Consider the following 288,358-nt stretch of genomic DNA (forward strand, 5'->3'; position numbering starts at 1 on the left):
GTTGCTCTTATATTTTGTTAGGTTTTTGTATGTATTTATTCTGCTGTGACACATATGTGAGCCTTTGGCTCTTTGTACACACCAGCCTGGGAAGTTGGTTTTGATTTCACACTGCTTTACAGATACAGTAAACCCATCTGGTATTGCCTCTTTAGATTTATAAGGAAGATATATTGTAGAGACGCACACCACCAAGATTTATTAACTTGGAACTAAACAACCTTCTTTAACACGTAAAGTTACCAGAGAATTTGTGGAATGGAAGTTTTGGGCAGGAATGGAAAGCAGATGCACTCAGGCACTGAGGGTGGATTTTAGAATATTTGAGGTACAGAGGGACTAGGGTCCTCGCTCCACAGAAGGATTAAACGTTTGAAATGTTATCATTGGTGCTTAATTTCTTTGCAGCAAATGAAAGCTGATTTTAAGTGCCATCTGAGAACGCAAGTAATCGTCAACATGTGCCCTTCATTAGTAGGGCCCTCCGTACTGAAAGTGTTGAGGTTTCTAGGAAAATTCCATTCTTGTTGTGTTGAACTTACCCAAGCTAATTTGAAGTGTGAAATATAGTTATTTTTTCCCCCTGGAGTGCTTATTTTGATTGGGCTGCAGTGGCTATAGCTCAGTACACGTTAACACTTATGAGTTTCTGCTGCAATGTCCTCATTTTGGGCTCAATCAAACAAAACCAGTTTTCATTTTCTGTTTTAGTTATTTAGTGCAGAGTTATGGAACATATGTTTTCAATTTATTTCTTAAAACAACTATTTCTGCATGAGGTGGGACCTTGTAAGCAAAACGTCACTTGTTATTATTCAATTGGCCCAGTGTTGACATGCACAACAGTTGCAGCTGTGGTCAAGGGTTTTGTGGGTTAATTTCATGCTGCTATTGCATAGTACAGTGGGGTTGGATGGTTTGTGTGTGTCTCATGTTGGAGTATATTTTCTGTTGCCCTGGTATAGAGACGGAAATGTTTTGTGCTGAGACTACAGAGTGAATATCCCCATCACATGATAGTGTGCTTCTGACTTATACTCTCTCACGTGCACACACACACACACACACACACACACACACACACACACACACACACACACACACACACACACACACACACAATCCCAGCGACCAGGGTATGACTCCATCGCCTCTGCTGTCTCTGGCATGATGCACATCACTGGCCCTGAGGTTAGTATGTTTTCTCTCCCCAATAAATACATCTTCACAGGTTAATGAAGATACATAATTTGTGCCAAAATGTACACATGAGATCACAATTCATTATTAGACTCATGAATAGGGCCTTCTACATCAAACTTCTCAAGCCACAATGTTAAACAATCATCTTTTCATGTCTGAATCACAAAGTAATCATATAAACACTACAAATAAAGTTTAAGGATGTGTATTGTCTATGTTCTCTCATTAATTGGACCTGTGTGGTACTGTGGGGCTCAGTTAGTAGGGTTTTGGGTTCACCCATACGAAAATGTCTATGCACTACTGTAAGTTTCTTAGTGTAAAAGTGTCTGCTAAATGCATGTGCAATATATCATAATTTCTATGACTTCTGGATTATACTAATGATTGCTGGACTTGAAATAAACAGTTAATGATGTCAGTAAAGTTGTCAAAAATGTCTTAAGTTTCCTTCTTTTTTTACTTGCTTTGTTGTCCAGGATGGGGACCTGTGTTAAATGATCAGTCCCAAAATGCATGAACTATGTTTACGCTAATCTGTTCAAGAGCGCAAGCCCAATGAATATTGCTGACATCAGTGGTTTACTTTTGTATGGTGTTATTGTACTGGATGTCCTCTTAGAACTAAGACAACAATGTTTCCAATTGAACTGCTGGTTTCTCATGGTGGAAAGAATCCATTCCCACTAAGCGTATAATTTGAGCCATACAATCCTCAAGACCAAATAAAAAAGTGATACTTGAGAACATAGAGAAATAATCTCTCCATGCGTAAGAAATGCTTTTTTTTACAAGTGTTTACCATCTGACCCCATTGCTTTATTTCCTTGGATGTTTAAGAGATCTGTCTGACACTTTCTATTTTCCAAACTGTTGGTTGTTCTTAACCCTCAGTTAAACTTTTCAGTTATGAAATTATGGTGAGATCCATATTTTGCAAGAATATTTTGTTGTTGTTGTCGTTGTAGTGAATAAATCCAGCATATTTCATGGTTTTATAGAAAATGAATAACCTTTTTCTCCCCACAGTCAACTCTTATGCAGCTAATCAGTAAGAATTGGCAATGACCAACCATTGGTCAACTGTGTTTTTTAGCGCCAACAAGATTTCTGTTCTTATAGTTGCTGTGGTTTTGCTTTTAGGAGCGCACTCCATTAGACCCAGTCGCCACAGTGCCTGAGACTTGAATACACTCTGCATACACGAGACCTGATTCAGGGGCTATCAATAGTGATTCTGTCACCTTTTAAGAGCGGAGACCAGACAGTTGCGGCGCCAAGAAAGTCATTCCATTGAAATCAATGGAGTGCGAAGAACGGGCACGTTTACATATCGGCCCGGCACTTGTGTCTCTCCTGACATCATGTTGCCATGTTCCCTCAGACAGGGCGAGTTCAAAGCTGGACCACGTTAGGCTCTTTGGCTGCGTATTAAACGGAGGGATGACACTGTTGCTTTTGGAGAATGGTTTATGTCATGCTATTCGTTTTGCTTACGTCGTAACATGGGACCCATGTGAAAATGAAGCCCCACTTGGATAAATTGATAAGGCATGCAGAGTAATGTGTCTAAGACGCAGGCCTTGTTGAAATAGAATGTGGTTATTTTTTTAAATTCCACAAGAAGGGTGGATTCAATTTAGGCCTAACTGACAGGCACTCATTGAACTAATTATTCAACTGGCTTGCCATTGCCTCAGGGCATCGTTACAACACACACAATGGTTCCTGAACTCAGGAGGCCCCACTGAACTGGACCCCAATCCTTCGAATGCGAGCAGCCTCACTTGCACTTTGAGGTAAAGAGGACATTTGAGATTCACTAAAGCTCCACAAATAAATGTCCTCCTGAAAGAGTGCAGGAGCCACATACCTTCATCTTTAAGAAATAGATCCCTTTTCCTCCCACCAACGCCTGAAACATTCCAGTGTAACATTTCTAATGTCTTATCGTGGCACGTCAATGGAAAAGTAAAGCTCAACAAAAATGATCTGCTGATTGGAGATGGTTTGAACCAAAACACAAACTTTAGGGGTCCTTCAAAATCTCTTTATATGAACCGACCCTAATTCACCCCTTTATCACACCAGATCTGATGCCCTTGTTCTGTGCCAAACATTACTTGGCCAGAAACGGTTAAGTCCTACATCTCTACATCAACGGTAGGTTTTCCACATACACACTTCTCAGAGGTAAGAGATGGGTTATAAACATGGAGGCACATATCACATTATGTTAATAAATGTATGTTGGAAAGCTTTGAAACGATCAGATGCTAGAGCCAATGTATGATCTACCCAAAGTATAAAAACTGCAGTATGCCTCATACAGGTCATTAAAATATATAGTATTCTTTTATAAAAAAAAATCTGCTTTATAAATATAGCATTTTATTTAATTTACGCACAATATTGCATAATGTCAAAGTGGAATTTTGTTTGTAGACATGTTTTTAAATTGAAATGTCTTAAGTCAATAAGCATTGTTATTAAGAAGGCGCCGAAGAGGATTGCTGACGTTTTACATGCCCATAACCAATTGTGCTATTTTGTTCGTTTTTTCGTGTTGTTTGGAACATATTTTGTAAATCATTTTGCTGATACTGTCTCTTATGACCTAAAATAACTTCTGGAAATCAGAACTGGGATTACTCATCACGAACTGGAAGAAGCTTTAACGAGTACTACGAGAAAAATATACTGCTCTCCCCAGATCCCTGTCATTTGCAGGCAGAAAAGACGGAGGAAAAGAGCACGCAGATCGGGCTGCCTTTTGAGAGCGAGCGAGTAAACTCCCATTACCATCAATTCTACTTGCTAACATGCAATCACTGGAAAATGAAAATTGATGACCTACGATTACGATTATCCTACCAACGGGACATTAAGAACATATTATTGTAATTATTATCGTAATATATTGTGTTTTACCAAGTTGCGGCTGACCGACGACATGGATAATATAAAGATGGAGGGATTTTTAATTAAGCAGAACAGAAAAGCTTTGTCTGGTAAGATGAGGGGTGGGGGTGTGTGTATTTTTGTCAATAAGAGCTGGTGCACGATGTCTAATATTAAAGAAGTCTCGAGGTATTGTTCACCTGAGGTAGAATACCTTATGATAAGCTGTAGACCACACTATCTACCAAGAGAGTTCTCATCTATGTTATTTGTGGCCGTCTATTTCCCACCACAGACCGATGCTGGCGCTAAGACCCCACTCAACTAACTTTGTAAGGCCATAAGCAAATAAGAAAATGCTCACCCAGAAGCAGCGCTCCTAGTGGCCAGGGACTTTAATACAGGCAAACTTAAATCAGTTTGACAATTTTTTTACCAGCATGTCACATGTGCAACCAGAGGGAAACAATTCCACACACAGAGATGCATACAAAGCTCTCCCCCGCCCTCCATTTGGCAAATCTGACCATAATACTATCCTTCTGATTCCTGCTTACAAGCAAAAACTAAAGCAGGAAGTACCAGTGAGTCGCTCAATACAGAAGTGGTCAGATGGTGCGGATGCTACTCTGTTTTGCTAACACAGAAAGGACTATGTTCCGGGATTCATCCAATGGCATTGAGGAGTATACCACCTCAGTCATCGGCTTCATCAAAAAGTGCATTGACAACGTGGTTCCACAGTGACCGTACGTACCCCAACCAGAAGCCATGGAGCCACTTTCAAGCAGCGGGACCCTAATCCGGACGCTTGTAAGAAATCCCGCTATGCCCTCAGACGAACCATCAAACAAGGAAATTGTCAATACAGGATTAAGATTGAGGCCTACAACACCTGCTCTGACGCTCGTCGCATGTGGCAGGGCTTGAAAACTATTAAGGCCTACAAAAGGAAAACCCAGACACGACCTGCCCAGTGACGCGATCCTACCAGATGAGCTGAAACCTTATATGCTCACTTGGAGGCTTGCAATACTGAAGCATGCACGAGCGCACAAGCTGTTCTGGATGACAATGTTATAACGCTCTCGGTAGCCGATGTGAGCAACATGCCTAGCACTTTGAAGATGTCAAATATTTTTAATTGTCAAACAAACAAGAAATATGACCAAAACAAACTGAAAACTTGAGGGTACTTAACTATTCACCGCCCCAAGTCAATACTTCGTAGAGCCACCTTTAACAGCAATTAAAGCTGCAAGTCTCTTGGGGTATGTCTCTATAAGCTTGGCACATCTAGCCACTGGGATTGTTACCCATTGAAGGCAAAACTGCTCCAGCTCCATCAAGTTGGATGGGTTCCACTGGTGTACAGCAATCTAAGTCATACCACAGACTCTCAATTGGATTGAGGTCTGGGCTTTGACTAGGCCATTTCAAGACATTTACATTTTCCCCTTAAACCACTCGAGTGTTACTTTAGCAGTATGCTTAGGGTTATTGTCCTACTGGAGGGTGAACCCCCATCCCTGTCTCAGATCTCTGGAAGACAAACAGGTTTCCCTCAAGAATTTCCCTGTATTTAGCGCCATCCATCATTCTTTAGATTCTGATTAGTTTCCCAGTGCCTGCCGATGAAAAACATCCCCACAGCATGATGATGCCACCACCATGCTTCTCTGTGGGGATGGTGTTCTCGGGGTTATGAGAGGTGTTAGGTTTGCATCAGACATAGCGTTTTCCTTGATGTCTAAAAAGCTACATTTTAGTCTCATCTGAGCTTCCATATGTACCTTCCATATGTTTGGGGCTTTTGGCGATAACCAAACATGTTTGCTTATTTCTTCTTTAATTAAGCCATGGCTTTTTTTCTGGCCACTCTTCCGTAAAGCCCAGCTCTGTGGAGTGTACGCCTGGACACACGTCAATCTCTGCTGTGGAGCTTTGCAGCTCCTTTAGGGTTATCTTTGGTCTCTTTGTTGCCTCTGATTAATGCCCGCCTTGCCTGGGCTGTGAGTGTTGGTGGGCGGCCCTCTCTTGGCAGGTTTGTTGTGGTGCCATATTCTTTCCATTTTTTAATAATGGATTTAAATGGTGCTCTGTGGGATGTTCAAAATTGGCCAATGGTGATTTTAAAACAGTTATAGAATTGAGTTGCTGTGATATGAGAATGGAGCAACAACATTTTAGTTACTCCACCTTACTAACCTAAATGACAGAGTGAAAAGAAGGAAGCCTGTACAGAATTTTTTTTTAAATCCAAAAACATGTGTCCTGTTTGCAACAAGGCACTTAATTACTTTTTAAAAATGGGCAAAGAATATATATTTTTTTGTCCTGAAAACAAAGTGTTATGTTTGGGACAAATCCAACACAACACATCATAGAGTACTACTCTTCAAATGTTCAAGCATGGTTATGGGTATTCTTGTTGTCAGCAAAGACTAGGGATATTTTTAGGATAAAATAAATGAAATACCGCTGGCAAAGCACAGGCAAAACCCTAGAGGAAAACATGGTTCAGTCTGCTTTCCAACAGACACTGGGAGACTAACTCACCTTTCAGCAGGACAATAACCTAAAACACAAGGAAAATGCTATTGTAGAATCAAGGTGTGCAAAGCTATTAGAGGTACCCCAAAATACTTACAGCTGTAATCACTGCCAAAGGTGCTTCTACAAAGTATTGACTCAGGGGTGTGAATATGTCACTGATCCCTCTGGAACCTACATTGCGCACACCTGGCCCCTATTCCCACTGATTGTATTTGTAAGCTATAAACAGTGGTTCCACCTTTGAAAGTTATGAGCTTGCACCTCGGGACTTAAAGGTATCCAGCGCCATGGCTTCATTGCTCCAGACCACCACAAGGTGGTGGTTAGAGCACTCATTATGCATTTGGGTCCCAAGGTTTTTATATGACCAATCATATTGAGTGGTTCCAATGACAAATTTTGACGCGAGCCACCCTTGTCTTGTGGCGTTCTCCAACAAAGATGCCTGACAAAACATTACGGTGGAACCAGATGTAAGTTGTTATAACATCATAACGAGTCAAGCAAAAAATGTACAATTGAGAGGAATATGTTAGTTAATGTAGAGAAAAACGTTTGAACATATTTTTTTGTCATAAAGTTAATTTACAAAAATCACAACTAACTAACTAACATTAGCTAGCTAGCTTTGGGTGGGCATTCTATTTGGGTGGGCATTCTATTTTCTCTTTTTCTTTGTGTGGTTCCCAATCAGAGTCTATCGTTGTCTCTGATTGGGGATCATACTTAGGTAGCCCTTATCCCCACTTTGAGTTGTGGGATCTTGTTTTCTGTTTAGTGTCTGTGCCTGACAGAACTGATCGCTTTCATTTTTTGTCGTTGTTATTTTGCTTTTTGGTTTCATCAATAAAAAGATGATGTACGCCTACCACACTGCCCCTTGGTCTCCTTCTCCCAACGAGAGGTGTAAGAGAAGATCCCACCACCAATGGACCAAGCAGCGTGGTCAGGAGGACTGGACCTGGGAGGAAATCCTGGAGGGAGAAGGACCATGGACAAGGGCCGGGAGTATCGCTGTCCAAAGGAGCAGATGGAGGCAGCGAAAGTGTAACGGCGATGATACGAGGAATTAAGTCAACAAAGCAAGCACGAGAGGCAGCCCCAAAATATTGTTTTGGGGGGGCACACAGGGAGATTGGCGGAGTCAGGGTTCAGACTTGAGCCAACTCCCAGTGCTTACCACGGGAGCAAGTGACCGGTCAAGCACAGTGTTCTCCGGTTCTGTGCACCATTCCTGTGCTAGAGTGGGTATTCAGCCAGGACCTATTGTGCGGGCTCAGCGCTCCTGGCCTCCGGCTCTACGCACTATGCCTCCAGTGCGCCTTCATAGCCCAGTGAAGGCCCAGTGCGTCCCGCGCAAGCTCTCCACACTCACCGAGCTAAAGTGGGTATCCAGCCAGGACGCGTTGTGGCAGCTCCCCACACCAGGCTCTTCCTTGCAAATAAAGGTGCAGTTCAGGTATGAATCTCTGAGAAATTATTTCAGTCATATCAAACTCCATTATTTGAAAAATGCTGTGTCTGCATGTATTACAATTATTTTCTTCAACAGTGTTTACCACTCCTGCTCCCGGGACATCAATACTTACACATTGTATCAATGCAATAGACTAGAAACATGATTGATTTGTAATTCATATATACAGAAAAAAATATGCATATCTAACTCCCTTCATCTGCATTAATCCGATGACACAGGATTGTTTATTTTTTAGATTTGTTTACCTTTATTTAACTAGGCAAGTCAGTTAAGAACACATTCTAATTTTCAATGATGGCCTCGGCACTGCCTTGTTCAGGGGCAGAACGACAGATTTTTACCTTGTCAGCTCAGTGATTACGATCTTGCAACCTTTCGGTTACCTGCAATGAGATACTTAATTTCAACCAGTGGAGAATGTGCAACGCTTTATTGAAAGAAGTTCATTATCCAGGTGTTATAAATACATAAATGCATTATAGTTATGATAATTGTAATATATGGTGCGCAAAAATAAAACGAGGAAGAAATAAATACTAAAGAATCGTCTAATATCCAAGCTAGGTGTGAAAACCCCCCCTCCTATCACAGATAGGCCCTAACTGTAACGGGATTCTTCCGTCGAAGGAGAGGAGGATCAAAATGCAGCGTGGTTGAAATTCATGTTTGTTTTTAATAAGAAAACTATACATGAATAAACTACAAAAACAACAAACGTGTAAACCCGAAACAGTCCCGTGTGGAACAAACACTGACACAGGAGACAACCACCCACAAGAGACCCACAAGAGACAGCAGTATGTGAGCTAGCTACTTAATGTTAGTAGTTATACTTTTATTTAATTTTTTATTTCACCTTTATTTAACCAGGTAGGCTAGTTGAGAACACGTTCTCATTTGCAACTGCGACCTGGCCAAGATAAAGCATAGCAGTGTGAACAGACAACAAAGAGTTACACATGGAGTAAACAATTAACAAGTTAATAACACAGTAGAAAAAAAGAGAGTCTATATACATTGTGTGCAAAAGGCATGAGGAGGTAGGCGAATAATTACAATTTTGCAGTTTAACACTGGAGTGATAAATGATCAGATGGTCATGTACAGGTAGAGATATTGGTGTGCAAAAGAGCAGAAAAGCAAATAAATATAAGCAGTATGGGGATGATGAAGATAAAATCGGGTGGGCTATTTACCGATAGACTATGTACAGCTGCAGCGATCGGTTAGCTGCTCAGATAGCAGATGTTTGAAGTTGGTGAGGGAGATAAAAGTCTCCAATTTTTGCAATTCGTTCCAGTCACAGGCAGCAGAGAACTGGAACGAAAGGCGGCCAAATGAGGTGTTGGCTTTAGGGATGATCAGTGAGTTACACCTGCTGGAGCGCATGCTACGGGTGGGTGTTGCCATCGTGACCAGTGAACTGAGATAAGGCGGAGCTTTACCTAGCATGGACTTGTAGATGACCTGGAGTCAATGGGTCTGGCGACGAATATGTAGCGAGGGCCAGCCGACTAGAGCATACAGGTCGCAGTGGTGGGTGGTATAAGGTGCTTTAGTAACAAAACGGATGGCACTGTGATAAACTGCATCCAGTTTGCTGAGTAGAGTATTGGAAGCTAATTTGTAGATGACATCGCCGAAGTCGAGGATCGGTAGGATAGTCAGTTTTACTAGGGTAAGTTTGGCGGCGTGAGTGAAGGAGGCTTTGTTGCGGAATAGAATGCAGACTCTAGATTTGATTTTAGATTGGAGATGTTTGATATGAGTCTGGAAGGAGAGTTTACAGTCTAGCCAGACACCTAGGTACTTATAGATGTCCACATATTCCAGGTCAGAACCATCCAGGGTGGAGATGCTAGTCGGGCGTGCGGGTGCAGGCAGCGAACGGTTGAAAAGCATGCATTTGGTTTTACTAGCGTTTAAGAGCAGTTGGAGGCCACGGAAGGAGTGTTGTATGGCATTGAAGCTCGTTTGGAGGTTAGATAGCACAGTGTCCAAGGATGGGCCGGAAGTATACAGAATGGTGTCGTCTGCGTATAGGTGGATCAGGGAATCGCCCGCAGCAAGAGCAACATCATTGATATATACAGAGAAAAGAGTCGGACCGAGAATTGAACCCTGTGGCACCCCCATAGAGACTGCCAGAGGACCTGACAGCATGCCCTCCGATTTGACACACTGAACTCTGTCTGCAAAGTAGTTGGTGAACCAGGCAAGGCAGTCATTAGAAAAACCGAGGCTACTGAGTCTGCCGATAAGAATATGGTGATTGACAGAGTCGAAAGCCTTGGCAAGGTCGATGAAGACGGCTGCACAGTACTGTCTTTTATCGACGGCGGTTATGATATCGTTTAGTACCTTGAGCGTGGCTGAAGTGCACCCGTGACCGGCTCGGAAACCAGATTGCACAGCGGAGAAGGTGCGGTGGGATTCGAGATGGTCAGTGACCTGTTTGTTGACTTGGCTTTCAAAGACCTTAGATAGGCAGGGCAGGATGGATATAGGTCTGTAACAGCTGGATCCAAGGTGTCTCCCCCTTTGAGGAGGGGGATGACTGCGGCAGCTTTCCAATCCTTGGGGATCTCAGACGATATGAAAGAGAGGTTGAACAGGCTGGTAATAGTATATAATAGTATAGTATATTAACTATAGGCTATCTAACTACCTAGCTTTTATTGACTTGATTATTCTCGTCATTCTTAGCTTAGATAAATGGTATGGTCGTTGTGCATTCTCAATAGACATTTGGGTGCTTTTGTAAATTCGCTCTGGACAAGGCTGGACAATAGAACGAGTCAAAATTCACCCAAGGTTGAAAAATGGCTTAAGAACGTTGGCTAAACTGGAACACTATTACGAGTCCATAGCAAATTAATGGAATTGAACGTTCACAGAACCTGTTTTGACTGGAATGATGCTTAGAATTCCATTAAAAATGTATCTCTTTATTTATCACTATAATCTGTTCATCGGACGAAACTGGAAAAAAACAACTTGTGTAGAAAGTAAACATCCGCACCTCGATGGTGTCAACTGTGTTTATGTCTCCGTAATGAAAAAGTAGGGGGAAAATAAAAACTTCTGAATATTTCTGGTCTACCTATCGATGACAAACAAGCTCACTGCCCAGACTTACATAATTACAAAGTGGAGATTCTCCTGATTAAAATGGTGCCTGTGTACCAGTTTTGCTTCTTTCCCTCTCTTCGCCCCTACCTGGGCTCAAACCAGTGACCCTCTGCACACATAAACAACAGCCACCCTTGAAGCATCATTACCCATTGCTCCACAAAAGCCGCATCCCTTGCATAGCAAAGGGAACAACTACTTCAAGGTCTCAGAGTGAGTGAAGTCACCGATTGAAACGATATTAGCGCGCACCCTGCTAACTAGCTGGCCATTTCACACCGGTTACACCCGACTTGAAAAAAAATCTAAATACACACATTATGATATATTTGGCGAAATAGACAGACATGCCTACATTTCCCCCATAGGAAACAAAGGGAAGACCGCAGAGTTCCAATATTATTTTTGTTTTTTACATTTTGTTGTTTACATTTTAACTATAAAACAACGTGAGCAGGTCTCATTGCCAACAATAGCGAAGCAGACATTGTGACGTTGAACAATAAGCTGGGAATAGAACATTCGGAAGGCGAGTTGGTGCCACAGTGCTCAATAGAACTAATAGTAGCTGGTAGGGTGAAAAATGCACTAAAAACCCATATTACGCATTCTTGCATCTGTCTCCCGATCCTTCATACCATCGTGACAGAATAATCGACCATTGAGGGAGACAGCAGGAATGGCCCATCTGACTACGCTGTGACTGGTCCGTCCAGCACCTCCGCAACTTCAGCAGCTGCAACTGGGTTGTCTGACGTCGCCACAAGGGGTCAGTCAGACTAAACAACTTCAGCATCCACAACTGGCCCGTCCGACTTCGCCACAACCGGTTCGTCCGACGCCCCTGCTACTGGTCCATCTGATACCGCCGCAACTTTGGCAGCGGCACTTGGCCTGTCCGACGACAACGCAACTTTGGCAGCTGCATTCGGTCCTGCTCGACCCACACTGTGTTCCTGTGATTGTCCTTGAGACCGGTGTATCCTTGCGCTGCTAGTGCAGTGCGTCAAAAAGTGTACTGACACGATCACTCTGGAACTTTCATTGCGCACACCTGGCCCCTATTCCCAATGATTGTGTTTATATATATATATATATATATATATATATATATATATATATATATATATATATATATATATATATATACTGCTCAAAAAAATTAAGGGAACACTAAAATAACACATCCTAGATCTGAATGAATGAAATATTCTTATTAAATACTTTTCTTTACATAGTTGAATGTGCTGACAACAAAATCACACAAAAATGATCAATGGAAATCAAATTTATCAACCCATGGAGGTCTGGATTTGGAGTCACACTCAAAATTAAAGTGGAAAACCACACTACAGGATGATCCAACTTTGATGTAATGTCCTTAAAACAAGTCAAAATGAGGCTCAGTAGTGTGTGTGGCCTCCACGTGCCTGTATGACGTCCCTACAATGCCTGGGCATGCTCCTGAGGGATCTCCTCCCAGACCTGGACTAAAGCATCTGCCAACTCCTGGACAGTCTGTGGTGCAATGTGGCGTTGGTGGATGGAGCGAGACATGATGTCCCAGATGTGCTCAATTGGATTCAGGTGTGGGGAACGGGCGGGCCAGTCCATAGCATCAATGCCTTCCTCTTGCAGGAACTGCTGACACACTCCAGCCACATGAGGTCTAGAATTGTCTTGCATTAGGAGGAACCCAGGGCCAACCGCACCAGCATATGGTCTCACAAGGGGTCTGAGGATCTCATTTCGGTACCTAATGGCAGTCATGGAGGGCTGTGCGACCCCCCAAAGAAATGCCACCCCACACCATGACTGACCCACCGCCAAACCGGTCATGCTGGACGATGTTGCAGGCAGCAGAACGTTCTCCACGGCGTCTCCAGACTGTCACGTCTGTCACATGTGCTCAGTGTGAACCTGCTTTCATCTGTGAAGAGCACAGGGCGCCAGTGGCGAATTTGCCAATCTTGGTGTTCTCTGGCAAATGAAAAACATCCTGCATGGTGTTGGGCTGTAAGCACAACCCCACCTGTGGACGTCGGGCCCTCATACCATCCTCATGGAGTCTGTTTCTGACCGTTTGAGCAGACACATGCACATTTGTGGCCTGCTGGAGATAATTTTGCAGGGCTCTGGCAGTGCTCCTCCTGCTCCTCCTTGCACAAAGGCGGAGGTAGCGGGCCTGCTGCTGGGTTGTTGCCCTCCTACGGCCTCCTCCACGTCTCCTGATGTACTGTCCTGTCTTCTGGTAGCGCCTCCATGCTCTGGACACTACGCTGACAGACACAGCAAACCTTCTTGCCACAGCTCACATTGATGTGCCATCCTGGATGAGCTGCACTACCTGAGCCACTAGAGTGAAAGCACCGCCAGCATTCAAAAGTGACCAAAACATCAGCCAGGAAGCATAGCAACTGAGAAGTGGTCTCTGGTCCCCACCTGCAGAACCACTCCTTTATTGGGGGTGTCTTGCTAATTGCCTATAATTTCCACCTGTTGTCTAATCCATTTGCACAACAGCATGTGAAATTTATTGTCAATCAGTGTTGCTTCCTAAGTGGACAGTTTGATTTCACAGAAGTGTGATTGACTTGGAGTTACATTGTGTTGTTTAAGTGTTCCCTTTATTTTTTTGAGCAGTGTACAGTGCCTTGCGAAAGTATTCGGCCCCCTTGAACTTTGCGACCTTTTGCCACATTTCAGGCTTCAAACATAAAGATATAAAACTGTATTTTTTTGTGAAGAATCAACAACAAGTGGGACACAATCATGAAGTGGAACGACATTTATTGGATATTTCAAACTTTTTTAACAAATCAAAAACTGAAAAATTGGGCGTGCAAAATTATTCAGCCCCTTTACTTTCAGTGCAGCAAACTCTCTCCAGAAGTTCAGTGAGGATCTCTGAATGATCCAATGTTGACCTAAATGACTAATGATGATAAATACAATCCACCTGTGTGTAATCAAGTCTCTGTATAAATGCACCTGCACTGTGATAGTCTCAGAGGTCCGTTAAAAGCGCAGAGAGCATCATGAAGAACAAGGAACACACCAGGCAGGTCCGAGATACTGTTGTGAAGAAGTTTAAAGCCGGATTTGGATACAAAAATATTTCCCAAGCTTTAAACATCCCAAGGAGCACTGTGCAAGCGATAATATTGAAATGGAAGGAGTATCAGACCACTGCAAATCTACCAAGACCTGGCCGTCCCTCTAAACTTTCAGCTCATACAAGGAGAAGACTGATCAGAGATGCAGCCAAGAGGCCCATGATCACTCTGGATGAACTGCAGAGATCTACAGCTGAGGTGGGAGACTCTGTCCATAGGACAACAATCAGTCGTATATTGCACAAATCTGGCCTTTATGGAAGAGTGGCAAGAAGAAAGCCATTTCTTAAAGATATCCATAAAAAGTGTCATTTAAAGTTTGCCACAAGCCACCTGGGAGACACACCAAACATGTGGAAGAAGGTGCTCTGGTCAGATGAAACCAAAATTGAACTTTTTGGCAACAATGCAAAACGTTATGTTTGGCGTAAAAGCAACACAGCTGAACACACCATCCCCACTGTCAAACATGGTGGTGGCAGCATCATGGTTTGGGCCTGCTTTTCTTCAGCAGGGACAGGGAAGATGGTTAAAATTGATGGGAAGATGGATGGAGCCAAATACAGGACCATTCTGGAAGAAAACCTGATGGAGTCTGCAAAAGACCTGAGACTGGGATGGAGATTTGTCTTCCAACAAGACAATAATCCAAAACATAAAGCAAAATCTACAATGGAATGGTTCAAAAATAAACATATCCAGGTGTTAGAATGGCCAAGTCAAAGTCCAGACCTGAATCCAATCGAGAATCTGTGGAAAGAACTGAAAACTGCTGTTCACAAATGCTCTCCATCCAACCTCACTGAGCTTGAGCTGTTTTGCAAGGAGGAATGGGAAAAAATGTCAGTCTCTCGATGTGCAAAACTGATAGAGACATACCCCAAGCGACTTACAGCTGTAATCGCAGCAAAAGGTGGCGCTACAAAGTATTAACTTAAGGGGGCTGAATAATTTTGCACGCCCAATTTTTCAGTTTTTGATTTGTTAAAAAAGTTTGAAATATCCAATAAATGTCGTTCCACTTCATGATTGTGTCCCACTTGTTGTTGATTCTTCACAAAAAAATACAGCTGTATATCTTTATGTTTGAAGCCTGAAATGTGTCAAAAGGTCGTAAAGTTCAAGTGGGCCGAATACTTTCGCAAGGCACTGTATATGTGCCCTTAGTTCACCATGGTGCTTTCGATTATTGTTACAATGTTCGTTGGTGCGTGTGAGTACCTGTGCTGTGTGTTTTGGCTTTCGTGTTTTGTTTGGTCTTCGTCCCCTTGCCTTTACACGGCACGCCGTAATTTAATAAAAACCTATATTACGCATTCCTGCGCCTGTCTCCCGATCCTTCATAGTAACGTCACAGAATACTTATGTAAATGAGATATTTCTGTATATCATTTTCAATCCATTTACAAAAATGCCTAAAAACATGTCGGTTTGTCATTATGGGGCATTATGGGGCATTGTGTGTAAATGGATTAAATATATTTAATCCATTTTGATTTCAGGTTGTAACACAACAAAATATGGAATAAGGGGTACAATTATAATTCTAAGTGGTTTTAATGGAACTTTCTCTCTTCTGATTGTTTAAACTTTTCAATCAAACTTCAACAAAACATTTTTCCATCATTTTCATCCATTTCTGAATTTCCTTCACTCACTTGTTATCATTTCCACACTGTACCACAATTGTTTTGTCTTTGTATGCCTCTATTTTGTGAAAAAGTCACTTTTCCTTTATCAGTATAATTATTCTGCTTTATGACCATGCATTTTCAGTGGATTCATTTTCAGTAGTTCTTACTTTCACCACAAGGGCCCTTGTACCGATTTATCGGGTGCTTTTGGTACCAGCACAGCCTCACAGGAACTGTTCATGGCACAAAAGTACATGTGAACAAGCTCTTGCTAGGTCATTAGCAGCTCTCATACTGGCGGTAAGAACAGATGATTGAAAGAGGAGATGATACACAACCTGCAGTGATGAGGACCGAGTGCATTGTTTTTTTTGTTTTTTTTTGCCAACCTGTTTTGCTACCTGACAAATTTACGGTTTTTACTTTTTAATTACCGTTTATATTTTAGTTTTTTTTTCCTCAACTTTTTCACTCCGGACGCTTTATCTGGACACGATTCGTCAGGACCTCCAACAGCTAAGTAGTAACAATAACATGATGCCTTCTAATTGCAGTCGCTGTACTCGCCTTACGGCGAGGATAGCTGTGCTACAAGCCCAGCTTCAGACGCAATCGTTAGGCAAGGGTAATTTCAGTGTAGGAAAGGATGAAACAGCGTCTGTGCCACCAGTAAGTACAGATAGTAGTATACATCCCCTGGCACAGTCCCCGCAGCCGGACAACTTTCTCACGGTTTCTGGAAGGAAATGCTGTAGGAAAGCTCAACCGGTGTCGCTCATTCATCCGACAGAAACTTTCAACCGGTTTTCCCCATTAAGCAGCGGGTCGGAGTCAGAGGCCGAGTCTTCTCTGGTCTCTACTCCTCCCGTTACGGGGTCTATAGACGCCGAAGCTTCCCACCATTAGCTCTGACAAATTGAAAACTCTAGTCATTGGCGACTCCATTACCCGCAGTATTAGACTTAAAACGAATCATCCAGCGATCATACACTGTTTACCGGGGGGCAGGGCTACCGACGTTAAGGCTAATCTGAAGATGGTGCTGGCTAAAGCTAAAACTGGCGAGTGTAGAGAGTATAGAGATATTGTTATCCACGTCGGGACCAACGATGTTAGGATGAAACAGTCAGAGATCACCAAGCGCAACATAGCTTCTGCGTGTAAATCAGCTAGAAAGATGTGTCGGCATCGAGTAATTGTCTCTGGCCCCCTCCCAGTTAGGGGGAGTGATGAGCTCTACAGCAGAGTCTCACAACTCAATCGCTAGTTGAAAACTGTTTTCTGCCCCTCCCAAAACATAGAATTTGTAGATAATTGGCCATCTTTCTGGGACTCACCCACAAACAGGACCAAGCCTGACCTGCTGAGGAGTGACGGACTCCATCCTAGCTGGAGGGGTGCTCTCATTTTATCTACCAACATAGACAGGGCTCTAACTCCTCTAGCACCACAATGAAATAGGGTGCAGGCCATGCAGCAGGCTGTTAGCCAGCCTGCCAGCATAGTGGAGTCTGCCACTAGCACAGTCAAGTGTAGTCAGCTCAGCTATCGCCATTGAGACCTTGTCTGTGCCTCGACCTAGGTTGGGCAAAACTAAACATGGCGGTGTTCGCCTTAGCAATCTCACTAGGATAAAGCCACCTCCATTCCTGTCATTATTGAAAGAGATCATGATACCTCACATCTCAAAATAGGGCTACTTAATGTTAGATCCCTTACTTCAAAGGCAATTATAGTCAATGAACTAATCACTGATCATAATCTTGATGTGATTGGCCTGACTGAATGAGGCCTAAATGAGGCCTCACCTCCTGGCTACACTAGTGACCATATCCCCCGTGCATCCCGCAAAGGCGGAGGTGTTGCTAACATTTACGATAGCAAATTTCAATTTACAAAAAAAAAAATGACGTTTTCGTCTTTTGAGCTTCTAGTCATGAAATCTATGCAGCCTACTCAATCACTTTTTATAGCTACTGTTTACAGGCCTCCTGGGCCATATACAGCGTTCCTCACTGAGTTCCCTGAATTCCTATCGGACCTTGTAGTCATAGCAGATAATATTCTAATCTTTGGTGACTTTAATATTCACATGGAAAAGTCCACAGACCCACTCCAAAAGGCTTTCGGAGCCATCATCGACTCAGTGGGTTTTGTCCAACATGTCTCTGGACCCACTCACTGTCACAGTCATACGCTGGACCTAGTTTTGTCCCATGGAATAAATGTTGTGGATCTTAATGTTTTTCCTCATAATCCTGGACTATCGGACCACCATTTTATTACGTTTGCAATTGCAACAAATAATCTGCTCAGACCCCAACCAAGGAACATCAAAAGTCGTGCTTTAAATTCACAGACAACACAAAGATTCCTTGATGTCCTTCCAGATTCCCTCTGTCTACCCAAGGACGCCAGAGGACAAAAATCAGTTAACCACCTAACTGAGGAACTCAATTTAACCTTGCGCAATACCCTAGATGCAGTTGCACCCCTAAAAATTTAAAACATTTCTCATAAGAAACTAGCTCCCTGGTACACAGAAAATACCCGAGCTCTGAAGCAAGCTTCCAGAAAATTGGAATGTAAATGGCGCCACACCAAACTGGAAGTCTTCCGACTAGCTTGGAAAGACAGTACTGTGCAGTACCGAAGAGCCCTTACTGCTGCTCGATCATCCTATTTTTCTAACTTAATTGAGGAAAATAAGAACAATCCGAAATTCCTTTTTGATACTGTCGCAAAGCTAACTAAAAAGCAGCATTCCCCAAGAGAGGATGACTTTCACTTTAGCAGTGATAAATTCATGAACTTCTTTGAGGAAAAGATTACGATTATTAGAAAGCAAATTACGGACTCCTCTTTAAATCTGCGTATTCCTTCAAAGCTCAGTTGTCCTGAGTCTGCTCAACTCTGCCAGGACCTAGGATCAAGAGAGACGCTCAAGTGTTTTAGTACTATATCTCTTGACACAATGATGAAAATAATCATGGCCTCTAAACCTTCAAGCTGCATACTGGACCCTATTCCAAATAAACTACTGAAAGAGCTGCTTCCTGTGCTTGGCCCTCCTATGTTGAACATAATAAACGGCTCTCTATCCACCGGATGTGTACCAAACTCACTAAAAGTGGCAGTAATAAAACCTCTCTTGAAAAAGCCAAACCTTGACCCAGAAAATATAAAAAACTATCGGCCTATATCGAATCTTCCATTCCTCTCAAAAATTTTAGAAAAGGCTGTTGCGCAGCAACTCACTGCCTTCCTGAAGACAAACAATGTATACGAAATGCTTCAGTCTGGTTTTAGACCCCATCATAGCACTGAGACGGCACTTGTGAAGGTGGTAAATTATATTTTAATTGCATCGGACCGAGGCTCTGCATCTGTCCTCGTGCTCCTAGACCTTAGTGCTGCTTTTGATACCATCGATCACCACATTCTTTTGGAGAGATTGGAAACCCAAATTGGTCTACACAGACAAGTTCTGGCCTGGTTTAGGTCTTATCTGTCGGAAAGATATCAGTTTGTCTCTGTGAATGGTTTGTCCTCTGACAAATCAACTGTAAATTTCGGTGTTCCTCAAGGTTCCGTTTTAGGACCACTATTGTTTTCACTATATATTTTACCTCTTGGGGATGTTATTCGAAAACATAATGTTAACTTTCACTGCTATGCGGATGACACACAGCTGTACATTTCAATGAAACATGGTGAAGCCCCAAAATTGCCCTTGCTAGAAGCATGTGTTTCAGACATAAGGAAGTGGATGGCTGCAAACTTTCTACTTTTAAACTCGGACAAAACAGAGATGGTTGTTCTAGGTCCCAAGAAACAAAGAGATCTTCTGTTGAATCTGACAATTAATCTTAATGGTTGTACAGTCGTCTCAAATAAAACTGTGAAGGACCTCGGCGTTACTCTGGACCCTGATCTCTCTTTTGAAGAACATATCAAGACCATTTCAAGGACAGCTTTTTTCCATCTACGTAACATTGCAAAAATCAGAAACTTTCTGTCCAAAAATGATGCAGAAAAATTAAGCCATGCTTTTGTCACTTCTAGGTTAGACTACTGCAATGCTCTACTTTCCGGCTACCCGGATAAAGCACTAAATAAACTTCAGTTAGTGCTAAATACGGCTGCTAGAATCTTGACTAGAACCAAAAAATGTGATCATTTTACTCCAGTGCTAGCCTCTCTACACTGGCTTCCTGTCAAAGCAAGGGCTGATTTCAAGGTTTTACTGCTAACCTACAAAGCATTACATGGGCTTGCTCCTACCTATCTCTCTGATTTGGTCCTGCCGTACATACCTACACGTACGCTACGGTCACAAGAAACAGGCCTCCTAATTGTCCCTAGAATTTCTAAGCAAACAGCTGGAGGCAGGGCTTTCTCCTATAGAGCTCAATTTTTATGGAACGGTCTGCCTACCCATGTCAGAGACGCAAACTCGGTCTCAACCTTTAAGTCTTTACTGAAGACTCATCTCTTCAGTGGGTCATATTATTGAGTGTAGTCTGGCCCAGGAGTGGGAAGGTGAACAGAAAGGCTCTGGAGCAACGAACCGCCCTTGCTGTCTCTGCCTGGCCGGTTCCCCTGTTTCCACTGGGATTCTCTGCCTCTAACCCTATTACAGGGGCCGAGTCACTGGCTTACTGGGGCTCTCTCATGCCGTCCCTGGAGGGGGTGCGTCACCTGAGTGGGTTTATTCACTGATGTGGTCATCCTGTCTGGGTTGCACCCCCCCCCCCCCCCCTTGGGTTGTGCCGTGGCGGAGGTCTTTGTGGGCTATACTCAGCCTTGTCTCAGAATGGTAAGTTGGTGGTTGAAGATATCCCTCTAGTGGTGTGGGGGCTGTGCTTTGGCAAAGTGGGTGGGGTTATATCCTTCCTGTTTGGCCCTGTCCGGGGGTGTCCTCGGATGGGGCCACAGTGTCTCCTGACCCCTCCTGTCTCAGCCTCCAGTATTTATGCTGCAGTAGTTTGTGTCGGGGGGGGGGCTAGGGTCAGTTTGTTATATCTGGAGTACTTCTCCTGTCCTATTCGGTGTCCTGTGTGAATCTAAGTGTGCGTTCTCTAATTCTCTCCTTCTCTCTTTCTTTCTCTCTCTCGGAGGACCTGAGCCCTAGGACCATGCCCCAGGACTACCTGACATGATGACTCCTTGCTGTCCCCAGTCCACCTGGCCGTGCTGCTGCTCCAGTTTCAACTGTTCTGCCTTATTATTATTCGACCATGCTGGTCATTTATGAACATTTGAACATCTTGGCCATGTTCTGTTATAATCTCCACCCAGCACAGCCAGAAGAGGACTGGCCACCCCACATAGCCTGGTTCCTCTCTAGGTTTCTTCCTAGGTTTTTTACTTTCTATGGAGTTTTTCCTAGCCACCGTGCTTCTACACCTGCATTGCTTGCTGTTTGGGGTTTTAGGCTGGGTTTCTGTACAGCACTTTGAGATATCAGCTGATGTACGAAGGGCTATATAAATAAATTTGATTTGATGATTGCCATACTTTTTTGAGTTTCATCACTCAGTTATGACATTTTAACAAATCAAATATTGAAATATCATTAGTAAAAATCTAAACTGCTCTGTGCATCAGTACCCTTATATAGTAAAATATGGTTTTACTGCCCAGTCTTGGACTCTGTGTCCCTTGGATGATACCAATTCGCACATATGATGTGGTTTTGGGAGGTAGCTCCAATTACACAATTGTTTATATCCCTTTGTTGTGATTCAGGGAATTCTTTCTTGGAACATTTTTTTTCTAACCCTCGTACATTCCTAATTGCATTCAGGAATCGGACAAGGCAATGCCTATGCTTATTTCTCTCACTCTGGAATTTTGATGTTCTGCTATTCTTCCCATAGAGAGTTGTGGCATATTTGTGTCTCTGTCCCCTAATATCTTGGGGCGGCGTTATGTGTGGCTTGTGGTCGGTACTGTGTTCGACCCCTGGGCTGCCTGAGATGAATATATTCACTCCGAGTACCCCTCCCCTCCATATCCCAGTACGCATTCCTCCCTGATCTATTGTGGCCACAGTTATCTAACCCCAGAGCAATTTGATGGTGGCTCGATACAAACAAGAGCATGAGATGGCCAATCCAGATGAGCATTTCTTCCCAGTACTTTGGCCAAAAGAGTTGCCAGATGCAAAATTATCAGACTAATATAAATCACATTTTGACCTTTATTTAACTAGGCAAGTCAGTTAAGAACAAATTCTTATTTACAATGACAGCCTAGGAACAGTGGGTTAACTGCCTTGTTCAGGGGCAGAACAGATTTTTACCTTGTCAGCGCGGTGTTTTGATCTAGCAACCTTTCAGTTACTGGCCCAATGCTCTAACCCCTAAGCTACCTGCCACCCCTTTCCCTGGAGATGGGTTGCCTGATTCAGAACGTCCAATACAGTCATTAGCTAATAGTAAGTTGCATTTACACCTGCAACTAGCTCCCAATGTAAATTACATACCAATAGTAGCAAAATGAGAGAACATTTTAGAACGCAGCGTGGTGCAGAAAATGTGCTTGTACTAATACTAAGACATTTCATGTGGTCCTAAGCAGTCCTTAAAAAACAGACAAAGATATCAAAATTATGGCTAAAATAATTGTTACTTTAATATTTATGCATTTTAGGTATTTCCATGAGTGATGTGATCGACAAATTCTAATTTGAAATGAGACGTTTCTGCAATTGGCTGTTAAAGATCAATGCGTATACACCAGTGGGCAGAATTGCCTTAATGATGTCATTGTACGGTTCTAAACATGTTTTCTGGCTGAGAACGTTTAACATTTAAGTAATTTAGCAGATGCTTTTATCCAGAGCAACTTACAGTAGTGAGTGCATACATTTTCACACTTTCGAAGAGGTCATATTACCAGATTAAATCCAACAGATCTCTTTTTACAACCAGGTAAAGACCGATAACCCTAAAAATACCCTCACAAAATTTTACCCTACAAATACAAAAAATCATTATACAACAAGTGTACAACCCAGGGGAGAACAACTGCCCCCTCTCTTATTCTTGGATCCCGGGCGGTAGGAGAGGGTGAAGTTAAACCGGGTGAAAAGCAGGGCCTACCTAGCTTGCCTGGAATTGAGATGCATGGCGGTACGGAGATATTCCAGGTTCTTGTGATCCGTCCACACATTGAACGAATGTTCCGCCCCCTCCAACCAGTGTTTCCACTCCTCCAAAGCCATTTTCACCGCGAAAAGTTCACGATTTCCCACGTCGTAATTCCTCTCCATGGCATTGAGGCGATGGGAGAAGAAGGCGCAGGGATGTAACTTGAGGTCCAGGGCAGAAGGTGGGACAGGAAAGCCCCCACTCTGACATCCGAAGCATCTGCATCCACCAACGTAAAACAAATCTGACATTAGTTTTCAATCGATCATCTCTGACCCTTCCCCACGTTCTTATGTCACAAATATTGTTCCAGTATTCGCTTTTTTGAACATGTTAGAGTATCTTCGGGAAAAAGTCTGTTAACAAAGTTAACAAAGAACATACCTTGGAGGATTTTGGAGAGGGAGATCTCTCTGGAGCCCCTCTCCTTTAATTTATGACAGGGTGTTAGTTGTCAAACAAGCCCAGTTCCCTCCTCCCCTCTTCTCTGGGTGAGAGAGGTCTGATTATTATCATCTATTGCCAAGCTGATCTGACCCATTCTGATCCTCACAGGACAGTCATGACAATGTAAACAGTAAATATTACAGAACCCAGATTCAACCCCTGCGGGACACCTTTCGTAATATCCAGGAAACCTGATATAACACTATCAATAGATATACATTATGTTCTAACTGTCAAGTCATTTTTTAACCAGTTCAATTGGTCTAGGCCTCTGAATTAGCAGTGAGTGATCGAAAGCCTTTGCCAGGTCAATGAAGAGGGCAGCACAATTTTGCTTTTTATCCATACAGTTAACCACATCATTTATAACTAGGGATGCAGCAGAGATAGTGCTATGACCTGGTCTAAAACCCGACTGATGTACATTTACAATACATTTCATAGCTGAGAATTATTCAAGGATTGTAATATTTTAGCTAGGCAAGACGGTTTAGAAATAGGCCAATGTTTTTATTATTTAGGTCACAAGGGTCACCACCTTTGTTAAGTACATGAGTTGCCTTCCAAACCTTGGGGATAGTACCAGATATAATTGTTAGGTTAAAAATATGTGTTAATTATTCAGCAATCAGAGGGGAGCAAAAACGGATCAAGCATATTAGCTCCAGTGGATTTAAAAATATCTTAAGCAAGGCATCTAGCAGAACCCATCATCGATGGTAAATTGTTGAAATAAATACAAAGATTCACTAGAAGTTGATGGGTTAACCTTCGAGTCAGCTAGACGCTGGCAGAGCAGTGAATTGACTGGTCAACTACACCACCAGTTCACTCAAAATCCGTCTGAGATTATAAAATTATGACAAAAAGCATTGCTTATCCTATTCATCTTAGTTTTGATGCCAGAGTCAAACAGAACTTGTTTAACCAGGGGAGAAGAGGAATGTCTACGCTTTAGTGCATTTACTGTTTTCCAAAATTTTGAAAGATCAGAGTCAGAGATAGAGCTTAAAAAGTAGCTTGATTTAGCTTTCTTAATTGAGATACACTATATACACACAAAAGTATGTGGACACACCTTGAAATTAGTGGATTTGGCTATTTCAGCCACACCCGTTGCTGACAGGTGTCTTACTGCCTTACTGAAGAGCTCAGTGACTTTCAATGTGGCACCATCACAGGATGCCACCTTTCCAACAAGTCAGTTTGTCAAATTTCTGACCTGCTAGAGCTGCCTTGGTCAACTGTAAGTGCTGTTATTGTGAAGTGGAAAGGTCTAGGAGAAACAAAGGCTCAGCCGCCAAGTGATAGGCCACACAAGCTCATTCCCATAAGACTAACAAGCATAGGGTCATCTGCAGCTATTTGTTCAGTGAGCTGAGACTTTGCCAAGGTCCTTCGCCAACCACGTGAAAGCAGAACAGACTGAACATTTGACAGGCCTCCCTCAAGTCGCTGGATGCAGGGGCTGGGGCGAGAACTGGAGCAGAGCTCAGTCCACCCAGATGGAGCTCCCGTCAAATGGTTGCTGCCAATTCTGGGTGTGCACAGGAGGTCCTGGTATGGCTCCTGTTTTGGGGTTTGGGCTGCCATGGGGGCAGAAGTGTCCCATGCTAGTCCTGGGGATGGGAGTAGGGAGGTTAACGAAAACTAGCATAGGAATGAGCTTGTCAGGGGAATTGAGGAGGGTGGTGTGGGGGAAGCGTGGCTGGTGAAGCTCCAAACTCTCAACATATGTAGGCTGATGATGTGACTGATATATAGTGTGGACTGCATTATGTGGTGCGCTACCCACAACAGTGTTTTGCCAGACCCTAGGGTAGTGGTCGGTGCTGTGTAGAGCTGGGCTGAGTTGAGGTGGGCCTGGTCTGGTAGAGCTGTGCTGAGGCAGGCCGGGTCTGGATGAGCTACAATGTGATGGGACGGATCTGGTAGAGATGTGCTGGGATATACCGGGACTGGTTGAGCTCTGCTGTTATGAGCCAGGTCTGGTAGTGCTGTGCTGAGGCAGGCCGGGTCTAGCAGAGCTGTGTTGTGATGGGCCGGGTCTGGTTGAGCAATGCTGAGGTGGGCCTGGTCTGGTAGCATGGTAGGAAGGTTTTAAGGGAAATGAAGAGGGTGGTGTGGAGGGCAGTGTGGCGGGCAATGCTCCAAACTCCTGCGTGTGGCCTCTTATTGCGTACGGCTTGGGCATAGCTCAGTGTATCTGCATGCAGTTCCTGGGAGAGAAGTGGTAGAAGGTGGTGTGGGGAGGAGTGTTGGTGGCTGTTCTCCAGTGTCTGTGAAGGGCTACCGGATGCATGTCTAAAAGAGCGTCTGATTTGTCTCAGGGAGTTGGTGGCTGGTCTGCTGCTCCTGTGCGGTGAGGACTGGCCGCCTAGACCAACGTCCTGGCAAAGATAGGGACTGCCTCTAGTTGCAGGTGTACATTGTTGCAAAGACAGTCCAAGCTGATGGTGGGCCAGGTGTATGTTGGGCCGTAGCACACAGTCCAGAGAGAGGCTGGCAATTACCCTCTGGATGGTGGTAGGGTGGAAATCTCTCCTCTGGAGCTGTGTATATATTACAATCTTCACAAAAGGGAAGATGGTGTAGCCCCTCTCTATCACTCACCTTAGTGATATGGCCACCCTCTCTTGTTGGGCATGAAGTTCATTGGTCCCTATGTGAATGATGATATGGCTTGGAGAGCCAAGTTGGGCCACAGTCAAGAGCTCCATAGCTCTCTCTGTTGTGGTGTACCATAACTTTGACAACTTCGTATTTGGGAAAAGTTTATTTTCTAATATAAGCTTTCCATTGGAGTCCATCGTTAATATAATGTCTGGTTTCTCATCAGTTCTGTGGAGGATGGCAGGATTGATGGGAGTAAATGTCCTTGCAAAAGTATTCATCCCTCTTGGCATTTTTCCTATTTTGTTGCATTACAACCTGTAATTTAAATAGATTGTTATTTGGATGTCATGTAATGGACATACACAAAATAGTTTCAATTGGTGAATTGAAATTGAAAAAATACATTCTAAAAAATAAAAACATGGAAAAGTGATGTGAGAATAAGTATACATCCCCTTTGCTATGAAGCCCCTAAACAAGATCTAGTGCAACCAATTACCTTCAACAAGTCATAATTAGTTAAATAAGGTCCACCTGTGCGCAATTTAAGTGTTACATAATCTGTCACATATCTCAGTATATATATACACCTGTTCTAAAAGGCCCCAGAGTCTGCAATACCACTAAGCAAGGCGTACCACCAAGCAAGCGGCACAAGAAGACCAAGGAGCTCGCCAAACAGGTCAGGGACAAAGTTGTGGGGAAGTACAAATCAGAGTTGGGTTATAAAAAAAGATCAGAAACTTTGAACATCCCACAGAGCACCATTAAATCCATTATTAAAAAATTGCAAGAATATGGCACCACAACAAACCTGCCAAGAGAGGGCCGCCCACCAACACTCACAGACCAGGCAAGGAGGGCATTAATGAGAGAGGCAACAAAGAGACCAAAGATAACCCTGAAGGAGCTGCAAATTCTCCAAGCATTGTTTCAGAGACCTTGTCATCACATATCTTGAAAATATTACAAGTGAGTCAGGAAAAATGTACAAACATAACTTCAGGAAATCATCGGGGCAGACTTCATCCTAAAAGCGAACAAGGAAATAAAAGGAGACCTTCTGTTTTACATGAATGATCCTAATGCTTGGCGCACAACTCTTTACAAGACCAATAATGAACTTAAAATGTCAGAAAACAAAACACCCCCAAATGTAACATTAATACTTATAATAATGGCACTGTGATGGTTCGTAGGCCAGTCTGGATCAATTTGTCCACTATTTCGACCAAATAAAAAAGTGTTGCTGAACTGAAAACCTCTCTAATATCACTACCTACAACAGCCTCCCCTCCCTCTGTGCCCCAGTATGTAGTCCCCAGTGTTCCTCTCCCTCCCTTCACATGTAGCAGACACAGACCTGAAGATGCCTCTCTCACATGTGAAACCTGCAGTGCCACAGCATCCTATAGAGGAGGATATCATACTGGTGCATCAGCATAGGGAGGACATCCGGGAGCTACAGTGTGCAATTAAAAATGTTGAGGAGGACAACCAGGCTCTCAGGATGGAAGTGTGCAGACTTCGAGAGGAACTGTCCAGCACAGTCAACACTAGCCACATGCAGGACCTGCAGAAGGAGATACATGAGCTAAGGCAGGAATTTATCAGCCACTACCACCCACTCTACAAAGAGTCCCAAAAAAACACAGGACCAGGCCAACAGCTGAGTCAAAACCCGCAAACCAACCCAACCAATAAACCAACCCAACAACCCAGCTGACCCCCTCCATCCCTATCTCACTTACTGTAATTACAGTGGCTTGCGAAAGTATTCACCCCCTTGGCATTTTTCCTATTTTGTTGCCTTACAACCTGGAATTTAAAATAAAAAAATGGTGGGGGGGGTTGTATCATTTGAATTACACAACATGCCTACCACTTTGAAGATGAAAAATATTTATTCTTGTGAAACAAATAAGAAATAAGACAAAAAAATGAAAACTATTCACCACCCAAAAGTCAATACTTTGTAGAGCCACCTTTTGCAGCAATTACAGCTGCAAGTCTCTTGGGGCATGTCTCTATAAGCTTGACACATCTAGCCACTGAGATTTTTGCACATTCTTCAAGGCAAAACTGCTCCAGCTCCTTCGAGTTGGATGGGTTCCGCTGATGTACAGCACTCTTTAAGAAGGAGCTCTTCTGAAGGTGGAACTGACAGCTTTTTAGCAACAGGAAATCTTATTTAAAAATATGTTCAAATACACCCCCAGGAAGAATGAATACACTTTTTTTTTTTTTTTGCGAGCGCTTAGATACGGTCATTTTCATGTTTTCATAAATTCTTAAAAAAAAATTAAATGACAAATACTAAGGCATTTATGATAATTCAATATCAATATAGAGTGGGAAAGTAACCGTGCTTTGGGACAATTAATAGACACTGCAGTAAATAAAAACAAATAAAAACAACTGTCTCGTCGAGGACCGGAATCTGTGCAGATAGGCAAACAAGCCATTTGCCACAAGGGCCTGCTATCATTCACTGTGAACTAGACTGTGTGTTTACAGGCAGTTGCAAAAACTGTTAAGTTATATCATTAGAACGCATTCGCAAAAGCCACATAATACACTTGAATGGATGTCTGCAAATATGTAGCTAAATACCATGGGAGGTATCTTACATTTGGGAACTTTACAGTCCTATTGATCAAACAAATGTAGGCTCTCTGTTAGGTTCTGCTTTTCTTTTCTTAGTCAACCTTGTGTTTATTTCCTTTGTGTTCTGGAATATAGCCCTGTCTTTCATTTTTGTTCACTGATTTCACCTGTGTTCGTTTCTCACCTGGCCTCATCAGCTCCCTATTTAGTTCTTTCTGTTTTTATGGTTGTGAGGTATTGTTTGTTTTTCACTGCCTACCTGTGTTTGACCATTGCCTGCCTGTGACCACGATTCCTGCCTTCTGTGAAGGCTTATAATAAACATTTGTCATGCTCTACGTGTGAATCTACAACTTTTTCTCCATGAGTATTCATAACACAATACCTCACCTAAAAACGGAATGGATTCAGCGGAGCAACAGCGGCGCCTTACCCAGCAAGAGGAGCTTAAAGAGGGAATTTGCCATCTTCTCCACTAGCCTATCCCTACTCCTCCGATGCCAGGTATCGTAACCCATAGCCATCCTTTGTTCATACCCATGCCTGTAAAATATGACGCTTCACCTGGGAAATGTCAGGGATTTCTGATGCAATGCAGCAAATACATTGAGTACAACCCCACTAACTTCGCCACCGACAAGAGCAGAGGGGATTTTGTTGTGTCTTCACTCACAGGCAAAGCCCTGGAAGTGGCCACCGCCATATGGACTGCTAACATCACAGAACTCAGATCCGAGACCCATTTCCACACCCTCTTCAAATAGGTATTCGATCACTCTCCCTCCGATCGTCCCATAGGAGACCTCCTTACAGAACTTCATCAAGGACGCAATTCAGCTGCCGAGTATGCCCTGGAGTTCCGCACCATGGATGCAAGGAGTGGATGGAATGAGGCTGCTTTACTTACTGTCTACCAAAGAGGGCTCAACAGGGTACTTCAGGCAGAGCTGGTCTGTAGAGGTGACCTTCAGGATTTAAGCCAATACAGTTGTATGTCCATCTCCATCGACCACCTCATCGCCGAAGAACTCTGCCACCCAGAAACCCGAAACCTTCTTCTCTTTCAATGATTCTGTCATCCCGACCGAGTCTTCCAGAGCCCATGCAGTTGGGCCATGCTCCTCTCCCATGAATCGAACATCAAAAGCGAATCCAAATAGGGCTCTGCCTATACGGTAGAGGGAAAGATCATCTACTCAGCCATTTTATCGATCACCAGCTAGTACAAGAGCATGACATTGATCTAACACCTGTCACCCTTGCCTTAAGGATTAACACCCTGGGCGGGTAGCCATGGGGTACGAGCATCATCACGTCCCTGACACAGTGTCACCCTCCAGATTGGAGTCTTCCACACCGAAACCATTCAACTCATGGAACTCTCATCCCTCTAACAGCCACTTTTGGAACTCTCATCTCTTTAATAGCCACTCATCCTCGGACAACCCTGGCTTTGTCGTCACTGTCCTGGTCTTCTACCTGCTTCTCCAGTTGTCTCAGCTGACCCTGCAGAGCCATCACCATTGAGGACTCTGCCTTGGCAGTGCCACCCACCATACCATCTGAATACGCCCAGTACCGCAATGTCTTCAGCAAAATCAAGGCCTCCAACTCTGCCACCACATTGCCCAGGAGACTGACTTACTCTCTGGAGTGTCCCCACCGAAAGGCCGTGTTTACCCCCTATCTATCCCGGAAAATGAGGCAATGGAGAACTACATTGATGAGTCACTCAAATGGTTTCATTAGTACTTGATTTTCCCCGGGTGCATCCAGCTTCTTCGTTGGAAAAAAGGACAATGGTCTCCGTCCATGTATTGATTATCGTTTCCTGAATGACATCACCGTCAACAACTATTTCCCTCTGATATGAGCGACCCTTGAACAAGTGGGCCGCGACATCTATACTAAACTCGACCTGCAAAGTACATATAACCTTGTCTGCATACGTGAAGGTGACAAATGGAAAACGGTCTTTATCAACACTAGGGGGCGCTACGGATACCTTGTCATGTCCTACGGCCTTACAAACGCCCCCGCTATCTTCCAAACCCTTATGAACAAGGTTTTCCAGGATATGATCAAGCCGCTTTCTCATCGTCTTCATTGATGACATCCTGATTTACTCCTACTCCCTGAAGGAACATATACAGCAGGTGCAAAAGGTTCTTCAATGTCTCCTTGACCATAACCTTTTATGTAAAGACTGAAAAGAGTGCCGCCAATGTAACCTCGGTTAACTTCCTCGGCTTCGTACTGACACCTGGAGGGGTCAGCATGGATGAGAACAAAGTCACTGCCTTCAGTAACTGGCCCAAACCCACCACCGTTAATCTCTTGAAGCTAGGGGGCACTATTTTTATTTTTGGAAAAATAACGTTCCCAAAGTAAACTGCCTATTTCTTAGGAAATAAAGTTTCCAAAACTGTAAAAATATTGTCTGTGAGTATAACAGAACTGATATTGCAGGCAAAATCTTGAGAAAAATCCAATCAGGAAGTGACTCTTATTTTGAAACCCCTGTCTTTCTATGCATCCCTATTGCCCATTGAAAGGGATATCAACCAGATTCCTTTTTCTGTGGCTTCCCTAAGGTGTCTACAGCCTTTAGACGTAGTTTCAGGCCTTTGTTTTGAAGAATGAGCGTAAACGTCCACATTGCGTAAGTGGTCAGATGTTGGCTCTCAGTGTGATTTTTGCGCTAAACAGAGATGTAGCCATTTTTCCTCCCTGTCCTAGTGAAAAGCCAACTGTCCCGGTTGATATATTATCGAATAGATATTTGAAAAACAACTTGAGGATTGATTATAAAAAATGTTTGCCATATTTCTGTCGATATTATGGATATATTTTGGAATTTTTGTCTGCGTTGTCGTGACCGCTATTTCCGGTGGATTCCTAGGCATAACGCATCAAACTAACGGAGGTATTTGGATATAAAAAATATCTTTATGGAACAAAAGGAACATTTGCTGTCTAACTGGGAGTCTCGTGAGTGAAAACATCCGAGGCTCATCAAAGGTAAATTATTAATTTGATTGCTTTTCTGATTTTCGTGACCTGCCGCTAGTTACCTGCCGCTAGGTGTACATAATGTTTTGTTAGTATATCGATAAACTTACACAAACGCTTGTATTGTTTTCGCTGTAAAGCATAATTTCAAAATCTGAGACGACAGGGTGATTAACAAAAGGCTAAGCTGTGTTTCGCTATATTTCACTTGTGATTTCAAGAATATTAATATTTTCTAGAAAGATTATTTTACCGTTTTGCTATGCTATTTAGCGTAGTTGATGACAATTATCCCGGATCCGGGGGAGTGGTGATTCCAAGAGGTTAAGGAACTCCGTTTCATTGGGTTCTCCAACTTCTATTGCCGGTTCATTCGGAACTTCAGTTCTACGGCCGCTCCCCTCATTGCCCTTACCAGCCAAAAGACCTGGACCCTTCAATGGACTGATACCGCCTTGACTGCGTTCAACAACTTGAAATGCCTCTTCATCACAGCTCCTGTCCTTCGCCAACCTGATCTGAACCTTCCCTTCACCCTGGAGGTGGATGCTTCCGAAGTAGGAGCCATACTCTCTCAGTGTGTGGGAACACCTCCCAAATCACATCCCTGTGCCTTCTTCTCCAGGAAGTTATCCCCCACTAAGGGGAATTACGATGTATGGAACAAGGAACTCCTTGACATCAAGCTGGCCCGTGGAGTGGCACCACTGGTTGGTGGGCGCACAACATCCCTTTCTTGTCCTAACAGATCATCATAATCTGAAATATATCAGAGGGGCCAAGAGGTTAAACTCCAGACAAGCCCGCTCGGCTCTCTTCTTCACATGCTTCCATTATCATGTTACCTTCATCCCTGGAAAGCAAAACGTAAAAGCTGATGCTCTCTCCCACCAGTTTGACCTTCCGACCAGTAACTCAGACCCTAAATGCCTTTCCTCGTTCCTCTAGCATTGTGGGACCGTACAGTGGGAGATCCACGCTGCCATACAAGAAGCCCTAACCTCAGACCCGACTCCTCCTGAGACAACAGCTGGGAAGAGTTACGTATCAGTAGCTGTTAGACCTCAACTGATGCAATGGTGTCAGAAGTCGTTGGGGTCATAACATCCGGGCATTACATGAACCACTGAACTTCTAGCCCAGAAGTTCTGGTGTTCCTCACTGGCATCCAACGTAAGGGATTACGTACTCTCCTGTCCACTCTGCGACTAAACCAAAAGCCATCCTTTCCCTTCAAGGAAGGTTCAACCTTTGCCAATCCCTCACAGACCCTGGTCCCACATAGCTGTTGACTTCATCACAGACCTTCCTGAAACCTCTGGTAACACCCATCCTTGTCATAGTAGACCGTTTTTCAAAAATATGTCTGGTTCTTCAACGCCACGGAATCTGCGGAGTGTATGTTCCAGCAGGTGTTCCATCTGTGTGGGATTCCGGAGGACATTGTCTCTGACCGCGGGCCCCAGTTTGTCTCCCGGGTGTGGCGAGCATTCTTTGATCGACGGTGGATCGACCCAGCCTCTCCTCTGGGTACCACCCCCAGTCCAACGGGCAGACGGAATGCCTGAACCAAGAAATAGGGAAGTACCTCCGCTGATCACCGGCATCTGCAGGAAGCCTCTAATACCCAGAAACGCTTTGCCGACAAATACATCACTCTTTCACTCCAGACATCGTGTGTGGCACTCTACCAGAGACATCCAGCTCTGCCTCCCTGTCCTCGCTTTATTGGTCCCTTCAAGATAACCCATCGCATCAACCTTGTCAAGTACCGCCTCCAGTTACCCCATCAGTATAAAATCTCCTCGTCCTTCCATGTGTCTCTGTTGAAACCTAGTCTTTTTCATCCTCCAGTCTCAAACCACAGTGCGCCCCCACTGTTGGACGCGGAGGGGAACCTGCCTACGCCATATGGGCCATCCTTGATTCCAAACACCTGAGAGGTTGCATCCACTACCTAGTGGAATGGGAAGGTTATGGGCCTGAAGACCGGTCCTGTGTCCCCGTCCAGGACACCCTCGACCCAGAGATGATTCAAGCATTTCACCATAACCATCTGGATCGTCCCACTCCCCGTCGACCCCAAAACAGACGCATTAGACATCAGCTTCGACGCAGAATGTCGGGTCAGTCCACGACCTCGTCAAACCAGCCTGCCGTACCTCACCCCTGAGGTAGGCATCCAACTCTGCTCCCCCGCCAGATTGCTCTTTTTCCTTGTGTTCTGAAACATAGCCCTGTCTTTAATTTTTGTTCATTGATTTCACCTGTCTTCGCTTCTCACCAGCTCCCTATTTAGTTCAGTTCTTTCTGTTTTTATGGTTATGAGGAATTGTTTGTTTCTGACTGCCTACCTGTGTTTGACCATTGCCTGCCTGTGACCACGATTCCTGCATTCTGCAAAGGCTTAATAAAACATCTCTGTTCATTAATCTACACCTTTCTCCCTGAGTATTCATTACACTATCATTCCCTATATGCACATCAAAAACAATTTCAACAACTAATGCTAGCCAGAGCAAGATGAGGTCAAATCTAACGAATGAACATTACATAAACCCTCTCAAACTTTTTCAGATAGTTGGCTGTCAAAACGGCGATGTTAAACTGTGGGGAATAGCTTGCTCGTCCTTCTTCAGCTTGCCAACCAAGCACACAAGCTAAGTGGCGAAAGTTGGCTAGCTTGCTAGCTAGCTACTTCCAGACACAAATGAGAGAACTCCGCACTGACCATTTTACTTGCCCTAGCAGAGCTGGTTAGTTTGTTAACATGTTGTATAGTTGCAAGATGGCAGACTGAACACAGCTATGTAGACCACCTCAAATTATAAACGTAATATTCAATATCGGTAAGTTAGACTAAATATTAGCACAACACAATCTGAAGATTATTACCTTCAATCTGGATAACAACACAAAACAAATCCTAAGACTAGAGAAATGTATCTACAAATATTACGAAAACAAGCAAAACCCAAACAAGATGGGGAGTAAGATGGGAACCTATTTCAAAGCGAAAACGTGACTCTTCTACAGAAACAGACGATTTCATATTTTCACCACCGGGAATGGTAAAGGTCAAAACGATCTGTTAAAATCAATAAATGACAAACTGGGCATACTTGAACTAGTCAGTAAAGATATAAGTTGAAGGCAAGCCTCAAGATGAGTGACGGAAAAAGCTGTGACATTGGAGAAAGACACAAATAAGCTGAAAGGGACAGTCAATAAGATTGAAACCAAAGTTAATTAACTTAAAAAGGAGAACAACACTCTGAGAGAAGCCGTACTTGACATACAAACTAGATCCATGAGAGAGAATCTGGTACTTACAGGTATCCAAGAAAAAGAAGTTCCTGAATATGTAGTTAGAGTTCCTCCTTACAGTGCTTCAGATCCCACGCAAAGCTATCAACAAAATCCAACTCGAACATGTACACTGCTTCAGACAGAGAGTTCAGAGGAATGAACACCCAATCGTTTCCAAATTTCCTTTCTTTAAAGATAAATTAATGGCTTAACGCCTGGGTAAAAGACTTGCTGGCACGAAAGTAGGCATGAATGACCAGTTCCCGAAGGAAATTGCAGAACCGCACAAAGTTCTGCATCCAATTTTCGAGGAAAATAGATTGAAAGGGAAACGCATAGCTCTCGTCGTCGATAAACTGTATATTGACAACCAGTTGTTCAGAGACACAAAGACTACTCCATGGCTATTTAAAAAATTACAACGTTCTCATAGAGGAGGCAAATAATGAAACACAACTATAGCACCTTAATGGATTGTAATAATACAACAAAAAATATAGCGTTTCTATCCATCTTCAAAAATAATAATTGGAACACAAAAGCACAAATTCAACATGGTGGAGATAAAAACACAGTAAACAGAAGGCACAGTATGTGTGGATGGATGGTGTGATGTGTGTTTTTTGGGGTTTGGGAAAGTGTAGCGTTGAGTGAGAAAGGAAATGGTTGCATATCCCAGAAACAATGTATTTATGTGAGCAGGGGTTGTGAGAGAGCGTTCAATGTTGTGCAGATGAGGGATATACATTTCATAATGAATTATACATCTTATTTATTTATTGTTCTTTCATGGGGAAAAACATGTTTAAATAAATTATACATCTCATTTATTTATTTATTTATGGTCCTATATTGATGGAACGGTCCACAACCCTATACCCCAGACACCCACCTGAATGACCCAGATACTAAGGAGAAGTCCCTATCTGTTTTATAGGCCTGCTGTAAGAGGTCTGTATGCAGCCAAAATGCGGTCAGAGACTTTCAAGAGCAGCACCACCCCCTCAAGATTCTGAGCCTGCTTGGCAGGGTTGGTCCTGCAAAGCCAAAGCCCCCTGATTGTACAGCATAATATGCAAGGAAGTTCTCAAAGCTGCTAATGAGAACCTTGACGACCTTGTACCTAGCCGGTGGGGATTCCAGTTGGGTGCCCCCACCCAGGCAGTGTTAGTGCTGGCATAACTAGCTGCAGTAACCCATGGGGAGGGGGTCACACTTGGACAGAGAGGGGGCATGTTGTTGTGGCTCTGGTGGCACAAAAACAAAGGTTTGACTGCACGGAGATGCTTGGGAATATGGTCACTACGGGGGATCATGTTGTGGGTTGTAGGATGTGACAATGGTTAATCAAATCTCCCAATTTCTGCCCATTTTTTTGCACAGTTTTGAATGCCTTCTCATACAGCTGCTACTGTATTTGCATTCGTAAATCAATACCTTAATTGAGTTGGGCTCTGGGATGGTGCAACTTTTGAGAATCTGAGTCTATGGTTGTTGTGGGGAAAGGGGTGTGTATGAATGTGCATGAGTGTGTGTATCCCACAACTACTGCGAGGGAGTAAAAGATGTTAGGGACAATATTAGATGATTCACAATAATTGTTTGCTAATATAATAATTGCTTGCCACAATGACATTTTGGTAATGGTGAGACTGGTAAGCGGTAAACTTCCTTTGCATAAATTTCCTATATTACTACAAATTTTTAAATGCCAATTATGGAAAATAAGATAATCAGGATGTGATTTTCTGGATTTTGTTTCTCATTTTGTCTGTCATAGTTGAAGTGTACCCATGATAAAAATTACAGGCCTCTCTCATATTTTTAAGTGGGAGAACTTGCACAATTGGTGGCTGACTAAATACTTTTTTGCCCCAATGTATATACAGTTGAAGTCTGAAGTTTACATACACTTAGGATGGAGTCATTTAAACTCATTGTTCAACCACTCCACAAATTTCTTGTTAACAAACTAAGTCGGTTAGGATATCTACTTTGTGCATGACACAAGTAATTTTCCCAACAATTGTTTACAGACAGATTATTTAATTTATAATTCACTGTATAACAATTCCAGTGGGTCAGAAGTTTACATACACTAAGTTGACTGTGCCTTGAAAACAGGAAATAGGAAAATTCCAGAAAATTATGTCATGGCTTTAGAAGCTTCTGATAGCTTCTGAATCAATTGGAGGTGCACCTGTGGATGTATTTCAAGGCCTACCTTCAAACTCAGTGCCTCTGTGCTTGACATCATGGGAAAATCAAAAGAAATCAGCCAAGACCTCAGATAATAAATTGTAGACCTCCACAAGTCTGGTTCATCCTCGGGAGCAATTTCCAAATGCCTGAAGGTACCACATTCATCTGTACAAACAATAGTACACAAGTATAAACACCATGGGACCATGCAGCTGTCATACCGTTCAGGAAGAGGACGCGTTCTGTCTCCTAGAGATCAATGTACTTTGCTGCGAAAAGTGCAAATCGCACCCAGAACAACAGCAAAGGACCTTGTGAAGATTCTTGAGGAAACAGGTACAAAAGTATCAATATCCACAGTAAAAACAGTCCTATATCGACATTACCTGAAAGGCTGCTCAGCAAGGAAGAAGCCACTGCTCCAAAACTACCATAAAGCAGACAGACTACGGTTTGCAACTGCACATTGGGACAAAGATTGTACTTTTTGGAGAAATGTCCTCTGGTCTGATGAAACAAAAATAGAACTGTTTGGCCATAATGACCATAGTTATGTTTGGAGGAAAAATGGGGAGGCTTGCAAGCTGAAGAACACCATCCCAACCGTGAAGCATGAGGGAGGCAGCATCATTTTGTGGGTATGCTTTGCTTCAGGAAGGACTGGTGCACTTCACAAAATAGATGGCATCATGAGGACAGAAAATTACGTGGATATATTGAAGCAACATCTCAAGACATCAGGAAGTTAAAGCTTAGTCGCAAATGGGTCTTCCAAATGGACAATGACCCCAAGCATACTTACAAAGTTGTGGCAAAATGGCTTAAGGGCAACAATGTCAAGATATTGGAGTGGCCATCACAAAGCCCTGACCTCAATCCTATAGAATATATGTGGGCAGAACTGAAAAAGACTGTGCGAGCAAGGAGGCCTACAAACCTGACTCAGTTACCCCCGTCTGTCAGGAGGTATGGGCCAAAATGTACTATTCTAACACTTCACATTCTTAAAATAAAGTGGTGATCCAAACTCACCTAAGACAGGGAATGTTTACAAGGATTAAATGTCAGGAATTGTGAAAAACTGAGTTTAAATGTACTTGGCTAAGGTGTATGTAACCTTCTGACTACAACTGTATATAAATACACAGTATGTATACAGTATATTGGTGTGTATGTATGTATATATAGATATATATATTTACCCAAAAAATATTCAAAATATTTAGTCATTGAAACTGAAACAGTGAATCCCAAATGGAGGCACCAAACAATGTACCCGAACAGCTGTTATTTACAGACTGATAGCAATATTTTTTGAACTACCAAGAAATGTATTGGTGAATTTTATTAAGGACTTGTGAAGTGTCTGTTTCTCAAACTAGACACTCTAATGTACTTGTCCTCTTGCTCAGTTGTGCACCCGAGCCTCCCACTGCTCTTTCTATTCTGGTTAGCGCCAGTTTGCGCTGTTCTGTGAAGGGAGTAGTACACAGCGTTCGTACGCGTTCTAACGAGATCTTCAGTTTCTTACCAATTTCTCTAGAATATTGTCCTGTCGTGTGTTCCAGTGTTGCAAGGAAAGACCTATTTTTTATTACATTTTTTAAAATACTTTGTTTATTGAATTTTCAATAACAGCATCTAGAAAATAATTGCACTTGTATGTTATTTGGTAGTAGTATAAAACAACGCAAAGACAACAAAACATCAAAACATAGAGAGACAGACAAAAAAAATATATATAATAATAATAATAAGGAAAAATCTATTTTTTGATACAGCTGTTATGGGTCAACTAGTACAGATAATACTGTCCTTAACATCCAAAATATTGTGTATGCATATACCAGTCACCAATAAATGTTGACATTCATCATACATCACTCTGGAACTGCAATGAAATGTATTCGTTTAACATAAGAAAAGAAGGGAGCCCACGTTGCATCGAATTTTTCTACAGACCCATTGATTGTGTGTTTAAGTTTTTCCAACTTTATCCAATTCAAAACAGATTTAATCCAAAGAGCATGAGAAGGGGCTGCAGGGGATTTCCATCTAAGTAAAATTAATCGTCTCGCTAACAATGTGACGAAGGCAATTACATCCTTATTCATTTTGGTCAATTGTATTGTGGGTAAGGAAACCCTAAATAGTGCAATAAAAGGGTCTGGCTCGATCTGTGTGCTGCTTAATTCGGAGAGTGTGTTAAAGATGTCTTTCCAGAAACCAAGAAGAGATGGGCAACACCAAAACATGTGCACATGATTAGCAGGAGACTGATTACATCGTACACAATTAGAGTTCACATCCTTGTAAATGTTGGATAATCATGATTTGGTCCAGTGGGCCCTATGAATTGCATTGAATGAGGCAAATAGAAGAGCTATGTACCCTTTTGAGTGCCCCTTCCCATAGTTCATCACATATTTCCTCACCCAGTTCCTCCTCCCATGAGGATTTAATATTGTTTGATGGGTCCTAAAACTGGACAGGTGCTATTTAGTGAGCGATAAAGAAAAATGGAGTGAAGCATGTTGCAAGATGAGGTGGAGCTGTTGCTTGCTTTCACATCTAAGTGTAAGTTAACTGGACTCACTATAAAGCAGGGTGTAACGAGCTTGCTGACAAGTCATGGATTTAAAACTCGCCCCCCACCCCTCCCTCTCTCTCTCAATTCAAGGGGCTTTATTGGCATGGGAAACATACTGTATGTTAACATTGCCTAAGCAAGTGAGGTAGATAATATACCTAAGTGGAAAAAACTATAAAAATGAACAATAAAGTGCTCTCACTCTCTTACTCTCTCAGGTGGCTTGTATCACACACATTGCTACAAATTACCTCAACTCTGGGAAGGAGGCCAGGAGCTGGGGAACAGCCCATGAGAATATCAGGTGCAGTGCAACTAGCATGCTATCCTCACGTCCAGGTTTCCTTCATTCATGAAGCTCCTCCAGGCTAATGGCTTTTTCCTGGGTCTTTGAGGCCGTTTGCTTAATCGGTGGCAAAGGATTCCAATACGCTTAGAAAGTGGATACGCTTGGAAACAAAATGGTAAAATGTCAACACAACTGGAGACACACCAAGCTCCGCCCCCACCTCCTCGATGTTAGATTCACCATAAGTTTGCATACTGTTCTGCTAGGTCAAATGCAGTTAACAGATTTTTTCAAACAAGAACAGTGCTGCTTTTCTACTTTCCTTCTAATATAAATCATTCTATTTCTATGAGTTCAACAGTGTTTTGATCTACTATATATCGAAAGTCAAATCGCAATAGCAACATTTGGTAAGAATTTTAGCTGGCTAGCTAAGCATCTTGCCTATCTGTGAGGTGAAACAATTCACTTATTTATTTTATTTCACCTTCATTTAACCAGGTAGGCCAGTTGAGAACAAGTTCTCAATTACAACTGCGACCTGGCCAAGATAGAGCAAGCAGTGTGACACAAACAACACAGAGTTACACAAGAGATAAACAAATGTACAGTCAATAACACAATAGACAAATCTATATACAGTGTATTCAAATGTAGTAAGATTAGAGAGGTAAGGCAATAAATAGGCCTTAGTGGCGAAATAATTACAATTTAGATATTAGACACAGGGATGATAGATGTGCAGAAGAGGAATGTGCAAGTAGAGATACTGGGGTGCAAAGGAGCTAAAAAATAAATAACAATATGGGGATGAGGTAGTTGGGTGGGATATTTACAGATGGGCTATGTACAGGTACAAGGATCGGTATGCTGCTCTGACAGCTGATGCTGACAGTTAGTGAGGGAGAAATAACAATCCAGCTTCAGTGATTTTTGCAATTCGTTCCAGTCATTGGCAGCAGAGAACTGGAAGGAAAGGCGGCCAAAGGAGGAGTGGGCTTCGGGGATGATCAGTGAAATATAGCTGATCGAGGGCGTGCTACTGGTGGCTGCTGCTATGGTGACCAGTGAGCTGAGATAAGGTGAGGCTTTACCTTGAATATACTTATAGATGACCTGGAGCTAGTGGGTTTGGCGACGAGTATGAAGCGAGGGCCAGCCAACGAGAACGAGTATATGGGGCTTTGGTGACAAAACGGATGTCACTGTGATAGACTGCATCCAATATGCTGAGTAGAGTTATGGAGACTATTTTGTAAATGACATCGCCAAAGTCAAGGATCAGTAGGATGGTCAGTTTTACGAGGGCATGTTTGGCAGCATGAGTGAAGGATGCTTTGTTGCAAAATAGGAATCCGATTCTAGATTTAATTTTGGATTGGAGATGCTTATAGTGAGTCTGGAAGGAGAGTTTACAGTCTAACCAGACACCTAGGTGTTTGTAGTTGTCCACATATTCTAAGTCAGAACAGTCCAGAGTAGTGATGCTATACGGGTGGGTGGGTGCGGGCAGCGATCGGTTGAAGAGCATGCATAATTGCATTTAAGAGCAGTTGGAGGCCACTGAAGGAGTGTTGTATGGCATTGAAGCTTGTCTAGAGGTTTGTTAATACAGTGTACAAAGAAGGCCAGAAATATACAGAATGGTGTCGTCTGCGTCATGGTGGATCAGAGAATCAACAGCAGCAAGAGTGACATCATTAATGTATACAGAGAAAAGAGTCGGCCCGAGAATTGAACCCTGTTGCACCCCCATAGAGACTGCAAGAGGTCCAGACAACAGTCTGTTCGATTTGACACGCTGAACTCTGTCTGAGAAGTAGTTGATGAACCAGGCGAAGCTGTAATTTGAGAAACCAAGGCTGCTGAGTCTGCCAATAAGAATGCGTTGACTGACAGAGTCAAAAGCCTTGGCCAGGTTGATGAAGACGGCTGCACAGTATTGTCTTTTATAGATGGCAGTTATGGAATCGTTTAGGACCATGAGTGTGGCTGAGGTGCACCCATGACCAGCTCGGAAATCAGTTTGCATAGTTGAGAAAGTACGGATTCGAAATGGTCGGTGATCTGTTTATTAACTTGGCTTAGAAAGGCAGGTTAGGACAGATATAGGTCTGTAACAGTTTGGGTCAGGAGTGTCTCCCCCTTTGATGAGCTTTCTAATCTTTAGGGATCTCAGACAATACAAAAGAGACAGGCTAATAATAGGGGTTGCAACAATTGCAGCAGATACTTTTAGAAAGAGAGGGTCCAGATTGTCTAGCCTAGCTGATTTGTAGGTGTCCAGATTTTGCAGCTCTTTAAGGAAAACATCAGCTATCTGCATTGGGGATGCTTGGGCCAGTAGCTGTGGGGGGTACAGAGCTGTTGACCAGGGTAGGGGCAGCCAGGTGGAAAGCAAGGCCAGCCGTAGAAAAATGCTTATTGAAATTCTCGATTATCGTAGATTTATCGGTGATGACATTGTTTCCTAGCCTCTGTGCAGTGGGGAGCTGGGAGGAGGTGCTCTTATTCTCCATGGACTTTACAGTGTCCCAGAGTTTGTGCTACATTATGTACAGTACATTTTGGTTGGTCAGGATGATATCTATGAGGGTGCCCGTGTTTAAGGACTTTACAGCTTCCCAGAACTTTTTGGAGTTTGTGCTACAGGATGTAAATTTTGGTTGGTCGGAATGATATCTATGAGGGTGCCCATGTTTACGGACTTTACAGTGTCCCAGAACTTTTTGGAGTTCGTGCTACAGGATGCAAATTTCTGTTTGAAAAAGCTAGCCTTTGCTTCCTAACTGCCTGTGTATATTGGATCCTAACTTCCCTGAAAAGTTACATATCGCTGGGGCTATTTGACGCTAATGCAGTACCCCACAGGATGTTTTTGTGCTGGTCAAGGGCAGTCAAGTCTGGAGTTGAGCCCTTGGTAACCAAGGACTATATCTGTTCTTAGTTTTACAACATTTTAATGGGGCATGCTTATTTAAGATGGTGAGAAAAGCACTTTTGAAGAATAACCAGGCATCTTCTACTGTCGGAATGAGGTCAATATCCTTCCAGGATACCTGGGCCAGGTTGATTAGAAAGGCCTGCTCTCTGAAGTGTTTTAGGGAGCGTTTGACAGTAATGGGGGTCGCCGTTTGACCATCGACCCATTACGGACGCAGGCAATGAGGCAGTGATCGCTGAGATCCTGGTTGAAGACAGCAGAGGTGTATTTAGAGGGCAGGTTGGTCAGGATTATATCTATGAGGGTGCCCATGTTTATGGATTTACAGTTAATTAGCCACTGCAAATGTCTTTGCTAGCAAGCATGACAGTGTCTTGAATACTGCAATACTCTCTCCAGTCTCCACTTTCCAAGCATATTAGTCACCGGTCTTGGACTGGTCTTGGTCTCTAACCAAAATGTTAACAATACATGTGCAGAGGTAAAATTAGGTGTGCAGGAATATTTTTCATACACTTCTACAATTTCAATTATTGGGTACCTACCGTGGAAGATCATTTTCAGTACGTAACTGTTGAATTTGATTAACCCCCACTGAAAATTGCACAATTGTTTGGCTGGGAGAAAGTGTTTGTGAAGAGAGTTGAAAACTTAGCTCACCTGCCTTCCAAACAGGACAATTGCTGATGAAACTAAGGACTATTTCTGTCTGTAATAAAGCCTTTTTTGGTGGAAAAACTATTTCTGTCTGGGCCTGGCTCCACAGTGGAGGAGGCCCACCCATGGCTGCGCCCCCTACCTAGTCACGTGAAATCCATAGATTAGGGCCTAATGATTTTATTTAAATTGAATGATTTCCTTATATGAACTCAGTAAAATCAATGACATTTTTGCATGTTGCGTTTATATTTTTGTTCAGTATAATTTTGAAGGCTATAATGTGGTTATAATGTGTATCATGCCACTAAAGCAATGTTCCTTCTAGATGGAACTACTGTCAGTCTCAGTTGGATTCTAACCACCATAACTTTTCAGTAGAGCAGAGGGCCCTGTTCTATCCAAATTGTCATTATTTTCCAATGAAAGAATGTGCGTTTTGGATTTGTTTGATCAATAAAACACATTTTCTTTCTGTGGCAATTCAGATCAGGGAATTCCCAACATTACACTTTGAACATTGTACTAACTTATCTCATCTTCTTTCACTCAAGCCAATTCATCCTTCACTGCTGTTTACTCAATTCTGTTCCTGTTCGAACCCTCTTCATGTGCCTAACATTCGTATAATTTACAGATGTGTTTTTGTCCTTGGTTTATCAACTTTGGTAGGGGAGAGTGGGGTAATACAGTCAGCATCATCCGTTAAGGGAAATTAAAGTATTCTTTCTAACAAAGACATCTACATATATTTCAGGTTGTTGTGTATAATCAGAACTTAATCATAACATAAAAAAAGTGGTCTCTTGGCTCAACTTACCCCGGGGATGGCTTAAATTGAGCTGCTGGACGGGGTAAGCCGCCAACACATTTCTGTATTGAATTAAATATTGCCACTGCCTTGTCCATCTTTATTTCCCAAACACAATTCAACACACTCAGAATCAAATGTTTTGTTTTATTTGTTTTAACCCTCCCGTCGTCCTCGTATTGTGTCTAGTCCCTGCGTCCTCCGGGTCACCCTGTCCCGTCCTGGCAAAAGGCCCAAGGTGCGCAAGTGTGACAGTATGCGTGTGAACAGCCATTGCAGATGTATATCTTACACCTGCAACATACCGTGTGTGTCTTGGAGTCCTTCTTGGGTGGGCAGAGCTGACACCTCTTCCTCTTACTTGCCCCGGTGGCCGGGGCAACGAGCGGGGCAGCGGCCGTGCCATCGGCGGGCTCCTCGCGCTGTTGATCACGAGCCGCCATAGCACTCTGTAGGACTTTGACAAGTGCTGACGCCGCTTCGGTGCGGGGGAGTTGCTGCCTTCTTTGGATCAGCAGCTTCACAAGTGCCTTTCCCAGCTGATCAAGGAACACTTGCTTGTTCCGCTTGCGAGGCATCCAGTGATCTCTTGCCATATGACAAAGGCGTTGTAGGAGGACACGTCGAGGATGTTGTCTAGGATGATGGCCGGCTTCCTGTCGCGCGATTGCTAATGTCGCCCTCTGTGTGCGGCGTGCTCAAAAGTAGCACGTTCTTGTTTTTCTTTGCCAGGTAGGACACTAGAGTGGTGGTGGGCGTGAAGGCAAACCTGGAGGACAGGACCTGTCTGCCCCTGGACTCGAGCAGCGCGGGCGGGAGCTTGGCCTTGTTCTTTCTCATCGTGCCCACCATGGTGAGGTTCCTCTCGAGGAGCCGCTGGCCCAGTTCGTAGGAGGTGAAGAAGTTGTCACAGGTGACGTTGCGACGTTGCGTTGTCAGATCAAGGACGACGCGCATCCCCTGGTTCTTCACGGGGCCTCCGCTGGCCGCCTTGCCGGTGTACACCGCGTAGCTGGTCTTGGCGTCGTAGGCCACCCACGACTTGATGCCGTATTTCGCCGGCTTGCTGGGAATGTACTGACGGAAACGACAGCAGCCTTTTGCCAAGAGGAGAAGAGATTAGTCTTGTTACTGTCTCATTGGGGCCAACGGCCTTTTGTGTTACACACACTGCTGGTGCTGCCACAGCCGCTGGTACCGCTGCTACAGCCACTACCTCTCTATTGACATACACACACGCACACACACACGCACATGCGCACGCACAGTACCTCTGAACGGGACCAGTTGCTCGTCCACCGTCACGTCAGGCCCCGGGTTGTGGAGGGCCGGCAGCCGCGCCTCCCACAGGTCCCAGACCTCTCGTATGGCTGAGAGTTTGTCCATGGCGAGTCTGGCGGGTCTCGACTGGCGGTCGTCGAATCGCAAAAGCCTCGAATACCTGTGAAAGACCTTGAGCGGCATGGTGGCTCGGAACACGGTCCTGTAGCTCTCGGCGTCCCACAGGCTTGCCGCGGCCTCGCCTCGGGACCTGTAGACACCCACTAGGATCAGCAGCCCTACGTAGACACGCAGGTCCGTGGCGTCCATGGGTCGCCAGCCGTCGCCGTATTTTCTGGCCCCGTGCAGGTTCGTCATTTCCACAATCATCCTTTCTATCGCCGGTGTGACAAACAGGTGGAAGGAGGATGAGATGTCGTGGGCCTGGGTCGCGGCATAGGCTGTGGGGCCCGCAGTCTCGCCCGGCGTGGCAGATCGCGAGGGCCCTGCGATTGTGGCCGCAGCTGTAGGCCACGGGGGACAATACATTTTTGCCATTTTTCGACAGCAACGGCGTCTCCCTTTGGTCCGGGGACGAGGAGATGTCTTCCTCATGTTGGCCCTCGTGCTCGTCCTCGGGGGCTTCCTCGGGCTCTTCCTCAATAGAGAGGGAGAAGAAGCATCGTCGACCTCGCGGCGCTCAGGGTTGTATTCGTCTTCCTCTTCCTCTTCATCCTCCTCTTGGGAATCTGAGTAGTCTTCTTGGTCCATGCTGGACAAGATCTGTTCTAGATCCTGCCCGGCCGTAAAACGCACGGCCATGGCCGCTCGGGTCCACTGATTGGGTCCACTGAGCGGCGGGGAAGAGCGCACTTGGCACGGGAGGGGCGCCGGTCACTTTGTGTGTGTGTGTGAGGGTGTGTGTGCCGCTGACAATATTAGTATCCTCTCTACGGCCAGCCGGCCGGCCCGCTTACGCGGGAGACCAAGACCTGAAAATGCATGAGGCTCGCTTGCACGCGTGTGTCTAGCCGTGTGCAGTTGACCCACCCCACCCGAGCCACAATAACACTTGGCTGCTCTCTAGCACACAGCAGGGCTTGTCTGGACCTGTGTAGTGGCTGGATGGGTCTCTCTGACCCAGGAGTGCAGAGCACAGAGCGGGGAGGCAGGCACAACCTCATCACACTCGCAGACTCTCTACACTCAACAGCATTCGCCTCGCCAGTGGCTGGCTGGGTCGCTCTGACCCACGAGCGCAGAGCACAGAACGGGGAGCCACGCACAACCTCGCCACACTCGCAGACTCTCTACACTCAACGGCATATGCCTCGCCAGTGGATGGCTGGGTCGCTCTGACCCACGAGCACAGAGCGGGAGCCCTGGAAGCACAGGGCCTGGGTCGCTCTGACCCGTGAGCACAGAGCACACAGCACAACTATAACACTTGGCTGCTCTCTAGCACACAGTGGGGCATGTCTGGACCTGTGTAGTAGCTGGCTGAGTCTCTCTGACCCAGGAGCACAGAGCACAGAGCGGGGAGGCAGGCACAACCTCGCCACACTCGCAGACTCTCTACACTCAGCGGCATATGCCTCGCCAGTGGCTGGCAGGGTCGCTCTGACCCACGAGCACAGAGCACAGCTATAACACTTGGCTGCTCTCTATCACACAGCGGGGCATATCTGGACCTGTGTAGTGGCTGGCTGGGTCGCTCTGATCCACGAGCACAGAGCGGAGAGCTCAGAGCGGGGAGCCAGGCACAACCTCGGCAGACTCTATACACTCAACGGCATACGCCTCGCCAGTGGCTGGCTGGGTCACTCTGACCCAAGAGCACAGAGCGGAGAGCACAGAGCGGGGAGACACGCACAACCTCGCTGCACTCGCAGACTCTCTACACTCAACGGCATACGCCTCGCCAGTGGCTGGCTGGGTCGCTCTGACCCACGAGCACAGAGCGGACAGCACAGAGCGGAATCCCTGGAAACACAGGGCCTGGGTCGCTCTGACCCACGAACACAGAGCACAGAGCGGGGAGCCCTCCACACACAGGACCTGGGTCACCCTGTCCCCAGGACCACGGGAGGATTTTAAGCATATTTTAACTCAGGCTTAACACCTAACAAAAAATGTGTACTTATTTTTTACACTTTTAACATTGGCCCTGTTGTTACCTCATATCGCAGCAATAATGCCTTGCATTATGCCTGGGAAGAACACACATATATTTGCTCAACTTGCCATTGGCTCAACCTTTGGCTCATCTTACCTCAGTCAATAATGTTATGTTAGCCCACACAGCTACAACGATGCACTTTCATGCTAGGTTTAGGACCTCATATTGAAGCTTATAGAGACCCCAATTGATATATAGAACAACCTTAAAATGACCTACTGTACTTTGGTGTATATACAAGCATCACCAACAATATACATTCATTTGATTTGGTGAAAATCCATTTTTTGGACCTTGCTTACCACTTTTACCATGTGGTTTCTTCAAAGACTCAATGAAATGATGACTTCTTCCTAAATATTTGGTCAAATGATACATTTTGTGTATGGTTTCCTAGAAACAAGGGTGGCTCAATTTACACCTTTGGCTAAACTTACCCCAATCTCCCCTAAGGTGGAAAAGTGTGAATCTCTGCTTTTGTTTGCTTTCTGCTAAATACTTTGAGTCTGACTGAGCCTGTCTGGAGTGCCAGCTGGGTGGGGTTTGCACTTTTGGGACTATTCCATTGGTTGGAATTAAACTTTGTTGTAGCATACAAAAACTTATATCAACCTTACCTTCAAAATCTAGTAGCCAACTTTTTCCACACTTCTAGATTTTAATCAAATCAATCTATTGCTGACATAGCTTACCCTACAAGTGGCCCCCATGGTGGTAACAAACCCATTTCTAGTAGTGGGGATTGGTTTTTCTCTCTTTCTGTTTTTGACCGAGTTAGTATATCCTTCGTATCAGGATGTGTGAATGAAACAACTCCCTTTATTTCCTTCATACATTGAGGTGGAGCCCAGGCTGTAGTGTTACTGAGTGCTTCTGTTGAGCAGATGTGCACAGTGTGGCGCCTGTTTGATTCCTCTTTCTTTTAATGACTAAGGGGAATAAGGGAAGACTCTGGGAGGTCAGGCGCAGCGGGGAAAGGTGTCCTAAAGAGGAGGGCCTCAGTCCTCATCTCAGCAGGAGAGTGAGAGAGGTGAGTCGTCCAGTAGCCGTCAGTGATCCTGGCTAGCGTCTGACTGTGGACCCTGTCCCGAAGCCCCACTTCTCCTAGAACTAGCGACATATGGGTCAGCGGCCGGGCATCCAGGACAGCATGGTCATGTTTTCCCAGACAACCTCAAAAGCGGCGTCGCGAGCCCCTGGCAAGGTCTGAAAGCACGAGACAGTAAACAACTGTTCTGCTCGGATGGTAGCTCTAGTTAATACCAGCAGACAGGGAAGCAGGAAAGGGGGAGATTTACAGCAATGCAGGGCCTGACTTGTTTTAATTGCCCACTGGGTTTTGGGGGAACTAGAAAGATGGGTCCCAATAGCTCCCATATTTCGGTGAAGTGCGTGATCTTTTTTTTTGTTGGCTCTAGCTCCTTCAGCTCTGGGTCCTGTAAAGCCGATAAGTGTGGGCCTGGAGGGCTCGAAAAGTGAACTTCTTTGTATACAGCAACTGTATATCAGTGTATGCCAAAGGACATTCCACATTTCACTGTCGTAACTAGTACACAATTGACATAATGCAGTGCTCATGCCAATTATGCAGTAATAGGGAATTATCGTAATTATGTCGAAAGAAATCTTTCCTCCATAGGCTACTAAAATAGCAACACATGGAGATAGTCAGATTTACCTCCCTCGTTGTAATTAACAGTTCTTTTATCTTATTCATACAAGCCAATATCCGTCACATGTATTGTGCTTAACATACATTGCACCCACTTAAATGTTAATATGAAGTTGCAGACACTTGGCCTGGCAGGCTCAACAGTGGTTTAAAAGTCTGTTGACAGCATGTGCTGGTTTGCTAAAACTTCTCAGCAATGAAAGAGTGATTTAAATTTAAGATCCAACATCTGTATGTGCACTTTTGTGTTTAGAGCCATAAACAGGCAACTAGCAATTACAATGTTTATTGTGACTCAATTACGGTACTCCTTTATATTCCCACTCCTTAATTCGATAAACAACCGTGGCAGCCATGACACTTGGTTAGTATTAGTATACTATACTGCCACTATTGCTTCTTCTTCTGATGTTTGATCCTCATATGGAATATCTCTCAAAGAAGAAGCTTCCTTAGTTCACCACCCTATTTTTGACATTAGCCTGAGAACATAGCTCACTGAATCAAGATGTATTATGTTGTTGTTGAGCTCGAAATAGCCCCGCCACCATGCCTTGTCTTTTTTGTCAACTAATCCCTCCTGAGACTTGGACTTGTAGACCTGGCAGAATTACCGTGGAATACGTCATTAACTCTCCCAGTAAGAGCTGTTCGAGCTGGCAAGTGTCTGAGTTCAAATAAAGGAGAGAAAACCGTTTGAGTAAGCCCCAGAGGGAGCTTGGCCTTGGTTCAGGGTGCTTGCAGAGGGGGCTCGAGTGAGCAGACATCTCTCATGCTACTTTTTTAATAAGCAAAGACCCGGGGAGGAAAGGAGCACTCCATTTTGATCTCAATAATGATCTTTTACACTGCACCTCGTTATAGAGATTTATGCAATCACCCCAAAAATCTCTCATGATAGAATCGTATATACATTTTGAATTTTGTAGTGTTTTATGTTGTCGAACGCTATTAGACAAAATCACGAAACAAAATTGGTAGACCAATCAGAGAGACTACCATTGGATAAATTAGGCAGAGGTGTCATATATTTTTTTTTATTTGTGTAACATTGAGTATAGAGTTCAATCACAAATCTTAGTGTGACTTTGGTCCTTGCAGTATTTTTGTGGTACAACATGGCTATTTTGCTTTGAGGTGCAGTTTTTCCCCTGATTTCCCAGTTACTGTAGGTCTATTTACAACATGGATTGCTCCTTATACATTTAGCATAGGGGCAATAAATATGAGCTTTCTACCTTTTTTCCTCATCCAAATACATTTTGGCATTTCAATTGTACATTGATCCGAGGGGTGTATTTGTGTTATTGGGTGGACTAACATTTGTCACCAGGATTCACAGAAAGCAGGCATGATTCATTAACATCAGTCTTATGTTCATATACAGTATTTCTATCTTATTTTCCTAGAGTTGTTTTGTGTGTTCCATCTGCTTGTTGAGTGCTCTGGGTTACACTGAGCTGTTTTAGTGCTAGTGTTCCAGTTAAAATAAAATGTTGTTATAATGACTGATACTTACTTAACTACAGTAGGCAAGTCAGTTAAGAACAAATTCTTATTTACAATGACGGCCTACCCAAGCCAAACAGCGCTGGGCCAATTGTGCTCCATGTGGGACTCCCAATCACGGTCGATTGTGATACAGCCTGAAATCGAACCAGGGTCTGTAGTGATGACTCTAGCTCTGAGATGCAGTGCCTTAGACCGCTGCACCACTCAGGAGCCCATATGTTGGAGATGGATGAATGGATTCATACAAATATCATTTCCAGAAATGCCAGTTCAGCTTTCATGTGTGTTTCTTATGGTTTCCTTTTTACTGATGTGATTACTCTTGGGGACATTAACTGCAGATAGATGGGTGGGAGAGTTGGTCCATCCCTTGCCACTAGTCTGGATACTTTTTCTGGATTTAAGGCCTGTAGTGATAGTACATGAATACTGACACTAGAGGTCAGGTCTTGCCTAAAACAGCAGATAATCAGTGCCTCTTCATGAAACACATCTGTGTTTGACTTTGTCCATGTGTGAGAGCAAGGGACATGGTTAAGAACTGTAGGAAGTAATTACAGTGGATACGAAAAGTATTCAGACCCCGTGACTTTTTCAACATTTTGTTACACCCTTTTTCTAAAATGGATGATTTGTTTTTATTGATCAATCTACACACAATAAACAATAATGACAAAACAAAAACAGGTGTTTAGAAATTTTTGCTAGTGTATAGAAAATAAAAAACAGAATTTTTCACTTAAAATTTACTGATTTAATTTACGTATTCAGACCCTTTGCTATGAGACTTGAAATTGATCTCATCCTTGAGATGTTTCAACAATTTGATTGGAGTCCACCTGTGGTAAATTCAATTGATTGGACATGACTTGAAAAGGCACACCTGTCCATATAAGGTCCCACAGTTGACAGTGCATGTCAGAGCAGAAACCAAGGCATGAGGCCAAAGAAATTATCCGTAGACTTCCGAGACAGGATTGTGTCGAGGCACAGATCTGGGGAAGGGTACCAAAAAATGTCTGCAGCATTGAAGGTCCCCAAAAACACAGTGGCTTCCATCATTCTTAAATGGTAGAAGTTTGTAATCACCAAGACCCTTCCCAGAGCTGGCCACCCGGCCAAACTGAGCAATCGGGGGAAAAGGGGCGGCAGCGTAGGGTAGTGGTTAGAGCATTGGACTAGTAACCGGAAGGTTGCAAGTTCAAACCCCCGAGCTGACAAGGTACAAATCTGTCGTTCTGTCCCTGAACAGGCCTGTTCCTAGGCCGTCATTGAAAATAAGAATTTGTTCTTAAATGACTTGCCTAGTTAAATAAAGGTAAAATAAAATAAAAGGGCCTTGGTCAGGTAGAACCGGATGGTCACTCTCACAGAGCTCCAGAGTTCCTCTGAGGAGTAGGGAGAGCCTTCCAGAAGGACAACCATCTCTGCAGCACTCCACCAATCTGGCCTTTATGGTAGAGTGGACACTACATGACAGCCCTCTTGGAGTTTGCCAAAAGGCACCTGAAGACTCTCAGACCATGAGAAACAAGAAACCAGATCATCTTGATTCTCATGGTCTGAGAACTCCAAGCAGGCTGTCATGAGCCCCCCTCAGAAGATCCCACAGATAAAGAAGGTGGAGGTTCTGGGATGGCATAGTTTCACGGTCTGTGGTCTGTGGTTGTCTGTGGTTGTGAAGCTGGTTGGACGTACTGACAAATTCTAAACAACATTTAAAGCGTAAAGAAAGGAAACATTAAATTCTCTGGCAACATCTCTGTTGAAACCGAGATTAAACTCTTTGGGCTGAATGCCAAACGGCATGTCTGGAGGAAACCTGGCACCATCCCTATGGTGGAGCATGGTGGTGGCAGCATCATGATTTGGGGATATTTTTTAGCGGACTCGGAGGCTAGAGGGAAAGATGAACAAAGCAAAGTACAGAGAGATCCTTGATGAACACCTGCTCCAGAGCGCTCAGGACTGCAGACTGGGGCGAAGGTTCACCTTCCAACAGGACAACGACCCTAAGCAAACAGCCAAAACAATGCAGGAATGGCTTCTGGACAAGTCTCTGAATGTCCTTGAGTGGCCCAGGTAGAGCCCAGCTACATCTCTGGAAAGACCTGAAAATAGTTTTCCAGAAACTCCCCAAAAACATGAGTGCCAAGCTTGTAGCATCATACCCAAGAAGACTTAATCGCTATAATCGCTTACAAAGGTGATACAACAAAGAACTGAGTAAAGGGTCTGAATACTTATGTAAATGTGATATTTAAATCCTTAAAAAAATTATTTGCGAATATGTCCAAAAATCTGTGTATAGATTGATGATGAAAAAAAACAAACCATTTAATACATTTTAGAATAAGGCTGTAACATAACCAAATGTGGAAAAAGTCAAGGGATCTGAATACTTTCCGAATGCACTTTCCAATGTAGAAAACAAATATGTTTTTGCATTTTTAGAAAGAAAAGTTTAATTTTGTGGCAAAAGATACACCCATACAGGAGCGCAAAATGTGTTGCAACGGCATCATTTCGTGGTGTTTTATGAACCAGAAAAAGACGTCTTAAACCTCTCTCTAACAACCAAAATATATCTTTCCCTGTTGTCTTGATCTCATTGTGAAAAATATCTCTTTACCTGGTTGTAGCAGAGACCAGTTGGTTGGAATCTGGTCATATGATGCCTTCTCAACTAGAAAACCCATTTGCAACCAGAAAATGACGCTATGTGCCAAATTGTGTCTGCTGTGTATTTATTGCGGCATAAGAGGGAGCATGTGTTTAAATATCCAATAATTATGGTATTGAAGTTCAATTAAATAAGGTCCTGTGCCTGTGTGCACAAAATAAGGCATATCTGCGAAGAAAAAGATATTAGGTTTATCAGATAATTAATATGTGGGTTTTCCATCTGTTTTCCATCTGTTTTCATGTAATTTGATGTCTGTAACAGTTAGAATTAGAAGTTATATGTTTTACTCGCTGCAAGTAGGTCTACTGTGGGACTGACCATTTCCATGTTTGCCATAATTATAAAAAACATTTAAACCCCTTCACCGTTTTGCCTACGTACAGGGATAGAATAATAAAATAAGGAACATTTATGTCAAGGTGGTGTGTTTGTGTCTGGGAATAGGCCTGATGGTTGTCATTATCTATGTTTAAAACGTACATTCTATGGATCTGTTTCGATGTGTGTGTTTTCAAATGCTTCTGCTTCTGTGAATGCCTTATATGCATATATTGCCGGTTTGAGAATTGAATTGAACTTTAGTCTTGTCTCTGAATGTCAGTGCTTATATACAGGTTTAGTTTATTTCCCTGCACATCTGTTTTAGGTAGGATGAAGAATGTAAATTCACTGGGTTAGGTCTCATTGTGTGAACGGGATAATAATTAAGGCCAGAGGATGGATCTTTGGCCGTTGTAGCAGCAGTCCCTATGTGTACACTCTACCCACAATGTAATTCTTCCATGGGTCTGGAATGAAATTGTGGCTTTGGTTTGGATTATGGTTGAGCTGTGTTTTATGTGCGTGCGGCCAGCCCCGGTCCACACATGAGGGAATGAGGCCTGCTTAACAGGGTATCCAGTTTTAGGATCAAGGAGACGGGTTCTTGCCCTCTCCTCATGTTTTTAACTCTTTGCCCGTAGCTGTGTGTATTATTGACTAGTGACGTTTGAGGATGAGGAGGCATTAAACCTGTTTCACAGATGTGGGAGAACTCAGAAGGACCCCCTCATAGGAAATTGTTTCTGTAGCCTTGTTGTTGGTCTGGTGCTCTGCCTCTGAAACAGTTAACAATACGATGTGAAAGTGATGACCCTTTCTGCTTTACTTCCGCATCCACACCCATACAGTTTTGAATGTGCTTCAAGATTATATCATCAAATCATCATTTGAGTTTTGATTTGCACCTTACACCAGAACATTCCCATATGTTGTTATATTGTAAGTGGCAAGCTGTGGCACACACATTGTCCTGGACAAACCTTGTATGTACAGTAAATTGCAGTTATTTTCTATTCATTTCTATATGTTTCATGACTATAGGGCCAATCAAAGTAATTTAAGTCTTAAATTAAGAAGTTTTTCATATCGTTAGCGTCCTGAAAAAACGTTTAAACGATTGTGCCTCGTCCTTTGCCAGAGACTGAGATTGCCTTTGTGGTTTCTTCTCAGACTGTTTTTGGGTCACTCAAAGACGACCTGGACCCAAAGCGAGCAGGATGATCTTCCCAAGCCATGTGGCCTTCTTGGCCCAGCTCAGCTCCAAACCTCCATACCTTATTGGTTAGTGCTATCAGGGATCCTTCGGACCTCCCTACCCTAACCTTAACCCATATCCTTACCCTAACCTTAACCCTTACCTTAATCATTTAAAATTAACGTAAAAGTTGGTACGTCATAAGGATCCTAGATAGCAAGGACCATACATTATTGTTTAGATACTGTTACCATATCTAGTCACAGCTGCCAAAGTATGCGGTGCCGAATGACCAGACAACCAGACTTACTTAAAGGGATTGTTAACTTTTTTGAGGTTTAAGCTTTTGACTTACATATGGCTGTTGACGTTTCATCTAAACTGTTTTTAGGTTTGCTAGCTAGTTACTTACAGTGGTTCTTCCTTTAAAAGTTGCCTCATACAGCAGCACAGCTTGCGGGATGCTGCGGAATTGTATGGCACGTTAGAGTGCACGACATCACTGTATTTACTGTCAGCCATTGTTGACATTAATGTTAGTTCGACCACCAGAGGGAATCTTTGAGAAGCTAAGTTATTGAAATGACATGGAGCTGTAAAAAGGAAAGGGACATTCAACTGAAATGTTTCATCCGCATTTACCCCAAGCCCTCTGAATCAGAGAGGTGCGGGGGGCTGCCATAATCTACATCCATGTCGGCCTAAGAATCTGTTTACTGTAGCTGTTTTAGTGTAATTTACTTACTGGCAGAAAGGCCTACTTCAATATACAGTATATCAATCAATCATTCATTAATTTGTGCATGTTATCACACAGCATACAAGTCATCCATGTCTTTAAATACAGTCAAGCATTTTGATTATAAAACAAAATAACAAAGGGAGCCTAATTAAACAATTAATAAACAGCAACATGTCGGCTAAAGCGATTGAATTCACGAATGCATTTGACTGTTTTTAAAATTGTCTGTACTAAAGACTTTAAAACAGACTATATGGGATTGATTATAATTTGTTTGTAAATCATTATTGTATTTGTTGTGCTGCCTATACTGTTATAAATGTAGCTTAATTTAACTGATTAATTTTATGGTATTTCCATTCCAAGAAAAACACAAATGCATTTTACAGTAGCCTATGTAGGGCTCATGGTTTCCGTTAGTAAAATATGGCACTGTACAATGTTGGAGTACGCCGAGGCTACTAAGCGACTGCGAGTGAAGAGCAAAATAATCCTAACATTTCCACACCCTAATTGTAGGTGTTACGGATATAGGTATCCTGTGAGTGTATCCTGTGTGTGTTTTTATTTTCTATCCTTCTCCCCTCACAGGTGGCAATCATCATTCCCCAATCAGTCGCTATTCAGAAGACACCTGCTCCTTTGCTCTTACCCTATCACACCACCCTTTCCCTTGGTTTAAAAACCCAATCAGTTGTTTTCTCTGGAGCTCGAGATCTCTCTCTCACTATATCTCTCGCTCTCTTTTGGATTGAGCTCTCTTTTTGGTGTTTGTTCATACCTGTCACATTTGTCTGGAATCCTGTGAGTATTGTTTTGGTTATGGTGTTTGACTGTTTGTTTGATGGTGGGGAAAGGGGGTACCAAGACAAGTTGCCCATGGGCATACATTACCCGTAGGAATACTTTGTCTAAATACCCTAGTTAGAACTGGGCGAACCACCCTCTGTATTTTTAGTTAGTTAGCTGTATCCTTGGATCCAGCTCAGCCCCTTTTCCTGCCCCCCTGTACCTTGTGTTTAGAAATAAACCATGAAAGTTTGACGGTCATTTAGTTGTCTGTGGTTTTTCATTCCCACTGTTACTTTTTCACTATTATACTTTGCATGAGTTAAGTTACCATCCCCCCTAGACTGCCGGGCCAAAGGGATTCGTAACATAAGTGGGGGCTCATCTGGGATCTGTCTTTACTGACACCCATGCCGATTGTTATAGTGGTACAGTTCAGTGTTGAGCGTCATAGCTGATGTAGCATTAGTGTTGGATATTTGTTGGCTCTTGTGTATTAGTATTTCAAAATGGCTACTTTTGATTTGAAATCCTTTTTTGGATAACCCTGAAGAGGTATGGTGCCTATTACTTCAGTGTAAATTAACTAGTAAATCCCAAGAGGCTTTGTCAGCGCTACCTCGAAGACAGTTTGAATTATGAAGTGGTCAAAGCTACTGTTCTTTGCGCCTATAAGCTTGTGCCTGAGGCATACCGACAGAGATTTAAGTCTCGTAAAAATTATTCGAGTAAGACTTATGTGGAATTTGCTAGACACAAGGGAAATCTGTTTGATAAATGGCATGCTGCTAGTAAGGTAACTAATTTCAACTCTCTCCGGGAGTTAATCTTGTTGGAAGAGTTTAAAAATTGCTTACCCGAACGCATTGTAGTTTACCTAAATGAACAGAAAGTATCCTCCCCGTCAGAAGTGTCTGAGTTTGTGTTGATGCACAAGAGTGTGTTTTCGGCTCATACTGAGAGAAGTTCCTACTTTTAGCCCTAGTCGGCCAGCAGTAGTATATCAAGCACACCAGAAAAATGAGCGTCCAGGTTTGTATTGTCATAAGGTGGGACATATGATTAATGATTGCTTCCTGCTAAAACCCAAACAAGGCATGCCTCTTCGTGCCAAGCCGCCAACAGGTGTTGGGCTATTTCGTACGGTTGTGAGGTCTGAAACGAAACAGGTGCCGCAGGGTAACTGTAGTTTGAAAGTCCCAGTTCCCGACCGCAGTTATGAACCCTTCATTTGAGGGGTTTGTGTCCCTAGCTGGGTTTGTGTCCCTAGTTGGGTTTGTGTCCCTAGTGAATGACTCAGCATCTGGTTAAAATCCTTAGAGATACTGGTGCAGTGCAGTCGTTTATATTTTCTGATGCGTTGCCCTTATCCGACGATACATACTGTGGTTCCAGTGGGTTAGTTCAGGGTATTGAAATGGGTTTTGTGCCATTGCACTTTGTAGGTGTACACTGAGTTAATCAGTGGAATATTCAGTGGGGGTACGTCCAATGTTACCAGTAAAATGTGTGAACTTTATAATGGGTAACGATATTGCCGGAGGAAAGGTAATACCCGTATTGGATAAAAGTGACCACTCTCTCTCCAAAGATCTGGCACAGAGTTATACGCATGTGTTTCCCGCTTGTGCTGTCACTCGTGCTCAGGCACGACAAGTGGGTGACGTGATAGATTTGTCGAACACTGTTCTGTTCAAAGAGGTTGATCAAGAGGATGGGTTGTGTGCTACCTCTGGGAAGCTGATAACCTCTGACAAACAGCCCAGGGAAGAATCAAAGAATGTTGAACTTATTGCTGATGCAATACAGTTACCAGTCACTCGTGAGCAGCTGATTGTTAACCAAAAGGTTGACCACAAACTTGCTAAATGTTTTTCTAGTGTTATCTCATTGGAAGATGTAAAGAAGAACGTGGCTTACTTCATTGATGGTAATCTCCTCATGCGTTGATTGTGTTGGCCCATTACCGAAGGATTCCTAAATGAATCAACAAGACTTATGATCGGGTCCTTCGACATTTCTTTTGGCCAGTTTTAAAACAAGATGTGGCTCAGTTCTGTCGGACATGCCACACATGTCAGATAACAGGAAAACCAAATCAGGTTATTCCTCCCGTTCCTCTTTGTCCAATACCTGTCATAGGTGAACCATTCGACCATGTAGTGGTTGATTGTGTTGGCCCATTACCGAAGACAAAATCGGGTAACCAGTTTCTGTTAACGGTGATGTGTATGGCAACAAGATACCCCAAGGCCAATTCTCTGAGAAGGATTACTGCTCCGGTAGTGAGTAAAGCCTTAATTCAATTCTTCACGACACCCGGGTTACCTAAGGTGGTACAAAGTGATCAAGGTACCAATTTCCTATCAAAGCTCTTCAAACAGGTGTTAAAATCCTTGTCAATTACGTACCGTGTGGCAAGCGCCTATCACCCAGAGTCTCAGGGTGCGCTTGAAAGATGGCATCAGACACTGAGAGACCCGTAACATAACTCATGCAAATTATAATAGTGACAAAGTGAGAACGAAATAACCACGACAACTGAAATCTACCGTCAAACTCAGGGTTTATTAATAAACACACGGTAATGGGGGGGGGCAGGAAAAGACATATCCCGGATGATCCCCCACTTATGTTACGAATCCCTTTTGGCCCGACAGTCTAGGGGGGATGGTATTGAGACCCGCAACATAACTCATACAAAGAGTAACAGAGACAAAGTGACGGTGAGAACGAAGTAACCACGACAACTTAAATCTACCGTCAAACTCAGGGTTTATTAGTAAACACACGGTAATGGAGGGGGGCAGGAAAAGGGGCTGAGCTGGACCCAATGAAAGAAACAATAAGCATCCAAAACACCCCTAAGCTAGACTAGCCTATTTTAACAACAGCTAACTAACTAACCAAAAATACAGTGGGTGGTCCGCCCAGTTCTAACTAGTGTATTTAACAAAGTTTACTTACGGGTAGTGTATGCCCATAGGCGACTTGTCTTGGTTCCCCCTTTTCCCACCAGCAAACAAACAAACACCATAACCAAAAACAATACTCACAGGTGAGGACAAAGTGATATGGAGGTGCTCAAACAAAAGATAGCTCAATACGTAAAGAGCGATAGAGAGACATAGTAAGAGAGGGTGAAACACAGAGCGATCTACAGACAGATGGCATTGACAGAGAGATTGAGCTCTAGAGCAAACAACTGACAGGGTTTTTAAACCAAGGGAAAGGAACTGTGATTGGGTAGGAAACAGGAGGAGGTGTGTCTGATGATTGATTGGGGAGTGAGGATTTTCACCTGTAAGGGGAGAGGGAGAGAAAATAAATACACACACAGGATACACACACAGGATACTTGTATCCGTAACACTATGTAAATATTGTTTGGAATCTGAGAAAGATTGGGATGAGGGAGTTCCTCTAGTTTTGTTTGCTGCTCGTGAAACTGTACAGGAGTCCCTAAGGTTCAACCCGGCTGAACTAGTGTTTGGCCACACATTGAGAGGATCAATGAAAGTCCTTAAAGAACAGTGTTTGTCCCAAGAGTTGTGTACAGGAGATGAGAATGTGTTGGCTTTCGTGAGCGCCTACACCAAGCCTGTGCTCTGTCTTCTTCACAAAGGAGTATGAAAAGACACAAGCTGTTTCTCGTCCACTACAGCCAGGTGACCAAGTACTGGTGGAAATGCTGCCCCTATCAAGCAACACCCATATCGTGTCAACGCTTCTAAGAGGAAGATAATGATGGATGAAGTGAGATATTTGTTGGAGAACGGCCTGGTTACGCGAAGTTCATGCCCTTGGAGTTCTCCTTGAATTCTGGTTCCTAAACCTGATGGTACGTCCAGGTTATGTACGGATTATGGAAAGGTAAATTCTGTCACAATGCCAGATTCGTTCCTGTTACCCAGACTGGATGACTGTATTGACACAATTGTTGCTGCTAAGTATGCAACTAAGTTGGACCTCTTAAAAGGTTACTGTCAGGTTCCGTTAACCACGCGTGCTTCTGAGATTTCTGCCTTTGTGACCCCAGACAACTTACCACAGTACTCAATCATAGCTTTTGGGATGCGGAATGCACCAGCCACTTTCCAACGACTGGTTAACCTCTCTAGGGTATGTGGGACGCTAGCGTCCCATCTGGCCAACATCCAGTGAGATTACAGGGCGCAAAATTCAAATACAGAAATACTCATTATAAAAATGTTGAAAACAAAACATATTTTACATAGGTTTAAAGATTAGCTTCTTGTGAATCCAACCACGGTGTCAGAGTTTTAAAATGCTTTACGGCGAAAGCATACCTTATGATTATTTGAGAACATAGCCCAGTTGACAAATTATTACAAACAGTAACCAGCCAAGCAGAAGTGTTACAAACCTCAGATATAGAGATAAAATTAATCCCTTACCTTTGATCTTCTAATGGTGGCACTCAAGACATTAATTTACTCAATACATGTTCCTTTTGTTCGATAAAGTCTCTTTACATCCAAAAACCGTTTTCTTCAGTAAACCACAGGCTCAAACGCAGTCAAAACAGGCAGACAAAAAAATCCAAATCCAAAGTTCATAGACTGCAATTCCCCACACCTACCACCAGACGAGAGCTACGCCGCTTTTTAGGGATGGTTGGCTACTCCCGTAGTTTCTGTAAAAATGTCTCTGTGGTAGTTGCTCCATTGACCGATTTACTCAGTCCGGCTAGATCATTTGTGTGGTCCCCTGATTGTAAGATAGCTTTTGATACTGTTGAAGCACTCTTATGTAATAAACCCTGTACTTGCCGCTCTGGATTTTGAACAACAGTTTAAACTTGGCGTAGATGCTAGTGCCAGAGGTGCTGGTGCTGTTCTACTGCAGCAGGACAAGAGCGGAGTGGATCATCCTGCTTATTGTTTTTCTCGTAAGTTTAACAAATGTCTATGCTATGCAACCACAGAACAAGAAGATCTTGCTTTGTTGTTAGCTTTGCAATACTTTGAAGTATATGTTGGTTCCAGTGCCCTTCCAGTGATCGTATATACTGATCATAACCCCTTAGTGTTTCTCCACCGGATGTACAACCAGAACCAGCGGCTTATGCGCTGGGCGCTTATTGTACAAAAATATAATTTGGAGATCCGCCACAAAAAGGTTTCTGAAAATGTATTGGCAGATGCTTTGTCTCGAGTTTAAAAAAATAATTTTTGTATGTTTTGTAAATACTGTAATCGCAATCCCCCCCTAGGGTTGCTCTTTTAAGGGTGAGAGTGTTACGGATATAGGTATCCTGTGAGTGTATCCTGTATATTTATTTTCTCTCCTTCTCCCCTCACAGGTGGCAATCATCATTCCCCAAATCAAAATCAAATCAAATCAAATTTTATTTGTCACATACACATGGTTAGCAGATGTTAATGCGAGTGTAGCGAAATGCTTGTGCTTCTAGTTCCGACAATGCAGTAATAACAAGTAATCTAACTAACAATTCCAAAACTACTGTCTTGTACACAGTGTAAGGGGATAAAGAATATGTACATAAGGATATATGAATGAGTGATGGTACAGAGCAGCATAGGCAAGATACAGTAGATGGTATCGGGTACAGTATGTACAAATGAGATGAGTATGTAAACAAAGTGGCATAGTATAGTATAAAGTGGCTAGTGATACATGTATTACATAAGGATACCGTCGATGATATAGAGTACAGTATATACGTATGCGTATGAGATGAATAATGTAGGGTAAGTAACATTTATATAAGGTAGCATTGTTTAAAGTGGCTAGTGATATATTTACATCATTTCCCATCAATTCCCATTATTAAAGTGGCTGGAGTTGAGTCAGTGTCAGTGTGTTGGCAGCAGCCACTCAGTGTTAGTGGTGGCTGTTTAACAGTCTGATGGCCTTGAGATAGAAGCTGTTTTTCAGTCTCTCGGTCCCAGCTTTGATGCACCTGTACTGACCTCGCCTTCTGGATGATAGCGGGGTGAACAGGCAGTGGCTCGGGTGGTTGATGTCCTTGATGATCTTTATGGCCTTCCTGTGACATCGGGTGGTGTAGGTGTCCTGGAGGGCAGGTAGTTTGCCCCCGGTGATGCGTTGTGCAGACCTCACTACCCTCTGGAGAGCCTTACGGTTGAGGGCGGTGCAGTTGCCATACCAGGCGGTGATACAGCCCGCCAGGATGCTCTCGATTGTGCATCTGTAGAAGTTTGTGAGTGCTTTTGGTGACAAGCCGAATTTCTTCAGCCTCCTGAGGTCGCTAATCAGACGACACCTGCTCCTTTGCTCTTACCCTATCACATCCTTTCCTTTAGTTTATAAAACCAATCAGTTGTTTTCTCTCGCTCTCTCGGATTGAGCTCTCGCTCTCTCGGATTGAGCTCTCTTTTTGGTGTTTGTTCATACCTGTCACATTTTTCTGGAATCCTGTGAGTATTGTTTTGGTTATGGTGTTTGACTGTTTGTTTGATGGTGGGAAAAGGGGGTACCAAGACAAGTTGCCCATGGGCATACATTATCCGTAGGTATACTTTGTCTAAATACCCTAGTTAGAACTGGGCGGACCACCCTCTGTATTTGTGGTTAGTTAGTTAGCTGTATTGAAGTAGGCTAGTCTAGCTTAGGGGTGTTTTTGGATATTTGTTTATTTCCTTAGGTCCAGCTCAGCCCCTTTTCCTGCCCCCCTTTGCCTTGTGTTTAGAAATAAATCACGAGTGTTTGACGGTAATTTAGTTGTTTGTGGTTTTTTGTTCCCACTGTTACTTTTTCACTATTATACTTTGCATGAGTTATGTTACGGGTCTCGTTACCATCCCCCCTAGACTGCCGGGCCAAAGGGATTTGTAACAGTAGGCTAACCAATACCCAACCTGAGATTCAATGAAAATAAAAATCTGATTTATCTTGACCAGTCCCCATGCTTGTCTCACAGCAGTGCAAAACGGTGCTGAAATAGTTGACCACATGCGGGTGGGCAATTGCTTAAAAACTTATTATAACAATTGGATGACTTTGGGTGTTTCAGTAAGCAAAAATTTGCCTTCAATTGCATTAGCCTACTTTATTCCAATATTTGTCATTCAGTGATATTTATTCCCACAGTATTTTGTTATTGATCCATCCAGATGTGTTTAGACAACAGTGCATGTTGGTTGGCTATGCAAAGAGATGGGTGAACTGACATGCCTCGCAATACCCTAAACTCGCAATACCCTAAACTCGGCAAGAGTCTATTGTCCTGCTGATAGCCCATCAAGGGTGGATGGCTTATTTGGTATTCCAATTCATTGGAAAGGCTGCTAACCATTTACACTTGGCCGACAGCATTGTTGAGTATTTACAGTGCACTTTCACTCCATTCTCTGCCTGACTCTCAATGCAACCAGATTATTCTTTCTATTGTTGTTATCTGTTCGGTAACAATCCACAAGATAATGTAAGACATATCAACGTTTATTTGTCATGTTTATTTGTCACGTGCGCCGACTACAACACCTTATAGTGAAATGCTTACCAGATAATCTTGATTCTCATGGTCTGAGAACTCCAAGCAGGCTGTCATGAGCCCCACTCAGAAAATCCTGCAGGTAAAGAAGCCGGATGTGGAGGTTCTGGGATGGCGTAGTTACACGTGGTCTGAGGTTGTGAGGCTGGTTGGACGTAGTGCCAAATTATCTTAAACAACATTTAAAGCAGATTAAGGTAAAGAAATGAACATTCAATTATCTGGCAACATCTCTGTTAAGAAACAAGATTCTCTAGTCTGATGAAACCGAGATTAAACTCTTTGGGCTGAATGCCAAACGGCATGTCTGGATCAAGGAAATTAAGGTCATAGTTATGAAAGCTTTGGACACTAGCAGCCTTTCACCTGACTCTGAAAAACACCAAAAGAAAGATGCCCAGGGTCCTGCTCATCTGTGTGAACGTGCCTTAGGCATGCTGCCAGGAGGCATGAGGACTGCAGATGTGGCCAGGGCAATAAATTGCAATGTCCGTACTGTGAGACGCCTAAGACGGTGCTACAGTGAGACAGGACGGACAGCTGATCGTCCTCGCAGTGGCAGACCACATGTAACAACAACTGCACAGGATCAGTACCTCCGAACATCACACCTGCGAGACTGGTACAGGATGGCAACAACTGCCCGAGTTACACCAGGAACGGACAATCTCTCCATCAGTGCTCAGACTGTCCACAATAGGCTGAGAGAGGCTGTACTGAGGGCTTGTAGGCCTGTTGTAAGGCAGGTCCTCACCAGACCTCGCCGGCAACTACGTCGCCTATGGGCACAAACCCACCGTCGCTGGACAAGACAGGACTGGCAAAAGTGCTCTCACTGACGAGTCACGGTTTTGTCTAAACAGGGGTGATGGTCGGATTCGCATTTTTTCGTTGAAGGAATGAGCATTACACGGAGGCCTGAACTCTGGAGCGGGATCGATTTGGAGGTGGAGGGTCCGTCATGGTCTGGGGCGGTGTGTCATTTCGTCATCGGACTGAGCTTGTTGTCATTGCAGGAAATCTCAACGCTGTGCGATTTAGGGAAGACATCCTCCTCCCTCATGTGGTACCCTTCCTGCAGGCTCATCCTGACATGACCCTCCAGCATGACAATGCCACCAGCCACACTGCTCGTTCTGTGTGTGATTTTCTGCAAGACAGAAATGTCAGTGTTCTGCCATGGCCAGCGACGAGCCTGGATCTCAATCCCATTGAGCACGGCTGGGACCTGTTGGATCAGAGGGTGAGGTCTAGGGCCATTCCCCCCAGAAATGTCCTGGAACTTGCAGGTGCCTAGGTGGAAGAGTGGGGTAACATCTCACAGCAAGAACTGGGAAATCTGGTGCAGTCCATGAGGAGGAGATGCACTGTAGTACTTAATGCACCTGGTGGCCACACCAGATACTGACTGTTACTTTTGATTTTGACCCCCCTTTGTTCAGGGACACATTATTCCATTTATGTTAGTCACATGTCTGTGGAACTTGTTCAGTTTATGTCTCAGTTGTTGAATCTTGTTATGTTCATACAAATACATACACATGTTAAGTTTGCTGAAAATAATCGCAGTTGACAGTTTTTATTTCATTTATTTAATTTCACCTTTATTTAACCAGGTAGGCAAGTTGAGAACAAGTTCTCATTTACAATTGTGACCTGGCCAAGATAGAGCAAAGCAGTTCGACACATACAACGACACAGAGTTACACATGGAGTAAAACAAACATACAGTCAATAATACAGTATAAACAAGTCTATATACGATGTGAGCAAATGAGGTGAGATAAGGGAGGTAAAGGCAAAAAAAAGGCCATGGTGGCAAAGTAAACACAATACAGCAAGTAAAACACTGGAATGGTAGATTTGCAATGGAAGAATGTGCAAAGTAGAAATAAATAATGGGGTGCAAAGGAGCAAAATTAATTAAATACAGTAGGGAAAGAGGTAGTTGTTTGGGCTAAATTATAGGTGGGCTATGTACAGGTGCAGTAATCTGTGAGCTGCTCGGACAGTTGGTGCTTAAAGCTAGTGAGGGAGATAAGTGTTTCCAGTTTCAGAGATGTTTGTAGTTCGTTCCAGTCAATGGCAGCAGAGAACTGGAAGGAAAGGCGGCCAAAGAACTAATTGGTTTTGGGGGTGACTAGAGAGATATACCTGCTGGAGCGTGTGCTACAGGTGGGAGATGCTATGGTGACCAGCGAGCTGAGATACGTGGCGACTTAGTGAGAGGACGTTTCTTTTTTTGCTGAGTTTACATTTATCTAAACTATTCCAATCAGTTACTTACAGTTTTTGCACCCATTACTGAAATGGTTGTTCTAGTTTTATTGGGTTAGGAAGTCTCTCAATGTTACTTAACTGCATGGTTTCCAGAGCCATATCATCGTGTGACTCCAAGTTTACTTCAATATGATGATGATTATTATATCAATATTTGCACATAAAGGTGTTTCCATCTCGCATAATTAATTTTACCAAATTAATCTCACAATGTACCCAAAAGATCTCACAATGTTGAACTAACAAATTATCTGTCAGCATTAATAAAATTGTACCAAAAATCATTTCCTTCAATCAGGATTTCGGAAAGTTAATGGAATTGTGAAACCCTACAGTTTAAGGCTAAAAATAGGCATCAAAATAAATCACGAGATATGTACTGTCATAAAGAGATTCATTTTAATGATAACATTTGCCTGGTGATAGCCACAGGGCTGAAAATGTACAAATTCAACAACCATATCTCTGTCACTAACAAATACAGGCTTGGTAGTAACTTTACAATGCACTCAAAGACATGGCACACTATGAAATTATATTGGAGGCATGGTTTAGTGGGGACGTGGCTTTCAGTTAGTTATTTTTGGCCACATGTGAGTGGAAGTGTTAATTTTAGTAAATGGCTACCATATCCAACAACAGTCTGTTCTCTTGTATCTCGGGTACGACATTGGTTGGGTTGGTTTCCCTGGACAGAATATCTGACAAGTTTTAAATCTTTCAAGAATGATATTTTGCATGTAGAGTATTTGTTTCATATGACACAACGTAGGACTTTGGCTCATGTCGATAGTGTTCAAAAAATGTAAAGAAATCCTCCCTAAATAGACACAGATTTGTTAAAATAAAAAAAAATCTAATAGTGTAGGAGGATATGTTTTTGGCCATTTGGTTTTCAACCTCACATGGAGGGATTTTCGCATCACGCATAGATATTACATTTCTTTATAAGATTAAACTTGTCATTCGATTTTTCTATAGTCTCTTGACAGGCCTATTGTTGGTTCTCAGTCATTATCAGTCCCCCGGCTACCTTATGTTTTTAGGCTATTTTAACAACTTTTGGAGATGGATCTCTGTTAGATTCATTGTTGGATTGGGAGAAAACCATGCATAAAACGATGAATGCGTAGCCTATAACCTAAAGTTATTTTCATAGCCTATCAAATGGGGAGAGATGGGAATATACGCAAAGTTTTTTTTAAAATAGCTAGACACAAAATAGGTAAGGAGTGTCCGTTATTAAACACATTTAATAGGTTTAGGCTACAGCCTAAGGCCCATGCATCCGGCAGATGGAGAGAAATAAAAATACATAAATAAATCAGAGGTTTGAATAAAATTATTCACAGCTGTAATGGCAGCCAGAGGTGCTTCCACCAAGTATTAACTCTGGGGTGTGAAAACATTCACAATAAATACATCTTTACTTTTTATGAATTTTCTATAATTTTCTTTCACTTTGAAAATGTGGAGTACGTTGTGTAGAGCCTAAGGGAAATATCCAGTTTAATCCATTGTTTTGATTCAATTGTAAGGCAACAACATGTGAAGACGGTGTAGGGTGTCACGACTTCCACCGAAGTCAGCTCCTCTCCTTGTTTGGGCGACTTCACCGGCTTTCTAGCCATCGCCTCTCCATTTTTCATGTATCCATTAGTTTTGTCTTGTTCCCTGCACACCTGGTTTTCATTTCCCCAATCAATTGACATGTATTTATTACTCTGTTCCCCATCATGTCTTTGTGTAAGATTGTTTGTGTTACGTGTTTGTTGTTGACGCGCCATACTGGTTTGTTTTTTCCGTGGTATTTCACAAACGTGTCACAATTCTTGTGACTGTTTTGCGCATTTTGCACTTTTGCCTCAAAAAAGTTTGCGCTTGTTCACAAATTTCTGCTCTCCTGCACCTGACTTTGCTACCAGTACGCACACACCTGACATAGGGCTAGATTTCGGGGTAGACTTTCACCAGTGATTTACAGAGAAGTCAGGATCACAAACACCAGATAATGTTATCCACTGTCTTTTTCATTAAACTATTCCCATGTTTTCAGTATTTTTCTGAAAACAAGGGAATAGTGTGCAAAGTAAGTAGCATGACCACACATACATTGACATCCTCCCAGAGTGTATCAAACAGTTTACAGCATAAAATACATATTCTTGTAATTCTTCTAGTTAATCTTTCCTAACAACGTTTGCTACTAGGGTTAGCAGTATTTACAAGTATTAGTGTATTACTGAACAGTCACGCAGAGTCCTTCCCTATGGACTTTGTATTCACAGGTGCTGGGCCTGAATCATCTTTCGGAGGAGCCCAAGTACAAGATAAACACACTCAGAGTGCAGCACCTGCAAGAGCTGCTTCACATCTTCTCCCAGAGGTGATGCCTTGTCCTTCACAGTAAACCTAGTCAAAAAATGTCTGAGTCATGGCAAACATACCACAAATGTAGCTGGCTTGCCTCATCCATATTAATGTATTCTTCGATAAGTCTGCAAGTCCTCAGTTTGTCCAGAGAGGCTGTAACGGACGTGACATACGGAAAGGTAACAGGACATGGAGACCACGCACACAGAGGTTTTCATCTGCCCTCCCTTCCCAGTCGCTTGGTGAGGAAAAACCCTAGTTTGACCCCGGGCCCAGTCGACTGTATGCTCTCGAATGGGTCAAGGGGCGTGATGGGATCAGAGGCGTTCGGCAAAGTGGATGCTATCAAACACTACTTGAGGAGGGTGGCTCGTTACGTGACTGTCTGAACAGTATGTGAAATACATGCAGCCTATCGTAGCGTCCCACATGGGACATCCTCCTTGCCAGCTGGAATGAAATCATGTCACGCAAAGCAGTTGTCAGCTGCTAGGCCTTATTGGGCAGCAGTGCATTGGTTTGGGGAGCATATCTTTCTTTGTCTGCACAAAACGCAGATTGTTCATCCACTGCGTTTGGCAGTGGATGAAGGGGCTCTGAGAGTGTCTTCATCCCAACATCCATGTGTGTATACCTGTGCATCTGTGTTTGTGCACACATGCTTTTGTGTGTGTCTGTGTGTGTGTGTTAGTGAGGGAAAGTCTGCTCGGTGTTGTGGGTAAAGACCAAGAGAGAGTCTCTCTCTCTCTTGCTATCTTAGGATATTCTGTGCTTGGGGCCAAGGCAGCAGACTGAGCTCAGGGCCTACATATGACCACATATGTCTCACATTTTTGCAGCAGTTGTTGTGTCTCTGGATCAGCTCCAGCTGTGGCCTCCATATCCTTGAAAGCTTCACTTTGTGGTCCCTTCAAACTACAACCCTCTTTTATTCTTCCTTCCCCACTCCCAGGTTCTTGGAAGGGGCGATGGACGTGTGACTGAGGAGGTTCAAAGGAACATGCGTGCCCTGCGGCCCCATCAACAGCAATGAGCAAGTGTTCTCCGAACCATAGGTCAGTCAGAGCCTTGGCTCACACGGCCTGAGTCAGTTTGATCTGAGACTCATCCCCTCTTTGGTATTGAACGTTAGTCAAAACAGTTAAGTCAAATAAGAACAGATTCTTCCTGCTGTGCTCTACAGCAGGTAGGGCAGCAGGTAGGGCAGGTAGGGTGTCTTTTAGTTCATCCCCGTAATGTCCATGGGTTGTGGGTTCTAAACACTTGGATTGATGTACACAAAAAGCTATTGATTGGAAAAGTAAGGACATTCCATCTATTATCTCAGATTTAGATTTGGTAGGTGTCAGAAGGAGTGAACATTAACAGGCACTAGCTTGCTGCTTGATATCTCACCACAAATCCTCAACCAGTTTGAGTGTCTGATATTATGAGAGATCTTCAAAATGGTTGTATTTCAAATAGTCGTTTCGATGTCTCACATACGGGATAGGATTCAAGTAACACTGGCTCTAAGTATCCAATCACACGGCATCTGTTGGAGACAGACAGGTCAAGCAGCTTGGGGCTCCCGGGTGGTGCAGTGGTCTAAGATACTGCATTTCAGTGCAAAGGGGTCACTGCAGTACCTGGTTCAAATCCAGGCTGCATTGCATCTGGCTGTGATTGGGAGTCCCATAGGGCAGTGTGCAGTTGGCCCAGTGTTGTCTGGGTTTGGCTGGGGTAGGCTGTCATTGTAAATAATATTTTTTTCTTAACTGACTTGCCTAGTTAAAAACATAAAAGTGGCAAATGAGTTGAGCCCCTCTCCTCCATAAAAGGAGCCACTGGCCTGCCAACTGGTCATTCTCACCTCTCTTCCTTGTAGAATAGACAACCCTCACTGAAGCACTCAGCACAAATAGATTCCTTTCTTGCTACTGAACTGTTTTCAGGTGAGCGGTGAGGTTAACGCTGCTGGACGTAGGTCTTTGGCTCTTGTCGATAGTGTTGAGTACTGACTGAAAGCAAAGTTTTGTTTCAAGTATAATTTATTTTCTACTCCTCAGTCTCCAGTCACACGGCTAGCTACTAAAACTTAGTTAGCTAAAGCCTTGCGGTATGGGCTAATTAGGGTAGCCCAGACCGCAAGGCTGTAGCTAAATTGGCTAGCTAGCTGTAAAGATTGCTAATCACACTAACAAAGGGGCTAGCTCACACTGCAAGGCTTAAGCTAACCTGGCTAGCTAGCTGTAAAGCAAGCTAACCACACCAACCTAGGGAACAGCCCTAAGCGGCAGAGGAGGATAGTGTGCAAATCCTTCCTTGCCCTACCCTCTCTCTCCTGTTTAACGTAAGCCGTCCCTCCCCCTCTCCGTCTCAAGCGGCAGTGGGGGATGTTTAAAAATATTCCCTGTGTAGCAGCACACTTTCGTGAGATTTCCCACATGGGAAGATAGAGGATGTGCACTATTAACCCCAAGTTCCATCCCTCCTTGGACACTCCCCTCGGCACCTTTTCAGGTTCTAGCCAGCGAAGAAAGTCTATGTCCGCTCTCTTTTCGGTCTCTTCTGACATACAGATCAGTATGACAGATGACAGGTTGCCATTTGCCATTCTCCATGGCCCCCTTACGGGATTGATCGCTTCTAACAATCTATTGCACAAGCAACACAGTAAAAACAGGCTCATGTGTGCACCTCCTCGGTACTACCACCAGGAGCTGCCATCACTCTAAGTGAGTGAAGCAGAGAAAAGACCTGACACAATACCTTGTTCTCATAACGATTAACAGGGGAACATGTTTTCTCGGCTCCATTACCAACCATATTTTTCAGGATATTATGGCAACTCAGCTCTGTTGACAGAACTATTTTTATCGAGCTAGATTACAGTCAGTACACTATTCCTTACTTCTGGTTGGAGGTTCCTTACTTTAAAACGCCCATATAATTTCATTCCCTGATAATAAAAGTTTAATTTGAAATGTTCCATTCCCATGTTGTCACATTTATTTCCCATGAGATCTTGTTTTCACTTGTAGCTTCATATTATCACATGTTGATTTTACATGCTGTCACACGTCATCACATTAACTTCACAAACGATCACGTCATCACATGTGAAAGTCATGTTTTTTCTGCAAGTGCACTACGCTATGGTGTTTTTTCCCCGTCCCGTTTCTTCCCTTCTTTGGTACACGCAGTCAGCATTTGTCAGCTCTACCTTCCCTTTCGGGAACAAGCAGCTGGGGATATTTTTGCTCTCCAGGGTATGCCCAAGTCAGACCAGACACACAGCTGATCTATTGCTGGTTACCCAGATGTCCTAATCCTAGAGCATGTTTCCTTCTTCCTTTTAGCTACACCGGTTGACACCAAGCAAGTTTTGTGTAACACTTGCCTAAACAACAACAGAATTGTCTGATGGTGGATTGTAGGGCTGCGTTCAAAACAACTACAAGTGTGCTTGCTGCTGTTCCACAATGGCACAGCTAGGAGAGCAAAAAAACCTTTTAGTTGAAGACTTCTTTGAGTCATAAAAGAGCATTGGAAATGCTTAGGAACTGTGCAGAGGTGTGGAGTTAGGGCAAAATAAATGTTTGAGAGGACTATGTTGCACCTAACCCATATTTTCCAGGAATATTCTTATCCGGTTACTGAATGTATCCAGAGTATTTTCAGATTATGTTATCAACAAATGGGATGAAAAGTACAGTACATGTAAAATGCTCATAATTAACAGTGTAATGTTTGGATTCATTGTTCTGTCAGGTGAACTGTTGTGTCCATCTTTGGTCTAAAATGTATCCCATCATCTCTAAGCTGTTCCATTTTAATTGATACAATGCTTATGCATTCCATATTTCTTCTGTAAGAAACTTTTAAATTAAGGCATTTTAGGCCAAATCCCACCGGTGTGTAAAGGTATTTTTTATTTTTTTATTTCACCTTTTATTTAACAAGGTAGGCTAGTTGAGAACAAGTTCTCATTTACAACTGTGACCTGGCCAAGACAAAGCAAAGCGGTTCGACATATACAACAACACAGAATTACACGTGGAATAAACAAACACACAGCCGTGGCCAAACGTTTTGAGAATGACACAAATATTAATTTCCACCGTTTGCTGCTTCACTGTCTTTAGATATTTTTGTCAGATGTTACTATGGAATACTGAAGTATAATTACAAGCATTTCATACGAGCCAAAGGCTTTTATTGACAATTACATGAAGTTGATGCAAAGAGTCAATATTTTCAGTATTGACCCTTCTTTTTCAAGACCTCTGCAATCTGCCCTGGCATGCTGTCAATTAACATCGATTATCAATGTTTTTTTCCCCGAGCCACTTAGTTATCACTTTTGCCTTATGGCAAGGTGCTTTGTCATGCTGGAAAAGGCACCAAACTGTTCCTGGATGGTCGGGAGAAGTTGCTCTCGGAGGATGTGTTGGTACCATTCTTTATTCATGGCTGTGATCTTAGGTAAAATTGTGAGTGAGCCCACTCCCTTGGCTGAGAATCAAACCCACACATGAATGGTCTCAGGATGCTTTACTGTTGGCATGACACAGGACTGATGGTAGCGCTCACCTTGTCTTCTCCGGACAAGCTTTTTTCCGGATGCCTCAAACAATCGAAAAGGGGATTCATCAGAGAAAATGACTTTACCCCAGTCCAAAGCAGTCCAGTCCCTGTACATTTTGCAGAATATCAGTCTGTTTGGTGACAAAACGAAAGGCATTTCCATGTCCTAATATTTGCTCCCACAGTTGATTTCTTCAAATCAAGCTGCTTACCTATTGCAGATTCAGTCTTCCCAGCCTGGTGCAGGTCTACAATTGTGTTTCTGATGTCCTATGACAGCTCTTTGGTCTTGGCCATAGTGGAGTTTGGAGTGTGACTGTTTGAGGTTGTGGACAGGTGACTTTTATACTGATAACAAGTTCAAACAGCTGCCATTAATACAGGTAACGAGTGGAGGACAGAGGAGCCTCGTAAATAAGAAGTTACAGGTCTGTGAGAGCCAGAAATCTTGCTTGTTTGTAGGTGACCAAATACTTATTTTCCACCATAATTTGCAAATAAATTCATTACAAATCCTACAATGTGATTTTCTGGATTTTATTTCTCATTTTGTCTGTCATAGTTGAAGTGTACCTATGATGAAAATTACAGGCCTCTCTCATCTTTTTAAGTGGGAGAACTTGCACAATTGGTGGCTGACTAAATACTTTTTTGCCCCACTGTAGGTTCATTAGGCATTTTCATGTGATTGTACTTGTAACATGGGGGCGGGGCTGATGCTTAGACATATTTGTTGCATTAGCATAAATATTAACAGCTGTTTCTATGTTTGAGATATCAACACCTGCTCCGGCATACACCTTCCTACCACCACCATGGTACCGAAATAAAACGTAAAACAAAGGTTTGTAACCACCTGGCTAGTAATGAAATGTAATTCAGGAGACATCCATTGTGACTCATTGACATGTTCTCGGAGGGCTGTGCATGCTGTGAACCATCGATCATGTCATAGTCCCTTGTGCTATGAGTCACAATGTTACCTAAGCTGCTCGTCGTCTGGCCTGGGTCTCCATCTACTTTCTTTTTTAGACATCCTTAGCGAAAAGATCGGGGCTGTGGCTTTCCCAGGCTGCCCAGAGGCCTCTTTGTTCCGGCACAGAGACCACAACCCCAAGACAATGACACAAAATATTCAGCACCACAACAAAGACTGCTTTGAAATGCTGCTGAGCCGATTTGACTAGCATCCGGGGAACTGGCTGAGCCAGTTTACAGACTGCCGTGTATTACCATGCCTTGCCAGAGAGCACACGTGTGCCGGAAATGCAGGCTAGAGGCCAATAGATAAGAATACAGCATGTCTCTGACTAATCTATAGAAACGGATCCACAGCACCATTACAAAGGGACACACCGCGTGCTTACACCTGCTGATTGACCGATGACACCAATTAGTGCATCTGGACCACGTAACAGCCAGAGAGATATATATCTCTATTACTGACTCCCCTTTCAGAGGAAACGCCAACATCCTGATTCACTTGTGAAATCAGCGGTAGCCATCCGCTCAGAATACAGAAAGACCCGGTCGGAAGGGGAAGGGTGAGGAACAGCGATTAGGTGACCCTTGAGAGGAGTGTTAAAGAGAGAGAGCAATTGAATAAAAAATATGGCAAAAAAAAGAAAACGGACGGAGTGGAAGATTGAGAATGCAAAGAGAAGACACAGGAGGATGAGAGAGTGGGTGACAGTGAATGGAATGAGAGTGAAAGTCAAATTAGGAAAGCAGATGATTCGGGGCGGCGGCGACACACTAGCATTGCAAAATCAAACAATTAATCAGTCATGTATTTATAAAGATATTTTTTAAAACAGCAATTGTCACAAAGTGCTTTACAGTAACAGACACCAAATAGCAGACACCAAATAGCAAGCAGAATGAGAAGTACAGTGACCAGGAAAAACTCCCTAGAAGAAAGACAACTAGAGAAGAACAATCTGCAGAAGGCAGACACACCCTCTTTTAACTGACATTGACATTCATGATCCTCTAGGCTTTGAACGACATGACATACGCTGCTTTCAATGGTCTGTGAAATACTTTCCATGGCATGTTTACTGCGTTTGTAATCAAAATAGGGGAGAACCTCAATCTGGAAGTCATTTCAAAAGCTCCGGACCCTCTCCCTCCAAAAAGTCTACGTATAGTTGCGCTGATGTTGTAAATTCTTTCAAACGTATAGTACTGTATGGTTGGAAATCGATCAGCATTTGATAGGCTCATCAGACTTTTGCATAGGGGGCGGCAGTTAGCCTAGTGGTTAGAGCTGTCAAGGTAAAAATCTGTCGTTCTGCCCATGAACAAGGCAGTTATTCCACTGTTCCCCGGTAGGCTGTCATTGCAAATAAGAATTTGTCCTTAACTGACTTTCCTAGTTAAATCAAGGTTACATTATTTATTTTTTTATCTAAAAAAAAAAATAGGTTTCCTCATATGGCCTTTACAAGACAATTAGCTATATGACTGATACTTGATTAGTGGAGCGAGTGGGGAACAGAAAAAAACATTGAGGTTATTGGCCAAAAGTAATAACTCTACAGTCTCACAGCATACAATTATTTATAATATATACAACAATTAAAGCATGCCTTGTTTTAGAATGATTTGTATCATGCTGTTCTGTGAAGTGATTGAATTGTACGGGAAGCATAATTATGGAATAATTCTGTCACAAGGGGACTAATTTGGCCTCTGGACTAATATTACGAGTATCACTGTGCTACGTCACCAAATCTGTAAGCACCTGCTAACAGCCATAGCCTTAGTTACATACCTCACTCATTAAGATTTCCTCCTCCTTAACCATAAACAAGTTGTCAATGTGAATGATATGAGCAAAATGTATAGTAAAGGATATTGTAAAAGGCTGCTCTCACTGGGGAGTGATAGTTTTCCGTTGAGTAACCCGAGAGTGATGTCTAGGAACACATCAACGAAATGGAACTCTTGATTGTCTTCTTCGTTTTGTACATTTTTGTCATTCAGCACCTCCTGTTTGGCTCCAATGTCATAAGCCCAGCTAAGGAGACATGCAGCTTGGTTGTGTTGATGTACAGTATATACAGTGCATTAGGAGAGTATTCAGACCCCTTTACTTTTCCACATTTTATTACATTGCAGCCTTATTCTAAAATGGATAAAATATTTTTTTCCCTCATCAATCTACACACAATACCCCATAATGACAAAGCGAAAATATATTTTTTATATGTTTGCAAATGTATAAGTATTCAATTTACGTCAGTATCCAGACCCTTTGCTATGAGACTTCGAAATTGAGCTCATGTGCATCCTGTTTCCATTGATCCTCCTTGAGATGTTTCCAAAACTTGATGGGAGTCCACATGTGCTCAATTTGGAACGGCACACACCTGTCAATATAAGGTCCCACAGTTGGCAATGCATGTCAGAGCAGCATCCAAGTCACGAGGTCAAAGGAATTGTCCGTAGAGCTCAGAGACTGGATTGTGTCGAGGCACAGATCTGGGGAAGGGTACCAAAACATTTCTGCAGCATTGAAGGTCCCCAAGAACACAGTGGCCTCCATCATTCTTAAATTGAAGAAGTTTGGAACAACCAAGACTCTTCCTAGAGCTGGCTGACCCGCCAAACTGAGCAATCCGGGAAGAAGGGCCTTGGTCAGGGATGTGACCAGTAACCTGGTTGTCACTCTGACAGAGCTCCAGAGTTACTCTGTGGAGATGGGAGACCTTTCCAGAAGGGCAACCATCTCTGCAGCAGTCCACCAATCATGCCTTTATGGTAGACTGGACAGATACTAAGTACATGACAGCCCTCTTGGAGTTTGCCAAAAGACACCTAAAGACTCTCAGACCATGAGAAACAAGATTCTCTGGCCTGATGAAACCGAGATTGAATGCCAAGCGTCACATCTGGAGGAAACCTGGCACCATCCTTACGGTGAAGCACGGTGGTGGCAGCTTCATGCTGTGGAGATGATTTTCAGTGGGAGACAGGATTGAGAGAAAGATTAACTGAGTGAAGTACAGAGATCCTTGATGAATACCTGCTTCAGAGCGGTCAGGCCCTCAGACTGGTTGAAGATTAATTTTCCTACAGGACAATGACCCTAAGCACATGACCAAGACAGCGCAGGAGTGACTTCGGGACATGTCTCTGAATGTCCTTGAGTGGCCCAGCCTGAGTCCGGACTTGAATCCATGAGAACATCTCTGGAGAGACCTGAAAATAGCTGTGCAGTGACGCTCCCCATCCAACCAGACAGAGCTTGAAAGGATCTGCAGAGAAGAATGGGAGAAACTCCCCAAATACAGGTGTGCCAAGCTTGTAGCGTCATACCCAAGAAGAAGCAATGCTGTAAATTCTGCCATAAAGGGTCTGAATACTTATAATGCTCATTATTGTGTATCGTGTGAGGGGGAAAAAACAATTTAATCAATTTTAGAATAAGGTTGTAAAGTATCAAAATGTGGAAAATGTCAAGGGGTCTGAACTCTTTCCGGATGTACTGTAAACTGTAAGTCAACTATGAACAAACTCTTGTGGTCTATGTGAACCAAAGTGGATTTCCCAGTTGTCACATTTTCTGTCTGAGAGGGGAGGGGAAAACTGAAAACTAGCTGTTATTGGCAAAGAGGTTTTGAATTATTGGTCTATTAACTAATTTCCCACCATGTGATGTCATCAAGCATGTCAAAACTCCATCCCACCAAAACAGGCTGGAATTTCAGGCAGTCTTTTGAAACAGCTGTTACACTAAAAGGGCATTATTATCATCTTCACAATTTCACAGTATTATTCCAACCTCATAGTGTGGAAATATATATATATATATATATATATACCTGTATATATAACACAGAAAAATCACGTTTTTGACTGCAATAGGCCTTTAAACAAAGGGGTTCGGTTCACACATACTTTTTCCTCCCAATGTAGCATGTGCACTAAATAACAATGCTCAGTGTTCCATCTCAATAAATCATACATACATCATACATACGTATGTTGAGGTATGGTATTATGCCTGGCTATTAGGTGCTTCCACCAAAGACACAGTGTTTCAAAGCAAAGCAGGTTATCGACCGACTCCCTGCCAGGCCCTGCACCTGGATCTGGTCCTCAGCCATATTAATATTAATATTTGATATTTCCTATGCACTGGCTCCATCGTATCAGGTGGCAGGCCCAGATGTTATACGTTCCCGAAATGGCTACCAGATGTGCGGCTTGATGGACATGGGTGTATTCTTATGGATGCAAGTGGACAAAACGGGGAGTCACGCTTTTTTATTATTATGCTTCCAAATTTACGTAGATGAATGGTTTTAGTTTTGCCAGGACTTTTTTTAATGAGGCTCAACTCATTTGGGCTGTAAACCTTGTCTGATTTATCCTCTCAGCAGCTCTGTCTGGACTGTTACCACGAGTCATTCATCTCCTATTGACGTGTGTAGCCTCGCAGCAAAGATCCAGACAACGCTGCCTTGTACTGTAGCCATATGTCTTATATCCAACTGTCTAGGGAGCAGGTTTTTCATATTGTATTCTACATACGCCGGCCCTCTAATAGCCACCTGTTTTGCTGGGCAATTGATAAAATATGGAAATAAAGCCAGGTGACACACAATGTTCAATATATTCTATTCGGCATATGTAGGGTGTAGTTAGTTCCTAAAAATGATCACTTGTTGAAAGAGAAACACGTGATTCCAGGGCAAACATTTCCTGACATACAGAATGTTTGCCAAAAAGTTTGCACAAGGCTCTATTTCCCCTTACCCTTGTCTTTTCTTGAGCAAACGCTAGGTTATCCAGACAGCTGCACACAATAACAGATAATTACTGACCTTGGTGTTGTCTCAAGGCAGACTTTTCCACCGACCATTTACAAGCAAGGGGATATTCTGGGCCCGGGGGACCTTCGAATCCACCCCAACAAGACATCCAAGTGGTGGAGCTTAAACAGATGTTGCCAGGAGCAGTGACTTTTGCAGGTTGCATCAGACCTATGCATTGCCTTCTGTGCCACCTGCCTAGTCATTTTCCGTAGGTCCCACGTGGAGATGGCTCAGGTTCAACCATTACCGTACATTAGCATGTCTGTATGTTGCATGTAGGCAGCAAGGCTAACGTTGAGAGATATTGTCAAACTGCTCGAACTCTATAACTGATTTGATGGAGGCTGTGTAGTGCCAATGCAATGTCACAGGGGCACACCATTAACGTTCTTTTCAACGACTCTTTCCTTCTCTCAGAGCTCCAGAACAAGCTGTGAGTGCAGGTGTTCTGGGCAATATCTCAGTTTCAACTATGGGTTGCCACTAGCTTTTCTGACACAATTGAACTCTCTTCCTGACTAGTTAGAGTATGAGTAGCCATTGGCCTGGGCAATTTTGTGTGTGACCTGTCAACCCTGGAAAGCTATCTTTGAGAGGTAATTTTACTGAAAATGTATTTATTGAAGGGACATGGTTTACATTCTTAGTCTTTTTGTTCTTTTTTGGTAGAGCAAAATAATTGTATGCCCCTAGACATCCAAATGTGCAAATTTTCCCCTGTGGTAGGTGACATCAACGGTATCACTAGTGTATGCCATGAAAGTGATGAGGAATTGGCTCAAGTCTCAAAAGAGTCCTTGGGAAACAGCATAGGTCCTACATTGAATGTGTTGAAAGCTCCCATACTTGACCTTTTCTAATCCAACGTCAGTATTGTCTTGGCACCCGTAGGGCTGTGTCGGCTCTATTTACAGAGGGAGACAACAGCTGAAACTAACAGGCTTGCTGACACTATTGATGGACATCAATGCATTGAACAACCAGATATATTTTCTGTCAAGATCAGCGTTAGACCTTGCAGCAAAAGAAGCCAAAACAATGAAACCCAAACGCTAATAATAATTTAAAAAAAACACCAAATTACTTTTAATGTGTTACAGTCAATATATCTCAGGCAAATAATCTGAATGGCACGGCTCCAAAGGGTGTTGGCTTTTCGCATTCGGTGTTGTTATTAGACATGAATGGCCACTTGAAGGAGTGAATCACAGACTTGGGGTGATTGGAAATTTCAGGGGAAGCAGTGAGAGCATCAGGAATGGGTCTGGTGTGAATTAAACAGGAATTCCCAAAAAACAGGATTTTCCCAAGAACTGAATAACAAATTCACCTGATACTGTGGTATCAGGTTACTTTTGATGAACTTAAAAATATAGATAAGGACCCCAATCAATCAGCAAAGGATTATAATGATAAGAATAAAGGAATATGTTGAAGTCATTTGCAATAGAAATCCTACCTCGTCTTGTTTTTGTTAATAACACTGTAAAGGTATCCCAAGGATCTGACACTGAATTGGCTTTATAAGGTATTGTTATGCTTATTGTTTTTGACGGCATGGAGTGCTAAACTCATATTTCATTGTCTCATACTCTGTTATTCCTTGGGTCTCTGAAAGTATGTGAATGAGTGTGTTGTCAGTTCCAAACATTTGCTGTGATGGCTTTGAGCTTTAACACTGCTGGCTCCAGTGGCTGGAAGCTGGAGGCAATTAGATTGCAGCTCAGGGACCGTCCACTCGGCCGGCCTTCCATTCTCTCCCGCTCTCTGTGAGTCACTGTGTGGAAGACTCTTACCTGCCCTGAGAAGATAATTTGCCTGACATCTCCATGGAATACATATCCTCAGGATTTCCAGGAGAGGAAGAGATGATGAGCAAATAAAAGAAAGCATTAAAATCGCAATAGAATCCACCCTGTGGTCATCCTCAATTAGCCCAAGCAGCTGCCTCCAGTAAAAATACTGAAATTGTCTGATGTTGCACTAGATAAAAAAAAAAGAGATGAAACTTGAATGCTCGCTGCCGCCTTCTTGTAGTTTACAGGAACACCCTGTCTGCAATGTGAGAGACCCTTTGCTTTTCATTGAAAGCACAGAGCAGGCCTTTGTTTACAATTTTGGCAGGCCAGACTTGGGTGAGACAGGAATACAGAAGAAAAAGCATCTGCAAATATTAGAATATATTATTATATATACAGTACCAGTCAATAGTTTGGACACACCTACTCATTCAAGGGTTTTTCTTTATTTTTATTATTTTCTAAATTGTAGAATAATAGTGAACACATCATGTAGTAATCATATTTTAGATTCTTCAAAGTAGCCACCCTTTGCCTTGATTACAGCTTTGCATACTCTTGGCATTCTGTCAATCAACTTCACCTGGAATGCGTTCCCACATATGCTAAGCACTTGCTGGCTGCTTTTCATTCACTCTGTGGTCCAACTTATCCCAAACCATCTCAATTTGGTTGAGGTCGGGTGATTGTGGAGGCCAGGTCATCTGATGCAGCACTCCATCACTGTCCTTCTTGGTCAAATAACCCACACACAACCTGGAGGTGTGTTGGGTCATTGTCCTGGTGAAAAAAAAATTATAGTCCCACTAAACTCAAACTAGATGGGATGGCGTGTCTCTGCAGAATGCTGTGATAGCCATGCTAGTTAAGTGTGCCTTGAATCCTAAATAAATCACAGACAGTGTCACCAGCAAAGCACCATCACACCTCCTCCTCCATGCTTCACGATGGGAACCACACATGCAGAGATCATCTGTTCCCCCACTCTGCATCTCACAAAGACACGGCGGTTGGAACCAAACATTTCAAATTTGGACTAATCAGACCAAAGGACAGATTTCCACCGGTCTAATGCCCATTACTCGTGTTTCTTAGCCCAATCCTCTTCTTCTTTTTGGTGTCCTTTAGTAGTGGTTTCTTTCCAGCAATTTGAACCATAAAGGCCTGATCCACACAGTCTCTGAACCGTTGGTGTTGAGATGTGTCTGTTACTTGAATTCTGAAGCATTTATTTGGATTGCATTGTCTGAGACTGGTAACTTTAATGAACTTATCCTCTGCGGCAGAGGTAACTCTGGGTCTTCCTTTCCTGTGGCAGTCCTCACGAGAGCAAGTTTCATCATAGTGCTTGATGGTTTTTGCAACTGCATTTGAAGAAACTTTCAAAGTTCTTGAAATTTTCCGAATTGACTGACCTTCATGTCTTAAAGTAATGATGGACTGTCATTTCTCTTTGCTAATTTGAGCTGTTCTCGTCATAATGTGTTATTTCATAGCTTTAATGTCTTCACGATTATTCTACAATGTAGAAAATAGCAAAAATATAGAAATACCTTTTGAATGAGTAGGTGTGTCCAAACTTTTGACTGGTACTGTATACATTATATTACAAAATAAGGACACTGGGAATTCACACAATGACCACATACAGTACATTGCAATGATACCAAAAATGATTAAGCTTGTCCCCTCTCCTCAGCTCTCCACTTTGTCCGAGTGCATCTGAATGTCGGCTTTGTTTATGAGGAGCTGTCTGATTCCCCAAAAGAAAACATTGAGTCTGGGAGATGAGTTGAAAGCAACTCCTGATATATTGTGATGGCTCTCCGATACGGATATAATTTATAACCACTTTCTTGTGGGAGGACATTTATACGTCTGAGTGGTCCTGAAACATCCCAGAATCCCTCTGGGGGACAGGGGGGAAACGGTGAAACCGTGCCCTGGAAGTAGACTTTGTGTGTCTTAGCGGTACTGTAAATGTCAAACCTAAGGCCTTGGGTGGGAGTCACACATGCAAGCCCTACGAGTGCTTTCACTCCTGCATCGAAAGGCCCAGAGATATGCCCCTTCTCTCTATAATGGCTTTCACACACACTTGAAGCTCTCCCCCGTAGTGGAGGAAGGCTTTGCTTTAATGATCCAGGGTCGCTGGCTGGGGCAGGGGCCTGTACAGCTGTCTTGGATGTCCTTGCCATGAGCTACAGGTGGAGGCCTTCAACTGGGTCGCTCCCCTCGCTATTGGCAGCTTCCCTCCTTTTCTCTCCATACCATGGGTTCTCCTCCAGTTCAGCCGCAGAGGCACTTCCTGATCAACGCCTCGTCCCCTCGAAGCAACCAGGGTGTGTGTGGGAAGCATCTTTTTGAGAGGTTTCGACAGGGAGAGGCCCAAAGGAGGGGAGGCTCTTGCCTTGAGGAGGACAGGAGCGGGATCGATTTATGGTGTGTGTGTGTCCCTTTCCCTTACAGCTGGGTCCCAGGATAGGACAAACAAAATCAGATGGGCCCTGAGGGAAGGGAGGGAAAGGGCAGAGAACAAACACTCATACACGCATAGGCGCACAGGATGGTCATGGGCACGGCGGAGGGGGCTTAATGAAGCCCTGTGTGAACACTGAGGACAGTTGGCTGACCTCTCTGGCATGGCCAGTGGTGGGATGGAAATCAGTCAATGACGAGTTCTTTAAGGTCTCAAGATCATTAACGTTGTAGGGCTCATCAAAACTGATTTCAGATTGGAAGTCCAAAATGGGAAATGGGTTGGACCTTTCTCTTCCTCTCTCTCTTCCTCTCTCTCTTCCTCTCTCTCTTCCTCTCTCTCTTCCTCTCTCTCTTCCTCTCTCTCTTCCTCTCTCTCTTTCGCTCTCTCTCGCTCTCTCTCGCTCTCTCTCGCTCTCTCTCGCTCTCTGTCACAAACAAACAAGCACACACGCAGGCAACAGGTGTCTGCTGAAATTAAGTTAAATATGAAAGTGTTTTTTTAACTTGTATGTTTTGACAAATCATGTGTAAGCAATGATTTAGTGTCGGTGTATTCTGCAGTGTTGTTCATAGATGGGCTTCTCAGCTCTAGTGTTCGTGAGAGCTGTCCTTGAACAACCTTCAGACAGCGTTTCTTTGCCATCACTTGTTGTTTTTCATAGCATCTGTTAGAGAAAAAAATCACTCTAGGTAGTTAACCTTGGCTTCAGACATCAAAACAGATAAGGAGTGACGAGGAATTGTATTTACTGTTCTCATAGTTTTCACCTTCCACCGTGAGACTACTTTGAGACTTTTTTTATGGGCTGCTTTGGATATGATTCTCAGGAAAATGTGGTGGCAACATTTTAGGGAGGCATTCTGAAGAAGAATATTGGTGTACTCATCAAAATAGGCTCACTTTCAATATTGCAGTTTGAGACAAGTTTGAAATGCAACAGTCTAGTGGTTTGCTTCAAGTGCATTATGTACTTACAGTACACATCTGCATTCAGCCCACATGAGTTATTGCCGCAGTTGCAATATTATGGATTTTCTAGTAAATTTCACTTCAATGTTGTAAAACCATCACACTGCTTTTTGGATCGTCATAATTGATTCCAATGATGCATGTGTGTCCAGAACGTCTTGAATATATCATAGCACGTAAATGTCAAGAACATACAGTTGTGCTCTGGAATTATAAGATATAAATATGAAATTATATTTTTTAAGCATCTGTTATTCGATCATGATGTACACATACTGTAGCTAGCTACACATCCATAGGCATACAGTTATGTTTATCCTCAGACCCAAATGCATGAGTGTTCTAACCGAGTGCCCCTTGTGGTGGTCTGGAGCAATGAAGCCGTGACGCTGGGTACGACTAAGTCCTTTAAAAGTTGTGAGTTTACACCCGCAGGACTTAATGGTACCCGGCGTCACGGCTACATTGCTCCAGACCACCGCAAGGGGTACTCGGTTAGAGCACTCATTATGCATTTGGGCCCGAGTATAAAAATAACTGTATGCCTATGGATGTGTAGCTAGCTACAGTATGTAGCTGACCTGTGTATGGACCCTAAAACTTTTGGTATTAACCTTTTATAACTAGGGGGCAGTATTTTCATTTTTGGATAAAAAACGTTCCCGTTTTAAACGGGATATTTTGTCACGACAAGATGCTCGACTATGCATATAATTGACAGCTTTGGATAGAAAACACTGACATTTCCAAAACTGCAAAGATATTGTCTGTGAGTGCAACAGAACTGATGTTACAGGCGAAACCCAGATAAAAATCCAATCAAGAAGTGCCACATTTTTTGAAACCGCCTCATGCCAATGACTCCTTATATGGCTGTGAATGAGCTACGAATGAGCTTATGTTTTCTACGTATTCCCCAAGGTGTCTACAGCTTTGTGACGTCTTTTTACACATTTATGTTGAAGAATAGCCGTAAGGGACCACATTTAGCAAGTGGTCACATGATGGCTCCCGCAGAAAATCTTGCGTAAAGTACACAAGTAGCCATTTTTCCAATCGCTTCTTATGAGAAACCAATTGTCCCGACGGATCTGCATTATTCTGAGGACACAGGATAGCTGTAGTTTTCCAATGAGATTCTTAGTTTCAACCCGTGGAGAATGTGAAATGCTTTATTGATTATCCATGTGTTATAAATGCATGTATTATAAATATTATAATTGTAATATTATATTATAAATACAAGTTCAATCTGTACTTCATTGCACATATGGTGTGCAATATAAAAAAAATAGGAAGAAAGAGGTGGGGAGAGAGCATATGATTAATGAATTACAGTGCTACCCTAATATTCTCTCAGTTCATCACAATTACATATTGTCTCTAGCGGTGTCTCCTAACCAGCCTTGTGTTCCCAGTCGGCCCAACGATGATCTTAAGAGCGGGTGAGGTGGCGATGACGGATCTGGCTTCCTCTCTCGCATCATAACATATCTGCAGACGAGAGACAGATGGATAGAGAGAGAGCATGAATACGTTTTTTAAAATTTTAACACGGTCAGTCATCATAATCATCAGGAGGTGAAATGCAAAACTGACCTTGGATCATTAACTCTGGGACTACTACATCTCTATTTGTATTTCAATGTAAAACCTTTATTTAATAATACTTCCTGTATAATATCCCTTATAAAAAATCATGATAACATTGGATGGATAGATGCATGTGTAGCATGTGAGAATAGCAGGATCATATCAAGGATAGCGACACAAATGAATACATAAATATCACTTGAAGCTTGATGATGACTTGATAATTTGAATCAGCTCTGTAGTGCTAAGGCAAAAACAAAAATGTGCACTCCTTTGAGTTCCCAGGACCAGGACTGAGAACCGTTGCTCATCATTGTGACCTCTTAATCTGCAGACAGGCTTTCACAGCTCTCTATATCTGAGGACAGAAAACCTCACAAGAAATAGACTACACAAAAGTCCTTGCTCTCTCCTGAATAGCCTACTATCTTACTTTGACAGCTGGGCCTGCTATCCTTTCAACCTCCTAATGATTTTTGCCATTATGAAGAGTGGCACGCACTGGGGCTAAAACAATACCCTACATAGTGTGGGAGGACTGCACCTAAAAAGGCTAGAGATTCATAACTAATCGAAGAGCATGCATGTACAGTGGGGCAAAAAAGTATTTAGTCAGCCACCAATTGTGCAAGTTCTCCCACTTAAAAAGATGAGAGAGGCCTGTAATTTTCATCATATGTACACTTCAACTATGACAGACAAAATGAGATTTTTTTTTCTCCAGAAAATCACATTGTACGATTTTTAAATGAATTTATTTGCACATTTTGGTGGAAAATAAGTATTTGGTCAATAACAAAAGTTTATCTCAATACTTTGTTATATACCCTTTGTTGGCAATGTCAGAGGTCAAACGTTTTCTGTAAGTCTTCACAAGGTTTTCACACACTGTTGCTGGTATTTTGGCCCATTCCTCCATGCAGATCTCCTCTAGAGCAGTGATGTTTTGGGGCTGTTGCTGGGCAACACAGACTTTCAACTCCCTCCAAAGATTTTCTATGGGGTTGAGATCTGGAGACTGGCTAGGCCAATCCAAGATCTTGAAATCCTTCTTAAAAAGCCACTCCTTCGTTGCCCGGGCGGTGTGTTTGGGATCATTGTCATGCTGAAAGACCCAGCCACATTTCATCTTCAATGCCCTTGCTGATGGTAGGTTTTGTTACTTTGGTCCCAGCTCTCTGCTGGTCATTCACTAGGTCCCCCCCGTGTGGTCCTGGGATTTTTGCTCACCGTTCTTGTGATCATTTTGATCGCACTGGGTGAGATCTTGCGTGGAGCCCCAGATCGAGGGAGATTATCAGAGGTCTTGTATGTCTTCCATTTCCTAATAATTGCTCCCAATGTTGATTTCTTCAACCAAGCTGCTTACGCATTGCAGATTCAGTCTTCCCAGCCTGGTGCAGGTCTACAATTTTGTTTCTGGTGTCCTTTGACAGCTATTTGGTTTTGGCCATAGTGGAGTTTGGAGTGTGACTGTTTGAGGTTGTGGACAGGTGTCTTTTATACTGATAACAAGTTCAAACAGGTGCCATTAATACAGGTAACGAGTGGAGGACAGAGGAGCCTCTTAAAGAAGAAGTTACAGGTCTGTAAGAGCCAGAAATCTTGCTTGTTTGAAGGGGACCAAATACTTATTTTCCACCATAATTTGCAAATAAATTCATAAAAAATCCTACAATGTGATTTTCTGGATTTTTTTTCTCATTTTCTCTGTTATAGTTGAAGTGTACCTATGATGAAAATTGCAGGCCTCTCTCATCTTTTTAACTGGGAGAACTTGCACAATTGGTGGCTGACTAAATACTTTTTTGCCCCACTGTATATGTCCTGACCAAAAGATGAGGAGTCAGTGGTAGGTTTCACTTGACGTTGCAGCACAGCAAGATTCTCAGTAGACAGGGGGCATGAGATGTCAGGAACAATGACCCCATTGTTAGTGTTTCCAGATTCCAGATTATCCTCCTGATACAGCAGGTCCTCCACCTGCTGAATCTGGAATGCTCAAAAGAAACAAATCTGTATTAGTGGCAATACATGTAAAGGAAGATCTGTCAAGCCATTCACATATCACACAGACAAACACCTCTGCATAGTCTGGCTCAGACACAGGTGTTTGGAGCATTCCGATATGCCACAGCTGGTGAGGTGTCAGGTTCACCTCTGTACTTAAAGGGTGATTATTCCAACTCTGTGAAATGCTGCAGGTCTGCCTGCAGACGAGGTAGGAACACATATTCCACACACAAAAGGTGGATAGAATTCGACAGGTCAAGGTAGCCTTCTTCCTCCATGCTGTGCAGCGAGTTGTACTGACATGTCACAGCACTCCAAACATCTCTTCGTAAGCGTTGCACTCTAACAGAGGGAAAGAAAATGTTTTGTGGGGGGGTGACCTAATATCCATGGTCTTCCTCCATAAATAGTGAACACTGAGGTGGGTCCGAGGTTATAGAAATGCAAATTGTGTGTGCCTCTGTGAGTGGTTACTGACTGTATGTGACGCAGACACCCATCTGAGTGTACCTGAAACATTAAAATATAGAGGGCTATGTGTCTCACCACTTGGTTATTGCAAGGCTAACCCCCAGGGAAATCATGACGTGGCAGCAACAGGGGCTTGATAGTGAAAATTGCTGAGTATTTATGTGGTGTAAATCTTAAAATCAGCTGCAGACATCTTACGTTTTTTTTTAAATGAATGCTTCTGAGACAGGTTCCATGTACAACAATACAGGTAGAGAGGAAGAGAGAAAAAGAACACAGAACAGTTTAATTACCTTTGGTTATGGACACGTTTGCCAGCAATAAAGTTCCACAGCCTGTTCCTCGGGCAGTAAACATACATACATCTGGCAATATCTACATTTTCGACCCCTTGATCAGCTCGCACTCTGAAAGTAAAGAAAATTGCTTATTTTTTGTAGATATGAAAACAATAACTGAGATATGACCGTTCAATCTAAAGCAGCAGATGTCATTTTCAGGATACGTCAATACAGCACAGAAAGCAATCGTATAAGGTTTGATGAGGAAGATGTCAAGGGTTTTTATACAGAAAGTAACTCCTCACAAGATGTTACAATATGCATAATAAAAAATAAAAAAATATTTTATATCAATAATTACCTTGAAGGACTTTCTGCCTACTCCATCCATAAAGTATCCAAAAGCTGTTGCTGCTTTGTTATTGTGTCCAGATAGAACATCTACAGTGCCTTGCAAAAGTCTTCTCCCCCCTTGGCATTTTTTCTATTTTGTTGCATTACAACCTGTAACTTATATGGATTTTTATTTGTATTTCATGTAATGGACATACACAAAATATTCCAAATTGGTGAAATTAAATGGAAAAAATTATGTAGCTGAACAATGGACTATTCAACCTTTACTAAAGAATAGTCTAATAGCCAAGCTAGGTGTGAAAAACCCCCATCCTATCACTGACCAGGTTTTCCCGAACGACCAAGGGGGAGTTAGAACACTGACTATGCTTTTGGGCCCAAATGCACTACTGTGTCTCTAACTGACAATGAATGGGCAATATAAACCAAATAATAAACTGATAATGGTGCACGGCTTCAAATGAAACAAGCAGGGAGCAGGTTTCGAACCCTCATCCTTCTTTCCCGAAGTCCTACGCTCTATCGACTGTGCACCAAAAGCATGCTCAAGTCACAGAATCAATAGAGCATGTACTCACAGTAGCTTGCTACTCGATGTAATAAATGAATGACTTTTCAAATACGTTATGTTGGCTGACAATTTGTTAGCTACGCTTTCCTTACGAACCACATAGCATATCATTACAGCAGTATTTACCTGTATTTTAGCTACAGTATATACCTAACGTTAGCAGTTACGCATCAAACTTGACAGTATACTAACTATAGGCAATCTAACTACCCAACATTTATTGACTTGATTATTCCTGTCATTCTTAGCTTAGCTAAATGGTATAGTCGTTGTGCGTTCTCAATAGATGCTTTCATAAATTCGCTCTAGCTATCTATTCCGATTTCAGAGCACTCTCGTCTGAGTGTACCAGATGCACAGAATTATGAATTTGAGTAAATGTCAGCAAAAAAAGCATAATTAAATTGTTTCCATCAGCACAATTACAGTCATCAATGCTCTGGTTAACACAAAAACTGCCTAACCAGTTCTGCTAGGGTGAGTAAAATGGTCAGAGTGGTCTCATTTGTGTCTGGAAGTAGCTAGCAAACTAGCCAATGTTAGCTTGGGTGCTTGACTGACATTGTAAGGCCAGAACGCTCAAATCAACCGTAGTCCTCGGCCCGAACATCCATTGTGCGCTCCGAGAGCGAAACGGTTTGAATTTACATATTGACAACACTCTGACTTTATGCGCACTTCATATTGAATTTAACTAGGCAAGTCAGATAAGAACAAATTCTTATTTACAAGGACAGCCTACTCCTTCCTCCCCGTTGGGGAATTGAACCCCGGTCTCCTGTGTGCCCTGCCTGCACGACACAAGGAATCATTAGACAAATATCCCAGTACTGTACTGCTGACCGTCACTTTGTACAGCGCCATATTTTTTTATTCCGTCCTGACAGAAAACCAGAGGATTTGTAATTTTTCATGGAATAGAAACACCATAATATTAATAAAATTAATTAAACAAGTACCAGTCAAAAGTTTGGACACACCTACTCATTCCAGGATTTTTCTTAATCTTTACTATTTTCTACATTGTAGAATAATAGTGATGACATCACAACTAATAAATAACACACTAGGAATCAGTTAATGTTATGGCTAGGAGTCCCCCAAAAGGAACACCCCCTCACATTCAGCTGAAAAGGTGGCGGGGGAAATTCAAAAAATAATTTTGAAATATTTAACTTTCACACATTAACAAGTCCAATACAGCAAATTAAAGATAAACATCTTGTTAATCTACCTATCGTGTCCGATTTTTAATATGTTTTACAGCGAAAACACAACATATATTTATGTTAGATCACCACCAAATTCAAAAACACACACAGCCATGTTTCACAGCCAAAGATAGAGTCACAAAAGCAGAAATATAGATAAAATGAATCACTAACCTTTGATTATCTCCATCAGATGACACTCATAGGACATCATGTTATACAGTTCCATCAATCCCATATATTATTTTATTACAAAACAGATTTTAAATTCGCTGGTCATGCCAATATGGAAGACTGTCAAATGCTTCTCAAAGATACCCCCTGGTGGTCAAACTAGCATTAACTTGCATTAATAGAAAAAATGGCTGACAATTAGATAACGTGCCACAGAATGCTGCAGAATGCCTGCAAGATGTGCTTCAGTGTGACGCAACTTTTAAAGGAGCAGCCACTGTATTTGGTGAATACTCTTGTAGAAGCTCCTCTTGGTCAGTTTGAAGCATTATTCATTGACAAGTGATTTTTGTTATGCCAGAAAAGTTTTTTTCCTGAGGAAAGTCCTCCCCCAAATACAATATTGAACACACAAATTGTCCAAGTGTGAACATACCTTAGGGTACGATATGACTGGATAAATTGCTAATCTTCTTGGTAGTCAATAAATTATTACATTTATTTATCATCCCTCAGGATCAAATGCATTCTACATCAAAGTATCCATCTCCCAGTATTATTCCGCATTTTAGACCACTGCTGGTCAGTGTCCCATATTTTTAATTCACTCTGCTGGTAAAGGTAAAGTGACTGAACTGGTTGTTTTCTTTCAAACATACACTCAACATTTAGATGTAATCTGTCTTTCTGTCCGTAGAGGTCCTCTGTGCTCTTGCGGTAATAGCTGTTTCTCAATGGAGCTGCAATCAGAATGGGTGCAACTGCTCAGTGAAGTGCGTTTTCTCTTCCATCAGAGCCCCCCTTTTACCATCTGAATTACACAAGTAATTGTAAAAGCAAAAGTTTGCAATGCAGACTATTGCATTGAACGCAACGATGACATTCACGCTGTCGATAATTGTATGACCATGCATAGACGGACGCATTGACAGTTATAGAGATTGTGTGACACTGATGCAAACTTTCCCAGGGTCATAATTTGGCATGAGCAGCAGGAAAGAATGCAGAGTCCAATTAAGACTGATACTGTGTCGATGCCAGAGACGGTCACAACTGCCAGCGAGCTCTGGACAACATATCTGTGGCCCGCTTCTTCCATGCCCCCACTTAATCGAATGGCAACGGTGACCTCTACCAATCACGTTCTGGTGATCCTCTGAACTGTCGTTAAAAGGGCGTTACACCCTACTGCAGCTCGCCAATGGGATAAAAATGTTTTGTTTATGATAAGGATGAGGACCTCCACAGTCATGAACCAATAAAGGAGTCTGAGGAGAAGGATTGTATCTGTTTGTTTTCCATGAATGATTGAACACTCCAAACAACACAAGTCTACTCATGACAAAAGCAATGTGTAAGAAATGGGAACTTTCCAGGGGACATGGACTTTTCTGCAGAAATGTGAATGTTAACTGTTAGTTGAGGGTCATTAACCCTCCGAGACAACAACAAAAAACGTCATTTTATTATTATTATAATTCCCCCCCCAAAATCTTTATTTATCTGACTTTCATGTCGAGCTCTTATGGCCTCACAATGACGTGTTTTTCAGTTTTGTTTTCAGGAGAATGTTTTTGACATAAACATTCGCATTCATGACTGTTATTGACAAATGTCAATAAAAAAAATGTCCACCAAAGAGAGAACCTGAATGCTATAAGTACAGAAATTGTATGCTCAGTGGGAAATGAATATCCAACTAGTCAGTGACAACTGTGTGGACTTTGTGACGGCAACTATGTGAGCCTATTACAGTATTATAGACACTATATCCTTGGATTTCCGATGATCTATGTAGAAGAACCCCTTACCTTGTAACAACTCTTGTGTAACAAACACCACTCTAGCTCAGCCACCGTTAATCACACTGACTAATGGTTAAATAAATAGACACAGTATGTAGCTCAAACACATCATGTTTGAAAGGGGTTAGAAGTCCAAATCGCACTGGCATTGTGGTGGGACTCATTGGGATATCGAATAATTGTGTTTCTTTCTATTTTTAAAATTGTATTATTATTATTATTTTAATTTGGTGACGGATCAGCTTTACTATTGCGGATAGATTGTTGCTTCCATCATTGTAATTGTCTGCATCATTTCCAATCCCCATATATATTTTGGGTAAATACAGTGCCTTGCGAAAGTATTCGGCCCCCTTGAACTTTGCGACCTTTTGCCACATTTCAGGCTTCAAACATAAATATATAAAACTGTATTTTTTTGTGAAGAATCAACAATAAGTGGGACACAATCATGAAGTGGAACGACATTTATTGGATATTTCAAACTTTTTTAACAAATCAAAAACTGAAAAATTGGGCGTGCAAAATTATTCAGCCCCCTTAAGTTAATACTTTGTAGCGCCACCTTTTGCTGCGATTACAGCTGTAAGTCGCTTGGGATATGTCTCTATCAGTTTTACACATTGAGAGACTGACATTTTTTCCCATTCCTCCTTGCAAAACAGCTCGAGCTCAGTGAGGTTGGATGGAGAGCATTTGTGAACAGCAGTTTTCAGTTCTTTCCACAGATTCTCGATTGGATTCAGGTCTGGACTTTGACTTGGCCATTCTAACACCTGGATATGTTTATTTTTGAACCATTCCATTGTAGATTTTGCTTTATGTTTTGGATCATTGTCTTGTTGGAAGACAAATCTCCGTCCCAGTCTCAGGTCTTTTGCAGACTCCATCAGGTTTTCTTCCAGAATGGTCCTGTATTTGGCTCCATCCATCTTCCCATCAATTTTAACCATCTTCCCTGTCCCTGCTGAAGAAAAGCAGGCCCAAACCATGATGCTGCCACCACCATGTTTGACAGTGGGGATGGTGTGTTCAGCTGTGTTGCTTTTACGCCAAACATAACGTTTTGCATTGTTGCCAAAAAGTTCAATTTTGGTTTCATCTGACGAGAGCACCTTCTTCAACATGTTTGGTGTGTCTCCCAGATGGCTTGTGGCAAACTTTAAATGACACTTTTTATGGATATCTTTAAGAAATGGCTTTCTTCTTGCCACTCTTTCATAAAGGCCAGATTTGTGCAATATACGACTGATTGTTGTCCTATGGACAGAGTCTCCCACCTCAGCTGTAGATCTCTGCAGTTCATCCAGAGTGATCATGGGCCTCTTGGCTGCATCTCTGATCAGTCTTCTCCTTGTATGAGCTGAAAGTTTAGAGGGACGGCCAGGTCTTGGTAGATTTGCAGTGGTCTGATACTCCTTCCATTTCTGTATTATCGCTTGCACAGTGCTCCTTGGGATGTTTAAAGCTTGGGAAATCTTTTTGTATCCAAATCCGGCTTTAAACTTCTTCACAACAGTATCTCGGACCTGCCTGGTGTGTTCCTTGTTCTTCATGATGCTCTCTGCGCTTTTAACGGACCTCTGAGACTATCACAGTGCAGGTGCATTTATACGGAGACTTGATTACACACAGGTGGATTGTATTTATCATCATTAGTCATTTAGGTCAACATTGGATCATTCAGAGATCCTCACTGAACTTCTGTTTGCTGCACTGAAAGTAAAGGGGCTGAATAATTTTGCACGCCCAATTTTTCAGTTTTTGATTTGTTAAAAAAGTTTGAAATATCCAATAAATGTCGTTCCACTTCATGATTGTGTCCCACTTGTTGTTGATTCTTCACAAAAAAATACAGTTTTATATCTTTATGTTTGAAGCCTGAAATGTGGCAAAAGGTCGCAAAGTTCAAGGGGGCCGAATACTTTCGCAAGGCAAAAAGTCTGTAAACAATTGTTGGAAAATGATTTGTGTCATGTATAAAGTAGATTTCCTAACCGACTTGCCAAAACTATGTTTGTTAACAAGAAATGTGTGGAGTGGTTGAAAAACAAGTTTTAATGGCTCCAACCTAAGTGTATGTAAACCTCCGACTTCAATATGCATTTCTGTTGTTTGTGCATACCAATGCACCTGGGAAGAACGAGAGAGAACATGAAATGAGGAATGTATAATTTAATTTTACCTTTATTTAACTAGGCAAGTCAGTTTAGAACAAATTCTTATTTTCAATGGCAGCCTAGGAACAGTGGGTTAACTGCCTTTTCAGGGGGAGAATGACAGATTTGTACCTTGTCAGCTCGGGGGTTTGAACTTGCAACCTTCCGGTTACTAGTCCAACACTAGGCTACCCTGCCGCCCGATTTAGCAACAAGTAAAGGTTCGGTCAGGCTTGTTTTAGGTTTTTAAAATCTTCCTGTGACCTTCCAAAACAACAAACCACTTTTCTGTAGCCAAGACCAAGTATTAGCCCAATAGGAACTGCAGACCCACCAGTGTGTCCCGAGCCACCATTTGGGAAACGACAGGGATGAATATGAGAAATCAGAGGCATAAAATTGTCCCTTGAAACATGTCCATCCAGTGGCAGTGAGAAGACTGGGAGGTGTGATGGCACATTCCCTCTCCAAATAACCTGGCTGGCATCACTCCCTTCATCTGATTTGTCGGTTAATCTGATTGGTTGGAGATGTTGATGGGGAAGAGCTGGATGTATGTCACTCTGATGGAATCCATATTCGGGCCACCTGTGGTGTCTGATGGACTAACCATGACATTGTGGTTCTTTATTTGTATTTTTTTTAATATATTCATATTTCAAAATTATATTACATAGTACAGACTACAATAAAAATCCCCAAATGACCAAAATATTTTTTTATACCATATTAAGAGCAGAAAATAGTAAAATCATTGTGATGATTCAAGTTAAGGACAAGTTACGGTGGCCACTGGAAATGGTATTGCTTGATCAAATGATGTTGATTGTGTGCAATCGTTTGTTTGGCTGTTGTAACATTGCATCCGTCTTTTTGCAGTGCTTTGTTCCACAGGTGTAAATCACAAGAGGTATAATCTGAAAAAAAAATCATCTGGAATGAGGATGCCTTCGAAGGAAGGCAAACAGCTTGAGATGTCATTTAGACACTGTGTTTGTGTCTCCTCTAAATATTGATGTGTAAAGGCATGCTGTGGCTTTATAAGATTGATTCTGCGGATAAAGATCAAACCACGTAGAGACATTGATGAAATCTGAGACCCAGTTATCAATAAAGCTTATGAAGACTTATGAAGTGCTGTTGCGTTAGAATAGCAATGTACCTCTATTTGATATTTATAAAAAAAACAACAACAAATAAACAATAAGGCAGTGTTTATTTTGCCTCTTGACGGTTTCATTTTATGTATTTTTTGTGTTGCCTCCAATCCACTGTGCTATATTTGAACAATAAGACAGATAATGCAGCAGTGCACCGCAGTACATTGTCTTGATGAAATGTTAACAATGTACAATAGAAGAAAAAGCACAGTTCTGTTCAGATGAGTACACACACTGTTCAATAAATGATAGTACGACGACAGTGAAGCAATCATAACTTAGTTACAGATCCTACAGATAGAGTGATGTTAGTATGTGTCTGGGTTTCCCGGTACATTCCAAATAGTTCCCCATTTCTCCTTGTCCTCATCTTCAGACTTCACCACACACTCTCTCTCGCTCTCTGTCCTTAATGTTTGAGGTCTGGGGGATGAACCTTTACACAAGCTCTGAGCACTTAGAAGCCCGTCGTGTGTGCCTGCCACCTCCCATGGGACTTAATCATTCTGCTCTCAGAGACTCAGGCCACCTCGTCTACTCACAGGTCCCGTCAAGTTGATGTCCTTTTACTCAGTGGCACAACACAGACAACATTATTTGACCAGACAATGCACAATCTTCCCCTCCTGTACCTCTGAGTTCAAGTGGACACAGCTGCATATTTTGACTGAATGTCAATGCAGTGGCTGGTGCTATTTGATGAGGTGAATGGAGGGAATTACTTCCACCACATTCGACCAACACTTTGTTGGTCAACGGAGCTCAAACTTCTTCTCTTGAGTCCTACTACAGAAAGTCCACAGATGGCGGGGACGGGAAACCCACCAGACACTGTGCTACTTGCCAGCCCCAAGGCTGCTCTCCCCCTTTGACCATGGTGCACCACAGCCCTCCCACCTTCCCAGCCATCTAAATCTACCAACCATCTATTCGTGAATGATATCTATATCATTTTAAATCTTCTGAAAGTGCTTGTCATTTCCTTATAGCAAATCATTTTTACCAAATTATGTTTCAGGTGAGTTATTTATTTAGTAACATGTACTGTATTTACACCACCATTAACTACATGGTGTGGCATGGCTAGATAACTCTGATCACTCTGATCACAATTGATATCACAACTGTCAATGAAAGAGAAATTATATGAAGTAAAATATTGCGTAAAAAAAATGTTTCATCCTGCAAAGATGTTGCATTGTAATTGCGTATTATTTGATCGTAAGCATCTCTCTCTGCTCAGGTTGGTGGAGAGCCTTGCCGTGGCGCGGGCACTGAGGCGGACAGCCATTGAGAGGGAAACAATTAGAGGCCCCCGGAATGACGGGACAGGACAAGAAAAGAAGTGGAAGGTCTGGGTCTATTTTCAGAGTGAGTACAGAGGCTCCCCTGTCACAGGCTCTTCCATGCGGACAAGAAAAATGAAACGGGGGCCCGAGCAAACAGTGACAGAAGTGTGGTCAGCCTCCCCGCCAGAGCCAAGTCTCCCCTCTTCCTTTTATCAGCCATGGTACTGTTCATAGGACGTAACTTGGGGAAGGCATTGAGGGATTTCATATATACCGGACAGAGAAATTGGGAAAACGAGCACTGTTTACTTCCAATGGAGTCTGAGGGCTTGGGCACGTACATGCTCTAATTATCAAATTGAGTTGTCTGGCTTCATGGTTTTCTGGCCACATGCTATTTGTTTCCTGGGCCCTGGGTAGCTTGATTGTGCCTCCTTCTACTGTGCCAGTTTGCTCTCTCGTTGGTGTCCCCCATGGATTTATCAGAAGGGCATTGGAATGCCAGTCCGTTGATTGATATCAAAGAATGATGTCAGCTTCTACTTGACCCTAACCCTTTCCTCTGGGTCCGGGTAGAGAAACACACAGATGAAAAGCCACAATTCCACACACTACAGAGGGAGTCACCATATATCCTGCAACTGAGGCACGGTTTTCACTGGACAACCAGTTCGATATCAGTGGTTGTTCTAGTGTTCCCATTCTGATATCCAAAGGTTTTTCCACACTCCAAATGGAAGCGACAGCAGAGCAGTCTTGGCAATGTGCCAGCAAGGTCATGAAATTCCAAATGGATTCATGACGTTGGATTCTTGTCACATAGTAACTTTTCAGTTAAACTCGAACAATCTGTTGAGACAGTCGTATCCTTTAATCCTTCACCGCAAGCACACACTCCACTTCAAAGAGAGAGGCTGGGGAAGCATTTTAGGCAACACTACAGTTCGTCACTCTGGCCGTGCGATAAAAGTTAGGTTTGGGAATTGATCCATGGCCTTAAACGTTAGGCGCTCCTGGTATAGCATTTAGCCTTAGCGCTATTGCTGCGGGTATTTTCCATCAAACTTTGTGCTGTGCAACAGATGTGGGTCTCAACTCGACTGCCAACTACTGATCTCCCCCAGGCCCTTTGGTTGCTCTCCTACTGATCCTGGAGATTTCTGAAAACCTCAGTCGTTATTCAATCATTGTTAATGGCACATCAAAAGATACAACAGAAATGTATTGCCACTAGATCTGATTCAAAATCCGATCTTACATCTGGTACAATTTCCAACAATTAGTTATTTCCGATTGAGGATCTGAGCACCGGACTCTTATTTTTTTTTTATAACATATCTTGTACGCTGGCAGGATCATCTAATGCTGAGGCAAAACGAAGCATGAGTGTGTCACTCAGAGCCAACTTAGCGAAACAGGTCTCAGGAAACGTAATCAACACACCTTTTTTACAGGCATGTGGAAACATTAAGAATTTCAAAATGTGGTATCCTCCGAAGAGATGGAAGAAACTCCTGTTGAGCTACATTGAGCTATAGCTTCAAACATTGTACTGAACCATATTTGGGTCATTCTCCTACCCTGTCCTCATCTCACCTCCACAAACCGCCCCACCCCCCGTGAACAGTCAATCTTTTAAATGGGCTACTGACTTGAGCCAGGATCTGAAAAAAATAAATGTCTGTTTGTGTGTTTCTGTGTGTGTTTACGCGGCTGCTCAATACTGGTTGTGTGTGTGTGTGTGTGTGTGTGTGTGTGTGTGTGTGTGTGTGTGTGTGTGTGTGTGTGTGTGTGTGTGTGTGTGTGTGTGTGTGTGTGTGTGTGTGTGTGTGTGTGTGTGTGTGTGTGTGTGTGTGTGTGTGTGTGTGTGTGTGTGTGTGTGTGTGTGTGTGTGTGTGTGTGTGTGCGTGCGTGTCAGAGAATGATTGAGTGTCAGAGAATGATTGAGTGTGAAACCCGTTCTCTCTGAAAGATTGATGCTTTGCTGTGAGTTTGCCAGATATGAGGAGTAGGCTTTGGGGAGGCCTTCCAGGGTTTATGTGTGGAGACAAAAGGAGACATACCATTTGGACAGCATTCTCTGCTCAATTAGACTTAATCTGAGTTGACCACAGAGTTTTGCCTTGTCCACAGTCACGCTGCACGAATTGTAGAAAATCATTACGCTGCAGGAATTGTAGAAAATCATTGCGCATTACAAGCATAACATGATCCATTGGAATTAATTTGGTGAAAGAATTAAAAAGGTTTCACATGGATATCAGTGATTTTGGGGGATTTGGAAGTGGCGTATATTGGTTTTGATTGTTTTGAATCTGTCGGGTGCTCACATACTGTTCAGAAAAAGATCTGGGAGTGAAATTGGCATACGATACCATGTTTGTGTTAAATTCAGAAATATTCAGCATCATCTTACACAGCAAGGTAAACTGGTTTTCTGGTTGAGAAGATTACAATCAACTGGTCTTTGTTCCAACTTGGTAACAACACCTTTTTAATTCTTCGATCAAGACGTCATGAGAAAAACATATGTTGGTTGTTATCTGGTCAGATAACCAGACTAGATAAAGAAGTATTTTTCTGATTGCTTAAAAGATATTAACAAACTTCTATATACAGCCAGTATAAAACCTGACCATGATGTCATAATAATGTCATTGCAGCCAGTTTTGTCCACTGGGTATATTGGCTCTTTCCAATGTGGGCATGTCTCATGTACAGTGTATACTATGAACAGCCAAGAGTGGCAGTCTTGGCAGATTAGAATTCAGTTGTTGTCCAACTGTTATGCTGCTGAGTCTACCTTTAACTTCATAAGGCATAGTCTTCACATACAATTGATTGATATCTTGTTTTAAACACATTGTATGCAGCAACAATTTATACTTGTTCGTTTGTTGACATTTACATCCGTTTCCGTTGAATAATGGCTATTAGGTAACTTTTTAAGTGTGATTTAGCTGTGGACTATACCCCATGACTTAAACAAATACCATTCCAGACTCGATCACAAGGCCAGAGGATCATATGATTGAACTACCACAAAACCAACACTGACACTATAATCAAAGCACATAAGCCATGTTACTGTTATGTGTATGTTTTAATAACGAGCTTATGATCAGACTGGATATCTATCACAGACTCCTCCGAGCAACATGGCTAACCACCTGCTAATTAGAAACACCCTCTCTCTTTTGTGTGGATTCATATGCTGTCTGCCCCCAGGTATAAGTACTTCCTCATCAAAATGACGCTGACACTACAAATCAAATAAATGCCTTTCGCGTGGTGTTCGGAGGTCCGTTAAAAGATCTGTCTGATTATGAGTACTCGATCTTCAAATGATGTTCATGTGTTCACCTGCATTGGGTGTCTCGAAAAACTTTTTTTTGGACTACAGTAAAGAGTGATTGTATTATGATTGTTAAATCTAGATCATTTTTGGGCAACCCTTTTCGCAGAGTTAACTATACAACAGCAACATGACTCTTTCATTGGAAAGTATAGAAAATGGAAAGCCCAGGTGGATGGCATATATTGTTCTTGCAATTCCTACTTATTACGGTCTTATTGTCGCTGTTGGAGGATGACAGTGAAAAATGAGACTCTGGTAATTGACCATGTGAACGGATCTCTCCCCCATATAATTGGAGACCACAATCTCTCCCCCATATAATTGGAGACCACAATGGCAGCCTGACAGGCTGAATTACAGGAGGCTCTTCTCCTCTGTGGTTCCTTTCCTTGTAGTCTCTCTCTTTCTCACACTCCAACACATGCCAGGATCTTAGTGTCACACAGCCTTTCCCCCTTGGCCAATGCACACACGCTCACACAGAAGGATGTGACTGACGTTTTGACGCCCCCCAAAAAAGCTACCCACTGGGCACAGACGTCATTTCAATGTCTCTTTTTGGTTTACATTTAGTTGAGTTGTCAACTGCCATTTATTCAATGTGAAATCAACAAATAATTTCACCATGCCATTCGTTTAGGTAAAACGTTGTATGGAAAAAATGACGATGACTTTTGATGACTTTTCTCAAATTCAATGATAAAAGTGAGGAAGATATCTGGTCCGGCTTGAAAATGTTCTGCATTTTCATGCACTTGATTGCCCTGAGCTCTGCTGTTAAGTGACTCATCTCTTGTTCACCTTAATGCCTGTCCCAATTGGGGATGAACAAAAACCATTACCAAATGGGAGAGACATTCTGATTCTATCATGGAAAGTTCAGGAAGAGAATTTAAGCTTATCAACCCCATCCTGATTCGTCAGTGTTTTCACAATTTACCATGAACCCCCGATATCTGGCAGCTTCTCCTTTCGTTTTTTAGCCTATGCCTGTCCCAACAAAGCAGGGAGGACTGAGTATCCTTTGGCACCCCTCCTCCATCCCTTTCCCTCATTCCCTCCTCTTTTTAGTCTCGTATCTTTCTCTTACCAGACTGGGCTTCCCTCTGCCAGATGTATGGCTATTGAGTGTAAGCCCACCTGTGTAAACATAAGGTAGATTCTGTCCGTGCTCGGCCTTTTGGCCATACGCAGCCGTTTTGTTTTCTTGGGCACGTGGACCAGAGGTGCGGCCTGATTGAGGGGTTTCCCTCTCCTTCCCCTGAGCCACATTTGTTTTGTTCCTCTTTCCCTGGCCCTGTTGGTTCTAGGCTGTCATCCATATTCGCAACACTGCCTGTTACACAAAATGTAGTCAATTTGGTGTCTTTGAACCCAACGGAAACATTGAATGACCCATATTAGCTCTTTATTTTACAAGCGGTACATGTTTGTCAGATTCTGGGATGATTTGATGTTTTTGCGCCATAGGAAATCAATGTTATATTACTTCCAGATAGGCCTATGCTGATTGGAGCCTGTGGCACCCTTTAAGAGAACCGCAATATTGAATGATCAGCCCCTGCCCATCAGAATGCAGGCTTTTGCACTCTAATCGGTGCAGGGTGCACAAAAGACATTCTACATCCATGTGGGATTCTTGGAATAGAGGTTGGGATCCACAATTATGTATTTGTATCTTTAAAATATTCTGGTATAGAGTTTCCATATAGCAGTCATGTTTTGCATCATACTCTCACATTAGATGTCATAATTTTGTATTTTCATCAGCTTTGATCCGCAACCTAAACTTGTTTTATCACCAGGGAGGTAAATTAACTTCAGAGGTTTTGTAGCTTGTTTTTTAGGGGGGGATTGTCACAACTCAGCACACTGTGAGGAATAAGGGTTTTTTCAGAGTTTTATAATGTGTTTAAGTTACGCAGAAAGTTTTGGCTGAAGTCCTTTTACAAAGGACTTAAACCACTTCATCACTACTCCCTTTCTCCCAGCAAGATCTTCCACAGTGGTTAGTTTGTTAACCCACTTTGTCTCCCAGCTGTCCATATGGTCCAAGGATCGCTCCAAAACACACATTCAGTAGCCAGCTCCGGTGTAGGTGTCCAAACCGGAGCAGGCTGTTCTGTTAACTTCACCTCCAGTCCTCGAGGGAGGAAAGCTGTGAGGCACTCGATCTCGTTCTCTGGGGACCAGGAAAGGCGTGATTTGAAGGAAAGGGTCACGGCTGAGGTCTCGGAGCAGTTAGCGTTGCTGTCGTTCTGAAACGGAAAACTGTGGAATGTGTCTAGTCTTTGGGATAATGATCCACAAGGGTGATATTTGAGTGTGGTTTTGGGAGCCCTATTTACTAGATCTGCACAGTGCTGTACCTGTGTCGACAGGCTGCCCGAGACCCTAATGGGAAGTATTGGTTATGACGTGAGTGTACTGACATAACCAGGCACAGCAACTTGACACAGTACATATCCTCTTGCAATGAGGAAACAGGGCAGCTTTTTTAGCCAGCTCTTTTCGTCATTTTCCAAACCGAAAGATTAGGCCTTCAATACCCAGTGGGCAAAATTGGAAAATACTTCAGTCAGACTGATAATGTTGCAGCATTTTTATGAGAACAGTGAACAAGACTCAGCCTTGTTGATGCAATCATAAAAAATACATCTTTACTTGGTTGCAATTTACTTCATTGACATCAGAGACAGAAAAATCCCACCCAACCCTACTCTCCCTAGTGTAATCAATTGTGCAGGGCCACTTGATGTGCAGTGATGCTGCATTATGGTTGGGAAGGGATTGGGCAGTCCCTACCCTGAGAGTTGGTTGATTAGGCTAACACCAGTCCTCTGACTTCTTCGTCAAAGAGATGGGAAGGGAGAGAGGGTATCAAAGGGCCTCGCAGCAGGATGCTAGTGCGGCCCCAGTGAAGTCTGTGAGGCTGCTGCAAAAACGTCATCTCCTATTCGGTTTCATCTACGGCACGGAGGACTTCTCTGTGACCCCAGAGCAGCCGCAGGTGTCACCGGCTCCTTCCGGAAAGGCCGAGTGTGAGAACGCCTGCAAAGGGCATCAAAGTCAATGAGCTGAAGGGTTTAGGAGACTGGCTTGATTTAAAACACTGAATTTGAGCCTGTCAGATTGAAATAATGAGGGGGAAAAGGAGATTTTCATAAACCTTTGTTTCGCTGTTTACGCATATCAAATCCAAATGTTAGCACACACTCTCCCTCCCCAACCTGTTTCGGTGACGCGTTTGATGTTCTCTTACCGCGTGTCAGAATCGATTCTTAATTTGAACATATAGGAACCAGCCTTTATGAATATTTCATCGGATTCGTCTTCAATGCTCCCAGGACCACAAAAATGTATAATTTTATTTAAGATGACTACATATCAAAAGAAAAGCGAATACCATTTTGGCACTTATGTGGAGAAGAAAAATGAAAGCAAGGAAGGGGGAAGAGACAACATTGGAAACATTGAGTCAAAGAGACTCTGAGGTGGAGTTCCATGGTTCGTGGCGGAGTAAGCCACAGGAACATATTGTTCTCATCACTGCATTATCTTTCGATCAAGTCCTGTGTCGGAAAGAATACTGAGGTGGCTAAGTGGCTTCAGACATTAAAGCACATGGGATTCGTGCTGGGTTCAAGCAAACTTGTTATTGTTTTATTTATACTTTCTCCACTGTTTAAATGGTATGAAGTCAGTGCATAGTAATGCTTAAAGATTTTCGTCATACACAATACTACTTATGCCAGACAGGTGAGGATATTGAGTCTTTTGGCCACATAAAACAACCTATTCATTCCCATTTGAATTCAGACTGTAACACTAGAAAATGTGAATAAGTCAAGGGGTATGAATACTTTCTGAAGGCACTGTATATGGCCATGTGCAATCACGTGTAAATATAAAAACCAAACATAATGGCATATGAGGGTGGTTATAATTATAGAAATATACATATTAAAAATGTAACCTTTATTTAACTAGACAAGTCAGTTAAGAACAAATTCTTATTTACAATGATGGCCTACACAGGCCAAACACAGACAACGCTGGGCCAATTGTGCTACAGTCTGGATTCGAATCAGGGTGTCTGTAGTGATGCCTCTAGCACTGAAATGCAGTGCCTTAGACCCCTGCACCACTCGGGAGCCCAAATAATACATATCGAGAGGTAATCACAATTGTAAACATCATTGCTTATATTCATTACTGTGATTTAATATTCTTAAGATATTTACAAAATGCATTCAAATGTGGTCATGTCAATAAGGAAATCGATGCATAGTGGTGAGCACACTGCTTCTAGGATAATGTATCCTAGAAGCAGTTTGTACAGTACGTCAATCTTCAGGTGAGTTTTGATGATGCAAGGTTAGTTGGTTGTAAGGTTAGTTGGCAATGTGCTGCTAGCTCCGAACCATAATTTGTAAAGCAAATGCTACACAATCGCTTTGTTCCATCCCGTCCCTCTGTAGTTGTTTTGGTTCACTGACAGGGGTAATTTGTCGACATTGCCCTTGTTACCAGGGCATTTGCAACTCCTGCTGTTTCGTGATTGCCTTGGGCGAAATGCGAAACCAGCAATGTGGCTGTTTAGTTTAAGGCTGACTAAACGCTTTCATGTTGGCTTTTATTGTGTTTCAAGACTTCCAGGCATCAGTAAAACTGGATTATGGGTATTCCGAACAATTATGTTTTTTTGTGTGTTTTTTAACAATCTACTTTTTTTTCTTTTGCTACATTTTGACTTTCAGAATGGGGCATTAAAGGATGTATGGTCGAATCAATTTGAAAGGGTAAACAGAACGAGATGCAGTGATGGCAAAGTAGGCTCTCTGGATGACTTAATTAGCAATGACTTAATAACACAAAATCTACTAAATTGCAAACTCTACTTAAAGCCTATTTGGTTAACTATTTAATTTCCACTATAGTATGAAGTACATGTGCTGTCAATATGAAATAACTCAACAACCAGGTCACACTAACATACCACAATTTGTCTGGAGAATATAAGGCCTGTTCTTTTACAGGCCTTTATTAACATTAAGATAATAGGGCATACTGCTTGCTAGCCTTTACAACTGAGGGAAATTCATACATTTAATCTCCCATTGTAAGCATGGCCAGAGGCTTCCATGGTGATTCTTGTTGCAATGTGCTAGGAATGTGCTTAGTGGTGTGGTTTGGTGCCACTCCATATTCAGTGCCTTCTTTGTTTTTGAGCTTAAGATAGTGCCATGTTTGCTTTGACATAAATCCTCTCTTATTGCGCCCAAGAATTCCAGTCCCGCTTCGATTAAATTATACACATCGCAATGGGATCCCCATGCTCGCCGGATTGTATTCCTTTAGCACAGGGTTTCCCAAACTCGGTCCTCTGGACCCCAAAGGGTGCACGTTTTGGTTTTTGCACAATAGAGCTGATTCAAATAATCAATAATCAAGCATTAACAATTTGTTTCATCGGTGTAGTGTAAGGGAAGAAAACTAAACGCGCACCCTTTTGGGGTCCAAAGGACCGAGTTTGGGAAACGCTGCATAGGGCAAATGTTATCAATAGATGGGCATAACCAAGTCTCAGGCATAGCCATGTCCTTTGTCATTTACAGTCAGATTTGTCAGCAGTTTGACATTCAAATTATATTTGTGTTTTTTATTTTTAAGAATGTCACAGAATTTGTGGCTTCAAACAGGCATTTCTGTTTTTACACTTCCACACATACAGTAAATATGAGTGTTTCTACACAAGAACACAAAGTGTCACTGATTCTTTGGCGCACAGAGAGAACAATCAATTTTATTCTCAATGTCCCATGGACAGCTAGGGATCTAATGAGTCCATGTAATGGCTGCTGCCCCTGAAATAGGTATTTTATAATTCCTTTACCATTCATATCCTGTCACATATGTACCGGTTTTCCCAACATGTACACTACTATTGAAAAGTTTGGGGTCACTTAGAAATGTCCTTGTTTTTGAAGGAATAGCATATTTTTTGTCCATTAAAAAAGCATCAAATTGATCAGAAATACAGTGAAGACATTGTTCATGTTGTAAATGACTATTGTAGCTGGAAACGGCACATTTTTTTAATGGAATTTCTACACAGGCGTACAGAGGCCAATTATCAGCATCCATAACTCCTGTGTTCCAATGGCACGTTGTGTTAGCTAATCCATGTTTATCATTTGAAAAAGATAATTGATCATTAGAAAACCTTTTTGCAATTATGTTAGCACAGCTTAAAACTGTTGATTAATGCTGATTAAAGAAGCAATAAAACTGGCCTTCTTTAGACTAGTTGAGTATCTGGAGCATCAGCAATTGTGGGTTCAATTACAGGATGGCCAGGATGGCCAGAAACAAGACCTTTCTTCTGAGAAATGAAGGCTATTCCATGCGAGAAATTGCCAAGAAACTGAAGATCTTGTACTACTCTCTTCACAGAAAAGCGCAAACTGTCTCTAACTAGAATAGAAAGAGGAGTGGGAGGCCCCGGTGCACAACTGAGCAAGAGGACAAGTTCATTAGAGTGTCTAGTTTGAGAGTCCTCAACTGGCAGCTTCATTAAATAGTACCCACAAAACCACAGTCTCAACAACAACAGTGAAGAGTCAACTCCAGGATGCTGGCCTTCTAGGCACAGTTCCTCTGTCCAGTGTCAATGTTATTTTTCCCATCTTAATCTTTTATTTTTATTGGCCAGTCTGAGATATGGCTTTTTCTTTGCAACTCTGCCTAGAAGGCCAGCCTCCCGGAGTCGCCTCTTCACTGTTGACGTTGAGACTGGTGTTTTGTGGGTACTGTTTAATTAAGCTGCCAGTTGAGGACTTGTGTGCTAACATAAATGCACAATGGTTTTCTAATGATCAGTTAGCCTTTTAAAATAATAAACTTGGATTAGCTAACACAACGTAACATTGGAACACAGGAGTGATGGTTGCTGATAATGGACCTCTGTATGCCTCTGTAGATATTCCAGAAAGAAATCTTCCATTTCCAGCTACAATAGTCATTTACAACATTAACAATATCTACACTGTATTTCTGATCATTCTGATGTTATTTTAATGGACTAGAAATGAGCTTTTCTTTCAAAAACAAGGACATTTCTAAGTGACCCCATACTTTTGAACGGTAGTGTATGTCAAAAATAGAAGAAGTTTTGAATGCACAAAACATACGTACATATATGATGTTTTAAATTAAAGCCATCGATCAAAGTTGATCCTTATTAATTTCTTCCCCTCCCCTCCCACACAACCACAGAGGTTGCAAGGCGGACACTTGTGAAGAGCCCAGCAGTTGAAGAGGCAAAGAGGTCTGGTTGGATGAAAGGAGGCATTGGAGGCAGGCCCTGCAGCTGTTAAAAAAAGGGAAACACAAATAAACAGGGCTTTTACTGCGTGCAGACACAGAGGCGTAAAGTGAACTCTGTTTCAAGTGTGCGTCAGGGCCAATGGAAGACACATGTGGCGCTCGTGTGCCAGTCGATCCGGCCAGTGGAGCTTTGTTGTTGCCCAAATTAAAAATTCCCCTTGGGAAGTTTATACTCACTCGTAGGTTCCGCGCTCCCGGACTTTTTTGCTCCCCACATGTCTCGCAAACCTTTTCATTTCCACTGACTTTGTAGTTTCAATGATTTCGTTTGATTATCTGTCACATCCTTGTAAGGAGGGGGCAGCTGTCGAGTTCAATATCAGCATATGGATAAGCTGTGAATTGTAATGTTTATTTTCCTATCGCTACCTCACTTAGTCATGTATCTTGGAGATTGAATGCCTTGGATTACTGTTTGGAGGTTGTTTTTTTAAGCTACTGTTTTATCTTATGTTCTCTGATCTTGTTTTCCCTTTCATTATTGCAACATGCCTAGATGGCACTTTTACAAGTGTTTATCCCTTACAAAGTTATAGAAACTTTGTCAAGAGGTTCAGGGCCCGGTTTCCCGATAGCGATGGAATTTAGGCTTACGGGTGTTTTAAAACGATGCATCTTTCCTACAGCGGCCGAAGATGTAACCTGTTTCCTTATAATAATGTCAAATTAGCAATTGTACAGAAAGACTCATGTCAAGGCCAAATTACAGAGGAGGAACTACTTTATGGCATTAATGCCTTTCCCTCCAGCAAACAGTTATATCAAAACTTTTAAGATGTACTCAAAGATTATTATTAGCATGTTTTAATTACTCCTATATTGGTAGACTATCAGATACGCAGCATGAATATCTGATTTCACTATTATTGAAACAGGACCCATGTGGTAAGTATAAACAGGACCCATGTGGTAAGTATAAACCCCCTAAAAAAAAAAAGTTTAAAGATCGAGGCCCCTTACACTTCAATGTTGTGATGCAAAAATCCTGGCAGAATGTGTTACGCATAGAACGAAGAAGTTTTTTTTATCAGATATGATTCATCTTGTTTAAACATTTTTTTTTACATGTACAATACATTGGCGATAATATAAGACAATTACTTGAAACAATAGAACACTATGAAACGTCAAAGAAACCAGGCAGATTTTTAAAAGGCCTTTGATAAAGTACGACTATCATTTATATATAAATGCCTGGACAATTTAAATGTTTTATTTTATACAATGGGTAAAAGTTATGTATAGTAACCCCAGGTGTAAAATAGTAAATAATGGTTACTAAATCAGAAAGTATTAAACTGTCCAGAGGAGTTAAACACAGTTGTCCATTGTCTCCAAATCTACCACTTCACAGTCTCATTGAGGATCTAGATCATTTCCCTAGTCTCCCTGGACCTAAAGCTAATGACGATAAGTGTGCCATATGATGTATTGGATCATTAAAAGGCACACATTTTACATGACCCCGTCGTTCATCAATAAATGGGCTGATGGGGAAGTAGACATAATTGGTATTCATTACCCCCCAAAACTAAATGAACAACACATTTCAACAGAACGTTAGCAAAATTAGAGAAGATCTTGGAACCATGGGGAGGTCAAAAATCACACTGATTAACTCTTTAGTCATATCACAGTTGACTTATTTACGTATTGCACAGTCTACTCTAGACTAATCGTTTTTGAAAATCTATGAGAAAAAAATACATCACTTTATTTGGAACGGTAAGCCAGACAAAATGAAATGTCCATATTTATATAATGAATACGAGTTTGGGAGGCTAAAACGATTAGATATTAAAGCGTTAAACCTCTCACTAAAAGCGTCAGTCATACAAATGTCTGCTTAAACCTGAACTGGTTTTACATTCAATTGGTAAGAATGTCTCACTCCTTTTTCAAAAATGTTATTTCTGCCTCTATCCAGATTATAACCTCTCACTTTCGGTTAATTGAAAATGAAACCTTGTTCAAAGTAACACATTTAATAAAATAAGGCATACAAAGCTGGTTTCATTTCCAGTTTCATCCCCCAGAAAAGACAGAACAAATATTGCAACAAATATAAGGGTTAAACTCAAATATACTGATTGATAAATAAAAACATTATATATGGAAAGAAAATGCTAAAAGGATCATCTTTGTTAATTATATTATGAATAGGAATGGTGGAGTTATATGACACACGCAGTTAACAAAAATATATGGAAATGTTTGACCTATCCAAAATTATCACCAACTGATTGTAGAATTATCACAAAAATGGAGGATGTAAGTGGAAAGGGGAGAACGTCGGGACCTATGTTTTTCTGCCCTTTATTAAATACACGTTTGGCAAAATAAATTGCCATAAATAGACAAATATACCAGTTTAATATGAGGACCAAAATGTTGAAAGCGATGGCATATACTGTTGGTTGCAAAAAAGCTGGGAAGAGATTTTATATGTCCCGATTCCATGGCACATAATTTATGAAATAATACTCAAAACGACACTTGATTTAAAACAAAGTTTTTCAATATATATATATATTTTTTTAAAGTATTGCCACAAGTATTGAATGTTATGTATATGGGGCATGCAGCCATCTAAGCTCTGCAGATCTTGCTGCGAAGAGGCAGAATCATTAGTTCACTTATTCTGGTAGTGCCCGTATGTAGCTTGTTTCTGGTCACAGGTTCAGGAGTGATTGAAAAATCACAACATTTACCTGAAACTAAGCCTACAATAATCATTGTTGGGAGATTTGGAAAGCCATAGTCAATCCATAAACACTATAATATACTCTTAGTAAAAAAATATGAATCTTTAATTTACAACCTGTAGATACTGTTCAATTAGAAAGGAATTTATGTGAAACCACAGTTGAAAAATATGTACCACATGAAAATCAAAAGAGGGTAGTTTATGGAGATTGGTGGAATAGGCTGAGAGCAGCTGAGGGGTGGGTTTAAAAGCCAATGGTCTATAATAGTTGTGACTGAAAACACTATATATAATGTATACCGGATGTGTTTAAGCACTATCATCCAGATGTAGTATACATCAAATAACTATATGTTTCTATGCAACTACTGTGTAAAAAAAAGGCCCATGTGTGTAAAATGTGTGTAGAACGTACATGTAACAAAAAATAAAAAGCTGCACAAACCAAGTAATTGTTTTTCTCCCAAGTGGGATGGGCCAATCGAAAAAAAAAAGAAAAAAAATTGAATAGAAACTTGTGGGAGAATGGTCAGGGAGAATGGTCGTTGGAGCATGTGTCATTACTGACAGGATCAAAAGAAAGGGAGAGCTGCTCTCAGATCAACTTTCTCCATTAAAATCTTAACTTAACCATTATAATTATGTCACAATACTGATGACGGATCAGCTCCAAGAGAGATATTACCACCTACAACTGCAAACATTGAGGTGCTTATTCTAATGCCTACTCAATAAAAATGCACTAAATCATCGATTTGGCACATCACTGCGCACATATATTGAGACAAACTACATTAGCATAATATTACTTAATTGATTGAAATATATTTCAATATGATTGAAATAGGCCTATAGCCTAATGTTTATATTTTAATGCAGTCATCTCGGTTTTTATTTATAGCATATTTTTTATATGCTGCTTGTTAGCGTCCCACTTGGCTAAAAGCCAGAGAAAATGCAGAGCGCCAAATTCAAATAAATTCTTATAAATATCAAACTTTCATGAAATCACACATGTAAGATACCAAATTAAAGCTACACGTGATGTGAATCCAGCCAACATGTCAGATTTCAAAAAGGCTTTTCGGCGAAAAGAGAAAAGATAAACAAAAGAGAGAAAACATATTTCAACCCTGCAGGCGCGACGACAAAACGTAGAAAAAAATATATAAATCATGCCTTACCTTTGACGAGCTTCTTCTGTTGGCAATCCAATATGTTCCATAAACATCACAAATGGTGCTTTTGTTTGATTAATTCCGTCCATATATATCCTAAATGTCAATTTATTTGGTGCGTTTGATCCAAAAAAACACTGGTTCTAACTTGTGCAATGTGACTACAAAATATCTCAAAAGTTACCTGTAAACTTCGCCAAAACATTTTCAAACTACTTTTGTAATACAACTTTAGGTATTATTTTAATGTAAATTATCGATAAAATGGAAGATGGGATGATCTGTGTTCAATACAGGAAGAAAACAAACTAAAGCATGCTTTCTGGTCATGCGCCTCTATCAAACAGTACACATGAAGTGACCCTCGTTCAAGATGGCCGTACTTCTTCATTACACAAAGGAATAACCTCAACCAATTTCTAAAGACTAGTGACATCCTGTGGAAGCGGTAGGAACTGCAAGCAAGTCCCTTAGAAATCTGAATTACCAATGAAAATCATTGAAAAGAGAGTGACCTAAAAAAAAAACATATGAATGGTTTGTCCTCGGGGTTTCGCCTGCTACATAAGTTCTGTTATACTAACAAATTATCTTCTGGGGATGAGTAGCAGGCAGTTGAATTTGGGTATGCTTTTCATCCAAAATTCCAAATGCTGCCCCCTATCCTAGAGAAGTTTAAAGAAGGACTTTATCGAACAAAACGACTATTCACTGTGTAGCTGGAACCCTTGGGACTGCAAACAGAGGAAGATCTTCAAAGGTAAGTGATTTATTTAATCGCTATTTGTGATTTTAGTGATGCCTGTGCTGGTTTGAAAAAGTATTTTGATGTGGGGCACTGTCCTCAGATAATCGCATGGTATACTTTCGCTGTAAAGCCTTCTTGAATTCTGACAAAGCGGTTGGATTAACAAGAAGTGAACGTTTTAAATGATGTAGGACACTTGCATGTTCATGAATGTTTAATATTACAATTTTGTCATTTGAGTTTGGCACGCTCCAACTTCACCGGATGCTGTCGATTGGGGTCGAATGGAAAGGTTCTGAACACTATCAAAATGCCAGACGGACTCCTATCACAGGTGGATGCTTTGAGACAGTTTGTAAACAAAGATGGATGGTTTGAATGAATCAGTCAACTCCATTCTTCTCCAGGAAGCTCTCTTCTCCAGGTAGCATTCAAGAAAAGCCATAGTCTCTCATACTGTAGCTGTTTCACAGACTTGGCATCTGCAGGGATAAAGTGAAATGAACAGCGCTACTGTCATGGCTCCACCTGTTAAAGGAAGTAAGCACCATTCCACCATTCATCTTGAGGGAGTGACTCATCCTTCTGTGTTTTGAGTTAGGAATTTCCATCTTTAATCATTGTCCAATTTATTAGGGCTAACGGGTTTATGGGCCTAGATCGGAAATTCAGATTCAGAAGAGCTTTTCGGTATTACAGCAGTTGGAAGAGTAAGCTGTCTTAAAATTGGATATCAATTGCTAGATATAAACTGATTCAGCTGTCTAAAGAGGCAGGAGTACTTTTAATCTCTCTGTGCAATCTGTTTCATATTCATAAGACAAACACACAAGCAGGAGAAATTGGAACCAAATGTGGGAAAGTGCTTAAAAGAACTCAATTGTTTGGTTGACCCAACTGCTGGGTTGCAGGCCTTAGGTCACTGAGTAGTTATTTTCTTTAAAAACTGCTAGGTTATTGGTGCTGGGTTATTGATGCTGGGTTATTAAGATATGACCCAGCGGGTCAGCTCAGAAGACTAGAGGTGTGGCTTACAGTTAGTTATTTTTGGCCAACCATTAAAGTAAATGTCTTTCCAGTTAATCTTTTCTTTGTATTTTATATCATATGGTCAGGTTGAACACCGACACTTTTGAAGCTTTTATGAAGTGTACAAGTTCTTATCTCACTGTAGGATATGTAAATAATAATGTTATGAATTTTGTATTCAAATGCGTAATGTGCAAAAATATTCAGGGACAATTTAAATGTCCAGTGTACAAACATAAAATGATGAATAGGAATGACATTTACTCTTATGGGTGGCCCAAAATAATGATCTGAAAGCCACAGCCCTAACATCTCAGGTTATTCATGCAACCCAAATGGCTGGGTCAAGATAACCAAGTGTGTGTTATGTCCAGTAACAACACATGAACAGTATGGTGTGGTGACTTTGCTGTACATTATCCTAAGGTTAACCTATCGTGACCCCTATGAGTGGGGACCAGGCTGCTATTTTTTAAACCTGCTTGACACATCGGCCTCACTCGTTTGCATGGTACTCAGTCTCCTCTGTTATTTTCAACTGAAAAGATGGCCAGAGAGATTGTTATACCTGAAAATAGCATATGGCCTGAGGTATCCAACAGTAACTTCTCCATTAAAAACCTCCTTCCCTCTCTCACTCACTCACTCATTGAATGTGCAGTAGACTGACGGTTTGGAAGCATTTGCATTTTAAGAACCAACGAGCAATTGTATCTTATTTATCCATAAAAAAAGATGGAGGTTCATACCAGAGTCATCAACGATGAAGAAAAGGTGCCTGAAGACAAATACATAACATCCTTGTGTCAGAACATTGGGATGGTTGGAATCCTGTTCAATCAAACTTGGCAACTAGGTCTTCAGGATAAACCATTGTTTCCCTTGCGCTTCAAGAAAAACATTTTGGACAAGTACTAATTGAACTCATGATGTGCAACAAGAAGAGACTGCATATATTAAAAGTGTTTTGTGTGCCCTAAGCTGGCATTCTGTTAAATATATGATATTTTTGTTGATTAAACATTACATTTGGCCTTATTACTATTAGCCCATAGGAACGCATTGAATAACAAATTCATACATGACAAAACAGATAGCAAAAAAATAATAATCAAAAGGAAGTATATTTTGAAGTGTCTGTCCTATATCTGAGAGATATATAAGAAATATCAAGATTTCTTTTGTGGACCAATATATAACCCCTTTGTTTTGCACTGAAGTACTTCCATATACTAGCTGGTACTGGGCTACCTTCAGACAATGCTAGTGAGGCTTGTTAGGCTTGTGGGCGTCCTAGAGCAAAACAACCGATATGTATGTGTTTGTGAGAGTCTCGTCATCTTTCCATAGAGAGGTACATATTAGTTTCTAGCCCAAACTGTTCGGACGCTACAGACAGAAGTTGGCAGATCGCTGCTACCGACTTCAAGTCCTGTGATATTTGTGGTTGTCATAGAGCAAAACCCGAGGACACTATCCTGTTCGAGAGAGTCTCATCATCTTCACATTGAGGGGTGCATATAGGTTTGTAGCCCAAACCGTTCAGCCGCTAAAGATGTTTTCGTGAGAAGACCGAAGTCTCCTGGTCGGACAAACACATCTGTAACTCTACAACTTTTCACCCATGATGCGGAAGGCTGACATCGGCGTATGTGGTGTATTGAGACACAGCCTATGCAAAAACATATCTCTATCTTAAACAGAAAGATATTTTATGACCATTAGAGTTCCGTTGGGGAGTGGGCATTGACATCCTGGCATTCAAAGCATCTGCAAACCTGCACTAAACTATGGCTGGTGGTGAACACACAGAGAGGCCAGTGCCATTTGTGTGTGTGTGACTAAGTGGGCAATCTGGTTAATACACACGACTTCCCCCAACATGGAGGCACAGATACCACTGTGGAAGGAGGAGACGAAGCTAGAGACCCACGTCCTGACAGACTGACGTAAACCCACCTCTAGCTCATCAACCATGAGTTCACCGCCACATATTGGCTGACCCGTAGAGAGAGAGGAGAGAGAGGTGCCACGTGGATCAGCGCCGTGCAGCCTCTAAATATAACATGTCGGTGAGACGCACTCCCTCAACGCTAGCGCCTTTATGATCTGCTCCAAGGGTCTGCGAGTCCATGACGATGAGCGAGTGAGAGTGTCATTGTCAGAGTGTCTGGCTTCCTCCTTATGCAAGCTTCAGCGTGCCCACAATCTGATGTATAGCTCTAATAATCCTAAACTCATTTGACAGACCGGATGGGGAGCCCTTTGATTCAACTACGGGCAACAAGAACGTTTCTCTTACTGTATATGATATATTATATGCACGGTGAATAGAACAAACTATTCAGTGCATTCAGAAAATATTCAGACTCCTTCCCTTTTTTCAACATTTTGTTATTATTTAGACCCTTTGCTATGAGACTCTAAATTGAGCTCAGGTGCATCCTGTTTCCATTCATCTTCCTGAGATGTTTCTACAACTTCATTGGAGTTAATCTGTGGTAAATTCAATTGAATTGACATGGTTTGGAAAGGCACACACCTGTCTATATAAGGTCCCACAGTTGATGTCAGAGCAAAAACCAAGCCATGAAGTCAAGGGAATTGTCTGTAGAGCTCCGAGACAGGATTGTGTCGAAGCACAGATCTGGGGAAGTGTACCAAAACATTTCTGAAGCATTGAAGGTCCCCAAATGAGCCCGGCCAAACTGAGCATTCGGGGGAGAAGGGCCTCATTAGAGAGGTGACCAAGAACCCGATGGTCACTAACAGAGCTCTAGAGTTCCTCTGTAGAGAAGGGAAAACTTTACAGGACCACCATCTCTGCAGCCCTCCACCAATCAGTAAAAGGCACATGACAGCCCACTTGGAGTTTGCCAAAAGGCACCCAAAGGACTCTCAGACCATGATAACAAGATTCTTTGATAAACCAATATTGAACTTTTTGACCTGAATGCCAAGCGCGGTGGTGGTGGCATCATGCTGTAGGGATGTTTTGGGGCGAAGGTTCACCTTCCAACAGGACAACGACCTTAATCACAGAGACAAGGCAACGCAGGAGTGGCTTCGGGACAAGTCTCTGAATGTCCTTTAGTGGCCTAGCCAGAGTTTGAACTTGTACCCGATCTAACATCTCTGGAGAGACCTGAAAATACCTGTGCAGCAACGCTCCCCATCCAACCTGACAGAGAAGAATGGGAGAAACTCCACAAATACAGGTGTTCATTAGAAAGTGCATCGGCAATGTCATACCCGCAGCAACTATTAAAACATTCCCAAACCAGAAACCGTGGATTGATGGCAGCATTCGCGTGAAACTGAAAGCGCAAACCACTGCTTTTCACCAGGGCAAGGTGACTGGAAACATGACCGAATACAAACAATGTAGCTATTCCCTCCGCAAGGCAATCAAACAAGCTAAGCGTCAGTATAGAGACAAAGTAGAGTTGCAATTCAACAGCTCAGATCAAATCAAAATCAAATCAAATTTATTTATATAGCCCTTCGTACATCAGCTGATATCTCAAAATGCTGTACAGAAACCCAGCCTAAAACCCCAAACAGCAAGCAATGCAGGTGTAGAAGCATGGTGGCTGGGAAAAACTCCCTAGAAAGGCCAAAACCTATGAAGAAACCTAGAGAAAAACCAGGCTATGTGGGGTGGCCAGTCCTCTTCTGGCTGTGCCTGGTGGAGATTATAACAGAACATGGCCAAGATGTTCAAATGTTCATAAATGACCAGCATGGTCAAATAATAATAATCACAGGCAGAACAGTTGAAACTGGAGCAGCAGCATGGCCAGGTGGACTGGGGACAGCAAGGAGTCATCATGCCCGGTAGTCCTGAGGCATGGTCCTAGGGCTCAGGTCCTCCGAGAGAAAGAAAGAGAGAATTCGAGAGAGCATACTTAAATTCACACAGGACACCGGATAGGACAGGAAAAGTACTCCAGATATAACAAACCGACCCTAGCGCCCCGACACATAAACTACTGCAGCATAAATACTGGAGGCTGAGACAGGAGGGGTCAGGAGACACTGTGGCCCCATCCGATGACACCCCTGGACAGGGCCAAACAGGAAGGATATAACCCCACCCACTTTGCCAAAGCACAGCCCCCACACCACTAGAGGGATATCTTCAACCACCAACTTACCATCCTGAGACAAGGCCGAGTACAGCCCACAAAGATCTCCGCCACGGCACAACTCAAGGGGGGGCACCAACCCAGACAGCAAGATCACAACAGTGACTCAACCCACTCAAGTGACGCACCCCTCCTAGGGACGGTATGAAAGAGCCCTAGTAAGCCAGTTACTCAGCCCCTGTAATAAGGTTAGAGGCAGAGAATCCCAGTGCAAAGAAGGGAACCGGCCAGGCAGAGACAGCAAAGGCGGTTCGTTGCTGCAGAGCCTTTCCGTTCACCTTCACACGCCTGGGCCAGACTACACTCAGTCATATGACCCACTGAAGAGATGAGTCTTCAGTAAAGACTTAAAGGTTGAGACACAAGAGGTATGTGGCAGGGTCTACAGTCAATCACGGATTACAAAAAGAAAACCAGCCCTGTCGCGGACCAGGATGTCTTGCTTCCAGACAGACTAAATAACTTCTTTGCTTGCTTTGAGGACAATACAGTGCCTGACATGGCCCGCTGCCAAAACCTGCGGACTCTCCTTCACTGCAGCCGAGGTGAGTAAAACATCTAAACGTGTTAACCCTCACAAGGCTGCAGGCCTAGATGGCATCCCCAGCCGCATCCTCAGAGCATGCGCGGACCAGCTGGCTGGTCTGTTTACGGACATATTCAATCAATCCCTATCCCAGTCTGCTGTTCCTTCATGCTTCAAGAGGGCCACCATTGTTCCTGTTCCCAAGAAAGCTAAGGTAACTGAGCTAAATGACTATCGTCCCATAGCACTCACTTCCGTCATCATGAAGTGCTTTGAGAGACTAGTCAAGGACCACATCACCTCCACCCTACCTGACACCCTAGACCCACTGCAATTTGCTACCGCCCCAATAGGTCCACAGACGATGCAATTGCAACCACACTGCACACTGCCCTAACCCACCTGGACAAGATAAATACCTATGTGAGAATGCTGTTCATCGACTACAGCTCAGCATTTAATACCATAGTACCCTCCAAACTCGTCATCAAGCTCTAGACCCTGGGTCTCGACCCCGCCCTGTGCAACTGGGTACTGGACTTCCTGACAGGCTGCCCCCAGGTGGTGAGGGTAGGTAACAACATCTCTAACCCTGCTGATCCTCAACACTGGGGCTCCACAAGGGTGCGTTCTGAGCCCTCTCCTGTACTCCTTGTTCACCCACGACTGCGTGGCCACGCACGCCTCCAACTCAATCATCACGTTTGCTGCAGTGGTATGCTTGATTACCAACAACGACCAGACTCCCTACAGGGAGGAGGTGAAGGCCCTCGGAGTGTGGTGTCAGGAAAATAACATCACACTCAACGTCAACAAAACAAAGGAGAAGATCGTGGACTTCAGGAAACAGCAGAGGGAGCACCCCCCCCTATCCACATCGACGGGACAGTAGTGGAGAGGGTAGTAAGTTTTAAGTTCCTCTGCGTATACATCACAGACAAACTGATTTGGTCCACCCACACATACAGCATTGTGAAGAAGGAGCAGCAGCGCCTCTTCAACCTCAGGAGGCTGAAGAAATGTGGCCTGTCCTCAAAAGCACTCACAAACTTCTACAGATGCACAATGTATCACCGCCTGGTACGGCAACTGCTCCGCCCACAACTGTAAGGCTCTCCAGAGGGTAGGGAGGTCTGCACAATACATCACCGGGGGCAAACTACCTGCCCTCCAGGACACCTACACCACCCGATATCACAGGAAGGCCACAAAGATCATCAAGGACAACAACCACCCGAGACACTGCCTGTTCACCTCGCTATCATCCAGAAGGCGAGGTCAGTACAGGTGCATCAAAGCAGGGACCGAGAGACTGAAAAACAGCTTCTATCTCAAGGCCATCAGACTGTTAAACAGCCACCACTAACATTTAGTGGCTGCTGCCAACATACTGACTCAACTCCAGCTCACTTTAATAATGGAAATTGATGGAAATTGATGTAAAAAATATATCACTAGCCACCTTGAACAATATCACTTAATATAATGTTTACATACCCTACATTACTCATCTCATATGTATATGTATATACTGTACTCTATCATCTACTGCATCTTGCCATCCTTATGTAATACATGTATCACTAGCCACTTTAAACTATGCCACTTTTATGTGTTTACATACCCTACATTACTCATCTCATATGTATATACTGTACTCGATACCATCTACTGCATCTTGCCTATGCCGTTCTGTACCATCACTCATTCATATATTTTTATGTACATATTCTTTATCCCTTTACACTTGTGTGTATAAGGTAGTAGTTGTGGAATTGTTAGGTTAGATTACTAGTTGATTATTACTGCATTGTCGGAACTAGAAGCACAAGCATTTCGCTACACTCTCATTAACATCTGCTAACCATCTGTATGTGACAAATAACATTTGAATTGATTTCCACGCTTGTAGCATCATACCCAAGAGCAGTCGAGGCTGTAGTCGAGGCCAAAGGTACTTCAACAAAGCACTGAGTAAGTGGTCTGAAATCTTATGTAAATGTGATATTTCTTAAAACCTGTTTTTGCTTTGTTATTATGGGTATTGTGTATAGATTGATTACGGATTTCTTTTTTTTAATCAATTTTAGAATGAGCCTCAAATCGGTCTTATGTAGCAAAATTTGAAACTGTGTTTTTACATTGGATAAAAGTAGACTCAGAGCTACATAATGGTATATCATACACTACAGTTGAGGAACAATGGTTAAGTAATTCTGCTTTGAAAGTTGATAAACTTGTTAACTCACTTTTGAGAAAATGGCCTTTGAATGATTTGGCGCCTACTGAAGAGCTCTTTGTGTACACCCATTCAGCATCGTTTACACCCTCTTAAAACCTCTCTGGGATAGGCGGGACGGTAGCTTCCCACTTGGACAATAGCCAGGGAAAATGCAGAGCACCAAATTCAAATAAAACACTATAAAAATCTAACTTTCATTAAATCACACATGTAAGATACGAATTTAAAGCTACACTCGTTGTGAATCCAGCCAATATGTCAGATTTCAAAAAGGCTTTTCGGCGAAAGCATAAGATGCTATTATCTGATGATAGCACAACAGTAAACAATGAGAGAGTAGCATATTTCAACTCTGCAGGCGCTACACAAAACATTTACATAAAATATAAAATATGCATTACCGTTGAAGAGCTTCTTTTGTTGGCACTCCAATATGTCCCATAAACATCACAATTGGTCCTTTTGTTTGATTAATTCTGTCCATATATATCCAAAATATCCATTTATAAAGCATGTTTGATCCAGAAACAAACAGCTTACAAAAACGCAACGTCACTACAAAACATTTAAAAAGTTGCCTATAAACTTTGCCAAAATATTTCAAACTACTTTTGTAATGCAGCGTTAGGTATTTTTAAACGTTAATAATCGATCAAATTGTAGACGGGGAAATCTGTATTCGATACAGGAAAGAAAACAAACCAGCGCTGCTTTTCACGTCTTGCACAACTCACAAAAGTGTCCCCAGTTCCGAGTTGGCCTACTTCTTCATTGCACAAAGGAATAACCTCAACCAAATTCCAAAGACTGGTGACATCCAGTGGAAGCGGTAGGAACTGAGAATAGGTTCCTATGAAATATCTATTGGCAAAGACAATGCAGGGAACAGAGAGGTGGAAAAAAATTCTGAACAGTTAGTCCTCTGGGTTTTGCCTGCTACATAAGTTATGTTATACTCACAGACATGATTCAAACAGTTTTAGAAACTTCAGAGTGTTTTCTATCCAAATCTATGAATAATATGCATATCTTATATTCTTGGCATGAGTAGCAGGAAGTTGAAATTGGGCACGCTATTTATCCATAAGTGAAAATTCTGCCCCCTAGCCTCAAGAGGTTTTAAAAGGTGAAGGATTTGTGAAGCATCTATGTAGTGCTTATGGCAACTTTGTATGCCATATAAATGTATATAGTCTATAAAGTCAAATCTATAAAGCTATATGCATGTAAACCTGTTGTAAATTAATCCTTTATTAGTTATAATTTGTTTAAAGTTATTGTTTTATTACCTTGGCATACTGCAATGTTGTTATAATGTCTTTGGCTTATAAGCATAGGCAACTGATATTTAACCTTCTGCTCGCCGACCATATTATAGAGTCTGACACCCAGTAGACCCGTTTGTAGAGTTGTTTTCTCATATCTTTAGTACGGGAGTGTAATGGTCTCCCCAACACAGAAGCAAACAAATCATTGTTGGTCCCCAGGAGGTTATTGGTGCTTTTCAGCACTTTTTAAGTATCAGAGAGCCACATATTTCTTCTCAAAAGAGAAGACCCAAAATATATACAGTTGAAGTCGGACGTTTACATATACCTTAGCCAACTACATTTAAACTCAGTTTTCCACAAATCCTGACATTTAATCCCAGTAAAACATTCCCATGTCTTAGGTCAGTTAGGATCAACACTTTATTTTAAGATTGTGAAATATCAGAATAATAGTAGAGATAATTATTTATTTCAGCATTTATTTATTTCATCACATTCCCAGTGGGTCAGAAGTTTACATACCCTCATTTAGAAATGGGTAGCATTGCATTTAAATTGTTTAACTTGGGTCAAACGTTTCGGGTAGCCTTCCACAAGCTTCCCACAATAAGTTGGGTGAACTTTGGCCCATTCCTCCTGACAGAGCTGGTGTAACTGAATCAGGTTTGTAGGCCTCCTTGCTCTCACACGCTTTTTCAGTTCTGCCCACAAATTTTCTACAGGATTGAGGTCAGGGCTTTGTGATGGCCACTCCAATACCTTGACCTTGTTGTCCTTAAGCCATTTTGCCACAACTTTGGAAATATGCTTGGGGTCAATGTCCATTTGGAAGACCCATTTTCATCCAAACTTCCTGACTGATGTCTTGAGATTTTGCTTCAATATATCCACATAATTTTCCATACTCATGATGCCATCTGTTTTGTGAAGTGCACCAGTCCCTTCTGGAGCAAAGCACCCCCAACAACATGATGCTGCCACCCCGGTGCTTCATGTTTGGGATGGTGTCTTCAGCTTGAAAGCCTTCCCCTTTTTCCTCCAAACATAACGATGGTCATTATGGCCAAACAGTTCTATTTTTGTTTCATCAGACCAGAGGACATTTCTCCAAAAATTACATTCTTTGTCCCCATATGCAGTTGCAAACCGTAGTCTGGCTTTTTTTATGGCGGTTTTGGAGCAGTGGCTTCTTCCTTTCTGAGCGGCCATTCAGGTTATGTCGATATAGGACTCGTTTTACTGTGGATATAGATACTTTTGTACCTGTTTCCTCCAGCATCTTCAGAAGGTCCTTTGCTGTCGTTCTGGGATTGATTTGCACTTTTCGTACCAAAGTACATTCATCTCTAGGATACAGAATGCGTCTCCTTCCTGAGCGGTATGACTGCTGCGTGGTCCCATGGTGTTAATACTTGCGTAGTATTCTTTTTACAGATGAACGTGGTACCTTCAGGTGTTTGGAAATTGCTCCCAAGGATGAACCATACTTGTGGAGGTCTACAATTATTTTCTGAGGTCTTGGCTGATTTATTTGGATTTTCCCATGATGTCAAGAAAAGAGGCAGTGAGTTTAGTTAGGCCTTGAAATACAGGTAGGCCTTTAAATACATCCACAGGTACACCTCCAATATACTCAAATTATGTCAGTTAGCCTGTCAGAAAGTTTCATAATTTTCTTGAATTTTCCAAGCTGTTTAAAGGCAGAGTCAACTTAGTGTGTGTAAACCTCCTGATCCATAGCAATTGTGATACAGTGAATTATAACTGAAATATTCTGTCTGTAAACAATTGTTGGAAAAATTACTTGTGTTTTGCACAAAGTAGATGTCGCAACCGACCTGCCAAAACTACCGTTTGATATCAAGAAATTTGGTTGAAAAATTAGTTTTAATGACTCCAACCTAAGTGTATGGAATCTTCCGACTTCAACTATCTATTTATTGAGGTCAGAGAGACCTACAAGAAAAGGTTATTGCAGCTCTTGATACTTAAAAAGTGGAAAAACCACCAATGACAAAGTATCTCTCCCAGAAGGGGATATTCTAATGAATGTCCTGATGCCATGTTCAAACAAATATTTTTCACTGACTATAATGATGCCTGGTCAGCAGCCAACGCACAAACCCAGACTATTCACCTATCCCCCATGGGCCCATGCATAGTGTTAGTTGTCATCCCCTCTGTGCCTAAGGAGAAAACATTGAAACGGAATGACAAACAGCTTGGCTTAGCTTAATACCTCAATGAATTACACCTATGTACTGCACCAAGGAGTTTTGATCTGTAGAGCACATTTTAGCACAAATCCAGTTTTTTTCCTCAGTCAAGGAAAACGCTCATCCTTAATGTAGTTGTAGTATAGTTCGCTGTTTTCATCTTAAAACTTGGTGTTCTACTCTGAGCTCTCTGCTGGAATGGTTATGTTTAGATGTCGATTTCTCAATGAATTCTAAATGCCCCCTATTCCATGAATTGAATGCGTTTCACATCAACCAGTCCCTGGAGATATTCGTCCTCCCCCGACAATCAGTGGTGGTCTTCGATGGTTTCAATGTGGTGTTTACCATTGTGTATCCTGAACATTGTTGTGCCCATCCAAGCCAAATCAAGGATAATTGTGAAGAATGATCCACAAAGACAGGAATACCACAACAGACACCTAGTCTCATGTCACGGCCCCCCGACCAAGCATCATTCCAACATATACATTACATCTCTGAATACTCCCATTCTCTCTAATCTTCCCCCTGTGATTTTCATAAAACCAACTAGTCTGAAGTGGGGGGTATTTTGGGGAAGTTGAGCCAGCCAGGTTCCTAGTGCATCAGAAGTTCAGGCCAATTCAACATTTGGACGGCGGCCTCCTTTTCGTTCCGGCCCTAGTTGTTTATTAAACATTGGGAAGAAAATGCCCATTGGAAAGCAAATTTACCATATTAATTTGTGTTTTTTTTCTTCCCCTGGTCTCATGAGTGTGACAGTGTGCCCCTGAATGGGCACAATAATTGTGCCTATCTGGCCTCACCCGTGTTGGGTGAATGGCTTTGAAAACGTGCAGGGCTGAAAAACACTATTGTGTTTTATAGAGGGAAGCAAGAAATGGAATTCAGGAAAACAAAATCACAAAATTGGCCATTAGCTTCTGCAGAGATTAGTAAACATTATGTCATCTGAGTTGGAAGGGAGATGGGCCTTTTGGGTCTAACAGCAGTCCCTTAAAGTGCAATCAAATTTGATTTGTCACATGCACCGAGTACAACAGGTAGCCTTACTGTAAAATGCTTAACTAACAATGCAGTTAATATTATAAACTAAAGTCAAACATTAAATAAAAAGTTAAAATAAAATAACAGCGGGCACAGGGACCGAGTCAATGTGTGTGGGTACAGGTTAGTCGAGGTCATTTGTACATGTAGGTAGGGGTAAAGTGACTATGGATAGATAATAAACAGCAAGTAGCAACAGTGTAAAAACAAAATGGGGGTGGGCGTGTCAATGTAAATAGTCCGGGTGGACATTTGATTCATTGTTCAGCAGTCTTATGGCTTGGGGGTCCAAGCTGTTTAGGAGCCTTTTGGAACTATACTTGGTACTCAGGTACCTACTTGCTGTGCGGTAGCAGAGAGAACAGTCTATGACTTTGGTGACTGGAGTCTTTGACAATATTTTTTGCCTTCTTCTGACTAGTATATAGGTCCTGGATGCCAGGAAGCTTGGCTCCAGTGATTTAGTGGGTCGTACAAACGACCCTTTTTAGGGTTGGATTTCAAGCAGTTGCCATACCAGGTGGTGATGCAACCGGTCAGGATGATCTTGGAATTTTTGAGGATCTGGGTACCCATGCCAAGTTTTTTCAGTCTCATGAGGGGGAATTATGTTGGACCATGATAGTTTTTTGGAGATATGGACACCAAGGAACTTCAAACTTCCGACCCGCTCCACTACAGCCCCGTCGATGTTAATGGGGGCCTGTTCGGCCCTCCTTTTCCTGAAGTCCATGATCAGCTCCTTTGTCTTGCTCACATTGCGGGAGAGGTTGTTGTCCTGGCATCACACAGGCCTCTGACCTCCTCCCTATAGGCTGTTTCATCATTGTCAGTGATCAGGCCTACCACTGTTGTGTTGTCAGCAAACTTAATGATGGTGCTGGAGTCGTGCTTGGCCACGCAGTCGTGGGTGAACAGGGAGTACAAGAGGGGGCTAAGCACGCACCCATGAGAGGCCCCGGTGTTGAGGATCCATGTGGCAGATGTGTTGTTGCCTACACTTACCATCTGGAGGCGGCCCGTCAGGAAGTCCAAGATCCAGATGCAGAGGGAGGTGTTTAGTCCCAGGGTTCTTCCCTTAGTGATGAGCTTCATGGGCACTATGGTGTTGAATGTTGAGCTGTAGTCAATGACCATCATTCTCACACAGGTGTTTGTTTTGTCCAAGTGGAAAAGGGCAATGTGGAGTGTGGATCTGTTGGTGCGGTATGCGAATTGGAGTGGGTCTAGGGTTTCCGGGATGATGGTGTTGATGTGAGTAATGACCAGTATTTTAAAGCACTTCATGGCTACTGACGGGCCGCTACGGGGCGGTAGTCATTTAGGCAGCTTACCTTTGCTTTCTTGGGCACGGGGACAATGGTGGTCTGCTTGAAACATGTAGGTATTAGAGACTCAGTCAGGGAGAGGATGAAAATGTCAGTGAAGACACCTGCCAGTTGGTCTGCGCATTCTCTGAATACATGTCCTGGTAATCCGTCTGGTTCCAATACCTTGTGAATGTTGACCTGTTTAAAGGTTTTGCTCACATCGGCTACAGAGAGTGTGATCACACAGTTGTCGAGATCAGCTGGTGCTCTCATTCATGCTTCAGTGTTGTTTGCCTTCGAAGCTAGCATGAAAGGCATTTAGCTCATCTGGTTGGCTCGCGTTACTGGGCAGCTCGCGGCTGTGTTTCCCTTTACAAATTCTTATTTTCAATGACGGCCTAGGAACAGTGGGTTAACCCTGCCTGTTCAGGGGTAGAAGGACAGATTTGTACCTTGTCAGCTCAAGGATTTGAACTTGCAACCTTTCAGTTACTAGTCCAACGCTCTAACCACTAGGCTACCCTGCCGCCCCAGATGGGATGGATGGGATCCTTGTGAGCTGGACTGACTGCATACCTGAAGTTCAGAGCTAGAATGGACACTCATCCCTGACTGATGGGATATCCCATTTTATATTATTCAACTACATTTCTATTCTCCATTGTGAACTACAATACACTTTGCAAAAAGCTTTGCTTTGGTTTCAGGTGACACAACATTGAGTGCTCATGATGATATACGCAGACAACGATCACAGGTTCCACACTGCACATTCAGAGTTAATGTCAAGAAATAGTTCAATAATTGAGTTGTTGTGAATACATTTAATTATAAAAGTATTATTCACTTTGGTGTCCTTACCCTATAAGCAGTCTTTGGAAAATGTATGACTGCAATCCATGTTTTGGTTTAGTTTTCCTGGCACTTTTTCCAAATGCATTTTTCACAGATCATGTCCAAATCAGCCGAAAGTATGTCAAATTGCTTGTGAAGCTCAACAAAGTCCCGTATAGATAATTTGAACATGATGCCTGAAAAATGCTAATATCGGTACCATGACTTAAATGGGATTTGTTTCACAAATGCTAAAACAAATATGAGTCTTTAAGATGTCCCCAGAACGTCACGAAATAACCAGTCTTTTCAACGTACATATTTGACACACTTTGACATACAGCGCCTTCAGAAAGTATTCACACCCACTGACTTTTTACACATTGTGTTGTATTAAAGCCTGGATTTAAAATGTTTTACGTGTAGATGATTTGTCACTGGCCTAGACTAAATACCTCATATTGTCAAAGTGGAATTATGTTTTTAGACATTTTTACAAATTAATTAAAAATGAAATGCTAAAATCTCCTGAGTCAATAACTATTCAACCCCTTTGATATGGCAAGCTTAAATAAGTCAAATAACAATTTTTGATTTCTGTACCACAAAGACCAGGGAGGTTTTCCGCTCTCCCGCAAAAAAAGGGCACCTATTGGTAGATGGGTAAAAGTTATGAATTAAACTTAGGATGGTGTATCAATACACCTAGTTACTATAAGATGCATGCTTACTTCCTAACTCAGTTGCAGGAGAGGAAGGAAACTGCTCAGGGATTTCACCACGAGGCCGATGGTGACTTGAAAACAGTTACAACGTTTAATGACAGTGATATGAGAAAACTGAGGATGGATCAACAACATTCTAGTTACTGCACAATACTAAGTGACAGAGTAAAAAAATATTCCAAAACATGCAATCTGTTTGCAACAAGGCACTAAAATAATACTGTAAAAAATGTGGCAAAGCAATTCACTTTTTGTGCTGGATACAAAGTGTTATGTTTTGGGCAAACCCAACGCAACACATTACTGAGTACCACTCTCCATATTTTCATGTTATGGGTATGCTTGTAATCGTTAAGGACTAAGGAGGTTTTCAGGATAAAAAAGAAACGGAATGGACCTGAGCATAGGTAAAATCCTAGATGCAAATCTGGCTCAGTATGCTTACTACCAGACACAGGGAGATTAATTCACCTTTCAGCAGGACATTAACCTAAAACACAAAGCCAAATCTACACTGAGTTGCTTACCAAGAAGACAGCAAATGTTCCTCAGTGGCCGAGTTACAGTTTTGACTTAAATCTACTTGAAAATCTATGGCAAGACCTGAAAATGGCTGTCTAGCAATGATCAACAACCAATTTGACAGAGCTTGAAGAATTTTTAAAATAATAATGGCCAATCCAGGTGTGGAAAGATACTTACAGAGAAACTCTGTAAGAAACAGCTGTAATCGCTTCCAAAGGTGCTTCTACAAAGTGGTGACTCAAGGGTGTGAATACTTACGTAAAATTAGATATTTCTGTATTTCATTTTCAATAAATGTGCAAACATTTACTTTATCATTATGGGGCAGCAGGGAAGCCTAGTGGTTAGGGTGTTGGGCTAGTAACTGAAATATTGCGAGTTCGAATCTCCGTACAAATCTGTCGTTCTGCCCCTGAACAAGCCAGTTAGCCCACTATTCCTAGGCCACCATTGAAAATAAGAATTTGTTCTTAACTGACTTGCCTAGTTAAATAAACATATTTTTTTTTTATTATGGGGTACTGTGTGTAGATGCGTGGCTATTTAAAAAAAAATCAATTTGATTTCAGGCAGAGGCATTACATATTTTGCCTTGCGAAAGTATTCGGCCCCCTTGAACTTTGCGACCTTTTGCCACATTTCAGGCTTCAAACATAAAGATATAAAACTGTATTTTTTTGTGAAGAATCATCAACAACAAGTGGGACACAATCATGAAGTGGAACGACATTTATTGGATATTTCAAACTTTTTTAACAAATCAAAAACTGAAAAATTGGGCGTGCAAAATTATTCAGACCCTTTACTTTCAGTGCAGCAAACTCTCTCCAGAAGTTCAGTGAGAATCTCTGAATGATCCAATGTTGACCTAAATGACTAATGATGATAAATACAATCCACCTGTGTGTAATCAAGTCTCCGTATAAATGCACCTGCACTGTGATAGTCTCAGAGGTCCGTCAAAAGCGCAGAGAGCATCATTAAGAACAAGGAACACACCAGGCAGGTCCGAGATACTGTTGTGAAGAAGTTTAAAGCCGGATTTGGATACAAAAATATTTCCCAAGCTTTAAACATCCCAAGGAGCACTGTGCAAGCGATAATATTGAAATGGAAGGAGTATCAGACCACTGCAAATCTACCAAGACCTGGCCGTCCCTCTAAACTTTCAGCTCATACAAGGAGAAGACTGATCAGAGATGCAGCCAAGAGGCCCATGATCACTCTGGATGAACTGCAGAGATCTACAGCTGAGGTGGGAGACTCTGTCCATAGGACAACAATCAGTCGTATATTGCACAAATCTGGCCTTTATGGAAGAGTGGCAAGAAGAAAGCCATTTCTTAAAGATATCCATAAAAAGTGTTGTTTAAAGTTTGCCACAAGCCACCTGGGAGACACACCAAACATGTGGAAGAAGGTGCTCTGGTCAGATGAAACCAAAATTGAACTTTTTGGCAACAATGCAAAACGTTATGTTTGGCGTAAAAGCAACACAGCTGAACACACCATCCCCACTGTCAAACATGGTGGTGGCAGCATCATGGTTTGGGCCTGCTTTTCTTCAGCAGGGACAGGGAAGATGGTTAAAATTGATGGGAAGATGGATGGAGCCAAATACAGGACCATTCTGGAAGAAAACCTGATGGAGTCTGCAAAAGACCTGAGACTGGGACGGAGATTTGTCTTCCAACAAGACAATGATCCAAAACATAAAGCAAAATCTACAATGGAATGGTTCAAAAATAAACATATCCAGGTGTTAGAATGGCCAAGTCAAAGTCCAGACCTGAATCCAATCGAGAATCTGTGGAAAGAACTGAAAACTGCTGTTCACAAATGCTCTCCATCCAACCTCACTGAGCTCGAGCTGTTTTGCAAGGAGGAATGGGAAAAAATGTCAGTCTCTCGATGTGCAAAACTGATAGAGACATACCCCAAGCGACTTACAGCTGTAATCGCAGCAAAAGGTGGCGCTACAAAGTATTAACTTAAGGGGGCTGAATAATTTTGCACGCCCAATTTTTCAGTTTTTGATTTGCTAAAAAAGTTTGAAATATCCAATAAATGTCGTTCCACTTCATGATTGTGTCCCACTTGTTGTTGATTCTTAACAAAAAAATACAGTTTTATATCTTTATGTTTGAAGCCTGAAATGTGGCAAAAGGTCGCAAAGTTCAAGGGGGCCGAATACTTTCGCAAGGCACTGTACGTTTTTACCGCATCCTAGAGGCACCTGCCTCTGACGGCTATGTGAATAAAGCCTTCCAAAGCATGACCACATTATTTCATAACTTGCACATGAAATAAACAACGCTTAAACTTAGTCAAAGTCAAATGAGAAAAAGACTCAAAAGGAGATTGTTATTAGAAACAGTTATTAATCAGGTCACCCCTGTAACTGAAGAGATTGAAGGAGATGATGACACAATAGAACATTTAGTTACTCGGTAATGACACCAGCTCCGTACCCAAACACCTGTATTTTCTGTCATTTTCTGCCATGTTTTTACTCCTAAAGGAGAAATGGCATCTCTTATTCATTCCAGGGACAGGAATTCAGCACAGACAGGAAGAGCAGGATTGTGGTATGGGTTGAACAGATTCCACAATATAGCAAAAAAAACTCCATGTTTTCAGATGAAAAGGGCACCTCACAGGCCCCAGGGGTACAGGAACGACAGTACAAGGTTCTTGTTATCTACAAACAGCCTGCCAGTCGGCACACTAGGGCAAAGCGGCAGCGGCTATTGACGTTAACGAGAGGGTCCCAGAGCGGGATGCCGGGGCTGAAACATCTCTATCTCCTCCCCACTGCAAACCCACCGGAGCACTCACTATCAAAGAGTTGCTCGGGGGTTGAGGGAACCACCGGGCCTCTTAACTCTGACATCAAAGTTATTTAAGCTGTGTTTCCTCCTCAGGCTGTTTTTCCACACAAAGCATTTAGGTCACTGTCTGGTGGATGTAGTTCCATAAATTAATATTCATTGTGATGTCTATTCGTACACACATTTTGGTTTTCTTCAAGGTACACTCAGCGAGATGACATTGCATGCACAAAGTAAACAAATAGTGAGTCGAATTCCGCAACAACAAAGAGCGCTGAAGAGCATAGTTCTCCGCTATTTTGGTCCCGTACAGTAGCTACAACGTTGTAGCAGTGTGAAGTGCACCTGTGCACATGTGCATGTTACTCTGTGTGACTGTGTGAGGGTGAAGTCTTGCATCGCAATCATCTAAATGACATTTACATTTGAGTTATTTAGCAGACGCTATTATCCAGAACGACTTGCAGATAAATGTCTGCGGGGCTTTTTGTTGCAATATCATCTTGATTATGGTGGATAGTAGAATTGTGATGCAATGAGACGTGCAATGAAACCTCAAGATAGTTTGACTTGATCTCTACTAATGTTTGCTCCACCTAACATGAGGAATGAGTCGCAAAGTAGAGTATTTGATTCTCACATTAATCAACCGAACCCAAGTTCTGTTAAAGTACTGTTAAAAATGAACTAAGTTTACTTCTAACGGAGTGTGTGTGTGTGTGTGTGTGTGTGTGTGTGTGTGTGTGTGTGTGTGTGTGTGTGTGTACATGTGTGTGTACATGTGTGTACATGTGGCTTCAAACACTACATGCATGTATACAGTGGGCAATAAATTCTGTGACATCAACGACCTGACTTTTTCACCCAGACCCCTCTGTGTCCATTTCTCAGAAGAGAAATTCCCATGAAACATGCATTACGCCGTAAAGGGAAACCATGGAGGATGATTAAAGAAACTGAAAAGGAGCGACTTGTTGTGTGGGTTCAAAGCGCCGATGATGAAGATATACTTCAACAGACAGCTCTGCTGTGGTGCTTCACACTGTGAATGACCCCCAAACCCCACCCCATCTCCACCCCCCCTCCTCCTATCTCCATAATTTCCTTTGAAACTGGAATAAGATCGAAAGATAGTAGCAATATCTTGAACTCAAACGTGGACTCTCACATCACATGCCCCTTAATCAGTGTCCACGCTGTTATGAGTTAGTTTCAATAAAGAAGATATTTTAATTTCATTGATAGAACAGACCCAAAAGGAAAGTGGGAGATACATGGTAGCTAGGGGCACAGATTGGAGAGTGGCAACTATTTTGTATTTGTATCCCGATTAGCTGTCGCAAAAGCAGCAGCTAGTCTTCCTGGGGTCCACAAAAAACGTGAAACATAATACAGAATGACATAATACAGAGCATCACTAGACAAGAACAGCTCAAAGACAGAACTACATACATTTTTAAAAAGGCACACGTAGCCTACATACCAATGCATACACACAAACTTTCGAGGTAAATAGGGGAGAGAAATTGTGCCACCAGGTGTTGCTTTATCTATTTTTTTAACCAGGTTTGCTGTTTATTTGAGCAATATGAGATGGAAGGAAGTTTCATGCAATAAGGGCTCTGATACTGTACTTTGTCTGGATTTGGGGACTATGAAAAGACCCCTGGTGGATTGTCTGGTGGGATAGCTGTGTGTAAGTTGACTATGCAAACAATTTCGGATTTTCAACACATTCATGTTTGTTATAAAAAGAAGAAGTGATGCAGTCAGTCTCTCTTCAACTCTTAGTCAAGAGAGACTGGCATCATAGCATTTATATCATTTGATGACACACTGTACATTTCGATGAAACATGGTGATGCCCCAAAATTGGCCTCGCTGGAAGCCTGTGTTTCAGACATAAGGAAGTGGATGGCTGCAAATGTTCAACTTTTAAACTCGGACAAAACAGAGATGCTTGTTCTAGGTCAAAAGAAACAAAGAGCTCTTCTGTTGAATCTGACAATTAATCTTGATAGTTGTACAAATCAAATCAAATGTATTTATATAGCCCTTCTTTCATCAGCTGATATCTCAAAGTGCTGTACAGAAACTCAGCCTAAAACCCCAAACAGCAAGCAATGCAGGTGTAGACGCAGGGTGGAAAGGAAAAACTCCCTAGGTCCTTTGAAAATCCTGGAAAGTGCTGTTATTCTGAAACGTCTCTGTTCCATTGCATGCCTACAATCCATTTAAAGGGATATCAACCAGATTCCTTTCCCTATGGCTTCCACATGGTGTGAACCGTCTTTAGACATAGTTTCAGGCTTTTATTCTGAAAAATGAACAAGAATGATCACATCGTGTCAGTGGATAGCTAGGTGTGCCCAGATTTGTGCATGCGCGAGTGCCTTTTCTCTCTCTCTTCTATTAAAAAGGCTACCATCCGGTTGAAATATTATTGATTATTTATTGTAAAAACAGCCTGAGGATTGATCCTAAAACATTTTGACATGTTTCTACAAACTTTACGGATACTATTTGGAATTTTCGTCTGCCCGTCGTGACCTGCACGAGCCTGTGGATTACTGAACAAAATGCGTCAACCAAATGGAGGTTTTTGGATCTAAAAATAATCTTTATTGAACAAAAAATAACATTTATTGTGTTACTGGGAGTTTTGTGAGTGCAAACATCTGAAGATCATCAAAGGTAAGCGATTCATTTTATTGCTTTTCTGACTTTCGTGACCAATCTACTTTGCTGCTTGCTGTTTGTCATGTTTTCTCTGCTGAGAGAGCTGTCCTCACATAATCGCTTGGTTTGCTTTCGCTGTAAAGTTTTTTTGAAATCTGACACGCCAGGTGGATTAACAACAAGTTAAGCTGTGTTTTGGTATATTGCACTTGTGATTTCATTGAAATGAAATATTTTATGTAATTTAATTTGAATTTGGCGCTCTGCAAGCAGATGTTGACGAAAATGATCCCGCTAAAGGGATCGGTGCACTAAGAGGTTTTAATGCATGAACACAATTGCTCACTTTGCCAAAGAAATAATCATAAAAATAATTGGCAACATCAAATGGTTTTGTGACGAATAAGACATCTGATTTGATGAAAGATGGAGTTGAATTTGTCTTTCTGCCCATAAGTTCATTTAAAGTACTGCAATGTGTTTTTACATCATTCTTTATATCATTGATCTTGGCTTCATAATAAAGGTTCTTCTTTTTGTTGAGTTTAGTCACATATGTTCTCAATTCGCAGTAAGGAAGCCAGTCAGATGTGCAGCCAGATTTATTAGCCACCCCTTTTGCCCCATCTCTTTCAACCTTACAGTTTTTTAATTCCTCATTAACCCATGGAACCTTAACGGTTCTAACAGTCCATTTCAGGTGCATGTTTATCAATAAATGGAAAAAGCAATTCATAGATAGATAGATTCATCAAGTGCAGCGTCTGCATGCTCCTCATTAATCACATGAGACCAACAAATATTTTTTAACATCATCCACATAAGAGTCACAGCAAAATCTTTTGTATGATCTCTTGTACACTGTTTTAGGCCCAGCTGTTGGAACTTTCGGTTTAATGGATATAGCCACTATATTGTTATCACTGCATCCAATGGGTACGGATACAGCTTTAGAACAAAGTTCTACAGCATTAGTAAAATGTGATTGATACATGTGGTTGATCTTGTTCCTCTCGTGTTTGAAAAAACACCCTGGTAGGTTGATAAATAACCTAAACCAGATTACAGGCACTGGTTACAGTAAGAAGCTTCCTCTTGCGTGGACAGCTTGATGAAAACCAGTCAATATGCAGGTCCCCAAGAAAGTAGACCTCTCTGTTTACATCACATACACTATCAAGCATTTCACACATAATATTTAGATACTGACTGTTAGCACTTGGTGGCCTATAGCAACACCCCAAAAGAAAAGGCTTTAGATGTGCCAAGTGAACCTGCAACCACAACACTTCAATATCACTTGACATAACATCTTCTCTAAGCATTACAGTGTTATGGCTCTGAGTATATACAGCAACCCCTACCCCATAAGCATGTTTGTCTCTTGTATAGATGTTATATCCTTGTATTGCTACTGATGTATCATCAAATGAAGTGAGTCTCAGAAATGGTTAATATATGAACAGAGTGTGATGTTAGCAAGTTATTAATTTCATCAACCTTATTTCTAAGGCTACAAAAATTAATATGGGATTTTTTCAGCCCTTTCCTGGGTAGCTTATCAGAGACAGACATAATACTGAAAAGAGCAAACAAAGCAAGATACAAAAAATAATAATAATTCAGCAGTCCATTAATCAATTTGTGTGTGTGTGTGTGTGTGTGTGTGTGTGTGTGTGTTTGTGCTGCGGGGTTGAAGCTACAAACCCATAGGCTTGGCTCTCTCATCTCTTCCAGGCTTCTGGGAGGGAGGGTGGACAATGAGCCTGTCATAGCGGATGTAAGCAATGTCCCCATGTGCTCTGGCAGCTTACATGGCTGGGATCAGTTCTCTTCTCTTCTGGCACACAGCTTCAGAATAGTCCCCATTGAGGAAGATATACGTTCCTCTCAAGTTCTTGGCTCATTCCAGGACAGCTACCATGCCCTTGAACCTCAGGAATTTGACCACTATTGGCCTGGACCTATCACCTTGGCCGGCGATGGGTTCTCCAGTCCTGTGGGCGTGCTCCACCTCAATCTTCCTATGGTCCATCTTCAATTTCTCAGAGATCTTTTCCCTCACTTTGTCCTCAGACTCCGTCCAGGTGTCATGTGGAGATTTTGCAATTCTGTCCACAACCATCTTGTTACACCTTGATTGTCCCTTGAGATGATTTATCTGTCATTGTTATCATGGATTCACACATAGAACTGATGTCCTCTCTCAATGACTTAGAGTGCTGCCATCTTGCCATTCTCCTGTTTCAACTCATCGAGTTAACACTGGGAGAACTGCGGCAGGGTAGCCTAGTGGTTAGAGTGTAGGACTAGTAACCGGAAGGTTGCAAGTTCAAACCCCTGAGCTGACAGGGTACAAATCTGTCGTTCTGGCCTCGAACAGGCAGTTAACCCACTGTTCCTAGGCTGTCATTGAACATAAGAATTTGTTCTTAACTGACTTACCTAGTTAAAAAAAGATAAAATAAAAAACTGTTCTTTGGGTCCTGGACCTCTCTGGTCATCCATTATTTTATTTGTTGAATCCACAAGTATTTGGACAAAATACTTGAAGCTATTTTCTTGTTGTTGTAACAACTGCTTGTAGGTCTCTTTTTGTTCATTTAACTTCTTGATTCTACTTGAGACGCATATGTCTCAACTAGGCACCTGGAAATGCAAATGCGCTACGCTAAATGCTAAATGTACTCGTTAAAACTCAAACCTTGATCAAAATTCACAAGCAGGGTATTGAATTAAAGCTACACTCGTTGTGAACCTAGCCAACAAGTCAGATTTTTAAAATGCTTTTCGGCGAAAGCATGAGAAGCTATTATCTGATAGCATGCAACACCTCAAAATGCCTGAATGCGACGTAAACAAAGACTTTGCTTATCCGGCGCTGCACAAAACGCAGAAATAAAATATAAAACATTCATTACCTTTGACGAGCTTCTTTCTTGGCACTCCTATATGCCCCATAAACATCACTATTGGGTCTTTTTTTCGTTTAAATCGGTCCATATATACCCAAAATAGCTTTCTATGGAAGCTGTGTCATTCAGAAAAAAACATCGTTTTTAAACGCTGCGTAATTTTTTTAAATTAAAAAAGTCGACGATAAACTTTCACAAAACACTTCGAAATCCTTTTGTAATCCAACTTTAGGTATTAGTAAACGTTTATAATCTATCAAAATGATTACAGGGCGATGTATATTCAATAGCTCCTCGTCTGCAAATCAATGGCTGCCAATGTCCACATTGAAAAGATCCTGGTGGAGACCGGAAGAAACGGAATCCAGATAGTTGGATTTTCCAACAAAAAATTCAATTGAAAATGACGACAATGGCGACATCGTGTGGAATTTGTATGAATTGCATGCAGGTCGATATTAAATTTTGTCCCCTTTTAACAACCCATGAAAGTGACTTATGGAAATTATTTTTAGCTTTCAGAGAGCAGTTTTTCTTGCGTTTTTCAATGAAACACACGATCTGTTATAGTCACAGCCGTGATTTAACCAGTTTTAGAAACTTCAGAGTGTTTTCTATCCACACATACTAATCATATGCATATACTATATTCCTGGCATGAGTAGCAGGACGCTGAAAAGTTGCGCGATTTTTAACAGAATGTTCGAAAAAGGAAGGGGTAGACTTAAGAGGTTTTAAAAGATCCGTCACGTATAATAGAGAGACACCACTCTCCTCAACGGTACTCCAGCCAACTTTGGTCTTTGTCATGGTAGTTAGCAATGTAGGTTACACTGTTACTCCTCACAGTTCCAGGCAGGGAAGGTCACAGGGAAAATATAAAACAACAAACAGCAGGAATCTAGACACACACAAAAGCAGCACAATCCGCAGTTCCAGCCACAATATGGCTAACCTAGTCACACGCTGTGTTCAAGAAAACCCTGCTAGCTTGATATGCAGCTAGCTAGCAGCTAGGCTAGCTGTGACACCAAATAGCTCCTCAGACCTGTTCTTCGTGGGCAGGATCGCTGGAAAGAGACAAGCAGTGCCAGCAACTGTGTCGCGGGATCCAAACTAAGAAGCTAGCTAGCTACTGTCGTGTCTTTGCTATCATTAAATTGAAGACTTCGTTTTTATCAAAGATTCTCTGTAATTAGTGTTACGCGATCAAACTGATTAATCATGTAACTTTAATTAACTAGGGAGTCGGGGAAACAAGGAAAATATTCAGATTACAAAGTTATCATTTCCTAAAATAACTTTTCAAATAGTCTTCTGATTAATTAATTATTAGTCTCATTCCAAACGTCGTAAATTGTTGGTTATCTGCACAAATCCAGTCTTCACTATGAGTCATCCATACATCAATTGTCTTAATTTTTATTTATTACTAAGTATTTCACAGAAATGCATAAACAAACAGTAAATATGGTTACAAGAAATGATAGGAGAATGTGCCCTAGTGGGCTAAACCGGCATCGCGGCTTGGTTGACAAAAAGGGAAGTGGGGGTCGACTGAGAAGTCACTACAGAGTTAATAATTATAACAATTGAAATGCTAATCCTTTGCACATGAATGCTCACTCATTCGGGAACAATTGCAATCAATATATATATATATATTTACGTTCAGTGTGTCGTCTTGATTGCTGTTGAAAAGTTGTTCATTTTGTAGAATTGTCCGACTCTCAATCTCTCCCTCTCTGTTGTGGTTAGCGTGTATTGTTCAGAGTGACATTCATTAATTCGTTATAAAATGGATGTTTCGGCGGTTGTCGTTCTTCGCGTTCAATGATACCGAACTCCTAGGTGCAGACTAGTAATTAATATCAAAGACTTGTTCTTATTCTGTCGGTATCGATAGTCTAAGAGTTTAACCACGTGGTATGGTTAAAAGATTCAGCAATGGTCTGCAACCTTCGTCCCCTCCTAATGGAGAAAAACATGGTCTGGTGATAATTTCTCAAAGTTGGGTTTTATTCGGAATTGCAGAAAAGGGCTGTCACAGGATGTCTGACCCTAACTAGGCTCAGGGGTGGTCCTCTGATTTAGTTAAACTCAAAAGGGAATTGGAGTTTCCTTCATTAAACAGTCCAAAATCACATTGTAAAATTGTGTAAACAGTATCATACTCACTCATTCATCTTATACAACAATTAGATGTAAACCTCATATCTGAGGTTATTATATAAACAGCGTTATGGTAATGTGGCCACACCATCTCCCATGAGCATCCCCAAGTTGTAACAAATGGACCAGTTCGTAGCTGGATTCTTCACCGATCTTTTATACTTTCTCCGGAACATGACATTTGTTCGGACCTCAAGTTTTGTAAGGTGACAGAAATTCCTTTGTTCTCTATGAGAATTTACTCGGTCTCTTATACTGTGTGGCCATGAGGCAGGTCTTCTCCTCAGGAACTTACGACCTCTCTCTGACCACAGCAGCCGAGTTGAAGGAGGCAGGGGGAGGCAGGGAGAGGGGGATGGGGCTTGCTGTACCCAAAGAAGGCAACGTCATGACACTACCAAAACCCAGTCATCACTACACTGGCACAGTCATCATCAATATCTTAATAGTGGACCCTGACCTCACCACCGTCATTGCGTGGCTCAAAACCCTGTCGCCAGGAGGTGTGGTGGGCATTGACATTTTATGACTGTCGATTTCTTTTCAAGAACTCAAGTTCTCTAATGAAAAAAATATATATACATATTTTTAGAACACAAGCCCGGCAATGGAAAATAAATACGTGCACATTCATCTATAGGCCTATGCTAACAGTGTGCAACAATGCTAATTTATCATAACCATTACAGAAACAAATCCTAAATGCTACATTGACTGTATAAAACACCTTCTTAATATTGAGTTGCACCCCCTTTTTCCCTCGGAACAGCCTCAATACGTTGGGGTATGGACACCAAGGTATCCAAAGCGTTCCACAGGGATGCTGGCTTATGTTGATTCCAATGCTTCCCACAGTTGTGTCAAGTTGGCGGGATGTCCTTTGGGTGGTTGACTATTCTTGATAGATATGGGAAACAGTTGAGTGTGAAAAACACAGCAACATTGCAGTTCTTGACACACTCAAACCGTTGCGCCTGGTACCTACACAAAATGCCCAAAAGTATTTGTACACAAATTAGTGGATTTGGCTATTTCAGCCACACTTGTGGATGAAAGGTGTATACAATTGAGCACACAGACATGCAATCTCCATAGACAAACATTGGCAGCACAATGGCCCGTACTGAAGAGCTCAGCGACTTCAACGTGGCACCGTCATAGGACGCCACCTTTCCATCAAGTCATTTCGTCAAATTTCTGCACTGTTAGTGCTGCCCCGGTCTGCCAAGTGATGAAGGGCGTAACGTGTAAAATTTGTCTGTCCTTGGTTGCATCACTCACTTCCGAGTTCCAAATTGCCTTTGGAAACAACGTCCAACTTTGTGGCAACAATTTGGACAAGGCCTTTTCCTGTTTCAGCATGACAATGCTCCCGTGTGAAAAAAGCGAGTTCTATACAGAAATGTTTTGCCAAGATCGGTGTGGAAGAACAAGACTGGCTTGCACAGAGCCCTGACATAAACCTCATCGAACACTTTTTGGACGAATTGGAACGCAGACTGCGAGCCAGGCCTAATCGCCCAACATCAGTGCCAGTCCTCACTAATGCTTTTGTGGTTGAATGGGAACAAGTACCCTCCATTGCTGTGCAATGGCATAGGTTTGCTTTGTTAATTTAGCAGTCAAGATGCTCTTATTCCCTGATCACAGTCAAGACACCTATTTAATAGTAAAAATAATGTAATATAACGAATATTTTTCCAAATCAAAATATTGTCAGTGCAAAGTGGTGACATCTCGCTTCTGGAACAGTTATACTCAGAGAGTGATCTTTCGAAACAGAGCCCAATTTGGCGAGTTGAAATACATTTTTGTTAGGGTTACAAACCAAAATGTTTGACTTAGTTTACCTACCTGTTCTTTGGAATGTTCAAAATGGATTAACAATTCCACATTGAACACTGCATGGTGATGAATTACAGCCAGGACATCTGTTTGGTGCTCTTTGTCTTTATCAGCCTAATGTTTTTGGGTATTTTCAGTGTGGACCCTGTCTAAGTTTATGGGGGTTATAGCCTATGCTGACCAATTCTAAATGGCATGAGCAGTTCGCAAAGTAGCCTAAGTAGAAAATTGACCTGACGCAATTATTCCAAAACTGCAGCTCGTTGTTGGAACTCATATTTTCCTACTCCAATTAACCAGTCCATTTTGAACTGTCATCATTTGGCAAGGAAAGTAGCTTGTGTATTCCATCAGTTAGATACGTCTTTATAGGCATTTATTTATGTAGGCCTAACTGGAGCTTGTTTCCGTGCTCGGATGGCAACTAAGTGACACAGAGAGGAAAGGGAATTTAGGGAGAAGAAGCGTGTGTGATGCTTGGCTTGGTTTCTTTTTTTGCTGTGCTCTGCAAATGCACATGTACAAATGGAACACTAGAGTCAAAGCAAATGAACAATGTCTTCAAGCAAATTCCACCAGATAGTTTTAAACTATTACAAAAAGTTGTCTCTGGTTTGACGCCCATTCGAGGACTCGAGGACTCAATTACTGATGCCCATCATTCATCCGGAATTGTCAGCGCTACCACAAGACCGGACTCCCGCACACTGCCTCAGAGTTTGAACCCCTCTCACTTCATCTCTTTCCCGGACGTGCCCCCACCACGCGCCACTACCAGGGATGAAGAACCATGAGGGCATGGGTTTGCACATGAGCACCACTCTTTTGTCCCATTCTTGGCCCTTTTGTGCCAACCCACTGGGCAGATATTTTTTATTCCTTTAACTCAATCTCACAGGATACTGACAGGGTTGGGCCAAACAGATTGCTATGTGTTGACACCAAACAATGCTTCAGCCACTTATTTTTGTATTTTCCTTTAATTCTGTCAACTTTTCCACAAATCCCCTTAAGGTCCGTAGGCCACGTCACGGGCCACTGAACTCAGAAACCTCAGGCTTAACGGCATGCTCTTTTCTCAGGAGGGCAGGAAGCCCCGTTGCCCTCCTTCTCACTGGTTTTGTCTCCCTGTCTCGCTCCATCTCTCTCCATCCTGTCCCCCAAAAAGGGGCTTCCTGAATAGGACTGTCTGCACTGGACCAATCCCTCTGATTTACGACACTCTGGAGCTGAGCCAAGGGCAGTGATGAGTTGGCACTGACTATGTAACTGCTGGGCATATTGTGTGTGTGTGTGTGTGTGTGTGTGTGTGTGTGTGTGTGTTTGTGTGTGTGTGTGCACATACATATTTCAATAGAGGGAGAAACCCCTTTGCATAGCAATGAGTGCTTGAAAACATACCACCGTAAATACAAACTCATGTTTCAACGGATTAATTGATCTCCAATTGAAATAAAAACAGAGAGGTTGGGATAGACTCAAGGTAGAGGGAGAGAGAGCAGTCTGTTGTAAGATACAACAGAGGACCAGAAAAGGAAAGACCCAAACAGAAAAGAGAGGGCTTTTGTGGTGAGACTCTATGAGGAGCATCTTTCTCCGATAACGGGGCAGTGAGGGGAAGCAGATGTGGCCCTGCGGCCGCCCATCGGATCGAAGGAGGGGGGAGGAGATAGAGGATGTGGTGAGGGCATCGTTCCTAACTGCTGAGGCATCAAAAGGCTGAGGGAAACCGCTTGCATCCACACACACGCACACAACCATGTTCAGGGTCCTGTTCTCCCCTCCTTTCTTTATCCCCATCTTTGCTTTTCATTTTGACTTGCACTGAGCTCGCGTTTCTCGGACTGGCCCCCTCTTTCATTGAAACCAGACTCAGTCTTTCGGCGCTTTCTCTCTCAGTTTTGTAGTTTTTAACCATCCGTCTGAAAAGTTGGTACGGAGATTGGGGTGTTATATGGGGCATCGGTTTCAGTCCTGCTCTTGTGGTTTATTTGGACAAGTATTGTCTGTCTGGCTCTTATTTTTCCGTAATGTCTACATCCAAATAGTCTCCCATGGGGCAGTATGTCACAGTTCCAGCAGACAGTGAAGATTAGATCTGATTTATTTACTCGCTGGGCCGGAAGGAAAAAAGCACAAACTGGAATCAAAGCAGTGATTGAATGACAACCTTCTGGCAGCACCCACCGATTTGAAAAATGACTATTTCAAGTCTGTCCAAAACGTATGTTATTTTTTTTGTCACATCAGAACATCAGAAATGCGATCAACCATGGAAAGCATAAGGAAATGGTAATACAGAGAGAGTCCAGGCCTCGATCAGATCCCTCTGAGGGTATGAAGATGTTGGTTTTCTCCTCCAATGGCTTATATTCTCTGATGTCCCCTGCGGTTCTTGGCCCACGAGTCCCTGGAGCCCATTGAACAGTGCAGCGACTGATATGTGGTGTAAATACAAGATGACAGATGTTACTTTGATCTGCATTACAAGAACTCGGCTTTCGGGTTGCTTTAACAGCAAAGTTGCTGTCCTTGTGTTGCATTACCCGCAATTGTTAAACTTCTGGGGTTGCATATTGTTAGGTTGAAAAAAGCCACTTCCAAACGGAGAGGAAGAAGCAAACCAATTAAAGAGATATTGTAGAAAGGAAGTGGAGAAAGTCAAACTTGCAGGTCCATTGTGATATTCTGAGAGAGCAACTTGGCATATCTAACAAGGCAATTAGAAATGTCAGACGGGCTCATTTTACTAACTTCATCACTAATAATCAGAATCAAAGTGTTCTTCTCGACCATTGATGACCTGAGAAACCCTATCCCCGCAAACCTATGTGAACTTTCCTCCACTTACTAGGCTGGATATCAGTCAAGCAAGACCTGATAAGAAGTTTGATGACATGGGTCCTGGCCTACCACACAAAGGCACTATGCAGTTATTTTCCCTGGTTGACACAGACATGCTCAGGAAAGTGATATCACAATTTAAGATTTCTACCTGCCGTCTCGATCCTATCCTCACTACCTTCTTCAAAACAATTTGAATTGCATATTTACAGAAGTGCAAGCTATTGTTAATCACTTCCTGTTCACAGGCACTTTCCCCACTGTACTACAAACTGCTATGGTGAAACCCATTTTGAAGAAAAGTAATCTATAATCTTCACTTCTTAGCAATTTTTGGCCAATCTCTAACCTTCCATTCTTAAGCACAATTCTGGGGAAATTGGTTTTCAAACAGCTAAATAATTTTTGTGCCAACTGTATTTTAGAACAATTCCAATCTGGTTGTTGTGCCCACCAAAGCACGGAGAAACCTTAGTTAATGTGGTAAATTATCTTAGAGCCAGCAAAGATGCCAAACAGCTCTCTGTGCATGTGGATTTAAGTGCTGCATGACCATGATGTCATTTTGGACAGACTGGAGAGGTGGATTGGCTCCTCTGGTCCAGTTCTAAATTGGTTTATGACCTATTTAACCAGTCAAGAGTTTGCCATCACTCTTGGTGAACATAACTCAAAGAAAATAAATAACATGTGGCGTACCACAAGGTTTGATTTTGGGTCCGGTACTGTTCAGTTTATATATGTTACCCCTTGGCAGCGTTATCAGAAAGCACAGCATTGATTTTCACTGCTACGCATATGATACACAACTTTACATTTCTGTGTCACCAGACAATTTTAGCTCCACAGATACATTATTAGACTGTGCTAGTGATTTAAATACTTGGATGACTCACAACGTCCTCCTGTTCCATAAGACCAAAGTACTTATTATTGGAGCCAAAGCACAGAGAGATAATCTGGCCACACATTTTAATTCACAGACAATAAATATGTTTTATTATAATTATCATTCTTTTTTAAAACACGTCATTGTAGATTCTGAACTCAACTTCAAATCACACATTAGGAATGTGACCAAAATAGCTTTTTACCACCTGAGAAACATTGCCAACGTGTAGCCGTTTCTATTTCAAGCTGATCCAGAGAGACTCATCCATGCTTTTACTACAAGCAGGCTTGACTATTGTAATGCTCTCCTGTCTGGTCTACCCAAGAAAGCCGTTGGTCAACTACAAAACATACAGAATTCTGCAGCACGGGTACTGACCAATGCCAGACAGAAACCACACATTACACCGGTTTTAAAGTCTCTGCATTGGCTGCCTGTGAGTTTTATAATTAATTTCAGGATTATTCTGTTGGTTTTAAAAATCAATCCAGGATTGTGCACCCCAATACATATCAGACACGGCTTTTGAGTTATGCACCCAGTATGTCCCTGAGATCCTATGGCACTGGCAGTTTAACTCTCTCAAAGCCTAGGACCAAGAGGCATGGAGAGGCAGCCTTTAGTTATTATTCCCACTGTCTCTGGAATAGCCTGTCAGATAACCTGAGGGAGGCTGAAACTGTGGCCATAATTAAACAAGATCTTAAAACACACCTTTTTAGCTTTGCTTTTCCTTCGGGTGCTTTTCTAGTCTTTCAGTTTTTCTTATTACTCTTTTGTTTCATCTTTTTATGTTCGTTGCTGTGAAGTGCATTGCTTTGCATTCATGTCTGAAATGTGCTATATAAATAAAGCTTGATTTGTTTTAGTCAAACAGAAAGGGAACTTTACTTACAATTCACTGTTTGATCACAGATATTTTGACCGAGGGGTGCATTGTAAAGGATACCTATCGTTTAATCAAAGACTGGCTCATTGGCGCAATGTAATGTTATCAATCTCATGCTCTTTCCTTGTGATCTGTGTTTAACTAAAAACAGCATTAGCAGTGCTCTCTGTGCATCTACATGCTGCAGAGCAAATTTTTCTTTAGTAGTATTAAAGACTATGACCGCGATTCAATCAAATTGAGCTGTCAGCTTTTCTCCTTTCAAACGCAATGTTACCACGTGCGCAGAGACCGCATTCACAGTAAACATTGCATATGTCGGCTCAATCAAACCTTTAAATGACGCATAGCTGACAAAGCGCAATCAGATTGTATCCTGGCCTAAATCAAATTTTATTAGTCACATGCGCCAAATACAACAGGTCTAGTGCTTACTTACAAGCCCCTAACCAACAATGCAGTTTCACAAAAATGTGGATAAGAATAAGAGATAAAAGTAACAAGTAATTAAGGAGTAGCAGTAATGATAATATGTATTAATGATGGTGTTGGAGTCATGCCTGGCCGTGAGGTCATGAGTGAACAGCCAGCACAGGGGGGGACTGAGCACGCACCCCTTAGGGGCCCCTGTGTTGAGGATCAGCGTTGCGGATGTGTTGTTACCTACCCTTACCACCTGGGTCTGCTCGTCAAGAAGTCCAGGATCCAGTTGCAGAAGGAGGTGTTTAGTCCCAGGGATCTTATCTTATTAATGAGCTCTGAGGGCACTATGGTATTGAACGCTGGGCTGTAGTCAATGAATTGCATTCTCATATACCGTGGGGCAAAAACGGATTTAGTCAGCCACCATTTGTGCAAGTTCTCCCACTTAAAAAGATGAGAGAGGCCTGTAATTTTCATCATAGGTACACTTCAACTATGACAGACAAAATGAGGAAACAAAATCCTGAAAATCATATTGTAGGATTTTGAATTAATTTATTTGCAAATTATGGTGGAAAATAAGTATTTCCACATGTGAGAGTTAGATTTTCACATGTGAGAGTGCAAATTCCACATCTGAATCTGCAATTCACATGTGAGGTGAAAACATATTATTCTCCTCACATGTATAAAGGTTTTGTCTAAATGTAATACATGTGAACATATCATTTCTCATGTCTTAGCAAAAAAGGGTCATCTGCACTGCTATTTTAGTTATCAGTTATTTTGACTATTCTCTCATCGTGGATTTAATTTACTTTAGCAATTTGAGGGGTTTTCTGTATAGTTGTCTAATGTTAGTGGGGCATATAATTCTGTTTAAATATTTAATCACTATGATAAATAATAGTTTTTCACTGGTACAGAAATGGTTGGGAAATACTCAGGGTGTATGTGTGGTTGTCACGACTGTATGTGTGGGTGTCCTCTCCTTGTTCGGGTGGCGTTCGGCGGTTGACGTCACCGGCCTTCTAGCCACCGCCTATCCACTTTTCATTTTCCATTTTTTTTGTCTTAGTCTTACACACCTGGTTTCACTCACCCAATTACCTGTTTATTATTTAACCCTCTGTTCCCCATGTTTGTTTATGAGTGATTGTTCTTGTGTAAATCAGTCCGTTATGGTGGGCTCGTAATTTTTGCCTTGTATTTTTTGTATTTTGAGATGAGTACGTTGATTACTCATCTCTGCTGTCTTGCGCCTGACTCTCTACACCAGGGACACACAGGACCCTCTTACAGTGGGAATGGGGTGTGTGTGTATAGTGGTGGTGGGGGAGATTGGCGGTGCACACAGTAATGTGTGCTGGTGTGGATAAAATGCCACTGCTGAATTCTTGTCCCAGTCTGCCCCTGTGCGTGTGCATGTTGGTCCCCGCAACCGCATTAGACAATACTGGGCCGACCTGATCCTGCCTCCCACTTTAGCCTTGCAACCTCATTGGACATTATTCCACCTGCCAAAAAACATTATCCATCCTATTTGGCTGTTGCTACTTCCCGTAGTTGCAAGCATGGTCTTATCAGACTAGTATGGCAAACGAGCAAGCAAATGTGATAATGTCATTTTATACAATGGGAAAGTTATAGTTAGTTATATGTTTGCATCATGTCCTACTCCTTGAAAGTCATGTATTGATTAAAATATGGCATTTGCCTACGTGATGATTGCTGACAATCAACTGCAGCTTTGGATTATTATCCCATATCATAGAATGCCTGTGTGAACGTTTATAAGGACAAAAGGTGGACATGTGGAAATCATTTGATTTGGATGGATGGATGGATGGATGGTTGACACAACAGAAAGGCACTAAAAAGTGGGTGAAAGTTTTCTTCAGTATGTAGATTTCACACACTAAATGGTGGCAGGTTAGAATGTAAGGATTCTGTGCCTTTTTCCCCACTGGGAGAGGACTGTAGATTGTTTATTATGTATATGTATAAGCCGTAGTCTACATTGACACGTCAAGTCCAAAACGGAAGGTGTAAAAAATAACGAGGTAGTTTTACTATCCTCCGTAATATGTTTTTTTTAATTGCCATTCTAGTTTTCCAGGAAGTAACATATCATATTTCAGAAGTGATATTTTCTGAAAAGAGTCTGGAAAATCATTATATTATTTCAATGAAAATGGAAGCTTTTGAAATCTTGAGAGAATTTGCTCTGGTGGACGTCTAGAGGAAATACAGCATAATTAGGATAGATTGAAGCATGCATTGATGATAAATCAATAGCTGTACAATGTAGGATCTTATTTTGAGCACAGTGGGAAAATAATCCTGCAGCAACAGGACATTTGAATGATTGTGTGGATTATAATTCATATACATTTTTGTAGGGGTTGATAACATTTTTACTTAGGACAAATCAAGTCTGAAATGCTTTAAGTGTAAATTCACTTACCCCCCTCCCACACACACAACAATGGGGTGCTCAAATTAAGATCCTACATCTGTAACTGTTTCACAGCAACTATAACTTTAATGCACTGAAACATCCATCCCCACAGGGGTTGAGCGTCACTTGAGTGACTGCCGTCACCACTGCCGTCTGCTCCTGCACCTGACAGCAGACAACTCTGGTCTTAAGTCACAGGTGAAAGATTGGCCTGTGTATCGATTGACCAGTGTTTTGGCAATTTCGCAGCTCAGACAGCGATGGCCGAGTCCAATATGAACTAAGCATCATTTCGGATGTATTCAATTGCCAATTATTTCATGTCCTGTTCCCTCACATCTGCCCCACAAGGAAAATGGTGCAACTTGATGTCAAACCCAGACTGAGTCACAGAGAGTTAGAGTAATAAGGAGAGAGTGCAAGAGGAAAAATACATTTTCACATGAGAAATGTCACGTGAAGTGTTCCAAAAACACATTTTTCACATCACATGTGAAATGTCAAGTGTAAAATGTTCCAAAAACAAATTGTTCAGGAATTGGAATTTGGTTTACTTTCTGAATTGACAGGAACTTAAATGGAATTGACCTAAACATTAATTAGCACACTTGAGATGCAACCACACCTGGGATTTTACATTCCTGTTCGCCAACAAGTCAGTGGCCATGACACAGATCTGCCACCGATTTGTGGCAAGAATACATTTCTGCAGTTGCCTGGAATCAAGTCAATAATTGTCTGATTATGTGACAACACCAACTTAAAGGTAGCAGTGCTCAGGGACACGTGAAATTAAGGCCTAGATTCAATCAGATCAAGCATAAAGACATGATAGTCGACAACCTCATAGCTGGTGTTTTGGCGATGTCAGAAGTGAATCTGCCTTAGAGCTGTCAAATCGGTGAGTGGCTGCTCGTCTGGTCATTATAAAAAGACACACCAGTCCTACTCACGTTTAGAAGTTCAGAATGAGAAAGTGTAGGCTATATAGATTTATATGACATGCCCATTTGCATGACACAAGTATCCTGTTCTAATACTCCATCTTTAAAAATCTTTATTTTCTCTCTTCCTTAAAAAAGTAATCACTTATCTGAAAAGAGTAGATTGGTGTAAGAAGGCTTTCCGTTGCTTTCACAAACTACTTGTCACATCAGTGACTTTAAGGAAGTGACAACAAAGGGTGCATTTCAAGATGAATTGCTCTATGTTGATCAAAATGACCAATGGCTGTGTATTCCTGGGGTATATTCACTAAGAACCAAACAGAAGCAAACAGGATGAAACTGGGAGGGACTAACCTGAGCATTTTCAATAAGAAACACGTGTTTCCATTGCTAAACATTTTGCACAATGAATACACCACTGATGCCATTAGTCCAGATTACAGAAGCATAACTATAACTCATGAGAATTTGAGCCTGTAGTAGCACAATAGTGAACTTGCTCAAGACCAGCACATGTGGGGTTATGTTCAGAGGGATCATGTTTAAAACAGCAGTATGCAGCATTTTATTGAGAATGTCAATACACACAGACATTAAGGGATATTTGAAAGAGGAATTGTAAGCACAGTCAATATTATGTTGGGAATGAACCAAAATTCAAAAAAGGCCATGATCAAGGGTTAGATTCAATCAGATTCGCTCCAGAGGACACCTGCATAGTGGTTGTTTTGGCATTGTCGGAGGTTGTATGGCATTAGAGCTATCAAATCCACAAGTGTCTTCCAGCATTATACCTGAAGTGGGAATTGCCATTAGCTGCACAGAGAAGAGTGCAGAGAAATCCCAAATCCCATTAAGAGAAATCTCATTGATCCTTGTTTACAAGTTGGAACACTGGAATGTGATATTTAATCTACACCTCGAAATGACTGATAGAAACCCAAATTATTTTCTTTAATGATTTTGTATTTGAGTGTCACTATTTCTGTGGATAGGATTGTGTCTTCAGACTCTCTCCCCCTTGCAGCGATTATAAGAATGCCGGAGATTTGGGCATTTGATCTGACAAACATTCAGGGTTCAGAATTCAGTAGCAAATAGGTGAATGAAAGAGGAAAAATTCACAAAATTCCAAAGAAACACAAGAAATTGTCCAAAGTTCAAGCAACGTTGTGTTTATGTAGTATCTAACATTTCCTAGCACACTGAAATGAAGTCTGAGAAGAGCTTTGGAAAATACTTCCTGTTTTCGGTATGTGGTCTGCTGACACTTTAAGGGGATGGACCAGTTATCCAGCTGGGGCAGCTGTTGATGACATTACCTTTCCCCCCACGGCCCACGCTGCACTGCTCCAGCCTCAGCCAATCGGAACTGAACCGCACCACCATCACTTCCAGTTTTGCGTGTGTACCCCGTTTCCATAGCAGCAGTTGATTCCACCCCCCTTTTTTCTAAAGAAATAACATGAAATGAGATTAAATAAAGGGGGATCTATGGCTTTAACGGAAGTACTGGGGAAGAGTGAAAGGGACAGGAGAGGTTGAATGCATAATACATCTGTGTGGCTGCTTGAGGAATATGGAAGCATTTTAGTTTTCTGCATTTCATATGGCATGGGGTTCAATTCACTGGGCGTTTCACACATTTTCAGAGTGTTTTCTTCCATTTCCATTTCCTGAACATTACCCTGGTGTCAACCTTTTTTAGTTAACAATGGGACTTGCCATCCGTACCGCTTGGGACATTATCTGGACAGAGAGTAAAGTCGATTGAGATCTCTAAGAATCAGCAAGAACGTGAAGCAAGTAGTCTAATTTAAGTATGAAAAAAGCTGGTCGTCTACTGTCAGACACTCCACATACCACAGCCTTGAGCAGTCTCTCTAATTTGTTCATTTTTTCCATTATCCATATTTTTATCCATTAATCTTGTATTTTTATTGCAATAACATGCATTGTGTCCTTGTTGTGGCTTCCCCTTCATACGGTAATGAAATAAGCATGTTGTTTTTTGGGAGGACACACTGGGCCTTGCCTGTTGTGGCTTGTCCTGGCTTTCCCCTTCCTCTCCCATGCTGGTCAAATGGAAATAAAAGAAAAAACACAATTTCCACCCCAATATAAAATGTTCATCCCCATGCTGAATCCTTGCAGATCCCGAGTGTAGTGTACTCTGTTACCCTAAGGGGTTACCAAGGGTTCATGGTTTGGGGAAGCAGGAAGTGGAACTTAACCTCTGGCGCACTCTCTGTACATACGCCAGACCTGAGTTCAAATACTATTTCAAATATCTCAATTACTTTCACATATATTTCAAAGTAAGTCTTCAGACATTTCTTTGGGGAAAAGTAGTTGGATATTGGAATGTACTTGGAAATACCCTTGGAAAGTATTGGCATGTATTTGAAAATACTCAAAATTCACTGACACACACATGCACTTAACCCAGGTATTTGACAAGAGAATTTGAAATAAGTATTTAAAAATACTTTCAAATATTAGGCTATTAATAAGAAATTATTTGTAAATACTTTCAAATACTTCCAATAGAAGTAGTTTAATTCTGGCCACATTATTTGACAATACTCAAATACACATAAAATAAGTATTTAAATAACAAACAATCACATACATCAAATGCATTTGAACCCAGGTCTGACATGCTTGATTCATGCTTTGACAAAAATATAACAAACAAAGAGACGTAGAAAAAGGGCCCCTGAGATGGTTTTAGGCTAATGGGTTAATTTTTCCCTTTGGATAGAGTGTCAAGAAACATTTTTAGTTTCTGTGAATTGATTTAGCTGTATCTAGCTTGCATATTCAATTTTCTTTTTTAAACATTTGTTCACTATGTTTGTTCAGGTTGTACATTGAAGATCTCAGAAGAGTTTCAAAGTGGTGTATGCACATCCAGTGACTTGTAGGAGCAGGGTACAAAATAGATGAATGGATAATGTAACACTGTTGAATGCTCCCGCAGTTGTATTGTGCAACGTGTCAACCCAAAGAAAACGGCGGAATCATTCTGCAGTGTTTATTATACATTTTATCTAGTTTATTTCAAGATCTCAGGAGAGCTCATCATTTCCTCGTAATGGATCGAGATGCAGAACAAAGAATCACTCTGGAAAGTGAGCTTCAGGGCCCAAATGCTCTAAGGGCCCAGTGTTCCTAAAATAGCATAGCTAGCCTTTAGTTGACAAAACCATTTTTTAAAAAGGTTTAACCTAAAGCAAGATGTTCTTCCTTGAAGCAAATGGCCATTCTGTAGATCTGGTGTTGATTCTCTGCTCCTTAGAACTAAAACGCACGGTGCCTCTGAGTATGTTATTTTGGGGTCACTGCTTGCGTCAAATTTCTGAATAGTTTGAATAGCTCTGATACCACACAGCACTATTGGATTAATCTGTAACTATCATATTTTTATCCAGGGGAGCTCAATCACTGTCATGTTTTCTGGTCAATGAAGAACTGTTTCGAACTTTCATCACTTCAATGTAAACGTATGTGATTGTTTGAGGCATATTATAGAAGAGATCATGATGTTTTGATAATCAATGCACAAGGTTCAAATGAAGATCCATCCTAAAACCAATATCGCAGTAATACTGTTGAATGAAACGAGTTGTGTTCATTAAAGGAACAATCCTTAATTGAAACAATAATGAAGCTGCTTCTGTTTCGTTAAAGTGCTGAGTGATTTGACTGAAGAAATGTAACCACTCTCAAATTCATAGATAGAGCTATGGTTGCAAGGACTGACCATCCAATATATACTGTAATGATTATACTGCTCTACAAAGAGAAAGTTCAGAAACTAAAACTTTTTCTGCTGCAAAATATGACTTCAAATTATTTTCCTCTTCCAACGGACAATTTCTGGTACTTCATGATATATTCTGATTGACTGGCTTGATCTTGTGTCAGGAAACAAAATACCACATTAATCAGAAAATATACCTGGAATTTACAACGGATCAAAGAACATTGACCAAATTCCTTTTTACTTCACTTTGCCTTTGTAGGGCATTATAGTTTTAAGCATGTTTTATGGCTTTACAGTGTTAGTTTAAAACGACAATGTTTACACCATTGGAGTAAAACAAGCTTGGGTTCTGATGGAGTTTGACAGTTAATTAAACTAAGTTCATGATGCTTGAATTTATATTCTCCAACAATCAATGTGTGTATCATTAATGAATAAGTCAGAAAACGGATGTTGCAACTGCAGATTGCCCCTTTCAGATGTGTTTATATTGCCCTGAATCAGGACGATTAGGTACAGTCACTAAATGTGTGTGTGAATTTTAGTTTGGCACAGTCTGGCCTCATGTCGGAAGCCTCTTTGACCAATTCCCCCGCTGATTCTGTATTTTTTAAGGGTCGGCCGTCTGTCACGCTAAGGCGTTAGCATATTCCACAGGGGACCAATAATCCTACTGGTATAAATTGCCCATGTCGAGAAAAGTTGGGATACGGGGCTCTCTGCAGAACTCAGATGTATATCAATTCATCTTTAGGGCAGGCAATGGAAAACGTTTTTATTTGAAAATGTCACAATGTAATCCCTCCATGTATCTGTCCGTTTTCTTCCATTTGCAATACAAATTACCCTGTTGTTTATGTGGGAAAAAGGCTAAGGCCAGGATCCAAACCGAGCCGCGTTAGACAGATGACAATTAGCCTTTTAAAGTATTTTCCTCATTGTTTGTGGAGTTTGCATTCATGGTAAACACTGTGGATGATGGCTGAGGTCTAGATTTTCTTTAATACCGGCATTATCCAATGTACTGTATCTAGCACAGCTGCACCATAGAACGTCTTGGATAGAATACCAATTCTCTTACAGTTATGTGAGTGTTGCCATGTTTAACATCTTACTCGCTGTGTGGTATACTTTGAACTACTTCTAAACTTCTTGTGAATGGGCATTTCATTACAATCAGGACGGAAATATTTATTTTGAATTGAGTTGTTTATTTGGGCACACACACACATGAATCTCGATTAATCACAAAAGCCCATTACAACCTTAAGCACTTTAAAATCACCTAAATATTTATCTTCAGGGTTGGGTATTAACAGAGTTCGATTACAAATATGAAGTAAATGTAATCAACCCGAATTACAATAAAAAATAAAAAAATCCCATTACAGTTACATTCTTAAAAGCAATTGATTACATTTGAGATTACTTCATCTAATATCTAGAGAATAATTCATAACTTTGTCAGAATTGCTGTCATTTAGCATGTACACCCTCAAGATTTCTCAAATTCTCTTAAAGATGCTATTGTTCTGCTGATCAACAAGGTTGGATGGCTTCTTTTGTATTCAAACTAGTTGAATTAATAGGCAAAGCTTCCAAAGTATTTCCACCTAGCCTTCTAGTCAATAAGACAATCAGTCATCTGGACTCCATCGAGATCTTGCTTACTGCTTTGTAGCAGTGCACTTTTTTTCTCTCTCTCGCCATAGCAGGAGAGAAATGTGCTTTCTGATTGCACAATAACAAATAAAATACAATCACGGGAAAAACCTGTCTTGAAAGCAGCCACTGTTGTAACTGTAGAAGAGAAGAGGTTCCCAGCTTTCTGTAGGTCTGAATTATATGTATCAACTCATGAAATTGAACAAAGGGCACTCACATCGGCAATTCAATTTTAAGGTGAGTTCAGGCCTATTCATTACATTTTATTCATAAAATGTAATGATATCAATTAGCCTACATGGCTAACTGTATTATTTAGATTTTGCTAGTAAGCTAACCACTTACTCAGGTGGTGAATGAGCCCCAAATTATTTTAGCCTATGAGATATTAATGCCCAAAATATGTAAAAATGTTTATCTCTATTGAACAAAAAAATTATATATAAAAATAAATCACAGTAAAATAATAGCATTTGCATAATTGTCAAACCAAAAGTTCATGACAATCACTGGTTTAGGTGGCACATTACAATATCTATAATCATGCATTCCTGTTTGGACATTACTGAAGCACTTTGAATAATTATAAAAAAATGTGACCGACCGGCTCTATTCGGTCTTATGTAGCAAAATTTGAAATTGTGTTTTTTACATTGGATAAAAGTAGAGACTCAGAGCTAGAAAATGGTATATCATACACTACAGTTGAGGAACAACGGGAAAGTAATTCTGCTCTGAAAGTTGATAAACTTGTAACCTCACTTTTGAGAATATGGCCCTTGAATTATTTGGTACATTCTGGAGAGCTCTTCTTTGTCTACAATCATTCAGAATTGTTCACACCCTTTTAAGCTTTAGTCTACCCATCTCTGTAAGGATTCACATTTGAGGTTACCCCATCTAGCGATGAGGAATCGCACCAGAAGTGGCCCTCTTCTGGGTGGCCGGAACTGATTGAATCAGCCCGGAATCTAGTGTCGGACTCGGCCCGGGATTAAAATGAATGACTGCCCATTTCTGGTCCATTTCCGTCTATCGGAAATCAGCCGACTTTGCCAGCATCTTACCAGAATCCCCCCAGAAGCAGCCGATGCTAATTTAAATACATGTATACCAAATTACACGATTTAGTAATGTTAAATATTACTATTATACATGTTATACATACAAATTATACCCATCCACCAAAAAAAATTGTTGTGTCGGAGGAAACACCACACACCTGGTGACCGTTTCAGCGTGCATGCGTCTGGCCCACCACAGGAGTCGCTACAGCGCGATGGGACAAGGACATCCCGGCCGACCAAACCCTCCCCTAACTCGGACGACGCTGGGCCAATTGTGTGTCGCCTCATGGGTCTCTGGGTTGAAGCCGGCACGGGTCTCAAACCAGCATTTGTAGCAATGCCGTTTGCACTGCGATGTAGTGTCTTAGACAGCTGCGCCACTCGGGAGGCTCCATCCACAAAGTTTTTAATGCTCATCAATTGCCTTGCACAATGTATCAAAATGGTAAAATATTACTTAAACAGGACTCTTAAAGAATTACATTTAAATGTTAATTGTATTTTTGGATCACAGAACCTATGGAAAAAATGAATAATGAAATGTTAATTATACAAAGCAGTCTGTGTAATCATCTGCCAGAGAGTAGCCCCAATCGGCCCAAGCCCCAAGTTATACATTCGGGCCAGATAACTCTCAGCGGAATCAGCCCGAACTCAATCCCCGCATCCTATCCATAAGTAATACTGCTGAAAGCGACCCAGACTCGGGCCACATGAGGTCGGCCAAGTTTGGCTCTCAGCTGAGTGCCCCAACTCTCAGCCAGAATCGGCCAAAGATTTCAAGACTAAAGGCTGGTTTATACTACGGGTGTGTCCGTAAATTTAATCTGGAGTGCCATTGTACACTTGGCGTTCGTAAACTCAGAGAGTTATCAGATTAGCCATTCGTAAATCCAGTGCTTTTCTCTCTCAGAGCATCCAGCAGAGTGTGCAGTGCGCACACTGGACGCTCTAGACGAAAAGGAGGGTTGATGCGAGCGTTCTGACCTAACAACAGCAGTCAAACACCCAAGCTAACTGGCTAACATTGGCTAGCTTGCTAGCTACTTCCAGACACAAATGAGAGAACAGTTTGCTCTGACCATTTTACTCGCCCTAGCAGAGCTGGTTAGGCTGTTTTTATGTTATCCAGAGAGTTGGTAACTGCAACTCTGCTGCTGGCAACAATTTAATTTATATTTTTTGGCAAAGTTTATTGACACCGGCCATATTCTACTGGTGTTAAGCGTTCGTAAATTTCTCAGTTTTTCTTCGTTCTGTCACACTCAGACGTGAGTGCTCTGAAATCAGGGTAGATAGCCAGAGCGAATTTACCATCTACATATATCGACAGTTGTCACAGTGATATCATAAACATTCTATTGAAATAGTTACTTGCACAGTGGAGTCTTTTGTTTAGACATGTATCTAGCTTAACAACGAATCATAATCCTAACTCATAACATTACTATCCAGCATGAATCTTTAGGTAGCTAACCAACCAGGTTCAATGTTAGCTAGCTAACATTAGGTTATAACTAGTAATGCACATGGCTCTGAGATACGAATAATATTACTATTGGCTGGTGTCCCAACTGAAAATGTTAGTATGGAGTGCTGGGACTATGCGCTCACAAACAGAATATAGAACATGTGAATTATAGGATCCTTATGCTATCACACTAGTCCCCAATTTGGAAATAGACATGTTACTAAATTAAATACTGCTTTATTAGTTGCATATTTTTAAAATGTAAAAACATCTGTCTGGGTGTTAGAAATGAATGTAATCCAAAAGTAATCCAATTACATTACCCATTTTGAGTAATCCAAGGGATTGCGTTACTGATTACTTAATTTTTATTTTTCCAACTAATCCGCCCAACACTGTTTATCATATTGTTATGTACATGGGTGTTCCACACACTGTAATAGATGATTACCTACTATTCCCAAAGGATGTGAAAATCTCCAATGAATTAAAGTAAGAGTGTGATTATTAATTACCCATCCCTCAAAGTGGCCAACAACACTTTTTAGTCAATTTTGGTGCTGCATTTGATGTTTCTGACAGTATGCTGACTCCAAGTTTATAATTTTAAAAGGCAAATTGATCAATAGAAAACCCTTTTGCAATTATGTTAGTACAGCTGAAAACTGTTGTGCTGATTAAAGAAACAATAAAACTGGCATTCTTTAGACAAGTTGAGTATCTGGAACATCAGCATTTGTGGGTTCGATTACAGGCTCAAAATGGCCAGAAACAAAGAACTTTCTTCTGAAACTTCTGAAACTCGTCAGCCTATTCTTGTTCTGAGAAATGAAGGCCATTCCATGTGAGAAATTGCCAATAAAATGAAAATCTGGTATAACGCTGTGTACTACTCCCTTCACAGATCAGCGCAAGCTGGCTCTAACCAGAATAGAAAGAGGAGTGGGAGGCCCCGGTGCACAACTGAGCAAGAGGACAAGTACATTAGTGTCTAGTTTGAGAAACAGACACCTCACAAGTCCTCAACTGGCAGCTTCATTAAAACACACCCGCAAAATACCAGTCTCAACAACAACAGTGAAGAGGCGACTCCGGGATACTGGACTTCTAGGCAGAGTTCCTCTGTCCAGTGTCTGTCTTCTTTTACCCATCTTAATCTTTTATTTTTATTGACCAGTCTGAGATATGGCTTTTTCTTTCTAACTCTGCATAGAATGCCAGCATCCCAGAGTCGCCTTTTCACTGTTGACGCTGAGATTCGTTTATACAAATCTCCGCTGTTAAAAACTAAATGTTAGTTTAAAAGAAATGTGAGGCAATGTCAAGTTGCTTTTTATAGTGGAGATCAAGTTTATATCTTCTCTGCCTGCGCTGATGAGACAGCATTCAGGATTAGGAACAACCTGTTTTATAATACAGCATAGCCTACATGTGAACAGTATGTACAGTATGTTATATAACTTCTGAAAAAACTGACCATATTAAATTAGCATTGTAATTTCGCACATATTGATATCAAACATGCGTCTACCCCAATGCTCTGTTGCTGATGACTAGGATGAATGCAGGAGCAGATTTCAGGAGCAGGGCAAGACACCCTCTTTTTGACTGATGACTGATAAAAGGGCATGTGACAATTGTAAATGAGAACTTGTTCTCAATTTGCCTACCTGGTTAAATAAAGGTGAAATAAAAAAAGAATATATATTTTTTTACATGATAGGCCTATCTGGCTTATATGATTATGATGGTCATAATGCTTCTTGACAGTGTCATAATGCACATTTTCTTAGTCCATGTAAAGTGACACAGGATGGTCATAATGTTTCATGACAGTGTCATAAAGTGTATTTTCTACAAGTTATTTGAAATATGAGGAAAAACAGATATGATGCAAATAATTCATTTCAACAACAATGGATTTAAGAAACAAACTTTTTAACAAAATTAAACTTCTTGGCAGTGAAAAACTCATTTGAAAATATGTGGGTTTTAACACTCTTAGAAAGTTGGGGTCTAGCTCAAACCCAACACCCCAACCTGAGCACTCCGTTCTGCCACCTCTGGTCTCTTGGTCCTCCCACCCCTACTGGAGGGCAGCTCCCACTCAGCCCAATCCAAGCTCATCGTCGTACAACAAGTTACAGGTCTGTGAGAGCCAGAAATCTTGCTTGTTTGTAGGTGACCAAATACTTAATTTGCAAATATAAATTCATTAAAAATCCTACAATGTGATTTTCTGGATTTTTTTTTTTTTTCATTTTGTCTGTTATAGTTGAAGTGTACCTATGATGAAAATTACAGGCCTCTCTCATATTTTTAAGTGGGAGAACTTGCACAATTGGTGGCTGACTAAATACTTTTTTGCCCCACTGTAGGTCCTGGATGGCAGGAAGCTTGGCCCCAGTGATGTACTGGGCCATACGCACTACCCTCTGTTGCGCCTTATGGTCAGATGCCGAGCAGTTGCCATCCCAGCCAGTGATGCAACAGGTCAGGATGCTCTCGAAGCTGCAGCTGTAGAACCTTTTGAGGATCTTGGGACACATGCCAAAACTTTTCAGTCTCCTGAGGGGGAAAAGGTGTTGTCGTGCCCTCTTCACAACTGAGTTGGTGTGCTTTGACCATGATAGTTTGTTGGTGATATGGACACCAAGGAACTTGAAATTCTCAACCCCCTCCACTACAGCCCTGTCGATGTTAACAGGGGCCTGTTCAAAAGAAACATTGAACATCTAATAGTCAAATCATAGTGTAAAAGCAGGTGAGCTGGTTCTACTCTTTTTGGCCTTTTTCTGGTGTTTTATGGTGAACAACAGAGCGGGACGAGCATAACACGTCAACCCTGTTACCCATAGATAGGCTAAAAATGTTTGAACAATTTAAACATTTGAGTGAATATTTCATTAATTTCCCCCTCTCTGTTACACACAACAAGCTTCCATTCCCCGTCACAAGGGGATGCATAGCTGATTTCACTAGTTATCATCAGTTGGAGGGCCGTTAAAGTGGATTTTTCCCAGATGTGGTAAACTCCCATTACCCACTTGCTTACGAAAGCACCATAACACCACTAACCATCCACTGTAAAGCCGTGCCAGATAATACCATAATAAGCACAAGACCTAGACTTTAACATATTGTGGAGTGTTGTACAATGTCTATTTTTTTGGGGGGGGTTGATGAAAACTAAAATGAAAAATATATAAAAATAGCCTACTGCCCGATCTCCACTAGATGTCATTGACATGCATTTCTGGAATATTGTCATGTATTTCAGCCAAGATGCAAATGTAACTAAATGTATTTGAAATGCATTTTACATTGCGTTAAATATGTTCAAAAAAAAATAAATCTGTATTTGTCCACTGTCAGCAGCTGGAGGGGCTGCTTGGTAAGCAGGCCCAAATGTGGTGGAGTGGGACTGTAGAGATCAAGAGGACAGCCCACAGCTCTACTCTTCTCTCAGGTGTCAGACAGGGCTTCGGGGCAGGGAAATGCTCTGCCTCATATCTCCACTGAGCACTATCCTCTATTTTTTTTAATTTGTTTGTCCTCCCCAGTCCCAATCTCTCTTTGCCCCCCCCCCACACAGTTTTATTCCCCTGCCCCTCCTCTATCCTCTCTTGCTCTAAGTCTCTCTCTGTTTCTATGTAATTCTCCCTCTCTCCATCTCTCTATCCCTCGCCCTCTTTCTCTCAGTCTGAGTCATGGATGCTTAGTCAATAGCTGAGGCTTCTGCTGAGAGAGTCATGGATTCACAGACTCGGTCCCAGATATTTCTCCCAGCCATAGGCCCTCTTCACGGGGGTGGGACACCACAGAGGTGGAGGGCTAAGGAGGAAACGGAGATGACAGTTGAGAAGAAATATCCAAAAAGCACATTCCCAGTCGCGCACCCCGGCTCACCCCCAACGCAGTAGCATTTATCAAACAGATAGCCATGTGTGGGCTTCTGAGAGTCACACGATATTCAGTTATGTTAACCTCTCTTTTATTCATACTGTATTTTATTTCTTAAGTAAGCACCGGTTACAGTTCAACATTGACGGCAAAGTATTAATTAAAAGCAATGGGTGACATAGAATTTCATTGACAGGTATTGATGAAAAAACTGACCTATGCTTACACCCCAAGCTACCCCTCTGCCCCTCTTTTAAAGTAAACCCCATTGGCATGTACTGTAAACATCTTTTAGCACAGCGGCTGCAAATGTACCATGACCAAGTTGTCAGTCTTGCATGTTATCATAACAGGCTGTAGCTTTTCCAAAGGCTGTGTAGCTTTCTGAACATATTTGTGGTATAAGAACTTCCACCACCCCAGACATTAAAACAGAATAAAACTTGTAACTCTCTATTGCATCAATCTGGTGTCCGAATAGAGATAAAGGACCTCACACAGCATCATGGCCCATAAAAGCCTCCATTTCCCACGTGCCTATGCAGAGCAGTGCTGGAAGTGCAACTGTCTGCCGTCTCTTCTGAAGTCCTGCCATGGGCGTGCTCTGTTTACTGGGAGCTCTGGGAAATGAGGGGTGGGGAGGCAGTTCCAGTCTAAACAGCCAGTCCAGCTGTTACTCTGAGGTGCGTGGGCCAATAAAAATGCCTGATGCTCCTCCCTGATATCACATTCAGCGGGCCTGGTTCATGCTTTGACACCTACCTACTAGCTCGCTCCATTCGAAGCTCCAACAGGTTTACAACCTCTTCCGTAGGCGCCTGTTCTTCACTCTCCTCTCTCCCTACTGTATACCGTGTCGTCACTTTGAGTGGAAAATGACAAAGGTTTTCTCCCAAACACAAAATGTGGCCCAAATGTTGATCCCCTCTTGAACTCTGACAGAGTAATAGAGAAAGAGACTTTAGAGTCTACAGTCTCCTCCTGGGATTTTTTTTGGAGGGCGCACTTTGTTAGAAAGTGCAGTCAAATGAAACATAGAGAGAGAAGACTTCCTCTCTTGAACTGTTCAACACAAAGGAAGTGTGTGTTTTTCCAATCACATGAACAGGCTCGGTCCTGGCCCGACCGGACGCCCCCTGAATGCTGTAGCAGAAGGAAGGGAAGTGAAAGGGCGAGGGCCTAACTGTTTCTTTCAGCCAAAGACACTTCCTATGATCACTTTTATTACTTCAGGTACCACGAAAGGAACTTACGTTTTGAGCCCTGATCATTTCCCCTTTGGATTTCTATTATACTTTGTTATGACACAAAGCTTCTCGAGACAGAGGCAGCATGGCCTTAGTTCTTAACTTTTCAATCTCTCACAACTGTCAGACCTTGGATATTGTGTGATTTTTCAGGGGTCATTCCATATGACTGCATCCCTTTTGATTTGAACGAAACCTTCCACACATGTTTTCCCGTGGTAGAAGTGGCCAAATAGTAACCTTTGCCCAAACATTCAAAAGATCGAGGTGCTCAAAGTTGACCCATTTTGCATACCCCAACCTACCATGAGACTGACTATCTGTTGTCTTCCTATCCATGTCTTCATCACTGAAAAATATATTTAAAAATTAAAATTCCTTTAACATCAATTATCTAAACGTGTGAACTCAGATTTTGTTCATGTTTATACAGTGGGGAGAACAAGTATTTGATACACTGCCGATTTTGCAGGTTTTCCTACTTACAAAGCATGTAAAGGTCTGTCATTTTTATCATGGGTACACTTCAACTGTGAGAGGCGGAATCTAAAACAAAAATCCAGAAAATCACATTGTATGATTTTTAAGTAATTAATTTGCATTTTATTGCATTACATAAAAGTATTTGATCACCTACCAACCAGTAAGAATTCCGGCTCTCGCAGACCTGTTAGTTTTTCTTTAAGAAGCCCTCCTGTTCTCCACTCATTACCTGTATTAACTGCACCTTTTTGAACTCATTACCTTTATAAAAGACACCTGTCCACACACTCAATCAAACAGACTCCAACCTCTCCACAATGGCCAAGACCAGAGAGCTGTGTAAGGACATCAGGGATAAAATTGTAGACCTGCACAAGGCTGGGATGGGCTACAGGACAATAGGCAAGCAGCTTGGTGAGAAGGCAACAACTGTTGGCACAATTATTAGAAAATGGAAGAAGTTCAATGCAAGATCTCACCTCGTGGGGCATCAATGATCATGAGGAAGGTGAGGGATCTGCCCAAAACTACACGGCAGGACCTGGTCAATGACCTGAAGAGAGCTGGGACCACAGTCTCAAAGAAAACCATTAGTAACACACTTCGCCGTCATGGATTAAAATCCTGCAGCGCACGCAAGGTCCCCCTGCTCAAGCCAGCACATGTCCAGGCCCGTCTGAAGTTTGCCAATGAGCATCTGGATGATCCAGAGGAGGAATGGGAGAAGGTCATGTGGTCTGATGAGACAAAAATAGAGCTTTTTGGTCTAAACTCCACTCGCCGTGTTTGGAGGAAGAAGAAGGAAGAGTACAACCCCAAGACACCATCCCAACCGTGAAGCATGGAGGTGGAAACATAATTCTTTGGGGATGCTTTTCTGCAAAGGGGAAAGGACGACTGCACGACCCGAAACACACAGCCAGGGCAACTAAGGAGTGGCTCCGTAAGAAGCATCTTAAGGTCCTGGAGTGGCCAAGACAGTCTCCAGACCTGAACCCAATAGAAAATCCTTGGAAGGAGCTGAAAGTCCATATTGCCCAGTGACAGCCCTGAAACCTGAAGGATCTGGAGAAGGTCTCTATGGAGGAGTGGGCCAAAAATCCCTGCTGCAGTGAGTGCAAACCTGGTAAAGAACTGCAGGAAACGTATGATCTCTGTAATTGCAAACAAAGGTTTCTGTACCAAATATTAAGTTCTGCTTTTCTGATGTATCAAATACTTATGTCATGCAATAAAATGCAAATTAATTACTTAAAAATCATACAATGTGATTTTCTGGATTTTTGTTTTAGATTCCGTCTCTCACAGTTGAAGTGTACCTATGATAAAAATGACAGACCTCTCCATGCTTTGTAAGTAGGAAAACCTGCAAAAACGGCAGTGTATCAAACACTTGTTCTCCCCACTGTATATGTTGTAGCTTAGACCCTAATTTGAATCATTAGATCAGTGGTGTAGCACAATTTTAGAAGGCTGGAAGAAAATGTTGATGTTTTAGAGCTCAGGGATTCTTGAAAGACAGGACAATAAAAGTTTTTTTTACTAATATTTTTCTTAATTTATTTTCTTTTATTTCACCGTTATTTAACCAGGTAGGTCAGTCGAGAACAAATTCTCATGTACAACTGCGACCTGGCCAAGATAAAGCAAAGCAGTGCGACACAAACAACAACACAGTTACACATGGAATAAACAAACGTTCAGTCTATAACACAATAGAAAAAAATCTATATACAGTGTGTGCAAATGAGGTAAGATTAGGGAGGTAAGGCAATAAATAGGCCGTAGTCGTGAAGTAATTACAATTTAGCAATTAAACACTGGAGTGATAGATGTGCAGAAGACTAATCGGTAAGTAGAGATACTGGGGTGCAGAGGAGAAAAAAATGAATATATAACAATATGGGGATGAGGTAGTTGGATGGGTAGTTGGATAGCCCATTTACAGATGGGCTATGTACAGGTGCAATGATCTTTGAGCTGCTCTGACAGCTGATGCTTAAAGTTAGTGAGGGAGATATGAGTCTCCAGCTTCAGTGATTTTTGCAATTCGTTCCAGTCATTGGCAGCAGAAAACTGGAAGGAAGGGAGGCCAAAGGAAGAATTGGCTTTGGGGGTGACCAGTGAAAGACCTATAAATGACCTGGAGCCAGTGGGTTTGGCGACGAATATGAAGCGAGGGCCAGCCAACGAGAGCATACAGGTCGCAGTGGTGGGAAGTATATGGGGCTTTGGTGACAAAATGAATGGCACTGTGTTAGACTGCATCCAATTTGATGAGTAGAGTGTTGGAGGTTATTTTGTAAATGACATCTTCAAAGTCAAGGATCAGCAGGATAGTCAGTTGTACGAGGGTATGTGTCACGTCCTGACCTTACTTCCTTTGTTATGTTTCTTGTTTAGGTTGGTCAGGGCGTGAGTTGGTGTGGGCATTCTATGTGTTGTTCTAGTTTTGGTTTTCTATGTGTTTGGCCTGGTATGGTTCTCATTTAGAGGCAGCTGTCAATTGTTGTCTCTGATTGAGAACCATATTTAGGTAGCCTGTTTTTCCCACTTGATTTGTGGGTAGTTGTTTTCTGTTTAGTGTATGTCACCTTACAGAACTGTTTAGTTTAATTCGCTGTTGTTATTTTGTTTAGTGTTCTCTGTTTAATAAATATGAACATGGACACGTACCATGCTGCATATTGGTCCGATCTCTCCTACTCCTCCTCAGACGAGGACGACGAACGTTACAGTATGTTTGGCAGCATGAGTGAAGGATGCTTTGTTGCGAAATAGGAAGCTGATTCTAGATTTAATTTTGGATTAAACTTCTTATGGCTGCAGGGGCAGTATTGAGTAGCTTGGACGAAAGGTGCCCAGAGGTGCCCAGAGTAAACGGCCTGCTCCTCAGTCCCAGTTGCTAATATATGCATATTAGTATTAGTATTGGATAGAAAACACTCTGAAGTTTCTAAAACTGTTTGAATGATGTCTGGGAGAACAGAACTAATATGGCAGGCAAGAACCTGAAAATAAATCCAGACAGGGTGTGGGAAATCTGAGGTTGGTCGATTTTCAACCCAGACCCTATTGAATACACAGTGGGATATGGATAAAGTTTCACTTCCTAGGGCTTCCACTAGATGTCAACCGTCTTTAGAAACTTGAATGAGGCTTCTACTGTGTTGTGGAGCTGGATGGGAGCCAGGTCCTGGTCATGCGCATTTCACATGATAGCGACCTGCATTCCATGGATTCTCTACAGACATAGGAATTCTTCGGTTGGAACTTTATTGAAGATTTAAGATAACAACATCCTAAAGATTGATTCTATACTTAGTTTGACAAGTTTCTTCGACTTATAATATAACTTTTTGAAGTTTGCGTTCGACGTTCGGATGGACCAGCATGAGCGTTAGTTACTTGGACATAAATAATAGACATTCTTAACAAATCAAGCATTTATTGTGGAACTAGGATTCCTGGGAGTGCATTCAGATGAAGATCGTCAAAGGTAAGGGAATATTTATAATGTGATTTCTGATTTCTGTTGACCCCAACATGGCGGATAATTTTATTTATTTTCTGAGCGCCGTCTCAGATTATTGCATGGTTTGCTTTTTCCGTAAAGTTTTTGGGAAATCTGACACAGCGGTTGCAGAAAGGTATATCTATATTTCCATGTCTAACAATTGTATTTATCAACATTTTTAATTAGTATTACTGTAAAATGATGTGGCTCTCTGCAATATCACCGGATGTTTTTGGAACTAGTGAACGTAACGCGCTAATGAATACTGAGATTTTTTTTATATAAATATGAACTTTGTCAAACAAAACATGAGTGTATTGTGTAATATGTAGTCCTATGAGTGTCATCTGATGAAGATAATTCAAGGTTAGTGATTCATATTATCTTTATTTCTGGTTTTTGTGAAGACTATATTTTGCTGGAAAATGGCTGTGATTATTGTGGTTTGGTGGAGACCTAACATAATCGTTTGTAATGCTTTCGCTGAAAAGCCTATTTGAAATCGGACACTTTGGTGGGATTAACAACGAAAATAGATTTAAAATGATATAAAACACATGTACTGTGCCTTGCGAAAGTATTCGGCCCCCTTGAACTTTGCGACCTTTTGCCACATTTCAGGCTTCAAACATAAAGATATAAAACTGTATTTCTTTGTGAAGAATCAACAACAAGTGGGACACAATCATGAAGTGGAACAACATTTATTGGATATTTCAAATTTTTTAACAAATCAAAAACTGAAAAATTGGGCGTGCAAAATTATTCAGCCCCCTTAAGTTAATACTTTGTAGCGCCACCTTTTGCTGCGATTATAGCTGTAAGTCGCTTGGGGTATGTCTCTATCAGTTTTGCACATTGAGAGACTGAAATGTTTTCCCATTCCTCCTTGCAAAACAGCTCGAGCTCAGTGAGGTTGGATGGAGAGCATTTGTGAACAGCAGTTTTCAGTTCTTTCCACAGATTCTCGATTGGATTCAGGTCTGGACTTTGACTTGGCCATTCTAACACCTGGATATGTTTATTTTTGAACCATTCCATTGTAGATTTTGCTTTATGTTTTGGATCATTGTCTTGTTGGAAGACAAATCTCTGTCCCAGTCTCAGGTCTTTTGCAGACTCCATCAGGTTTTCTTCCAGAATGGTCCTGTATTTGGCTCCATCCATCTTCCCATCAATTTTAACCATCTTCCCTGTCCCTGCTGAAGAAAAGCAGGCCCAAACCATGATGCTGCCACCACCATGTTTGACAGTGGGGATGGTGTGTTCAGCTGTGTTGCTTTTACGCCAAACATAACGTTTTGCATTGTTGCCAAAAAGTTCAATTTTGGTTTCATCTGACCAGAGCACCTTCTTCCACATGTTTGGTGTGTCTCCCAGGTGGCTTGTGGCAAACTTTAAACAACACTTTTTATGGATATCTTTAAGAAATGGCTTTCTTCTTGCCACTCTTCCATAAAGGCCAGATTTGTGCACTATATGACTGATTGTTGTCCTATGGACAGAGTCTCCCACCTCAGCTGTAGATCTCTGCAGTTCATCCAGAGTGATCATGGGCCTCTTGGCTGCATCTCTGATCAGTCTTCTCCTTGTATGAGCTGAAAGTTTAGAGGGACGGCCAGGTCTTGGTAGATTTGCAGTGGTCTGATACTCCTTCCATTTCAATATTACCGCTTGCACAGTGCTCCTTGGGATGTTTAAAGCTTGGGAAATCTTTTTGTATCCAAATCCGGCTTTAAACTTCTTCACAACAGTATCTCGGACCTGCCTGGTGTGTTCCTTGTTCTTCATGATGCTCTCTGCGCTTTTAACGGACCTCTGAGACTATCACAGTGCAGGTGCATTCATACGGAGACTTGATTACACAAAGGTGGATTGTATTTATCATCATTAGTCATTTAGGTCAACATTGGATCATTCAGAGATCCTCACTGAACTTCTGGAGAGAGTTTGCTGCACTGAAAGTAAAGGGGCTGAATAATTTTGCACGCCCAATTTTTCAGTTTTTGATTTGTTAAAAAAGTTTGAAATATCCAATAAATGTCGTTCCACTTCATGATTGTGTCCCACTTGTTGTTGATTCTTCACAAAAAAATACAGTTTTATATCTTTATGTTTGAAGCCTGAAATGTGGCAAAAGGTCGCAAAGTTCAAGGGGGCCGAATACTTTCGCAAGGCACTGTATGTTTAGGAATTGTAATTATGAGATTTCTGTTGTTTGAATTTTGGCGCCCTCTATTTTCACTGGTAGTTGTCATATCGATCCCAGTATCGGGATTGCAGCCATAACAGTTTAAGATGGTGAGGAAAGCACTTTTAAAGAATAACCAGGCATCCTCTACTGACGGAATGTTAATATCCTTCCAGGATACCTGGGGCAGGTCGATTAAAAAGGCCTGCTCGCTGAAGTGTTTTGACAGTGATGAGGGGTAGTCGTTTTACCGCAGACCCATTACGGAAGCAGGGAATGAGGCAGTGATTGCTGAGAACCTGGTTGAAGACAGCAGAGGTGTATTTAGAGGGCAGGTTGGTCAGGATGATATCTATGAGGATGCCCGTGTTTACGGAGTTGGTGTGGTACCTGGTAGGTTCATTGATAATTTGTGTGAGACTGAGGGCATCTAGCTTAGATTGTAGAACGGCCGGGGTGTTAAGCATGTCTCAGTTTAGGTCACCTAACAGTACGAGCTCTGAAGATGGGGGGCAATCAATTCACATATGGTGTCCAGGGCACAGCTGTGGGCTGAAGGTGGTCTATAACAAGCGGCAACGGTGAGAGACTTGTTTCTGGAAAGGGGGGTTTTTAGAAGTAGATTCTGGAATTGTTTGGGGACAGACCTGGATAGCATGACAGAGCTCTGCAGGCTATCTCTGCAGTAGATTGCAACTCCGCCTCCTTTGGCAGTTCTATCTTGTTGGAAAATGTTATAGTTAGGGATTGAAATTTCAGGATTTTTGGTGGCCTTCCTAAGCCAGGATTCAGACATGACTGGACTTCCGGGTTTGCAGAGTGGGTTAAAGCAGTGAATAAAACAAACTTAGGTAGGAGGCTTCTAATATTAACATGCATGAAACCAAGGCTTTTACAGTTACAGAAGTCAACAAATGAGAGCACCTGTGGAATGGGAGTGGAGCTAGGCGCTGCATGGCCTGGATTAACCTCTACATCAACAGAGGAACAGAGGAGGAGTAGGATAAGGGTACGGCTAAAGGCTATAAGAACTGGTCGTCTAGTGCATTCGGAACAGAGAGTAAAAGGAGCTGGTTTCTGGGCACGGAATAATAGATTCAATGCATAATGTACAGACAAAGGTATGGTAATATATGAATACAGTGGAGGCAAACCTAGGCATTGAGTGATGATGAGAGATGTTTTGTCTCTAGAGACACCATTTAAAGTAGATGAGGTCACCGCATGTGTGGGAGGTGGGACAAAAGCTAAGGCATATTGAGCAGGGCTCGAGGCTCTACAGTGAAATAACACAATAATCACTAACCAAAACAGCAATGGACAAGGCATATTGACATTAGGGAGAGGCATGTGTAGCCGAGTGATCATCATAGGGACAAATTAGTAGCTAGGCGAGTTGGAGACATGGCGATTCAGACACCTAGCGGGCCGGGGCTAGCAGGCTAGCGGAGGGACGTTAGGGGGGTCGTCGTGATGGAAGAGTCTATCTTAGCCCTCTCGGACGGTTACCTCGGCAGACCAGTCATGATGGATTGGCAGGACTCCAGGCCAATTGGCAAAATAGGTATTGTAGCCCAATAAATTGGTTGATGGACCTCTTCAGCTAACTGTCCGATATGCTCTAGAGAGCTAACGGGCCGCCGCAAGCAGCGGATGGACCATCAGGGGATGTCGCAATGGAGGAGCCTGTTGAAACCCCATCGGGCGGATTACGTCAGTATACCAGTTGTGATGGATTGGCGGGGCACCGTGTCGGCAGTAAAAGGGGTCCAGGTCCATTGGCAAAATAGGTATTGTAGCCCAAGGAGTGGCTGATGGACATCTTCAGCTAGCCGGTAGATGCACCTAGCATGAGGCTAGTTCCAGGCTAATTGGTGCTTGCTTCAGGATGAAGACGTTAGCTAGGAGTAGCCACTCGGATAGCAGCTAGCTAGCTGCGATGATCCCGGTGAAAAGGTTAGGGGCTTGCGGTAGCAATCCGGAGATGTGGAGAGAAAGCAATCCGGTATGCTCTGGCTTGAATCGCGCTGTGCAGACTTGCAGGAGTTGACCGGGCTAAGGTTTGCTGATGACCGCTAGCAGTGGCTAACTGACTAGTTAGTAGCTAGTTAGCTGGCTAGTTTCTGTTGGGGGTTCCGGTTCTAAAGTATAGTATATAAAGTATATCTAAAGTATAGAAAATAGCAGATCCATACCACATTGGGTGAGGCGGGTTGCAGATAAAAAATATTAAAGATATATGTGAAATATATACGAAGAAAAAAATATATATACACGGGACACGACAACGACAAAGACGTCTGAACTGTTACGCCATCTTGGATAATAATCCAAGATGTTAATATTATCAACATTTGAAATATAGATTTTGATAGACCAAAGTATCAGTTATCACACTACGTAAAGCAACAACCTCCTAAAATGTTATATTTTTTCATAAACTGCAAATAACTGGATTTATGTCAACTCCGTCAGACACCATAAAATACATTTTATTTGTACAAGTGTTTAAAGGCCTTGGCTGTTTAATTGAATAATTAGATTATTCAAATATGTTATCTCCAAACTTGTTTTTGTTTTATATATTCTTCCCCTTTGCTATGAGACTCGCAATTGAGCTCAGGTGCATCCCGTTTCCATGGATCGTCCTTGAGACGGTTCAACGACTTGATTGGAATCCACCTGTGGTAAATTCAATTGATTGGATGTGATTTGGAAAGGCACACACCTCTTATAGAGAGGTATCTTGAGAGGTATCTCTTTATCTTGGCCAGGTCGCGATTGTAAATGAGAACTTGTTCTCAACTTGCCTACCTGGTTAAATATAGGTGAAATAAATAAAAATGTTTTTCAGCACGAGCGACTGGGAGACCAGTCAAGTCAAGGGAAAATGAACAGAGTAAAGTACACAGAGATCCTTTATGAAAACATTCTCCAGAGCGCTCAGGACCTCAAAATGGGGCAAAGGTTCACTTTCCAGCAAGGCAATGACCATAAGCACACAGCCAAGACAACGAGTGGCTTCGGGACAAGTATCTGAATGTCCGTGAGTGGCCCAGTCATAGCCCGGACTTGAACAGTATCAAACATCTCTGGAGAAACCTGAAAATAGCTGTGCAGCAACACTCCCGATCCAACCTGACATAGCTTGAGAGGATCTGCAGAGAAGAATGGGAGAAACTCCCCAAATACAGGTGTGCCAAGCTTCTAGCGTCATACCCAAGAAAACTCAAGGCTATAATCGCTGCCAAAGGTGCTTCAACAAAGTACTGAGGAAAGGGTCTGAATACCTATGTAAATAAAATATTTGCGATTTTTTATTTTTAAAACTTATGCAAAATTTTCTAAAAACAGTTTTTTCTTCATCATTATGGTGTATTGTGTGTAGATTGATGAGGGTAAAAAACTATTGAATCCATTTTAGAATAAGGCTGTAATGTAACAAAATGTGGAAAATTCAAGGGGTCTGAACTTTCCGAATGCACTGTATGTTACAGAACAGTGATAAAGTTGACAATAGACAAAAATCTGACAGAGTCGAAATAAATTAAATTGTTCTTCTTCATTCTAGTGTGGGAGGGGAGCCGCCTTGCGGGGGTCCACCTTGCTGGGGTGTGTGCCCATTCAAGTTGGCATTCAATGGTGGGTGGGCTGGCAAACATCTTTCTGACAGTAATTGAAACTTAAAAATTCAAGTCAGTTTCAATGGTGTACTAGCTAAATTGTAGTAGTTTGAAGGAATAGGTCCATTCTAGGACTTCTGTTTCTATGACTGAAATGACACCCACTCCGTATTCAACAGAATGCTCTATCTCAATTGATGACGGGCACAACAAACACCTCAGACAATGTTAAATAGGGTCTAATCTACAACATGGGAAAATGACAAAAAAATATGAAGTGTTTTTAGATAATTTACGTGAGTTTATATATTTTTTTAATACAAAATAGTAAAGATGTAAAAATATGCTAAAATCCAACCTGAATTGCCACTGTCTGCATACAGTTGAAGTGTGAAGTTTACATACACCTTATCCAAATACATTTAAACTCAGTTTTTCCACAATTCCTGACATTTAATCCTAGTAAAAATTCCCATGTCTTAGGCCAGTTAGGATCACCACTTTATTTTAAGAATGTGAAATGTCAAAATAATAGAGAGAATGATTTACTTCTGCTTTTATTTCTTTTATTACATTCCCAGTGGGTCAGAAGTTTACGTAACCTCAATTAGTATTTGGTAGTATTGCCTTTAAATTGTTTAATTTGGGTCAAATGTTTTGGGTAGCCTTCCACAAGCTTCCCACAATAAATTAGGTGTATTCTGGCCCAATCCTCCTGACAGAGCTGGTGTAACTGAATCAGGTTTGTAGGCCTTCTTTCTCGCACACGCTTTTTCAGTTCTGTCCACAAATTTTCTATGAAATTAAGGTCAGGGCTTTGTGATGGCCACTCCAATACCTTGACTTTAATGTCCTTAAGCGATTTTGCCACGACTTTGGAAGTATGCTTGGGGTCATTGTTCATTTGCAAGACCCATTTGCGACCAAGCTTTAACTTCCTGACTGATGTCTTGAGATGTTGCTTCAATATAACCACAGACTTTTCCACACTCATGATGCCATCTATTTAGTGAAATGCACCAGTCCCTCCTGCAGCAAAGCACCCCCACAACATGATGCTGCCACCCCTTTCTTCATGGTTGGGATGGTGTTCTTTGGCTTGCAAGCCTTCCTCTTTTTCTTCCAAACATAGCAATGGGCATAATGGCGAAACGGTTCTATTTTAGTTTCATCAGACCAGAGAACATTTCTACAAAACAAATTGCTCTTTGTCCCCATGTGCAGTTGCAAACCGTGGTCTGGCTTTTTTATGGTGGTTTTGGAGCAGTGGCTTCTTCCTTGCTTAGTGGCCTTTCGGGTTATGTCGACATAGGACTCGTTTTACTGTGTATATTTATACTTTTGTACCTGTTTCCTCCAGTATCTTCACAAGGTCCTTTGCTGTTGTTCTGGGATTGATTTGCACTTTTCACACCAAAGTACGTTCATCTCTAAGAAACAGAACATGTTTCCTTCTTGAGTGGAATGACGGCTGCGTGGTCCAATGGTGTGTATACTTGCATACTATTGTTTGTACAGATGAACATGGTACCTTCAGGCATTTGTAAATTGTTCCCAAGGATGAACCAGACTTGTGGAAGTCTACAATTTTTTCTGAGGTCTTGGCTGATTTCTTTTTTATTTCCCATGATGTCAAGCAAAGAGGCACTGAGTTTCAAGGTAGGCCTTGAAAAACATCCACAGGTACACATCCAAATGACTAAAATGACGGCAATTAGCGTGTCAGAAGCTTCTAAAGCCATGACATCCTTTTCTGGAATTTTCCAAGCTGTTTAAAGGCAAAGTCAACTTATTGCATGTTAACTTCTGACCCACTGGAATTGTGATACAGTGAATTATAAGTGAAATAATCTGTCTGTAAACAATCGTTGGAAAAATTACTTGTGTCATTCACACAGTAGATGTCCTAATCAACTCGCCAAAACTATAGTTTGTTAACAAGAAATTTGTGGAGTGGTTGAAAAACTAGTTTTAATAACTCCAACCTAAGTGTGTGTCAACTTCCGACTTCAACTGTATCTACCACAAGTCATTCTTGGTGAGTGTGGATATTTATAAGCGATATCAAGTGAATCATCAATGTTATAAAAAACACTTTCTGATCACTTCCAAAGTCACATTCTAGCCACTTCTACCATGGGAAAACTTGTTTGGAATGTGCAATCAAAAAAGTGATTGAATTCATATGGAACAATCTACAGGTCAATTGGGTGTTGAATATATGTATTTCATTGGTTTCCACCCCAGAGTCATTACATTTAATGAGGCACTTACTGTATACAGTGGTCAAGTAATGCATAACATAGAGGGGATGATGCAAGTGCATCTGTCACCTTGGTGTCTTTGCAGAGGAATGTTCTATCAAAGTTCAAAGAGGAGTTCTCCTAATCTAACTTGTCCTGGCTGTTCAAAGGCTTGGTCACAGCAATCCTGATCGGTGAGGGAGTAGCAGATTGTCTCCCAGGCTTTCCACAAACATCAAATATCTTTAAAGCATAGTACTAGGTTAGGGGTTCTTCTGTTTTCCAGCCTGTCCTCCTGTTGCCCACTGTTTATCCTGCTCTTCGCTCCCTTGGCGTAGCCTCTTTCTTTGTGTCCAATGTGACTTTCCCCCCATGAGGTTGCCACAGGCACACCCTGCACAAGCCACACAGCAACACTTTGAATAGCAGCATCTCTACCAGAGCTGCCGGAAAGCGTGTGGTGAGACACGATTTGCCCCAGTACTTTTCAATAGGGTGTCACGCTGCCACAACACTTTCTAAGCAGCCGCACCAAACTCGTTTACCAGACATATTCATTACTTCACATCATAGAAAAATGTTATGCAACGAGGAAAAATTGGGAATTTCTTATTGGATAGGTTGGCATTGCACCTCCCCCAATTTCAGCCTGTTTTCCTCTGTTTTGTCTAGTAAATACAACCTGTCCCTAGAATTTCACGCGGTAACCCCCACTCTCCCTGCGACAGGTGGATTTACTTGTCAGTCACTGTGGTCTCCTAGCTCCAGCCTACATAAAGCATCATCAACACCTCTCCACAACTATGTTTAGTTGCACCAGCACCTTGTGGTTGTACTTGGTTTCTTTCTTCGCTCACGCTTCTCTCCTTCCTGCCTGGTTGCCTGCCTCAGCGTCATGAGAGAGCGAACACAAATGTTAATGGAAAACATGGTATGTGTTAAAAAAAGTAGTTAATAAAAGCAGTTTAGTAGTCCTCTAAAACTAGCTTGAATGACCCAATCTATAGCTAACAAAAATACTAATGTTATTTATAGTATTCTAGGGAGATAGTTAGCTAGCTAACTAACATTAGCTAGCTAGGTTGATGCAATCATGCAGCCAGTAGCTTACATTAATCATTTAGACTGACTGGATGAATATATTTGGCACAAGAAAAAGAAGATGAAATGTTCTACCTCTGCTACCCAAGCCAAGGGACACTAAAGTTCCTGAAAAGGTTTGTCAGCCAGTTTGTTAGGCCAGTATTGTTGGCATATTATTTTATCTCCACTGCTGGTGATTATTCACAAATGTTTTGTAACAAACCTACATATACTATGAGGTTGAAATAATACTGTGAAATTGTGAAAATTATGTCAATGCCGTTTTAGTGTAAAAGCTGTTTGAAAAGCCTGCCTGACATTTGAGCCTGTTTTGGTGGGATGGAGTTTTGATCTGCCTGTTAACATCACCAGGCAGTAAATTAGATGAATAAGAAAGAGATTTCCAAACCTCTCTGCCTATAACAGCCAGTTTTCAGTTCTCAAAATTATTGCTCCTGCTAAGAAGCTATTTTTGTTTATTTTTGAACATTTTAATAAAAAACAATCACATGAAGGTACTTAATTGCTAGCCAGAAATTATTTAAAGTTTTAAATTTTAAGTAAATCAGGTGTTAATGAGGTGAAAAGGAGACCGGAGTCGGACATAAAATAATGATTTACATAGAATACTAATCAGATGGCTCCCATATGGCACAGCAGTTTATGGTACTGCATTTCAGTGCAGGTGTCACTACAGACCCTAATTCAATTCAAGGCTGTATCACAACCAGTGATTGGGAGTCCCATACAGTGGTGCACAAATTGAATTGGTAAGAATTGGTTCTTAACTGACTTGCCTAGTTAAATAAAAATTATGAAATTAATAGTTTTATGACATCTTAAAAAAGACTGTTGCAAAGTCTACTGTGTATAGTGTTAAATGTAACCCTGCCTTACATAAAGCTTACAGAATTAATAATTGCAGAAGAGTGCTGTAATCATTATTTGCGTAATGCTCAGTCCTGCTATTGTAGTTCACTAAACTACAGAGTATGTTGTCCATTGAAATTGTTGTCTCTGGCTCTTTTGATATCAAATTCAGAATGACTAATAAAAAGGTTTGTAGTCGTTTGATCCACTTTAGGCCATGAGTGTTTCCAAATTCATATGACCTGACATGAAAGCCCCCAGCCCTATAGTCATAGAACAGAGTAAAAGGGAAGCTATCCATAATAACAATAAGTCAAAGCCTACAAATAGGACCAAGAGTTTTACCTGGACAGGTCATGAGATCAGGAAAAGCTCCAGGCCCCAGAAATGACATGTACAGATTTCGCCACACCACTTTTGAACCTGTGGTGCCACCTCTGGTCTCCACACCTACACTGCCTCACACAGTACACTTTTCCAGATCAGGGTTTCCCGAACTCAGGCCTGCCCCCCAATGCATGTTTTGGGTTTTGCCCTAGCACTACACAGCTGTTTCAAATAATCACCCATTCATCAAGTTTTGATGATTATTCTAATCAGCTTTGTAGTGCTAGGGAGAAAAACTAAAAAGTGCACCCAACCTGGGCCCCAGGACCGTGTTTTGGAACCCTGTTATAAACATGAGTTAGTCAGGGCTCAAGCTCGTAGCCCAGAGAGCTCTCCATCTCACCCTGTCCACCAGAGTTTGCAGACTGTCTTCTTGGCTTTGCTACCCCTGATGAATTGGGAACACAATGAAATGGGAGTATGAGATGCATGAGGAATTGGGGAGCATGTTCACTTCCCTTGAGCCACACACACATCTTGGGAGAGTACTTTAAAACGTTTTGTGTTCGCTTTGGACTGTCACTGACTGTTTTGTAATCTATAGCAAACCCCTTATTTCAGAAAAAGTCTCTCCATCCCCTCTCACAAACATACTCAGGGGGTATAGAAAGTGATAAAGCAGCCATGCAAACAATCTTAAGCAACTACTTTTCCTTCTACCGTTGTGCCTGTCCACGTACATCATTTGTGTGGGGAGTTCAAGGGTAGCTCATGCTGGAACAGTCAGACGGACACAGCTTCCAAGATTGAAAACACAATCTGCACAGCAAATTTCCAGAGTTTTCTTAACGTATCAAATAGTGTTAAACCAACACTTTTCAAAGTATTGATAAACTAGCACTCTAAGAGAGTTGGGTCCCTAACACCATGGGTGTTGCAAATTCTGACTGAAATGAACACTTTATTAGAACTGATGCTGTTACACATTATCACTCTTCGGGAATGAACACCTGTGTTACAGTAGCTGGGTGTTGTTTAACTTCTTATGGGCAGGTGGGACGGTAGCATTCAGGTAAAATTGCAGAGTGGGAAATTCAAATTACAGGATTATAAATATTTAACTTTCATAAAATCACAATTGTAATACATCAAAATAAAGCTTAACCTCTTGTTAATCAAACCGCTGTGTCAGGTTTCAAAAGGGCTTTACAGCAAAAGCACACCATGCGATTATCTGAGGACAGCGACCCACATACAAAACCATGAAAAACATATTTCAACCAGGCAGGTGTGCCACGAAAGTCAGAAATAGCGATATGAGAAATACCTTACCTTTGATGATCTTCTTCTGTTGGCACTCCAAAAGGTCCCAGATACATCACAAATGGTCCTTTTGTTCGATAATGTCCTTCTTTATGTCCATAAATACTCAGTTTAGCTGGCGCGCTTCAGTCAATAATCCACCCAGTTTCCCTCCATCAAAATGCATACAAAATTAATCCCAAACGTTACAAATAAACTTTTCCAAACAAGTCAAACAACATTTATAATCAAACCTTAGGTACCCTAATACATAAATAAACGCTAAAATTTAAGACAGAGAATCATTATTGCCTTTACCGTAGAAAAATACCAAAGAACGCGTGTTCTTCCACGCGCTTGGAAACACTACATACAAAATGGGAGCCACCTAGAAAAACTACAATTTCTGGCTCTTTTTTCCAAAAACCAGCATGAAACTATTTCTAAAGACTGTTGACATCTAGTCGAAGCCCTAGGAACTGCAATCTGGGAGGATTTCACTTTATGCTAAAAGTGACAGCCATTGAAAACACTGGTAGGATGAATTTACATAATTTTAACAGTTTTAGAAACTTTAGAGTGTTTTCTATCCAATCCATTATATGCATATCCTAGCTTCTGGGCCTGAGTAACAGGCAGTTTACTTTGGGCACGCTTTTCATCTGGATGTGAAAATACTGCCACCTACCCAAGAGAGGTTAAGTGTTTGTCCCATTTTAATCAGCTGTAATAAAAGATCCCAGAAATGTTCCGTATTAACAAAAAGCTTATTTCTCTGAAATGTTGTGCACAAATGTATTTACATCCCTGTTAGTGAGCATGTCTCATTTCCGAAGATATTCCAGGAGTGGGGCATAAGGCAAATGGTTCTCACACCAGATACTGACTGGTCCACATCCCTACCTTTTATTTGAGCTATCTGTGACCAACAGATGCATATCTGTATTCCCAGTCATGTGAAATCCATTGATTAAGGCCTAATGAATTATTTTCAATTGACTGACTTCCTTATATGAACTGTAACTCAGTAAAATATTTGAAATTGTTGCATGTTGCTTTTATATTTTTGTCCAGTATAATTTAACTGTACTGTATATAAGAACATGAATATCTATACATTGCTATACATATACTCACTCTGTGTGCGATACTAGTGTTTAACATGACTTTTGAATGACTACCTCATCTCTGTACCCCACACCTACAATTATCTGTAAGGTTCCTCACCCAAGCAGTGAATTTAAAACACAGATTCAAACACAACTTGGCGGAAGAGGACGAGTGAGAGGTCATGAGCAGATGAGCTCCTGCATTTTTCAGCATGTTTTAAAAAAAAATACTTAGTGTTAGATAAACTTAGATTTTTTTGGGCAGGGACACATGCAGGATGCTACCCTCCTACAACATAACCTTCACTCCATATCAAAACTTCAAACCTACAACCTGATTTTGGACAGATCAGATAGAACTTCAATTAGCACTGAGACATGAAGGGAAATGTGTCGAAGCCTTTGAGCCCAACACATGGCAGGAGTGTCACAGGCTACCCCTCCCAAATCCAGAGGCCTTCAAGCACCTTCCTGCTGTTCAGGGCCATCCATTGAAAAAATAAAAAATAAATAAAGCTTCTCCCAAGTGGGTGTGACACCTACTCCTGCTGCCTGCTGCACTGATGCTTGGATTCTACCTGGTAATCTGTTCACCATCTGTCCTGGATTGTCTCCCCGTCTGGTACAGGTACCCCCACCACACTCCCCCCTCTATACCGAGCTTTCGCTCTCCTCCAGCACACAAGCACTGTTGGGGCGAGTGACTCTGAATGGCTAGCACCAAGTTGTATTTTTTTTCTTGTGCATTTTGCTATTTGCCTCATGGCTCCTGCATGCTTTGTTGACTATGAACTTTCTTGTTTACCCTACCGTGGGACAGACTATGTTTTGTTCGCAAACTCGGAACTCTGACTCTATTGGTTACGCAGACTTTTGGCCCCCCATCCTGTTCTTACCACCTCTCGCTGGCATTGTATTCATGTTACCTGATGAAATTGCTGTATAACATGATCCTGTTGCCATCTAATGCACATTTAAATGTCATAAATCAACACTGTAGAGCTCTCCCTGTCCTCTGCCGTGCCTTGATTGTATTACTGTTGATGATATTTGGAAATGTGCATGTACACCCTGGCTCATCTATTCTGACTTGTGCTCTGATATCTGTTTCACTGATTTCTGCTCTCGAAAAAGCCTAAAATGGATAATTTGAAAGTTTGGGTTCACAGCTTCAATCCAGATGTGTTGGTCATTACAGAGACGTGGTTAAGAAAGTGTTTTGAATACTGATGTTAATGTTTCTGGCTATAACCTTGTTTGGCAAGACAGATCTTCCAGAGGTGGGGGATTGGCAATCTTTACCAAGGATCACCTTCAGTGCTCGGTTGTCTCCACCAAGTCTGTCCCCAAACAATTTTATTTGCTGGTTTTAAGCATTAAACTTTCAAATAGCTATTCGTTGACTGTTGCGGGGAGTTATTGGAATCCAGCCAAGGTTATCCAACATTTGGAACTTTAGAATTACTGTCCAACTAGAAAAACCATCTCAATAACGGGTGAAATAAGTCCAACCAACCATAAATTGGAATCGTTTTTTAAATCTTTGTGTATTATAATATAAATTAAGATAAATTAATCAATGAATGTACATTCAGAAACATAGATATTATAAGAACTATTTAAAAAGCACCCTGCAGCAAAAGCATGCTGGGAAATATCAAATCAAATTGTATTTGTCACATGCAGATGTTAATGCGAGTGTAGCGAAATGCTTGTAATATGATAATGAAGTCCCTCATATGTCTTTTTCACTCTGAGCGTTTTAACGGAAATGAACTCAACAGAGTCGAGTAACAACAACTCCCCACGGTGGCGATTCCACTGTGATTCAAATACTTAATTTATTCACTGCAGGTGATGTCAATATTAATTCCACTGGTGCTAACCCCACTATAATCAACACTCAGATATAACACTCACAACATGTTTCACTTCAACACTGAGGAACCATACTTGCTAACATAAGCAAACATTTAAAGTTAAATGGGTTCTCACACAAAATGCATATCAGCCAATGAAGTGTAAATTTCCTTGCATGTGACCCGATCACTAAATTGTAGCTGGTCTCATCAGATAACATGGCACAAATTAGCCCTATGCTAACTTCAACAGGTGGCATTGATTATAGTCGTACAATTGTTAAAACATGTTTTAATTACATTTGTATTTAACCTTTATTTAACTAGGCAAATTCTAGGCAAATTATTATTTACAATGACCGCCTACCAAAACAAAAAGTTATCCTGCGGGGACGGGGGCTGGAATAAAAAAGAAGTGTTTGACAAAACACATCATAACAAGAGAGACACCACAACACTACATAAAAAGAGACCTAAGACCTAAGACAACACATAGCATGGCAGCAACACAACATGGCAGCAGCACAACATGGTAGCAGCACAAAACATAGTACAAACATTATTGGGCACAGACAACAGCACAACGGGCAAGAAGGTAGAGACAACAATACAACACACGAAGTAGCCACAAGTGTCAGTAAGAGTGTCCATGATTTAGTCTTTGAATGAAGAGATGGAGATAAAACCAGTCGATGGAGAGTTGGAGATGAAATCGTCCAACTACTTCGACGATTTCGTGTTCCAACACTTGTTCATGGATGGAAGTGTCCTTAACATACATAAGTTCAACAGCATGTTCTGATCATCAAAGCAACTATTACATGTATTTGACTGACTGGTCAATTTGCTCTCTGTGTAAAGTGCCTAGTCCACATAATTGTCGAAGATTGTGTGAAGGGTTTAAATCTCAAATGATTTTTCTCATTTTGAAATGTTGATAGACATGTATTGTGTTAGGGCTCTATTCAATCAAATCTGCTTCAGCCGCCTTCCAAAAAGCATGACAATGGGCAGATTCGATTATGCTGATCCGCGGGACACCGCGGGATGGGCAAAGACCCGTCACTCATTTTGTCAATAAAGCAGCATGGTGCATCGTCCAGAAACATACATATATTTTTCATAGAATACAATAAAACAAGGATCATTGGGAAGGCAGATAAAATGTTTTTATCAAAAATAATCACTTTTGCATGGGAAGACACAGATTCCTACTAATTGCTGCAATTGCTTAATTATGTAACATTTGTTTTGAGCTGACTTTGCTGTGGGCTTTAAAAGGGGTACCTGGTCTCAGATTAAACGTAACAAAGTACATGTAAATCCGGAAAACTCAAATGATTATCATATGTTCTATTTGTTATGGTTACATAAATAAGATAAATGGTTACTTAAGGCAAAAGTTAAGGGTGTGAACGTCTAGCAACCCAACGGATGCGTTTCAATTACTTCACGGAAAACTTTAGCTAATTTTCAACTACTTTCTACTTTTTAGCTACTTTGCACCTCCTTAACCCTAACCTTAACCCTTTTAGCTAACTTCTAACCTTAACCCCTAACCCTAACCTCTAGAGCTAATGTTAGCCACCTAGCTAACATTATCCACAACAAATTGTAATTTATAACATATGTGTTTTGAAAATTCGTAACATATTGTATGTTTGGCAAAATTTGGAATGTATTGTACGAATTGCAATTCGTAACATATTGTACGAATTGGAATTCGTAACATATCATATAAATTGTAATTTATAACATATAGCACGAAATGGATAATGGACCTCGACAAATTTGACACATACCATATGAAAAGTAACATATCACACACAAATCAATATTGGTACCCCAGGTAATCTTAGGTTTTCTTAGGTTTTATTACATACAGTCGGGTGGAACTACTGGATATAAGAGCAACGTCAAATCATCATCATTACGACCAGGAATATGACTTTCCCGAAGCGGAACCTCTGTTTTGCCCACCACCCAGGACAATGGATCAGATCCGAGTCGGCCAACCAAAACAACGACGCTGTAAAAGGGGAAGACGAAACGGTTTTCTGGTCAGGCTCCGGAGACGGGCACATAGCACACCGCTCCAGAGCATACTACTCGCTAATGTCCAGTCTCTTGACACCAAGGTTCATGAAATCCGAGCAAGGGTAGCATTCCAGAGAGACATAAGAGACTAACATTCTTCATGGAAACATGGCTCACTCAAGACACGCTATCGGAGTTGCTACAGCCAGCTGGTTTCTTCATGCATCGTGCCAACAGAAACAAGCATCTTTCTGGTAAGAAGAGGGGCGGGGGGATATGCCTTATGATTAATGAGACGTGGTGTGATCCTAACAACGTACAGGAACTCGAATCCTTCTGTTCAACTGACATAGAATTCCTCACAATCAAATGTCAACGGCATTATCTACCAAGTGAATTCTCTTTGATTATAATCACAGCTGCATATATTCCCCCCAAGTAGACACATCGACGGCCCTGAACAAACTTTATTTGACTCTATGTAAACTGGACACCACATATCCTGAGGTTGCATTCATTGTAGCTGGGGATTTTAACAAGGCTGATCTGAAAACAAGACTCCCTAAATTCTATCAGCATATTGATTCTGCTACCAGGGCTGGTACAACCCTGGATCATTGTTATTCTAACTTCCGCGGTGCATATAAGGCCCTCTCCCGCCCTCCTTTCGCAAAAGCTGACCACGACTTCATTTTGTTGTTCCCTGCCTATAGACAGAGACTAACACAGAAAGCTCCCACGCTCAGGTCTGTTCAACGCTGGTCCGACCAATCTTATTTCACACTTCAAGATTGCTTCGATCACGTGGATTGGGATATGTTCCGCATTGCGTCAAACAACAACCCTGACGTATACACTGATTCGGTGAGCGACTGTATTAGCAAGTGCATTGGTAATGTCGTACCCACAGCAACTAGTAAAACATTCCCAAACCAGAAACCGTGGATTGATGGCAGCATTCGAGTGAAACTGAAAGCGCGAACCACTGCTTTTAATCAGGGCAAGATGACCAGAAACATAACCGAATACAAACAGTGTAGCTATTCCCTCCGCAAGGCAATCGAACAAGCTAAGCATCAGTATAGAGACAAAGAGGAGTCGCAATTCAACGGCTCAGACACAAGAGGTATGTGGCAGCGTCTACAGTCAATCACGGATTACAAAAATAAAACCAGCCCCGTCGTGGACCAGGATGTCTTGCTCTCAGACAGACAAAACAACTTATTTGCTTGCTTTGAGGACAATACAGTGCCACTGACACGGCCCGCAACCAAAACTTGCGGACTCTCCTTCACTGCAGCTGACGTGAATAAAACATTTAAACGTGTTAACCCTCGCAAGGCTGCAGGCCCAGACGGCATCCCCAGTAGCGTCCTCAGAACATGTGCAGACCAGCTGGCTGGTGTGTTTACGGACATATTCAATCAATCTTTATCACATGCTTCAAGAGGGCCAACATAGCTTTCTTGGGAACAGGAACAAAGGTAACTGAGCTAAACATCTACCGCCCGTAGCACTCACTTCCGTCATCATGAAGTGCTTTGAGAGACTAGTCAAGGACAATATCACCTCCACCCTACCTGACACCCTAGACTCACTCCAATTTGCTTACCACCCCAATAGGTCCACAGATGACGCAATCGCAACCACACTGCACACTGCCCTAACCCATCTGGACAAGAGGAATACCTATTTGAGAATGCTATTTATCAACTACAGCTCAGCATTTAACACCATAGTACCATCCAAATTCGTCATCAAGCTCGAGACCCAGGGTCTTGACCCCACCCTGTGAAACTGGGTCCTGGAGTTTCTGACGGGCCGCACCCAGGTGGTGAGGGTAGGTAACAACATCTCCACCCCACTGATCCTCAACACTGGGGCCCCACAAGGGTGTGTTCTGAGCCCTCTCCTGTACTCCTTGTTCACCCACGACTGCGTGGCCATGCACGCCTCCAACTCAATCATCAAGTTAGCAGACACTACAGTGGTAGGCTTGATTACCAACAACGACGAGACGGCCTACAGGGAGGAGTTGAGGGCCCTCGCAGTGTGGTGTCAGGAAAATAACCTCACACTCAACGTCAACAAAACTAAGGAGATGATTGTGGACTTCAGGAAACAGCAGAGGGCGCACCCCCATCCACATCGACGGGACAGTAGTGGAGAGGGTAGTACGTTTTAAGTTCCTCGGCGTACATATCACGGACAAACTGAATTGGTCCACCCACACAGACAGCATGGTGAAGAAAGTGCAGCAACGCCTCTTTAACCTCAGGAGGCTGAAGAAATGTGGCTTGTCACCAAAAGCACTCACAAACTTTTACAGATGCACAATCGAGGGCATCCTGTTGGGCTGTATCACCGACTGGTACTGCAAGTGCTCGGTCCACAAGTGTAAGGCTCTCCAGAGGGTAGTGAGGTCTGCACAACGCATCGCCGGTGGGAAAAATACCTGCCCTCCAGGACACCTACACCACCCGATGTCACAGGATGGCCATAAAGATCATCAAGGACAACAACCACCCGAGCCACTGCCTGTTCACCCTGCTATCATCCAGAAGGCGAGTTTAGTACAGGTGCATCAAAGCAGGGACCGAGAGACTGGAAAAACAGCTGAAGGCCATCAGACTGTTAAACAGCCCCCACTAACATTGAGTGGCTGCTGCCAACATACTGACTCAACTCCAGCCACTTTAATAATGGAAAAATTGATGTGAAAAATGTATCACTAGTCACTTTAAACAATGCCACTTTTATGTGTTTTCATACCTTACATTACTCATCTCATATGTTTATACTTTACTCGATACCATCTACTGCATCTTGCCTATGCCGTTCTGTACCATCACTCATATTCTTCATCCCTTTACACTTGTGTGTATAAGGTAGTTGTTGTGAAATCTTTAGGTTAGATTACTCGTTGGTTATTACTGCATTGTCGGAACTAGAAGCACAAGCATTTCGCTACACTCGCATTAACATCTGCTAACCATGTGTATGTGACAAATACAATTTGATTTGAAATACAGTACCATACGAAACTTAAGGTATCATACTAAATGGAGTGTATCGGATTTACATTCAGAATAAATACGAAATGCTCTGAGACCATGTTGGACTCACAAATAGAATGCTGTCAACTTTCAGCTGATGCAAAACACGCATATTTGGGCAACCGGGAAAGATCAATCGAACCCCCTCAGTGATCGCAAGAGCAGCTGCTCACCAATTTGACAGCTCCAACGCAATTCCACCTCTGACACCGCCAAAATACCTGCTGTTTTGTGTCTGCTATTGCCGATTAATGCTTGATCTGATTGAATCTAGGACTTAGTGTGCAGTGCTTGACTTGGACTAAAATAGGTGCCTGTACTGTTTATATTTAGGTCCAGGAACTGTACACTACTTTAAGCTAATATTTAATAACGCGTGAAGGAACTCGAGCAGTAGAACATTTGAGGAGTCGGTACTCAGTTCTGTGGATCTTCTTCCCAAGTCAAGCACTATTATTGTGTTAAAAAGGGATGCTTACAGCCAACAGCTTGAAAATGTATATTAGGAATAAATTGAATAAGGAGCTTCCTCTTTCTTCAGCCTTGCACATAAACACACTGCTATTGCCTAATAATAATATTGCATAGGCTATATTACAGGGACTAAAAATAGGGCAAAATGTTTTATACATCATGCATTATTGAAATCATCCACTTTGTCACATGCGTTTTGAATTGAGCCTCAAGGACCAGTCGTGAACATTTTTTTTCCTCAACAAAAAAGTGTGCTGCAAGAGGGTCTCAAACCCACTGTAAGGGGTGCGTAACTGGTGGCAGGGAAGTCAGACGCAGGAGAGCAGAACTAGGTAATAGCCGCAGCAGTTTAATTGCAAAACCAACGGCATAAAGAAATAACAAACATGGGTACAAAACCCGACGCGCACCAGCAAACATGTGCACAAGCACTTACAACAATTACACACAAAGACATGGGCAGAACAGAGGGTTAAATACACAACAATTTAATGAGGAAAATGAATACCAGTTGTGCAGGAAAACAAGACAAAACAAATGGAAAAAAAGTGGTTTGACGATGGCTAGAAGACCAGTGGCGCCGAACGCCGCCCAAACAAGTCGTGACACCCACGGATGAAGTGCACCAGACCTGGGCATAAAATAGTTGTATTTTGTAGTTTATTTGAAAATACCAACACGGAGGTCAAATCTAATTTATGCACAGTATTTCCAGAATAAGTGAGCCATAAGGTAATAATAACGTGTGATTATTGCAACATTGTTTTTACATAGGACTTCGTAAATGTATTTTTAGTTGCATAGTTATGGAGTTATTACATATGTTGTGTGGATTAGAATTTCTTAAGGCATTTTAAACTGGAACAAAAACTTCAGTAACGGATGCAAAAAACTGAACTACCTGATTTGGATTAGTTCAGTAAAATGTATTTATTTACAAAATATTCTAAAATTCAACCTCCAATAGAAAATTCTTATCAAAGCACAAGGCGAGACCCAAATGCAGACACCAGAGGCAGGTGGTTAGTATCTTTATAAGGTTTATTAATCCAAAGGGGTAGGCAAGAGAATGGTCATGGTCAGGCAAAAAAAAACAGATCACATTTATATAGCCCTTCGTACATCAGCTGATATATCAAAGTGCTGTACAGAAACCCAGCCTAAAACCCCAAAGAGCAAGCAATGCAGGTGTAGAAGCACGGTGGCTAGGAAAAACTCCCTAGAAAGGCCAAAACCTAGGAGGAAACCTAGAGAGGAACTAGGCTATTTTTTTGTATCTTTATTTAACTAGGCAAGTCAGTTAAGAACAAATTATTATTTTCAATGATGGCATAGGAACAGTGGGTTAACTGCCTGTTCAGGGGCAGAACGACAGAATTGTACGTTGTCAGCTCGGGAGTTTGAACTTGCAACCTTCCGGTTACTAGTCCAATGCTCTAACCACTAGGCTACCCTGACGCTATGAGGGGTGGCCAGTCATCTTCTGGCTGTGCCGGGTGGAGATTATAACAGAACATGGCCAAGATGTTCAAATGTCCATAAATGACCTGCATGGACAAATAATAATAATCACAGGCAGAACAGTTGAAACTGGAGCAGCAGCACGGACAGGTAGACCGGGGACAGCAAGGAGTCATCATGCCAGGTAGTCCTGAGGCATGGTCCTAGGGCTCAGGTCCTCCGAAAGAGAGAAAGAAAGAGAGAATTAGAGAGAGCATACATAAATTCACACAGGACACTGGATAGGACAGGAGAAGTACTCCAGATATAACAAACTGACCCTAGCCCCCCGACACATAAACTACTGCAGTATAAATACTGGAGGCTGAGACAGGAGGGGTCAGGAGACACTGTGGCCCCATCCGATGATACCCCCAGACAGGGCCAAACAGGAAGGATATAACCCCACCCACTTTGCCAAAGCAGAGCCCCCACACCACAGGGATATCTTCAACCACCAACTTACCATCCGGAGACAGGGCTGAGTATAGCCCACAAAGATCTCCGCCACGGCACAACCCAAGGGGGGGCGCCAAACCCAGATCAGAGTCCAGGAGGTACAGGGTGGCAAACAGGCTCGTGGTCAAGGCAGGCAGAATGGTCAGGCAGGCGGGTACAAAGTCCAGAAACAAGCAAGCGTCAAAATCAGGAGGACTAGAAAAATGAGAATGCAAAAAGCAGGAGAACGGGAACACCGCTGATTGACTTGGAAACATACAAGACGAACTGGCACAGAGAGACAGGAAACACAGGGATAAATACACTGGGGAAAATAAGCGATACCTGGAGGGGGTGGAGACAATCACAAGGACTGGTGAAAGAGATTAGGGCACGACAATTCTAGAAAATGTGATCGGGATGGACGTGGTTTGATCAAAGTGACGTGTATGACTTTCAGGCTCCTGCACTCTAAATAATGCTTGATTTGTTGGTTGTTCGGGAGATATAAAACGCAATTTCAATATTGTTTGAGTTTCTTTGTGCATCACCAAGTTAGCGAGAGAGGATTTTACTGCAGCACTACTCACTGGATCCAAGTTTCTTGACATAGGCATTTCAAAGAGCTGTCAGTCAAATTGAGCTCATGAATATAAAAACCCCGCCCACGCAGACTGTCTTTTCTAACTTCGTGGTAGTTGGCAGTGAGAGAAAAGTAATTTTTTCTCAACTTCTGAGCATTTCGATCTCCCCAAAATATTAAGGGTGATATTTTAGTCACTCACAAGGCTATTTCGCATGGGAATCAGAATGACTGTTCAGGACCTTTAACACTGTTCCGGTGTCTATATGGGTCCACAGACTCCACACTTTTAGTGTTGATTAAACACTCTGTGGTATTTATTTATTTTTAACACTGAAGAATTTGCTGTGTAAGCATACAACTTGCTGTTTGCAATGCGCTTTGAATTGCTCTGCAGTATTTTTACGTATCATAACATTAATTGAAGCTTTCAACCATTTCCATAGAATGTTGAAAGTGTCATACTGTAGTTGAGCATCACAATTTATTTATACTTATTTTATTATGTACAAAATATCATTGGTTAATTGCTTTGACTTGATTATGTACAGCTGGTGCAATGGACATTCAGGATAATGGCCATTTACAGAATGTTAAGATTTAATGCATTGTGTAGATCAAATATGACTGTCAGATTGTTATTTCATTTTTTATTTAACCTTTATTTGACTGGGCAAGTCAGTTAAGGACAAATTCTTACTTACAATGACGGCTTACCAAGATAGATAGGAATAGTACTCAAGCATGTGTGTGATCTAATCATTCTATTTATATCTTTAACATGCAGTTCCAGACACAGCCCTGCCATTAGTTTCTGAAATTCAATAGTTTCTGAAAAGAAGTCACTTCCTGAAATCTGTATTCAAATAGTTTTGAAATGTAGTCACTTTCTGAGATATGTATTCAATTTGGGCATCTGTATCCACGTAGTTGTTGTCTCCTCCAAAGTAACTATTTGTTCCCCCGGAAAAATAGTTACTTTCCACAAAGCATAGTTCAAATGAAAAGTGCGGGCTCTGGCTGGGCCACTCAAGGAAATTCAGAGACTTGTCCCAAAGCCACTTCTGCATTGTCTCAACTGTGTTCTTGGGAGCCTTCAATGCTGCTGACATTTTTTTGGTACCCTTCCCAAGATCTGTGCCTTGACACAATCTTGTCTCGGAGTTCTGTGGACAATTCCTTCGACCTCATGGCTTGTTTTTTTGGGACCTTATATAAACAGGTGTGTGTGCCTTTCCAAATCGTGTCCAATCAATTGAATTTACCAGAAGTGGACTCCAATCAAGTTGTAGAAACATCTCAAGGATGATCAATGGAAAAAAATGCACTTGAGCTCAAATTTGAGTATCGTAGCAAAGGGTCTGAATAATTATGTAAATAAGGTATTTCTGTTTTGTCTTTGACATTATGGGGTACTGTGTGTAGATTGATGAGGAGCATTTTTAATTAATCAATTTTTGAATAAGTATGTGGAAAAAGTCAAGGGGTCTGACTACTTTCCGAATGCACTGTATGTGTGTTTGTGGATTCCAGTGAGTGTACATTGAGCCTGAGCAAGAGAGTCAGTGCAAAAAATACAAATAAATAATAATAAAATATCAATTGAGAATTAACTGCTTTAGCCGTGTGTGCCACTGAGAAGTGACAATGTCAATGATAGCTTACATGACTGCTATTTGAAAAATCCGTAAGGCTCTTCATTCTTCATTTTTTAATGACGTACAATAAACTTACATTTTGGGCTACCGAGTGCGCAGTGGTCTAAGGCACTGCATCTCAGTACTTGAGGTGTCACTACAGTCACCCTGGTTTGATTCCCAGGCTGTATCACAACTGGTCGTGATTGGGAGTCCCATAGGGCGGCACACAATTGGCCCAGCGTCGTCCGGGTTTGGCCGGTGTAGGCTGTCATTGCAAATAAAAATGTGTTCTTAACTGACTTGCCTAGTTAAATAAAGGTCAAATAAAAACATTGAAATGTTGTAAGGACCTCATTTATATTTTTCCTATAAAAGCACATGAATGTCTGTGTGAAACTGATAAACAAAAATGTGGGATTTTGTCATGCATGTGAAAACTGTTTTCTAACATTAGTAGTAGCTAGTAGATTAGTCAAGGATGCATCAGTACAATATTGGCACGTGACATTTTGTTATAAACCAACGGAAAAAGTAAACCTTGAATTTGTAGGTATAAAATATCCCTCTAGTGGCCAGTGTTTACCTATTTTAAGAAATGCCATTAGTTGGTGGATATAAAGTCTAAGATCCTTCATAGGCTGATGAAGAATTTGTACAAGAATATAATTGGTACCACCGGTTGAGGTTAGCAGAGGGCTAACCTGTGCCATGTTATTTGAAGGGATCAGCTACAATTTAGCCTTCTGTCACACGCGAGTACATCGACACGTTTCAGGGGCTGATGCACATTTTGTGCGTGCGAAACCATTGAACTTCAAATGCTTGCTTATGTTCACAAGTATGGCCACCCACAAATTCGCTGTTTGAATGGCTACTCCTCTGAAAAGTTCATGAGCAAAAGCACGTTACCACTAAACGCTATCATCTTTGATGACAAAGGTAAGACTAATTGATGACTCAATAGGCAGGTGGTTATTTATACTGAACAAAAACGTAAACGCAACATGCAACACTTTCAAATGTTTTTTTGAGTTATAGTTCATATAAGGAAATCAGTAAATTTCAATAAATTCATTAGGCCCTAATCTATGGATTTCACATGACTGGGAATAAAGATATGCATCTGTTGGTCACAGATAGGGGCATGGATCAGAAAACCAGTCAGTATCTCATGTAGAGCGACACATCTCCTTCGCATAGAGTTGAACAGGCTATTGATTATGGCCTGTGGAATTTTGTCCAACTCCTCTTCAATGGCCAAGTCAAGTTGTTGGATATTGGCAGGAACTGGAACGCACAAACATGCTCAATGGGTGACATGTCTGGTGAGTATGCAGGCCAAGAAATAACTGGGACATTTTCAGCTTCCAGGAATTCTGTACAGATCCTTGCAACAAGGGGCTGTGCATTATCATGCTGAAACATGAGGTGATGGCGGTGGATGAATGGCATGATAATGCACCTCGGGATCTCATGGTATCTCTGTGCAATGAAACTGCCATTGATTTAAAAAAAAAATGTTAACACATCCGCTGCAATGGGGCACTCTGTTCACAACTTTGACATCAGCAAACCGGTCGCCCACACCACGCGATACACGTGGTCTGCTGTAGTGAGGCCGGTTGGACGTACTGACAAATGCTCTAAAACAATGTTGGAGACCGCTTATGGTAGAGAAATGAACATTAAATTATTTGGCAACAGCTCTGGTGGGCATTCCTACAGTCAGCGTGCCAACTGCACGCTCCATCAATACTTGACATCTGTGGCGTTGTCTTGTGTGACCAAACTGCACATTTTAGAGTGGCCTTTTATCTATTTAGTGAAATGCACCAGTCCCTCCTGCAGCAAAGCACTCCCACAACATTATGCTGCCACCCCGTGCTTCAAGGGTGTGTTGGTGTTCTTTGTCTTGCAAGCCTCCCCCTTTTTCCTCCAAACATAACGATGGTCATTATGGCTAAATAATTATATTTTTGTTTCATCAGACCAGAGGACATTTCTCCAAAAAGTACGATATTTGTCCCCATGTGCAGTTTCAAACCGTGGTCTGGCTTTTTTATGGTGGTTTTGGAGCAGTGGCTTCTTCCTTGCTGAGCGGCCTTTCAGGTTATGTCGACATATATAGATACTTTTGCACCTGTTTCCTCCAGTATCTTCACAAGGTTCTTTGCTGTTGTTCTGGGATTGATTTGCACTTTTCACACCAAAGTACGTTCATATCTAGGAGACAGAACGTGTCTCCTTCCTGAGAGGTATGACGGCTGCGTGGTCCCATGGTGTTTATACTTGCATACTATTGTTTGTACAGATGAACGTGGTACTTTCAGGCATTTGGAAATTGCTCCCTTGGATGAACCAGACTTGTGGAGATCTACAATATTTTTTCTGCGGTCTTAGCTGATTTCTTTTGATTTTCCCAAGATGTCAAGCAAAGAGGCACTGACTTTGAAGGTAGGCCTTGAAATACATCCACAAGTACACTTTCAATTGACTCAAATGATGTCAATTAGCAGAAGCCTCTAAAGCCATGACATTTTCTGGAATTTTCCAAGCTGTTTAAAGGCACTGTCAACTTAGTGTATGTACACTTCTAACCCACTGGAATTGTGATACTATGAATTATAAGTGAAATAATCTGTCTGTAAACAATTGTTGGAAAAATTACTTGTGTCATGCACAAAGTAGTTGTCCTCACCGACTTGCTAAAACTGTAGTTTGTGAAAAAGACATTTGTGGAGTGCTTGAAAAACGAGTTTTAATGGCTTTTCTGATATATCAAATACTTATGTCATGCAAATTACTTAAAAATCATACAATGTGATTTTCTGGATTTTTGTTTTAGATTCCGTCTCTCACAGTTGAAGTGTACCTATGATAAAATTTACAGACCTCTACATGCTTTGTAAGTAGGAAACACTGCCAATTCTGCAGTTTATCAAATACTTGTTCTCCCCACTGTATATGGTTGCTGCATTCATTACAGTCCTGAAGTATTCACCAAGGGACTGCTTACGCAAACTTGTTTTTATTTAAATTATACCTTATTATACATTTCACAAGGTCTTTAGTTAAGGCCTAGCTACCCTCCACATCATGGTCTGAAAATCCTGGTTCATGGGGCATGTCACACCTGCATGTCACAATACACTGTTTGTGATGAGTTCATCACTAAAATCCCAAAGTATTCCTTTTACAGAATTTAACTTAACACCGTCGAGTAACAACAACAACACCACACAGTGTTGATTCCACTGTGTTTCAAATAACTCTTAATTTATTCACTGCTGGTGGTGTCAATTTCAGTCCCAATGGTGTTAACCCCAAAAGAATCAAAAATCAAACATAACACTCACAACACTTTTTAACTCAACACCGAGATTTTAACACTTTCAAATTTGCTGTGCACTATATATATTAACTTCAACTTGATCTCACAAACAAGCACCACATTTTCAAAATTCCAACAGCATGAGAAACGCTCATATTCTCTGAATTGCAAAATGGCTGACATTTATATTCCAAGGTTAGATTTAGGCATGCTAGTGAGTGGTTAGGGTTGGGGTAAGGTAAAGTTTAGGCATGCTAGTGAGTGGTTACCAATGAATTGTCTGTTACTCCTCATTGTGATAATGGTCCGATTTAGATAGATGGATGCGTAGATTGCCAGGCCATGACAGACAGACAAAAGCCTTGATCTAGTGATCAGAGACACTCAAGGCTGCCTATATTGAGAATGGCAAAGGAAGTGAGATGAAAAGGTTCTACATTGATTGGGCGAGTTGCGCTTCCCACGCATCTGGGGGATTGTGAGTTTGTGACTCGGGGGAGTGAGGCTGAGTGGAGATAAAGGCCAGTGCAGGTGGTTCATCCGGAAACAGTGCACTTCACAAGCCAAAGCTCTCTCTCTGCCCATGTCACTCTCATCTCTCCACCACATCATTAAGAACCAAGTGAGGACAGGTATGTTAAAGCAAATAGATCTTATGGGGCATCTTACGAGGCTCTTGTAAATCCAAACTGTCAACAAGGCGGCGCCCTATTGAACCCTACCTCCCTATTAAATTGCCACATGCTCACGCATGAAAACACAAAAACACAGCTACGAAAACACAGAGTGCCTCAGACGAAGCTTGTGTCTCAGAGATACCTCTGAGAATCATCGTGCAAACTGGTCAACATGTCCCTGTTGTGTATGTTTTAACTAGAGCTCTGTTTTTGGCAGTTTTGAGTGGGGAGGCCTCGGTGCACTCTGCCCCCATAATAAACCTGTAATGGCAGATACTGGGGGCAGGCTTCACCCCCTGCACCTCACTGCTCTAGTATATGAGGCCGGAGGAACACTTTCTTTCCTGTGGGTTGCCATGGTGCACATTAATCATCACATGCATGGAACATTGCAAGGAGCCTTTCTCTATCCTGTCGGTCACATACGTCGGAGGGGATATTGTGTCTGTCACATGAATCAAAACCCAGAAAATATTGTAAAACAAAATATATTTTATTCATCTAGATTGGAAGTGTGTGCTTACTAGGAACACAACAGCAAATCATGCATTGTTTGGCCTCGCTGGGTAGCATACTGGGTAGCATACTTTCATTTCTCAACTAACTCTCATGTAATGCCCATCCTTTTACTTTGATTGGCTCATCTAGTGGAACCGTATTCATGTTTTGTGTGACTTTGATTTTACTACTTTATTTACTCCCACCTATTTCTGTCCAATTCATATTTCTCTCCCTAGTTCTATTTCTCTATATTCCCGTTACAAAGGAGGAATTGTGTAACAAATTATTGAAGCTTTAAGTTAAATGATGAGGGCTGCCTTTCTATAGCCTGACCCTATAGAGGGGAAAGTATATTTGAAATGAAGCTGCCAAAGTGGACGTTGGTTATGAAAAAAGCTATTTTAAGTGAATACGTTTGTCTTGTTGCTGAACTGTCCCTTAATTCCTGTACTGCAGAGAGAGACTACAGTGCCTTGCGAAAGTATTCGGCCCCCTTGAACTTTGCGACCTTTTGCCACATTTCAGGCTTCAAACATAAAGATATAAAACTGTATTTTTTTGTGAAGAATCAACAAGTGGGACACAATCATGAAGTGGAACGACATTTATTGGATATTTCAAACTTTTTTAACAAATCAAAAACTGAAAAATTGGGCGTGCAAAATTATTCAGCCCCTTTACTTTCAGTGCAGCAAACTCTCTCCAGAAGTTCAGTGCGGATCTCTGAATGATCAAATGTTGACCTAAATGACTAATGATGATAAATACAATCCACCTGTGTGTAATCAAGTCTCCGTATAAATGCACCTGCACTGTGATAGTCTTAGAGGTCCGTTAAAAGCGCAGAGAGCATCATGAAGAACAAGGAACACACCAGGCAGGTCCGAGATACTGTTGTGAAGAAATTTAAAGCCGGATTTGGATACAAAAAGATTTCCCAAGCTTTAAACATCCCAAGGAGCACTGTGCAAGCGGTAATATTGAAATGGAAGGAGTATCAGACCACTGCAAATCTACCAAGACCTGGCCGTCCCTCTAAACTTTCAGCTCATACAAGGAGAAGACTGATCAGAGATGCAGCCAAGAGGCCCATGATCACTCTGGATGAACTGCAGAGATCTACAGCTGAGGTGGGAGACTCTGTCCATAGGACAACAATCAGTCGTATATTGCACAAATCTGGCCTTTATGGAAGAGTGGCAAGAAGAAAGCCATTTCTTAAAGATATCCATAAAAAGTGTCGTTTAAAGTTTGCCACAAGCCACCTGGGAGACACACCAAACATGTGGAAGAAGGTGCTCTGGTCAGATGAAACCAAAATTGAACTTTTTGGCAACAATGCAAAACGTTATGTTTGGCGTAAAAGCAACACAGCTGAACACACCATCCCCACTGTCAAACATGGTGGTGGCAGCATCATGGTTTGGGCCTGCTTTTCTTCAGCAGGGACAGGGAAGATGGTTAAAATTGATGGGAAGATGGATGGAGCCAAATACAGGACCATTCTGGAAGAAAACCTGATGGAGTCTGCAAAAGACCTGAGACATGGACGGAGATTTGTCTTCCAACAAGACAATGATCCAAAACATAAAGCAAAATCTACAATGGAATGGTTCAAAAATAAACATATCCAGGTGTTAGAATGGCCAAGTCAAAGTCCAGACCTGAATCCAATCGAGAATCTGTGGAAAGAACTGAAAACTGCTGTTCACAAATGCTCTCCATCCAACCTCACTGAGCTCGAGCTGTTTTGCAAGGAGGAATGGGAAAAAATTTCAGTCTCTCGATGTGCAAAACTAATAGAGACATACCCCAAGCGACTTACAGCTGTAATCACAGCAAAAGGTGGCGCTACAAAGTATTAACTTAAGGGGGCTGAATAATTTTGCACGCCCAATTTTTCAGTTTTTGATTTGTTAAAAAAGTTTGAAATATCCAATAAATGTCGTTCCACTTCATGATTGTGTCCCACTTGTTGTTGATTCTTCACAAAAAAAATACAGTTTTATATTTTTATGTTTGAAGCCTGAAATGTGGCAAAAGGTTGCAAAGTTCAAGGGGGCCGAATACTTTCGCAAGGCACTGTATAAGGGGGGCCTCACGGATTTGAGGTCACTGGCGCCAATCTGGAGAAGCACGACAAGCTTGCCTGGGGAGGGGGGGGGGGGGAGTGTAACCTTTGAGGTCAGGGGTCATAATGATGTGGAGCGCTCAATGCAAAAAGTAACATAAACAATTAATCTAATTACATGGAGTGTTTGAGAGTGTGTTACGTAAAAGGCACTTGCAGATTTTCGTGCGTTTATAAGAAGCAGTTTACATTAATATCATTCAGTCCATCCTCTCAAGGATAATACAACGAATTTCCCCCCCCTTTGTCAGGCATGTTCAAATCAGCCATTCTAAATACCAGTAATGTCATCCAGTTTATATTGTATGGAGAAAGTGAAACATCAATATTCGTTTTTCACTGTATTACATAAAACAATGTTACTCAGTCCAATGATAGCGTCTGCATTACCTTGTGCGTAACTGAAAAGAAAATATAACTCACAAGGTGTTTGGTAAGTACAGCCACGTGAAACCCCTGTCATCTTGCTGGTATAGGCTTTATTCATCTTTTGTGTCTTTTATCTGTTACATCGTCATACCAGATTTGTCGCAGATGGATGCATATTTTTCTTGGAGACTCCCTTTTGTGAGGGTTGCAATCTGGGATGAATCCATGGAATCTGAAGACTACGCTCACCTGTCACTTCCAATGTTACTCCCAGGCCCATCGCTTCAGGCACCTGGAGGCGTGACACAGGCAGAGTTTTCTGGCTTTGCTCCTGCATATTCCTATATGACTTTTACACAAGCTAGGTTTCTGCTCGAGGACGAGGACATTGAAACTGTAAAAGTTGAACGGCTCGATTCTTTCCCAGTGGGTCAAACTGGTTGCTGACCATCCTGGTCAAGGTTGTATACTGGTTGTAAAAAGGACGTTTTGTCCACTGGGTTGTTGCTCACGTGAAGGACTTGAGAGCAGGGAGAGGGCTCTAATTTATATCTATTTGGTGTCTTTCGAAACACAAGTGTCACCCAAGTTACTGATCAGTAAGTTACACCGATTATGCAAATCAGAGCCATCATGTTAATTGAGAGTAAGATATATCACACCCCCTCAAATCCATCCAGTGGTGACTGCAAGATACATGTTATTGATATTAATAGCATTTTACAGAAGTAAATACTTAGACAGCAATGTTTGTCATCAGTGCTCAGTTTTTTGTAGATGATGCCTCCGATGTGAGTCATCCAAGTTCCTGATCTGCATCCTTCCACCGGCACCCTCTGTATTTTGCCTGTTCTCACAGTTGAGTAAGTAGACTGACTGAATCCACTGATGACATGAGGAGACATTCTAAGCCATGATCCGGTTTGTGTTTGTTTGCTGTGGCTGTTTGTGCATATGCAAAAAACAGCTGTTTTAATTAAATATGAATATTATTAAAGCATACATTGCAGTGAAGCCGCTCAACATTTACATTACATTCAGTCATCTAACAGATTCACATCCATTTTTGTGTGTGTGTGTCCGTGTGTGTGCGTTTGAATGACAGTGTGTGTATATGCATGTGTACACGCGTACAAACACCTTCGCGGCATCAGACAAAGCATTAGATGTAACAATGTTGCCCCTGTGTCATTCAAACATACTTTTTGTGTTGTTTAATTTTGACTTTATTTTTATACTTTTATCTTTGACCGACATTCTATCCCCCGCCCAGTAACTCCACTCCCACTTGTCTCCAATTCCACATCCTAATCCTCAGCTTTCCTCAGCCCATCCCACCTACAGTGCCTTGCAAAAGTATTCATCCACCTTGGCTTTTTACCTGTTTTGTTGCATTACAACCTGTAATTTAAATATATTTTTATTTGGAGTTCGTGTAATGGACATACAAAAAATAGTCCAAAACGACTTGTTTAAAAAAAATACCAAAAGTGATGAGTGCATATGTATTCACCCCCTTTGCTATCAAGCCTCTAAATTAGATCTGGTGCAACCAATTAACTTCAGAATTCACATAATTAGTTCAATTAAGTCCACCTGTGTGCAATTTAATTGTCACATGATCTGTCACATGATCTCAGTATACATACACCTGTTCTGAAAGGCCCCAGAGTCTGCAACACCACTAAGCAAGAGGCACCACCAAGCAAGCGGCACCAGGAAGATCAAGGAGCTCTCCAAACAGGTCAGGGACAAAGTTGTGGAGAAGTACAGATCAGGGTTGGGTTATAAAAAAATATAAAATACTTTGAACATACCACAGAGCACCATTAAATCCGTCAGCAGCCTTCAAGGCGTCACGGAACTGGATTCATTGTTGTATTGGCTTCCGTAAGTGCACTTGTTTAACGGGTCTCATCCCTTGTATTATTTAGAGGTTTGCTCTTTTGTTTGTGTGGAGTAAATAAAAAAACCTTTCTCCAATCATTTGATAACATCATAGAATAACCAATGGAGACAGCAGGAAAGATTGAGCTATCGACCATCACGAGGACTGTCTCTCCAGACTCCGCAGCGCTATGGACAGCGTGCTGTCAACCATCCTGCGCTTGGACGGGAATGTGCAGTCTCTCCAGTCTCCTGCATCGGTTCCCGGCACCAGCCCCCACACCACTACCTGCGTCCGTCCCATCTGCCAGCGGAATACCCCTGTCCCCCCCGGAGCGCTATGACAACGCGCCAGCGAGATGCAAGTGATTCCTTCTGCACTGCTACCTGTACCTCACTCGCTATGCCAAGGCTGTCTCCGGGAGAGAAAGGGTTGCCACAATCATCTCTGCACTGACTGGACGGGCCCTGGACTAGGGCGCTGCGGTCTGGGAAACGGGTGGACCCGAGGATAAGTCCTGCACGTGCTTCACCCTCCTCTTCCACTGGGTGTTTGATCATCCTGTGGAGGGCCGAGAGGAGGGTGGAGTTCCGGACCATCGCGGCCTCCACTGGATGGAACGAGTCGGGTCTGGTCACCCTTTTCCGCAGCTGACTGCGGGAGGAGGTACAGATTGAGTTAGCCAACCCTGATCGACCTGTCATTCGACCAGCTCATCAGCATGGCAATACATTTGGACAACCTCATGCGGTCCCGACAAAGACTTGCGCGGAATTTGGAGCCCGAGGCTACACCTGCTCCGTAGCCAGAGCCAATGGAGCTGGGCTCTGCATATTTGCCTGAGGCAGAGCAAAGGAGAAGTAGGAATCTGGGCCTCTGCTCCTATTGTGGGGAAAGGGGTCATTTATCCCCGACTTGCCCAAATAGGAGAGAAGGTGACATGCCAGGGAATTCTCCTGCTCCAACTCAGGTAGGATGCAAGATCTCCCCTCCTTTTCTATTAACCCAACCAGTGTGTTTTCCCAATTAAATTCCCTCTATACCCTAGCCCCTCACTCCCGTCAGCTCTGATTGATTCCGGAGCTGCCGGGAATCCATTAGATAGCTCACTGGCCAATGCATTACGTTTTCCTTTGGTTCCCCTCCAGTCACCCATTCTGGTTCGTGCCCTGGAAAATCGTCCAATAGGGACAAGGCTCATAAATCACATCACTGTTCTCGTTTCTTTGCTGACCCATGACACTCATTTGGAACAGATCACCTTTATGATTATAGACACCCCCACGCAACCATTGTTTTAGGTCTCCCCTGGTTTACTTGGCATAACTCTGTTATTTCCTGGTCCGGGAGTGGTTGATCGCAGGAGTGTCAGGGGAGGTGTCTCGCGGTGTCTGTCAACACCACTACGGTGGAAAGTCCGGTATCACCCCCATCAAGTGGAGTTACCGGAGGAATACCAAGGTAAGACCGAGGCTACATGCCTGCCTCCTCATCGCCCCTAGGACTGTGCCATTGACCTGCTGCCATTGATTGACCTGCAGCACTCCAGAGAGGACATGTCTATCTCCTCTCTTATGCGGAGTCCGAGGCAATCGACACCTATGCACTGGAGAGCCTCCAACAGGGTTTTATCCACCCCTCTACGTCACCAGCCTCCTCTAGCTTTTTTTTTTAAAGACAGAAACTGTGCCTCTGCATTGATTATCGAACTCTGAATAAAGTCACTGTCAAGTTCAGCTATCCTTTACCCCTCATCCCAACCATCATTGAACAAATGCACGGGGTGCAGTACTTCACAAAACTACCTGCAGATGCATGCAGGGAGGCAACATCATGAGTTAGGATTATGGTTCATTGTTTAGATAGCTACATGTCTTAACGAAAGACTCCACAATGCAAGTAACAATTTTGTGTGCGTTTGTAAATTCAGTCTGGCCATCTACTCCGATTTCAGAACACTCTCGTCCGAGTGTGCCCGAGCGCAGAACAACTGATGAATTTACGAAAGCTTAACACCTGTTAAATATGGCCGGTGTCAGTAAACGAAGGGAAAAAAAGCGTAATTCAACTCTGGCCATCAGCACAGTTACAGTCACCAACGCTCTGGATAACATGAAAACAGCCCAACCAGCTCTGCAAGCTAGCCAATTTTAGCCAGTTAGCTTGGATGGTTGTGAATTCAGAAAGCTTGGATAAACCCTACTCATCAGCCAGAGCACCCCCCCCCCCTCCCCCGAGAGCGAAACATTCAGAATTTATGAATAGGCAATCTGACAATGCTCTGAGTTTATGAACGCCCAGAGCGCACTCTGGCTCTCCAGTTCAAATTTATAAACACACCCTTCAATAGAATGACACTGCGAAAACTGTTGATAGACGTAGCTGGTAAATTTGCCTTTGCTATCTACTCCAATTTAAGACCCTTGACGTCTGAGTGTTCCAGAGCACAGAATAGCTGACGAATTTACGAAGGCTCAACATCTGTTGAATATGCGTAAATTGTTACCAGCAGCACAGTTGCAGTCAACCATTCTCTGGGTAACATAAAAACATCCTAACCTGCTAGGTTGTTTAAGGATCATTGAGTTGTTCTCTCATTTGTCTGGAAGTAGCTAGCAAGTTAGCCAGTTAGCTATGGTGCTTGACTGCTGTTAGTACAGAAAGCTCAGATCAACTCCTTAAAGAGATGGGTGGGGCTAAAGCTTAAGAGGGTGTGCACGATCTTGAATTGGTGTAGATAAAGAAGCTTGTAACCAATGTAATAAAAACAATTAAAACATTTTCAACATAAGACCGAATCAAGGTGGTTGTCACAAATGTTGGATATCCCCTTTCCAAGAGAACTACATTTGCAAGCCATCATCATGCAACGTGTAGGACTGAAAACCTTGAGTTTCAGACCACTGTATTTGGGTAAAACTAGGCCATCAAAACATTTATTATTATATAATTGTTGTACTGCGTAATATAATTTAATTTCAATTCTGGTCTTGGTTCAAAGTGATGATTTTGAGGTACATTTTTTCTATGATAACATATTCACTCGGTAACTTATTTGGTGAAGGCCATGTCTCTGTAACTAACAAATACAGTCATGGGTGGTAACTCCACTAGATGTTGGAACATTGCTGCATGGACTTGCTTCCATTCCACCACAAGCAGTAGTGAGGTCGGGCAATGATGTTAGGCGATTAGCCCTGGCTCGCAGTCGGCATTCCAATTCATCCCAAAGGTGTTCAATGGAGATGGGGTCAGGGCTCTGTGCAGGCCAGTCAAGTTCTTCCACACGGATCTGGACAAACTCTATGGACCTTTGTGCACAAGGACATTGTCACGCTGAAACAGGAAAGGGCCTTCCCAAAAACGGTTGCCACAAAGTTGAAAGAACAGAATCATCTAGAATGTCATTGTATGCTGTTGCCTTAAGATTTTCCTTCTAGAACTAACCCGAACCATGAAAAACATCCCCAGACCATCATTCCTCCTCCACCAAACTTTACAGTTCAAATCAAATTGAATCATTCACATGCGCCAAACACAACAATGCATCCTGCCAATGCAACAGATGTTTTGGGCATGCCAGTTGATCCAAATGAGCCAGCATACTGCTTGGATGTGATAACCCTGATTGCCCTATTGAGTGGTTTCACTTTGCTTGTGTTGATCTTCACCTTCACCTTACAGTGAAATGCTTACTTATGAGCCCCTAACTGACAGTGCAGTTTCAAAAAATATGGATAAGAATAAGAGATAAAAGTAACAAATAATTAAAGAGGAGCAGTAAAAAATAACAAGATATACAAGGGGGTGCCGGTACAGAGTCAATGTGCAGAGGCACCGGTTAGTTGAGGTGGTATGTACATGCAGCTAGAGTTAATTAAAGTGACTATGCATAGATGACAACAGAGAGTGGCAGTGGGGTGGAGAGGGGGGGGGGGGGGGGGGCAATATGAATAGTCTGGGTAGCAATTTGAATAGATGTACAGGAGTCTTATGGCCTGGGGGTAGAAGCTGTTTAGAAGCATCTTGTTTAGAAGCCTCTTGTACCGCTTTCCGTGTGGTAGCTGAGATAACAGTCTGACTACGGTGGCTGGAGTCTGACAATTTTCAGGGTTTTCCTCTGATACCTCCTGGTACAGAGATCCTCGGTGGCAGGAAGCTTGGCCCCGGTGATGTACTGGGCCATTCGCACTCCTCTCCGTAGTGCATTGCGGCCGGTGGCCTTACCAGGCAGTGATGCAACCAGTCAGCATACTCCTTTTTGAGGATCAGGTGGATAGGTTTTGTCGTATTCGCATCACAATTGTCATGGTGTGCTTAGACCATGTTAGTTTGTTGGTGATGTGGACACCAAGGAACTTGAATCTCTCAACCTGCTCCACTGCAGCCCCATCGATGAGAATGGGGGCGTGCTTGGTCCTCTTTTTCCTAGACCACAATCATGTCCTTTGTCTTGATCAAATTGAGGGAGAGGTTGTTGTCCTGGTACCACACGGCCAGGTCTCTGACCTCCTCCCTATTGACTGTCTAGTTGTTGTCAGTGATCAGGCCTACCACTGTTGAGTCATCGTCAAATGTAATGATGGTGTTGGAGTTGTGCCTGGTTGTGCAGTCATGAGTTAACAGGGAGTATAGGGGGGGGCTGAGTACGCACCCCTGAGGGGCCCCTGTGTTGAAGATCAGCGTGGCGGATGTGTTACCTACCCTTACCACCTGGGGCCCGCCCAACAGGAAGTCCAGGATCCAGTTGCAGAGGAAGGAGTTTAGTCCCATGATCCTTAGATTATTGATGAGCTTTGAGGGCGCTATGGTGTTGAACACTGAACTCTAGTCAATGAATAGCATTCTCACATAGGTGTTCCTTCTGTCCAGGTGGGAAAGGGCAGTGTTGAGTGCAATAGAGATTGCTGCTAAAAACATGTTGGTATTTCAGACTCGGACAGGGAGAGGTTGAAAATGTCAGTGAAGACACTTGCCAGTTGATCAACGCATGCTCAATGTACACGTCCTGGTAATCAATCTGGCCCTGCGGCCTTGTGAATGTTGACCTGTATAAATGTCTTACTCACATCGGCTGCGGAGTCTTCCAGTACAGCTGGTGCTCTCATACATGTGTCAGTGTTATTTGACTTGAAGCGAGCATAGAAGTAACTTAGCTCGTCCGGTAGGCTCGTGTCACTGGGCTGTTCTTCCCTTTGTGGTCTGTAATGGTTTACAGGCCCTGCCACATCCGATGAGCGTCGGAGCCGGTGTGGTAGAATCGATCTTAGTCCTATATTGACACTTTGTCTGTTTGATGGTTCGTCAGAGGGCATAGCAGGATTTCTTATAAGCTTCCGGGTTAGACTCCCGCTTTATGAAAGCGGCAGCTCTAGCCTTTAGCTCAGTGCGGATGCTGCCAGTAATCCTTGGTTTCTGGTTAGGGTATGTACGTACGGTCACTGTGGGGACGACGTCATCGATGCACTTTTTGATGAAGGCAATGACTGATGTGGTGTACTCCTCAATGCCATTGGAGGAATCCCGGAACATACTCCAGTCTGCTAGCAAAACAGTCCTGTAGCTTAGCATCTGCTTCATCTGACCACTTTTTTATTGATCAAGTCACTGGTGCTTCCTGCTTTAATTTTTACTTGTAAGCATGAATCAGAAGGATAGAGTTATGGTCAGATTTGCCAAATGAAGGGCGAGGGAGAGCTTTGTATGCATCTCTGCATGTGGAGTGAAGGTGGTCCAGAGTTCTTTTCCCTCTGGTTTCACATTTAACATGTTGATAGAAATGAAGTAAAACTGATTTAAGTTTAAAGTCCCAAACTATTAGGAGTGCCGCCTCTGGGTGAGCGTTTTCTTGTTTGCATATGGCGGAATACAGCTAATTCAATGCTATCTTGGTGCCTGCCTCTGACTGTGGTGGTATGTTAACAGCTACAAAGTATATAGATGAAACTGTCTCGGTAGGTAATGGGGTATGCAGCTTACCATGAGAAACTACCTCAGGCGAGATATAGCTGTTGGATATATTGCACCAGCTGTTGTTTACAAAAATACATAGACCGCTGCCACTTGTCTTATCAAACGCCGCTGTTCTATCCTGCGGGTACACCGTATAACTAGCCAGCTGTATGTTGATATTGTCATCATTCAGCCACGACTCTGTGAAGCATAAGATGTTCCATTTTTAATGTCCTGTTGATAGTTTAATCTTCCCAATAACTTGTCCATTTTATTGTAAAAAATATTACATGTTTACGAGCAGAATTGAGGGGAGTGGGGGTTATTTCGATCACCTCCTACTCCTCAGAAGGCAGCCTGCCCTCCGGCTTCTCTTTCTCCACCTCCTCTTCACGCAGATCACTGGGGTCGGGGCCTGTTCCTGAGGGGAGCCGTATATCCTCCGCCTTGGGCTCGTCTTCGAGTAGTGAAAGCAGAAAAAGGATTCTGCTAATCCGTGGTGAGTAATCGCAGTCCTGATGTCTAGAAGTTATTTTCAGTCATAAGAGACGGTAGCAGAAACATTATGTACAAAAATAGTAGTTGGCACTATGCAGTGGGGCAGGTAGTGTTCTCCTGGCATCCGCCAACCCCAGATTCATCCGTCAGCCTGCCAGATGGTGAAGTGCGATTCATCACTCCAGAGAACGCGTTTCCAATGCTCCAGAATCCAATGGCAGCAAGCTTTACACCACTCCAGCCGACTCTTGACATTGCGCATGGTGATTTTAGGCTTGTGTGCGGCTGCTCTGCCATGGAAACCAATTTCATGAAGCTCCTGTCAAATAGTTATTGTGCTGATGTTGCTTCCAAAGGGAGTTTGGAACTCGGAAGTGAGTGTTGCAACCGAGGACAAACAATTGTTTCACGATTTAGCACTCGTCGGTCACGTTCTGTAAGCATGTGTGGCCTACCACTTCACGGCTGTGCTCCTTGACATTTTCACTTATCAATAATAGTACTTAGAGTTGTCGGGGGCAGCTTTAGCATGGCAGAAATGTTGGAAAGGTGGCATCCTATGACGGTGCCATGTTAAAAGTCACTGATCTCTTCAGTAAGGCCATTCTACTGTCAATGTTTGTCTATGGAGATTGCATGGTTGTGTGCTCGATTTTATAGACCTGTCAGCAATGGGTGTGGTTGAAATAGCTGAATCCACTAATTTGAAGTGGTATCCAACATACTTTTGTATATATAATGTATACACTGAGTGAACAAATCATTAGGAACACCTGCTCTTTCCATGACATAGACTGACCAGGTGAATCCAGGTAAAAGCTGTGCAGATGGGGGGGAGTCCCCCCCCCCTCCCCCGTTTACCATTGCACTGTGATACAAAACATGGCTCCGGTCTGCTTTAGGACCATGCAAAAGCCTCAGAGTGGTTGGGTATGCTGGTTTCTGGTTTCAGCCAGCTGGATTTAGGACTGCACAGACACAACAGAGCATGCGGACAAGTTGTGTGAGGGCAAAGTGTCTGAAAGGCTGACGTATAGGACTTGGTCGGGAGAGATGAACAGAGGCATTTGCCATCTATGCAGCGCTTTTTCTCTGAGTTGTAAAACCAAACAGAGCAGAAACTGGTTACTGTTTAGTTGACTAATCTAGCTGGCAAGGTAAATTCTGTTTGACAGAAGAAAATAAAATATTCCCCATGCTGAGCTAGTAGTGTAACTGACATGTTACGTTAGCTATTGTTTCATCCCCTCTCGACTGAAGTCAATGAACAACTAGCAGCTAGTTAGCTAGAAAGTAGCTACTACAGCCAGTTCAGCTCTAGCTAGCCTCTAGAGCTTCTCTCGCAGGTTAAAAACAAGAAAGGGACAGTCAATTGTACAACTGAATGCATTAATCTTTTGCGTCATCACTACAAGCCATCATGATTCTCAAAAGCCGCGACAGGCCACTGTTACCTTCTGAAGATAACTTTCGCACCGTCCTAAAAACCCAATTCAAATTTGACAACTTCAAATAGGTATGTAATGATACATTATACAAACTATTCATAGTGTTTTATTTACATTTGAGGTGATCGGTTGGACAGATTGCGCAGTAGCTTTCCCTATCATGCAGTAGCTTTCGCTTCCCCACCCGCCATTTTTAAAAAGATCCGACGTTCCTCATTGCCTTCTTCAATCATGCAGAGACGGGCAGCATGCATCTCTCATCATTGATTTTGCTGGAAAGGGGAGAAATTGTGCTTTACAATGGTATTCATATTGGAGTTGACCTGAAAACCTTATGTTTTGTATGTATGTTACAGCACAATGTACAAAAGTGCGTTAGCTAACTATTAGCTCACTATCTTCAGCTATCATTTTGCCTCGATTACACCATACCTGAATCAAATGATGAAACCAGTGGCCAAACAATTGAAGACCGATATTCTGATGATTTTTCAGTGCAGTGAGTTTTTATTAGTTGGTATTATACTTTTAAAAATTGTTTTAAAAAGTGTAATGTTATTGATCTGTCAGTTTCCCTAGCTAATTCCCTACTGTTCACACTGACACGGTATAAACAACTCTGCAGGCTTTCCTGTCATGGTGCACAGTCAATGCACAACACTATGCTCATCATGTCTTAGCAGGATCAGATGGTGAAGGTGTCCATGCAGGGTCAGACAACCAGGGAAGACCAGTCTACAGAGCTCAGGTGTCACGTTCTGACCATCGTTCGTGTGTGTTTTCCTTGTTTTAGTGTTGGTCAGGACGTGAGCTGGGTGGGCATTCTATGTTGTGTGTCTGGTTTGTCTATTTCTATGTTTGGCCTGATATGGTTCTCAATCAGAGGCAGGTGTTAGTCATTGTCTCTGATTGGGAACCATATTTACGTAGCCTGTTTGGTGTTGGGTTTTGTGGGTGATTGTTCCTGTCTCTGTGTTTGCACCAGATAGGACTGGTTAGGTTTTCACATTTCATTATTTTGTAGTTTATTCATGTATAGTTTTTTCCTTTATTAAACAAACATGAATCATCACAACGCTGCATTTTGGTCCGACTCTCCTTCACCTAAAGAAAACTGTTACATTAGGTGAATTTTGAAGTATATTGTAACAATCAGTGAATGGATACAAAGTTCCATCTTGAGTTGATGGCTAGGCTAAAGTCTGGGATCTGGGAATAATGGTAATTTCAATTGTTGAACAATTGATTCTTTCCATGGTTAATATAATGAGCAGGATCAGATGGTGACAGGGTCTCATCAGGATCAGGCAGCCAGGGAAGACCCGTCTTTGACGGAGCTGAGGTAAATTCTTGCAGATACAACACTTTATTTCCTCTGTGCAGAAAACACTGGACATGCAAGAAACTTAAAATGTTGTAACTATTTTAAGATCATCCAGAGAGCCTACACTATGCCAGTGAATCTGAATATCATGCACACAGAAATGTAATCATTCTGCTGGAGGTGTAAATGTCACACCCTGATCTGTTTCACCTGTGTTGTGCTTGTCTCGACCCCCCCCCCCCCCCTCCAGGTGTAGCCCATTTTCACATTTCCCCCTGTGCATTTAAACCTGTGTTTTCTGTTTGTCTGTTGCCAGTTTGTCTTATCTTGTTAAGCCTACCAGAGTGTTTTTCCTGTGCTCCTGTTTCTCTCTAGCCCCTGTTTTTCAAGTTTTTCTGGTTTTGACCACTCTGACCCTAAACCTGCCTGCCATTCTGTACCTGTCGGACACTGCCCTGGATTAATGACCTCTGCCTGCCCTGACTGCCGTTTTGTACCTTACTGACTCTGCCCTGGATTACCGACCTCTGCCTGCCCTTGACCTGTCGTCTGCCTGCCCCATGTTTTGTTAATAAACATCTGTGATTCAAACTGTCTGCATCTGGGTCTTATCCTGAATTCTGATAGTAAAACATATGTTATGGCCTTGTGAAGGCTGGCTGAATTCTGGAAAATAGTATGTTTTTTTATCTCAGCATGTCTACAGATGATCCCTTATCCCTGTTTTTGTTTGCTTGGAAATGCTGATACGAGTGTGACCGTAATCAGAAGAAACTGTGCAATCTACCATTTATAGCATCTAAGAATTGCATTGCCATTAACTGGAAGGTTGGTTATCCTCCCACAATGGATGGAATAAATGTCAAGTTATGTATCACTAGATTTGATTTATTGCAAGATTAAGTGTATACTGTGCAACTTTCATAAGGTCTCGATTCCTTATATGGAATACAGTATGACAAAAGGAGACTGCATTGAAAACATGTCAGGGGAGATGCCTATTGAAGCAATCCCTAGCTGCTGGGCTGCTCTGTCCTGGCCTTGGGGGTCTGCCACACTGTTGGTTGACACTCTGGCCTTGGTCTTACACATCTGAAACCTTACACATCTGAAACCAATAATGAATGTTTCACTAAGATCCTAAAGCTGAGTGAGGTGTGTTGGGGCACTGCAGGGCCATGGACCTCTTGTGTTCAAGTAAAAAGAGCTCTACTGTACTATTAGGCCAATGATATGACTTACATGGAGGGTGGACTGTTTCTGTGTGTTAATGTGTAGGTGTGTGTTTTTTATAAAACATTTGTTTTCCAAACATTTCCTTGAGACATTAATAAAATTAAACATGGGAAGGAAGTTGCGTTGGGGAGAGAATTGAGAATTTTGTTATTCACTAGATGTGCAGGTGGCTCGGGCTGGCTGTCTGGCTGAAATTTGATATGGAGGATGTCTTAATAATGACAAAAGTCTTTGTACTTTATTCGTAGCAGTTGATAATTTGTTAGGCTACTGGTTAAGATGCAACACAATATTGATTACTGAATTATCATTCATCTAGTTCAGTCTTCTCAATCACTTAAACATATTTAATAATAATCTCTTCACTAGCTCGATGACTGGGCATGTTTTTCTTAATGTTCTAAATAGAGATGACTAGAAGTGCCATGATCTCCCCAAAAATGTGAGGACCCCCAGCACCCCCACCAAGTTATGTCCCCCCCACTTCTAAAAGTTGTGACCCTGATCAAGACACCTGCTGGTAACTCTTAACTGTTTACGACAGCTCATGAGGTATCCTAAATATCTGTCAACTAGGTGTGACACTTATGACTGAAGAGGCTATATGCAAAGCTTTTATTTTTATTCAAGAGTAGGAGTAAAATGTCTCTGCTTTGTGGATATGGGCCCTGTTTTTGTATGGGTTGTGTCTCAATCCACCACCTATGTCAGCCTTCCGGCCGTTTATTTGTAGCTCTGAATTTCCCCAAACAGAGTTCCCAGAAAATGTTTGAGGGAAAAAACGCACTAAGTTAAGTAATGGTAGTTGGAGGCCAGGAATGTGTTGTGTATCTATTACTGATTTGTGAACATGCACTGGGCTCTCGTGTTATTTTTTGTGTCCATTTATCATTTCATCATGACATGCATTAGATCAACATATAGATGAGTAAAAGGTCTAGCTCCCCATTTTTCATTTTCTTTATATGGAACTAAGCACAACTATGTTTGGATTGTATGGATGTTATTTTTGTGCAACATAGTAACGCCGGCTCAGCAACCGGTGATGTGGTATTGTTTTGACAGGACTTCTGATTGCTGATGTATTGCCTTCTTTCGCTCTCTTCCGTTCCTTGTTTTCTTTTTTCTGGTTGTTGTGGCTGTGTTTCCAGGCTGCTCCCTACTTGTGGTGGAAACAGTGGGAGGATGCTTCCTGACATTTTGACCTGGGTGTGATGTATAGAAAAATAGTAACAAGTTGTACCCAGGGTGTTCATTAGTGCAGGCTAAATAGTCCCTTCCCGTTTAACACGGCCCAGGTTCAGTTGTCACACAGGTACTCTCAACACAAACCCTAGTGGCTGTATGGCACTACATTAAGACTAACTATGGTTGCTATAAGGCAGGGGTACACCAAATAAAAATGTGATTCACATTTTTAAAAATATTTCTTCACATTTTCAAACAGTCCATTTATATTTTCCAACGGGGCTATACATTTGGGTGAGTTTTTTTTCTCACCTGAGTAGCCTCGTTTCACTGCCAAAAATAAAATTAAACCATCTAGTATTCAGCGAAGATAGTACTTTTGTACATATATCACAACTCAATGAAACCTTCACTGTTGCGCAGACATTTAGAAACAAAACATGACAATTTGAAACATAAGCCACATTAGTTTTTTGAGCGAGAATTCAGACAACTTTCGAGTAGTAAGACATGTATAAAAGCAACAGATACCATTAATATGAAGGGGCTAGAAGCTTCTTATACAGTATGGTGAGCTACCTAGTGGCTAGGACAGGCAAGCCCCATACTATTATGGAGGACTTAATTCTTCCTGCTGCCGCAGATATGGCTGGGACAATGCTGCGGGGAAAGGCCAAAAAAACAATACAGGCAATGTCTTCATCAAAAAAACACTTTCTTCAGTACGCATCAGTGACATGGCAGGAGATGTTTTGAAACAATTACTGCTCGCATACAAGCCAGTGAATAGCATGTGTTACAGCTGGATGAGTCAACAGACCTGGCACAGCTCATGGTGTGTGTCCATTACGTTTATGGGGGGTCAATTAAGGAAGACATCCTCTTCTGCAAACTACTGGAAACCAAGACAATAGGAGAGGATATTTTTAAAGTATTGGACAGCTTTGTGACATCAAATGGACTTATCTGTACTGATGGCGGAAAAGCCATGACAGGGAGACATAGTGGAGTGGTAACGCAGGTGCAAGTAGTTGCTCCCGACGCCACTTGGGTAAACTGCAGTATCCACCGAGAAGCTCTTGCTGCTAAGGGAAAGCCTGACAGCTTGAAATAATTTTTGGACACTACAGTGAAAAGGGTTAACTTTAAAGCAAGGCCCCGGAACGCTTGTGTATTTTCTGTGCTATACAATGATATGGGCAGCGACCATGTAACACTTTTACAACACACAGAAGTGCTCTGGTTATCAAGGGGCAAAGTATTGACACAAGCTTAAAGTTTTCTTAACTGTTCATAACCGCTTGCATGATGACGAGTTTCTCACAAGACTGGCCTATCTGGGTGATGTTTTTTCTTGCCTGAATTATTTAATGTGCTGTACAACATTGAGGCTATGATTAAGAAGTTGGAGCTCTTCTGTCTGCATTAACTTCTCTAAGATAGGGGGCAGCATTCGGAATTTTGGATTTAAAGCATGCCCAAATTCAACTGCCTGCTACTCATCCCCAGAAGATAAGATATTAGTAGTAGATCTGGATAGAAAACACTCTGCAGTTTCTGAAACGGTTTGAATCATGTCTGTGAGTATAACAGAAATGAGGTCCATTCAGATTTTTTTTTTTTTTGCGGTCACTCTTTTCAATAGAGGTTTCATTGGGAATCCAGATTTCTAAGGGACCTTCTTGCAGTTCTTATCACTTCCCCTGGATTTCAACAGTCTTTAGAAATTGGTTGAGGTTTTTCCTTTGAGAAATTAAGAAGTAACACTGTTCAGAATGATGCTCGAGGGACGTGTACTCTGTTAGAGGCTTGTGACCCGATAGCACGCTCCACTTTGTTTTCCTCCGGTATTGAACACAGATCATCCCGTCTTCAATTTGATTGATTATTTACGTTAAAAAATACCTAAAGTTGTATTACAAAAGTAGTTTGACATTTTTGGACAATGCTTACAGGTAACTTTTGAGAACTGCTTACAGGTAACTTTTTTGTAGTCACGTTGCGCAAGTTTGAACCGGTGTTTTTCTGGATCAAACGCGCCAAATAAATGGACATTTTGGATATATATCGATGGAATTAATCGAACAAAAGGACCATTTGTGATGTTCATGGGACATATTGGAGTGCCAACAGAAGAAGCTCGTCAAAGGTAAGGCATGAATTATATTTTTATTTATGCGTTTTGTGTCGCGCTTGCAGGGTTGAAATATGTTTTTCTCTCTTTGTTTACTGGGGTGCCATCCTTAGATAATAGCATTGTTTGCTTTTGCTGTAAAGCATTTTTGAAATCTGACACGTTGGCTGGATTCACAACAAGTGTAGCTTTAATTTGGTATATTGAATGTGTGATTTCATCAGTTTAATTTTTATAGTAATTTATTTGAATTTGGCACTCTGCAATTTCACTGGATGTTGGCGAGATGGGACGCTACCGTCCCACATATCCCAGAGAGGTATTAACAAGGACAACACACAGGTCTTTCCATCAATGTTTGTTTTTTTGTGTGCAAATGAACTCAAGCTTACAGACAATGTCAAATGTGATATAGCGAAGCACCTGAGTGAGTTGGGTGCACAATTACGCAGGTACTTTTCCGAAACGGATGGCACAAACAACTGGATTTGTTATCCCTTTCATTCCCTGCCTCCAGTCCACTTACCGATATCTGAACAAGAGAGCCTCATCAATTTTGCAACAAGCGGTTCTGTGAAAATTTCATTTAATCAGAAGCCACTGCCTGATTTCTGGATTGGGCTGTCTTCAGAGTATCCTGCCTTGGCAAATCATGTTGTTAAGACACTGATGTCCTTTGCAACCATGTACCTATGTTAGAGTGGATTCTCAGCCCTCACTAGAATGACAATTAAATACAGGAACAGACTGTGTGTGCAAAATGATTTAAGACAGACTCTCTCCAATGCAACCCAACATTGCAGAGTTATGTGCATCCTTTCAAGCACACCCTTCTCATTAACCTGTGGTGAGTTAATCACAATTTTCAATTAACAAATAAGGCTTCATATGTAAGATGGTTAAATAAAGAACCAAATTATTGATTATTATTATATTGGTCCTATAAAGAGCACTTTTTAAATTTGTTTTTGGGTTGTGATAAAAACTCACTCATTCTTATGTTTAATAAATGTATCATAGTGTGTGTGTGTGGCAGGCTTACAGTGATGGCTAAAAAAAATATTTGAGAGTGTGCTGACCCTGCTGCTAGAGTGAGTACACACCTGGAGGTTGAATGTTTGAAGGGGTACGGGACTATAACAAGTTTGGGAACCACTGCTATAAGGTACCTAGACAGCGCAGCTCTGGGCAGAAAATATTATCATTTTGTAGTTTATTTTAGAAGATCAACTTTTCAACTACTTTCAGTAGTTGAAAGGCAGTTGAATATTGAGAAATCAAGCAAAGGCTATTATTTCCTTTTGATATTCGAATACAGGTCTCAGACAAACTCATTAGTATTTTGAATACCTCTCAGAAAAATGAATCAAACTTTAAGGTTTTTGAATACACGCAAGTTATTTGAAAACGAAAAAATATGTTGTTTATGCCTGCCAGGGCTTGATTAGTGTAAACACAGTGCATTAAGAAAGTATTCACACCCCCTGAATTTATTTTGTTAAATTTTTTTTATTAATTAATTACAATTTAAAAGCTGAAATTTCTTGATATAAAAGGATTCAAACCCTTTGTTATGGCAATTCTACATTCATTTATTTTGAGCCACCTGCAAGTTTTATTTTCTCAATATGCTCACATTATGCATGTAACTTGTGATCACTGAATGCATGCATAGAACGAGTTATATTAACTGGAGACACACAACGAAAGGTTTCTGCGCCAAACCAATTGCAGATTCTCCAAAATCCACACTCATAATAGGCATGTTTCTTTCTTTAGCAGGTGATTCAACATATATCGTGACCACACATCAAAATGATTAAATAAGCATCTCATCATAAACCATAAACCGTTTCTCATGTCCAGTCATTTTTAGTAAGCTAAGGCTTTAGCCTAGGACGATCATCACTATTATCCACTGTCAGATTAATTGGATCGTATAGGAAGTGTGTGTGCTCTATTCATTCTATTTCTAACTGCAACATGCAGGTCCAGATACAGCCATTAGTTGAAGGCAGCCAATCCAATAGTTTCTGAAAAATGGTAACCTGAGATTTTTGGGGATATCCGAATAGTTGTAGTCACCTCCAAAGTAACTATTTGTTCCCATTTAAAAATACTTACTTTCCACAAATAATATTTAAAGCTATAGTTATCTCAGGTCTGAGACAGTGCATATGTTTTTCCACTAAAATGACTCTGAAATGTAGGTACCTTCAATGTAAAGTGTGACAAGCTGCACTGTGAAACGCAATAATGTTGAATCAGGAGAGGATATGAAAAACTGCAACGAGTCTGCGAGTTTTGAAATCTGATTCCCTAGAACAAAACCCCCATTGAAATGTTATTCTCTAAGAAATAGCTATAGTGGAAATAATATCTCCCCTTTTCCCAGGATAATCGGAAAACCATCCTTGTTTACTTTGGTAAATAGATTGGGGACTGCTTAGTTTCAGGAAGTTATTGAGTGCAACCAGACCAGATCACATTTTTGTGATCCTCTGTGAGGTGGAGCGCTCATCATGACTCAAGTGTGGGCCCAAGAGTGGGCCAGAGTAGGAGCGCTCTCCAGAAAGTCTAGACATAATAAAGACCAGGGATTTAGGGCTGGATTCAATCTGTATCGCCGAAGTATCACGGAAGATCCATGTTAAAATGGAAAGGTAATTTCCTATTGAGCCAACATATGCAGCAGTTACTGTGAATGCAGTCTCTGCGACCGCGGGATGTTGCCTTTAATTGTCTATCTCGCTATAAAGCGGATCGGATTCAATAGAGCCGAATGAGCAAAAAGGAGATACAAACAGCCATCCCTTCACATGTCAAATGAGTTATACCACAAATGGGCCCTTTTCGATGTTTCCTTATCATAAGGATAAGACTTCCTTTAGTATGGGTCTCTCTGAGCCTGGTTCCTCTTTAGGCTTTCTGACTTTTAGGAGCTTTTAACGGTCAATGTGTCATCTCTTTCTGCTTGCTTTTTGGGTTCTAGGCTGCGTTACTGTAAAGCATGTTGTGTCAACTGCTATTGTAAAAAGGGGTTTACAAGGGCATATGATTTGATGAATTGATTAAGGAGACCAAGGGCTAGAATGTTCTAGCTGGAGACAGCCCTTTGCATTCATTCTGTAAAATACATTTTTATCTCAATGGCGCAAACGTGTTTATAGTTAAGATTGTTTTGTTATTAAAAACTGTTCCTAGCTAAGTTGATCAGATAGAACATCTTGTTTTCATGAAATGGTATTACTATGAATTGTTGAAAAATGTATACAAAATTGATGCAATAGCTATATGGGTCTGTTCTCTTTTTGCACTCTTGATCTGATTTGATTTCTTACAGACTATGAGACTGATTTAAGTTAAATAATTACTGCCCTTATCTCAACAGTTGCAGACTGTGGAAGTAGCTGTTCCATTTTGGCATGTATTCAGTGTTTCAATCTGTCCTTCGTTAAATGAATCACTGTAAACAAGCAGAGTATTGTTCTGAGTGGGTGTGGCTCTGTGAAGTAAATAACAGACTTGCACAGACACTCTAGCCAAGCTAATCGTGGTCTGTTTGTGATGTCAAAGGCAAATGTAAAATGTCTCGAAATGGTGCCAGGAGCTACAATGCCTTCAGAAAGTATTCACACCCCTTTACTTTTTCCACATTTGTTCGTGTTAAAGCCTGAATATAAAATTTATTGAAATTAGATTTTGTGTCACTGATCTACACACAATACCCCATAATGTCAAAGTGGAATTTGGTTTGTAGAAAATGTTAGAAATCAATACAAAATGAACAGCTGAAATGTCTTGAGTCAATAAGGATTCTACCCTTTTGTTATGACCAGCCTAAATAAGTTCAGGAATGTGTGTAACAGATCACATAAGTTGTATGGACTCATTCTGTGTTCAATAAGTGGTTAATATGATTTTGGAATGTCTACCTCATCTCTGTACCCCACATACACACTTACCTGTAAGGTCCCACAGTCAAGTAGTGAATTTCAAACACAGATGCAACATAAAGACCATTGGGAGATGTGTAAAAATGAAATAAAGAAGAAACTGAATATCCCTTTGAGCATGGTGAAGTTATTAATTAGGCTTTGGATGGTATATCAATACATCCAGTCACTGCAAAGATACAAGCCAATTGTGATTTTAAAACCGTTACAGAGTTAATAGTTGACATGATAAGGGAAAAATGAGGATGGGTCAACAACATTGTAGGTCCTCCACATTACTAATCTAAATGACAGAGTGAAAAGAAGGAAGCCTAAAAAAAATAAACATATTACAAAACATGCATCCTATAAGTAATACTTTTAAAAAATGTGGCAAAGAAATTAACTTTTTGTCCTGAATAGAAAGCGTTATGTTTGGGGCAAATCCAACACAACACATCACTGAATACCACTCTTCATATTTTCAAGGATGATGGTGGCTGCATTCTGTTATGGCAATGCTTGTAATTGGCAAGGACTAGGTTGTTTTTTTGGATAAAAAGAAACGGTATAGAGCTAAGCACAGGAAAAATCCTAGAGGACAACCTGAACCTGACAGTCTACTTTCCAACAGACAATGGGAGATGAATTCACCTTTCACAAGGACAAAAACATAAAACACAAGGCTAAATCCACTCTGGATTTTCTTACCAAGATGACATTGAACAATCCTGAGAGGCCTAGCTACAGTTTTCACTTAAATACTCTTGAAAACCTATGGCAATATTTAAAAAATGGCAATCTAGTAATGACTAGCTTGACAGAGCTTGAAGAAAAAATAATAATAATGTGCAAATATTGTACAGTCCAGGTGTGCAAAGCTCTTAGAGGCTCACAGCTGTAATCGCCGCCAAAGGTGTTTCTAACAACATTGTCTCAGGGTGGGGAATACTTATCTAATGAAGAAATGTCTGTTCTACAAACTTTGTAAAGGCATGTAATGAGCTACACTGTAAAGAGGTTATTTTGAGCATTGTCCAGTAACTTAATTAAAGCGAGGTGTTCCTCTCAGGGAACGCCACCCCCCCGTTCAGCTGGAACGGTGGCGCATGGAATGCAAAAATATTCTTAGAAATATTTAACCTCCACACATTAACAAGTCCAATAGCTCAAATGAAAGATAAACACCTTGTTCATCTACTCAGTGAGTCAGATTTCTAAAATGTTTTACGGCGAAAACATAGGACATATTTATGTCAAACCACCACAAAGACACAGACGATATGCAGCCATTTTGTCGAACAAAAGACGCAATCACAAACGCAGGATTAAAAGAAAAATAATTCACTAACCTTTTGAAAGTCTTCATCAGATGACAGTAATAGGACATGTTACACAGTACATTTATGTTTTTTTCAATAATATGCCATTTATATCCATAAATCTCAGTTTACATTGACGCCATGTTCAGAAAATGCTCAAAAATGTCTGGAGAAATTATAGATAGCTCCGCCAGATAACAGAAATACACATCATAAACTTTGACTAAATATACATGTTCTACATATAGTTAGAAAGATACACTGCTTCTTAATGCAACCGCTGTGTTACATTTATTTTTAACGTTACAGAAATCGCTCACTAGGCAATAATCTGAGGCGGCGCTCAGACGTAAGCAATATTTCTCCTCTATGTTGGAGTCAACAGAAATACAAAATTACAACATAAATATTCCATTACCTTTGATGGTCTTCGATCAGAATGTAATGGAAGGAGTCATACTTACCCAATACATAGTTTGGTTTCAAGTCGTGTGTCTTTGTATTAGCATATGCTACCACTTTCAGCTGAAATGCATCCAAAATGACTTCTGGTCCCGAACAGTTGCGCATCAAAACTTCAAAATTACATATTATATGTCGACTAAACTGGTCAAACTAAGTGCAGAATCAAGCTTTAGGATGTTATACACGTACAAAACAATTCTCAATTCAACCGGACAATCACACTTCTTCTCAGGCGAGCTGGAACAAAGGAAGCTCTGTGCCCAAAGCGCGCCCTAACGCACATGTATTTTCTCGCGACACCCACTCTTTCGCCTCCCAAATGGTCAAAACTCGCGGGATTTGCACAAAGGACATCTAGTGGAAGACATAGAAAGTGTCTCCAGATCCATAGCTGGTTGGGAAGGGTGGGGGCGATGACGTTAAAGTTGCCCCAACTTTCAGTATTCCAAAACTAGTTTGGGAGATTGCCTGCCCTGTGAGTTCTGCTATACTTACAGACATCATTCAAACGGTTTTAGAAGCTTTAGAGTGTTTTCTATCCAATAATAATTATTATATGCATATATTAGCAATTTTGGACATAATATTTTTCAGTTTACTATGGGCACACAATTCATCCAAAGGGGGCAGTATTATGCCTAGTCTTATTAATGGCAACTTGCTGTGAATTTGAAATTTCCTTACTGAAACCCTTTGTCAGTAAGGTATGGTAAAATTCACAATAACTTACTGGAAATACACTGACAGTAACCTACAGGAAACTTACTGCCACTAGCAATATCTGCCAGTAACCTGCTATGCCTTCATTGACTTATCTGATCTCAAGGCCACCAGACTGTTAAATATTCATCACTAGCTGGCTACCAGCCGGATTCTCAACTCTGCACCTTCCAGGCTGCTGCCCTATATACATAGACATGGAATCACTAGTCACTTTAATAATGGAACACTAGTCACTTTAATAATGTTTACATACTAATTTACTCATTTCACATGTACAGTTGAAGTCGGAAGTTTACATCCACTTAGGTTGGAGTCATTAAAACTAGTTTTTCAACCACTCCACCAATTTCTTGTTAACAAACTATAGTTTTGGAAAGTCGATTAGGACATCTACTTTGTGCATGACACAAGTCATTTGTCCAACAATTGTTTACAGACAGATTATTTCACTTATAATTCACAGTATCACAATTACAATGGGTCAGTAGTTTACATACACTAAGTTGACTGTTCTTTTAACAGTGAGGACATTTCCAGAAAATGGTGTCATGGCTTTCGAAGATTGTGATAGGCTGATTGACATAATTTGAGTCATTTGGAGGTGTACCTGTGGATGTATTTCAAGGCCTACCTTCAAACTCAGTGCCTCTTTGCTTGACATCATGGGAAAATCCAAAGACATCAGCCGAGAACTTAGCAAAACAATTGTAGACCTCCGCAAGTCTGGTTCATCCTTAGGAGCAATTTTCAAACGCCTGAAGGTACCACGTTCATCTGTACAAACAATAGTACGCAAGTATAAACACCATGGGACCACGCAGTCGTCATACCGATCAGGAAGGAGACGCGTTCTGTCTCCTAAAGATGAACGTACTTTGGTGCGAAAAGTGCAAATCAATCCCAGAACAACAGCAAAGGACCTTGTGAAGATGCTGGAGGAAACAGGTACAAAAGTATCTATATCCACAGTAAAACGAGTCCTATATCGACATAACCTGAAAGGCCATTCAGCAAGGAAGAAGCCTCTGCTCCAAAACCACCATAAAAAAGCCAGACTAAGGTTTGCAATTGCACATGAGGACAAAGAATGTACTTTTTGGAGAAATGTCCTCTGGTCTGATGAAACAAAAATAGAACTGTTTGGCCATAATGACCATTGTTATGTTTGGAGGAAAAAGGGAGAGGCTTGCAAGCCAAAGAACACCATCCCAACCGTGAAGCACGGGTGTGGCAGCATCATGTTGTGAGGTTGCTTTGCTGCAGGAGGGACTGGTGCACTACACAAACTAGATGGCATCATGAGGATTCCAAATGGACAATGACCCCAAGCATACTTCCAAAGTTGTGGCAAAATGGCTTATACTCTTTGGGATAGGCATGCCGCTAGTGCCCCACCTCGACAACGTCCGGTGAAATTGCAGAGCGCGAAAATTTTGAATATTAAACATTAATGAAAATACATGTCTTACATCGTTTAAAAGCTTAACTTCTTGTTAATCCAGCCGCACATCATGCCATGTTGTGAGGACAGCGCGCCGCATACAAAAGCATTACAAACATTTTCCAACCAAGCAGAGGAGTCACGGAAGTCAGAAATAGTGATAAAATAAATCACTTACCTTTGAAAATCTTCCTCTGGCTGCAATCATAAGGGTCCCAGCTACGTAACAAATGGTCCTTTTGTTCAATAAAGTCCTTCTTCATATCCCAATAAAGTCAGTTTAGTTGGCACACTTGACTCAGTAATCCACCGGTTTCCCTCGTTCACAATGCATACAAATGCATCTCGAAAGTTACCAATAAACGTTGTCCAAACAAGTCAAACAACATTTCTAATTAATCCTCAGGTACCCTAATATGTAAATAAAATATCAAATATAAGGAACTAGGAACTGCAATCTAGGAACTGCAATCTGGGAAGTATTCCATTCATATTCCCATAGACAGCCATTATAATGAGTGTTGAGCTTAAAAAAAATAATTCCCAGATGGATTTTCTTCGGGTTTTCACCTGCTATATCAGTTCTGTTATACACAGACATTATTTTAACAGCTTTGGAAGCTTTAGAGTGTTTTCTATCCAATACTACCACATTATATGCATATCCTAGATTCTGGGCCTGAGTTACAGGCAGTTTACTTTGGGCACCTCATTCATCCAAACTCCCGAATACTGCCCCCTATCCATAAGAAGTTGGGCAGAACTGGGCTGAACTGAAAAAGCGTGTGTGAGCAAGGAGGCCTAGAAACCTGACTCAGTTACACCAACTCTGTCAGGAGGAATGGGACAAAATTCACCCAATTTTTTGTGGGAAGCTCGTGGAAGGCTACCCGAAATGTTTGACAAAATTTAAACGCAAAGCTACCAAATACGAATTGAGTGTATGTAAACTTCTGACCCACCGGGAATGTGATGAAAGTAATAAAAGCTGAAAATAAATCATTCTCTCTATTATTCTGACATTTCACATTCTTAAAATAAAGTGGTGAACCTAACTGACCTAGACATGGAATATTTGCTAGGATTAAATGTCAAGAATTGTGGAAACTGAGTTTAAATGTATTTGGCTCAGTTGTATGTAAACTTCCGACGACAACTGTATATACTGTATTCTATATATTTTAGTAAATGCCACTTCGACATTGCTTGCCCTAATATTTACATATTTCTTAATTTCATTACTTTTCTTTTAGATTTGCATTGTTGTGATTTGTTAGACAATTTACGCTTTTATTGAACCATTATTTAACGAGGCAGGTCAGTTGTGTTGTGTCCTGTTGTGTTCTGGTCGAATTTTCTCTCTGAAATATGTAGTTTGGTTAATCTGACTGTCATAAGGTTCCATGACTGTCCAAACAGTGCATCTAAACGCACAAAATAAATGGATGATTTTCATAAAACTTTCGGTATTTGAATTCACTTTTGTACAGCTGTGGTGTTCCCGGTCAAAAATGACTGGTCATTAGAAATGAATGGATGAGACTACAATTAGTATATAAAATTGAGTTCAGGTACATGCTCATTTATCAGACCCCCACATGCATGTGTGTTTGAACACACACACACACACACACACACACACACACACACACACACACACACACACACACACACACACACACACACACACACTACCCTTCTTGGCTTCCATGGCAACCCCCACGGGAACCTTTCTCCAATAGAATCTTTCCCCCACGGGAACCACACATGTTGGCTCTCACAAAAACATTGTTTCTATAATATATAGAACTTTTCTTGCAGCTCTGGTATAGAAATATTTTTTTAGGTCTTGCTCAGAATTAGTTCTGTGGCAGCACAATGACTGAACGATATACTGTATGTGAGGCTCTTGATCATATCTTTGATCATGACACTGGTGAGGAGGAGAGTGTCCTTGCTAAGCTTTGACACAATGTAGTCTGTGATAGATAGCACAATATGTTTCATCTGAGTATTTGTTATAGTCAAAATAGTCCGTACAGTATGCTTTTTTAAAACGGAAAAACGAGTTGTATGAGCTCAGGTCAATGAGGCCTACAGGCAATAAATAGCAAATTGAAGTTCAAAACTTGTAATGTTGACAAGAACTTAAGTTGATAAAAAGATCTAACAGACACTCGGTGATAATATATGTATAATGGGGTGGTCATTTTGGACTGGGAACAGAGAATTAATTAACATGAAACAAACACATCAGGAGGGTTAAGAACAAATTATTATTGACAATGACGGCCTACCCCGGCCAAATCCTCCCCTAACCCGGAGGTTAGGGCCAATTGTGTGGCGCTTTATGGGACTCCTGATCATGGCCAGTTGTGATACAGCCCAGAATCAAACCAGGGTCTGCAGTGATGCCTCTAGCACTGAGATGCAGTGCCTTTGACCGCTGTGCCACTCGGGATGCCAGTACTTCACTGTTGGAGCTAGGAACACAAACATTTCGCTGCACCCGCAATAATATCAGCTGAATATGTGTATGTGACCAATAACATTTGATTTGATTTGATTTTGTTGACAACATACACCATTACTTGATGATTGACAGCATACTTACTTCCCTGCCACACCATCAGGTCAGTTTGACAGATTAGCCACAGTAAGCTAATGTGCATTTTACAATAACCCACTTGCAACTACTTGACAGTAAGATAATGAAAATTGAAAATGAACTTCCTTTCAACGAGCTGACATTAAGTTATTGGAGCACAAAACTGCTTAACAGTGCAGCTATTATTGTTTATGTTACGAGCTCTTACAAAGATTTTAGAACTGACAGCGTAAAAGAGGTGCTCAACATGAATCAACATAATGATAAAACCACCTAAACTGGTACAGCATTTCCACTGACGGTTGGCACAAATAGAACATATTTTATACCATTCTACCAAATATGCTAATAAGCCCCACTAGCACATTGCCCAAACCTACATTTCAAAGTGCAGCAATGATTGTACATTGTATTGACTATATTGGGTAGAGAAATGTACCACGATACTAGATTATCCGTACCTCTGAAGGTATGTTATGTCTACATTTGACCTTTTTGTACACCATGGAACAACACTGTACCGTAACCATACTCGTATTACCAGACAAAAGTTTGGACACACCTACTCATTGCACGTTTTTTCTTTATTTTCACTATTTTCTACATTGTAGAATAATAGTGAAGACATCACAAATATGAAAACAACACATATGGAATCATGTAGTAACCAAAAAAAGTGTTTAAGTCAAGGTCAGAATACAGCATATCTGTAGACACCTCTACCACACCTCCAATTATTTTATCTCTACCCCAAACATGTACCTTGCCTGGCACTGGCTTTTCGCCCTGCAAAATTCTGATTCTAATTCCAATTATTTTCAAATGGACTTGAATTTGAATGGATTTGACATCAACCCTGGTTAGCACATTTGGGATGCAACCTCACCTGGGATTTGAATTCATAACTTCTGAGATGCCAGCAACCTGAATTTCCTGCTACGCCACCAGGTCTGTGGCCATGACAGCGATTGTCCACAGACATTTTGACAAGAACATATTTCTTCACTTTGCTAAAAGCTTTGTTGCCCAGAATCAAGTCAATAATTGTGCTGTTATCTGACAACACCTACGAAAAAGTAGCAGTGCTCAGGGACACTTGACATTAAGTGTGCATTAATTCTCTTGGGATCTGAACTTGCAACCTTTTGGTCGGGAGTGCATACTTTCTTCAGCAGTGCCACCAGGTACATATTTGTTACTGTACCAAGAACATACAGCACCAGTCAAAACTTTGGACACACCTACTCATCTGGACCACAGAGTGAAGGAAAAGCAGCCAAGTGCCCAGCATATGTGGGAACTCCTTCAAGACTGTTGGAAAAGCATTCCTCATGAAGCTGGTTGAGAGAATGCCAAGAGTGTGCAAAGCTGTCATCAATGCAAAGAGTGGCTATTTTGAAGAATATAAAATATATTTTGATATGTTAATTAATTCCCTAATAATTCCATCACCTTTAGGCGTGAGAAAACCATGAATAAGGTCGAGCACCTGTCAGTTCCAAGTGAAAAAAACATATAGTCCTGTGTTTCCGGTTGAAATAACACCATTCTCCATTTTCCACAGTGAAGTAGCCTAGAAATAGCTGAGCCGTTATTCAACATTTTAATTGCATGTCCTCATCATTTGCAAGGAAGCAATTTGGAGACTCAATGCTTCTGTAGCGCCAAACCTACCGAGTTGATTTATGCCCTCTAGAATGCTTTAATTACATGTTCGGGCTTTTCTAAAAAAAAGTGTTTTTACAATTTGTATTAAATATTAGTCACCATCGGGAGCCACCGTCAGTAATACCCACATGCATTTATAACTGTCACTTTAGTGTTAGTGTTACTTACCTAAACCTAAGTATTTTTAAATCTACCAATTGCCACTGAAACAGAGAATAATATGCATATATTTATGGCTTTCGTTCAGTGATCCCTAATATTCTTAACCCATTCTCTCAATATATTCTTGTGAGTCTGTCAAAAACAATTCAAATAAATGGTACACCATATTTAAAAGTATGGCTTAAGATAATTGAATTTGAATAAGAGCTCAAAAGCCCCATGTTTTGAACGCATGTTTCATCCTGCAGCATGCCTAGGAAACTATTTGGATCAGTTATGGGTCTACTTTCAATAGTATACAAGGTCCAGCAAGGCAGGGAAGTCATAGGGTGTATTTTTTTAAGATGTATTGGCGTTAACAGATTCCATTGGATTATGGGCTTCTCCTGATTCTGAGATGGACTGCCCTGTCATGGTCTCCTGGATCATCATTCTCCCAAGTGCACTCCAGGCTATTCGTATCGCAATTTGAAACATTTCAATCATCAGAATAATAAATGTAATCATGGCCACAAATATCTCTGGCCCAGCCAATATTGAAATCCTGGCGCCGCTAAGGCTGCTGCTGCTGAGAGAGAGCAGTAGTAAAAGTTGCGCAGACACGCACAGTCTTTTATAACACAGAGCACCAAGCCTGAAACCCGCCCGGCCCGAATCAGTTCTCATAAACTGTATAAGACCGGGGCCGTCAGGTTCGGGCTGAAAATGAGATCTCTAGCACACATACACCATCCAACAATTGTTATACCTTTAGATGTCAAGCATGCTTTAACACGGATCTAGTGTTGATCAGATTGAATTCCCGCTTAGAATCTGTCCAGACAGAGAAAGTTTGGAAAACGTTACGATTCATAGTTATCTGAATCACAATATAACACAACACCACTTAGAATGATAAAAGACTGAGTGATTATTTGAGGGGGAAGCCTAATAGGGTAACACGCCCTGGTGAGATATGCACCATATGAATAATCCCAGGGGGAGGCCCAATGACGTCACACCGGCTGGAAAGACTTGGGACTGTCTGGGCACAGGCTACTCATATTTGGAGTCATCATGAGCTAATACCAGTAGGTGGTATCTAAAAAGGGAGTTGTGGTAAACAAAGGCCTGGCATGTTTTTACCTGCCCCATGGCAGTGTGTAGCAAGCTATTAGAGCTCACATCCAACCCATGTTGGAGTGACTTTGTATACTAATAGTATTCTCTCCGGGGATGTTCTTCAGTTATGACAATGTCCGTTGATTGAGTACCAGACATTAGTGACAGAACGCTGGGTCTGAAACACTGAAAGAGATGGGTGATCAGTCACACATGCAAGTATGTGGCATGACTCCCTTTGACGGCAGGGCCGGTATACGCTCACGCTCTCCCTGTGTTTAATGATGGCCTCGGGGCACTCCTGCAAAAGAGAAGGGTGGGGGGGGGGGGGGCTGGAGAGCAGTGGGCCGCCCATGCCACATGCTGACACACACAAACACTGCTCGATCATACAGACTCCCTATCCCAGACCAAATATAGCTCAGCCCCACTACTTGACCAATCCTGCCCTCTTACCCCACGAGTGACTGATCCCAGCTAGCAGATGAAGCGAGGCATGTGATAACACACAAAACAACGTATGACGGCCTAGAAACCCATCAGAGGACACACAGACAGACAGACAGAGTGACAGACAGACAGTGACAGACAGACAGACAGACAGAGTGACAACCAGACAGATGGCCAGACTGTGTAGCTTAATGTGTCTTAATCACACCAACATTCCATTTCACACACGCAGTTCACCCGCAAGGTGATCCACAATGTGTCTGTTTTGGAACATGTTCACTCAGGATGGTTAGTGTTTCACAAGAGGAGTTTGGTGTTAGTGTAACGAAACAACCCAGCAGTCCTCAAGGGAAAGTGATTCCTGTTTGTTTTCCACTATGATTATTACCATCCAATGGACAGCCATTGTTTTGACTGTGATTATTCTGCAGTTGACCCTGTGCTGCTTCCACTGTACATGTGCGTGCATGTCTGGGTGTTGGGAATAACATCAGCCAAAATACACATTTACGATTCACAAATGGACAGTAAAGTTGGATTCTATTCTAATCTAACCAGTCAGACACGGGATGGCACTTCACAACCTTGACCTTCACAACCTTGACAGAGGTTAACCTCGTCTGTAATCTTTGACCTGAAACTCAACTTCTGCCACTCAACTCCGACCGTGTCTGTAGCAATTTGTCTACTTTCTCTTTTGGATTCTTACTTTTTTTAATGATCATCTATGGCTAAAACTGTATTTCAAATTTACATTGTAACAGAGTCATAATAATGTCATTACTATAAGATGCACAGCTTCTATCCCCAAGCCATAAGACTTCTGAACATCTAGTCAAATGGCTACCCAGACTATTTGCAGTGCCTCCCCACTCTTTACACCAATGCTACTCTCTGTTGTCATCTATGCATAGTCACTTTAATAACTCTACAAAATGTAGATCCAGCCAACATGCCAGATTTCAAAAAGGCTTTTCGGCGAAAGCAAACGATGCTATTATCTGAGGATAGCACCTCCGTAAACAAAGAGAGAAAAGCATATTTCAACCCTGCAAGCGCCACACAAAACGCAGAAATAAAAATATAATTAATGCCTTACCTTTCTTTTGTTGGCACTCCAATATGTCCCATAAACATCACAAATGGCCCTTTTGTTCGATTAATTCCGTCGATATATATCCAAAATGTTCATTGATTTGGCGCGTTTGATCCAGAAAAACACTTTTTCCAACTTGCTCAACGTGACTACAAAATATCTCAAAAGTTACCTGTAAACTTTGCCAAAACATTTCAAACTACTTTTGTTATACAACTTTAGGTATTTTTTTACGTGAATAATCGATCAAATTAAAGACTGGATGATCTGTGTTCAATACAGGAGGAAAACAAACTGTAGCTAGCTTTCTGGCCATGCGCCTCTATCTAACAGTACACTTCAAGTGACCCTCGTTCAAGATGGACGTACTTCTTCATTACAATTGGGAAAAACCTCAACCAATTTCTTAAGACTGTTGCCATCCAGTGGAAGTGATAGGAACTGCAAGAAGGTCCCTTAGAAATCTGGATTCCCAATGAAATCTCATTGAAAAGAGAGTGACTTCCAAAAGAATATATCTGAAATGTTTGTCTTCGGGGTTTGGCCTGCTAAATAAGCTCTGTTATACTCACAGACATGGTTCAAACAGTTTTAGAAACCTCAGTGTTTTCTATCCAAATCTACTAATGATATGCATATTTTATCTTCTGGGGATGAGTACTAGGCAGTTGAATTTGGGCATGCATTTCATCCGGACGTGAAAATACTGCCCCCTTTCACCAAGACGTTACTGTCGAAAACTCTTTTGATTTTATGTCATAAAACCTATTATTTGTTAATTTGATTACAGTGTTCTTCTGCAATTATTCATTCTGTAAGCAGGGTTACATTTAACGCTAATCACAGTAGACTTTGTAGCAAGGCAGGGTTGTGTTTAACACTATACACAGTAGACTTTGTAACAAAGTTGGTTTTACGTGTAAGTCATTAAACCACAAACCTTGTGTTATTGTCCTGGTCTCCATCTGGCCCACCTGAAATATGTTCTTATTGTCTGTGTAGACGGCTCTGAGTTGGAAATGTGATTTTTTTTAAACTTTTAGGACAGAGATTTGTCCCACAAACATTTGGGATAGCAGGAATCAAGGTAAGACCCAGATGCAGACAAGTCAAATTGACAATGGTTTAATATTCCAATAGGGGCAGGCGATAGACGGGAAAAGGCAGGCATGGGTCAGAAAATCAGAGGTGGGACAACGGTACCGGACGGCAGGCAGGATCAGTGAGGACAGGCAAGGTTCAAAACTAGGAGGGGGAGAAAAAGAGATTGGGAAAAGCAGGAGCTGAGAACAAAAACGCTAGTTGACTTGACAAACAAGACGAACTGGCGACGGAAAAACAGAGAACAGGGGTATAATTACACAGGGGATAATGGAGAGACAAAGGGCTGTGAGACACAGGTTAGACTCTGGACACGTGAAAGGTGGGATGTATACGAAGGGTACGGGGTAACAGAATACGAACAGCAGAGGGGCTAATAATCCTGGAGATGGGAAATGGGCCAATAAACCAGGGGTAGAGTTTGTGGGATTCGACCTGGAGGGGCAGATCCCGGGTGGATAGTCATACCTTCTGCCCGAGATGATACCGGGGAACCAGGGTTCAATGTCGATCTGCTTGTCGTTGACACCTGGAGGTGGTCTTGAGGAGGGCCAACTGGACTCTCCTGCTGGTATGATGACAGCGGTGGACAAACATCTGGGCAGAAGGTATGCTGAACTCTTCCTGCTGTTCGGAGAAGAGTGGGGGCTGATACCCCAGGGAACACTAAAATGGAGATAGGCCCGTGGCAGAGCAGGGAAAGGTGTTGCAACGTACTTGACCCATTCCAGCTGCTGGCTCCAGGAGGTGGGTTTGGCGGAGACCAGGCAGAGCATAGTAGTCTCAAGATCCTGGTTGGCTCGCTCTGACTGGACATTGGACTGGGGGTGGAACCCAGAGGACAGCATGGCCAACTTCCCAATGAGGGCGCAGAACGCCTATCCACGGGCAGTCCATGGATCCGGAAGATGTGCTGCACCATGAACTGGGCCATCTCCTTGGTCGAGGGTAGTTTGAGGAGAGAAATAAATAAGCGGCCACGGAAAATCGGTCGACCACAGTCAGGATGGCAGTGTTGCCCTCTGACGTGGGGAGACCCATGACAAAATCCAGGGATATGTGGGACCAGGGGCGGGGAGGGACAGCCAGAGCTTGCCAAAAAGTCTTATTTGAGCACAGACCGCGCAGTAGGAGACAATCGCAGCGACATCCGGAATCATTGTAGGCCACCAAAAGCGTTGTTGCACGAAGGCCAGGGTTCGACGGGAGCCCGGGTGACTGGCAAGCCTGGGGGAATGGACCCACTCCAGGACCGCAGAGCGGACAGCATCAGGCACAAACAACACCCCCAGGGTTCGGCTGGGACCTCTGCACCTCCCGGACCTGTTTTCCTATACCCCAGTTGAGTGCCGTCACCAGGGTGGGAAGGATGGTCTGGGGCTCCGGGGTGGGGCTATAGAGATGGGACACTGCATCCATCTTGACATTCTTGGATCCCGGGCCAGTATGAGAGGGAGAAGTTGAACCGTGTGAACAGCAGGGCCCATCTGGCTTGCCAGGAGTTGAGGCACTTGGTGGTGCAGAGATACTCCGGGTTCTTGTGGTCATTCCACACAATGATTGGGTGTTCCGCCTCCTGCAGCCAGTGCCTCCATTCCTCCAATGCCTTCTTCCCCGTGAGAAGCTCACGATTCCCCACATCGTAGTTATTTTCCATGGCGGTGAGGTGGTGGGAGAAGAAGGTGCAGGAATGTAGCTTGAGGTCCAGGGCAGAACGCCACTCTGACACCAGAAGCACCGGCCTCCACCACAAAATGACAGGAAGGGTCCGGAAGAACCAATATAGGAGCTGTGGTGAAGAAATGTTTGAGGTCCCAGAACGCCCAGTCAGCAGCTGGAGACCACGTCAACAGAACCTTGGGTGAGGTGAGTGTGGACAGGGGGAAAGCCAGGGTGCAGTAACGAAAGATAAAGCGGCAATAAAAGTTGGCAAACCCCAGGAAGTGTTGCAGCTGCACCCTGGAAGTAGGCTGGGGCAAATCCACCACTATTCTCACCTTCCCGGGATCCATTTGCACACTCTCTGAGGCGATGATGAAACCCAGAAAAGGGATGGTGAAACCATGGAACTTGCGCTTCTCTGCTGTTAGAAACAGCTGGTTCTCCAGGAGACGTTGGAGAACCTGTCAGTCGTGGAGCACGTTCTTGAGTGGAACGGGAGAAGATGAGGATGTTATCTAGGTAGACAAAGACGAACCGGTTAAACATGTCACGGAGAACAGCATTGACCAGAGCCTTGAACATAGCAGGGGTTTTGGTAAGGCCAAATGGCATGATCAAATCAAATCAAATGTTATTTGTCACATACAGCGGATGTTAATGCGAGTGCAGTGAAATGCTTGTGCTTCTAGTTCTGACCATGCAGTAATATCTAACAATTAATCTAACCTAACAATTTCACAACAACTACCTTATACATACAAGTGTAAAGGAATGAATAAGTACAGTGTGGCAAAAAAGTATTTAGTCAGCCACCAATTGTGCAAGTTCTCCCACTTAAAAAGATGAGGCCTGTAATTTTCATCATAGGTACACTTCAACTATGACAGACAAAATGAGGAAACATAATCCAGAAAATCACATTGTAGGATTTTTAATGAATTTATTTGCAAATTATGGTGGAAAATAAGTATTTGGTCACCTACAAACAAGCAAGATTTCTGGCTCTCATAGACCTGTAACTTCTTCTTTAAGAGGCTCCTCTGTCCTCCACTCGTTACCTGTATTAATGGCAGCTGTTTGAACTTGTTATCAGTATAAAAGACACCTGTCCACAACTTCAAACAGTCACACTCCAAACTCTACTATGGCCAAGACCAAAGAGCTGTCAAAGGACACCAGAAACAAAATTGTAGACCTGCACCAGACTGGGAAGACTGAATCTGCAATAGGTAAGCAGCTTGGTTTGAAGAAATCAACTGTGGGAGCAATTATTAGGAAATGGAAGACATACAAGACCACTGATAATCTCCCTCGATCTGGGGCTCCACACAAGATCTCACCACGTGGGGTCAAAATGATCACAAGAATGGTGAGCAAAAATCCCAGAACCACACGGGGGGACCTAGTGAATGACCTGCAGAGAGCTGGGACGAAAGTAACAAAGCCTACCATCAGTAACACACTACACCGCCAGGGACTCAAATCCTGCAGTGCCAGACGTGTCCTCCTGCTTAAGCCAGTACATGTCCAGGCCCGTCTGAAGTTTGATAAAGAACATTTGGATGATCCAGAAGAAGATTGGGAGAATGTCATATGGTCAGATGAAACTAAAATATAACTTTTTGGTAAAAACTCAACTCGTCGTGTTTGGAGGACAAAGAATGCTGAGTTGCATCCAAATGCAAAGGGACCAGGACGACTGATCCGTGTAAAGGAAAGAATGAATTTGGCCATGAATCGTGAGATTTTGAGTGAAAACCTCCTTCCATCAGAAATGGCATTGAAGATGAAACGTGGCTGGGTCTTTCAGCACGACAATGATCCCAAACACACCGCCCGGGCAATGAAAGAGTGGCTTCGTAAGAAGCATTTCAAGGTCCTGGAGTGGCCTAGCCAGTCTCCAGATCTCAACCCCATAGAAAATCTTTGGAGGGAGTTGAAAGTCTGTGTTGCCCAGCAACAGCCCCACAACATCACTGCTCTAGAGGAGATCTGCATGGAGGAATGGGCCAAAATACCAGCAACAGTGTGTGAAAACCTCGTGAAGACTTACAGAAAACGTTTGAGCTCTGTCATTGCCAACAAAGGGTATATAACAAAGTATTGAGAAACTTTTGTTATTGACCAAATACTTATTTACCACCATAATATGCAAATAAATTCATTAAAAATCCTGCAATGTGATTTTCTGGATCATATTTCTCATTTTGTCTGTCATAGTTGAAGTGGACCTATGATGAAAATGACAGGCTTCTCTCATCTTTTTAAGTGGGAGAACTTGCACAATTGGTGGCTGACTAAATACTTTTTTTGCCCCACTGTATGTACATAAAAGAATATGTACATAAAAATATATGAATGAGTGATGGCCGAACGGCATAGGCAAGATGCAGTAGATGGTATAGAGTACAGTATATACATAAGATATGAGTAATGTATGAGTAATGCGGCATTGTTGAAAGTGGCTAGTGATAAATTTATTACATTCATTTTTCCATTATTAAAGTGGCTTGAGTTGAGTCAGTATGTTGGCAGCAGCCACTCAATGTTAGCTGTTTAACAGTCTGATGGCCTTGAGATTGAAAAATATCTTCTGTCTCTCGGTCCCCGCTTTGATGCACCTGTACTGACCTCGCCTTCTGGATGATAGCGGGGTGAACAGGCAGTGGCTCAGGTGGTTGTTGTCCTTGATGATCTTTTTGGCCTTCCTGTGACATCGGGTGGTGTAGCTGTCCTGGAGGGTAGGTAGTTTGCCCCCGGTGATGCATTGTGCAGACCTCACTACCCTCTGAAGAGCCTTACGGTTATGGGCGGAGCAGTTGCCGTACCAGGCGGTGATACAGCCCGACAGGGTGCTCTCGATTGTGCATCTGCAAAAGTTTGAGTGTTTTCGGTGACAAGCCACATTTCTTCAGCCTCCTGAGGTTGAAGAGGCGTTACTGCACCTTCTTCATCATGCTATCTGTGTGGGTGGACCATTTCAGTTTGTCCGTGATGTGTACGCCGAGGAACTTAAAACTTTCCACCTTCTCCACTACTGTCCCGTCAATGTGAAAAGGGGGCTGCCTCTGCTGTTTCCTGAAGTCCACAATAATCTCCTTTGTTTTGTGACATTGAGTGTGAGTTTATTTTCCTGACACCAAACTCCGAGGGCCATCACCTCCTCCCTGTAGGCCGTCTCATCGTTGTTGGTAATCAAGCCTACCATTGTAGTGTCGTCTGCATACCATGTCGTGGTTGAACAGGGAGTACAAGAGAGGGCTGAGAATGCACCCTTGTGGGGCCCCAGTGTTGAGGATCAGCAGAGTAGAGATGTTGTTACCTACCCTCACCACCTGGGGGCGGCCCATCAGGAAGTCCAGGACCCAGTTGAACAGGCCGGGGTCGAGACCCAGGGTCACAAGCTTAATGACGAGTTTGGGGGGTACTATGATGTTAAATGCTGAGCTATAGTCGATGAACAGCATTCTTACATAGGTATTCCTCTTGTCCAGATGGGTTAGAGCAGTGTGATTGCGATTGTGCCGTCTGTGGACCTATTGGGGCGGTAAGCAATTTGGAGTGGGTCTAGGGTGTCAGGTAGGGTGGAGGTTATATGGTCCTTGACTAGTCTCTCAAAGCACTTCATGATGACGGAAGTGATTGCTACGGGGCGGTAGTCATTTAGCTCATTTACCTTACCTTTCTTGGGAACAGGAACAATGTTGGCCCTCTTGAAGCATGTGTGAAAAGCAGACTGGGATAAGGATTGATTGAATATGTCCGTAAACACACCAGCCAGCTGGTCTGCGCATGCTCTGAGGATGTGGCTGGGGATGCCGTCTTGGCCTGCAGCCTTGCGAGGGTTAACACGTTTAAATGTTTTACTCACATTGGCTGCAGTGAAGGAGAGCCCGCATGGTTTGGTAGCTGGCCGTATCAGTGGCACTGTATTGTCCTCAAAGCGAGCAAGAAGTTGTTTAGTCTGTCTGGGAGCAAGACATTGTGGTCCCCGACGGGGCTGGTTTTTCTTTTGTAGTCCGTGATTGACTGTAGACCCTGCCACATACCTCTTGTGTCTGAGCCGTTGAATTGCGACTCTACTTTCTCTCTATACTGATGCTTAGCTTGATTGATTGCCTTTCGGAGGGAACAGCTACACTGTTTGTATTTGGTCATGTTTCCGGTCACCTTGCCCTGATTAAAAGCAATGGTTCGTGCTTTCAGTTTTGCGTGAATGCTGCCATCAATCCACGGTTTCTGGTTGGGGAATGTTTTAATAGACACTGTGGGTACAACATCACCGATGTACTTGCTAATTATCTCGCTCACCTAATCAGCGTATTAATCAACGCTGTTATTCGACGCTATGCGGAACATATCCCAGTCTACGTGATCGAAGCAATCTTGAAGCGTGGAACCCGATTGGTCGGACCAGCGTTCCACAGACCTGAGCGCGGGTGCTTCCTGTTTAAGTTTCTTTCTATAGGCTGGGAGCAACAAAATGGAGTCGTGGTCAGCTTTTCCGAAAGGAGGGCGGGGGAGGGCCTCATATGCGTCGCGGAAGTTAGAATAACAATGATCCAGGGTTTTGCCAGCCTGGCGATTTGCTGATAGAATTTAGGAAGCCTTGTTTTCAAATTAGCCTTGTTTAAAATCCCGAGCTACAATAGATGCTGCCTCAGCTCATGTGGTTTCCAGTTTACATAGAGTCGAATGAAGTTCTTTCAGGGCCGTTGATGTGTCTGCTTGGGGGGGAATATACACGACTGTGATTATAATCGAAGTGATTGCGAGTATTTCTAAGTCAGGTAAATAAAAGGACTTGAATTCCTGTATGTTGTTATGATCACAACACGTCTCTTTAATCTTAAGGCATACACCCCCACCCTTCTTCTGTCGGTGCGATGCGTGAAGAAACCAGGTTGCTGTACCGACTCCGATAGCGTGTCTCGAGTGAGCCATGTTTCCGTGAAACAAAGAACGTTACAGTCTCTGATGTCTCTCTGGAAGGCAACCCTTGCTCAGATTTTGTCTACCTTGTTGACAAGAGACTGGACATTGGTGAGTAGTATGCTCTGGAGCGGTGCGCGATGTGCCCGTCTACGGAGCCTGACCAGAAGACCTCTACGTCTGCCCCTTCTGCGGCGCCGTTGTTTTGGGTCGGTGGCTGGGATCCGATCCATTGTCCTGGGTGGTGGGCCAAACAGAGGATCCGCTTCGGGAAAGTCGTATTCCTGGTCGTAATGTTGGTGAGTTGACATTGCTCTTATATCCAATAGTTCCTACCGACTGTATGTAATAAAACCTAAGATTTCCTGGGGTAACAATGTTAAAAATAACACATTGTCACGGCCGTCAAAGGAAGTGGACCATAGCGCAGTGTGGTGTGCGTACATATTCCTTTTATTTAGGTGACGCCAACAAAAACAATAAACAATACAAAACAACCGTGAAGCTTAAGGGCTATGTGCCACAAAAATGTTTAATTACCCACAATCACAGGTGGGAAAAAGGGCTGCCTAAGTATGGTTCCCAATCAGAGACAACGATAGACAGCTGTCCCTGATTGAGAACCATACCCTGCCAAAATAAAGAAATACAAAATATAGAAAATAGAACATAGAATGCCGACCCCACATCACACCCTGACCTCACCAAAAAGAGAAATAAAACGGCTCTCTAAGGTCAGGGCGTGACAGCCACTCACTAGATAATTTGTAAAACATCCACCTTGAAGTTGATGCAGGCTGCTGCAGCTGCCCACCCAAATCACACCCTGACAAACCAAAAACAGACATAAAAAGGCTCTCTAAGGTCAGGGCGTGACACACATAAAAAAAAACAAAATACTGCATAGATCCTAGGAACTGTTGGCGCCGTTAGTCTGATTGACCAGATACTCGTAGTGACCACTGGCATGTTGAAGGCGGTCTTCCACTCATCCCCTTCCCATATCCGCACCAGGTGGTAGGCATTCCATAGATCCAGCTTGGAAAACACAGTGGCCCCCTGGGGCGGCTCGAAAGCTGAGGAGATAAGTGTTAGCGGGTAGAGGTTCTTCACCGTTATGTTGTTGAGACCCCCATAGTCGATGCATGGGCGCAGGGTCTTGTCCTTCTCCACATAGAAGAACCCGGTGGGAGATGAAGGTGGTGGGAGATGGTGGGGGTGGGAGATGAAGGACGGATTAATCCTGCAGCAAGGGAGTCCCCAATGTAGGTCTCCATCGCCTTGGTCTCTGGTCCCGATAGAGAGTACAGTCGTCCCCGGGGCAGAGTCAAGCTAGGGAGAAGGTAGTCATAAGTTCGGTGTAGCAAGAGCGATGTGGCCCGGGCATTGCTGAACACTTCCCGGAGGTCCTGGTACTCCGCAGGAATGGTGGAGAGGTCCGGGGCACCTTCCGAGCCCCCAGGAAGATGTCCCGGGACAGGTTGTTCTGACTTCAGGCAATGGGCGTGGCAGAGCGGGCTCCAGCCCATGATGGCACCTGTTGACCAGTTAATGAAGGGATTGTGTTGCCGGAGTCTTGAGAATCCCAATATCATAGGAATCAGGGTGGACTTGATGAGCAGGAACTGGATAGCCTCGCTGTTGTTCCCTGACACACTTAGGTTGATGGGAGTGGTGTTGTGGGTGACTCAGCCTATAGAGTGCCCATTCAGCACTCTAATGTCCATGGGAATGGAGAGGGGCTGAGTGTGGATGTTCAGCTCGGACGCCAGTGTAGCGTCCAAAAAGCTCTCGTAAACCCCAGAGTCAATGAGAAGCCGGAGAGTTTTTTGACTGGTCTCCCCACAGCAGAAAGGCATGAAAAGGGGTGCGAGCAAGGGAAACACGTCCTCCATATGGCCCACCAGCGTACTCACTCCTACCAGTGAGCCTGGTTTTTTTAAAGGACAAAAGGACAAGAAATTACCAAGAGTCCCGCAATACAGAAAACGCTTTGTGTTGATCTTGTATTACCATTCCGCTGACGACAGCCCAGCTCTGCCTAGCGGCATAGGTCCAGGAAGCAGCCCTCTGGACAGTAGCTTCCGGGATGACTAGGAGGCAAGGTGGGATCCCTGGCCAAGTGAGCAAAATCCAATTTCCTCTCCTTCTGTCTTTCCCATAATCGCCCATCGATACTGGTGGTCAAAGTGATGAGGGAATCGAGTGCCGTATTTAACTCCCAGGCTGCAAGCTCATCCTTGACCTCCTCTGAGACCCCGTGCAGGGACATATTGAACAGTGCCTCTTGATTCCAAGCACTCTCCGCTGCCAACGTGCAGAAATCCACTGCATATTCAGCTACACTGCGGGAGTCCTGCTGAAGCTGGATTAGCTTCTGGGCGGCCTCTCACCCAGAGAACGGGACATCAAAAACCTTCCTCACTTCTCCAACGAACCCCTCCAGACTAGCGCAAATGGCAGTGCATCACTGGGGACAAGCTCCCTGCCATCCAGGACCTCTATCCCTGCCATCCAGGACCTCTATACCAGGCGGTGTCATATTCAAAGACTCCAGCTACCCAAGTCACTCTGAAAGACCTCCAGAGTTCCTCTGTGGAGATGTGAGAACCTTCCAGGGGGACAACAATCTCTGCAGCACTCCACCATTCAGGGCTTTCTGGTAGAGTGGCCAGACAGAAGCCACTCCTCAAAAAAAGGCACATGACAGCCCACTTGGAGCCCACTTGGAGGACTCTCAGACCATGAGAAACAAGATTCTCTGGTCTGATGAAACCAAGATTAAGCTCTTTGCCATGAATGCCAAGGGTCAATTCTGGAGGAAATCGGACACCAACACTACGGTGAAGCATGATGGTGACAGCATCATACCATGGGAAGTTTTTCAGCTGCAGGGACTGGGAGTCTAGTTAGGGTCGAGGGAAAGATGAAAGGAGCAAAGTACAGAGACGAGTGATGAAAACCTGCTCCAGAGCGCTCAGGATTTCAGACTGGGGCGACAGTTCACCTTCCAACAGGACAATGACCCTAAGCACACAGCCAAGACAACTCAAGAGTGCCTTCGGGACAAGTCTCGAGTCGCCCAGCCAGAGCCTGGACTTGAACATCTCTGGGGAGACCTGAAAATAGTTGTGCAGCAACGCTCCCAATTCAACCTGACAAAGTTTGAGAGCAACTGCGGAGAAGAATGGTAGAAACTCCCCAAATACAGGTGTGCCAAGCTTGTATCGTCATACCCAAGAAGACTCGAGGCTGTAATCACTTCCAAAGGTGCTTCAACAAAGTAAAGGGTCTGAATATTTATGCAAATGTCATATTTCAGTTTTTTCTTTTTAATACAAAACTTTCTGATTTGTCTTTATGGGGTAATGTGTGTAGATTGATGAGGGAAAAATAAGGCTGTAACGTAACAGAATTGGCAAAAACTATACTTTTCCGAGCTCGTTGTTCAAACAATGTTATACCTCGTGCCCCTGCACATCGACTTGGTACTGGTACCCCGTGTATATAGCCAAATTATTGTTACTCATTGTGTATTTATTCCTTATGTTATTTTTTTATATTATTTAAAACGTGTTCTCTCTGCAGTTGGGAAGGCCCCGTAAGTAGGCATTTCACTGTTAGTCTACACCTTTTGTTTCCAGAGTTTGTGATAAATAAAAACTCTTTCCATAGTGCTCCCTGATATTCAAATGAACATGGAACAGAGATGAATGGGAGACAATCGAAGTGATGCAAGAAGGAGAGAAGTGAAGAAGTGTGGACAGGAGAAAAGAAAAAGAGAGAATATGGTATAAATTAACAAAGGAAAGGATAACCAAGGACAATAGAAAGGGGTAGCTGAAATTAGGAGATATTGAAGAGAGAGGAGACAAAGTAAAATTAGGATAGGTAAAGTGAGGAGAATATGCATGGCAAATGGAGAGGAGTGTTAGACAAGAAATAGCACTCTCAAAGCAGACAGGCAAATTTCCCACAGTTGCAAGCAAACTTTCACATTTGTCTTACACAACACACTTGAATGAGACAGTTGAAAACAGGCACACTGAATATGGTCAGTGTCACAAATGTTGCCTTTTCTTTGATATCTGGTAAGAGATCTCCTCTTGTTCCCCACATTCTTGAGGTGTGTGTGCCCGTATGTGTGCTTGTGCACGTATTTGAGTGTGTATGTAAGTGTTGTGTGTATATCTGTTAGGCAGACGTAAACAAGGAGTCCGAGATAAAATCCTAAGTTTACACTGACAGTAACAGTATTTCCAGTTGCTCCCATTATGAGCAATTAGCCTGAATCTCTTCAGCTAACACATTGTTTCCATCCACAATAACATTGCATGGACGTTGAATCAGTGTCTTCCTCCCTATTTTTCCTTAGACACTTTTTGTTCACCCTCTGGCGTTGGCAAAAGGATAAATTATAGCAATGTGTTTCTCCCCGAGGTGCATAAAACCCAGCATTTTTTGCATTCCAAAGATTTGTACATTTTATTTTTACGAGAATGCTTTACCAACCACAAGTCTGTACTTTTTACAAATACAATATAACATTTACAGTACACTGGACCAGTGTAAATACCTTATGATTACATACTGAAATGAGTGTTGCAAACCAGTGTCCAGGCTGTGTATAAGAGCTTGTGTTGCATCCATTCAGGAGCAGCAGTCACCTTGAAGTCCACAGTTTGTGTCTTCACTTTACCATTTGATTTAATCTGTGAGAATTGAGATCAATGAGATTCACCCTCAAGACGCATTAGATCAATTTAGATGAGACAGTTTTCCAGTTTTGATATATAGACTACCGACTATGAAGTAAACAAAGTGAATCTTAAACATTTTAGGAACTCACACTTTGCGTGCTTTGCTCAATTTCCAGCGACTTAGTGCTCTTCAATCTAGCTCAGTCCCTTCATCAATCTGTCAGCTACCATGGAACCCCAGCCACAGCCCCCCTCACACACGTCATTACCGGGATGGCGAGAACGTGTGGCCTCATCACAGGTCAATGAGGGGTCAAGTGGTTGCAAGGCATTATGGGCCAACCAAGCTGCTGAGTCAAAACAACACAAAACTCTTGAATCATACATGTCATCACAGTGGAGCATTATTGCACCCATCTTCTTTCTTCTCTCTCTTTCTGTTTCATTCCCTCCCACTCTCACTCTGACCACATCCTCCTCTGACCTGGGAACGCCGCTGGGCAAACTGCCTCATGGGAATAAAATGGGCCCACTCCTGGCCAATCAACCTGATAGCATCTGACATCTCTGGGCTGCTTCATTGGGAATGTTGAGTCCTGTTCCTGTTGTCATACGCTGTGTGTGTGTGTATGTTTGTGTGTGTGTGTGTGTGTGTGTGTGTGTGTGGGGGGGGGGGGGGTAGTCTGCCTTGTGGGATAGTCTGGTACATCAAAGGCTTGTGGAGCATAACCTGAGAAAAGCTGCATGCTGGCAGCGTGCGGTAGGCAGTGCCGACAGACTGGGGATCCGGCAGCTGTTGAAGATACCGGTTGTCCTGGGTTTCCCCCCTTGCCACTGGAATTCACCTTCCTACAGTGAAGTAGTGCTGTTGAGGATTGCGTACCCTCAGCGGCACTTTAAATATCCAGGTATCCACTTCTGACAGTGGTGAAGCCATCAGCTGGAAACCGGACTAAAGTCTGGCAGCATTGGGGTGTCTGCTGATGGGGACCCTTAATCAGACCCCTGCACACCAGCAGCACAGGACTATTATGGTCGCCAGCAGATGGGACTTGAGTGGAAGCTGCACTCGGCAGACACCTGTTTGACTGAGCAGCCCTATTTAGGAGCCACACTGCTCACCCCAGCTGGGGAGATGCCTAGAAAAGGTGGCCTACAATTTGTCCACTCACTCCATCCTGGATAGGCTACCACACCTATCGGGAGTTTCACTCGGTGGTCAAAAATGCTAAAGTAATGAATTCCCCTGAAACTGGTGACACGGAACATCAGAACTCTTTTGGACACTGACGATAATAGCAATAGGCCCCATCGGAGAACACCTTTGATTGCTGCATAACTAAGGAGCAACAACATTGACATTTCTGCCCTGAGTGAGACCAGGTTCCTGGATGAAGGTCCACTGAAAGAGTGAGAAGGCTACACCTTCTTCTGGAAAGGTTACCTTCTGGGTGGACAACTTCAGCACTGTGTGGGACTGGCAATTAAGAACAGCCTTTTACCCAGCCTCACCAAAACACCTGTCGGCATAAGTGAAAGACTAATGTCCCTCCGTATCCTCCTAGCAAAGATGCACTATGCTACACTTCTCAGTGCATATGCACCAACCTTAGCATCTGAAAATGAGGCAAAGGACTGCTTGTACCAGTTACTAGATGAGGCCCTTCACCACATCCCCAAGAATGACAAGATCTTTCTGTTGGATGACTTCAACACTAGGGCGGGACAGAACAACAGGATATGGAACGGAGTGCTGGGAAGGCATGGTGTTGGCCAGGTCAAAGAGAACGGCATGAGACTGCTAACTCTATGTGCCGAGCACAATCTTCTTGTCATTATCACCCTTTTTCAGCAGAAGGACAAATGTAAACATCAGGAATGCACCCACGTTCCAAACACGGGCACATGATCGACTATGACATAGTGAGACGTTCTGACACTAATAACGTCCTGCTGACACATGCCATGAGGGGTGCAGAATGCTGGACAGATCACTGTATGATACTGGCTAAACACCAGATGAGAATACGTCTCCCCAACGCCTGCAGAAGTCCAGGAAGAGGCCTCTGCACTGTACCCAGTTTGAGAAAGCAGCAGTAAGGAACGAGTTCCGTCACTCTCTCGCTGAACAGCTGAGGGAGACTGAACCTGTTCTGAATGCAGAGGACCCCATGGACCAGAAGTGGTCATCTATTAGCTCGGTGCTAAATCAGGCAGCAGATCAATCCATTGGCTACAGAGGTAGGAAACATCAGGACTGGATCAATGAGAACTCTGACACCATGACAACCTTACTGGATAATATGCAAAAAGCGCACAGGGATACTTTCAGCAGTCCCACATCTGCTACCCTCCACCAACAATGGCGTGCATCACGCAAGGTAGTGCAAGCAACCTTTAAGTCTTTACTGAAGACTCATCTCTTCAGTGGGTCATATGATTGAGTGTAGTCTGGCCCAGGAGTGGGAAGGTGAACGGAAAGGCTCTGGAGCAACGAACCGCCCTTGCTGTCTCTGCCTGGCCGGTTCCCCTCTTTCCACTGGGATTCTCTGCCTCTAACCCTATTACAGGGGCTGAGTCACTGGCTTACTGGGGCTCTCTCATGCCGTCCCTGGAGGGGGTGCGTCACCTGAGTGGGTTGATTCACTGATGTGGTCATCCTGTCTGGGTTGGCGCCCCCCCTCCAGGGACGGCATGGTTGTGCCGTGGCCCCCCCTCCAGGGACGGCAGGGTTGTGCAGTGGCGGAGGTCTTTGTGGGCTATACTCAGCCTTGTCTCAGGATGGTAAGTTGATGGTTGAAGATATCCCTCTAGTGGTGTGGGGGCTGTGCTTTGGCAAAGTGGGTGGGGTTATATCCTTCCTGTTTGGCCCTGTCCGGGGGTGTCCTCGGATGGGGCCACAGTGTCTCCTGACCCCTCCTGTCTCAGCCTCCAGTATTTATGCTGCAGTAGTTTGTGTCGAGGGGGCTAGGGTCAGTTTGTTATACCTGGAGTACTTCTCCTGTCCTATTCAATCATGAAGTGGAACGACATTTATTGGATATTTCAAACTTTTTTAACAAATCAAAAACTGAAAAATTGGGTGTGCAAAATGATTCAGCCCCCTTAAGTTAATACTTTGTAGCGCCACCTTTTGCTGCGATTACAGCTGTAAGTCGCTTGGGGTATGTCTCTATCAGTTTTGCACATCGAGAGACTGAAATTTTTTCCCATTCCTCCTTGCAAAACAGCTCGAGCTCAGTGAGGTTGGATGGAGAGCATTTGTGAACAGCAGTTTTCAGTTCTTTCCACAGATTCTCGATTGGATTCAGGTCTGGACTTTGACTTGGCCATTCTAACACCTGGATATGTTTATTTTTGAACCATTCCATTGTAGATTTTGCTTTATGTTTTGGATCATTGTCTTGTTGGAAGACAAATCTCCGTCCCAGTCTCAGGTCTTTTGCAGACTCCATCAGGTTTTCTTCCAGAATGGTCCTGTATTTGGCTCCATCCATCTTCCCATCAATTTTAACCATCTTCCCTGTCCCTGCTGAAGAAAAGCAGGCCCAAACCATGATGCTGCCACCACCATGTTTGACAGTGGGGATGGTGTGTTCAGCTGTGTTGCTTTTACGCCAAACATAACGTTTTGCATTGTTGCCAAAAAGTTCAATTTTGGTTTCATCTGATCAGAGCACCTTCTTCCACATGTTTGGTGTGTCTCCCAGGTGGCTTGTGGCAAACTTTAAACGACACTTTTTATGGATATCTTTAAGAAATGGCTTTCTTCTTGCCACTCTTCCATAAAGGCCAGATTTGTGCAATATACGACTGATTGTTGTCCTATGGACAGAGTCTCCCACCTCAGCTGTAGATCTCTGCAGTTCATCCAGAGCGATCATGGGCCTCTTGGCTGCATCTCTGATCAGTCTTCTCCTTGTATGAGCTGAAAGTTTAGAGGGATGGCCAGGTCTTGGTAGATTTGCAGTGGTCTGATACTCCTTCCATTTCAATATTATCGCTTCCTTGGGATGTTTAAAGCTTGGGAAATCTTTTTGTATCCAAATCCGGCTTTAAACTTCTTCACAACAGTATCTCGGACCTGCCTGGTGTGTTCCTTGTTCCTTATGATGCTCTCTGCGCTTTTAACGAACCTCTGAGACTATCACAGTGCAGGTGCATTTATACGGAGACTTGAATACACACAGGTGGATTGTATTTATCATCATTAGTCATTTAGGTCAACATTGGATCATTCAGAGATCCTCACTGAACTTCTGGAGAGAGTTTGCTGCACTGAAAGTAAAGGGGCTGAATAATTTTGCACGCCCAATTTTTCAGTTTTTGATTTGTTAAAAAAGTTTGAAATATCCAATAAATGTCGTTCCACTTCATGATTGTGTCCCACTTGTTGTTGATTCTTCACAAAAAAATACAGTTTTATATCTTTATGTTTGAAGCCTGAAATGTGGCAAAAGGTCGCAAAGTTCAAGGGGGCCGAATACTTTCGCAAGGCACTGTATACTATATTATTCACTGTAGTGTTTTTGCGGACATGACTGTAGTATGTTACAGTATTCAATGTATTGTTTTTGCGGACATGACTGTAGTATATTACAGTATTCAATGTAGTGTTTTTGTGGACATGACTGAAGTATACTATAGTATTCACTGTTGTGTTTTTGCAGACATGACTATAGTATATACTACAGTATCACTGTAGTGTTTTTGTGGACATGACTGTAATATACTATAGTATTCACTGTAGTGTTTTTGCGGACATGACTGTAGTACAGTGGAGATCCGTGACTATAGGACCTAGGCCTGCAGAGGGACCAAAAATATGCCACTAAATATCAATCAAAAAAATCTAGAAAATAACAGAAAACATAGCATGACTTAATGGGCCCGACATATTTTCTGTAGGCAGACCATTCTAGCTCTAGTGAAGGAGGAGCAATACTTTTGGATGACATTATGAATTAATCAAACAGCCCTGGCCGAGCTTTGGGCTCCAACACATACAGAGACAGAACCGGCATGGACACAACATGATACACAGCATAAAATAATGCACTGTTTACAAAATGTATGGTAGCCAATACCACTATCACACTACCAGTAATAGTGACAACAGTGTCACATCAAAGGTGACAGGCTCATGGTGCTGAAAGGACATCAACCGTAATACCCGTGCACTCTATAGCCCTGAAGGAGAGACAATTTTGGTCAAACACATAGACATGGTTGATAAACAGACAAAAGCAGTCACACACAGCATCAAATATTGTTAAAGAATAAGCAGCCCATTTACTCCAGTAGGCCCCATGAAATCATACCAATACAAAAGCACAACCATTTAATTTACAAAATGAAATTAACAAACCAGCTTTTACTTCCCATTGCAAATATTTTATCACTTTTATCACACTAACCGGTGATCTAAAGTTAAATTCAACAATGTTTCACAGTCATTACTTTCAAAGAGATAACTAACAGCAAGCAAGCTGCAACAAAAAAAGTGCCACTGTCACGGCCGTCAAAGGAAGTGGACCAAAGCGCAGCGTCGTGAGCGTACATATTCCTTTTTATTAGAAATGACGCCGACAAAAACAATAAGCTTCACAGTTGTTTAGTATTGTTTAAGGGCTATGTGCCACAAAGACAGGTGGGAAAAAGGGCTGCCTAAGTATGGTATCGAGAGCCATACCCTGCCAAAATAAAGAAATACAAAACATAGAAAATAGAACATAGAATGCCCACCCCACATCACACCCTGACCTCACCAAATAGAGAAATAAAACGGCTCTCTAAGGTCAGGGCGTGACAGCCACTCACTAGATAATTTGTAAAACAATTTATGAAAGTTAATTTTGAAAACATCCACCTTGAAGTTGATGCAGGCTGCTGCAGCTGCCGTAATCATTGTCACGCTACTACAACACAAGCTAGTTAACATTATCACTATTAGGATAGGTTGTAGTCTGCTATTAAACCATAAGGAAGAAGAGAGCACAAGATAAAATCATCAATGTTGCAAGCAGTCGTTTTCCCACGCTAACATTAATAATGTTAGTTAGCTTGTGTTGTAGTAGTGTGACGGTTCCCCACTGCTCCAGTATACTATACAGTAGTATTCACTCTAGTATTTTTGCAGACTTTACTGTACTATTCACAGTAGTGTTTTTGCAGATATGACTGTAGTATTTTCACGTACATGACTGTGATATATTGTAACATTGACTACGCCAATTACTGTTTAACTTCTTGGTGACAGGGGGGCAGTATTGAGTAGCTTGGATGAATAAGGTTCCCAGAGTAAACTGCCTGCTACTCTGTCCCAGATGCTAATACATGCAAATTAATAGTAGTATTGGATAGAAAACACTCTGAAGTGTTTGATGTCTGTGAGTATAACAGAACTCATATGGCAGGCGAAAACCTGAGAAAAATCCAATCAGGAAGTGGGAAATCTGAGGTTTTAGTTTTTCAACTCTTTGTCATTCCAATATACAGTGTAAATATTACACTTCCTAAGGCTTCCACTAGATGTCAACAGTCTTTAAAACTTTGATTCGGGCTTCTACTGTGAAGTGGGGGCAAATGAGAGGGGATGGAGCCAGGTGTCTGGCAGAGTGCCCCAGGCTCTGAGGCGCGGTCACGAGAGAGTTAGCTCTCGTTCCATTGCTTTTCTACAGACATAGGAATTTTCCGGTTGGAACATTATTGAACATTTATTATAAAAACATCCTAAAGATTGATTCTATACTTAGTTTGAGAAGTTTCTATGGGCTGTAATATAACTTTATGAACTTTTCGTCCGACATTCAGCTGGACTTGAAGCACGTTTGGATTTGTTTACCAAACACGCTAACAAAATAAGCTTTTTGGACATAAATGATCAACTTTATCGAACAAATCAAACATTTATTGTGGAACTAGGATTCCTGGGAGTGCATTCTGATGAAGATCATCAGAGGTAAGTGAATATTTATAATGTTATTTCTGACTAATGTTGACTACACAATATGGCGGATATCTTTTAACCTCTTGATTCTACTTGAGGCACAGACGTCTCAACTAGGCACCTGGAAATGCAAATGCGCTACGCTAAATGCTAAATGTACTCGTTAAAACTCAAACGTTCATTAAAATACACATGCAGGGTATTGAATTAAAGCTACACTCGTTGTGAATCTAGCCAACAAGTCAGATTTTTAAAATGCTTTTCGGCGAAAGCATGAGAAGCTATTATCTGATAGCATGCAACACCCCAATATACCTGAAGGGGACGTAAACAAAATAATTAGCGTAGCCGGCGCTACACAAAAACGCAGAAATAAAATATAAAACATTCATTACCTTTGATGATATTCTTTGTTGGCACTCCTATATGTTCCATAAACATCACAAATTGGTCTTTTTCCCGATTTAAATCCGTCCATGTATGCCCAAAATATCCATTTGTATAGCCTGTCTGGTTCAGGAAAAAAGCTCTCTTCCAACACGCAACGTCCTTTTAAAAATTATATAAGTTGCCTATATTCTTTGACAAAACACTTCAACCTACTTTTGTAACCCAACTTTAGGTATTTGTAAACGACTAATGATGAGGGGGTGTCATCGGATGGGGCCACAGTGTCTCCTGACCCCTCCTGTCTCAGTGTCCAGTATTTATGCTGCAGTAGTTTATGTGTCTGGGGGCTAGGGTCAGTTTGTTATATCTGGAGTACTTCTCCTGTCCTATCCGGTGTCCTGTGTGAATTTAAGTATGCTCTCTCGAATTCTCTCTTTCTTTCTTTCTCTCTCTCGGAGGACCTGAGCCCTAGGACCATGCCTCAGGACTACCTGACATGACGACTCCTTGCTGTCCCCAGTCCACCTGGCCGTGCTGCTGCTCCAGTTTCAACTGTTCTGCCTGTGATTATTATTATTTGACCATGCTGGTCATTTATGAACATTTGAACATCTTCGCCATGTTCTGTTATAATCTCCGCCTGGCACAGCCAGCAGAGGACTGGCCACCCCACATAGCCTGGTTCCTCTCTAGGTTTATTCCTAGGTTTTGGCCTTTCTAGGTAGTTTCTCCTAGCCACCGTGCTTCTACACCTGCATTGCTTGCTGTTTGGGGTTTTAGGCTGGGTTTCTGTACAGCACTTTGAGATATCAGTTGATGTACGAAGGGCTATATAAATACATTTGATTTGATTTGATCACCACCAACTCACAGAAAAACAGCCAAAGAGAGGAGTCACAAAAAGCACAAATAGAGATAAAATTAATAATTAACCTTTGATGATCTTCATCAGATGACACTCATAGGACTTCATGTTACACAATACATGTATGTTTTGTTTGATAAAGTGCATATTTATATCAACAATCTAATTTTACGTTGGCGCGTTACGTTCAGTAGTTCTAAAACATGCGGTAATTGTGCAGAGACCCACCCATTAATTCACATAAATACGCATCATAAATGTTGATGAAAATACAAGTGTTATACATGGAATTAGATATATATTTCTCCTTAATGCAACCGCTGTGTCAGATTTCAAAAAAACTTTACGGAAAAAGCATGCAATAATCTGAGTACAGCATTCAGACAACAAAGCAGCTTAATGAGGAGAACACCTCAACCAGATCACACAGGTTCGTGACAGGCCACCTATTGAGTAGGGTCAACAGTTCTGAGCAATATAACGGACCCGACAACACCTTAGCAAAAATATGAAATTGTTATTACAATTGTCACATCTAAACATTAGACAGGTTCTTGGCACATTAAAGGGAAACAGTACAGAGGCACATATAAAGAACAAGCAACAAGCTTGATCACATGGGTGTGATCGTTCTACAGTGGTCCCTGAAGAGTATGATCACACCTGTGTGATTAGAACGCTTATTTAGAATGGCCAGATTCGAATGACACAACAATCAACAATTGTGCTGGCCACACTTTTTCAGAAACGATTTACACAAACACAGTCCTTACAAATTTATGTCCAGAATGTGAGCAGTTATTTTTGGATGCAATGTTCAGATATTCACAGAAGTATCTATAGCATAACACAATCATCCAAACCGGAAAATGTAGGCTACATTTGTCCTAGTGCTAACTGAGGAAAGACTGATCCAACACAAGCAGTCATATTTTATAACTCTCGGCTGACATAAACTACAATATGAATAAGCTAATAGCAATTACTATTTATTAATAATCACATTACGGGTGAGCTTACCATTGATTGAAATAATTGAATAAAACACTTTCTAGAAATCGAAAGTAATCCGACGACGATTAGTTTCAGCGCTCCACCATGCTTTTTTTCTCTCACAGAAACCAAAGATAATAAAAGAAGACTAGATGAATTTGGTCTTTTTATAGTATGCATGTTGAAGGGATGTGTCATCTACCATCACATCCCACCATTCACTTCCTGAAGTTCTCAAAACATGAGTGAACCCTTACTCACCTCATTTTGTTATAGCATCTTTGGTCCGACAGACGATTATGTGAAACCCAGAATGCATTGTGTGTCAACAAACATGGTTCCACATATAGCTTGAATTAGCTTAGCTCATCATAATCAGTACAACCGTCAAAAAAGTATTTTACACACATAATATGTGCCCATTACAATATATGCAAGAATCGGAATGCATGATTTATCACCGGAACTTGAAAAACATGAATAAAACAGTAACTATATCAATAATTACCACAAAATAAATTCTGATCATGATTTATTGATACAAATGGCGCGTGCAGGCAGTCAATCACGTAACCTTTCACTCCCACTCTGAGCCATTGAGTGTTGTTTATGTATGTACAGTGCCTTGCGAAAGTATTCGGCCCCCTTGAACTTTGCGACCTTTTGCCACATTTCAGGCTTCAAACATAAAGATATAAAACTTTATTTTTTTGTGAAGAATCAACAACAAGTGGGACACAATCATGAAGTGGAACGACATTTATTGGATATTTCAAACTTTTTTAACAAATCAAAAACTGAAAAATTGGGCGTGCAAAATTATTCAGCCCCTTTACTTTCAGTGCAGCAAACTCTTTCCAGAAGTTCAGTGAGGATTTCTGAATGATCCAATGTTGACCTAAATAAATACAATCCACCTGTGTGTAATCAAGTCTCCGTATAAATGCACCTGCACTGTGATAGTCTCAGAGGTCCGTTAAAAGCGCAGAGAGCATCATGAAGAACAAGGAACACACCAGGCAGGTCCGAGATACTGTTGTGAAGATGTTTAAAGCCGGATTTGGATACAAAAAGATTTTCCAAGCTTTAAACATCCCAAGGAGCACTGTGCAAGCGATAATATTGAAATGGAAGGAGTATCAGACCACTGCAAATCTACCAAGACCTGGCCGTCCCTCTAAACTTTCAGCTCATACAAGGAGAAGACTGATCAGAGATGCAGCCAAGAGGCCCATGATCACTCAGGATGAACTGCAGAGATCTACAGCTGAGGTGGGAGACTCTGTCCATAGGACAACAATCAGTCGTATATTGCACAAATCTGGCCTTTATGGAAGATTGGCAAGAAGAAAGCCATTTCTTAAAGATATCCATAAAAAGTGTTGTTTAAAGTTTGCCACAAGCCACCTGGGAGACACACCAAACATGTGGAAGAAGGTGCTCTGGTCAGATGAAACCAAAATTGAACTTTTTGGCAACAATGCAAAATGTTATGTTTGGCGTAAAAGCAACACAGCTCATCACCCTGAACACACCATCCCCACTGTCAAACATGGTGGTGGCAGCATCATGGTTTGGGCCTGCTTTTCTTCAGCAGGGACAGGGAAGATGATTAAAATTGATGGGAAGATGGATGGAGCCAAATACAGGACCATTCTGGAAGAAAACCTGATGGAGTCTGCAAAAGACCTGAGACTGGGACGGAGATTTGTCTTCCAACAAGACAATGATCCAAAACATAAAGCAAAATCTACAATGGAATGGTTCAAAAATATACATATCCAGGTGTTAGAATGGCCAAGACAAAGTCCAGACCTGAATCCAATCGAGAATCTGTGGAAAGAACTGAAAACTGCTGTTCACAAATGCTCTCCATCCAACCTCACTGAGCTCGAGCTGTTTTGCAAGGAGGAATGGGAAAAATGTCAGTCTCTCGATTTGCAAAACTGATAGAGACATACCCCAAGCGACTTACAGCTGTAATCGCAGCAAAAGGTGGCGCTACAAAGTATTAACCTCTTGGATCTCTAGGGGCGCTATTTCATTTTTGGATAAAAAACGTTCCCGTTTTAAGCGCAATATTTTGTCACGAAAAGATGCTCAACTATGCATATTATTGACCGTTTTGGAAAGAAAACACTCTGAAGTTTCAGAATCTGCAAAGATATTGTCTGTAAGTGCCCCAGAACTCATTCTACAGACGAAATAAAGATGATACGTCAACCAGGAAATGAGCAGAATCTCTGAAGCTCTGTTTTCCATTGTCTCCTTATATGGCTGTGATTGCGCAAGGAATGAGCCTACACTTTCTGTCGTTTCCCCAACGTGTTTGCAGCATTGTGACGTATTTGTAGGCATATCATTGGAAGATTGACCATAAGAGACTACATTTTCCAAGTGTCCGCCTGGTGTCCCTGCGTCGAAATTGCAGCGCAAAGCCAGGTGCACTTATTTTTCCATTTGAGAGCAAGGAGAAACCAGGCTTCCACAAAGGATATATCATCGAAGAGATATGTGGAAAAACACCTTGAGGATTGATTCTAAACCACGTTTGCCATGTTTCAGTCGATATTATGGAGTTAATTTGGAAAAAAAGTTCGCGTTTTGAGGGCTGAATTTTAGTTTTTTTTTTTTTTTTTTTTTTTTTTTTTTTTTGGTAGCCAAATGTGATGTACAAAACGGAGCTATTTCTAATACACAAAGAATCTTTTTGGAAAAACTGAGCCTCTGCTATCTAACTGAGAGTCTCCTCATTGAAAACATCAGAAGTTCTTCAAAGGTAAGTTATTTTATTTGAAGGCTTTACTTGTTTTTGTGATAGTTGCTTGCTAAATGCTAACGCTAATGCTAACGCTAAATGCTACGCTAGCTAGCTACTGTTACACAAATGATTGTTTTCCTATGGTTGAAAAGCATATTTTGAAAATCTGAGATGACAGTGTTGTTAACAAAAGGCTAAGCTTGAGAGATAGCATATTTATTTCATTTCATTTGCGATTTTCATGAATAGTTAACGTTGCGTTATGGTAATGAGCTTAGGTCTATAAATAGAATCCCGGATCCGGGTTTGGTCGTCGCAACAGGTTAACTTAAGGGGGCTGAATAATTTTGCACGCCCAATTTTTCAGTTTTTGATTTGTTAAAAAAGTTTGAAATATCCAATAAATGTCATTCCACTACATGATTGTGTCCCACTTGTTGTTGATTCTTCACAAAAAAATACAGTTTTATATCTTTATGTTTGAAGCCTGAAATGTGGCAAAAGGTCGCAAAGTTCAAGGGGGCCGAATACTTTCGCAAGGCACTGTATCTAGTGAGCTAAGCTGTAGCATTAGCAATGTCTTTCAGAAGGGCACAACTCACAAATGCGGAAATTCTGGAGATTTAAAAAAATTCTGACAATGTGTCTGAAAGTCAGGAATCAGATTCTGACAGTGACAGTAAGGAGCTGCCCCTAAGCCACTGAGAACCCTGAATCTGAGGACCCCTTGTCCCAGTTCCCTTTAAAGATGCTGGTGGTGATGAAGGCAACCGACAATGGATGAAGTACAGGAGTTCTGTCGTAGCTGGAAGGCTGCCAGCCATTTCACCCCTCCTGGCCCTGCTGTTTGCTTTGATGAGTCCCAGTCTGGAGTGCAACACCCCTTGCAATTTCCATCTGAGGCAGAGTGCTTCAAGTTGTTTCTGACAAAGGAGCTGGTGGAAGACATAGCAGAGACCAATCGCTATGCCTTGGAGCTACAGGAGAAGAGAGAGCCAGGAGTGGGGGGGAAACCAAAATTAGTGAAATGTATACCTTCCTGGTGACAGTCCTTCTCATGGGGATAGTAAAGAAGAACTCAATTCATCAACAATGCTACTGCCATCCTAAATGACCCGTTATACAAAATAAGAAATGTCAACAGCTGGCCGTAAAGTGGCATGACAAACGAGACATCCATGTCCTCTCCACTGTCCATACAGCAACCATGTCGGCCACAGGGAAGGTGGACCACCTGACCGGAAAGAAACAAATAAAACCAGACTGCGTGCTTGACTATAACCTCAAAATGGGGGCAGTGGAAAAGGCGGACATGATAAACAGCTTTGTTTATTTTTCCAGGGTCGCTTCAAAATACAACAAGCCGATACTTCTTTGACGAAATTAGTATTGTTTTACAGAGCTAATAGAATAATGTAGCTAGCTACATAAGCACGATTGAATATAACACCATAAAGGTTATGAAATGAGTAACGTTACCTCGCATGTCCGTGGTTATAAGGAATATAAACAAATATATTCTGCTCCATACATACAGTGAGCTAGAGTAGAAACGGTATAACACGACGTACAGAAACTATTATAACGTAATAAGGCACTTACTTTGATAGAAACGAACACATTTCCAAAGTTATTATTGGTAACGAAAACAACTATGACTTAATGCAGGCAACAGACGGAAAATGTGAACATGTGTGTGCAGGACGGAAGATGAGCAAATGTCTCCAGACTTGAACTGCACAAACAATTGGGAAGTGTTTGGGGAATTTTGTCCGGGTCAGAAATGTCAAAAGAATTTATTGGTCTGCAAAAGTTAAAAATGACTACTTTTATGTGAATGAATGAGGAGGAACACACCTCAATTCAAACTGTTCTTAGAAAATAAATAAAAACTTGTTAGAAAATCATTTGAAATTGACAGGTTGAAAACAGCCTATAAATAAAAACATGTTGCGTGCCTTGGTTGGAGGGCAGCGCAGATTTAATGTACAGTACTGTTGAGTAACAATCACATTCTGGAATGGAGAAAACGTTCTAACATAACATACATAAAACAACTCACGCTGGGAACTCGCGCTTGAAAGGGTTAAAGGGGTACTTTTGGCAATGAGGCCCTTTATCTACTTCCACAGAGTCAGATGAACTTGTGTATACTATTTGTCTCTGTGTTCAGTTTGAAGGAAGTTATATCCCGAAGTATCCCTTTAAAGCTTAGAGGATTAGGCTTGCTTGTTTGACACAGATAACACACATTAACAAGATTACACCAAAATGACTGAGATCTGTAGCTTCCTGAAATTCAACATTGCTTTCACAGAGATTCCGCTGACCAAGTTCACAAGGTGACAAACAATACTGTACTGCTGATGGTAGAAGAGAAAGAACAGTTATCCATTGACTTTATATAAATATATATTTTAGAATATACAAATGAATTTACTTAAAGACAGTGACTTTATTGGAGGGCGCTGGCAATTAACTGCCTGGACCTCAAACCGGCAAAGCCTCTGCAAAACTAAAGGCGGTTATTGCAGTGGCTTTACATAATAAACATCTTGAATATTGTCACATGGATAAAGATGGTCAAACTCAACACATAACATTCAGAATAATCGACCACACCCAAAACATTTCTAGACAGCATGGTCACAAAAATGGTTGGTCACAGAAAGAAACCAACAGCAACTAAACACAAAGGGCCTTGCCAGTACAAAGCTCTCAGCTGAATATGACCAATGGGTGCTTTTATACATCTCCTAAATGTCCTCCCCTAATAAGGGTGCCCAGGGAAACATCGACCCATATTTTGTTTCCTAGTCTGTCACACAATATTATTTTGTTTCAAGATTGTAACTGATTGAGGTTATGGTGATGCCCGTCTACTTGCTCTACTCAGACAATCATAAATACAGTATATCGTATCATCAAAGAGGATAACTGCAATACTTAGAATATTTATGATTGTCTGAGTAGAGCAAGCCACTATCTGGGTATGTATTATTGGTTGTCTGATTATTGTTAAGGTTCTTCTTTTTCTACCATCAGAAGTACAGCATTGTTTGTAACTGTTTTTGGTCATATTGTGAACTTGGTCAGCTGAATCTTCGTGAAAGTACTGTTGTATTTCAGAAAGTTATCTGGTGGAAGTAACAGATCTCAGAAGTAATTTTTGGGTACGCTTGTTAATGTGTTATTTACGTGTCAGACAAGCAAATCTAATCCTCTAAACTTTGCTTGCTCTTTATATCTGCCTCTGTACGGTTTCCCTTTAATGTCTGGAACCTGTCTAAAGTTTAGACGTTACAATTGTAATACAAGTTGTATATTTTAGTTTTTGCTAAGGTGATCGCTAAGGTGGTCCATAGCAACTCAATCCGTATCGCAGAGATACAGTAAGTTTAACAGGCTAGAGTCAATTTCGTTTTGTTTTGATTGTATTTACCGACATCCTGGAAAATACATCAGTTATTGTCTCCTTTTTACTCTGCCTGTAATTGTTAACTTTCTGCAACAATTAACTCACAAACAAGTTTGCGCACCTGCTCTCCTTCCAGTCAAAGAGTGAGCATGGGCAGGAATTATAACATGTGCCTACGCCCAATGAATACTACAGTGTGTAGATTATGGTATTGTACAGCATACTACCAAATCACATTTGTCACATGCTTTGTAAACAACAGGGGTAGACTAACAGTGAATTGCTTACTTACGGGTCCTTCCCAACAATGCAGAGAAAAAAATATTTATTGAAAAATAACAATAAATAAATACACAATGCGTAACGATAACTTGGCTGTGTACACGGGGTACCAGTACCAGTATGAGTTGGTGTGCAGGGGTATTAGGTATTTGAGGTAGATACTGTATAAGTAGGGATAAAGTGAACAAAATAGATAGGCAACAGGATAGATAACAAACAGTAACAGCAGCGTATGTGATGAGTCAAAAGAGTTAGTGCAAAAAGGTACAATGCAGACAGTCTGGGTATTAACCATTTAACTAACTATTTAACAGTGTAGAATCTGTGTTCTTGACTGTAGAAACTGTTCAAGGTCCTGTTGGTTCCAGACTTGGTGCATCGGTACCACTTGGCGTGCGGTAGCAGGGAGAACAGTGTATGACTTGGGTGGCTGGAGTCTGAACATTTTTAGGGCCTTCCTCTGACACTGCCTGGTATAGAGGCCCTGGATGGCACAGAGCTTGAACCCAGTGATCTATTGGGCTGTACTCACTACCCTCTGTACTGCCAAGCAGTTGCCATTCCATGCGTTGATGCAGTCAGTTAAGATGTTCTCCATGTTGCAGTTGTAGAACTTGAGGGCCCATGACATATCTTTTCAGCCTCCTGAGAGGGAAGAGGTGTTGTCGGGCCCTCTTCATGACTGTCTTGGTGTGTGTGGACCATGATAATTCCTTAGTGATGTGGACACCGAGAAACTTGAAGCTTTCGTACACCTGTGATGTTTGTGATGTTCTAATGTAATGTACTTGTTATTCTATCTTGTATCTTGTAATTGTATATTTTATGTTATGTCTTCAAAACACCTTTGAAAATGAGACCCTGGTCTTTGTTGGACTCCGCTGATTAAATAAAAGTTAATAATAACTTTTATGTGTCATAGACTGTTCTCTCTGCTACCGCACGGCAAGTGGTACAAGAGCAACAAGTCTAGGTCCAAGAGGCTTCTAAACAGCTTCTACCCCCAAGCCATAAGACTCCTGAACATCTAATCAAATGGCTACCCAGACTATTCGCATTTCCCCCCACCCCCTCTTTTACACCACTGCTCTCTATCTAAAACTTCAGGCGCCGACAGAGATGGCCGCCTCGCTTCGCGTTCCTAGGAAACTATGCAGTTTTTTGTTTTTTTACGTGTTATTTCTTACATTAGTACCCCAGGTCATCTTAGGTTTCATTACATACAGTCGAGAAGAACTACTGAATATAAGATCAGCGTCAACTCACCATCAGTACGACCAAGAATATGTTTTTCGCAACGCGGATCCTGTGTTCTGCCTTACAAACAGGACAACGGAGCGGATCCTATGCAGCGACCCAAAAAAACGACTCCGAAAGAGAGGGAAACGAGGCGGTCTTCTGGTCAGACTCCGGAGACGGGCACACCGTGCACCACTCCCTAGCATTCTTCTTGCCAATGTCCAGTCTCTTGACAACAAGGTTGATGAAATCCGAGCAAGGGTAGCATTCCAGAGGGACATCAGAGACTGTAACGTCCTTTGCTTCACTGAAACATGGCTCACTGGAGAGACTCTATCCGAAGCGGTGCAGCCAACGGGTTTCTCCACGCATCGCGCTGACAGAAACAAACATCTTTCTGGTAAGAAGAGGGGCGGGGGCGTATGCCTCATGGCCAACGTGACATGGTGTGATGAAAGAAACATACAGGAACTCAAATCCTTCTGTTCACCTGATTTAGAATTCCTCACAATCAAAAGTAGACCGCATTATCTACCAAGAGAATTCTCTTCGATTATAATCACAGCCGTATATATCCCCCCCCAAGCAGACACATCGATGGCTCTGAACAAACTTTATTTAACTCTCTGCAAACTGGAAACGATTTATCCGGAGGCTGCATTCATTGTAGCTGGGGATTTTAACAAGGCTAATCTGAAAACAAGACTCCCTAAATTTTATCAGCATATCGATTGCACAACCAGGGGTGGAAAGACCTTGGATCATTGTTACTCTAACTTCCGCGACGCATATAAGGCCCTGCCCCACCCCCCTTTCGGAAAAGCTGACCACGACTCCATTTTGTTGATCCCTGCCTACAGACAGAAACTAAAACAAGAGGCTCCCACGCTGAGGTCTGTCCAACGCTGGTCCGACCAAGCTGACTCCACACTCCAAGACTGCTTCCATCACGTGGACTGGGAGATGTTTCGTATTGCGTCAGATAACAACATTGACGAATACGCTGATTCGGTGTGCGAATTCATTAGATGAAGATGTCGTTCCCATAGCAACGATTAAAACATTCCCTAACCAGAAACCGTGGATTGATGGCAGCATTTGTGTGAAACTGAAAGCGCGAACCACTGCTTTTAATCAGGGCAAGGTGTCTGGTAACATGACCGAATACAAACAGTGCAGCTATTCCCTCCGCAAGGCTATCAAACAAGCTAAGCGCCAGTACAGAGACAAAGTAGAATCTCAATTCAACGGCTCAGACACAAGACGCACGTGGCAGGGTCTACAGTCAATCACGGACTACAGGAAGAAATCCAGCCCAGTCACGGACCAGGATGTCTTGCTCCCAGGCAGACTAAATAACTTTTTTGCCCGCTTTGAGGACAATACAGTGCCACTGACACGGCCTGCAACGAAAACATGCGGTCTCTCCTTCACTGCAGCCGAGGTGAGTAAGACATTTAAACGTGTTAACCCTCGCAAGGCTGCAGGCCCAGACGGCATCCCCAGCCGCGCCCTCAGAGCATGCGCAGACCAGCTGGCCGGTGTGTTTACGGACATATTCAATCAATCCCTATACCAGTCTGCTGTTCCCACATGCTTCAAGAGGGCCACCATTGTTCCTGTTCCCAAGAAAGCTAAGGTAACTGAGCTAAACGACTACCGCCCCGTAGCACTCACATCCGTCATCATGAAGTGCTTTGAGAGACTAGTCAAGGACCATATCACCTCCACCCTACCTGACACCCTAGACCCACTCCAATTTGCTTACCGCCCAAATAGGTCCACAGACGATGCAATCTCAACCACACTGCCCTAACCCATCTGGACAAGAGGAATACCTATGTGAGAATGCTGTTCATCGACTACAGCTCGGCATTCAACACCATAGTACCCTCCAAGCTCGTCATCAAGCTCGAGACCCTGGGTCTCGACCCCGCCCTGTGCAACTGGGTACTGGACTTCCTGACGGGCCGCCCCCAGGTGGTGAGGGTAGGCAACAACATCTCCTCCCCGCTGATCCTCAACACTGGGGCCCCACAAGGGTGCGTTCTGAGCCCTCTCCTGTACTCCCTGTTCACCCACGACTGCGTGGCCACGCACGCCTCCAACTCAATCATCAAGTTTGCGGACGACACAACAGTGGTAGGCTTGATTACCAACAACGACGAGACGGCCTACAGGGAGGAGGTGAGGGCCCTCGGAGTGTGGTGTCAGGAAAATAACCTCACACTCAACGTCAACAAAACTAAGGAGATGATTGTGGACTTCAGGAAACAGCAGAGGGAACACGCCCCTATCCACATCGATGGAACAGTGGTGGAGAGGGTAAGAGTTTTAAGTTCCTCGGCATACACATCACAGACAAACTGAATTGGTCCACTCACACAGACAGCATCGTGAAGAAGGCGCAGCAGCGCCTCTTCAACCTCAGGAGGCTGAAGAAATTTGGCTTGTCACCAAAAGCACTCACAAACTTCTACAGATGCACAATCGAGAGCATCCTGGCGGGCTGTATCACCGCCTGGTATGGCAACTGCACCGCCCTCAACCGTAAGGCTCTCCAGAGGGTAGTGAGGTCTGCACAACGCATCACCGGGGGCAAACTACCTGCCCTCCAGGACACCTACACCACCCGATGTCACAGGAAGGCCATAAAGATCATCAAGGACATCAACCACCCGAGCCACTGCCTGTTCACCCCGCTATCATCCAGAAGGCGAGGTCAGTACAGGTGCATCAAAGCTGGGACCGAGAGACTGAAAAACAGCTTCTATCTCAAGGCCATCAGACTGTTAAACAGCCACCACTAACACCGAGTGGCTGCTGCCAACACACTGACACTGACTCAACTCCAGCCACTTTAATAATGGGAATTGATGGGAAATGATGTAAATATATCACTAGCCACTTTAAACAATGCTACCTTATATAATGTTACTTACCCTACATTATTCATCTCATATGCATACGTATATACTGTACTCTATATCATCGACTGTATCCTTATGTAATACATGTATCACTAGCCACTTTAAACTATGCCACTTTGTTTACATACTCATCTCATTTGTACATACTGTACTCGATACCATCTACTGTATCTTGCCTATGCTGCTCTGTACCATCACTCATTCATATATCCTTATGTACATATTCTTTATCCCCTTACACTGTGTACAAGACAGTAGTTTTGGAATTGTTAGTTAGATTACTTGTTATTACTGCATTGTCGGAACTAGAAGCACAAGCATTTCGCTACACTCGCATTAACATCTGCTAACCATGTGTATGTGACAAATAAAATTTGATTTGATTTGATTTGATTATTACCTATGCATAGTCACTTTAATAACTCTACCTACATGTATATATTACCTCAATTACCTCGACTAACTGGTGCCCCCCGCACATGGACTCTGTACTGGTACCCCCTGTATATAGTCTCACTATTGTTATTTTACTGCTGCTCTTTAATTACTTGTTCCTTTTATTTCTTATTCTTATTCACATTTATTTCAACTGCATTGTTGGTTAGTGGCTTGTAAGAAAGCATTTCACTGTAAGATCTTCACCTGTTGTATTCGGCGCATGTGACTAATAAAATCTGATTTGAATGAGGGGAACGTCAGAGGAAATCCCCGGCATGAGCTCCCCAAGAACACAGCACATTAAAATCAAAACAGCATCAACAAAGCTAGCAGCTAGCAGAAAAGCTAGCTAGCAGTCCGATCGATAAAAAAATGATAATGTAAGCATTACAGTATGTGATTGAGGGATACTACACTCTGTAGCATAGAATGCTCCACTATACTACAAAAGTCTATAGTAAGCACTACACAATCGAGGGGGATACTACAGTGAAATATAGTATTCTCCAGTATAATACAACATTCTAAAGTAAGCACTACATACCACAGTGTGTAGTATAGTATTCTACAGTATACTTCAGTTTATTACAGTTTAGTTGGTAGTATTGTAGCATACTGTAGTATTTTTAAGTAGGAATGTCAGAAGATTGCCTGTCCTCTGCCTTGCACTGTGCCCTCACAGCCACTTAGCACACAATGAAAAACCCTGTTTGATTACATAGCACTAGTTTAAAAGAGCATGTTAAACTTCTTGACCTAAAGGTAGTGCCTATTACTGATTACTATGGTGAGGTTGGGCAACATCTGGCAAACGTGACGTTTTTCTAAATGAAGAGGTATTACACATATTCAAATGTTTTACAGAACTGAGCTGAATACATCACCTGATCTGAGGGAATAAGTGTCAGAGAGGGCAACTGACCCCGTGGGAAAGGGTGAATGTCACCCACCATGTTTGTTGCGTCATTCTCTGAAGTGAGTTTCATAGAAAGCTACTAATGTAAAACCTATTTGTTTAGTAGGCAAAGGATGTAACGGCCTTAGCAATGAGGACATCTTCTTTGCATTTGTCATACAATAAAAATATAACAACGTCAGGCATGAATTATAATTGCTTGGCATAGACGAATGCTGACAGAAACTTTATCAATGAGTGTCTCTAAAGGGCCATGGGCAAGGCAGCCATATCTACACTAAGTGAGCATCTATATGCAGTTGAAGAAATTGATTGGAAGTCTACACAGCAAACCCAAAACTGTTTCTGTGATAGTTCACAGAACATTTGTTAGATTGCGGCAAATGTTCTCATAACAAAAAGCTGTCCAGTTGTGCTGATGACGATACAATGTTTGTATAAAACATTCACCTGACGTTCTTTTAAAAGGTTCACAGAATGCTTAATTAGGTTGTGGGAACCATCTGGTTGGAACATTGTGGGGACATTAAAAATGATATGTTCCCGAATCACAAAAACTGTCCAGTTGTGCAGATGATTATACAATGTTTATTTTAGTATGCAAAAAACATTCACTGATGTTACAAGAACATTCCCAGAACACATTTTGAACGTTCTTTAAAAGTTCCTAAAACATTTATTTAGCTGGTGGGAACCTTGTGATAGATATTCCAAAAACACTAGAACTGTCAACTTGTGCTGACATTCAGATAATGTTTATATCAGGGAGTACAAACATTATTTTGATGTTGCAAGACACTTGACAGCCTTACTGGGTTCATTAAAAGTTCCCAGAACATTTCATTAGGTTGTGTGAAAAGTGTGGGTACACAAAATCTGTCCAATTGTGATGACATTCTTACAACGTGGTACTCTTAGTGTTATTCCTATTTCCCCTGAATGATAACATTTAGTTTTGAACAGTCCATGGTGTTTTATTTTATGTATAATCTGACTGTTAACTTCTTGGCGCACCCATCCCTTTAGTGGGATCATTTTGTCAACATCCGCTGAATTGGAGAGCACCAAATTCATATTAAATGACTAAAAATATAACATTTTCATGAAATCACAAGTGCAATATAGCAAAACACAGCTTAGCTGGTTGTTAATCCACCTGGCGTGTCAGATTTCAAAAAGGCTTTACAGCAAAAGCTATCCAAGCATCTCTCTCTGCAGACAAAACATTACAAACAGCTAGCAACAAAGTAGATTGGTCATGAAAGTCAGAAAAGCAATTAAATGAATTGCTTACCTTTGATGATCTTCGGATGTTTGCACTCACAAGACTCCCAGTTACACAATAAATGTGTAATTTGGGTACGTTCTTCATCCAAACATCAAAATACTGCCCCCTACACTCAAGAGGTTTAGAAATTAGTCATACAGCAACCCACGTGGAAACACATATGGCAAGTATTTGGAAACACATTACAATTTATTATACATGTATTCTACCAACATAGTTTGACCGTATTTTGTATATAGTCACTAGCAGGGCTCAAACCTGTGAGCTTTGGAGAATTATCCCTGGAGTGAATTCACTGTTCCTCCGGAATAGGACTAACACCTCAAACACACCTACAGCGTCATTGAGCAAAATGGTACATCAAATCACATTGTATTGGTCGCATACACATATTTAGCAGATGTTATTGCGGGTGTAGAGAAATGCTTGTGTTCCTAGTTCCAACAGAGCAGTAATATCTAACAATGCACAACAATACACACAAATCTAATGGTATGCAGAATCATCATATGTCTGCAGCAAATGTTTAACATTCACCTTCTGCTACCATTTCTGTCACGTCATCTACGCATACAATGTGATGCATATATTCGATCCAACATATGCACCACACAGAACACACTGCAACTGCCGCTGCAAAACAATGCTGCAAGGCAAACACAGCGTTCCACTGGAAATTAATGTACTTCTGGTGTACAAATACGCAATGACGCTGTAGGTGTGACCGAGGTGTAACAACAAATATATGGCTGGTTACACCTTTACTCTGACTTCCCAGTTGGAGTATTTGTCTTTGCAAAATGGAGTATAACTAAACTTGAAAAATAAGCATCCTCTATCATTTCTTTCTCTACCAATCTTCATTATATACTGTACAGTTCAGATGTTATGACTTTTATTTCCCCTACAAACTTGATTTCAGAAATCGTGTTAAATTATTGCCTGGCAGACTGTGGTGAGGTTTACATAGATGTGCATATGCACTAATGCCATGTTCGCGTGAGAGTCGGAACTAGGAAATTCTGAAATGTTTTACTTACTAACAGTTTGAACACGGCACATGTATAACTACAACCAGTTAACAAGTCGGAAATCTCAGAGTTTCGACTAGCAAGTGAACGAGGGATAAGATATATAGCCGAAGTTTGGGTCGTAATTTAAGGATTTCAGTACAAAGGGAAATCAATTAGAAACACTCGGTACCTGGTGGCGCAGAAGACTAAGTAGCCTGCAGGAACTGGAGATGGCAGATTGCAGGTTCCAATCTACTTGATTACCATTCTTTAAAAAACTATATCTATGTTTGGACAACACCCTAGTTTATATAAGGATGCACGAAGATTAAAAATGCCATTTGTTTAAAAGTATGGCAACTTCAACTGAAGTATTTAGAACCATCATGTCATAATGTCACACTATAACCTTATGAGACTATAGTAGGAATATTCCCTGCTAGTTGTTATGGGTGTTTTGAATAACATATCCATGTCACACCCTGATCTGTTTCACCTGTCTTGTGATTTTCTACATACCCCTCCAGGTGTCGACCCCGTTCAAGGTGTCGACCATCTTCCCCATTATCCCCTCTGTATTTATACCTGTGTTCTCTGTTTGTCCATTGCCAGTTCGTCTTGTTTGTCAGGTCAACCAGCATTTTTGTTCTCAGCTCCTGCTTTTCCCTTTTTCAAAACGTCCTGGTTTTGACCCTTGTCTGTCCTGACTCTGAGCCTGCCTGCCTGACCACTCTGCCTGCCCCTGACCCTGAGCCTGCCTGCCGACCTGTACCTTTGCCCCACCTCTGGATTGTTGACCTCTGCCTACCCTGACCCTGAGCCTGCCTGCCATCCGGTACCATTGCCCCACCTCTGGTGTACTGACCGCTGCCTGCCTTGACCTGTATATTGCCTGCCCCTGTTGGAACATTAAAAAAGAAATGGCATGGAGGTAAGCACAAAATCCTAGAGGAAAACCTGGTTCAGTATGCTTTCCACCCGACACTGGGAGATTAATTCACCTTTCAGCAGAACAATAAGCTAAAACACAAGGCTAAATCTACACTGGAGTTGCATGCCAAGAAGACAGTGATTGACTCTGAGTTGCCGAGTTACAGTTTTTGACTTAAATCTACTTGAAAATCTATAGCGATCCCTTAAAATGTTTGTCTATGAATTTGATAGAGCTTGAATAATAATGCAAATAATAATGGGCAGATGTTGCACAACCCAGGTGTGGAAAGCTCTTAGACTTACACAGAAAGACTCACAGCTGTATTCACTGCCAAAAGTGCTTCTACAAAGTATTCACTCAGGGATGTGAGTTATCTAAATTATTAGATATTTCTATATTTAATTTTCAACAATTTGTTAACATTTCTAAAAACATGATTTCCCTTTGTCATTATGGGGTATTGTGTGTAGATGTGTGAGGATTTTAAAAAAAAATCTATTTAGATTTTAGGCTGTAACAAAATGTGGCATAAGTCAAGGTTTGTAAATGCTTCTAAAGTTCGTAATTTCGATTTATAACTAAAATTTCATCAACACATACAAAATGTCCAGTAATTATAAGCAACATAGTATTTCACATTTCCTGTTGCTGCAGAATTATTTTCCTGCTGTGAGAAACTGGTCAAATTAAGATTCTATACCTGGGTAGGCCTCTCGGATAACATCTCCATGAATGTTGGAACAACGTTCCAGTAATGTTTTCTCAGAACCAATTTAATTGAATCCAGACATAATTTCTGAAGAATATTTGGGGAATGTTATAGGAATAATCATGTCATAACATCACACAACATTTATAGGAGTATTGAGGGAATGTTCCCTTTTTGTTGTTATAGGTGTCTCGGATGACATATCCGTTAGTAGAATGTTACATAAATGTTTTCTAATAACCAATTAATTGAATCCAGATGTGACTGCTGAAGAATGTTTAGGGAATGTTATTGGAATAATTGTCATAACTTCATACTATAACTTTATGAGAGCATTGTGGGAATTGTGGCATTGTGAAAATATTCCCTGCTTGAAATTATGGGTGTTAGCATAAAAACATTGGCAGAAAGTTCCTATAATGTTCTCAGAACCATTTCTATTGATTCCACATTTTGTTTTAAAAACATTACTGGTACATTGTGTTATTATATTACCTGGAAACCTATTGAGAATATTTCAGCGATTTAAAAAAAAATTAACATTCTTCTAATGTTTTTGGGATGTTATCATCCTAATGTTGGATAAAATAATAACTAGAACTTAATGGAAATCTTAGCTAATGTTCTGGAATGTTCCCTGTTTGCTGGGTACAGTCTTAGATATCTCCCCTGCGACTCCACTCCATGTGTTTGATAACCATCTCTTATGTTTCTCATTCTGAATGTCACGTTCGTTGTCTGGATGAGACCAAGGCACAGCGTGAGATGAATACATCTTCTTATTTAATGAAACGAAGAACACTTAAACAAACTTACAAAACTTACAAAAAAAGACACAGGCAACTAACACATAGACATACATAACTCCTAGACTAGTAAACACCCATAGACATACAAAACCCCTAGACAGGGACAAAAACACATACATCACCCATGTCACACCCTGACCTAACCGAAATAATAAAGAAAACAAAGAATACTAAGGTCAGTGCGTGACACTGAATTTGAAAGGTAGGCAGGTGATATGCACATCCTACATTTCTCCACCAGTGCTGGGTTGGGATAGGGTCTGTAAAATGAGTGATAATATATAAAGAAAAGTCTGCACACCGTATCCTGCTACTGTGTTTTATTTGTGCACCTACGTATGTGGGTTCAGAAATGTGAGAGATGTAAAAGTTGTCAACCACATGAACCAATGGGAAGCATTTCAGCATTTACCCTGTACAGGCTATTCTTTTTTATCCTCATACCTCAATTGACAACTGTACTGTAGCCTATTGGAATGTTTCCAAAGCTCTTCTTCTGTGGTACTTCGAGAGAGACTCTCTTCATATAGCTCTTCATCCACGGTCGGTCAGGCTAAGTCATCTCCAGAATCAAATGTACACATATTTTCCTCTGACAGGGTAAAAAAAAGTGCCCCTAGAAACCCATGCTCAACTTTCCCGTATGTTAATTTAATTACCTGAACCACATAATGTCTTCAGCAGCACTTCCTTCACAGAGGATATGTTGGAAGGGCAACCCCCCAGGTTTCCAAAGCAACTAGTAAACAGAGGCACTGCGATGAAGGTCAGAATGTCTCTGCAGAGGATTCACATGTGAGTCTGGGCTTGCATGATTGGACATTGCCTGTTATTTCTGCTCAAATAGTTTACTTCGATTTTGAGACCGCTCTACCAGTCTCACTGTACTACTGAGGAAATGAGGGCAGTGAAGAAACCAGTAGGAAATATTGAGTATGAACATGTTTGGGGATTTCTTTCCCTGGAGAGGAATGCAAGTCCAAAAACGAGATAATCTTGATTTAACTGTGCAGCAGGCACGTGCACAAAAAGTGCTCTACCTGTGCAGAGAACATGCCCCTACGCCCTTCCAGTGTCCTTTTCAGTGCCAGTATAATTTCCCACAAAACATTTTTGTTGTTGTTCTAAACCCACTTCCCACAAGTCGTCGTAAATTTCTTATCTATGCTTCAGAACCAAAACATTGTGCATCTTGATTGTTGACCAATGATCAGTCATCAGCTTTGGCACACAAAGGCAGGCATGCACAACCAGATTAGTAACCAAAAATAACTAGATTTCTTCCAGTTTTGCTTGGCAAAGTAGGCCTATATATACCGAATATGCATACATACATGCAGTACATACATACTGTGCATACATACATACATACAACCAAAAAACTGTTGAATTAAAATGTTAAATGAAAATATATTCTTCAAAGTAGCCACCCTTTGCCTTGATGACAGCTTTGCACCCTCTTGGCATTCTCTCATCTAGCTGCATGAGGTAGTCACCAGAATGCATTTCAATTAACAGGTGTGCCTTATTAAAAGTTAACTTGTGGAATTTCTTTCCTTAATGCGTTTGAGCCAATCAGTTGTGTTGTGACAAGGTAGGGGGGTATACATAAAATATCCCTATTTGGTAAAAGACCAAGTCCATATTATGGCAAGAACAGCTCAAATAAGCTAAGAGAAATGACAGTCCATCATTACTTTAAGACATGAAGGTCAGTCAATATGGAATGTTTCAAGAACTTTGAAAGTGTCTTTAAGTGCAGTCGCAGAAACCATCAAGCGCTCTGATGAAACTGTCTCTCATGAGGACCGCCACAGGAATGGAAGACCCAGATTACCTCTGCTGCAGAGGATAAGTTGCTTCACAGCGTTCAAGTAGCAGACATCTCGACTTTACTTTACTTTAAAGTAAAGTCTATTTACTTTACATTATTGTCCCCATGGGGAAATGTTGTTGCAGTGTCATGTACACGTTTAAGTGGCGTTTAAATAACAAAACAAATTGACAATACAACTTTCATAACAGTTACATACCAATAAAAAGAGACAAGGCGATAGGAACATTATCCCAATCTATTTAGGAATGTATATCACACCTGGCACAAATTATTGTATAGTTCTGTTTTTCCTGCCGAGGGGTGCCCTTTACCTGCACCTAGAGGGGAGTAGTTCAAAGTCCGGGTACAGGGGGTGGCTTGGGTCTACAATTATTTTGTGAGCCTTGCAGAGGGCCCTGACCTTAAAGATCTCATCCAGGCCTGTCTGTTGACTTCAAGTACCTTGCTTGCTGTGCTGATAATCCTTCTCAGCATATTTCTCTGGCTGACAGTGGAATTGCCAAACCAGCAAACAATACAAAAAGTTAAAATACTCTCAATGAAAGATTTGTAAAACAGAGTCAGTATAGTACAATTAACATTAAAAGATCCCATCTTTTTGATAAAGTACAGTCTCATTTGACTCTTTTTGTAGATTAGGTCTGTAAATTTACTCCACTGAAGCTTATTGTCCAAGAGGACACCCGGATATTTGTATTCCTCATCAACTGTTCAGAGGAGACTGTGTGAATCAGGCTGTCATGGTCAAATTGCTGCAAAGAAACCACTACTAAAGGATACCAATAAGAAGAAGCGACTTGCTTGGGCCAAGAAACACTAGCAATGAACATTAGACCGGTGGAAATTGGTACTTTGGTCTGAAGTCCAAGTTTGAGATTTTTGGTTCCAACCGCCGTGTCTTTGTGAGATATGGTGTGGGTGAACATATGATCTCCGCATGTGTTTCCCACCGTAAAGGAGGTGGCTTTATGGTGTTGGGGTACCTTCCTGGAGACACTGTCAGTGATTTATTTAGAATTAAAGGCACACTTAACCAGCATGGCTACCACAGCATTCTGCAGCAATATGCCATCCCATCTGGTGTGGGCTTAGTGGGACTATCATTTGTTTTTCAACAGGACAATGACCCAATGCCTGCTTTTCCTTCACTCTGCGGACTGACTCATCCCAAACCATCTCAATTTGGTTGAGGTCGGGGAATTGTGGAGGCCAGGTCATCTGATGCAGCACTCCATTACTCTCCTTCTTGGTAAACTAGCCCTTACACAGCCTGGAGTTGATTGATTTGGATGGGGATTGTTTTATATTATGTTTCTTAAATTGATGTGTCTGTCAATAGATTTGTTTTTTATCATGCATTTATTATGAATCACTTATATTTAAGTGATTTGTGCTTTAAAGTGGCTACATACCTTGATGTACTTTTAAGGCCAGGCATTACACCCATATAGGATTATTCTTTACCCTTAATCATATAATAATCAACTTTCACCAGTTGAATCTTACAATTGTTCTGAAATGTTGTATTAAAATATGCATTGAGGCTATATCTCATACATATTTGCATATCATGCAAATCCATTTATTGAGGATACTGGATGAAGTCAGACTCAATATTTTGGTTTCATTCTGTTAAGACACCATCGGACCAGACTTGTACAGAACAAATTGTGGATAAATACTTTTTACATCCCTATATCTGTAAAATACAAAATATTTATTGGGGGGAACATTTACTGTATCAAAAGAAAGGTATGGAATACATATCAAATCAAATCAAATCTAATTAATTTAAATAGCCCTTCGTACATCAGCTGATATCTCAAAGTGCTGTACAGAAACCCAGCCTAAAACCCCAAACAGCAAGCAATGCAGGTGTAGAAGCACGGTGGCTAGGAAAAACTCGCTAGAAAGGCCAAACCTAGGAAGAAACCTAGAGAGGAACCAGGCTATGTGGGGTGGCCAGTCCTCTTCTGGCTGTTGCGGGTGGAGATTAAAACAGAACATGGCCAAGATGTTCAAATGTTCATAAATGACCAGCATGGTCAAATAATAATAATCACAGGCAGAACAGTTGAAACTGGAGCAGCAGCACGGCCAGGTGGACTGGGGACAGCAAGGAGTCATCATGTCAGGTAGTCCTGAGGCATAGTCCTAGGGCTCAGGTCCTCCGAGAGAGAGAAAGAAAGAAAGAGATAAAGAGAGAATTAGAGAGAGCATACTTAAATTCACAAAGGACACCGGATAGGACAGGAGAAGTACTCCAGATATAACAAACTGACCCTAGCCCCCCGACACATAAACTAATGCAGCATAAATACTGGACGCTGAGACAGGAGGGGTCAGGAGACACTGTGGCCCCATCCGATGCCACCCCCGGACAGGGCCAAACAGGAAGGATATAACCCCACCCACTTTGCCAAAGCACAGCCCCCACACCACTAGAGGGATATCTTCAACCACCAACTTACCATCCTGAGATAAGGCCGAGTATAGCCCACAAGATCTCCAACAATTCCCTCCGTACAAGTCTGGAGAATATATCTAATTATAACCAGACACAAGTTGGTGTGTGGGAAGATTCAGACTTTCGGGAAATGGTAGTTAAAGGCAAGTACAGTGAATTTAGACTACCAAACGCCTATTTTGGCCCAATTACAAACTCTTCAAGCATACTAGTGCATTGTACAGGCACCTCAAATGTTATGCAATATAATATAATATTCTCTCTAAAATATGAACACGGGTACTGTACAATATATATATGTGTACTGACACCTAAAATGAGTACAGGCACCATTTTTCATTCAACTTCAAGCACTGATAATTGGGACTGTGCATGAGACAAAGCAAATGATTGCATATATCACTGAATACTTAAACAACACCTGTGACGCGCATCATTGCAAAGCCAAGTGGGCCCTTCACGTGATGCTATAGGATTTGACTCATCATTTTCAGCCCCAGAGGGATTTGAAGAGGCATGACACAATGGTTACATGATGAGATATGGATAAGAGAAAAATCCTTTTAGTTTGATAACTGCCAGCCAAGCACTGATTATGATGCCAGCAGCATACAAATAATACCCTTGATATGTGTTGGAAATTTGCACGCAAGCTCATCACCGTGCACATAACCACCATGTGAAGTTCATCAAAACATTATTTAATCTGCCTAATTAAAAAACTCTTCATGCTTTTCCATGTCACGGGCAGAGGACAACACAACATATCATTGTTTGTGTTTACCTTAACTGTCTTATACTCTTCACTGTCACCATGGATACAGGAAATGTCTTACCGTCTCCATGCGGGCCGTTTCACTAGGTACAATTGTAGGTCAGCGGTGTCTGGGCTATTTACCTTAACAGGGTCTGTTAGGGTGTAAATCATCTTATGTGCCCAACAAAGGAGCATAAAGGAGCATAATTCTTTATCATAACAGATCCATCTGTTATTGTTGGTCATTATGAATGAACGTTTTGTCAATTTATGACACTGTTATTCTCTCTTCTTGGGGTCGGCCGTTCCAATGTGGCCGGATCCCCTCTTTGATCGCAGCCCAGAAAAATGGACTGGGCTGCGATCAAACAGTGGGAACATACAGCTCTTCCTCCATCTTCTACTCTCCCCAAACAGGTTCAACATTTTGAATTGGCATCTTACGAAACTTCAAATCTAAATAAGTTGAAACATCTGTTATAGGCCTATATCTGGATGTGAGTCTCCATGTTTGACCTGTGATTGTAATATAAGGCTCTGGGGCACTCAAATGTCAAGGTTATGGTTGAATGTGTAACTATGTCTAAAAGGTTTTTGGAAATTCTGGCGAAATCTGTCCCGAAGCCTAGCGCTTTGCCATCTGGCTGCTTAGGGCCCTGAGAAAGCCCTTATTCGCTGTGGCAGCTGTCTGTGGCAGGAAGGAAGCTGTCTGTGGCAGATTCCTTCCAATAAAGCCGTCCACCTTCTCCCAGACCAGGAGCACTACTCCAGATGCATGGGTCTTCCAGGCTCCATCAAAAATTCCCAGGACATTCCCAGTACAGCAAAAGAGCGTGTTGTATAGAGAATAAGAGGAGATAACTGGGAGTGAATGTGTATAAATCCAGCCAATAAATCAACGACAACAGTTTTAATTTCAGTCGTGTGTTTGTAATTCTCTTTGTACCTTACTTCCCAATCAAATGAAATTGTATTTATCACATGCGCCCAATACAACCTTACCTTGAAGTGCTTATTTACAAGCCCTTAACCAACCATGTTGTTTACTAGAGTAAAAAAAGTAACACAAAATCACAATAGCGAGGCCTTATGCTAACAGCAAGTAACAAGTAGCAGTGTAAATAGTCTGGGTAGCCATTTGATTAATTGTTCAGCAGTGTTATGGCTTGGGGGTAGAAGCTTATTCTGCCCTCGCAAAATAGTCAACTTCTTAAAAGCTTAGCAGATAGATAAACTCGGTGCAGCTACTGTAGTGTTGAATGATGATTTATTGCCACCGCTTCATAGGTACAGTAATAGTGTCTGAAATTAGTAACTGAAATATAGAAAGAAAAGAACAATGAGTATGACTTATTGTATGCTAACTGATTACTAGACTAGCTGATTCTATACAATAACACAGCATGTATTTGTATACATGTCCATGAACATAGAAATATGCAGAATTATGCATTAAATCAGATGTAAATGATTCCCCAAACCATGACAGATCAAATGCACTGAACAGATATCCATGTGGCTATCAAGAAGATTCATACATCGCATTAAAATGATCATCCGTACAAAAAATCATCATGAATTGAATGCCAAATGTGTTATGATTATTTTTACTTACAGACAATGCTTCTACAAAATGACATCAAGAAGGATGGAGTTTGATAACGTCTGCAGCTCCACAATGTGACTTTCACCATTTTGGAACATAAACCATTCTTCTTCTACATGGTTTAGCATATTAAATGAACAACAAACTTCAACACACTCCCCGGCTGGTGTCTGTAAGGATGCCACCATTAACCATTAAGACTATGTATAGTCATGGCCAAAAGGTTTGAGAATGACACAAATGTTAATTTTTTACAAAGTCTGCTGCCTCAGTTTTTATGATGGCAATTTGCATATACTACAGAATGCTATGAAGAGTGATCAGATGAATTGCAATTCATTGCAAAGAACTGAATCCCCAAAAACCATTTCCACTGCATTTCAGCCCTGCCACAAAGGGACCAGCTGACATCATGTCAGTGATTCTCTCGTTAACACAGGTGTGAGTGTTGACGAGGACAAGGCTGAAGATCACTCTGTCATGCTGATTGAGTTCGAATAACAGACTGGAAGCTTCAGAAGGAGGGTGGTGCTTGGAATCATTGTTCTTCCTCTGTCAATCATGGTTACCTTTAAGGAAACATCAGCCGTCATCATTGCTTGCACAAAAAGGGCTTCACAGGCAAGGATATTGCTGCCAGTAAGGTTGCACCTAAATCAACCATTTATCGGATCATCAAGAACGTCAAGGAGAGCGGTTCAATTGTTGTGAAGAAGTCTTCAGGGCGCCCAAGAAAGTCCAGCAAGCGCCAGGGCCGTCTCCTAAAGTTGATTCAGCTGCGGGATTGGGGCACCACCAGTACAGAGCTTGCTCAGGAATGGCAGCAGGCATGTGTGAGTGCATCTGCACGCACAGTAAGGCAAAGATTTTGGAGGATGGCCTGGTGTCAAGAAGGGCAGCAAAGAAGCCACTTCTTTCCAGGAAAAACATCAGGGACAGACTGATATTCTGCAAAAGGTACAGGGATTGGACTGCTGAGGACTGGGGTAAAGTAATTTTCTCGGATGAATCCCGTTTCCAATTGTTTGGGGCATCCGGAAAAAAGCTTGTCCGGAGAACTCAAGGTGAGCACTACCATCAGTCCTGTGTCATGCCAACAGTAAAGCATCCTGAGACCATTCATGTGTTGGGTTGCTTCTCAGCCAAGGGAGCTGGCTCACTCACAATTTTGCCTAAGAACAGTCATGAATAGAGAACGGTACCAACACATCCTCCGAGAGCAACTTCTCCCAACCATCCAGGAACAGTTTGGTGACAAACAATGCCTTTTCCAGCATGATGGAGCACCTTGACATAAGGAAAAAGTGATAACTAAGTGGCTTGGGGAACGAAACATCTATATTTGGGTCCATGGCCAGGAAACTCCCCAGACCTTAATCCCATTGAGTACTTGTGGTCAATCCTCAAGAGGCTTTTTTTTTGGGTGGACCGACAAAAAAACACATATTCTGACAAACTCCAAGCATTGATTATGCAAGAATGGGCTGCCATCAGTCAGGATGTGGCCCAGAAGTTAAATGACAGCATACCAGGGCGGATTGCAGAGGTCTTGAAAAAGAACGGCCAACACTGCAAATATTGACTCCTTGCATCAACTTCATGTAATTGTCAATAAAAGCCTTTGACACTTATGAAATGCTTGTAATTATACTTCAGTATTCCATAGCAACATCTGACAAAAATATCTAAAGACACTAAAGCAGCAAACTTTGTGGAAATTAATATTTGTGTCATTCTCAAAACCTTTGGCCACGACTGTAGGTTAGAACTTCAAAGTTACTTTTCAGTCTCAGGAGAGAGGAGTAGGATAGCCTCAGACTGGACACAGGAAGGTCTTGCATGACCACTCTGTTGCTGTCTTGACTTTGTCCTTTCTCACCTTTCCATCTCTGCTGGGGAAGGTCTTTCTGACGATGCCCATGGGTCAGTTGTTTCTTTTTGCTTGGCTGTCTTTTAGCATCACAATGTCTCCTGGCTGAAGGTTGGGCTTCTCCTTTTACCACTTCCGACGACTCTGCAGGGAAGGAAGATATTCTTTCTTCCAAGGGGCCAGAATGTGTCGTCAAGGCTGTCTACTTGCCTTCATTGCCGTCTGAAGAGGTATTTTTTGTTGAATTCCCCTTGTGGAGGGGTAACAGCAGCGTACTTTTGGGTTTGGAGTGTCGCTGGTGTCAAGTTGAGGGGGGAGTCTAGATCCGTAGACACAGGAACCAGTAGACGAGCATTCACAATGGCTTAGACTTCCGCCATAAATGTGGTCAAGACTTCGTGGTTAAGCTTCAATGGACCAACCTTCAGCAACATGAAATCCAGGATAGGCCTCGTGACTCCGATCATTCTCTCCCAGCTGCCTCCCATATGAGACGAGTGTGGTGGGTTGAAGACCCAAGTACACCCCTTGTCGCTCAGGTACTCTTGACCTTGCTTGTCTCACTGAACGGCCTCCATCTTTAGCTCTCTGCAAGCCCCGATGAAGTTTGTGCCACTGTCAGACCTGTTTTGTTTGTCTGGTCCTCTGATAGAAAAGAACCGCAGCAGAGCATTTATAATGCTTGAGGAGTCCATTGACTTAATGACTCTAATGTGTATAGCCCTGGTGCTCATACATACATGTGAACAGCACAGCCCAGCGCTTACTAGGCCACCTCTGGTGTGACGTGCTGTAACCATCCATGGCCCAAACACATCCAACCCAACAAAGGAAAAGGGAGGGTTAGTGCTAAGGCGATCTACGGGCAGATCAGACCTTCTGAGATTCAACCTTCCCACGGAGTCTGCGGCAAATTACGCATTGGTAGAGTGTGCTGATGATGTGGCATTTCCCACCGATGACCCACAACCCAGGTTTTCTCAAAGCACCCTCAGTGAAGTGGCACCCTTGATGGTGGACCTGCTCGTGGTGGTGGCAGATGAGTAGAGTAGTGTCATGACTCCTAGGGAGGAGGAAAGGGTTGATTTCATCTTGGCCAAGGTGTGCTTGGGACAGGCGTTCTCCAATCCTCAGTAGGCCTGAATCATCGATGTAGGGGCACAGACTGAAGAGTGGGCTTTGCATAGGAACAGCTTTACCTTTTGTGATGCATTCCATTTTCTCTTGAAAGGTGCTGTGTTGCAGACTGCATATTATGATGGTCTTAGCCTGATCCAGGTCCTCGATGGAGCAGTGTTTGTCACAGATGTGCCCTCCTTTGCAGCTGCTGTTTTGTTTGAAGGAGTGAGCAACGTGCACAAGCCGAACTGTTGTATGTGTCAGTGCTCGCCAGCTTGAGAACTCTCAAAGCGCTTGGGTCGAACTTCTTACTGGAGATGTTGGTGGCGTGGCAAGCAACTTAGGGGCAGATCTCAACATCAGATCCAAAGTCAACCAAGGAGTTTCTGGCTCAGCTGACCTGAGCAAGGAAGCTGGTCCTGTCAACCATGTGCTGTGACTCAGGCTTCCTGCTGGGACTGATCTTGAGGCATGGTCAGCAATGTTCTGGTCAGTAAGAACGTGCTTCCCCTGCTCCGGGTTGGTGGATCTCCTGATACACTGTTGTCCTTTGTGTCCTTCATTGTCCTTTGTGTAACAGAATACAGAGTCACCCATGAGACTTACTGCGTCTGCTGACATTTCTCTTAGCTTCAGGGATGGGTGGCAGAGCTTTGAGGCTGAGGGGTATGGCTGAAGCTCTCCTTGACCTGGAAGATGCTGAGACATGGACTCATGAGGCTGGGGCGCCCATTCTCAAGAATGTTTCTTGAAGGCATTGACTGTTGAAGGCTTGTGTGCCCCTCCGTGACAGATATATCCCACTATCACCCAGCCAAGGGTTAGGCGCTGTGCGAAGTGGGTGTGCAAGGCCGTTGCTCTGTTCTAGCACCTTGTGGACCTGGATGATGTCTCTCCCTAGTAGTAGCAGGATTTCAACCTGAGGTTCCAGGGGAGGTATATTGGTGTTTAAGAGGTCAGGGTGGTACCTTGCAGCATCTGGGGTAGGGATTTCAGCCTTATTGTTCAGAAGCTCATTGCACTCAATGAGTATGGGAAGAGGTAAACATGCCTTTCATTCAGCTGATTCCACAATGAAGCCTCTCGCTCTCGGGCCCATGATCTCTGAGATGCCTGCAGATGTTTTGAGGGTGTAAAGTGAGGCGTCATCGGCTACGTTGAACATCTTGAAGAAAGCTGATCTGGCTAAGGACTTATTACGTTGGTCGTCCAGAATGGCATACATTTTCATATTTTTCTCAGGCTGACCCTCTGGGTAGACATTAACAAGACAGATCTTGGATCAAGATTTCCCATGGGTGTTGTCCCCACAGACCACAGTGCAGGTGGAAGTGGCAACTGGAGAGCAGGGAGACTCGTCTTCCTCCCCGCCATGATGTATGGAGGAGCTGACGGCTTCTTTCTGAGACCAAGGAGCAGGACCCACGTGAAGAGCAGCAATGTGTCCTGTCGTTTCCACAGTCTGAGCACCGGATGAAAGCTTTACAGTTATTCGCCTGGTGTGCGGTTGAGGAGACACACCAAATGCATCAGAGTTCTCTTTAAGGAACATTTTCCTCTTTTCAATGAGTTTTTCCTCTACACTTTCACAGGGTGTGTGGCTTTTTGTGGATAGGACAATGTTTGTTAGGGTCACCCATCTCAGATTAACCTTTTTGGATGGCATTGTTCACTTCTGTCTTGTGCACTGTGATAGGTGCTCTTGCCGTTCTCATTGAGAATATCTATCCTTTAGATGGTAGTTGGCCGGAAGTGGAAGTTATGAAGCTTGGGTCATTCTTCATCTTTGCTTCAAGACGGATTACACTGGAGAAGAATGAGAAGGGTTGGAAGCTAACACTGTGCTGTTGTTTTATCTGGTCCCCTGTGATATCCACTTCTCCTGTAGGCTGAAGGTAAGCTTTTCCAGGATAGGACTGATGCCTCTTGCACTGTCCAGGTAGGACAGAAAGGGTAGGTAACCTTCAGCTTTGGCTGCCTCCAACTTGAGTAGAACGTCCCCTAGCTCTCTCAGACACTGGGGACTTTGTTAGAGATTTTTTTTCAACAAGCGTCTGAGCTTGTTGAAAAAGGCTGCCGCCATAGCTTCAGCAGAACCATATCTCTCCTCTAGCCATTGCCAGACCATACTGAGGGCTGTGGTAGGGTGATTTACACGGACAGACCTAATCCTTCTCACATTTCCAGCAATCTCTGGTCCAAGCCACTTGATCAGTAGGTCAAATTCCTCACTAGGCTTCAGGCCGAGACTGAATGGCGTTGGTGAAAGTTGACTTCCAAGCCCAGTAGTTCTCTGGCTTGTCCGGCTGTGTGGAGGTCATGGCGTGCTAGGATTTTCGACCAGGTCAGCAACACCGGCACAATCAGAATGTGCCCCACTGGACTCATGTCATTCTACACCAGGTGGCTGGCCGTCATCACCTGCTTAGTCCCCAGTCCCGCGCCTATAAGTGGGCATGCAGGCATGCAGTGAGTCTTTTGGAGTCTAAGGTGGCTGGTGCTTCGCTGTTAGTGCTGGCATGAGAGATAGTATGTGGTTGTGGTTGTGAGCTCTGGGCCGGCTTGCTGTGGGAGGGATAGGGTTTGTGTTGCTGGAGGAAACTAACATCGACATCTAGCGTTCTGACTCCCTTGTATGTTTGTGGCTGATGACAGTTCATGTAGACTTGCTGGTCTTGTAGATACCGCTCAGTCCTCTCAAGGGAATGGTGGGATGAACCTGTTCTGCTGCATCCACTGTTGCCTCAAACACATGCCTTTGCCTCCTTTTCATGCTGAAGAGCCTCTAATGTGGCCTCCAGACAGGTCTCCTCCACTTTAAGGTGGGCTTTCTTAACCTTCACCTCTATTTCTTTCTGGGAATATGATGATCTTGCTAGTTCTGCTTTTGCCTTGACACAAGCTTCTTATGCAGCCAAGCTTGCTGTAGACCTGCAGGAGCGTCTTGATGACTTAGATGAATGAGAACACTCTGACCTGGTTGCACGGCTCTTATGTTCAGAAGCTGACATCTTGCTTTGGATGTGTGCAAAGGAGTAGTCAACTGGATGTCTTGTCTACCAGAGGATGCAATCAATGTTACGGATGTCTTTTTATTATTCTGCCCTCTCAAAAGAGTCCCCTTCTTAAGCTTAGCAGATAGATAGACTCGGTGCAGCTACTGTAGTGTTGAAGGATGATTTATTGCCACCGCTTCATAGGTACAGTAATAGTGTCTGAAATTAGTAACTGAAATATAGAAAGAAAATAACAATGAGTGTGACTTATTGTATGCTGGCTGATTACTAGGCTTAATTCTCAATAATAGCACAGCATGTATTTGTATACATCTTCATAAACATAGAAATATGCAGCATTATGCAATAAATCGGATGTAAATGATTCCCCAAAACAGACAGATCAAATGTCCTAAACAGATATCCATGTGGCTATCAAGAAGATTCCTACATGTCATTAAAGTGATCATCCGTACATAATATCATCATGAATTGAATGCCAAAAGTGTTATGATTATTTTTACTTACAGACAATGCTTCTACAAAATGATAGCTAGAAGGATGGAGTTTGATAACGTCTGCAGCTGCATCAGTGTGACTTTCACCATTTTGGAACATAAACAATTCTTCTTTTACAGGGTTTAGCATATTAAACAAACAACACACATCAACACAGGACAGGGGCCCCAAGTGGTGAACAATGGAATTTACACAATAGCTAAAAGGAACTCAAACCCAACTACAGGGGCCAGAACAAGCTGTTAGGGTGCCTTTTGGACCTAAACTTGGCAGTCCGGTACCGTTTGCTATGCGGTAGCAGAGAGAACAGTCATAATTACAAAGCAAAAAACAGGTTTTTAGAAATGTTAGCAAATTTATATAAAACAAAAAACAGAAATAACTCTTATTTATATAAGTATTCAGACCCTTCGCTATGAGACTCAGGTGCACCCTGTTTCCATTGAACATTATTGAGATGTTTCTACAACTTCATTGGAGTCCACTTGTGGTAAATTTAATTGATTGGACATGATTTGGAAAGGTTCACACCTGTCTATATAAGGTCCCACTGTTGACAATACATGTCAGAGGAAAAACCAAGCCATGAGGTCGAAGGAATTGTCCGTAGACCTAAGAGACAGGATTGTGTCAAGGCACAGATCTGGGGAAGGGTTCAAAAACATTTGTGCATCATTGAAGATCCCCAAGAACACAGTGGCCTCCATTATTCTTAAATGGAAGAAGTTTGGAACCACCAACACTCTTCCTAGAACTGGGCAAACTGAGCAATCAGGGGAGACGGGCCTTGGTCTCCCGGGCAAACTGAGCAATCAGGGGCGACGGGCCTTGGTCTCCCGGGCAAACTGAGCAATCAGGGGAGACGGGCCTTGGTCAGGTAGGTGACCAAGAACCTCTGACAGATCTCCAGTGTTCTTTAGTGAGGATGGGTGAACCTTCCAAAAGGACAACCATCTTTGCAGCACTCCACCAATCAAGCATTTATGGTAAAGTGGCAGACGGAAGCCACTCCTCAGTAAAAGGCACATGACAGCCCACTTGGAGTTTGCCCAAAAGGCACCTAAACGACTCTCAGACTATGAGAAACAAGATTCTCTGGTCTGATGAATTCCAAGACTGAACTCTTTGGCCTGAATGCCAAGTTTCACGTCTGGAATAAACCAGGCAGCACTCATCACCTGGCCAATACCATCACTACGGTGAAGCATGGTGGTGGCAGCAACATGCTGAGGGGATGTTTTTCAGTACAGGGACTGTGAGACTAGTCAGGATCGAGGCAAAGATGAACGGAGCAAAGCACAGAGAGATCCTTAATGAAAACCTGCTCAAGCACGCTCAGGACCTCACACTGGGGGCGACGGTTCACCTTCCAACATGACAATGACCATAACCACACAGCCAAGACAACGTAGGAGTGGCTTCGGGAAAAGTCTCTGAATGTCCTTGAGTGGCCCAGCCAGAACCCGGCCTTGAACCCGATCAAATATCTCTGGAGAGACCTGAAAATAGCTGTGCAGCGACACTCCTAATCCAACCTGACAGAGCTTGAGACGATCTGCAGAGAAGAATGGAAGAAACACCCCAAATACCCCAAATACAGGTGGGACTAGCTTGTAACATCATACCTTAGAAGAATTAAGACTGTAACAAAGTCCTGAGCAAAGGGTCTGAATACTTATGTAAATGTAATATTTCAGTTCTTTATTTTATACATTTGCTAAAACTTATAAGAACCTGTTATTTCTTTGTCATTATGAGGTATTGTGTTAAGATTGATGAGGGGAAAAATCTATTTAATCCATTTTAGAATAAGGTTGTAACTTAACAAAATGTGGAAAAAGTCAAGGGATCTGAATACTTTCCAAATGCACTGTACCATTAATTAAAAGTACAGATTTGCAAATCCATAATGGCTCTTATAATGATGAAGCTTGCTTTTACTGCATAAAGTCCAGGTACTGGAAAACCTGCTGTTGAGTATACACACATTCATAAACGAGCAACAGGTCTTTAATGGTCTTGTCAGAGGGTCGCCAAATTAGATTGTGCACTCTTTCACCTCAGAAAGAACACTGCTAAGACATTAAAAACTGGACTATTCTTTAATATTGGACAAATATGACACAGGTTGTTTTTTGCACAAGACATTTATAGAATCAATTGAATATAACAATGAATTTCAATGACGCACACAACCCTAACAAGTAGCTGTTTGGTGACAGTGACCTGTTGTTTGGCACATAAAGGCCAGGGTCATGGCCCATCACTCTTCTCGGATGATGTGCTTTTTGTACTTTCACGCACGTCATTCAGTGCAGAACAAATGAATGAGAAAGGCAAAGGCTTTTAGCACCTCTGCTATATACAAGTGATGATGCAGGCTTTTGCAGACTGTACTGAGTTTTGTAAAATTCCGTAGCATACAGTTTGTAATTATTGTTTCCATGAATGTATCATCCTTACTGACTCAAATTGGCATGGCTATCCCTTATGGAAAAACCACATGAATTTCACCACGTGGACACATCAGAGCTCATGTGATCACATGTAATTTTAGTTAATGTGATATGTGAAAACGTGAGACAACATGTGATAATATGAATCTTCACATGACAACATTTGAACATGTGAAATCAATGTGAAATAAATGTGACAACATGGGGATAGTAAAATTTCAATGTGCGATATCATGAAACTACACGTGACAAAATTTGAGCACAAGTGTAAAATTTAATTAAGAATATGTAGTTTAAAAGGCATGATTGATGTTAATTCAACGTAAACCGTCATGGTCCAATGCATCTTTTGTCTAGTCCCCGGTTTGTGTCATGGTCCCCTGGAGTTTTTTGTCTAGTTGCATAAAAAATATGGTAAATCTACAACAAGTTACTGTATTTTTACAACTAAATTAAGGTGTTAATGCACAATATGATGCTCTATGCTTGGGTCTCAACCTCACTTTGAACATAAACTGTTGGTTGTTAGCTATCTGAAGTTTCTTCTGCACCACAAGGTCTGTGAACATCTTTGAGATTGGCTTTACATTTATTGCCAAGTATACGTTTCTGCACTTTGCCTAATGTTGCAGTAAAATAAAAGTAAATACAGCATATACAACAACTTGGTGTTTTTTCTATAATATGACAGTATGTGTTATGCACGTGAGTGAGGACCCAAAAGCGGTTTAACAAAAACAGAGTCCTTTAATGTCAAAACACAGGGAAGACATAGATCCTCTTCAGATGTAAATAATGGCAAAATAGACAACCCGCAGAGAGGGCGACAAATGAATCATAAAGTCCTTCTGATATTTACAGAAGAGTCCCCCTTCTTAGCAGCAGAGGAGAATAGCTGGGTTAGAGTCCCCTTCTTAGCAGCAGAGGAGAATAGCTGGGTTAGCGGCGACAGACTGCTGGTCTCTCTGGGTAGGCGCGGGTCGTAGAGGACAGAGGTACCTGATCACACGTAGCATCAGATGAACAGGCAGATTCCGACAGGACAGGACAAGGGTGAAGCAAACGAGACGATAGTTTGGTTCTAGCATGAGAAACTCAAACGAGAATCTGACAAAGACAGAAGCAGGAACAGAGAGAGAAATAGAGACCTAATCAGAGGGAAAAAGGAAACAGGTGGGAAAAGGGTGAACGAGGTAGTTAGAGAAGATGAGGAACAGCTGGGGGAAGGAGAGTAAGAGAAGGTAACCTAATACGACCAGCAGAGGGAGACGGAGTGAAGAGAAAGAACAGGAACAAGACATAATATGACAATACATGACAGTACCCCCCCACTCACCGAGCGCCTCCTGGCGCACTCGAGGAGGAAACCTGGCGGCAACGGAGGAAATCATCGATCAGCGAACGGTCCAGCACGTCCCGAGAGGGAACCCAACTCCTTTCCTCAGGACCGTACCCCTCCCAATCCACTAGGTACTGATGACCACGGCCCCGAGGACTCATGTCCAAAATCTTACGGACCCTGTAGATAGGTGCGCCCTCGACAAGGATGGGGGGGGGAGACGAGCGGGGGCGCGAAGAACGGGCTTAACACAGGAGACATGGAAGACCGGGTGGACGCGACGAAGATATCGCGGAAGAAGAAGTCGCACTGCGACAGGATTAATGATCTGAGAAATACGGAACGGACCAATGAACCGCGGGGTCAACTTGCGAGAAGCTGTCTTAAGGGGAAGGTTCTGAGTGGAAAGCCAAACTCTCTGACCGCGACAATATCTAGGACTCTTAGTTCTACGCTTATTAGCGGCTCTCACAGTCTGCGCCCTATAACGGCAAAGTGCAGACCTGACCCTCTTCCAGGTGCGCTCGCAACGTTGGACAAAAGCCTGAGCGGAGGGGACGCTGGACTCGGCGAACTGAGACGAGAACAGCGGAGGCTGGTACCCGAGGCTACTCTGAAAAGGAGATAGCCCGGTCGCAGACGAAGGAAGCGAGTTGTGGGCGTATTCTGCCCACCAATAGTCTGATTGGCCCGTTCTGCTTGACCGTTAGACTGGGGGTGAAAGCCGGAAGAGAGACTGACGGAAGCCCCAATCAAACGGCAAAACTCCCTCCAAAATTGAGACGTGAATTGCGGACCCCTGTCCGAAGCGACGTCTGACGGAAGGCCATGAATTCTGAAAACATTCTCGATGATGATTTGTGCCGTTTCTTTAGCAGAAGGGAGCTTAGCGAGGGGAATAAAATGAGCCGCCTTAGAGAACCTATCTTCCCCGCTGACGAAGGCAGTCCGGTGATAAAATCTAAGGCGATGTGAGACCACGGTCGAGAGGGAATGGGAAGCGGTCTGAGACGGCCGGCAGGAGGGGAGTTACTGGACTTAGTCTGCGCGCAGACCGAACAAGCAGCCACGAAACGACGCGTGTCATGCTCCCGAGTGGGCCACCAAAAACGCTGGCGAATGGAAGCAAGCGTACCCCGAACGCCGGGGTGGCCGGCTAACTTGGCAGAGTGAGCCCACTGAAGAACGGCCAGACGAGTAGGAACGGGAACGAAAAGAAGGTTCCTAGGACAAGCGCGCGGCGACGGAGTGTGAGTGAGTGCTTGCTTTTACCTGCCTCTCAATTCCCCAGACAGTCAACCCGACAACACGCCCCTCAGGGAGAATCCCCTCGGGGTCAGTGGAGGCTACTGAAGAACTGAAGAGACAAGATAAAGCATCAGGCTTGGTGTTCTTAGAGCCCGGACGATAAGAAATTACGAACTCGAAACGAGCGAAAAACAGCGCCCAACGAGCCTGACGCGCATTAAGTCGTTTGGCAGAACGGATGTACTCAAGGTTCCTATGGTCAGTCCAAACGACAAAAGGAACGGTCGCCCCCTCCAACCACTGTCGCCATTCGCCTAGGGCTAAGCGGATGGCGAGCAGTTCGCGGTTTCCCACATCATAGTTACGTTCCGACGGCGACAGGCGATGAGAAAAATACGCGCAAGGGTGGACCTTGTCGTCAGAGAGGGAGCGCTGAGAAAGAATGGCTCCCACGCCCACCTCTGACGCGTCAACCTCGACCACGAACTGTCTAGAGACGTCAGGTGTAACAAGGATAAGTGCGGATGTAAAACGATTCTTGAGGAGATCAAAAGCTCCCTGGGCGGAAACGGACCACATAAAGCACGTCTTGACAGAAGTAAGGGCTGTGAGGGGAGCTGCCACCTGACCGAAATTACGGATGAAACGACGATAGAAATTCGCGAAGCCGAGAAAGCGCTGCAGCTCGACGCGTGACTTAGGAACGGGCCAATCAATGACAGCTTGGACCTTAGCGGGATCCATCTTAATGCCTTCAGCAGAAATAACAGAACCGAGAAATGTGACGGAGGAGGCATGAAAAGTGCACTTCACAGCCTTCACAAAAAGACAATTCTCTAAAAGGCGCTGGAGGACACGTCGAACGTGCTGAACATGAATCTGGAGTGACGGTGAAAAAATCAGGATATCGTCAAGGTAAACGAAAACAAAGATGTTCAGCATGTCTCTCAGGACATCATTGACTAATGCCTGTGCAGGATCTTGAAGGAGAGACCAGAGTAGTAGCGCTCACCAGTAGCCCTCCGCTTACTGATGAGCTCTGGCTTTTACTGGACATGAAGTGACAAAATGACCAGCGGAACCGCAATAGAGACAGAGGCGGTTGGTGATTCTCCGTTCCCTCTCCTTAGTCGAGATGCGGATACCCCCCAGCTGCATAGGCTCAGCACCCGAGCCGGCGGAGGAAGATGGTAGTGATGCGGAGAGGGGGGCAACGGAGAACGCAAGCTCCTTTCCACGAGCTCGGTGACGAAGATCAACCCGTCGCTCTATGCGAATAGCGAGTTCAATCAAGGAATCCACGCTGGAAGGAACCTCCCGGGAGAGAATCTCATCCTTTACCTCCGCGCGGAGACCCTCCAGAAAACGAGCGAGCAAAGCCGGCTCGTTCCAGTCACTGGAGGCAGCAAGAGTGCGAAACTCAATAGAGTAATCTGTTATGGATCGATTACCTTGACATAGGGAAGACAGGACCCTGGAAGCTTCCTCCCCAAAAACAGAACGATCAAAAACCCGTATCATCTCCTCCTTAAAGTCCTGATACTGGTTAGTACACTCAGCCCTCGCCTCCCAGATTGCCGTGCCCCACTCACGAGCCCGTCCAGTAAGGAGAGATATGACGTAGGCGATACGAGCTGTGCTCCTGGAGTAAGTGTTGGGCTGGAGAGAAAACACAAAGTCACACTGGGTGAGGAACGAGCGGCATTCAGTGGGCTCCCCAGAGTAACACGGCGGGTTATTGATTCTGGGCTCCGGAGATTCAAAAGCCCTGGAAGTGGCCGGTGGATCGAGGCGGAGATGGTGAATCTGTTCTGTGAGGTCTTGAGACTTGGGCGGCCAGGGTCTCAACGGCATGTCGAGCAGCAGACAATTCCTGCTCGTGTCTGCCTAGCATCGCTCCCTGGATCTCGACGGCTGAGTGGAGAGGATCCGAAGTCGCTGGGTCCATTCTTGGTCAGATTCTTCTGTTATGCACGTGAGTGAGGACCCAAAAGCGGTTTAACAAAAACAGAGTCCTTTAATGTCAAAACACAGGGAAGACATAGATCCTCTTCAGATGTATATAACGGCAAAATAGACAACCCGCAGAGAGGGCGACAAATGAATCATAAAGTCCTTCTGATATTTACAGAAGAGTCCCCCTTCCTATTTTCAGGTAGCACCACCTTCTGAGTGGCACAGCAGTCTAAGGCACTGCATCGCAGTGCTAGAAGCATCACTACAGACCTGATTCAATCCTGGGCTGTGTCGCAGCCGGCCGCAACCAGGAGACCCATGAGGCAGCCCAGCGCCAGCTGGGATGTCCTTGTCCCATCGTGCTCTAGCAACTCCTTGTGGCGGGCTGGGTGCATGAACGCTGACTTTGGTTGGCAGTGTTTGGTACAGTGTTTTCTTTGACATATTAGTGCGGCTGGCTTCTGGGTGAAGCAGGCAGTGTGTCAAGAAGCAGTGCATCTTGGCAGGATGTATTTTGCAGGACGCATGGCTCTTGACCTTCACCTCTCCAAGGTCAGTACGGGAGTTGCACCGATGGGACAGGACTGTGTAACTACCAATTGGATATCACGAAAAAGGGGTAAAAACATGATGAAAATAATAATTTCATGCAGCACTGATAGGGATACAGTTACTGTAGTTATGGCATGAATTTCGACA

The sequence above is a fragment of the Oncorhynchus clarkii genome, chromosome 11 (assembly GCF_045791955.1).
Source record: "Oncorhynchus clarkii lewisi isolate Uvic-CL-2024 chromosome 11, UVic_Ocla_1.0, whole genome shotgun sequence".
Lineage (NCBI taxonomy): Eukaryota > Metazoa > Chordata > Actinopteri > Salmoniformes > Salmonidae > Oncorhynchus > Oncorhynchus clarkii.